Below are 288,358 nucleotides of genomic sequence, written 5' to 3'. Positions count from 1 at the left end.
CAGCGTCTGTCTGCTACAAGCCTTGCAAAACAACTCTCCAAGGAATGATTTTAAAGCAGGTTTCACCAAAGCATTGGGCTATACAAGAGCTGCACCTCATGTGAGCAGAGGTATAAAATTTAGTTTCAATTACCACTGTAACAAATAAAAATGTTATTTGATGGAAAACTGCATGTCCTGAAACCAAACCAAAATAGAAAGATGCTTTTTCTAATGCTTCATGTTAGGTTTAGGCAAGTAGGAGCTACTGAAAAAGAAAATAAATATTTTCTCATTGCCTGTCTCTGGCTCAAGAGGCCTAAGTAAAACAGCTCTAAAGATATCCTAAATGAAGTCTATTAAAAAGAGGCATGTTTTCATGGTTGAGCCCTTTCCATGGAAACAAAGAGCACCTGACGTCCTGTTCAAGCCTTTTCATCTGTGACAGGCTAAAATCTTGTGACTAGCCTCTATTTCGCAGAGAAGAAAGATAACTTCTTTTAGTTCCCTTCTTGCAGCTTGCCTACATGTAGCAATAAAACATTACAGCATCATTACATTGTCCATGGGTGTGAGTACAGCACTAATATTAGTACAGTGCCGACCTGCAGAGAGCCCACAGCATTTTCATCATACTGCAAGAATATAGTAAGAAATAGTTTGGGAAGTGCATGAAAATGTCACAGCAATGTCATTAAGTGCCTTTTGCATGCTGGTGGGAAAACAATTTGAATGCTATTTGTGTAGAGATTCTTATTACAAAATATTCACATTGGAAAACTAGCTTAGCAAAATGATCTCCACACATGGCCACAGAATTTTCACACCTATGCAGTCACTAAGCACAGGCCTCATTTCTACCCTCCTTGGTGGTGTACAGCTTTCACTGAAGTGTGAGATGCTGCAAAGCTGATCTCAATCAAGTATCTGCAATTAGATACTTGTTCCCATATCAACCCAAAAGTGAATTGACAAAAGACATTTTATCACACAGCTGGAGGAGGAAACGTTGCCCTTGAGGTGATGGATAAAGGTACTGTAAATTAAACAGCAGCACAAGGGAGTCACAGCTCCAGAGACAGGCTTGTCACACTGTTCAAGTAGGGTTTGGGGACAGGAAATTTAAAAAGTAGTTAAAACTCATCTGCTTGGGCTTCAGGCAGGGCACTGACAAGTTAAATAATCCCCTAGCAAACTTCAGATAGGTCAAAGACACTGCTCCTCTGGGAGATGAGGCTTCCAAACACAGCCAGGTCACATATTTTGCTAGTGCCACGCATGGTCTTGTTGGATGGGAAGCTACAGAAACGCCTGTGTGCTGGGAAGAGCATGGCCGTGCAGCTGGTCCCTGGTCCCCAGTGTCCTCCTGTACCTGCAGGGGCTGCTGAGCTGTAACCTTGTCATTCTTTTTGGCTTGAAAATCTTAGACATGTGCAAAGATAAATTCACAGAGAAGTCCTTATATATAAGAACAAAAGAGATGTGGAAGGAATCCAACCAGCTGAATACAGACAAGTCACTCTCCCAAAAGCTCTGTAATGGCCATAAAGGACACTTCATGCCTGCCAGACAGATGACCCTGGTGTTCTCTGCCCTGTGTGCCCTAATGCATTTTCTCCCAATACCCTCAAGTATACCATAAGACTTAGTGTTAGAAATGTCCTTAACTAGTTTAAATCCTTCAACAACTTCATTTGATTATGCTCCAGGCAAAAAAAAAAAAAAAAAAAAATCCATTTTGCAGTCTTTCCCTGGATAGAAACTCCATCTGTTATCTTGGCTATTCACTTCATAATTCTTTTTTACCAGCTTACTTTTTTTAATTTTACTGAGATGACCAAACCTTGACCCTGTGCTCCAAACAAATCTAAAAAGCACTTCATATAGTGTTAACACAATTCCTTGGAGAGGGCAGTTTTTCCTGCTTGACCCAAACCAGTATCTTTAAACACATTTGCTACTGCTTATGCAGCAGACCGAAGAGTTACATGTTACGTAGTTTGATTTCCTTGACAATGACAGGATTCGACTTTTATGATTTTGAGGTATCCCCATGCCTGCAAATACTAATTGCATATTTATGTTAATTCAAAACATTAACTTTGAAAGCAGGGGATTTCTGTGAATGGCTGCGAGTATTTTACGTTGCAGTTTGTTTGCAGCACGTAGGCTTCCATGTAAAAAGCTAGTTATGTTATTGACATCAATAACTGCAATGCCAGGGTTGAACTTCTGTTCTGTTCCTGTCCACATACACAGTAAGTTATGATTACAGACTTTTTCCCCTCTTCCTCAAATAATATACAGTAATGGAATAGAAAGCTCCTCTGCAGTCCTCTGCATAAGACAGAAAATGATTTTACTTCTTCTAAAATAATTCAGGGCTCTGCTTTAAAATCCATCTTGAGGCCAGCATGATCATGGCATCTCATCTTATCTGAAAAATTAAGTATTCCATTTGAAATTAACTCTTCCCATTAAAAACATTCATAATGAAGAATGGTGAAATTGCAGCACATATTTCAGTGGCCTCAGAGTGTCGTAACAGACAAGCTCAGTTATACAGAGAGGCTGGTGCTTCCTGAGAATAAATAATCATTTATTCTCTCAATTTCTCTTAATTCCTCAGGAAAATGGGGCTTTTCTTCACTAAAATGTTCCTATACCGTTTATTTTTGTATGAGTATCAGTTCTTCTTGTCATCATTTCCTTTCCAGAATAATTTCATAGCTCACTGGTCTGACCCTCTCCTAGTCTTTCCATTTTTTTTTTTCAATTTGAAGAGAACTACTCCATTACTAGTGATTTATTAGGATTTTATCTACAGTTAATTATGACTGATTTCAATAATGTGTTTTTCAAGCTCACACAAATTATTGATCAGCATACACATTCTTTACACCCCTTGCCTTAGATTCACACACTACATTAACTCATTGATGATTCCTACAAAAGATGGATAATAATATGATAAATCATTTCAACTGCTGCAAAATTTGCACTTGCAGCTCTTAACCTTGTTCTGCCTGATACAATACAGGGGGATGTACCACACAAACACAGGTCACTGTGCTAATTAATCTATTGTATTCTCTACCGAACAAGACAAGAAACAGCCTAATCAGGCAAAAGGCTCCTGTGCCCACTTTGAGAAAGTGAACATTTCATAACGCAGTTATACTGGCTATGCCTGCAAAGCAGGCAAGGAAAAGGAATGTAATCTCTGTGTGTGTTCTACATACATGCATATATGTAGAGCATCTAAACATCTCAAGAAAACAATTCTCCCTACCGCTTGCATTTTCTTTAATGGGATGTGATGATGGGAGAGACTGGACAGCTGAATTGCAACACTTTTCTAATTTCTAGAGCATTGAATTTGGTTGACACAAACCTCATTCCCCATTGATAACTTGATTGCATGTGCTGGGCCTGTTGTTATATGACCAATGTTGTTGAAAAGTGACTCTGACAGTAAAAACCACTTTTTTGAAAATCAGCTCCAAGTATAAAAACATTAGTGGTTAAAATAATATAAGGTTATGATTGCTATTTACAAAAAAGAAAAGTTTGATTAGAAAAAATTCCATATTCCTTTTCTACATTTAATCAGAATACCCATGGCTCTTTCAAATGCTACAGCATTTTCATCAACTCTAAGCCAGCCTGAGGGTACGAATACATGTTTGACACACAGAGGAATGCAGGCCTACACATTTTACTGAGCTGGCCTTGGCATCAGGCCCTCTTTCACAGTCAGTGGAGCAAAGAAACATGGTCACCAGGAAGCTAGGGGTCAAATACAACAGGAAACAGCTTTTTGCAGCTTCATACAGAGCACTCCTGAAGCAAGGGGTGGAGTAAGTGAAGCACAGAATGTGACAGACCAGCATTCTTGCTTTTACACCATGCAACCTAAAATTGCTTTTCCTCCAAGAATCCCTGAGCATATTGGGCAATTACAAACAAATTTGATAAGATACAGAGATGTCAGAAGATTTTAAGTTCCTATAAGTTTCTGAACAATAGCTGTGGGATAAAAGCACGCCCCTCACCCTGCAACCTTTCGGTAAGTGGAAAAGGAAATTTCCACATATGGAAGGGCTGCACACTAAGTTCAGGAACTACATGTCTCTACTAAGTGGTACACACGTGCTGCCATCCATCCAGCACAGCCATCCCTCAAACCCACCACCAACACTTCCCTCCTCTTCTACAGGTGTCAACTGGACACATGGGAGGCAACCCAGGACAGAATGGGAACACTAGAGAATTATATAATAGGCAAGAGCAGCAAACTCTTATGAACATAAGGTCTTGCTTATCTCTTTTTTACTGCAAAAATGCTAATACAAAACTGGAATTCCCAAAAGATATGCACATTTTTATGTTACTTTAAGTAAATGTTGATAGCATCATTCACATGATAAACATAATTAATAAGACTAAAAAAAAAATCACAAAAAAAAAAGCCCAAAGTTTGAACTTGGCAAACCACTTGCTTGTAGTTACCAGAGGCAAAGCTCTGTGTCCAGGGCTGAAGCTCTTCTTCAGGAATTATGTTCCAGGTACAAAGCTGTTACCTATCATTTGTACAGGTACAAGGCAGATAAAAGATTATACGACAGCAGAAACCACTTTGGCTTAAGCTGGCAATGAAAATTATCGCCTAACAGCTGTTTAGTAGCCTGCATTAAATGAACTTGCAGCTACAGCTCCACAAAGACAGGAAGAAAAGCTCCCAAAGCTTTGAAATACCAAACCGCTACTGCAGCTCTGCCAATTCAGGGGAGGTTTTTTTGTGTGTGGTCATGCTTGAAATTCACTTTAAAGGTAAAGTTTCTTTCCTGAGGATGGTTAAATCCGGATGAGCTCAACTGTTTGGTTTTGAGGTCAGCTAGAACTGAACCAATGCAGCCACCAGGGAAATGCAAGAGGCACCAGCAGTGCTGCCACATCCCAGAGGCACAGGGCGCCTTTCCCTGATGGCTCAATGATGCAGCCAAGACACTGTCATAGTGATCAGATGGCTCTGCCCCATCTGATAGCTTCTATGGGAACTTCCTATGCAACAGCTATGTCAGCTACTCAAGGTCTACATGGAAATTAACCTTAGGTCACAGCTCTGAAGTCACCCAGACATGGGGAAAGCAAAAGTGCAAGTGCAAAAATAGTGCCAAGTCTTTTCCCTTAGGAAGAACCAGCTATAGGCATTCGCTGTCTCTGGGAAAGACCTGCTACACTTCCCAGCTCCCGTGCTGGAGACCCTTGAGCTTCACCTTCTTCCTCACAGTTTTAATTTCATAAATCACAGAACACTTTGGGTGAGAACAGACCTTAAATCTCATCCTCTTCCATACCCTGCCATGTGCAGGGACACCTTCCACTATCCCAGGTTGGTCCAAACCTCACCCAACCCGGCCTTGGAAACTTTCAGGGATCCAGGGGCAGCCACAGCTTCTCTGGGCACCCTGTGCCAGGGCCTCACCACTCTCCCAAGGAAGAATTCCTTGCCAATATCCCATCCAGCCCTGCCCTCTGGCAGTGGGAAGCCATTCCCTGTGTCCTGTCCCTCCATCCCTTGTCGCAAGTCCCTCTCCAGCTCTCCTGGAGCCCCTTTAGGCTCTGCAAGGGTCTCTGAGGTCTCCTTGGAGCCTTTTCTTCTCCAGGTGAACACGCCCAGCTCCCCCAGCCTGTCTCCAGAGCAAAGGGGCTCCAGCCCTTGGAGCATCTCCATGACCTTCTTTGGACTTGCTCCAATAGCTCCACATCTTTCCTGTACCAGGACCCCAGAGCTGGATGCAGAACTCCCGGTGGGGCCTCCAGAGCAGAGACAGAGAATCATTTCCCTCAACCTGCTGGTCACACCTTTTTTTGATGCAGGCCAGGATTTGCAAGGGTTAAGTTCACGTTTTCCAAGTGGACGTGCCTTTTCCTACCAGCTGGTCCCGGTTTGTACCAAGCAGTATCCTCAGCTTGTGTATTCCTGCTCTGAATACTTACAAGGTCACATATTGGCCATCATCTCATGTAACCGAATTACTAGCCTCAAGACTTAGCAGAGGAAGATCAAGAATTGCATATTTGCAATAGGGATCCTTCAGAACATAACGTCAGAATTTTTGTCCAGTTCATCAAAAATTCTGCCACACTGGGGACTTCTTTATATGAATTTTAAAAAATCTATTTGTATGAAACTAAATGAACTTCAAATAAGCAAAAGGAAATAAAATACCATATGGCATATTCAGATTCATGGGATTGCTATCCCATTTAAAATAAATCTTCCCTTACTCACATTTTTGATAAAAGTATTGTGTCCCACAGGGATTTTAATTTTATATCTCAAAAGGAGGTTAGTATACTAGATTTTACTATATACAGATTAAATGAGGACTTTTGAAAATTCTCAGACTTACCTGCTCAGCTAAATAAATTTTCTGACTTTGCACTTGGGGTAATTGTAATAGAGCTTTTGATCCCTGGGTAGATGGATATAATAGTCCTATAAATCCCAGATTTTCCACATCTTCAAAGACTATAAAATGTTTATGAGAGAATATGGTTTTAGAGACATCTGGTGGTTATATCATCCTAAGGAGAGAAATCAACAGTGAAAGTATTAAACATAAATTCTACTTTTTCAACAAAAGTATCCTGTAAAGAGAAAAAGAGATTAGTTTATTCACTGTCTCTGCAAACCGAGGTAGGTAATTTGCCACAAGACCCAGCCTTGTTTAGGGGAACTTGGCAGCTTGGGTCACATTAGAACAAAAGAGGAAAAATATTTTTCAAGGTAAATTAATGTATGTGTCTTTCAGTAGCATTAAAACTTACCACAGTTTAGTCAGAGAATGACAGGGGCAGGAGATTGGATACTGAATATTTTAAATCCTTCTACTAGACAAAAATCATTATCTCTGCCAGCATCTTGTTAGCTTGGCTTTTGTTCTAAATCCTGGTGTGCTTTTATTTTATTTTTGTTTGAAACTTCACTGACTCTCCAGCATATTTTTTACTGAACTGCTTGCCTAAAGCTAGAAGCTAGAAATATAAACTCAGAAACTAAATTGCATTCTTAACTTCTTAGGTTCAAACCACAAGGACAGGTACCCTAAATAAAGTAGCCATACTTATTTTCTATTCATTAATAATATGCATTATTATCATGAGAGTGATTTATAAGGATTTTTAATTCAAGTCCTTAGAAAAGTTTAAGCATTTCGTGCTGTATTTGAACCCCCTTTGTATTTCCACAGATATACTGGGATACAAAGCACAGAACTACTCATTTGGAGACAACAAAACAAATGCTGCCCTCAGACACCAACAAAAATCCAAAAGAACAAGTCTACTTCAGGGGAAAAAAAAAAATCACTTCAAATTTAAGGAATAAAACCTATTTGGCCTCCCCTGCTGTACCTAAGACATCAGAGCTGTGACTGTGAAAGAAGAAAAGAATCTTCCCAGGCCCACTCTATAATATGTATTTGAAGAGTTTTAAAGCAAAAGAAATATTAAAAAATCACATTTCTGCTGTCTGGAAGGAGGATTGCTCCTCTCTAGTTTGCGTGCGGAGGGAGGTCCCGAGCTTTCTCTCCTTTGAGGTTCCCAGCCCTTTGTCAACTTTCCCAACTGCTTTAGAGGCACCTATTTTCTCAGCCCAAGCGTTGCCACCCTCAATCTGAACTACCTCCCTGCTCCCAGGAGTGCTGGCACCTTTTCCAAACTCCTTTCCTTCCCTTGCTTAGAGTAAGCAAACTTCTGTGAGAGCTAAAACCAGCCTCACACAAATGTACTTGTTCTCAAAGGCAACATCTCTGGGGCAGTTTTTTGCTGATCAGAACACGACACCCTCAGACATAAAGCAGGGCCTCAAAGGAACAAAGCAAAGAGCCATCAGCAGTTTGCTGGCAGTGTTACTTTCCCAAATCACAAGTGGTGTCAACATTTCCTGGGAGCAACACAATAATCGTGCATCAGAAGGTGTGTTCATAAACTTCTATAGAGTGTAAACAACACTGACAAGCTATATTCACCTGTTTATTTTCAGTCAAGAAAGTACAAAATACACTTTATTTTCAACCATCTGAGCGTGAACCAACATAAATTTTGATGCTAAGGAGGGGTTTCTTGTGTGTGTTTTTCTATCCTGATAATTCAAAAGCAGTTCTCTCCTAAAAGTTTTAACTTTGAATATAATTTACACTCAATGAATTGCATTAGTCTTTCATTATATTTGAGAATATACATGTACATAATTCAGGATATTTAAAGTCACAGTTGCTGTAGAAACCATAAGTATATTTCTTGTTAAATTATTAAAGTTAACATCATTTATGAAATTACAGGACATTATGCAGGAGTAGGAACACAACAGTGTAAAGCCACTTTACGACTTGAGTTCTACCCATGCCCAAATACCTCAGGAAACACAAAATTAGGGCATCTCCAAGGGCTCTGAATGACATAAGGAGCTTCAGTTCCATCTTAGACATCAGTTGGCCAATTATGTCTGTTGCTTTATAGCCACAATTTACTTTCATTGAAATGTCCTGTGATGCCAGTTGATACATGGGCCCACTTCAAGTTCCAGCAGCACTGGGTTTTTTGGCTTTGCTCTAGTTAGGGCAGTGCCCACAGCCTCTGAAATAGGATACAAACTGGACGGAGGAAAAACATACTGCTATTTCTTCATCTCTCACTTTGATGGCATGCAGGACTTCCCCTCCCAAACATGCCACCATCCTCTGGTAAGCTGATGGACATCTCCTGGAGCTCCAATCTCCACCCCAGAGCAGAGGACAGGGGTGTTTTGGCATGACTTGTTTGGAAGCAGATATCAGCTCAGGTACATCCTTGTAGGATGCTGGGAGCCCCACAGCTCTGGGGACAGCTGTGAGCACTGCATGCACTCTCATAGCCAGACAGTCTTATCACAGCTCGTGTCCCCAGGTCATGATGAGAGAGAGCTTCATGTCATGTCCCCACACCCCCAGGAGTGGGACATGTGCCGCTCTTGACACACTGCTGGAGGACACAATCCCTGCTTGTGGATCTGCCTTTACTGGGATAGCCCAGGATGACACAATGAAGAACAAATGCCTTTCAAAAGGATATTCTATCACCTCTTGCAAAATAAGGAGCTTTCCAAACAGGGAACAGCTGTGGGCTAATTTCTGGATCCTTTTCAATCACATGAAAACCTTCTAAATTAATCGTGTCTCATGTTCCAAGCCATAACAGAATTAGTATTCAAGTGCACAGCACCTAAATCATTACTTACATTGTCATAATTTGTCAGACAAATCCTTCCCTCCTTTTCTAATGGTATTCCACAATTAATTGAAATGTCATGTAATATAAAACTTGCTGGGAAAATTTTAAAATTTCTAGAACTCCCATATTAAAACATGGTACTAGGTCATCACCATCAAGACTTGTGAGTCTCCTCTGTTGAAAGCCAAAAGTTATTTCAGCATCAGCATTGGGTTTATGTACTTCATTATACTGTAGCTTTCCTTGTAATTCCTGGAGACTTTCAATTGTATTTAAAAGGCATTTCTACAGGGAATAATTACTGTCTGCACTGGCTGAAGAACAAATGAAAGAAGGTACACAAGGCAGAAAAAACAAGCCAGCAATGCAGCTCAATTTCTCTCCTTGAGACTCTGGGCATATGAGCAAATGTCTTAAAAACAGCCCTTTCGGAGGCTGGCAGCTCAGGTGGCAATGTACAGTCCTCCTTGGGAGAAAAGAGTGGGAAAGGAGGATGAAAAGCAGAATGCTATTTCTTCTTCCTTCCTGCAGCTGAAGGATATGGAGTGAGAGGACTTGCACTTTATCAGACTCACCAGAACTAATCCCAGCTCAGGAGATCATACAGCCCTCTCACAGCTGCTTGATGAATCATCTTCCCTCTCTTTCTGCTCTTGTAGCTCACCCAGTGATACAGCCAGGCCCTTCTGCTATTTCCCTCTCTTCCTCCTCTGCCTGAAGTGTTTGCACAGAAAAACAGGGTGGAGTTTGTGACCTGAGTTAACCAAGTAATTCTATCACTGCTTTAACCTAAGTGGTGTCTTTCAGCACTGAACCCTCTCTATGTTCTGCCACCCATTCTCACAGGATCCCAGTAAACAGCACAGAGAGTTTTTCATCCTTTTCTCTGCTTTTCTCCATTGAGTTACTAGTTCCTTGCTTCAGACTCCAAACCCTCAGAGCCACAAAAGAGCTTTTTGCCCTGTCTCTGACAACACTGTGCATGTGGTCTCCACCCAGAGCTCTTAGGTACTACACAACACAAGCTACAACTAGTAATCGTAAATGCTAGATAAACGGATGATACAAACCTGGTCCCCTCACTTCTTTCTGGAACAGAATTTCAAGCATATTTCTCACAAAGAACCCTTATGCTACCCCAACATGCAGAAGTTGCCTATCACCCTGCTGTTGCCACCCCATCTTTCAGGGACCAGGACTAAAGACAAATGATCAATAAGCCAAAAATGCATGAAAGTGGTTGCACCCAGTTACAACCAGTTAATTCTTCACCTGGTTTATGTGCTAAGAGAGAAAGCCTAGAGTCAATAAGTGGATTGGCCTTTTGCTCTGTCTTTTAAGAACTTTCAACTATAAGTTCTTTGCAGCTCCTGAGCCCTTTGTGCAGAGGTTTTCATGAGACCTGCAACACCATGGAAGTCTTCTCCATCAGCCTTCTGGGGAAGGGCTGACCCTCACCACTTTCCTGGGATTGCCATTAGAGTGTAGATCAGAAAGCAAATACTGAGTAGGATGAATTTGTAAATTCAGGAGCAGAAAGATGTGAAAAAAAGCCAAAGCAGGTCAACCATGGATAGCAAAGCCAGATCCTGTAAGTGAGGTGTGCACTGTTCTTGTGGATTATAGCACTAAGCTTTGCCCTCCTGCTTAACAAACTCCCTCTAAAATATGTACATGTGCACAGGAGGCTACATTTCTCTTAGCTCAAAAACCTCTCTCCTTCCTTTACCCACAATTAAGAACAGAAAAATCACTGATTTGACACAACCATCTTCCCTAAAGATAGGTTACCCCTTGCTGCTTGGTGATAACATAGGAACTTCAGTCTGCTCCTACTGTTTACTATAAAATCTTTGAAGTTTTACTGGAACACAAAGCCGTTAAGGTTATCATGATACTCAAATGTCTTAGGAGTTTGCACTAGTTAAGATTCCACTGAGTCTTTCAGACACATCAGTCTTTCAGATACATCTATCTGATGTACCATCTTCTTTCTACTGTCACTACTAATTATTTCTGATTAACTTTCTTTCTTGAATGACTATTACACTGAATAGATATGAAGAATTAGCCTAACACCAAAATATACTTTGAACATGAATCTGTAACAATTATAAAACAAACTCAGAGGTAACACACTATTATAGAGAATTTAGGAACAATTTGTTGTCAACTGTGATTTGGATTTCTGCAGTCTGAGCTCCTTATACCAAATTGAGAATGCATGTGGCCAAGATTTAACTTCTGATTTAATGCACCATTATAGTGGTTTTAAAATATCCACTTCAAAACTTTAAGCCATGTAAAATTCATCAAAATTTGAAATTTCATTGCAAATTCAAAATCAGATTTATCAATGTTCAGTATCCAATCTTAGTATTTAGTATTCTACTAACATTGTCAAAAGTTCATAAAATTGAGCACAAGAAGAAGAGAAAGCACTTGACTTTGTGCATCATACTAATGATACTACTAACAGTCTCACCGGTCTTCAGAACTTACAGGTAAATTAACATGGTGTGTAAAAGTTGTCTTAAATAAATAAAAAATAAGAATTACAAAGCTCATCCAAAGGCCACTAGAGAAAGAACAACTTCAGTCACATTTTACCCTAGATTATAAATGAACTCCAAGAGTTTATACAAGGTACTGATTTGTAAACTGTAGAATAAGTAACATGGGAGAATGAAGCATGTCCCTGAAGATCTGCATGTGTCTTTATTAAAGGTTAGGGGTTTTCATAGATACTACTCTGTAGCTTCCACCAATACTGCCAGCTAAAGCTTCAAAGTTGAAAGCAGGCACCAAAGATTTCCGTGCATATTTCTGATACAAACATACCTACCTCACTTTCACAAAAAACACAGCAACAGATTTCCAGCGCTCCTTCCACATGACAGGGATGGAACAAAAAGCTCTGTTACCTCTCAGTTATGGCATCTTCCCCTTCCCCTCATAATATGTCTAAAAAATCAAAGGGAGGAATTGGAAGATTGTACACTTTTCTTTGATTCACCTTAAATTACAGTCCTGGCATCTGAGGGAGGACTCCTGCCAGAATAGGTAGTAATTTCATCTTGTCATTATGTGCCAGTTCTAACAAGTTTTGTGCTTTCAGAAACCTCTTTTCTTGCCCCTTACATGCACAGCCCTCAGCTGGGTGTTCTCTGAGTAAGCCAGAACCATGCAGGTGGGAAGCACATTCCAAAGTCTATTAGTTAAACATCCCCCTCTTTAATCACAGTTCTGCTCTGTCTTACTGTACAGTTGCTTATTAATGCTTTGGTGATAGCAAAATTACCCTAAAAGATTCAGCTAATGATAAAATTAATCTTTTAAATATTTGTCTCCTTATTACATATATATCAGTTTTATTTCAATTTGTACAGAGGTGTCCTGAATTTTCTTTTGTTGATATTGCTCCTTCAGCTTCTTACATTCTTGTGGGTTGTAAAAAGAATATACATATAATGACAACAAATTAATTTTACAAATGTAACACATAAAGGAGACGCCTACAAAGCTGTCTTTCCCCTTGTGTAATTGCTGATTGTGGCATATGAATTTAGATGTTCATTACTGGTGGATGTAATTCAAAAAGGTAAAGTATGTCATTTAGGTAATTTCTTTTTATCTTTTGCAAATCAAGTGACTTTCCTAATCTAATATTTAATAACCCAAAGAGAGAGAAAAAAGAATAATTTACCCATGTATTTCAGTAACAATTTTTCATGGCTTGCTACTGGAGGAACAGGCCCCAAAACAGATTATCCTGATGTTATCTCAATAAAAGGAACCACATCTCTTGGTCAATAGCTCCACAAGACACAGGCTGAAGATTCCTGCATTCATCATCTTTTTAAGTATCAGGTAGCCTTGACTGTTTTAGATGGGTGTTTGTTGCTGTTGAGCACGGGGACAGCAAAAAACAACATGACTTCAGGTCAGAGAAATATGGTCAAAGCTGACCCTTTAATGCCAAAACCCCATCTTTTTATAGCATAGATCACAAAAGAGAAATTACATGATTGGCCCCTTGGCTAGTCACCCACCAGAGTGAGTGTCTTAGCGGCATAACCACCCATTTCAAAATATTTTCTTCAGTGAACCAAAACAAGACCTTGCAGGTGCAAGATAGTTAGTTTACAAAACCATCTTTCACTGTTTCTCAACTAAAGAATGAGAAAGAAAAAATTTCACAAATGCTTCAGCAGCTGGAAAATTCCTCTGCTCCTGCTTTTTAGCATCCACAATTCCCCCTTTTTGTTTGAGACCAAAAAGGTCGTGTTTGTAATCCTCTGCGGGATCCCTTGCAGCAAGAAGAACACACACCGCATAAGGGGTCCATTTGGTAGTGGCCAATTACCAAACGTAATCTAAATCAGACACTAATTTAAAGCAGGCAGAGAGATTCTCCAGCAATACCATGGGAGATACATCTAACGAATCCAGCTATATGTCCAGTCATTAATTCTGAATAGCCTTAAGGGCTCTAACATTCTGCATAACATTCTGACTCCAAAACATAAGCAACTTGAGATTCAGTCTCTCAAATTCAGTCTCTGCTTGTAGAAGGATCAGACTGATGGTCGACATCTTGGTCATCATCAGAGGGATCATTCGATGGATGGTCTGCATTCTGATCATCATTTGAAGGTTGCCTTGGAGGTTTCCTGTTCAGCTGCTGGTGCTGCAGGTCAGGCCGATCGCATCTTGCAGGTAGCCACCATACCCCAGTATCTGTGGAAATGCAAGCATACCCACGACCCCAAGCAATAAGCTCATGCGGGTCTTCCCACTGGTTAGTGAGGAGGTCCCATACCCAGACTTTCACTTGAGGCAGGTGCATCTCACCAGCAGACTGCAATGAGAGAAATTTATTCAGAATAACAGGATTATTTGAATTTGGTGGCACTGTAAGATGATTAATTGTATATAATGCTTTTTCTAGTTGGCTCTGTGGGGTTTCTCCATGCATTCCCTCTTTTTGTTTCTCCAGAACATGCTTCAAAGTGCCATGAGCACGTTCAACAGTGGCTTGGCCAGTAGGAGAATGCAGAATACCCAAAGTACGATCTATGCCCCATAGGTGCAGAAACTGCCGCATCTTCTGAGAGACATAGGCAGGGCCATTATCAGTTTTCACAGAAGAAGGTACGCCCAAAATCACAAAAACGAGTTTCCAATGGGCGATGACATCGTGGCCTTTCTCCCCAGTAAGACTAGACACCCACATAGCTGAGGAGAATGTGTCAATAAACATGTGCACATACTTAAATCTGCCAAATTCAGGAATGTGTGTTACACCCACTTGCCAAAGCTGCAAGGCTTGTAAGCCTCTAGGACTTACCCCAATGGCAGAGGTGCAGTGAGTCTGTGACAGCGCAAGCGCTGACAATGTCCCAAGCCTCAGCTGGCATCAAGTGAAACTGCGTTTGCAGAGCGTGTGCGCTTTGATGAAAGAACTTGTGCGATGCTTTAGTGTAGGAACTCAGAGTGCCGAGAATATTTCTCTGCCTGTTTTTAAGGGTTTTTACCACCCTGAACAACACTGTTTTAACCTCCAACCTTGGAAAAAACTGCCACAATCAGATAAGAACTAGAAAACACAGTGGTGTGAATTAGGTGATAGACTACTATGTAAGATTGTCACAAGGTGAAAAATTTAGAAGTTTTGGGCTTCTCTTTGTAGTAAATAGATAAGAGTAAAAATACCAAAATGGAGGATTGTTGTTGTTCTCCAAACCTTCTTCTTCTTCTTCTACTACTCCATATTCTGCAGTAAAAGTAATTTGGGATGATTGGACAAAGAATTCCGCAGTTCCTGGCCATGTTACTGAATAATTGGTAGGAAAGTAAAAATAACATACGTTTTTAGTAACCATTGGTTAAATTATCTTTAAAAGGCTGTGTAAATCTTGATAATGGGACTTCTCTCCTGCTTTCTGTGCTCTATGTTATGCCTGGGTCACACTAGTGGCTCTGTTTCTCTGATAAGACTTAATAAACAACTATCTTGGCAGCACTGAAACTCCAGGAAAAGTCTGGGTTTATTCTTTTAAACTCCTTGCAAGGACTTTAAAATATTCTCTCCCATCAGGAGGGATTTTATTTATGGCACTGTTCAGTGTCAGCTGGTGCCTCGTGTTCGGCTTCCTCGGAACAAAGCAAGCCAAGTCATTTTGGACAGCAGCGCACAACCAGAAAACAAGATAAAAACCCCGGGGTCGGCTTTGAAACTCCAGGATCTCCTAACCTTGGTCATCACGGGGGAGGAGGATGCACTCGAGCTTGAATTGCACTCCACCAGGCCTTCAATAGTGAAAACAGAGCCGCATTATTCACTTCCTTCAAAAGTGAACAATCTAAGCGTTGAGTTATATTCCATTTCCGAGGTGAATTCAACTCGGGGTTCCCCTTTAAAGACTAAAAGCAGGGAAAGCTGTGCCGTGGTTAGCCCTAGATAAGGATGTAACCAATTAATGATACCCAGCAACTTCTGAGCATCATTTAAAGTCTTAATAGAATCTGAGAATTGCACCTCTTAATATTGTATGTTTGGATTGTCATCATGGTACTTGTACCTTGTCTACTTCAGTGAATCCGACAATGGTTTAACAAAGCAGTTAAAGCAGTGTTCATGGTTCAAAAGGAGAGGCCCTGAAAGTTCTCAGTGACTACGAGGAGCAACAACTTTCTTGGATTCATATAGAGATGAATACTCACAAAAGAGAACCTTTTAAACATGACTGGAGTCTGAGACAACTGTTGCTGTGGTGTATACATCCACTCCAGCTGATTCCCAGGGTGCCGGCTCTAAGTTGGCTGAATAGGCCTGTGTCAGAGGAGCTATGCCCTGAGAAAATATTTGACTCCCCTTTGCGTTCCTGGTCAAATTCCCTAAATGTATCAGAGGTCGACCATTGGCATGATAAATAGACCGGCAGTAGTCTGAAGAATGACCTGGCCACCGCATCTTTTGCATTGAATAACTCGCCTGTTCTCCTTGTTTCTCTTCCTTTGTTTAAGCTGTTTGTGTGCTCTCAACCTTAGGTCTCTTTTTTGATCCACCAGAATTTAATTGAAGAGGTCTTAGAACTGCTGCTAAAGCAGATTTTTGCTCTCCAGATCCCACTTTAGCACAGGCATCTACCATTTGTTTGACTGTGGGTTCTCCAGGCAGAGCATCTATGATCCTTCTGCATTCATCATTAGCATTATCTCTTGCTAGCTGTCAGCATAACAGCTGTCTCACGGCTTCGTCTTCAACCTGTTTTTCCAAGGCAGCAGCAAGCTTTTCCACAAAAGATAAAAAGTGCACTTTCTGCTCCTGAGATATTTTCATGTATCATGGTTTTGGAGTAGCCATGTCTATGCCCTTTAATAAGGCTCCCATACCAATCCTCTGAGCCTGTTCAAGGATCTGAGGATGCCAGGTAGCCTGGGCATCAGGATCCCCAAAATTACTGATCCCCATGAAAGCATCCACAGGAACTAGATGCCTGGGATTGGTTTGAGGCAATTGCAAACTTGCTCCTACAGCTTTCTCAGCCATCCTTCTCCAATTGGCTTCAAAAACTGAATATTGTACAGGTTGAAATAACATCTGACCTACATGCTTAATATATGGAGAGAGCAGATCAGTATTCAACACTCTAATAATCTGCATGACCTCAGGAGAACTTAATCCATACCGATCAGCCTTAGTTTGCAAATCCTAAATCACTTTCCAAGTGAAACACACTCATGTTTGTCAGTCTGACCAGAAGTCAGGCAGAGCTTTCTGCATCAGAAAAGCCTGGACAATTCCATCTGTATCATCACTACTTTGCCGCATTGTTACATCTCTTTGTTCCCCCTTTTTTGTATTGAATCGCGCCGCAACTGGACCAAGAGACACTTCAGAGACAGAGTCAGAGAAGTGGGTATTTGCTTTATGCAGTGCGCCGGGTGTGTGAGGATTGCTCCTCCAAAACACACACACCAGTGCTCCCTACAGCACACTATTAAGAGTTAAATTATGAATATTCATCACTTTCCTTGGGACAGGTGTGGTTATACAAATTATTTCTCGGAAGCCATTAATATCATTAGCATACGGGCCATGCATGTGCTGTGTGTCCTGGTGGTCGCACTGAGGAAGGTTCCTCTTCTTCCTCGGGGGTCTTTCTGATGAAGACCAGTGGTCATCCTCACAGTGCACTTTTCACCTTTCTCCCTGGGCATGCGTAATCCTTTGAGGAATGATTCAGCAGTCTCTGGGATAATCCTTGTCCCCTCTATCTTGACAAGATTAGGGAGAATTCAGCTTCTTAGGTTTTGTAATTAACATCTGCTGTCTGAACTAACATTTGTTGTCTCCCAATAGTTAACTTGTGCTTACATGAGTTAGTTGTTGACTGCCCTTTCCTCAGTATTCTGAGGCAAAGTAGCAGGCTGGTCAAGTACCATTAGCCTAGCTGGTAACCCAATTCTTTCTAGCAACTCCCAGTCTCTGGCCTGCAATGCACACCCCTTAACCTGTTCTCAGAACTGTCTTGGATTTATAAGACGGACAGTCACTTCACCAGCCGGGAGGGTCTCTTCAGCGCCTTCACAGAGTCTAGCCGTAGGACAGGCATCTCCATAGCAACAGAGCTTATCTCGTCTGAGGGTGTGCTGGATGGTCTCCTAGGAAACTGTCTGAGCCAGTGGGCAGGGTATCGACAGAGGCTGGGACTCTGTCAGTTGCTGGAGTGGCAGGGGGTGGAGTTGCAGAGGCTGAAACAGCGGCTAAGGCAGTGGAGGGTGGAGCAGTGGAGGCTGGAACAGCGGCAGCCAGGGCCTCAAGGGGTGGAGCAACAGGAGCTGGAACAGTGGCGGAGGCAGCTCGTGCAGGCTCCGAAGCCTCCAGCTCTGCGCCCAGCTCCTCAGATGAGCCCATCTCCGTCAGCTCAGCTGGCCCCAGCAGTGCAGCCGATCCTGGCTGCGCGCCTGCTGGCTCCACAGTCTGACATGCAGCCAGAACGGCCGGTGCTGCCCGTAGCTCCATGGACAAGCCCAGCACCAGTGGCTCATCTGGTCCCGGCTCTGGCGGCGTGCCCACTGGCCCCGCAGTCAGCTGTGCGGCCAGCGCCGCATCTGGCAGGGACCCAGCTGCTACAAGCTGTTGCAACACTTCCTGCTGCACATCGAGCCGTTGCAGTATCTTATGCAAAACTGCCAAGATCTGTTCCCCGAGAGAGTCCGTTATGGGGAAGCATGGCCACTGCTGCGTTCTCCCCTGAGCCAAAAAATCCCCATCACTTATACCAGCTCCTGCGGTCTGTATCACAGACTGGAATGCAGAAAGTATCATGCTTTCTTTTGATGATTTATGCTCCATGTCTCAGTCTATAGTTCTGCACAGCCCCAGAGCAGGGGGGGGGGGAGAGGGCCAGTCGCGGTCAGCATGTACCTTCTGAGAGGCTGCGGTTGCAGTACACATTGCGGGGTCACCAGATGTCACTGTTGCACACAGGGATGACAAAAAAACGACATGACTTCAGGTCAGAGAAATATGGTCAAAGCTGACCCTTTAATGCCAAAACCCTATCTTTTCATAGCATAGATCACAAAAGAGAAATTACATGATTGGCCCCTTGGCTAGTCACCCACCAGAGTGAGTGTCTTAGCGGCATAACCACCCATTTCAAAATATTTTCTTCAGTGAACCAAAACAAGACCTTGCAGGTGCAAGATAGTTAGTTTACAAAACCATCTTTCACTGTTTCTCAACTAAAGAATGAGAAAGGAAAAATTTCACAAATGCTTCAGCAGCTGGAAAATTCCTCTGCTCCTGCTTTTTAGCATCCACAGGTGTTGTGCTTCAGGAATGGTACTCCTCAATTCAGTCTCCCATCGAGACTCTTCAAACCTCCCATGGCTCTCTTGCTGTCCCGCTTTCCCCTCCCCATCCCCTGTGGTGGTTGGAGAGGGGAACTGGAGGCACAAAAGGTAAAGATCAAAGAACAATTTACCAGCAACAGCAACATGATACAGAAACAGTAACAGCAACAATATTAATGATAGAGTGTACAAGAAAGAAACAATTCACGTGGACTCTGACAATAGACACCTGACCGCTCCCTGCACCACGTTTTGTTGACCCAGGAGGAACCCCTTATCCTCAGAACAGACTCCCTTTCCCCTACCCCTGGCAATGACATGAGGTGATAGAGAATAACATTCAGGTCCTGACCCTGCCTCTCCTGGCTACTGCAAAAAATTAACCCTGTTCTGGCTGGAACTAGAACATGGTTCCATGGGGTCTGCAGAGAAGTGCCCCCTCAGCACCCTTCAGATTTACTTAGAAGCATCATGGAGAAAGTAGATAGTCTGCAAATTCCAACAAAGCCTGACCACAAGAAAAAGCAGCAGAAATCTCCGAGAGGTACAATCTGCTTCTGAATTAGTTCATCACACCAAATACCTTTTTTCTCCTGTCAAGCAGTTTTCACCACCATACTGGAAGCCTAGTTGGTATTCACAGCATGACAGCCACATCACAGTCTCCCCAAAAACACTGGACTGAATTATGTGGCAGAGGCAAAACAGGAATGTCTGCCCAGTGACAATTACGGGTAGAATTCCTCTCCCCACAACATGCATTTTCCATGACCCTTTTATGCCCAAATTGTTCAAGTGACCATGTTCCGATTTTCCTTGCTAATGCAGAACAATTTCGGGTGCAGCACAGCAAACAGCCTTATTTGCCCATATGGACTTCACTCCATCCCAGCACAGCTATCTCTAACTTCTGGTCCTAGCCTAAGCCACCAACCCAGTTCTTTCTGCAGTCCAAGAGAGACTGTACACATAATTAGCTTGAATGACTCACTTTGTCTCACACAGAACACTTGAAATGGGATAGACTCGCCCTGGAGTTATTTCCTTCTCCCCCAACAATATTTCTCAACTTCCAACATGGTAATTAGGGCCATAAAAACAATTTTGAGAGAACAAGGCATGTGCTAACAAACTGTGTTGTGACAAGCAAACCAGAAAAGGAAGGAACATCAAATTCTTTCAACTTACATGTAACTACCCAAAGCATTTTTTAAAAGAATCACTACAAAATGCCCATTCTGATTACACTCTTCCAGGTGCTCTCACATTTAGTTGCATAATGTCATTTATCATTGAACAATAATCTCCCTTTCTCCTGTTTCACTTTCTCACTCCTGAGCATAACCTCTGAATGCAGCTTTCTGAAAGTAAAGAAATCCACGTTGGTGAAGTCGGAGCAGGTTTCACATAACCCTTTTTCCCTCTGGGCTCTTGGTGGCCCACCAGTTGCATAAAACATCGTAATGCAAGTTTGGATCAGGTTACACAGTCTTGGTAGGGAGGCAAATTCCTGGACTGCTTGCTGGCCAAGCAAAATGTCTCATCCCTTGCACTACTGCTCAGGCTCTCCTGCTCTCCACTATACATTGCACAGAGCTTTGTGCTCTGCCTCCCATCTGCTCCTCAGCTGTGCACACTGGATGTGTATTGTGGGAACACACATTGATTCTGGCCCCTTAAGTGTGTAACGGTGCAAGATATACCCACTCAGGCTCAGTTCTAGTTTTATCCTCCAAAATGTACAGTCAAGGAAATCACACTGCCCTTAGGCACCAGTTTTATGCCGTTTGCAAACAATGAGCAGTATTCAGCCAACTGGCAGAACATGGTAACCTTTTCTGACAAGAGTAATACCAGTCCTGATACTGACATAGAGCCATTACTGAAAGGGGTGATGTTGGGGTTCCTCCCCCCTGCCATGGCGTCCTGGGAGAAGGGACCCTGGGTAGAGGCATGGGGTTTCCCTGCTCCCTGGTCACATGTACCCTAATCCTGTTCACCATTGGTTGTTTTGGGTTACCCTACCGGGGAAGGACCCTGCTGGTCCCGTGATTGATGGGGTTCTTAGGCAGTCGTCCAGCCATGTGGCTGGAGAATAAAGATCTCTGAAACATCTACCAAGAATTGGTCCCTATTTCTTTTCCACGGGCCTCGCTGTCTATACATGTTGCAGAAACCCCCACCGCAGCAAATGGCACATAATGCAGGTAGCATATCGATCCCTGGAGACAGCAACTGTGATTTGTGAGTAAACTCTCTGGATCTCTCTTCTTGCTTTTGTTTTGCTGTTCCATAAACTATGGAGGAACCATGGAAAGACTCTTGGCTCTCAGAGCCACAAAGGGACATTTATCTTAAACTTGAAAAGATTCTTGAGCAACGATATGTAAATTTTAGCTTAATTAAAGCTCAAAAAGAACTGAAACACTTCCTGGCATGGTTGTTTAAAAACTTTTTCTGTTTCTTGGGGCTTGATTCTTACCAAAGACTTTTGGAAGAATGTTTGGACACAGTTAATTTCTGAGTCAAAATATGTGCTGATGGAAGAATATTTCCATGAATGTTTTCTAATTACGGAGTCTGATGAACAATATCAGCTGTGTCCTTGCGAAGGGAAACGTGCCTCAGGGACTGTGTGACTGTGGCCTCATGTGTCGAGTGCTCTGCGAGCAGCAGGGAGGCAGTTCCCACACATAGGCTGAGCAGCGCAAGCCGTGGTGTCAGCACTGGAACCAGGCGTGGTGGGAGCGGCACAACCCGGTGGTCCCAGCCTGGCCCCGTGCAGCACGTGGTGGAGCGAGCCCCATGAACGCCCAGCCGAGAGGGGTGGCGCACGGGCGGCAGCCAGCAGCAATGGCGGCGGAACCGCAAGAAGCCCAGGCATGCACCAGAACGGAGTCATTTGCAAGGTGTGGCAGGGCCGCTGCGCGGGGGCCCGGCCAAGACATGGGTGCAGCGCCAGGCAGCGGCAGCGCAGCTGTGACCAGAGGCGGTGGCAGCAGCGGCACACAGGGAGCTGAGCGGCACGGCCCTGCCCCACCCATGCGGCTGTGAATGTGACCCCAAGAAGTAGAGACCCCGTGGTGAGAGCACACAGGCACGAGCAGCCCTGACGGTCCTGGTGGCCCCAGCAGCCCTGGCAGCTCTGGCAGCTCCAACGCGGGAGCGAGAGAAAGCAAAATTGAAAGTAAGAACCCAGAGAGACATAAAACAGCACCAACATGGAAAAACGAAAAAAATGACTGTAGCTAAGGTTTTAAAAACAGTAAAATGGTATCATGTCAAACAAAATTATGGTTTTATAACGAGATGTGGCAACAACGAAGACATATTCGTTCATCGTACTGACATTATGAAGAATAACCCAAAAACTATATCCCAAGCTTAGGAAATGGACAACTGGTAGAGTTTAAAATAATTCAAGGAGGGGAAGGCCTGCAAGCAGCAGATGTTACCGGGCCTGGTGGTGTTTCTGTGAAAGGCAGTATATATGCTGCAAATCATAGTCATCTCAGACAATATCCCCATTATAAGCAACCCATACAGTCTCCCTTTCCTAATCCTACCTTTCCCTTTTATCCCATATCCTGTTATCCCTTTTTCCACCCATGGTTTCCCTCACAAAACCCTGCCTTTACCAATTGTCCCTTTCCAATGACAAGGGAGGGATGACAAGGGGGGGGAGGGAGCGGAAGAATTAGAGTTCCAACAGGTACAAATGGAAGAAACCCTCTCCTGCCTCAGTTTCCCCACAAAGCATGCTCGGAGAGTCCTGTCTCCCTTCTGCCAACTCTAAGATGTTCCAGAGAAAAATTCTGTTTGGACATTTAAAGACTCAGGAGGGTGGCTTGTTTTCTTTTGAAACTGTTCTTGTTATCTTATGTTTATCCAGTTGTTTTCAATGTTAAGTTTTAAATCTCTTTTAGTTAAAACAAAAGGGTGATGTGTTGGGGTTCCTCCCCCCTGCCATGGCGTCCTGGGAGAGGGGACCCTGGGTAGAGGCATGGGGTTTCCCTGCTCCCTGGTCACATGTACCCTAATCCTGTTCACCATTGGTTGTTTTGTGTTACCCTACCGGGGAAGGACCCTGCTGGTCCCGTGATTGATGGGGTTCTTAGGCAGTCGTCCAGCCATGTGGCTGGAGAATAAAGATCTCTGAAACATCTACCAAGAATTGGTCCCTATTTCTTTTCCACGGGCCTCACTGTCTATACATGTTGCAGAAATCCCCACTGCAACAGGGTGATGCCCTATTATTACATCTCATTCTGCCAACAGATTTTAGATTATGATGTAGTTACTTCTCATTCCAATTTTCAAAATTTCCCATCAGGACTTCAACAAGGAATGTTAATATGATAGAAGATCATACACTGTGCATTAGGTTAGGTTTCTGACCAATTCTAAAATGTGAAACTCAGAATGAAAAGACCAATCCCAAAGCTCTCTTATTCAAAAAGTGTGGATATATTGGCCTTGCAAAGGAATTCTTCTGCTCTTGCCTACACTGAATTTTTATAGCCCTCTTGTTCCCTTTTAAGCTAGTGATTTGTTTCAGAAGAAAACTGACCTTTAATCTGCCAGAAGACTCTGAAGCTTGGTTCTCCTCCCAGTTCTTTGAGGGAGGTGTTCTCATGGTGACTTTGTCTTATGAACTTTATCTTCACCCCCCTGCATTTTAAGACAGAATTTGAAGATGAACATGTAGATAAGGAAAAGTTACAGTCATTGTGATGTCTAGAAATAAAGATGTCAAAATTCATCTTAGTAGCAGTGAGAGTGAGAAGTTAGCATACCTTTTGATAGCCAACCCCTCCCACAAAAAGCTAGTGCCAGAGATATTTAAAAAACAAAACAATATAAAAATAAACAAACAAAGCCCTACAACAGGTTGATCTCATACGTGAAGACCTACTAACTATTAAATTAGGACATATACATTTAAAAAATATTTCATTCCCAGAAGTATGCTCAAATATTTTTTCTACCAAATTGCATATGCAGTATCATTTCTAATCAAGGGGAGAAGTGTAAGCAGCTTTCTGGTATTGCAACACAGCCACATTATTTTGGGTAAGACAAAGCACTTTGGCAATTCTCTAGCCAAGTCTTGGGTTGGTTCCCCATTCCCTCATCCAGTTACAATCCAATATTGCACCTTTTCTAAATGTTATGTTCTGAAGTCTTTTGTAGAAATACCCATGAAGTGGAGATAAGATCAGTGCTGAAAACCTTGAAACTCATTTGTTGACTTTCTCTTGCTTCTCACTTTTCTCACAAGGATAATATCCCTCTTCCTAGGAATACTTAAATTTGTGCTCTAGCAGCCAACCAAAAGCATTGGCTTTTGGACAGAAAATAATCTGTTAATCTTCTGCTGCACCATTGTCTCCTGCTCCTGTGATGAATTCCTCCAAGCTCACGGGGCTCCCATCATCTCCTTTGTCCAAACTGTTATCTCTGTCTCTTTACTAACATCCATTATTATGTCAGCAGGATTATAGTGTTTTTTAATGCATTTACCTATGGAATTATCTTCTAGGTTGAAAACTTTAGAGCTTCACCTAGCATCCTACTTATGGCTATTCCAGGGGCATTTTGGATTTGCTGCCACTTTCACAAATTCAAACCACTGCCCACTCTCAGCTCTGTCATTGAGAGACTACACCTTGGGAGACTGTCATTGGTCTGGTGAGGGTTAATTTTTTTATCTTCTCCTAGCATCTCACAGCTTTTTATCAAACACTCAGTTCTCCTCATATGGCAAGACTGAATTTTCAGTCTTATATGAGTTGCAAAAGCTCCCAAGTTTCACCTTCCTTTTCATACTCATCACATGAAAGAATTTCTCTCATTTTTCATTTTTATTTAGAGTGTAGCTCCCCTTAAATGTCTGTACTATACTTTTATAATTACTGTCTCTGAGTCATCAGAAAACAGTAAAAAAATTCAGCAAATGTGAAACACAAGGCTACTTCCAACCATCTCCCTTCTTGCTGGCACACAACAATTACAGACAGAAGATGAAGCAGTTTCCCGAAGGATTTAGATCTGATGGGGCTTTTAACAGGTCTGGTTTTTCAGTTTCCAGAATGTTCTGAAATGAAGACTGTCTATTACATTGAGGGTTTTTTTCATTCAGCAACTATTTGATCAGCATTGCATAGGGGCTGTCTTACAGTGACTTCTACTGCATCCTGCAAGCGCCCTTCACAAGCCCAGCTCCCCAGTAAAGAGACATCCATTGGCATTGTCCCTAGATGCTTTGAGACCTTGGCTTCCATTAAAATGCTTACAGAAAGGCTTAGTGACAGTTTGTGATTCTTCCAATGGTTTTGGAATATTAGAGATAACAGGAATAAGAGATTGTCATGAGTATTTATAATTAGCTGAAGCTCACAGCAAGGGGCATTTGCCCCATTTTAGCCATGACAGTAGTTATAGGATTTGAACCAAAACTGAATCATGAGACAGGTTCCACATTTAATTTTCATTCCTGATTCATCTTGCACAGCAACCATTGGGTGAGAGAGGAAGAAGAGCCCAGGAAAACTGCATGGCTTCCAGGTCTAGCTGCACCTGCTCCTCTCTGGGAGTAGGTTTAGCCCTATAAGCTAAAAATAAAAAAAAGACCTCTAATGCTTCTCTGAAAACCAAGTGTAGCGGGTTTGGTTCTGTAACCGGGCGGAACACCAGTTTAGTGTAGTGGTTTGGCCCAAAATACTCATTACTGTTTATCTTCTGTGAGATAAGAATTAGGAGAAATGCAAAGCAGGCACCAAACTTGAAAGAATATAAAGAAGTTTATTAACAGACCTAAAAGAAGGAAGAAAAAAAAAATTATAAGATACCTTCAGAACTCTTCTCCTCTCCCCACCTCCCTCCCTTCTCCCACTGACAATGTAAAAAGACAACCCTTAAGATGTTCAGTCTGTTTACCACTTCCATAATAACCTTCTTCAGTCCATTTAGAAAGAGAAGTCTCTTCTTGCTCGTGCTATGAAAACATTATCACAATGAGACAGCTGCCCACTTCCAAATAACTTTGTTCAGTCCATTTAGGAAGAGGAGTCTCTCTGCTCGCAATGTGAGTTCCTTCCCCTGACTTGCAGCTTTTCCCACAACTGCTTTCGAGGGTCCACTCTTGAAGTTTTTTGGGGTACAATTTTAAGGTTGAGCCATTCAGAAACAAAAGTTCTCTTCACTCATCTCTGGGAGCGTTTCATCTCTAAGAACAGAGGCCCTTCTCCTTCCCTGGGAGCAAAGGGTCTTCCTCATCTTCATCGTTAGGACTATCTCTGGGAGCATCTCTAGGAACTGAGGTTTTCTCCTTTCCCATTTGGAGCAAAAGTCCTCATCGCTTCCATCTCTCCCTGTCCAAACTTCTCATGAAATTACAGCTGCGTCAGCATCTGCCTATCTCAGTGCAGGTGCTTTTGCTTGCAAGCTGAACACTCCACCCCCCATATCTTCATGAAATTACAACAGGATACTCTGATATATCATAGTTTCACAACAGAATTTCAGCTTTAAGCATCTCCTCTTTCTCTTCCCTCAGGTTTTCAGCTCTTCACAGCAATAAAAGGGTTAATCTCACCTTGGCCTTGCAGCTGTAATTTGGCTTATCGCAGTGGAGAGGGGGGAGAGCCAAGCCATTCCGGCTGCCCACAGCAAGGCTGTGGGGGGGTTCCATGGGTGGAACAGGTCCATCAACTCCAGGATGGCCGTGGCCTGGCCCGGCCTGGCCCGAGCAGGGCCTGGGCCAGGCCCACTGACCCCCCGCACGGGGCTGGCAGCCACCTGTCCCAGCACCGGAAATGAGAGAAAGAGCTGTGGGGGAGTTTGTCTATTCTTAAGTGTGTATCACAGAGGCGGTCAGAATTTTAAGTGGCTTAAAGAATTGTCCATATTCAAACTGGCCAGCTGATAGGTTCTGTCAGGTCATGGGGAAAGCTGGAAGCACTCCTTTGCAAGAACATCACTTCCAAGACTAGGCTAGCTAACCCATGACACGTAGTCATGGACAAATGGCATGAGATCAATGAAACACATTGCAGGCATCACAGTCACATCATGACAGGGCTGTCCCTTTTCTTGGGAGCCTTGATATGAAGGGGTTGGGGTCTAGGGGCCAAGGCTGCAATGCTGCTGGCACCCGTGTGGTTTCATAAGCTGTGGGCTGCATGGGCTACAGCTGCTCTGTAGACAGAGATCCTTCAGCCCTGGCAACTTTCTTACAATTCAAGTAAAGATGTCCTAAAAGAAAGTGTAAATCAAAATGTGTTACTGGTGAAGTTAGGCTGGGATTCTCATCTACATGTATTCAGACATATTGTGATCATAACCACCCCGAATAAGACCTGATGAGAAAGACTAGATAAAGTGTAAGTAGTACATGTTACTGAAAATGTAAGGCTGGTGTCGTAGTTTGACACTGGCCTAACGCCAGGCACCCATGAAAGTCACTCACCCTCCCCTGCCACTGCTGGACAGAGGAGAGAAAAAATTAACTAAGGGTTCATGAGTTGACATATGGACCGGGAGGAAACACTCCAAGGGCAAAACAGGCTCAGCTTAGAGGGACAAAATGAATTTATTACTAACAAAATCAGAGGAGGATAATGAGAAGTAAAAAATAAGTCCTTAAAACCACCTTTTTTCCCCCAATTCCCCCCTCCTTCCCACTGACAGCGCAGGGACACAGCAGGTGGGGGCTTGGTCAGTTCATCACCTGAGGTTTTCTTGCACTGCTCAGGGACAGGAGTCCTTCCCCTGCTGCACTGTGGGGTCCCTCCCATGGGAGACAGTTCTCCACAAACTTCTCCAGCGTGGGTCCACTCTCACAAGCAGCAGTCCTCCCAAAACTGCTGCAGCATGGGTCACTCTTCCATGGGGTGCAGTCCTCCAAGGACAGCCTGCTGGGGGCTGGAAGCAGGGGCCCTCTCTCTCCCCTGGGTCTCCCACTGGATCACAGCCTCCTCCAGGCATCAACCCTCTCCAGCATGGGCACCTCCCCCACGGGCTGCAGGTGGATCTCTGCATCCCCTGTGGATCCCCATGGGCTGTGGGTAGATCTCTGCACCCCCTGTGGATCCCCACAGGCTGTGGGTGGATTTCTGCATCCCCTGGGGATCCCCAGGGGCTGCGGGTGGATCTCTGCATCCCCTGGGGATCCCCACAGGCTGCAGGTGGATCTCTGCATCCCCCGTGTATCACAGTGTCCTGCAGTGGTAGGGAGGAGAAGAGAGATCCAACAGGCAGGAATTGTGCAGCAAGATTGATTTATTAAATTATTTTGCAACTCTTTTATAGACTTTTTTTCTTCACAGTCTAATTGGACAAAGGATCAGCCACCCCTTGGAGGTGATTGGCTAAAATCCTAAAACATCCATTGTCAAAATATTTTTCTACTGTACTATAAAAAAAGCTCTGCAAGGTTGTAGGTGTTCATAGTTTATAGAACTCTACAAATATCTCCCATGAGACAGAAAAGTATCCCACGGGACTGGAAAGAAGCAAGAGAAATTCTTGCTAGCAGCAATATTTGCATCCACACCCGGGGATCGCCAGGGGCTGCGGATGGATCCCTGCATTCCCCGTGGATCCCCATGGGCTGCAGGGGCACAGCTGCTTCACCATGGTCACCACCACAGCTTGCAGAGGAATCTCGGCTCCAGTACCTGGAGCACCTCCTCCCCCGCCTTCTTCACTGACCTTGGTGTCTCCACATTGTTTCCCTCACATGTTCTCACCTCCTCCTCTTCTCTGGCTAGAAAAAAACTGTGCCGCCACTTTGTTTTCATTTTCTTCTTAAATATGTTTTCACAGAGGTGTTACCAACCTCTCTAATTGGCCCAGCTTTGGCCAGCAGCATGTCCATCTTCAGAGCCATCAGCGATTGGCTCTGCTGGACAGGGTGGAAATTTCTAGCAGCTTCCCACAGAAGCCACCTCTGTGGCCCCTCTGCTACCAAAAACCAGGCTGTGCAAAACCAACACAGCTGGTGATTCATCCTGTGCACAAACTCCAGGGAATTCTGAACTATGATTTCTAGAAATAACCTATTTCACCCCTCTTGTATTCTGAATTGCTGATTACACGGTATTCAGGTTATGTAGAATTTCCTGCATGTTCACTCATCGGAGGAAATAACTTTCAGGGATGGGACTATGCAATTACACGGATTTATTGTTTAAGATAACAAAACGCATCAGTTGAAGCGTGAGATTTTACAATATTTCCGAGTAATGGTGACAAGTCACAAGATTTAGAGTTATATCCTAATTTATATCTTTCTAATCCAATAGATACTTAAAACGACACTTTGTTTGGATTTATGACCTATCACCTGTGGCACTTCTCACTGCAATGCAGCTATGTCTTGACCAATAACTTCTCATGTCACATACACACAGATGTCTCTATTATACCATGTAAATTCTTAAGTTAAACTATATAAAATCACACTATTGTATTTTAAACCCTCCACCAGAACACCCAGTGTGCATTTTTACTTATAACTATAGTAACACAGGCTTGTAATCCTTTTGCTTAAGATCTTTAAATCTCTGTCAATTAAGCCACACCTAGTCTTTTCTAGGGTTGTAAATCAAAACCTCCTTTAATTGCAGGAGTTTCTACTCCTCTGTCTCCCACAATGTTAGGCTTTTATATTTCTGCAGTGACACTAACTTACAATAATGTGGAACAAAGTTTTACCTTTCAGCCAGATCTTGCTCTCAGATAGGCAAGCATAAATCTGGAGTAAGTCAATCGTTCTTGTGTTTTCCCAGGAATTACACTAATTTAGCATACAATTGTCTCCAGACCACTGAATTAAATTGCTTTACAAGGCAATACTTTAATGTTAATATTCTATAAATTAATATAAACATGTCTTTCAGTTATATTTTACATTAGACTGATTTCCAATGCATTAATGCAATTACCTTCTTTTATAGATTCACGTAGGCTTCTAGCAGTGCCAGAAAAACCAGTGGCAAGTTCCTACTGGCAAAGTTCCTAGCAAGACAAAAGTCTGAATGTGCACACATTTATATTTGTAAGCTGAGACTTACATGTTAAAAATATAGTTACTAAAATGCCACGGACTTGGGCAAAATTATGTTCTCTACATGAGATTATTGATTTTTTGTTGGCGAATAGAATTATTGGAATCAATAAAAGAACTGTGCAAGCAATAGGGCTGGAAGTTTTTAGGCTTTTGTGTGTGAGAGACACTTTCCATGGGAAAGTCCCTGTGTGAAGGTAAACAATCAGCCTGAGAAAAAACGGAGTAAAGAACTTGCAGGTGTGCTGTCCGGGAGTGAAGCAAGGGAGGTGAGCACAAAATTCTTTTGATCATAACAAGACTGTGGAAGCTTGCCAATGTAGGTCCAATTATGTAGAAATAGAAATGTGTCTTGATAAGCTTTAAGCCACTTAGGAGCTAACAAGCTTATATTATATTATATAAGTGCCTTTAGACTGCTAATAAAGGGAATTCATTTATCAACCATATTGGTTTGGATTCTCTTTCTCGCTCCCCCCACCGGGGATCCGGGCTCCTCGTCCCGCGCGGCTTCCAACAGTTTTTCATGCACATTTGTTTTGGGCTGTAACCTGCATATACCATACCACATCTTGCTCATCCCAAAATCAGTATAGCTGAGTTTCTTAGCTCCAATGGAACAAAATTTGGCCTATGTTCCCTGTTGGCAGAAGAGAGATGAAAGGAATTCTACCTCTCACTTTCTATTTTTTTTTTTTTTTTTGGCAACGTAATCCCAACTTCCTACACATTGATAAGCAGGAAGCATAAGCATCCATTTCCTTTAAATCCATCATATAGTGGGGAACAAGTTCTTTGGCTCACTACTGCACTATCTGCACTTGCCACATGTGTGTGAGAGGGGCAGGACTGACAGCAGTATGCAAAATCACCCCCGTCCAGCAGTACAAGTTGGGGATGCTTGGAGCTGGTTATGCTTTTATCTCTCAGCATAATCTGCTAGAGAGAGACTCCAGTGGCACATATAGAGGGGGAAGAGCTTGGTGACAAAGTTAGATTTTATGCTCACGTAAGGTTTGCCTCCCCCTGTTCTCCACAGGTACAGTGCAAAGACTATCACAGTTCACAGGATACAGCCCACTAGCTTCATGGACTTAGACACGGGTCATATTGCAACTCTCTGCATCGATGATTTAATCCCTCAGTTATCTCCTTTCATACATATTCAGAAATTGCAATACTGAATTAAGTAACTAGAGTGCCAGAGACAAATCAAGACACTGCAATATTAGAAGATGGTGGTACATTTCCATCTTCTTGTCTGGCATCGAGCTGTGAGTAAGAGTTGCCACCTCTCCTGAGAGAGGAGAGAACATCCAGCCTTCCTCTCCAGCCAAGAAACATTCAGCCATAGCATTTGTCCTGTGATTACAAATCAAATGTGTTCATCTGGCTGTCAAAGCTGGAGCACCACTCAGCCAAAATACCATTGATGATTTTCTCATGGCTACATTATCCTTTAAATATTACCTATGCTTTAGTTGTACACAAAAATAGCAGGGCAGCCGCTAAGGTGGGAGAACATGGAATGTAATATAATTTAAAAAGGGGTTATATCTTCAAATAAAGTAGCACAAAGATCTGTCTAAATTTTGTGTCTTATAAAGCAGAAAAGGACTGATTGTTTCACAGCATTCATCCAATACCCTTGAAAAGCATCTACAGTCTAAGAAAAAGAAACAACCATTGTTTTCAAAGATGAAAGTCTTTCCTTATGCCCATATTAAATATTCAATTTTCCCCTCTAAACAAACATCTTGTTACAGAGAACAAAGAAGGAAGAAGAAACAATCCACAAATGTAAGACCAAACCATTCATCCATCCAGGCAGGTACCAAAGCTTTGGCTTGGTCCCATGAGTTCATCCCTAGTGGGAAATTGTGGGAGACAGAGGAGTAGAAACTCCTGAAATTAAAGGAGGCTTTGATTTACAACCTTGAAAGAGACTAGGTTTGGCTTAATTGACAGAGATTTATAGACTTCAAGCAAAAGGATTACAAACTTGTGTTCCTATCATTATAAGTAAAATTGTACACTGGGTGTTTTGGTGAAGGGTTTTAAAATATAATAGTGTGATTTTATATAGTTCAAGTTAAGAAAGTAGATGGTATAAGAGAGACATCTGTGTGTACGTGACATGAGAAGTTATTGGTCAAGACATAGCTGCATTGCAGTGAGAAGTGCCACAGGTGATAGGTCATTAATCTAAAACAAAGTGTCATTTTAAGTATCTATTGGATTAGAAAGATATAAATTACGACGTAACTCTAAATCTTGTGACTTGTCGCCATTACTCGTATGTGTTGTAAAATCTCATGCCTGGACTGATGTGTTTGTTATTTTAAACAATAAATTCATGTAATTGCATAGTCCCATCCCTTAAAGTTATTTTCCTCTGACACGTGAAAGCATGAGAAAGTGACAGGAAATGTTCACCTTTACCTGCTCCCACTGAACCTGGCCAGTCTTACAGGGCTACATGCCTGAAGTGATTCTCTGCCCATGCATTAGATTGTCACAGTTTTGGAGACAAACGAGTGACAAGACACCCTGGGTTCATGCACAACAGCCAACTATTATTGAGTCTTCCTCCCCTTATATAGATCTGAAGGTCTGTGTGGTCGATCCCTATTGGCTGCCAGTTGCCACCCGGCCAACCAGCCAATAGCTGCTTGCGTCCCCAACGGCCTGGGCCTCCTCTCCAACCGTCTATACTGGTCAGATTACATAACCCACCGGTCAGGGTACTTATGTAATTTCAGTGATGTCTTCATTATTTCAGTTATAAAACAGGGAGTTATAAAATGGGATTAATCATTATTGTGAGGCCTTCAGGCCAGCTGCTGACCACCACAATAATTCCCCCTTTTTGTTTTTAAATATAAAAGCAGCATCTGTCATTCTGTCTCCAGGGCCCTTGGAGACAGGGTGACAAACACGGCTCAACAGGCCTAGGCCCTTTCAACCAAAGATGTATCCCATTGTATCATTGGTGATGTACCAATCATATGCAAAAGCTGTCAAATGGGATTACCAGTGATACAAGCTCTCGAAGTGGCATGCGGCAGACTTATTAATTTAAAAGTTGCAATTTAACAACTTAACTCTATGAACAGGAAACTTTAGAACCATGGGAAACTTAGAGCTCAAACACCTTGATGGAAGAAGGTGTGCAAGGCTTTTGCCTGTGTAAGTGTGTCTGGTTGTGGTGCTGTCCATGCAGGGCTATCAGCAGTGTAGTGACGGTGATTATATTGCGGTGTTCCGAAGGGGGATGATGGCTCTGGGTCTCTCTTCTGGTCTCTCTCATGTCCTTTGTTGGTATACATTCTGGGGACAGCTTCAGCTCTGGTAATTGCAGCTTGTCTGCTGCTGTGGCAGTGGCTACATTAGGACTTTGTGGTCCACCGCTATTTCCAGGCATGATGTTTAAGTGGGGATCAGGTGCTTCTGATAGCGTGTCTGTCTCGTGCAAGTGTTTTTGCGATGGCTGTGCAGGCGCATTCAATATAGCTGCAGGACGCTCTGTTCCCACAGAAACTTCATAGCCAGCACTGCCAGGCATGGTCACAGAATGCCTGCTAGTAGCTGCTTGGCAGTGGCCAGAGACTTGGCAGCAGCTGGACATGGTCCTGCAGTGGCCAGCGTTAAGCGCTGCTCTGCAGCTGTTAGAGGCAGGGCACAGAGGAGCTGGAGGACACTTGTTTAACGTAGCACGGCCATGCGGGGCACCTCCACCGTTTGGTTCGGTGGCAGTGCTTTTCACCGACTGTACATCCCAGCATGGGCATGCAGGGTGGCTCCACACGGCTGCATGACGCTGCATGGGGGAGACGCCCCAGCACGGGCCGGTGGCGCATCCCTGCACGGTCAAGGTGCTCTCTTGCGCACCTGGTGCAGGGTCCACACCTCCCGCTGCCTCTCCTGGTGCCCGCTCCTCGCTGCCAGCCTCAGTGGGTGGCGCCCACAGTATTCCCACCACTGTCCTTGCATTATTCTCAGTTTTTAATTATTTCAGCAAGTCTGCTATAAGCCTCCCAAGCTTTATCACATTAATGGCTGTCTCATCTCCTATGGAGGCAGCTTCAATTATAATTTTGCCAGCCTGCTTCCACCTTTTGAAGTCCAGGGTAGTCCCCTCGGAGACGCCTAGTCCGTGGCTCTTACACCACATGATTAAGGCTGTTAAAGCCTGTTTATCATATTTTATCCCTTTTTTATTTTTAAAAGAAAGTCCATACCTTTAGTACGGGGTCTTCCGGTGCTGAAGCCCATGCACCCATGCTGGCGATGTCTCCCAATTACAAAAAAGGAAAAAGAGAAAGAAAAAATAAATAGAAAGAAAGGTCCAGACCAAGCACGGCTATCTCGCTGTTCTTGGTAGCTCGAAGGCTGTAGGCAGCTCTCCCAGCTGCCCCGTGGCTATCCTGCCACTCTTCACAGCTCAAAGGCTGCAGGCAGCTCTCCCAGCTGCCCCTTGGCTACCCCACCTCTCTTTGCAGCTCAAAGGCCGCGGGCAGCTGTCCCCGCTGCCCCAAGGCTATCCCGCCGCTCTTTACAGCTCGAAGGCTGCGGGCAGCTCTCCCCACTGCCCTGCGGCTATCTCGCCACTCTTGGCAGCTCGAAGGCTGCGGACAGCTCTCCCCACTGCCCCGTCTGTCTCCCCACTATACCTGCGGCAGCTGTTGCATCACATCCAGGGGGAGAGCTGCCCGCAGCCTTCGAGCTGCCAAGAGCGGCAGGATAGCCGCAGGGCAGCGGGGAGAGCTGCCTGCAGCCTTCGAGCTGCCAAGAATGGCGGGATAGCCGCGGGGCAGCTGGGAGAGCTGCCTGCAGCCTTTGAGTGTGAAGAACGGTGGGATAGCTGTGCTTGATCCGGACCTTCCGGACCATGGTGCACCACTACAGCAATGACAGAGACAAAAAAAAGAAGCAGTACACATAACATTCCTGCTTAGTGAGCCCCTATTTTAGCATTACATTTCCAATCTTTGCCCTTGAAGCTGCGGGCAATGCTATCAGGTAGGGGAAATCCTATGAAAACAGGCTAAGAGAGATGGGGGTGTGTTGGGGTTCCTCCCCCCTGCCATGTGGTCCTGGGAGATGAGCCCTGGGCGGGGAGGCACAGGGTTTCCCTAGCCCCTGGTCAACCTCGTTCCCCATTGGTTGTTTTGTGTTCCCCTGTGCGGGCAAGGACCCTCGGGTCCCATGATTGCCACAGTTTCCTCGGCATCCTCAGCCATGCGGCTGGAGAAATAAACATCTCTCTGAAACATCTATGAAGAATCAGTCCATATATATTCTTTCCACAGGCCTTGTTGTCTGATACACGTGTTGCAGTATCCCCACTGTAACAAATGGTGCATAATGCAAGCAGAGCGATCCCTGATCCCTAAGGACAGCAACTGATTTGTGAGTAAACTCTGGATTTCTCTTCTTGTTTTCGTTTTGCTGTTCCATCTCTAAACTATGGAGGAACCGTGGAAAGACTCTTGGCTCTCAGAGCCACATATGGACATTTATCTTCAACTTAAAAAGATTCTTGAACAAGAGTATGAAAATTTTAGCTTAATTAAAGCACAAAAGGAACTGAAACACTTCCTGTCATGGTTGTTTAAGAACTTTTTCTACGTTTCTTGGGACTTGATTCCTACCAAAGACTTTTGGAAGATCGTTTGGACGCAGTTAATTTGTGAGTCAAAATATGTGCCGATGGAAGAATATTTTCGTTAATATTATTTAATTACCGAGACTGTTGAACAATGTCAGCTGTGTCCTGGCGAAGGGAAAACTGCTTCAGGGACTGTGTGACCCAGGCCACATGGACCGAGCGCTCTGCGAGCAGCAGGGAGGCAGTTCCCGCATGCGGGTGGAGCCATGCGAGCTGCAGTTGGCAGCAGAGCGAGGCGCAGCGTGGGCCCTCCCGGCCGTGCACGGCACGTGGCGGAGCAAGCCCCGTGAGAGGGGTGGCACACGGGCGGCGGCTGGCGGCGGAGCAGAGCCTCACCTAGCCAAAACGTGTGCTGGAGCAGAGTGCGGGGGGCTCGTCACTCGGAGGCCCGGCCGAGATGTGGGCGTGGCCCCAGGCAGAAGTGGTATGGCCCGGCCCGGCCCGCAACCACCCCGAATGCGACCCTGGGAAGAGCACGCAGGCACGAGCAGCCCCGACGGCCCTGGCAGCCCTGGCAGTTCCAACATGGGAGCAAGCAAAAACGAAAGTGAAACCAGGTACGCAGCGAGACAGAAAACAGCAGCCACTCAGAAAAAGGAAAAAATCATCGTAGCTTAGGTTTTAGGAATAGTAAATTGGTGTAATGTTAAACAAAAGTATGGTTTTATAACAAGATGTGACAAACAAGAAGACATACTCGTTCATAGAATGCTATTAAAAAGAATAACCCTGAAAAATACATCCCAAGCTTAGGAAATGGAGAAATAGTAGAGTTTAAAATAATCCAAGGAGGGAAAGGGTTACAAGCAGCAGAGGTCACTGGACCTAATAGTGTTTCTGTGAAAGGCAGTATATATGATAAAAATTGTAGTCATGTTAGACAATATCTCCATTATAAGCTCCCCCTACAGTCTCCCCTTCCTAATCCCACCTTTCCCTTTTACTCTATATCCTATTACCCCCAGTGTATTCCCAATCCGTTTTTTCACCCGTGGTTTCCCTCACAATTTCCCTCCCTTTGCCAATTGTTTCCCCAAAAATCCCTTTCCAATGCCGAGTGGGGGATGAAGAGGGGGAGGGAAGAAATTAACTATTGTTGTTTAGAGTTCCAACAGGTACAAATGGAAGAAACCCTCTCCTGCCTTAGTTTCCCCGCAAAGCATGCTTGGAGAGTCCTGTCTCTGTCCTGTCAGGCTTAAGATGTTCCAGAGAATCTGTTTGGACATTTAAAGACTCAGGAGGATGGCTTGTTTTGTTTTGAAACTGTTCTTGTTATGTTTATCCAGTTGTTTTCAATGCTAAGTTTTAAATCTCGTCTTGTTAAAAATAAATGGGTGAAATGTTGGGATACCTTCCCTCCTGCCATGTGGTCCTGAGAGAGGAGCCCTGGGGGGGAGGCACAGGGTTTCCCTAGCCCCTGGTCAACCTCATTCCCCATTGGTTGTTTTGTGTTCCCCTGTGCGGGCAAGGACCCTCGGGTCCCGTGATTGCCACAGTTTCCTCGGCATCCTCAGCCATGCGGCTGGAGAAATAAACATCTCTCTGAAACATCTATCAAGAATCAGTCCATATATATTCTTTCCATGGGCCTCATTGTCTGATACACGTGTTGCAGTATCCCCACTGTAGCAAGACTCTACATTCATATGCTTCAAAGCTGCAAAATCAACAGGTTTTTGGGGATGTTCAGAGAGATTCATTGTGGGTGAATTTAGAAGAGTGTACAAATTTAGGAATATTTTAATAAAAAGCTTTAGCCTATTAGTCATTAGGTATGAGTCAGCTCGGACCTTACTCTTTGTTTTATAACTTTCATATTTTTGGAAACTCTTGTCCTTTTGATTTAAATTTTTGGCTTGATACTTCTAACAACAAAGACCTATGGCTGTTCAGCAAGGATCACTTTAGGTATGAGAGAGTCAAGGTAAGTGGTGCAAAGCAAACATCCAGCCTCAAAAAGAACTTACTGGAAGTGGCAAAGCAACCAATGCTTTATTGAAAAAACCAAACCAAGCAAATAGTTGAGCTATTGCAATTTACTTTTTTGCCTGCACAATATATTTGGAATGGAAAAACCTCTTCCAAACTTGTGATTCTTCTATAAATGAATCAAGAAATACTATTTAAAGGGGAAGATTCAGGGAGGAAAAAACCCTTACCTGCATGTTTCTATCCACTGGCACATTTCACTGAATGGTGTGATGTGCAAACCAGAGTGGAAGAACGTGAGAAAAACTTTCTACTGTATTTAAAAGAATAAAAATTGGAGATAATGTGGTCTTAAATTACTTGCAAAATTAAAAGTTCTGCATTAAAATTTTAAATACTCACTAAATAATGAAATGCCTTCTAAACACAAATCCTTAAACTTTCAGGGATCTTACAGTGCTAATCATCAGTTAAGAGAAAAATGCCTTGTAAAAGCTGTAAATGAAAGGACAATATTTGAATTTTAATAAAATACCCATATAAAAAGAAGAAATTAAAATCAATATTGAAAACTACTAGATGGTTTATGTTTGTTAGCAGAATGAGGAAACATTTTAAACAAATCTCAGTGTTGGAGAAACATAACTCTGTAATCAAACTTTATACTAAAGCAAGTGTGTGATGTTAGGAACAGTAACTGCCTGCAATCACCAGTGAACAACTGAACAAAATGGAATATTATTGCCTTGGGTGGCTATGAATTTTCAGAAGTTTTGGTAATCCATCTAGACAACCACTGCATGTCTGTAGAGAGTAACACAAGCACGATTGGTAGGACATATGAGTGTATGACCTTAGTCAGCAGTATATAGGTTTATACTTCATTTCAGTCATAGTGAAGGGGGCTTGTAAAAATCCCTGGCTTCAGGCTGCATGACCTGTGTGCATTGCTGAATCATAGTGTAACTCCCTGTTATTCTTTTATTTATAATGATGAGGTTTTGTCACTAGATTCAAAAGTGGTTTTAATAGTTAATTTTTATTTGTAAGAATATGACACCTCTTTTTTATTAAGGCATCCCATTACTCATGCTTAAAACTCTTGAAAACATAAAAAAGAAAACCATTATGTTTGTTTCCTGGAGGTTGTTCTCAGTTGTTTAGTGCAAAACTATGAAAATAAAATTAATTTCAATCTCTTTTTTTTTTTTAACTCAATCAGTCAAATCCTACGGCAGTAGTGCATAGGAACCTAAGAGGAACTGCTCTGTCTCTAAAGCATTAATCCAATTCTAATGTACAGCTCAAATACTGCTGTCACAGAAAATTCCTGAGGAATGATGTGAATGGAATCAAGAAATGCTAAATGACACTAATTTGAATTTAGGAAGGTAGTCTGCAGGAACATGACTGAGAAAGATTGCAGTGTATTTAAGGATAGGATTGGAGGAGAATTAAGTAAGAAAGTGAAGTCTGGCCTTAGTGACAATACCATGAGAGTGTTGGGAGCTAGCAGACACTTTTCTGAGGACCAAACCTCTCCTGAGTTTAGAACCATCTTTCCAGGTGGAGGGGAGAGGAGAAGCTGTGAATGCTGCTGGGAAATAGGAATGCTGATGGAACAGGAGATGTTTGCTGTGCTGGTGCTCCCCCAGGAGCCAGCTGGGCTGCTGGAGGAATTGCTTTCCCACTGGCTCAACAGGATCTCATTCCAACATGTCTCAGCTCCTCATGTTGAGGGCCTGTGCTGAGCCACAGCTCTGGCTCCTGGGACTTTTGGCTCTGGTGCAAGCTGCTGATGAGATAGTGATTTCCTCTGTGAGGGAACTAGGAAATACGTGGCTTTTGTTCCAAATCAGAGTGAGCCAAGTCTCCAATTGCTCTTTGAAATACAAAGCTGTGGCCTGGAAATTGCAGATTAGTGGAACCTCCTTTTTTGACCTGTACTGTTCTGATTCAGGGTTGTGGCAGCCCTGCACATAACTTGAGTGTTTTGCCCTTCTCCAGCACTGTCCTGGTTTCAAGTTGGCACAGGGTTGTTTAAGGCAATTATAGCAGCCAATCTCTCTGCCTGCCCCTTTTGTCGAGGCAGTGGGAAGCCAAAAGCATCTGCTGTTTGGGGAGCCTCAAGAAGCAGGTCTGGAGTGAATCCAGAGAAGTGTAGGGCTTGGGACACAAAATAGAAAAGCAATAATTCCAGGGATTAGCATTTTGCTAGTGGAGGGTCTGGACTTTATTGTTGTTGGCCTGAAGCCCTCTATGGTAACAAAGTCGTGTTCATGAGCTGCCCAGGCTGTGCAGAGCAGGACAGTGCAGTGCAGATTGCTCAGGAACAGTTCAGGGACAGTCATCAGAAGAGAAGGACCAAAACCATTTCTTCCATTTCTTTTTTAGCTTCCAGTGACCTTAATGGTATACATCTATCATAATCCTGCCCAAAGTACTTGATAGAAAGAGTGACTTTGGAAAATTCAAACTAGGCAGAGTATCAAAGAGCTGCTTTGATAAGGTGTTTTGGAAATATCTTTTTGTAGAGACCTAAGCTTTTTCCAACACAAATGAAAAAGTGGAAAGGAAACTAAGACAAAACTTTCCTCTTTAACCCAAGAACTGGCAAGATGAAAGAAACAGATGTTTAGATGAAAACAGCAGCTGCAAAATGATTGCTTTGCTGAGTAGCAAGGAGTTATTGAGGAATGATAAGCATTTACTGAGTAGGGAAGTGACAGCGCCCAGCTGCAGTCATCTGAATGGCCAAAGAACTGAGATTTAGCACCCTGCTAACATCAAAGACAGAGTGCTAGAAAGGGGAAAAGAACTGGGTTGGAGTTAAAGGAGCTGGTATGCAGTCTCAGAAAAAGAGCCTGCTGCTCTCCATAATACAACCAATGCAGCTTCACCAGCTGCAAAAGGGACTGCAAATTAGCCTGAAGTAGTGAAGAGTAAAAATAGTCTGGGAAGCTAACGGGTCACTGCTCAATTAGAGGAAACAACTGTGTAACCATTAACACTGCAAGTCAGGGGGGACTGTGAGCAACTGAGCAAAATGTGGAAATAGCTAAAGAGTATTTAAGAGCAAATAATGAGGAAATGCTAGTGGTTTTCAGTTTGAATAAAAATAATGACCTTAACCAACCCAAAGTGCTTGGATGTCTAGGTGAAGATGTTGACAAAAGGCTTCTGCAGCAGGGGTTGAATTTCTGGCAGATGGCCCTCTGCACCTCTTATAAAAGACACAAAATCACAGCTAATAAAAAATAATTGGAAGAGAAAATCTTGAGAATGAAATGTCAAATAGCAGTGGAAATGTTAACATGGGAGGGAAAATAATTAGTAAATATATTGGTGAGACAAAAACCTCTCCTGTTATGAGTGGAAAACGGCAACTATAAATGAAGGGCCAGTACGTTCATATTAAGTATGTAATTGGTATTATTTATCACTGCTCATTAGAAAAAGGGTTGTGCATATCAATCATATATTAAAATTATAAGCCCTGAGAGCAGGGATTCTGTGTAAGGAGATTCTGCAACATATACAGTAACCACATGGTGGTGCAAAATTAGGAGCTTTAAAAGCAGTAAGAAATAAAAACCAGCAGTTCTTGCTTTCTATGGGGCAATCCCTGAAAAAGAGCAGTGCTGAGGCAGGCCAGACCACACTGCTGTGTTCCAAAACATCAAATGCCAGCAAGGCCTACCCACAAATGTAACTTAGTGTAGGAGAATTAGCCTTGATGGTTGTAAGGGAGGACGGTTCCACTTGCTTCTGATTCTAGGTGAGTGGGATGCTGTAGAGCCAGTGGGGCAAGGCTGTGTAGTGTGTCTGTGTCTGGCTGCAGTGGTGCAATATGCACAGCTTGTGTTCTCCAGCTGCTGGACATTATCCACCCCTTATTCCACACCATCCACCTCATGCCCAGGGCAAGTAGCAGTGTGGTTAGGAGAGTCTCTGTGGGAGCACTAAACTGGGGAGTGCTGTTCCTAAACCACAGCAGTGGCTTACAGAGGGGTTGTTCTCTGTGAATTTGGTATGTTTGGCAAGTTGGCACTGCGTGCTTGGAGACAGACTCAACTTCCTACTGCAGATCGTGAAAATTGGCATGTCCTTCCATACTCTGTGTGTTCCTACCAGGGTAGAAGAAATGTATTCCCATGACAAGCTGTTCCCGCTCTCAACATTACAGTTTATTTTTGGGTTATTAATGCTGAGTGTCATGGTGGAAACTCACTTTTGCTTTGCCCACAACAAACCATCAAACAGTGAACTTGCATCCTGGAGACCAGGAGGTTCTGTTACCTGCTTACAACCTGCAAAATGGGCCAGCACCCAGGCTGGAGACAGGATGGTGCTTGTACAGATGGGACAAATGCTGTGATGCCAGGAAGGATGCATGGCTGTGCAACTTCCTACAAAACTCATGAGGAATATTTCTGCAAGGAAATATTTTCCATGATGGTCCGGTATCTTCACAGTAGTGCTGTGTTCAAAGTCCATACAAATTGTTTGAAAGTAGGATGGATATAACTGGACTGGCTCAAGCGAAAAAAGGGAATAATCTAGTTTGTATTATAGAATCATGGAATGATATGGGTTGGAAGGGACCTTAAAGACCACCTTGTTCCACCCCCTGTCATGAGCAGGGACTACTTCCACTAGACTAGGTTGCTCCAAGCCCGGTCCAACCTGGCCTTGGACACTTCAAGGGATGCGACAGGCACAGCTCCTCTGGGCAACTTGTGCCAGGGACTCACCACCCTCACAAGGCAGAATTCCTTCCCAATATCCCATCCTTCCCTGACCTCTGGGAGTGGGAAGCCATTCCCTGTGTCCCGTCCCTCCATCCCTTGTCCCATATCCCTCTCCAGCTCTTTTGGAGCCCCTTTAGGCACCACACAGAGCCTTCTCCAGGCTCAACACCCCTGTTAAAGTGGAGATACTGCAACACGTGTATCAGACAATGAGGCCCATGGAAAGAATATATATGGACTGATTCTTGATAGATGTTTCAGAGAGATGTTTATTTCTCCAGCCGCATGGCTGAGGATGCCGAGGAAACTGTGGCAATCACGGGACCCGAGGGTCCTTGCCCGCACAGGGGAACACAAAACAACCAATGGGGAATGAGGTTGACCAGGGGCTAGGGAAACCCTGTGCCTCCCCCCCAGGGCTCCTCTCTCAGGACCACATGGCAGGAGGGAAGGTATCCCAACATTTCACCCATTTATTTTTAACAAGACGAGATTTAAAACTTAGCATTGAAAACAACTGGATAAACATAACAAGAACAGTTTCAAAACAAAACAAGCCATCCTCCTGAGTCTTTAAATGTCCAAACAGATTCTCTGGAACATCTTAAGCCTGACAGGACAGAGACAGGACTCTCCAAGCATGCTTTGTGGGGAAACTGAGGCAGGAGAGGGTTTCTTCCATTTGTACCTGTTGGAACTCTAAACAACAATAGTTAATTTCTTCCCTCCCCCTCTTCATCCCCCACTCGGCATTGGAAAGGGATTTTTGGGGAAACAATTGGCAAAGGGAGGGAAATTGTGAGGGAAACCACGGGTGAAAAAACGGATTGGGAATACACTGGGGGTAATAGGATATAGAGTAAAAGGGAAAGGTGGGATTAGGAAGGGGAGACTGTAGGGGGAGCTTATAATGGAGATATTGTCTAACATGACTACAATTTTTATCATATATACTGCCTTTCACAGAAACACTATTAGGTCCAGTGACCTCTGCTGCTTGTAACCCTTTCCCTCCTTGGATTATTTTAAACTCTACTATTTCTCCATTTCCTAAGCTTGGGATGTATTTTTCAGGGTTATTCTTTTTAATAGCATTCTATGAACGAGTATGTCTTCTTGTTTGTCACATCTTGTTATAAAACCATACTTTTGTTTAACATTACACCAATTTACTATTCCTAAAACCTAAGCTACGATGATTTTTTCCTTTTTCTGAGTGGCTGCTGTTTTCTGTCTCACTGCGTACCTGGTTTCACTTTCGTTTTTGCTTGCTCCCATGTTGGAACTGCCAGGGCTGCCAGGGCCGTCGGGGCTGCTCGTGCCTGCGTGCTCTTCCCAGGGTCGCATTCGGGGTGGTTGCGGGCCGGGCCGGGCCATACCACTTCTGCCTGGGGCCACGCCCACATCTCGGCCGGGCCTCCGAGTGACGAGCCCCCCGCACCCTGCTCCAGCACACGTTTTGGCTAGGTGAGGCTCTGCTCCGCCGCCAGCCGCCGCCCGTGTGCCACCCCTCTCACGGGGCTTGCTCCGCCACGTGCCGTGCACGGCCGGGAGGGCCCACGCTGCGCCTCGCTCTGCTGCCAACTGCAGCTCGCATGGCTCCACCCGCATGCGGGAACTGCCTCCCTGCTGCTCGCAGAGCGCTCGGTCCATGTGGCCTGGGTCACACAGTCCCTGAAGCAGTTTTCCCTTCGCCAGGATACAGCTGACATTGTTCAACAGTCTCGGTAATTAAATAATATTAACGAAAATATTCTTCCATCGGCACATATTTTGACTCACAAATTAACTGCGTCCAAACGATCTTCCAAAAGTCTTTGGTAGGAATCAAGTCCCAAGAAACGTAGAAAAAGTTCTTAAACAACCATGACAGGAAGTGTTTCAGTTCCTTTTGTGCTTTAATTAAGCTAAAATTTTCATACTCTTGTTCAAGAATCTTTTTAAGTTGAAGATAAATGTCCATATGTGGCTCTGAGAGCCAAGAGTCTTTCCACGGTTCCTCCATAGTTTAGAGATGGAACAGCAAAACGAAAACAAGAAGAGAAATCCAGAGTTTACTCACAAATCAGTTGCTGTCCTTAGGGATCAGGGATCGCTCTGCTTGCATTATGCACCATTTGTTACAGTGGGGATACTGCAACACGTGTATCAGACAACAAGGCCTGTGGAAAGAATATATATGGACTGATTCTTGATTGATGTTTCAGAGATGTTTATTTCTCCAGCCGCATGGTTGGGGCTCTGCCGAGGAACTGCTCAATCACGGGACCCGAGGGTCTTTGCCCATGCAGGGGAACACAAAACAACCAATGGGGAACGAAGCTGACCAGGGGAGGGGGAACCCCGTGCCTCCCCCCGAGGGCCCCTCTCCTAGGACCACATGGCAGGGGGGAGGGACCCCAACAGAGTCTCATTTTCCTGATTGCACATTTAAATATTCCAGTTCCAGAGGATATCCTTGAAAAACATTTAATATACAGTCTGGAACTTAATACCATTTTTCATAAGCTGCTTTCCTTTCAACCCTTGATACTTACCAAAAATATTTTAATTGCACCTCATCACTATTCTTTTTCTTCATGCTACAAACATCTGGAAAAAGCACTACAATAGACCACATTTTTTTTCACAATGTCCTGTGTTTTCTTGGATTTTTCACAATACTTCTTTATGCTGAGAAAAGAAAAGGAGGCTCAGGGGGGAGTATTTCCTTCCCTAAAACTGCCTGACATGAGGTTGGAACCAGGTGGGGGCTGTCCCAGGCAACAAGCAACAGGACATAGAGGAAATAGCCTCAAGTTGTGTTCAGGGGATGTTTAGATCGCATATTAAGGAAAATATTTTCATGGCAAGGGTTGTATAGCACTGGAACACGCTGCCCAGGGCAGTGATGGAGTCACCATTCCTAGACATGTGGGTGTGACACTTGAGGAAATGGTTTAGTGGTGGCCTTGGTGGGCCAGTGGTGGGCTGATGGTTGGCTTTGATGATCTTAGAGGTCTTTTCCAGTCTTATTGGTTCTGTGATTCTAAGATTAGGGCAGAGGTAGGGTGATACTTAACTTTTGTTAGAAATTCACAGTTGCAGAAGGGGAAGCCCTTTTTTTAATCTCCAGAAAACATTTAGAGTACTGGGAGGGACCAATCTGATTTTTATTTATGCCTTAACATGTGTTATTCCTGTAAGAGCTGTATGTATGCTGGCAACCCTGTCCTGGGGAAGCTTTGCCTGGCAGCCAATCAGGGCAGAGAAAGCTCCCACCATCAGGCTGTGAGCAAAATGCCCAGATGCCCGGGAAGAATGCCCGCGAAATTGGGCTAGGGGAGGAGCCTCAAAACATGAAAGCAATTAACTGCAGCACAACAGGAGCCATTCGCTTTTGGGTCTTTTTGGAGGGAGGGAGGCCGAGCCCCCCTCTCCCCTTCACTCTTTTCCTCCCTGTGGTCCTGCTTCCCTGCCTGTGCCTGCTTCGCCCTGCTTCGCTGTTCCTGCAGACCAGCTCGTCACCACGAGGACTTGGTGCTCCACTGCGTCCCCATCAGGGCAGGCGCCACCACAGCCATCTGCCCCCGCTGTGTTTGCCGGCCACAGCCGCTGCTGCTTGTGCCCAGCCGTGAGCACCGCCGCTGTGTTTCCTGTGCTGCCACCGCACCGACCTGCTGTAGCACCAGCCCGTAGCGACCAGCCTGTTGCTGCCACTTGTACCCAGCCATGACCACCGCCGTGTTCCCCGCATTGCCCGCGGCACCTGACTTGCAGCCGCTGCCACCCGCAGCCACCGCGCCCCGACTCTGAGAACCTGCAGCTGCTCCAGAAGCACGCCTGTAGCCACAGCAGCCTGTTCTCCTCTGACGGAAGGGACACGCAGCCTGGTGCTGCTCAGAAATCGCGCCCAGCCCACCGCAGAAGCTACGCAGGCGCGTATGCAGCACGCATGCTCTGTCTGCTGAGCTGACGCTGAAAAAGCACCCGAGGTTCCTGTGTTAACGCTGTCCCTATCGTCTATTTCTTTCTGTTTATCTCTCTTTTCCCTCTCTGCTCTCTTTTCTATCCCACTTTGGTAGACTCACTTACCCTTTTCTATCAATAAATGGTTCTCAGATAGAATATTGCCGCATTTGGGCTTTATTTTCATCTGAAAAATCTATCAAAAAGAATCTTCCCCGACTCCCTTTATATAGTGGAACGGGACAAGTACATACAATGAACTTTCCTTAGCGTGCCATTAATTAGCATTATTATTATGTTTGTATTATTTTACCACTGAGGAATCTAATTGTGATACCCCAAGCAAAAACTGAGCAAAAAAGAGCGCTTTCTTCCCCAAAAGCTTACAAGTCAAGCAAAAAGCAGCTCAAATCAAGCAAAGGAACATGGGTGAAAATTGGTCAGTCTTGGTCAGAATACTGCCAAAGTCCTCAACGGGCAAGTCAGAATTCAAAAGTTTTTCCCTTGTGATAAACAGCTATTATAGCATTGGCTTTCGCGGGTAGTGAAATGTAGGAAATGTTAAATGTGTGTGGCATGTTAAGAATACCTTTACTATGCATTTATTTACTAGTTAACGTTATAACTGGGGTCAAAGTTACAAGATGCTTATATAGTTTGAGTTATAAGATACCTATATAACCTGATTCATAACTTTCCATACCTGTAAAATCTGAATCATAACTTTCTATATATTGTAATAGCTAGTATATGGTTAACTAATCGTTTAATGCTTAAATAAATGGAAACTCTCCAGGTGGATAATCTCAAAAATAGACAAGTATAGCTAGATAAGAGAAGCAGCAGGATGTGCTAATGAGAAAGGAATTCAAACTGGTTGGACCCAGAAAGACCTAGGAACACCATAACTGCCCATGCTCCAAAGACAAAGTGGAAAAGTTCAGAACAAGGAAGAATTCAAGCCTTCATCAGACAAGACCCTCGAAGACTCCCACAATCATAGTACACATGCTCTAAAAGGCAGGTCGGGGGAGGGACTATGTTAATCCCTTCAAAAAAACTTGTAAATTAGTTCTCAGAAAAAAATATGCATATGCATTGTAGTTTATTAGTATGTATGATGTGAAAGCATATAGCTGGGGAATTCCTGTATGTGAGGGTGCCTCTGGCTATGAGCTAAGCACCTAGCACTGTCTGTTTGCTTTAAATGACCTTTGTCCCCTATTGTCTCTTACTAAATTTGTAAAACCCCAAAAAGAGGAGTGGGCTTAGTTTCTCGCATCTTAAAAGAAAATAAGGTGGGTTTTACCCGTAAGGGTGAAGGTGCACATTCAGCCAAAAAGACCTGGTAAAATAAAACATGGAAGAACAAACTTGCCATGGAGAAATCCACCATGGACAGATTTCCATCTGGGCTTTTCTAGGGTGGAAGGACACACCGCAGCACACAAACATTGAGCACTGGCTTATTGCTGTGGTGAGCTGTAATCCTCCATAGCATGGGAGCCTAGGAGGAGAGAGGACATGACACACATGGTACCATGAACCAAACAACATTGAACCTTCAGCCAAAATTCAGTAGGATCACAGTGATGTGACTGCAGACGTTTGGCAGTATCTAATGATTACCTTCCTACCAAATGCTTCACTAGGTTCTGGATTTATTTTTGGACTACCCAGGATGAAAGGCAGCAGCATTATAGGATTTTTTTTCCATTTACTCTCTCTTGCATGTGGAGACACAGCTAGAAAGCAGAAGGGAGGGCACTGCTAAACTCATGTCAGAAGTAGATGCGCTAACGCTGCTAGGCCGCAAACCATGGCAGGCAATACAGCCCATAACGAAATAGTCAGCATAGAAGAAAGGCATGCTTGGTATGTACCTGTGATAGTGCTAGCTTCTAGTTTTGTAATGTTATTAAGAAACATAGATATGGTTATTATAGTGATTGCTGCTTATATAAGAATTTATTTTTAGTAACTGCTGAAAAGGTATAAATATCCAGCTCTGTATCAATAAAATTGGCTTATTGCATCCAAGCAATCTACCCCATCTCTTTCATCGCCAACCGTCACACGACACTTGCAAGCCAAATTAAATGTAGTTTAAGCTGACACTTTCTTCCTAGAGGAGGTTTTTAGACTTTCAAAATTGTATAAAATCACTGAAAGCAGGAGGTTGCAATGGCACAGGTTAGAGACCTCTGGAGAGCTCCAGAGCAGGAAAAAGGTGTGAATAGATTTGGCAAAGCTTGAACCTGTAATGAAGTTATGTCAGATGAAAAACATCATTCAGAAGAATCTTTTCTACTACCTTAACTGCTGTAGTGAAAATTAAATAATAAATCATTCTCTGACAGAAAGCAATTTTAAAAAATAATTTTAGATCTGGACTCCAACAACAATCATGTGCTTTTTGCACACTTTTCACAACATAATTTAGTAGAACAGCACTTTATTGTGGTTGTCAGCAGCTGGCCTGAAGGCCTCACAATAATAATTATTCTCATTTTATAACTCCCTGTTTTATAATTGAAATAATTAAGATATAACTGAAATTATATAAGTACTTCGACCGGGAGGTTATGTAATCTGACCAGTACAGACAGTTGGAGAGCAGGCCCAGGCTGTTGGAGACACAAGCAGCTATTGGCTGGCTGGCCGGGTGGCAACTGGTTCAGCCAATAGAGATTGACCACACGGACCTTCAGATCTCTTTAATAAAGGAGGATTCAATAAAAGTTGGCTGTTGTGCAGTGTGTCTTGTCGCTTGTCTGTCTCCAAAACTGTGACAGTTGAGGACCCCTGGATGCGATACAACAGCTGCCGTAGGTATAGCGGGGAGACAGACGGGGCAGGGGGAAGAGCTGCCCGCAGCCTTCAAGCTGCGAAGAGAGGCGGGATAGCCATGGGGCAGTGGGGAGAGCTGCCCGCAGCCTTTGAGCTGCAAAGAGCGGTGGGATAGCCACGGGGCAGCGGGGAAAGCTGCCCACAGCCTTCGAGCTGCAAAGAGCGGTGGGATAGTCATGGGGCAGTGGGGGGAGCTGCTGCCAAGCAGCTACTAGCAGGCATTCTGTGACCATGCCTGGCAGTGCTGGCTATGAAGTTTCTGTGGAAACAGAAACAGAGCGTCCTGCAACTACATCGAATGTGCCTGCACAGCCATCACAAAAACGCTTGCATGAGACAGACACACTATCAGAAGCACCTGATCCCCACTTAAACATCATGCCTGGAAATAGCAGTGGACCACAAAGTCCTAATGTAGCCACTGCCACAGCAGCAGACAAGCTGCAATTACCAGAGCTGAAGCTGTCCCCAGAATGTATACCAACAAAGGACATGAGAGAGACCAGAAGAGAGACCCAGAGCCATCGTCCCCCTTCGGAACACCGCAATATCATCACCATTGCTACACTGCTGATAGCCCTGCCTGGACAGCACCACAACCAGACACACTTACACAAAGCTTCGCACACCTTCTTCCATCAAGGTGTTTGAGCTCTAAGTTTCCCATGGTTCTAAAGTTTCCTGTTCATAGAGTTAAGTTGTTAAGTTGTAACTTTTAAGGTAATAAGCCTGCTGCATGCCACTTTGAGAGTTTGCATCACTGGTAATCCCATTTGACAGCTTTTGCATATGATTGGTACATCACCAATGATACAATGGGATACATCTTTGGTTGAAAGGGCCTAGGCCTGTTGAGCCGTGTTTGTCACCCTGTCTCCAAGGGCCCTGGAGACAGGATGACAGATGCTACTTTTATACTTAAAAACAAAAAGGGGAAATTATTGTGGTGGTCAGCAGCTGGCCTGAAGGCCTCACAATAATGATTAATCCCATTTTATAACTCTCTGTTTTATAACTGAAATAATTAAGATATAACTGAAATTATATAAGTACTTCGACCAGGAGGTTATGTAATCTGACCAGTATAGATGGTTGGAGAGGAGGCCCAGGCTGTTGGGGACGCAAGCAGCTATTGGCTGGTTGGCCGGGTGGCAACTGGTTCAGACCATAGGGATCGACCGCGGGGATCTTCAACTCTATATGAGCAAAGGAGGATTCAATAAAAGTTGGCTGTTGTGCACGAACCCAGTGTGTCTTGCCACTTGTCTGTCTCTGAAACTGTGACAGCACCTCATATAAAGAACAAAAAAATTAAGGAGTTTCATGTGTGCTGGTTTCAATCCAGAAGAAGAGTTCAGCATGGTTGCTAAGAGTTTAAAAGAGATTAACTCATCTATTTCAGCTGAGTTAGCTGCAAAATTAGAAACAATTTGCATCATAATATTACCTCTGTGCACTTTCTGGAAAATGAAACTGGATAGTTTGAAGTGTACCAAATTAAATACAGATAGCCTGACAAGTAACCAGGACACCAAAGCACTACCTGATTTGCAGCTGTTGTAACTGAGCACATTACAGTTACTCTTGTTTACATATCAGTACATTACTAATAAACTTGGCGTGCAGATTCTGTGCTATGTTATGGGACACCGAACAAAAGAGAGCACCAAATCTTGGCATGGCCATATGTCTCATGGCAAATGACTTATAGGTGGGGTTTTTTCTTAACCTATTTCCAGACAGGTCACCAAGTTCTGAAAGAATTGAAGAAACAGCATCTCTAAGCAGAGGTGAATTGTTACAGTTCATCTTCTTAGTGCTACATTGATGATGCACCTGAGCAACTTTCCAGATACTATGGTATGGAAGAAAAGACTGAGAACCCAGCATCCCAAACCAACTGTGGTAGACAGCCATTGTAAGCAAGAGCATGGCTAGTCTCATTCAAGAGACAACAGTATTTATGTCCAATTAAATGGGCTAGATGGCTTCATCTAAAGTTTTAACATACACATTGAAAGCAAATGTAAAGTTCAGTGCAGATCTCAGACCCTGAAGCCAGCAAAGGGGGAAGATAGACCTTTAAATGTCACTGGAGCAGAAAGTTGTTTTGCAACCAGTCTTGCTAGAGAAAATAAGTGTTTAAATTTATATGGAGCAGAAACTACTTCTAGTCTGATAAGATGCAGCTCTCCTCTACTTAAAGGGACACAGATAAGAGATTAAACCTGCCAAGACCCTTGAAGACTCAAAAAGTTGAGAGTGGTTATAAAGTGGGGATAACCAATCAAGAGGAAAAGAGGTGATCATAAAGGCCAATGCCTTTATCACCTGTGTCCAGGGAATAATAGTGAGCTGAATTGGGAAACGCAAAGTATCTCCTGTGGTGCAGATTGCCAGTAGGAAACACAAACACATTTAGGGGCGGGTTTTTTAAATTTCTTCATGTTCTAGGTGTTAACCTCCAATGCATGTATTTTCAGGCTGTAAGACTGGGATACTGCTTGGCCAGGATCAACATCTCAAGCCAACTGAAAAGAGCCTTTTGAACTGATCTTTATCTTAGAGCAGAGTGGGGAAATGCCTTTCTAATTAAGTGACCCTTTTTTTGCACAGAAGTTCTCAGCAAGAATGGAGAGAAATTCTAAGGAGGAGCATGGAGAGCAAGGAGCGAGGCAGGACTGTGTGAGTGCAGGAAGCAAAGCTGGTCAGGGAGCAGAATTTGCTGATTCCAAAAGCCAACAAAGGTGACTGAACCCACATCTGGAAGCAGTGACTGACTTGGAACCACACCATGGATTGGGGGAGGGTTGGGTATTAAACCTTAATTTTATTATTTTATCTAATCTCATGTTAAAAAAAAACTAGTTACACTACTGGGTAATTTAATATACTTTCTTTAAAGTTAAAGAGAATTTCAAGTCTTCTCTGAATGCCTAGCAGTAATGTGTAAGTACATCGGCATCAAAGGTTTGGCCATAAGGGACCTGTTAAAAAAACACAACAAATTATTAATTGGACACCTATAATCTTAGATTCCTTGTCCTCAGCTACAACAGTTTCAGGACATTTCATTTAATAAAAAGTCTTAATATGCTCCACTTAAAGTCTCTAACTCATTGGTTTTATTCTGCCATGAGTATGGAAACATTTATGTAAACATTATAAAACTGTCAGTAACATCACCTCTTCTTTTACCTCAAACATTTAAAAAGCTTGTGGGGTTTAGTTTTCTGCATATTACAAGTGGAGTTAAAGATTTACTACTATTATAGTCTGTGATACTGCCTAATAGTTCTTAGCCAGTTTGATAGGGTATCCATATCCATAAAATTTGAGTTGCATTACAAGAAAAAAATTAGACTCCACACATGGAGAGTTATAATTTTGAAAGTAAAGCGAAAGTGCATATAGAGGAAGCAGGAGAGAAAATCAGCGAATCACTTTGTTGTGACTAACAGGGACAAAAGGAGTGATGAGATTACCTCACGCACTCTTTGCATACAGTGTGTTAGAGCACTGTCATAAAAAACCTGCAATTTTTCATTGTTTCAAAAAACAGCTGCAGTTGCCTCAGTAGCCTGGTGAAATACCCAAAGTAGAAAACATCCACAAAATAGGCATGCTGGGACAAACATGGAACCATGCATTTAACATGTGCTGTCACAGACTTACCCATCCATGGGAGTATGCAACCACACACATGTTTGCAGCCTTGGATATGTGTGAATTGAACAAAGGATTTGCGGAATACTATTGATCTGTGCCCTTTCTCTCTTTGGCATATACATGCTACACTCACGCCTAAGGTCTGGCGGGTTTGCTCCACTCTAGTGGCACAAAGCCATTGTAAATCTTGCTCAGTTGCGTGGTAAAATTGGATTTACTGTATTTCTGAATCCCCAAAACATGAGAAAGCATCTGGAGCCTACCAGTAAGCCTGGCCTTGTGCTTCCCATAAAAGCAGTATGTGCACCAGAGATGATCTATTTGCAGTGTATGTTGTATTCCTGCCATCACTTTTCTCTCTCAGAACACCTTCACTAAAATGCCTTTACATTCTCTGAACAATATTTTACTCATCATACATGAGAAATCTTTTAGTTTAGCTTAACCTAGAAATCTTGCAATTTATGACAAATACTATTTTTTAACTGATAAACAAATCCATGGCTGTGACTATTTAGTGAAATACCCTGGTGTACTAACTGGCAGTTCTTCAAATTATTAGAATTACATTACGAGTCTGAGCAGAGTTATCGTGCGGGAACTTGCTTCTTCAGTAAGAATCAAACAGCAGCTGCTAAAGCTGAGTTGTACTTGTGAATTTCAGTTAATATATTTGTCAGTGATTGAGGCACAGACCCAGACTGGCAGGGAATCTGAATCGTTTATTCAAAGAAATTAGCTGGCTTTATACACTTTTCCAAGGCACAGTATTTCCTTACATGGTAATTCTCACTACATGACCTATCCCATGTTGCCACATCAGCCGCACACTTTCTAAATGTCCTTCTATTTGGTGATCACGCTCTGTTCACCCGTCCGTCAGCTCCTGGCAGAGGAGGACCCATAGAGGTCTGACGTGTGACACCTCTTCCCCCCAGGGTCTGGCAGAGACAAGCTTGTCTGTGCCTCCATGTGCTCCTTTGTGCTGCCACATGCTTCTTTGTGCCTCCATGTGCTTCTGTAGGCAGGTCCAACAGCCCACAACCCAATTCTATCTTATCTCTCCCCACAATATTTTACCTGAATTTCACTGTTTGTGATATTTCAGTCCAGCTGAAACCAGAAGAAAATAAAAAATCTTCAGTATTTAGGAGGGGAATAGCCCAATATCTCATGCTATTTCCCCTTCCATTGCGCAAGTCAATTCCATACACATGTGCCCTGAAAGTGCAGCAGAGGATTCATGTTGGTGATGAGCGTTCTATGATTATAGGAGCAGAGCAGCATGCCCAGGTCCTGCACTGTCAGCACTAGTCCCCAGAGGCACAGTACCCAGAGACGCACAGGGCTGAGAACTTCCCTTATGGCCCTGAGTCCATATTGCTATGGCAGCTGACAGGGTTGAAGCACAGACCAGGATGATAGGATCAATTCTGGAGCATGCCCTGCAAACACAAAATCAAAATTTTTGTGCAGCAGCATGAACACATTTTGGTGCTGTATTATTTCAAAGCCTTTTTTTGATAGATTTTCCTCTTGAGGTCCTTTTAGTAGATAGGTTTATTGAATTAAAACTTTCTCCTACTCCCTGTGACGATCAACCATGTTCAGTGAGAGCATAAAATACATAAAATACAACATGCCAGGAAGAGAGACTAACTGAAGCTTTGAATGAGGGCTGCCACATACTATCAGTCTTGTCTAGACACAAACATTTAATGTTTAAGGTGTGAAGTATTTTCAGTAACACCACTTCAATGCTTAATTTTATTAATTAAGCATGTATTTATTAATGCATAATTTAATTTTTTTAGAGAATTAAACTACTACTTCTATTCATGTCGGTACTGAGCTGTAGCTGCCCAGCCCTGTTCAGTATTTAGCTCCTATAAAATATTTACACAGTCAAGACTCCTCCCACTAAGAAATTAAACCACTTAAAATATCATCAGCCTCTACTGCTTTATGCTCAACACTAAAAATACAGGTAAGAATTGACACGGAGATATGTTTATCCACAGCAGCTTACGGGACTAATTACTCAAGAGAGACCAAGTCCTTATACTTTAATGGAGAGCTTAATGGTCAGAACAGAAGAGGATGTTCAGTGACAGTGTCAACATCTGTTCAGCAGAAGAAATACAAAGGCAGCTGGGGAAAAGAACAAGGTGATCTGAATGGCAGGGTGATCTCCAAATCTAAAGGTCCTTGAAAAGGCATAAATAGCAAAGCACTAAACTTATCTTTTCTTAACAAGCCATTCACATATCTTAAAGTAGAGTGCACATTACAAGAAGAAAGAAGGTATCAAGATTTAAGAGAATAACAGAGACTAAGCCTACAGGATAAATGCAGAATACCTGGAAAAATCTTGCTTTGCATTACAAGTAATTCCAGAAATTTTTGGGAGTATTGTGATCTTGTCTTCCAAGTCAATCAGACATCTGCCTGGAAATGATGACCCAAACAGTCACTTTCCACGTAAAGAAATGAGCTGTGTGCACAGCCTTGCAATGATAACCCCCTCCAGGGGAGGTTCGAATTAGATATTAGGAAAAATGTCTTCAGAAATTTTTGTAAGAAGGGACTGTAAAGCATTGGAATAGGATACCAGGATGATAGCTGTGGTGGAGTCACCATCCCTGGAAGTGTTCAAAAAACACGTGGATCCAGTGGCATGTGGCAATGCAGTTTAGTGGTGGACATGGTAGTGCTGGTTAACAGTTGGACTCAATGACCTTAAAGGTGTTTTCCAATGTTACTGATTCTATAATTCTATGATATTGTCATTATGACTAAGAATGCTCCCACCAGGTCAGAGGCTCATTGTTTCTCTGTCTGTTTCCTCCTCATCTAGGGAAGCAGGTTACTATTAATATTAGCACTGAAGAGTCGTTCAGATAATTTTGTTTATAACTTCATTATGTACTGTTTTAGCACAGTGGCACTATGCAGTATTTCATTTAATACTATTAGATCTTGAAGACTTGCATTGGCTATAAGCCATCTGACATACTATGCTTCATAATATCTATTGTGTTCATTCAGCATCTTTCCCTGTCTAGCCACCAAAAAACCTCTGAATAAATCGTCTTCCCAGCTCTGCTGCCCCTGCGAGCCAGACAGCACAGCTCCCTCCAGGTCAGGTCAGGTGGCTCCAAATCAGCATTTGATTTGGTATCATTTGATAAGGAGCTTTCCAATTAAAAAGGTGCCTTGGAGTGATGGATACATGGTATAGCAGAAGTCAGAAGAAAAAGATATTTCCTGCAATGAAAACCCTTACTTTTGGCTACTTCAGAAAAATGAAAACCAATAAAGGCAAAGTAGAAAGCAGAGAGTCATGACTCTTCTGGATTTGCTTCAAGTGTATATAACAACATACCACATTTGGTTCATGCTTGCCCTGGATCATTAATAGAGTGACGCTGACACTCATTTGTGCCTGGGCATGCCCTCAGTTGGAGGGGACGCAGCATCACTTCCTACAGGCATCCTTATGGAAGCGTCTTCGGTGGGTATTCGTGGGCTGGCTGTGCGCACGTGCCGGCTCCTCTTCAGAGGAGGGACGTCAGGTAGCCGATGAACTGGGCTCGCATCAACCCGGAGGCAAAGAAAGTGAGAGGGGCTTCTGGTGTGGGTTCCAACAGGTTTATTGCAGGAGGGTCCAGCGACCAGAAGAGCCTCAAGAGAGGCTATGCATAGTCCTTTATAGGGGGACAAATTTGAGTGGAGTAAAGGAAAGGGACCAATGGGATACAGATAAGGGGGAGGACACAACCTAACTATAACCAATACAGGAAACAGGGAGGCGGGAATTACAACTGGGAGCCAATTGTCAACCGAATAACAAAGAACCTTCTAGAAAAGGAGGAGGTGGCTTGGGTCCTGGTGTCACCCAGGGGGATGCAGCTTATACTTCAGTGCCACTCATTGACCTGCCCTCTACTCCACTGTCCTGGGCAGGGAAATCCACCCATGGGATGGCCTCAACTTGATTGCCACTTGACTGCCACAGCCCAGAAGTGGTCTGGGCCACCGCAACATCTCCCCCGTTTTTGTTTATTATATTTTTGATGGTAGTCATTAGGATCTTTTTAACAACAACAAAGGCTAAACAAATTAAAATAATAACAAACACAATTAATAAAATATCTCTCTAAGATTGAGGCCCACCACCCCGAAAGTCTTGAGTTTTGGAAGAGATGCTGCAGCCATCCTCCTGTGTTCTTTGCCAAGTAGTCGATGTTCTCTTGGGCTTGGAAGATGGAATGGTTGAAGGTTTCCCTAAGCCATCTTTCTGTCTCCAGCTTGATTTCCTCAACTATCTTCTTCATTTTGGAGAGCGAGGCATGGATGCTTTGGCTTTTCAATGATAAATTAAAACAACACATCTCCTCAAAGTCCTCACACCCATGCCCATGCGCTAGTAGCAGGAAGTTGATGGCCGTTCTGCTCTTTAGGGTGGCCTGCCTGGTAATTCTCTCCTCTTCTAGGAGGTCACTAAGGGCATTGGAAGTGAGGTTCGGTTGCTTAGTTACCCAACACTCTAAGTGTCCCAATTCACTTAGAGTCTTTGCCGCCACCACCCAGGGCAAAAATACAGAAATGGCAATTCTTTTAGATTTTGACCAATGGTAAATGGTTGAACCACAATGTTCATCCAATTGTTCCACACCCCTTTTGTGGAATTTTCGTTTATGCGAATTAGAAAGTTGGGTCATGTTGGGCGAAGCAAGGGACAACCGCCCTAGGGCGCACGGATCTCCCACAAGGTGAGAGGGAATGCAAATTAAAAATACTCCTTTTTCTAATTGCAAGAGATTGGGATAATATTCATCCCTTGTGGAGGGCATACTAACTTTTTCGAGCCGATTGCACCAATTGGCTGCAGTGAATTCTTTTCTATATTGAACAACAGAATAAAATTGATTAATGTCATGGTAATAACGGTGGGGCTTGAAATCAAAATGAATGCAGAAGTGGGCGTGGGTGATGATGCCATGAAGATTTTTTTACCTTTTTTTTTATACCCGTTATACCTTTTTACAGCTTCTGTATTCTTAGTGCTTTTTGCCTACATTCTTGGACTTGTTTGTCAAGCTGAGAGACTAACCATTTTAGAAGCTTTGTAGGTAGGGATCAATGTGCCCCAGACCCCAAGGTCCTCTCCGGAACACATTCTGTAAACTAAGATAGAGCCATCCAGGAGAAGGTTCACACTGCCCCAGGGAGCAGGAGTAGAGGAGATGCTCATGCATGCTAGCCATGCGGAGCAGTCATCTCAAACAGCTGCTTTTACTGCAACGCTGCAGAATGTCCTGCAACAACAGGAGCAAGTCATTACCACAGCACTGACCAGAGGGGTGCCCAGAAAGTGGTGCCGTGCTACACATACAGGACCCCGAAGCAAGAAGGCCCAGTCAGCATCAGCTCCTGAGGAAAGTGACACCACTACCATAACAGCTGGAACTCTGGGACCTCCATCCCGAGAAGCCTTGGGAGAGGCTGCAGACGTGGCTGAGTGAGGGGGCTGAGGACTTGCCAGATCCACCACTCTCCGAAGCAGGAGAAATAGCGAGACCCTGGGACGAATATAACAGCTGCCCTGGGTGGTTGCTAGTGACTTGTGGTGGGTGTTGCATAACCCTCTCTGAAGGCAAAACCAAGAAAGAGAGTTGCATAAATTTTTGGCTATAGCACCAGATACAGAGGTAGAGTGGGAAATTGTTTTATGACTGTCTTGAGACAAGAGCATTGGCAGACATTTTCGATCGGCTGTCCGCCCATTTAGATCAAGTGAAGGCAGTTAATTCGGCTAGCATCTATGTTTTTACTTGGTGCTTCAGCAGCCAGGGCTCACGCTATTTTACATAAGCTTGCTCACTGGGTGAGGGATGAGTTAAACATAACTTCGCAGATGCTTGATGAGCTAAGTGCAGGTGTTGCTAGTGCTAGACATGCAGTCATTGATTTTCTACTATTAGCTCATGGCCACGGCTGTGAAGAGTTCCAGGGTATGTGCTGTATGAATCTTTCTGACCACTCTGTCTCAATTCACAAGCACCTCTCTAACCTCCAGAGGGGTCTACACAACCTTCGGGAGACAGACAACCCTATTGGAGATTGGCGTAAGAGTCTGGGTATCACTGGATGGCTGCGTACCTTGGTAGTAGAAGGCTGCTGATTGCTATTTGTAGTTATATTAGGCTTAATAGTATTTGGGTGTATTTTTTCTTGCCTTAAAGCAGGGCTGCAAAAAATCATTGACCAGACCTGAGTTGCCCAAAAAGAAAATGGGGGGTAGGTAGAGAAATTCCTTGTGGAACGGGGGCATAGGATACCCCAGGAGAGCTTGGGCATCCCAGGGCTGTTGCAGAAATACCCCTGATGGGGCCTCAGGCTGAAGATAGGCTTGCAAGGCACCTGCTAGCCGGCAGCCTTGAACAGCCTTAAGAAAAGGTATACACTGGTCAGCTCCCCCATTGCTTAGAAGCTTTCTCGTGGGAAAAGAGCATGAACATTGCAAAGTATAACTTGATGAAGGTAAACAATAAAACAGGAGCACAATGCTCAAATCGTATCGGTGTTTGTGTCGTAACTCCAGCTGGCTCTCTTGCACCCAGGACCCCCCCCCTCGCTAAAGTGCACGTTGTTTTGAAAGAGGTTATCAAGTGAATTGGTTGTCAATGGTAAGTAGATGCATGTAAAATCACACCCTGCAAGGGTGCAGAGGCAGGATCTAGCTCTCATCACCAAATGAGCCATGAGCTCCTGTGGCACTGTAATACTTTTGGACGGTTGGTGTGAGAGGAAAACCCATTCAATGATCAACAGGGGATCCCTCTGCACCTCGTCCCATTGAAATATCAGCCCATAGAGGTATGGCATTTTCCCCAGTATAATAAACTGAAATGGCAAACCTGGGGCTCATCGATGTGCTTGCCGAGAAGATAGAGCTTCTTGCACCTTGACAGTAGATCATCTTGCCTCTTCTGTTAGATGCCTTGGTGACATTAGGTCATCTTTCCCACGCAGAAGGTTGAACAGAGGGGCAAGGTCCTCTGTTGTCAGCCCCAGAAGCAGCCCCACCCAATTGATTGACCCACATAACTGATGGAGCTCCTGCAGGGTCTTGGGGTTGTCATCGATTTTCAGCTGTTGGGGAATCCCCATTTGGTCATTATTACTGTATCCCGCAGCTATAGGGAAGAGAGAAGATCCAGCAGGCAGGAATTGTGCAGCAAGATTGATTTATTTAATTATTTTACAAACTCTTTTATAAACTTTTTTCTTCATAGTCTAATTGGACAAAGGATCAGCCACCCCCCTGGGGTGATTGGCTAGAATCCTAAAACATTCATTGTCAAAATATTTTTCTACTGTACCATAAACAAGACTTCTACAAGGTTTCAGGTGTTCATAGTTTATAGAACTCTGCTACTATCTTCGTGAGAGAGAAAAGTATTTCACAGGCTTAGAAAGAAGCAGGAAAATTTCTTTCTAACAGCATTTTTGTATCCACAGGTCATTTATTTTTAGTCCAAAGTATTTGTATGGAGAGGTTTTCTGGACCTTTTCAGCTTGGATTTCAAATACATTCACTTCTAAGGCCCTCATCACCTCTCCAAGAGTCCAGTCCCTATATTGTTGTGTGGGAGCACACACCCGAACATCGTCCAAATATGCCAACTTCCAGACAGGGACAGAATGCCAGCCGCATACCACTGGCAGATGGTGGGCGAGTTCTTCATGCCTTGTGGCAGAACTCGCCATTGGTAGCGCTGCATGGGAGCCTCTTGGTTGATAGAAGGCACCAAGAAGGCAAACCAGGGTGCATCATCTGGGTGCAGAGGGATCTGGAAGAAGCAGTCCTTGATGTCAGTTACCACTAACTTCCACTGTCTAGGGAGCATGGAGGGTGATGGCATTCCAGGCTGCAGCGGTCCCATGTCTTCAATGACTTTGTTTATTTTATGCAAGTCGTGAAGGAGCCGCCACCCATCTTTCCCTGGCTTCTGGATAACAAACACCAGAGAATTCCAGGGGCTGTTTGAGGGCTCAATGTTTCCCTTCTTCAATTGCTCCTCCCCAAGAGCATTGAGCGCCTGCAGTTTTTGTTTGTTCAAGGGTCGCTAGTCCACCCAGACTAGTTTGTCAGTGGTCCAATTCAGGTTCTGGATGGGGCATTCCACAGTGGCCCTTACTGAAAATCCCAAGGCCGAGGTGGAATTTCGGCCCAGGCCCCCCACTGAGACATGAGATCCCTGCCCCACAATGTAAAACCGGAGTCTATGATATAAGGTCAGAAAGATGCAATCTGTCCCTCTGGACCCTCAATCTGGACAATAGTCCTGCTTCTCTGGGCAGATATAGATCCTCCCACGCCCATGACAATGCCTTCCGCCAGCTGCAACTCCCATTGTGACGGCCAATGGTTGGAAGAGATGACTGTCACGTCTGCCCCTGTGTTCCAGTTTGGCCAAATTTGGAAATATATCCTCTGAGAGAAGGCAGGAACCACCCCTCCCCCACCAGGTTCAGGAAAAATAAACTTTCCTCAAAGGAAAGTGAAGGAGATAAAAACTATTTCTTTAACAAACACATGGGAAAAGGAAAGTAATGCTAAATTGTGGGATATGCCCAGCCCTTGCCCTGGAGGGATCTCTGCTGAGACAAGAGATTTCGCAATTGCCCAGCAGGACTCCCTGAAAAGGCAGCCACTTCTTGGGTCATGGCGAGGAAAAGTGGACCCACAATCCTTTGAGAGACACTATGCAGATCTTTCTGTAACCCATTGGTCTGTCCCAGACCCTCTGTAACCCATTGGTCCCCTACTGATCCCCTGTATCCCTATAAAAGGAAGCCCCCTGGCTCTGTGGGGGGAGAGAGCTCGTCCCTGGCTTTCCCCTTCGCCAGAGGGAACCAACAATAAAGCTACCTCTGTGCGGAACCAGCCACACGGGCCTTCTCGTCTCTCTCTGGTCTGGTTTGGCCTGGAGGCTGCCCTGCAGAGCTGAGCTGAAGTCACGAGCTGACAATCACTAAAGAGCTGACAGCCTCTGCAGGGCCCTCCTGCCAGCAGCTGAGGGAAGACACTGGGCCTCGGGAAGGCGATCCCTTTCGGGACCATCTCTCCGGACCAGTCACCTCTTCCTGGGTCAGAGCCACGGACCCCACCACCAGCTGTAATACTAAATAATAAAATCTTTTGCTGTGGAGGAAAAACCTGGGAAAGTGTTAGAGTCCTCCCTTTGGTCTCCTCAGAGCTGGGGCTTGGCCCAGGGCCAGGCCCGCTGTGCCCAGTAGAAAGTCCTTCTGATGTGCTCTGATGTTGAAGCAGTCCAATAGAAAAGGGAGAAAATCCGAAATTCCAGGGAAGGAAAAAACAAAGTTCAACTCTCAGTCTCTCTCCGGAGAAAAAGAAACTGAACAACTGGCCAAAAGCTGACTGGAAAGCAGCAAGCCGGGTGCTTCCTCGCTTCCCTGCCACAGCTGAAAAAAAAAGTCGCTATCTCTATGTGACCTTGAACAAGCTGCAAACTGCTTTGAGAAAGTTTTGCTCAGTTTTTCCTTCCTCCTCTCAGGCTCAGTTTAGAGGCATAGAAAGGCACAAGAATTAATTTCTGGCCATAGAGCAGTGACATGGGATACACATCATAAAGTCACCCCAAGACACCCCATGTCCATCATTCCTGCCATGTTGATGTTCGAGCCTTGGCAGTTCAATGTGCAGCTTAACATAGGTTTGTCTTTCCCAACCACTTCAGCCCAAAAGACAGACGGGTGGTAGTTGTCTTGTGGCAGGCTTCTGGGCATAAGGATGGCTTGGGCAAACAACCTGGTTGGCAGCTAGGAAGTAGGGTGGGTTGACACACTGGATGTTGATGGTGAAAAACCCTTGCGATGTCACCTGGACAATCGCTGGTGTTACTTGAGTGTCTGGTGGTGTGTGGACTGAGTCTGCCAGCACAAAGATTTTACAGTCTTTGATGTCTCCGCAACTCACAAGGACCTTATGAGGTGTTGTAGAGTCTATTGGAGTTGCATCAGATGTAACGACAAGTTTTCGAGTTGCGGCTTCTCCATTTATGTTGTTGCATGGGACCACAGATTTGCGCTGTGTCCTCAGTTTTCTGGCTGAGTCCCAGCTGGGGCAGGTGGTGTCTTGTGCCCTGGGGAGACAGCTCAGAAATATTGTTTAAGTGGAGCCGGAGCTCTACAGTTCCGGGACAAGTGCCCTTGCTTACCCCATCTGTGGTAGATTAAGTTGCTGAAACTCCTTTTATCCTGGGGTGCTGCTGTCTCTACGGCACCGTTCCCATAACATTCCCCCTTTTTCTTAAATTTGACTCGCTAATTGAAACTAATGTAGTGCACGCCCGAATCATTTGATTTAGTGTTGGTGGAGGATCAAAGGGAAGATTCAAGATGACTTGTTTACAAGCTTCATTGGAATTTGCCTTTGCAATTTGAGTTATAACATTCTCTTTTGTGTTTGAATCTTTGATTTGCTTCTCCACCACTAGTTGCAATTTGTTGACGAAATCAATAAAAGGTTCATTTGGTAACTGCCGAATTTCTGTATAATTTAGCTGTGGTGCCAATTTAGGGGGCATCATAAGAAAAGCTTTCTCCACCGCGTGCTTAATAGCATTCAGGACTGGCTTGGGTGTATTTCGGGCCTGGTCCTGGGGCTTGGCTAACAACCCATCACTGGTTAGGTGGTCCATGGAAAGTCCTGCATTGTTAGGATCTTGCAGCAAAATCAGGAGGACTTCTCCTAGTTGTTTTCTCCAATCTGTCTCCCACATTTGGAATTCAGATGGGGAAGACAAGCAGGAGATGTTTTTTGACTCATGAGGGACCATCACTGTAGTACTGAAGATGGCCCAGAGAAGAGTCTTAAAATACCTCCCGAACTCCTTCTGGGTTTTACAAAGTTCTTTGAGCCCAGGTGAGTCAAAGGGTTTCCACGCTGGCTTGCTGTGAGTCCGGTTATAAGTAATTGGAGTGATGAAGACGCTGGAGGGGGCTTCCAGTTCCGCTTTCAAAATGGCATCACTTCCAGTCTCCTGACCATGGGAGGCGAAAGCCAAGGCATGGGAACCAGAAGATCCCTCCCAGTGGGCGGGAACCAAGGATGAAGAGGCATTACTGCAGGCCTAGGATATATCACCGTGTCCCGCAGCCATAGGGAGGAGGAGGAGAGAAGATCCAGCAGGCAGGAATTGTGCAGCAAGATTGATTTTTTAAATTATTTTACAAACTCTTTTATAGACTTTTTTCTTCATAGTCTAATTGGACAAAGGACCAGCCACCCCTTGGGGGTGATTGGCTAAAATCCTAAAACAGCCATTGTCAAAATATTTTTCTACTGTACCATAAACAAGACTTTTCAAGGTTGCAGGTGTCTGGGTTGTTTACATTCCCTGCTACCTCTTCTGTGAGAGAGAAAAGTCTCTCATGGACTTAGAAAATAGCAAAAAAATCCTTGCTAGCAGCATTCTTGTATCTACAATTCCTCCTTTTTTTTGAGAAGATAACAACTCTACTATTAATCTTAAATAGAAATTTACATCAGTTATTAATTCTAAATATGTCCTTAAGGCATTACCTATCCGACTCCATAAAAAGAAATTTAAAGTTCAGTGTCTCCTGGTGGAAGGACCATCTGCCTGATGGTTGACATCCTGGTCATCATCAGAAGAGTCATTAGGCTGATGATCCACATTCTGGTCGCCATTTGGATGGTTGGCGTTCTGGTCATCATTTGGAGGTTGCCTGTTCTGCCTCTGGTGCCGTAGGCCAGGGCAAACACATTTTGCAGGTAGCCACTGTACCCCAGTATCTGCAGAAATGCAAGCATACCCACGACCCCAAACAATAAGCTCATGAGGGCCTTCCCACTGGTTAGTGAGTAAATTCCGTACCCAGACTTTTGCCCGGGGCAGTTGTGTCTCACCTGCAGACTGCAATGAGAGAAAATGATTCAGAATAACAGGATTATTTGAATTTTGTGGTACAGTAAGATGATTAATTGTATACAAAGTTTTGCTAGTCGGCTCTGTGGGGTTTCTCCATGCATTCCCCTTTTCTGTTTGTCCTAAACACGCTTCAAGGTACCATGAGTGCGTTCGACAATGGCTTGGCCAGTAGGAGAATGTAGGATACCGAAGGTATGGTCCACACCCCATAGATGTAAGAACTGCTGCGTCTTCTCCAAGGCGTAAGCAGGACCATTATCGGTTTTCACAGAAGCTTGCATGCCCAGGACTGAGAAAGCCAATTTCCAATGGGCAATGACATCACGGCCCTTCTCTCCAGTGTGAGCAGTAGCCCACATAGCCAAGGAGAAAGTGTCAATAGACACGTGCACATATTTCAGCCGACCAAATTCTGGGATGTGAGTTACATCCGTTTGCCAAATCTGCAAGGCTTTTAGCCCTCTGGGGTTTACCCCCGCTGGCAAAGGCGCAGCGAGTCCGTGACAGTCAGCACAAGCGCTGACAATGTCGCACGCTTCGGTTGGCGTTAAATGAAACTGCTTCTGCAGGTGATGTGCACTTTGATGGAAGAAACCGTGCGATGCCTTGGCTTGTGCAATTTTGTCAGGCTGAGGCCCTACCCATGCAGGGTTTGCCAGCATGTCAGCCCTGGCATTGCCTTCTGTTAGAAAACCTGGTAAATTGGTGTGGCTTCGAATGTGCAGAATGTAATACGGATGCACTCAAGCCTGAATTGCAGACCACAAGGTTTGCAACAGCGAAAACAGAGCCACATTGTTCACCTCCTTCAGAAGTGAACAATCTAAGCGTTGGGTGATCTCTGCTACATAAGCAGAATCAGTAACCAAATTCAAAGGTTCCTGTGAGAATCGCTGAAAAGCCATGGTAACAGCCCTTAATTCAACTAACTGAGCAGAGCCTGACTCGTGTTCCTTCAGCACCTGCCATTCCGATCCCTCCTTCCAGGTAACAATGGCTTTCCCAGTTTTCCCTGAACCATCCGTAAAGACGGTGGGTCCTTGCACCGGCACTCGACTATTACTCGGCCGCAACAAAAGTACAGTTGATTTTGCCAACTGCAGTAATTTATGACTGGGCAGATGGTAAGTGATCTGCCCTGAAAAGTTTTGCAGCGCACTTTGCAAAGGAGCACTATGGATCAGGCTCCACTCAAAGTATTTGAGATCGGAATGACAATTACTGCAGGATCTGCAGCCATCAGTTGCAAACACCGTAGACGGCATTTGAATATCAGAGAAGCGACCAATTCAAACACTGTGGTCACAGTCCTTTTTGGCTGGTGAGGCAAAAAGACCCATTCTAGGATATGCAAATGATTAGGCCATTGTGCATTCCATTGGCCAATGATACCTGTAGGATGGAGGTCTGGAATAGTAATGAAAACAGTGATAGCAATGGACAGATCCACTTGATAAACCTGACAAGTGGAAACTGCCAGTTGGACCACTTGCAGCGCTCGTCACGCTTCTGGAGTCAACTCCCGAGGTGAATTCAGATCGGGATCCCCTTTTAATATATTAAAAAGTGGGGAAAGTTGCTTTGTGGTTAGACCTAAATAAGGTCGTAACCAATTGATGACACCCAGCAGTTTCTGAGCATCATTCAAGGTTTTAATCAAATCCAGGAATCGCACCTCTTGGCGTGGGATAGTTTGTTCCAAAATTTTCCAAGGAGGATGCTGCTGAACTTTCTCCGGAGCTACCTCTAATCCATAGGCATGCAGAGCAGCGAGCAGATGAGGCTGTATTCTCAGCAGCTCGTCCCGGGTGGACGCTGCCACCAGGATATCATCCACGTAATGGTAGCAGCGTGCATCAGGAAACTGCTTGCGAACTCCAGCTAAAGCTTGGGCGACATACCACTGACAGATAACTGGGCTGTTCCTCATCCCTTGAGGGAGGACCTTCCATTGGTATCTCTTAGCAGGTTCAGCATTGTTAATGGCAGGCACAGTAAAGGCAAATTTTGGTTTGTCATCAGGATGCAAAGGAATTGTGAAAAAACAATCCTTTAAATCAATGATCAGGATGTCCCACCCCATAGGAATCATGGTGGGAGAGGGCATGCCAGGCTGAAATGCCCCCATACCTTCCATTACTGCATTAACTTTCTGGAGGTCCTGCAATAATCTCCATTTCCCTGACTTCTTCTTAATTACAAAAACAGGCGTGTTCCAGGGGCTAGTAGAAGGTTCAAGGTGCCCCTGTTGTAACTGTTCCTGAACTAGCTGATGAAGGGCGTCTAAGTTCTCTTTTGGTAGGGGCCACTGCAGCTCAAAGATTGGTGTGTTAGTCAGCCACCACAAAGGCAGTGTAGGATACTGTGCGCCGTCACGCACAGTGACCCCTGCTAAAAATTTGTCCCAATCCGTATGCCCCAAGCTGCCAACACATCCCGTCCCCAAAGGTTAAGGGAAGAAGTGGTAGTAACATAAGGCCTAATTGTAGCTGTGTGCCCCTCTGAGTCCTTCACCACCACGGGCCGTTCACTTAAATAGCTCTGTGTGGTTCCTCCTAATCCTGCGATGGCCGATGCCACTGGGGATAAAGGCCATGAGGAAGGCCACGCAGAGAAGGAGATGATAGTTACATCAGCACCCATATCAATCAAACCTCGAAGCTGATTCTGGGGCGGATGGGCCTTGGGCAGGATCAGGGTACATGTCATCTGTGGCCTTTGGTCAGAGATGTCTGCAGTCCAGAAGGCCTGCGGAAGTCCCGTAGATCCACTGCAGTTATCTTCGTGAGTTTGTTGTTCTGTCCTGGGGACACAAGACTTAAAAGGCACTAATTTAGCAAGGCAGGTCTTTTCAGGAATAGTTACAGGGGGTTTTTGCATGGAGACCATAGCGCAAATCTGACCTTTAAAGTCAGCATCTGTAACTCCTGAGTGCACTAAGATTCCTTGATGGGCAACATCAGGTTTTCCCACCCAGCATCGCACTGGATCCCTGGGCTAAGGGTCCATATGCATCCAAGGGAGCCTTATATATACCGCTAGAGTCTAAGACGACTGCGGCTGCGATGCGGACATCAAACCCATCTGATCCCTGGGTGCTGTCTCTAGGGTGGCTGGGTAGGCCTGTGCCTGTACCTGTGCCGCTCTCTGGGGGAGTAACTGCATCGGAGAGCAATTCCCCCTCCTTGCACCCCAGCAGAAGTTTCCCAACAAAGGCCGACCATCGGCATGAGTCTGGGATCTACAATAGTCTGAGCAATGCCCTGGCCTGCCACACCTCTTGCACTGGGGTGTGTATTCTTTTTGTCTCAGCTTAGGCTTCTTCCGTTTTTTCGCCTGTTTTGGTTGCTTTGATTCACGACCAGAAGATGCATGAACAGCGTGCAGGAACGCAGCCAAAGCAAACCTTTTCTGGTTCCCGGATCCCGGCTTAGAGCAGGCTTTGACCATGTCTGTTACCTCAGGATCTCCTGGCAAAGCATCTATGATTTTTCTGCACTCCTCATTTGCATTATCTCTCAACTAACTGTCTTAACAACAACTGTCTGTTCAGGTTTGCCAAATTTAGAAATATATCCTCTGAGAGAAGGCACAACCACCCCTCCCCCACCAAGTTCAGGAAAAATAAATTTTCCTCGAAGGAAAGTGAAGGAGATAGAACTATTTATTTACCAAACACATGGGAAAAGGAAAGTGATGCTAAATAATTAAATCTCTCACTGTGGAGAGAAAACCTGGGAAAAGTGTTAGAGTCCTCCCTTTGGTCTCCTCGGAGCTGGGGCTTGGCCCAGGGCCAGGCCTGCTGTGCCCAGTAGAAAGTCCTTCTGATGTGCTCTGAGTTTGAAGCAGTCCAGTAGAAAGGAGAGAAAATCCGAAATTCCAGGGAAAGAAAAAACAAAGTTCAACTCTCAAGCTCTCTCTGGAGAAAATGAAAACTGGCCAAAAGCTGACTGGAAAGCAGCAAGCCGGATGCCTCCTCCCTCCCCTGCCGCAGCTGGGGAAAAAGGAAGTTGCTATCTCTGTGTGACCTTGAACAAGCTGCAAACTGCTTTGAAAAAGTTTTGCTCAGTTTTTCCTTCCCCCTCTCAGGCTCAGTTTAGAGGCATAGAAAGGCACAAAGTTAATTTCTGGCCATAGAGCAGTGACATGGGATACACATCATAAAGTCACCCCAAGACACTGTCTTAACCTGTCATCCTCAACCTGCTTCTTGAGAGAAGCAGCAACTTTCTCTACAAAAGAGAGAAATTACTCTGATTTCCCTTGAACTATTTCAGTATATTGCTTTCTAGGCGCAGACAACTCTATGGTTTTCAACAGGGCAGCCATGCCAACCTGCTGAGCTTGCTGCAGGATGCTAGAGGACAAAGTACCCTGTAGGCTGGGATCACAGAAGGAGCCAGTCCCCATCAAAGCATCCATTCCTCCTGTCCGTCTAGGATTGGCAGCAGGGAGCTGCATATTCCCTAACGCAGCCTTGTCGGCCAGCTTTCTCCAGGTTTTCTCAAAAACTGTCAATTGTACAGGTTGAAATAGAATTTGACCTAAGTGTCTGATATCAAATGGAGCAAGTAAATCTGTATTTATCACCCCTATTATCTGCATAACCTCAGCAAAACCTAGCCCACGTTGTGCCACCTTGGATTGCAGGTCCTGGGCAACTTTCCAAGCAATTACCTCATGCTTGTCATGCTCCCCTGAATCTGGGAGAGCCTTATACACTGGGAAAGCTTGGATCTCCCCTTTTGTGGAGTCACTACCATCCTGAACTTCTGGCACAGCCTGTGGATGGAGTGTAACAGCTTCTCGATTACCCCCAGAATCCTCAAATCTATTTGGCATTCCAAGGATTTCCAATAACCTCCAGTCACCCTCCTCCAACACTTGCATTTTAACTGACTCTAAGAAGCGGCTGTAGTGGATTGGACGCACTGTTACTGTGCAGTCCTGAAAGGTCCAGGGGTGAGACCGGCGCAGCCTTTTCCTTCACCGTGCGGCTACAGCCGCCTTACAACCTGGGGCCAGCACCTCATCTGCCTCACTTCCCGATGATGAGTCATCAGGCAAAGGCAACTCTGAGACGCTGAGAGTGAACAGAGGTGGGTGGGGAGGGGCACATTGGCTAGGTTGGCTAGAGGCAGAACAGACAGCATACACTACAGCTGGCTGCGCTGCAGTTTGAACAGCAGCCTCTTTTCAGGATACCGTCTCGGCCAGTCCCAACCAAACCAGTACTGGAGCTGCTGCCACCGTCTCTACAGCTGCGCCCGGCGGTGTGCTCGTCTCTTGTTCCGTGGCAGCGTTCAGCACCATCGCTGGCCCTTGCGCTGCAGCCGCGCCCGGTGCCGCCGCTGGCCCTTGCTCCGGGGCCACGTTTGGCACCACCACTGGCCCTTGCTCTGTGGCCGCATTCGGCGCTGCTGCCAAAACTGCTGCTGTTTCTCGCTCCCCAGCCACATTCGGTGCCGCTGCCCCCAGCTGCCGCTCTGCAGCCATGGCCGCTTCTGGGTTTTTCCAAGGCAGCACCACTTCCAGGTTTGCCACTGGCTGCCCTGCTTCTCCTGGGGGTGGCGCAGGCGGTGCTGGCGGCGCCGGCCCACTGCACCCCGCACAGCAAGGTGCCTCTGTTATCTGTAGCAGCTGTTTTTGCAGGCTGAGCAATTCTCCCAGCTGCCAGGCTATGCTCGGTAACTGTCAGCAAAGGCAGATGCTGTATTAAAATGTCAATGGCTCGGTTCTACAGCGATGCAGAATAGTCCAGTGCCAAGGAGGGCAGCAGACCACACCCAGGCAGTCTTGGTGCAGTCACGCCTGGTGGTACGCCAGCTAAGAAGGGACATCTGGGCAATTTTGGCTCTGATGGTGCATACGCAAGCAGGCTAGGAGCCGCCACGGAGGTCCAATTTGCTAAGCCGCTAATTCACGGCCCTGCCACCGAGCTGAGAGGCAAGGCATACTGCATGCCCTCCCGCTGCCCCGACACCCCCACCTCAGACAGCGCAGGGTCCCTGGGGGCCGTGGAGTCCTGCGACTCTGCAGGGTAAGGCGGTGCAGGCTCTGCCTGTGGAGCTAGGGGGGTTTTTCCGGATCCACCATTGTTTGCCCCCAGAGCCCAGTCAGCAAGGTCCCCCTCGAACATTCCTCCATCACTCATCACCAAAACAGGCAAGCCAGCCCTGCTGCCACAGTCAAGGTCGGTCAGCAGAATAAATAAGGAACGCCAGGTCTGGTATAATTCTAACACTGCTGGGTCCCCAAACGGGAGTTCGTGCCGGACAGCACAGCCAAGTTCCTGCCATAAGGCAAAGTCCAGGGCAGTATCTCTGTCCATGGAAATCCCTTTTAAAGTAGCCCAATCTAATAATTCCCAAACTGAGTTTTCAGAAATGGAGGTGTGCAATATGCTAAACACACCTTTCCAGACCATTACCACAGCGTCGGTTTGTGAGCCGCTGTTTGCCATTTCTCAGTCATGTCGGACCTCCCGGTCCCGGGAGGGACGGGGAACAGCGTACCTCTAGAGAAATTCAGCATGACTCGCAACAGCAGGACACATCAGAGAGTGCAGATCACGTCGGGCAGCACCAAATATTACTGCAGGCCTGAGCCATAAGGTATATCACCGTGTCCCGCAGCCATAGGGAGGAGGAGGAGAGAAGATCCAGCAGGCAGGAATTGTGCAGCAAGATTGATTTTTTAAATTATTTTACAAACTCTTTTATAGACTTTTTTCTTCATAGCCTAATTGAACAAAGGACCAGCCACCCCTTGGGGGTGATTGGCTAAAATCCTAAAACATCCATTGTCAAAATATTTTTCTACTATACCATAAACAAGACTTTTCAAGGTGGCTTGGTTGTTTACATAACTCTGCTACCTCTTCTGTGAGAGAGAAAAGTCTCTCATGGACTTAGAAAATAGCAAGAAAATCCTTGCTAGCAGCATTTTTGTACCTACAGAGTAACTACTCACTGCTCTCTGTACAAGTCAGACTGTTACTGGCTTTGCATTATTTCTGATAGTGTGGGTAATAATTCACGACATTGTGTTTCACAAATATTTAATAACCAATTAGCAACATTCATCAAACGGACCTTTCACTTCCCATTTCTGCTCATGCATAGGTACATCGGCCCTGCATTAGGGAACAAGTTATGTATAAAGTACATCTGCCGTATGTCCTGCTTTAAATTATAGCTGCAGGGTGAATTGAACACCCCAGTCTAATCTCCCTGCACCGGCAGTGCAGCACGCTGTACTGCATCAGCATTTTCACTTGAGCTTATTATTTTAAACAACTACAATAAAACACTGACACCAAAGAGAAAAATCTCATTGGGGGAAATATTTAAAAACAATGGCCCTGTTGAGATCACCAAAAAGGGTTCTATTTTAACAGGATCTAGAATAGCATTTTTCATATTTCAGCACATTTTTACCAAGCTATTCCTTTTTATTTCCTGAATTCCTAGTCTGTCCTATATTAAGGCTATCTTATACAGGATATCAAGAACAGAACAACAAAATCACTAAGGTCACAAAGATACAGAAAAGTTATCTGAATTAGATAGACACTTCAGTCTGTGCAGAAAATCATGCTATGAGAAGCCAGTGTCCATAAAGGAGACAGAGGTGTCCTGCAACTTTATTCCAATAAAGGGAGAGAATCCACTGGGGCACACACCCACACTGTTTTCTCTCTCAAGGTTTTGGAGGATGCAGCCTCCTTTTATCCTGAACTCCCAGCCACATGTTGCCCTCTTCCTTTTGCCATTGGCTGAGGTACTAGGAAGGTACAGCCTTCCCAAACCACCTACCTCATATTCCCCCCATAAACATATCATTTTCCCCCAAAGTTCAGAAACTCAGCCTTGTGCCAACCCATTTGTCTGTTTCAGGAGTCAAACTGTCTGGGTTCTGTAAGAAACCTGTGGCTTGAAGTTGGTAGAGACATTAAGACCCACTGTTTGTAAAGACATTAGCACACATCTTTCCTATCAAATCCATTTGATGATAACTTTTGAGGACATGCATTCTACATCACATCAATGTAGAAATACCTGTTAGTACTTCCTACTCATTTCTAAAATCCTAGTGGTTCACAGAATTAAAACAATCTTTTTTCAGTGAGTACATAAACTCTTATTATAATACCAGTATTCTCACAAACTCTTGGGTATTACCAGTTTTATATTTATTGGTATTTCCACTGATAACTGATTGCTTGACTAGGTAGTCATTAGCACTACTAAGTCCAGAAAATCACTTTCTTTTACAAGAGTGACATAATTTTAATAAAAGGGCCTTTACTGAAATTCAGCCAAGCCCAATCCAAACCAGCTAAATCAACCTTTAAGGCCTGTCCATTTTGACATATAAATAAGCTACCTGTCACACCTTTAATCCATGTGTTGCTTTTTCTGTAGCTATTTGTTGCATGGATTGTTATCTCAGTAAGTGCTGGCAATAGCTCCAGACCTCCCCGAGGCACAGGAGAACAGCCACCTCTTGCACTTAATAAAACCTGACAACAAGGGAGCTATCAGCTATGTCAGTGTTCCAGGTCTTTCTCAGCAAGGTTCAAAACCAGAGCACTCCTTTCACACAATAATGCTGAAAGAAAACAGCACTAAAGCAAAAACACCCACCACAAATACAGACCCTTAGTAACAACTGCCAGCACAAACTGTTTGCACCTATTGCCAACAAAACACATACTGACAAAGAGCACAGAAGGGTATGAATAGCTACTACACAGTCTTAGGGAATCTCTGAGTAAGTATATTCTCATTTTTTAAATTTTTTTGTTTCAAAACCAGTTAATTCATTAGAAAATCTCTGAATTCTTTTAAATTCTGGCACATGGAGCAAAGTCAATGGAGCAAAGGAACTTATTCATAGGGAATGGTTCAAGAAATCCTAGTGTTAGACAACAAAGGTAACACTTCTAAGTAGGGATGTGATGAGGACAAAGTACTCAAACCCTTCTATTCTCAGTCCCCTCACTAAAACAGCCAGATAGTGAAAACATCTGACTCACCTTCCAGTATCTCGGGAAGAACACATTTAATAATATAACCAGTCAAAAAACCTTTTCTTCTTCAGGCAGGAGCATGCAGTTGGATTCCAGTGGGAGGATGATGGTGCTTAAGGCAAGCAGAGAAACCTGGAACCTGGAACCACAGCTGTTTGCTCACAGGCACAGCAGTGGCTGCTGCTGCTGTCAGTCCTGGCACACACTGGTCTGCGCTGTTACAGGGTTGGAAATGTGTCATTAACAAGTGTCTGCGCTGTTACAGGGTTGGAAATGTGTCATTAACAAGTGGGACTGGAATAACAAAATTTATCAGCTTTCTTTCTAATGTCTACAGACAATAGTCAGGGGCAATATTAAAGACTCAATGATCATCGCTCACTTTTAATCTGCTCTCTATTCCAGATTCATTTCCTTTAGTGAGCACAACCACATGTCCAGGTGAACTCATCCAGCAAACAAACACAGGGTGTAGAAGCCACCTGGCTCTAAATGTGTATTGAAGGGTCAAGATTTTCTACATATTCACTGATACAACTAACACCATGGATATGCCATTGCTGACACAAGAGGGTAAACTCTGATATGGATTAGACAGATTGAAATAGCCTGTCACACTAAGAAGGTATTCTGCATGCTACCTAGTAATTAATCTATTTAAAATGCAACAGGAGAATAATTTAAAATGCCTGTTTAAAAATCAAAGAGATGAAACCAACAATAAGGTCAAATTTAGAAAGGAGAAATAAGAAGAAACTGAAAGCCAGCTATTATGGCTCCAGAATGATTTTATAAACATCCTCTATTGAATGAGGCCTTATAAAAATTAACAGAGAAGGATGTCCAACAGAGCCAAACCAGCAGGTAGAATGCAAATACAAGTTAACAAAAAGCAACTGAAGAGTGGCTTGTAGGTATTAAATTAAATCTTCAATATTCAAAATTTAATGTAAGTTCTTCATAAAACATAGAAAAAGCAAAAATTAAATGTTAGAGTAATAAACTCACAGCAACTGCTTCATATTGGAGATCTACTTCCCCAGTGCCCAAAGAAATACAAGCAAACAATAGGAATTGTAACAGAAAGGTCAGTGAATTTACTAAATTGCTTTTTTAAAGACTCTTACCTTTGTTTTAATCATAAAATCCCAAACTCAAAGTAGGGCCATACTATGAGTCCCTCTGGTGTCTTCCCTCCCTATGCAAAGAGCTGTTTAAAAAAAAAAAAACAAAAAAAAACACACCATCAGCAACACCTGTTTTTTAGCATCACATTAATGTGTATGGAGGGCAGCACGGAGCTTGGCTCACAGCTCAGGTCAGGTGCCCAGCAACCGTCTTCTGCAGTTCATGAGTTAGATAGCTTTGAATACAGGCATTGCTTTCAAGACCAAATACACAAACTACAAATTGAATTACAGCTGTAGGAGAACTATCTGTAAATAAGACATTGCAGGGGTTTGTACATTGTCACCCAGGTATTTCACATATGAATTGGTGGCTTGCATGCATATACTGCAGCAATAACTGGGCAGATGCTGTTTTTAAGCTCCTTAAAACAGAAAAAAAACACAGCAAAACAGGACAAGGACATGAAGAGAAATACCAATTTGCAAAATTTTTTTTTTCATTGTTCTTATGGGTTGTTGACAGTCCAAGTTCTTGTATGGAATGGAGTTTTTTGGTACAATTTGATATTGGTAAAGAAATCCAATCCTGCATCTGACACACAGTCTTTTTGGCTATATTGAAATTTAAAGGTTTTCAGAAGTTGAAAAATTACTACATTTGCCAACAGCATATTATATTTATCAACTGTGTGTCTTCAGGAAAATGAATTTGCCATTCTGTCAGAAACTGTCTGCTTTGGGAGGTGTGACTAGACTTTAGCCATTGGTGTAGAAATGTAATTCCTTCTTGCCGTTCATTGCTTTCCAGCTCAAAGGTTTATTCATGGACTATAGATTATATAAGACCTTACAATTAATTGTGGGTGAAGCAACTGTTTATAAAAAAATCAAACCTGATTGCATGCTTTGAATAAAAATTCACTTTTGCACATAAGTATGTTATGAGGAATCTTTATCTCACTCAAGCCCAAAAGGGAGTGCATGGCTGGCAAATAGCAAAGGAATTGAGCTCCCCTGCTTGCATTTTTATGCGTAGAAGCTTGCAATGTGTAGAGAAGTCCATAGATATGCCAGAGCAGCAGACTCAAAACAAATATTAGCAAGAGACAACCCTTGGAGAAACCAGGGTAAGTACATCTCAGCTTAGGAGAGAAAGGCAGGCTTCAGAGTTCAGTGATCTCTACTCATATCTGCTCACTCTGCACAAAAGTTAAGAGCTGGGACTGATTTCAAGGTCAAGGGTGTGACAGGACCTTTCACCTCCTGACACAGCAGAAGCTTATCTCTTCACCCCATATGGCTAAACTGGGCCAGACTAAGCTTGCCTTGTAGTGAGTTATCTCAGCTGAAAACATCCTTAGCCAGCAATAAACATCCTCCCTTAAGTGCATGGGAAAAGATAAGCAAAAATCCATGATTGACAGACACAGCACCTTTACAAACTATAAAAGACCACTATAATTTTCATAAAATCATAAATCTCTTACATACCCTCTGAGTATGTGGAGAGTTCCCCTCGAAAGTGGAGACATCCACCTCAAGTTACTTCCCTGGGATTGAGACGGAGGAGACTTCTGAGCACCACTATTATTCGTTGGTAAGTGACATTGGCTCCTAATCTGTACTATTTCTTTGCTAGCTTCACTAGTAATATAGGTGTCTTTTGTCATGCACTGTTTTTTTTATCTACTAGTAGTTCTTTTTAGTTTATCCTGTATAGTAAGTAAACCTGTTAAAACCTTATGCCTGTTTTTCCTTGTGTCTATTAAATAAATAATTCATGTTGTAATAGACCTGATCAGTCATTATTAAGAACTTGTGAGAGAGAGTGGTTTCAGGGTGCTGGCTGCCCCAATAAAGCTACTACTCACTGCAAGAGACCTGAGCAAAGGCAGGGGCTGTCTAAACTCCCTCACCCTATTCATAACAAATGGAAATCTTTTCTCAAGAACCATGAAAAGCAACAAATATAAGTAGGTTTGAAACCATTTAAGGTTGACCCATAATGACTGTTGCTCTTCTGTCTGGCAAAAGGACCTCCCCATCCCTCCTTAGGCATCATACATTTTAGAGGACTCAGCAGAAAAGACTTAGTGTTTCTTTCCTTGTTAGAGGCCATGTTTGGGAAGAGTGATATGGAACACGAAGGCTGAACACCTCTACCAATACACAGAGAGCTCCTTTGGTGCCACCTCTGGCATTGCGTCATGCCCCAATCACTCCATAGCCATCTGCTCAGGCCTTTACAAGTTGCTTTAAGAATTTCTGAGCACAAAAGTCTGGTGTCCTCCACTCCAGCTGTGTCTCCAAGTGTCTGGTCCCCTGGCCAGGCCACAGGTCCCCAGGCCCCTCGTTATACAAAGGGTCAGCAAGAGCCTCTGGCTCCAGTCTCCCCTAGAGCTCAACCTGCAGCTCCACTGCAGCTGCTCCTGACCTACCTGCACTGAAAGGATTCTTTAACAAGCTGTCACCATGGGGTTTTTTTCTGCCGGGGTAGAGTGTTTTGCTTTTGAACTCACTCCTTCAAGGTCTCCTACAGACATCATCACCCTCCAGGAAAGTCCTTGCAGAGACTCTGCCAGTGACCAGCCCCACTACCCTCCCCTCCTGTAAAAATACAAGAGTGTACCTTCCAGATTCTACTGATCATCGTAAGAAATAAAATGTACTCTGTGGATCTAGGGAGTACAGATCCCAGTCCTGATGGCACCTATCTCTAATAGCCAGTGAGTAAATATGAAAAGGCTGGAGTTATTAATCTGTCATACACTGCATGACAGCTCTTGAAGATACCATACCCATCACAACAGCTAATCTTTCAAAAGGCTAATACTTAATCACTAACATTTTTGTTAGGCAGAAAAACAAAAAGACTGAGTCCTGTATGTATTACATAATCGCTACCGAGGGATGAAGGTAATAGGATGGTTTTCATTAACACTTCATACTTATAGGAGGACAAAAATCAATATCAAATTTATTCAGGCAAGTGAAAAGCAATTTCAAGTGATTTCACAAGGGATTTCACTACCATCGCTTTTTTCTTCCCACAAATTCTAATAAAAAATATTATGATCTGTCCAAACATAAGACAAATAGAAAAAGCAAGATACTGTCAGCTCCTCAAAGGCACAGGATGAAACTGCCTTTTTACAGCTGGATAACTGTCTTACCAAAAATTTTGTTTTCTTTGGAATCCTAAGCAAGTCTGCATCATCTTGCTAACAACCTGTGATACACTTGTTGCACAATACTAAGCTGATCTCTTTTTTAAAAAGCACCTATGATACAGATTTTTCCTATGGCAAATTAAAAAATTTCTTTTTTGTGCACTTTGCCCTTTTGTGCCATGAACAAAGGTTTAAATTACAGGGATTTTGAAGCACTTTCTAACTTTGCTGGTACTGTTAAATATTCTGCTGCATTTTGCCTTTTAAAGAACTGGCTTTGAATTCACAGTCAAACATCTGACAAAAGATGATAAATGATAAAAACCACAAGTAATTCGGCAGCAGCTCCATTTTCCACAGAGGACAACAAATGCTGAAAAGTACGAAACATGATTAGTAACTGTTTAGTTTAATCTGTGACTTGACCCCTTTCCATGAATTCTCCACATACCCTTTCAGAGTCTGTCACAATGCTGTGAGGGGGACAGAGGGAGCAGGGGCAGCCCCAGCCTGGTGTATCAGGCCCCACCAGTTCCTACAAAGCCCACCAAACTAGGCTCTTCTCTTTTTTTTCCTTTTGTTTGTTTGTTTTTGTTAGAGTAGACTTAAAAATCTTTAGAAGTAAAATTCTAAATTACTTCTATCAGCACCATTATTCCTTGATGCATCTTTACTGCAGCTGTTTGGTTTCAAGTGCTTTTGGTCCCCTTACCGACAGCTTTTGCAGAGTGTGAGGTCCATCATAACTCCTTTTAAAAAGTTCAACATCTAGGGAAATTTGTGAATTATTTGCACTATTCAAAACAGATCTAAGATTGCAAAAAGTTGAGCAGAATTTGAATACCAAACTATCACTTGTCAGCCAAGGTGTTTTAAGTAAGATCAGCTCCTGGTGCTGCTTATCCATATGCAACTGTTTAGAGGTAAACATCATCTCTCTTCCAGTGGCAGAAATCAGGGTTGCTGAGTCCACCAGGGTGGGTTCCTAAACCCCTCTGAGCTCTGCACAGAGACACGCATCTCCTCTTCCACTTCCCTGTGGTGGTACAAAATGGTGTGTTTGCTTTGAGGATGATGGAAATAACCAGTTTGTTACTTCTTCCATCATGTTTTCCATTGGGAAATGGAGCTTGTGATGTTGGGAAATGTTTCCCAGGTTTCCTGGGAAATATTAATGGATGGAAAAGCAAGCCTTGAATTGCAGCAGTGTGCTGAAGGCCTAAATCTGCAATGCATTTTGGCACATTTCAATAAATCTGTGCCCAAAATGAACAAAAATATGTCAAGATATGCTTACTTCCGTAAGAAGCAATCCAGAAGAATCCAGACAAAGCCCACTCAAGTTCAAGTGAGAAAGCACATAAAAACTCCCAGAAACATCTCCACGTCTTTGTGAATACTGTTACAAGGCTACAGGGCTGCCAGTCTATGAAAATTGCCATCAGGAAACCTTTGGGAATACTGCATACAGGATAACTGTGACCTTAGTATGATATTTATATTGGAGAACCACTGAAATGCTAGCAATTATGTTTGCACTGCTAAAAAAATCCCAGAATCAGTATTTGGATTTATTCACTTTAATTAATTATAATACACAAGAAGATGAAAGAAATTTTAAGGGACAAAAAGCTGCCAATTAAAGGGGTCTGATTGTAGGAAATGTCTTGTTTCATAAAAAAATTACTGTATCAATACTGCTATGCTTTTAGGATGCTGTGTAATTGACCATCACCTAAAAGCAGGGAAAAGGGAGATAGCAAGGGAATATTCTGGGGAAAACTGAAGAGGTTTTTCTTTTTTCTTTTTTAATTCTATTTTAAAAACTACAGGAGGAAAACATAAATAAGTATTTGGAGGTGCAGAATGCACTTAAAAGCCTTCTCATTTTCTCTCAGCAAAGTGTGAGTTGGCAGGTGTGAAGGACCTGCCTTTGACAGGCTATCAATCTACAAGGATGAATCTAACTCTCATTACCATTAGCTAGGTTAATCACAGAAATACAATATTTATATTCTCATTTCAATTATTTATGTAGAAACTTCACAGAAACTTATAGCTATTCTCAGAGACTACTGTTATATATACAGTTATAAATTTATGCTTATAAGGTTATGCAAGTCAAAGCTGAAGTCACACTGTGATTTTCCCACAAAACACAAAAACCCATCTCCTACATGAAGTCATCGATAGTCCCACCAGCAAGAAACAGATTAGCAGAACTGCAAGAAGGGCCAGGGGCTACGTCTTGGTTTAGAAACAAGTTTAGGAGAAAAACACTCTGGAATGAGTGTTTCCTCTAAGAAAAAGGGTTCCAACAATCCCTTTCTGTCAGTAAGAAGTTAATACTAGTAGATGAAAGTGAAAAAAGCCAACCATTTATTGACAGAGTGCCCACATGGCATGAAAAAAAAAAGAATAAATGCTAGATATTGAATTGTCAGACCTTACACACACACACACACACACAAACACTGGCACAAAAAAAAAACCCCAAAATGCAAGGTAAAGAAAAAAAACCACAAGGGCTGTAACATGGTGGGGAAAAAAAACCAAACGGCGCCAGCTCCTGTCTCAGGGAAGGGAAAAAAAACAAAGGGTTCACACAGCAGCTTGGGCAAAACAGGTGAGAGCCTGGTGTGGGTCCCCTATTCACAGCAGATGGATTTGGTGTCCTTTCTCTTGTCTCGGCTTTTCCAAGTCTGGGGCTGGGATGGGGCGGCCCCTCACCTTCCCCAGCTGATTCATCTCCCATCGATTGTTCTCTCTGATCTCAGACCAAAATCAAACTGTCCAATTCAAGGAAAAAAAAAAAAGACGCTGAAGGATTGCTGTCGCAATCTCCAAGGCCAGAAAAAAACTTGCCTAAGCTAACAAAAACCAAGCTAGCTAAGCAAAAACAAGAACCCAGTCCGCATGGCACAATGGACACCTGGTGAGTGAAGCTTTGATAAAGCCCACGCAGAGCCCCAAGGCTCCCCCCTCCCCCAGACCCACCTTAAAGCTATGGCAACTATCTCTGAGCATAGAGCAGACGATCAGAGAATAGAAAAACTGTGGGAAGAGATGGAATAAAGTTGAGTTTCAAGCTGTAAAACCTGCCTGCAGGGGCACATGGCAGCACAAAGGAGCACATGGCGGCACAGAGAGGCTTGTCTCCACCGGACTCTGGGGGAAGGAGGTGTCACACAGCAGACCCCTATGGAGAGGAGCCTGCCAGAAGCTGACAGGCGGGTGAACAGTGAGTGATCATCCTGTAGAAGGAAGTGTGTTGCTGATGTGGCAACACAGGATAGGTCATGTAGTGAGGATTACCATATAAGGAAATACTGTGCCTTAGAAAAGTGTATAAAAACAGCTCATTTCTTTGAATAAATGATTCTGATTCCCTGCCGGTCTGGGTCCGTACCTCAATTGCTGACAAAAAAACACCCCAAGATAGATCAGCACCCAGGTACATCTCCCTGGTGGACTTTAAATGTGGACTTCCTGAAGGGACTATGCATCAGGAAACATCCAAGCCACTCATTTCCATTCCCAGATTTGTCACTTGCATATCAGATAGCAATTTTAGAATCCAGGTTTGCCAAAGCGTCAGATATACACCTTTTACCAGTCATTAGAGACCAGTTACATCTGTCCACTTTGAGCTTGTTCTCAGACATACGGACTAAGAACTCATATTTAACCAAGCACGGCACAAGCACAGGGCTATAAAGGGCACAGATGATCACCACTGAGCCCTTAGCAATGCAGAATAGACAATATTTGTTGTGCATGAAAGATGTTAATCGAGTTTATCCTCAAAGAACTCCATAGAGTTCTTTGGAAGAATTCTTAATGAAAACTTTGGAAGAAGATGTAAGGGCTATGTTTTGCCATGCCAATGTATTCTACTGCCTAATTATTTCACCTATAGCTAGCCAGAACTTCCCTCACTGCAGTTTAAGCCCTATTTCTCTTCATGGTACACACTTGGACTTATGAGAGCATATGTGTTGCAAAAAGATTAGAGGATCAGGGACATGGATTATTAATAAAACCAAATCAATAAAAGCCTGCAAGCAAAAGGCCTGCAAGCAAAAACCTCCATAAGAAAATCCCTGTGTGAGAAAGAAGGGAGTTTGAGAATGTGCAGCTGTGCAGATAAGACCCAGAGAAGGGAGGGTGAACTCTGAATTCTTTTAATCATAACATAACTAGTAGAAGCTTGCCAATGTAGTCTAATTATGTAGAAGCAGAAATGTGCTTTAATAGGTTTTAAGCCACTTAAAAGTTAACAAGCTGGGATACTGTATAAGCACCTCCGGATTGCTAATAAACGGAGCTTGCTTTTATCAACCATATTGGCTGGGACATCAATTCCTCCCCCCACCGGAGTCCACAGACCTTTTCCAACACATATGGATATTTATGATCTTTTGAAACTATTCAATAGTGTCTCTACCCAGACAGATGCCTTCTCCATTGGCAGACACAGCCAATCCCAAACTATGTACAGATCAACTACTTTCTCACTAGTAGAAACTATTGTTTGGTGCAAGGAGAGTTTTAAATTCCACTGGGAAATTTCACAGCTTTTGGGGTAGCAATGCTCTTCCTGGCCTGCTGTTAATCAAACCATCAAGTCCATCTAGGTACCAGTGCAGATTATTGCTTATTTATGCTGAAATGCTGTCATTATAGTTAACAAAAAAAATCCCATCTGGTACTTTAGGCTGGCTTATGTCTTTTTGGTTTTGTCCTTAGAAGTTCCTAAGCAAGCTAAAAATGCCAACTATCTCCAGTCATGTTAAGATCAACTGAGCCCAGCTCCTTTTCTGGGCTTATGTCCTGCTGCATTATCCAAATCTTTATACTTTCAGTACTCCACATATCCTCCAACTGGCTCAGCTGTGCATTCAGCTGGCTGGCTTCCATTCTGCTTCATGGTACACTGAATACATTATAGACATCAGATTTGAGGTCCTCCAGATATTGCTGTGGCTAATTTCTGATTATCTAGGCTTTTCATAAGCTGCTCTCTCATACGCAAAGCCTTCCAGTTAACAGCACTGGAGCTGCTGCCATTCCCACCATTGTAGTCTCAGTGCTTCTCAGATTAGTTTAAGGATATAAAAAGTACTGAACTGACTTGGTATCCCATTGCTCACAGCAGCTGAGGTGCAAGGGAGATGCAAGAGGCAGCCCGCATTTACTGTGCTCTTCCCAGGCTGACTCCCCGCACTTCCAAGAACCTCCCTTGTGATTCCCTGACTCAAAGGGCAGTGTTTAAAATGGTAATTTTCAACAAGTTTTAACATAACTTTTTGTTTAGATTAATGATGCATGTATGCCCCTTTCAACACACAGCAGTGATGAGAGTTCACCGCTCGCTCAGTCAGCAGACTCACTCGTCTATGCCCAGGAATGCCACAAGCTGCCTGGAGAGACGGCACAAGCGATCCAGCAGCTCAGTGGCTCCGATACACGGCAAGTGATAGCTGTTGGGCTATAGTCATAAGCAGAAGCAAAGAGGTAGAAATACAGCCCTGACTCCATGCCTGTATTCCTGTTTTCTTTATTCCTCCTGTCCCAAGAGGGACGAGAGAACCAGTTCACAGAAGGGGAAAGCAGGAGCAAACAGGGGCAGGCTAACTGCAATCAGCTGCCTTAATTTGGGGGAGGGGAACAGGGAAAGCAGGGGATGGACCTGTGGTAACCAGCCACTTGGACTCTGTTTCGGGGGAGTCCGTGCTGCTTTCAAATTCTACCCACGCTTGGAACAAAGGGGACTCAGAGCACATGGCAGAGACAAGTCTAGACATGCCCGGGCAGTGTCGGGGCCAGGCTACACTTCGGGCAGGCAGCAACAATTCACCTTTTTTTTTTTCTTTAAAGCTGGACTGTGACCCTAACTTAAAGTGTACAAAACAGTAATAAAATAACAGTGCAAAACATAATTGAAATCCACTGTCCCTATAACCCAACGCTACCCAGGATGTCCCTAAACCAGTCCCCCAGTTCTTCTTTCAGATGGTTGATTTAGTTCTGGTCTCCTTATGAAGACGTGGAATGATTTGACTGCAAGATGTAAAGTTCATGCAGCGTAACCCCTCAAACTTATTCTAGGGCTGTGGGACAGTCCACGCTGCCATTGATATGGCTTTCTAGGAAATCAGGTAGGGGAGAAAACTCAGGAGGTTAGTCAGGACATCTATGGTATGGGGTATCAGGACGAGGATCTACAAAATAAAGTACAAAATATGAGTGCAAACAGCATAATTTAACTTAGGAGATTAACATCAAAATCCAGTGCAAAGGGCTCAAATGGAGGTGTAAAATCAGGATCTTTTTTACAGCGTCTCCTCCAGGAGGCAGTTTTTACCCCCTTGGCCCACGCTTGGAACAAAGGGGATTCAGAGCACATGGCAGAGACAAGTCCGGACATGCCTGTGCAGTCCTGGGGCCGGGCTACACTTCGGGCAAGCAGCAACACAGCAGAACACTGGAATGGCTGATACATGGCATCTCTCAATGGGCCCAGGGTACAAAGTTCTTGTGCTCTCACTGCAATCAGTTGAAGACATCAGTGGGCTCATGTTTAAATAGAGAAAGAAATTAAACCACTTACGCACAGAGCTTAAGATGGGCTTCTTTCTCTCATGACAAAATGATTAACAGCTGGCATCTGGAATTAATCAATTATTCCTCCTCCAGCAGTTATTATTACAATTGCTTTTCTTTTTTAACTAATCATTTTGGGGAGAAACAGAACTCCTTAAACATCCTTCATACTGTGTCCAGAAGCAATGGGAGCCTAATACTGGCATCCTCTTTGAGACAGATACAAAAGAAGGCAAAAAGAAGGATAGCAGGGGATCACACAACCCTCTAGCTCCATGTCTGTCTCCATTCCTGAACCAGGAATAAGTTGAACCACTGTAGGACATTTAGCTGTATGAAAGCCCTACGAATGCCCCCTCTTGCCAACTTTTTTGGTCCTGACAAAGCTCTCCAGCATCTAGAAGAAGGAGGTGGGTGAGCACAGGAGCATGCTTGGCTGCAGCACAGCCCCCTTACCAACTTCCCTTTCAACAACAGAAATTGTCACAAACCCAGAGAGAAATTAAACTCCCTTCTGTACAGAAGATCCATATATAATGTTCCAGAGGACGTGAAGTATAAACACCTCCCCTTGGCAATTCACAATAAAACCTTTGAATAACATAGAGTAGTCAGGCACATTAATTATGGCTAAGACCTGTATTTTTTCCCCAAGAAATGCCTTTGCAGCAAAGAGAGGTAGGTAGTAGCTATTTGGAAGGAAAAAAACGCTGTGGTTTTGGCTTACAGGTACTCCCAGAAGAAAGGTCAACTAAGACACCAGAGCACATTGCACTAAATAGACTCAGAGAATGGAGACTGAACACTTTACAAATTTCCCTGCATCAACATACCATCATTCAGAGGTCCAGGATGGAAGCAAAGAGATGCCAGTCACTGTTTGTCGGGCACTCTTGAATATTGGTCAGACACCAAGGAACTGGGGGCTTTGGGGGACTGGGGAGCTTCCCATGATTGGGATGCAGTAAGGCACTGGAATTCAGTCCTAAGGGCTCTGTGATCTCTCTTCTGCAACTCCAATCTTGTTGCAAAAAACTTATAGCTAAAACTTTTACTTAGGATTTAAACCTCTGCCCTCTCCATTTCCCATTCCTCAGATTAAAACATTCTCTGATCCAAATAATAAAGAGAAGGCTCTTCATGACGCCTCGCATTTTAAACTGTTGTACAAATGTGTTTATCTCATTTAAATTATAAGTATATATCATACAGTATATATTACTGTGGGGTATGCCCAGCCCCCACCCTGGAGGGACGTCTGCTGAGATAAGGAGAGTGCTTAACCTCCCAGCAGGACTTCCTGGAAAGGCAACCACTTTTCAGCTATGGTGAGAAGACAACAGGAAAGGCAACCACTTTTCAGCTACGGCGAGAAGAAGACAGACCCAGAATCCTCTGGGAGACCCTATGCAGATCCTTTGTAACCCATTGGCCTTTACCCTCTGACACCCACCCCCTGTATCCCTACAAAGCTAGCCCTCTGCCCCTGCGAGGGAGAGAGAAGCTCGTCCCTGGCCTCCCTTCCCCGGGTGCGGACTAATAAAGCTACCTCGTGAGGAACAGCTATACGGGCCTCTCGTCTCTCTCTCCCTAGTCTGGCCTGGAGATTGCCCGCAGAGCAAGAGCTGAAATCACGAGCTGAGAATCACTAAAGACCTGACAGCCTCTCTGCATGGGCCCTCTAGCTAGCAGCTGAGGGAAGACACCAGGCCCCAGGAAGATGATCTCTCTCAGGACCCTCTCTCTGGACCAGTCACAGCTTCCTGGGTCAGAGCTACTGACACCACATCAGCAGCAATATATTACAATGCTGATTTATACACATCCTCTGTATGCTTTTATAGGCAAAATTCTTGCAAAAAAAAGAATAGAATAGAATAGAATAGAATAGAATAGAATAGAATAGAATAGAATAGAATGACTGAAATTGAGAGAATTTGTGCATTAAATCACCAAGCATAGGCAAAAATATTTTGCCACAAGTAACCAAAAAACTTCACAGATGGGGAAAAAAAACATATATTCAGAAGAATAAATATATTCTGGAGATAATATTATGTGAAGCCTACTTAAAAAGGATTTGGAGAAGAAGTATGAACAACATGATCCAACAGCAAAAGAAAATGTCATTAAGTACATCCATAAAGTGCTCTTGACAAGGATGAGGAGGATTTCTTCTTTTCAGTCAAATAAGAACAAGACATAGAACATCCAGAGTACAGGCCAGGCCAGTCCTATTCCCAACACAAAGAATACCAGACTTCAACATGTTCTATAGTCTGAAAGCTAAAAAAGACCGTTGGGGTTCCCAAATATTCAACAGCTGAAAAAACATGTTTGTTCATCTACGAGTATTTTCCATGTCTCTTTCACTTTCTTGCATTGTAGTGTCTGCTCTCCTGGGAAATTAAGAAGTTCATCTTCTTAGAAGATATGCCTAAGATAGCCCTTAATTTACCTCCAAATTATTTATTTTATTAGATACGGCACTGCATCTTTCTTTGCTTTTGAATAATCCCATTTTCCAATCCAAACATTCCACATTTATTAGAATATAATTGCTGATATTTTGGATATATGGTTTTAGATAGAAATCATTGTTTTAAAGATATGCTACACCATATACCCCAGTGACAGGACTTTATTCTGATTTGCTTTTCTTACAGGGATTAATTGAACTTTCACACAGCATTTTTAAATTTACAGTTACTTGGCTGCCCATCTTCCAGCTAGTGAAGCAAAGCTGTCCATATATCTTACACAGTAAACTTGCTGCAGTCTGATAACATACCCGGATCATTTCCATCCCAGCCACAGGCATATTCAACATATTTTATATTTGTAAGCTTATTCTAAAACACACTTTGAAGTTGTCAGTGGTATTGTCTTGGTTTTGAAAGACAGGTGTCTGCAAAGGAAGGCAGAAGCCTCCCTTGAAGTGGCAGATATAACACCTTTCCCTCTGAGTTATTATAATTTTGAAATCAAGGGCCTTTAGGCAAAGATGTGGGAAATAGGAATAACAGTTCTTTACTATATATATATATATATATATATATATATATATATAACCAGTCAAACAAAACAACAACAACTCTGGCAGTAACAGCAAACACAAACCCAGTGCCAGCCTTCTCGGCTGTCAGGCTATTTCCCCTCGGGTGCAGTTCCGCTCACAGCCGGCAGGGGCAGTGGCAGCTCCCGGTGAGCAGGGCAGGTGCGATGGTTCCCCCGCGGCTGCAGGGGGCGCTCCGGAGCGAGCTTGGGGAGCACACGGCACTGGGGCCCTGGGATCCCAGGGAAGGATGGAACAAAGGCTTCACAAACCCCTGGGCAGCCGATCCCAGACTCTCGGGAACAGCAGGCTGGAGCGGCAGGCTGGAGCGGCAGGCACAAGCACAAATCCCGGGTGGCAGACAAGATGTACCCAAAAGGGGAACCCCCCGGAGGTCTCGGCAGGCAGGGTGAGCATGGCTACAACGCAGCGAAGGCTCGAAGCAGCGGCAGGGCAGGGCGGCCACAGCCCAGCCTCCAGCAGGGCAGGGAAAGCGGCTTTGGGACTCCGGCGTTGTTTCCAGCAGAAAGAAAAACGGCCGAAAAAAAAAGGAACCAGCAGCTCCTTTCTCTGCAGCTTCTCTCTCCAGACGCTGAGAGCGAACTGACCCCACACCCAAATGAAAACAAAAAGCGTAGTCAGGTCTTTTGTCTTCTCTTAAGTATGGCCATTTGTCCCCTAGCAACATGCGTATGGGAAAAAATTCCTTTAACAGGAAAAAAAAACTAGGACTAAACTAAAACCCCAACAGGTATAAAGCCAGAAAATTTTAAACCAAAATACCCTGACATATATCCCTTTCTAACTGGTCAAATTGCTAAAAAGTGCTTTCTAATTCTGAGTATTTTTAATAAAATCATATTAGAAGATGAGAAGGCATAGAAATCTATAATAGTCCTTTTTAAAAAAAATTTTAAAATCAAAAGAGGTTCCATTCTCCCCCTCGAGGAAGATTGGCTCTTTTATATCATGTAGATTTACATACTGAATATTCAGTATCAGTTACACATCTCTCTCCAGTGCCAGAAACAGGTCATTAACTTGCTTTTTTTCTCTTAATTATGAAGTCAGAAAAATTAATTTTCCACTTGTTTTGAACAGGAGAGACAAGTTCCCAATTAACTCAGCATTCAGGCTCCATCAGTGTCGAGCTTGAAAACTTTTCCAAACACAATGGCAGCAGTACCACTGACGATTTTTCCTATTTATAGATCTTGTACTTGCCCAGCTGAAGGCACCAAGTGCCTCTGGAATGGGTATCCACAAGTGGGGGTGCTTATATACTTTTCTTTATATACCCACAGCATTTTCCCAAAGGGGAGCATAATTTCAGCTGATGTGGACCGAGTTACTGTGAATCAAGTTGTTCTGTTCCAGAGCAGAGCATTTGCAGCCTGTTAGAAGCAGTAAGTTTCTGCTGGCGTATTTTTTTCATCTGGCACTCCACTAATCACATTTCAACTTGTTCTGCTCTTCATTCATCAGTTATGTTGAATCTGAACTTCCACTTACTGTCACTGGGGGGAAAAAAGCAATATACTGCAGCACTAATTCCCTTCCTTTTCATTTAATTTTTGATCTCTGCATCATAAAATGCTCTGTAAAATTTGCTAAATGTGTTTCATTTAAAATTACTAATCTATTTCAGTACCAGGTTTAAACATTTATATGCCTTCATTATATTTTCACCAACTGGAATATGATTAGCAATTTTTTCTCCAAAGATGGGTGGTCAACACCTCTCAAGAGCTATTTATTCTGTATCCCCTTATCCCCAAAATGATAAGGTTATTTAGATGAAAGGAAAGGCTTATCAGCACATCAGTATCCAAATTTTGACTCCTACTGACTAGTGGTTTACAAGCTCAGAAAAAACCCTCCCAGCACAGTCTGAGCATTTTCCTGTGGAGCTTACTACAAAGAGGAGCTTGGTTCAGTCATCTGCTAGGCTAGCTTTTTCTCCCTCAAAAATAACTTGATATTCCCAGGAAATTTTCTGTAATTTTTTATGATATGAAATCTTAACACCAAAGATCTCGCATCAAGATTGAATGATACACTGCTCCTTAGGGACAAAAAGCCAGAACCATTTCCAAGTTCTCACAGGCTGTCTTAGGTTACAATGTAAGATGTAACCAAAAGCATGTATTCTATTATCATCTTCACATGCTGTTAAAGCAGGTGGGGCAGTGTTTGTTATCTCCTACCATGACTCATCCTTGATAACTCCCTCTGGGAGCCATCTCTGTTTAATGGGCTATCAAGCACCCACAGCATGACTCATGGAATTACACCAACCCATTATGAGATGCTCCACCCAGGGGGGAGGAGCCAAGCATTCCCACCTGGATATAATCTGGGGTTTGGAACAGCACAAGCAGCCCTTATCTATTAGATTTCCAGAGGACAAGAGCTACCACTGGACCTTCAGGTGGAGACCAGACCCTTTGCTACAGGATCACTGCTTCAACAGGATCACTTCGTCTGGACTGCTACCACCACCCTGACAGAGGGTGTCAGGTTGTATCCTGACTCTGTCAGTGTTCTTGTACTATTGCATTTATTTTAATTCTCCTATTAAATTATAATTCCAACTTGCAATTTCCCACTGGTTTGTTTTCAGACTAGTACACAGACCACTGAGTTTGAACACTGAAGAATGCTCTCTCACAGGTTATCCACAGAGATGCCAGGACAGGAATTCTGCTATTTCTGACAATAGTAACAGACTTCTAGGGAAGTCTTCAGGGACTGCTTTGGATCCTTCAAATGCATCAGTGAAACTAAAAGTGGGATCTCTCAGACCATAACACTAAGAGAGGGGAAATTTAACATTAGAAGGGATAAAAAAAAGTAAGATCCCTCATAACAGTAGAGGAAAAAAAAGAACCAAAACAACCCACGTAGTATACACTGAATGTTCTAGCTTTCTGCCAGCATGCTTGTAGAGTAGGCTCTGAGGACATTCAGACTTTAAGGGTACAAACAGGCCTTTAACCTCAACCAAAACCTTGAATACCAGCTCCTCTCCCAGTCTGTTCTTGCTGCCTTTCAGCACGTCACCTTTAGTACAGTCGCAACAACCTGTATAGCCATAGACCTCTTCTTCCTCCTCCTTCTCCTCCTCCTCCACACCATCACTTCACTGTCTTAATGGTAACAACAGGCACAGAGACATCCAGCAACATGTCAACAATTTCCTTCATGACTTATTCATCGTATTGCCAAGATTCTGATGTAAAGGTCCCCTTCAGTCCTTGGAAACTGCCATCACAGCTGCTGCTGCAACAAGACATCAACAGCCAAAGCCAATACACACAAAAGCTAAAGAAAAGGGATTTAAAAGAAGTGTTTGGAAGAACCAATCTAGATAAAGTCAGACCAGTCTGCTCTCCTCTACATCAAACAAATACCTTTTAGAGTTCCAAATAACAAATCTGGAGGCTGTAACACCAGATTTTCTCATCCTTCTCTACCTACTTAACACAGCTAACTGCAGAGCTGTGTCACAAGTTCACATGTGAGATCTTGTGAATCCACCTGCTGCCGAATCCAGGCAAGGCCCAACAGGTGGATTGAAACATTCAAAACAACCTTGTCTGTGCTCTGAAAACCATGGAGAGGTTTTCCTAATGATTTTTATTTCCAAATTGACTGTGTTTGAACAGAAGCATAAGGATCAAGGCCTGCAGTGAGCTCAAGGACATTCTCTCTCCTGCCTCTGAAACTTTAAGAGCTGACAAGCGAGCAGCACCCAAAGCAAGCTGCCAAAATTAAAAAAAAAAACAACCTAAAGTAATCCTGAAAAGATGTATTAAATGACCTGTGATGGCAAATTTGAGATAAGACAATGAAGCCCATGAGTGGACCGTATTATTCAACCCCACTTCATGGACACAAGTAACAAAAAGCAGAACTGACATGCATTATAACAGCCAAGATGACCAGCATTTCCCTGCATCATTTAGAGAATTTGTTTTCCAGGTCTGTCTTGCCTTGTCTTAAGGGATGGTAGTGAGCAAGTAAATAGTAAGCAATGTTTCTCCACTGCGTCTTCAAAAATTAAGGTTTCAAAATGAAAGTTTTAAATTGCCTCGAACAAAAACTTTAGATGCTGCTTTATTTTATAAAATAAAGCACCCTGTTGAAAGTTATTAATATAGCTTGTAGTTGATACTCCAGGTGAGCAAGCAGCAGATTTTTAATACATCAAGCGAGCAAGCAGTAAACTTTTTGATACATCAGACGAGCCAGCCAATAAACTTTGTGAAGCAGACAGGAAGATTGCCATTCTCAAAACCCTCTATGAGCAAGTGCCCAACCAGCCACGCATGGATGCACTGCTAAAATCTACATAGTGTGTCATGGTTTAACACTGGCCCAATGCCAGGCACCCATAAAAGTTACTCACTTGCTTGCCCCTGCTGGGCAGACGAGAGAGAAAAATTTAACTAAGGGTTCATGAGTTGAGATAAGGACCGGGAGGAAACACTCCAAGGGCAAAACAGGCTCAGCTTAGAGGGACAAAGTTAATTTATTACTAACAATCAGAGAAGGATAATGAGAAGTAAAATAAGCCCTTCAAACACCTTTTCCCTCCAGCCCCTCACTCCTTCCCACCAACAGCGCAGGGAAACAGGGCAGGGGGGTTTGGTCAGTTCATCACCTGAGGTTTTCTTGCACTGCCCAGGGACAGGAGTCCTTCCCATGCTGCACTGTGGGGTCCCTCCCATGGGAGACAGGTCTCCACAAACTTCTCCAGCGTCACAAGCAGCAGTCCTCCCAAAACTGCTGCAGCATGGGTCACTCTTCCATGGGGTGCAGTCCTCCAAGGACAGCCTGCTGGGGGCTGGAAGCAGGGGCCCTCTCTCTCCCCTGGGTCTCCCACTGGATCACAGCCTCCTCCAGGCATCAACCCCCTCCAGCATGGGCACCTCCCCCACGGGCTGCGGGTGGATCTCTGCATCCCCCGGGGATCCCCATGGGCTGCGGGTGGATCTCTGCATCTCCCGGGGATCCCCAGGGGCTGCAAGGGCACAGCTGCTTCACCATGGTCACCACCACAGCTTGCAGAGGAATCTCGGCTCCAGTACCTGGAGCACCTCCTCCCCCGCCTTCTTCACTGACCTTGGTGTCTCCACATTGTTTCCCTCACATGTTCTCACCTCCTCCTCTTCTCTGGCTAGAAAAATACTGTGCCGCCACTTTGTTTTGATTTTCTTCTTAAATATGTTTTCACAGAGGTGTTACCAACCTCTCTAATTGGCCCAGCTTTGGCCAGCAGTGTGTCCATCTTCAGAGCCATCAGGGATTGGCTCTGCCAGACAGGGTGGAAGCTTCTAGCAGCTTCTCACAGAAGCCCCCTCTGTGGCCACCCCAGTACCAAAAACCAGGCTGTGCAAAACCAACACAATAGTGCCAGGATCTTTGCTGTGCTGTGATGTTCTTTGCTGTCCTGGCTGCTCCTATGAGACTGCTTGTGTACCTCCATGCTGGTCATGCTGCCATGGCCCTGCTCCCTTGCTGGGCATCTCTCTGAAGTCCCCAGGAAAGACCCATCACACTCGACACAGACCTCCCCCACTGCACTCATGGACCCATACTGGTGGCAACCCCTTTCCTGTGCATCTCATAATTATTCTGGGTATTTTTCCTACGTTGCTATTTTCTCTCTTTTCTTCCTCTTTTATTAATAATAAAGTTGTATTATTACTTTGGATCCCAACATTTAACCTCATTTGTGTCTAAATCCTGCTTTTGGGTATGTTTAGAACCCAATTTCTTTACAGGAACAGGATTGGAACAGGGATCACTTACCAAGTATTACTTGAGTTGTGTATCTTCCATCTCTGCCAGAAGAAAATACCCTTCACTGAAGGCACACTAGGAAATTGTGTTTTGGTTTTAGTCCTATCCCAGCTACGTCTCTTTGGTCAGTCAGAGATACAGCTTTATGTTCCAGTTGCAAAACAAGGGATTTCTGATATTTTAATACCTGGCTCATTAAGATACTGGATACGCAATTCTGCCACAAAAGAGTTTGGGTTTGTTTTATTAAAATTTAGCTGATGGGTGCATAGGAGCTTGTGTACAAGGCAATCAATGCCAGAAAGTAAGGCAAGAAATCTGGCCAGAAACTGAACCTACACTTCACTTTTTTTCATTAAAAGAAACATTGTGCTGTTATTTGCATTATGCTTACTATTTAATCAATTATTCCCTAAGAGTGAATTACGCTCAAGTGTCAAACCCTTAATAACCAACAATTAGTGCTCAAAAAAAGTAATGATGTGCTCTTTACTCAGCATCAAGAAAATCACCTTAACTGACAGTATGAAATTGCTGCTGTCCTGTCAGCAATGCCCATGGCTCTGTTTAGGCCTTTAAGACACCATGAATAGCCAGCTATTCCTCTGAAGGTTTGAGGAATGATACAATGCAATCCCCATAGACTTATATATGTAACGGCATCTATTTGTGATATGGCTGCAAAAAGAGACTGCACAAGCATTTGTATGAAGGGTAGGAAACCTTCCAAGCCTCCCTTCAAATTCCCCAAGCTAGAGTGTCATGTTAAGCTATTCCACGATGCTCACAAGAAAAGTTACAAATTTAATACAAGACCCATGTTTTGTATTTCTCATAGCTTGTTGTACCCTGCTTCAAAAGTAGGTCTTCAGAAATGCTGAGGTGAGAATGTATTGAGATAGCAAACAAAAGACAAAAGAGAAAGAGGTGCAAGGAAAGAGGTCATATAGCAACACATCCAACACGTCTGAGATCTCAACCTCAAGAAAGTAGGAGGTGAGGTCTTGCAAGGCCTTATTGGGAAGGGCATTTGGACTTGACACTCTTGTTCACCACCTCTAAGGAAAAGGGACAGAGCTCGTTTTGTATCCTCCCTTTCTCTGGAGGAGGTGGAAGGAACAGTGTAAGGCTAGAAGGCAGGGACTTCCATCAAAGCAAGAGGGTCATTTCAAATTAAAGGAGGGACATTCCAGCTAAACTGGGGTGAAAGATAGGTAAAAGCTAGCTAAGGTCCTGAAAAACCCTAAGATCATCTCAACTGTTGGCTTTTCGTTTAACAGTGTGTCTCCTCCTGTGCTGCTGGCTACACCTTAAGGAAAACCAACTTTATCCTTAAATCTTTCACAGCAATAAATCCAACTCTAATAGACACAATGCACTGCTGGTCAATCCAGGGAAGCAGCCTTTACACCTGTGCTTCCTAGGCACACCAGCCAGCCCCCAGTTCCCCATCATATTCATCACATATCCCCATCACTTCAAGAGACAGAGTACTGTGTCCCCATAGACAGTGGCTTGAGAGCAGATATCCCTGGAGGTAACAGCAGATCATCTTGTCTTTCAGTACCCAAGGATAACCAAGAAAGCTATCCAGGGCAGTTCGTGAAAATACCCAACCTGCAGACATCTCAGAGGTACCTGTGATACCACTGAGCCCAAGTCAGTTCAATCTTAGCCTTTTGCAGGGGTTTGACTAACCTGTTGTCGCGGGCTGGGTTTGTAACCGGGCAGAAACACCAATTTAGAGTAGTGGTTTGGGCTAAAATACTCATTACTGTTTATCTTCTATGAGATAAGAATTAGGAGAAATGCAAAGCAGGCACCAAACTTGAAAGAATATAAAGAAGTTTATTAACAGACCTAAAAGAAGAAAAGGAAAGAAAAAAAAATTATACCACCTTCAGAACTCTCCTCCTCCCCCCACCTTCCTCCCTTCTCCCACTGACAATGTAAAGACAACCCTTAAGATGTTCAGTCTGTTTACCACTTCCATAATAACCTTCTTCAGTCCATTTAGAAAGAGAAGTCTCTTTTTGCTCGTGCTATGAAAACAGTATCACACTGAGACAGCCACCCACTTCCAAATATTGTTCAGTCCATTTAGGAAGAGGAGTCTCTCTGCTTGCGATGTGAGTCCCTTCCCCCGGCCTGCAGCTTTTCCCACAACTGCTTTCGAGGGTCCACTCTTGAAAGTTTTTTGGGGTACAGTTTTAAGGTTGAGCCGTTCAGAAAAAACAGAGGCCCTTCTCCTTCCCTGGGAGCAAAGGGTCTTCCTCATCTTCATCATTAAGACTATCTCTGGGAGCATCTCTAGGAACTGAGGTTTCCTCCTTTTCCATTTGGAGCAAAAGTCCTCATCTGGTTCATCTGGTTCATCTCTCCCTGTCCAAACTTCTCATGAAATTACAGCTGCGTCAGCATCTGCTTATTGCTTACGAGTTGAACACTCCACCCCCCAGATCTTCATGAAATTACAACAGGATACTCTGATATATCATAGCTTCACAACAGAATTTCAGCTTTAAGCATCTCCTCTCTCTCTTCCCTCAGGTTTTCAGCTCTTCACAGCAAAAAAAGGGTTAATGTCACCTCGGCCTTGCAGATGGAATGTGGCTTATCACTGTTGGTCACCTGACCTCTGCCAGACAGAGGTGCCGTTTTGCTGAATCTCGGCCGCAGTGGGGGGGGGGGAGGGGGGTTCCGAGCCGCCCTGGCCGCCCACGGCAAGGCAGTGCGGGGGGGGGGGGGGGGTTCCACAGCTGGAACAGGCCCATGGCTCCAGGCTGGCCGTGGCCCGGCCCGGCCTGGCCCAAGCAGGGCCTGGCCGAGCCTGCTGGCCCCTGCACGGGGCCTGCAGCCACCTGTCCCAGCGCCAGAAACGAGAGAGAACTTGGGGGGGAGTTTGTCTATTCTTAAGTGTGGATCACAGAGGCGGTCACAACTTTAAGTGGCTTAAAGAATTGTCCATATTCAAACTGGCCAGCTGATAGGTTCTATCAGGTCCCAGAGGAAGCTGTAAGCACCCCTTAGCAAGGATATCCCTTCCGGGACTATGCTTGCTAACCTATGACACCTGTATTTTATAATCTGTGTTTTAATTACTGGGGAGGACAGTTTTTTAATTTTTAAATTGTGTCTTGTGTAAGCCCCCAGAAAATGAAGCTGGCGGGTATTCCACTTGACCATCTTGCTGTGAAAATTGCCATCTAATGGCCTAGTCCTTTTACATCAACTCATGAATATATCTTCACAAGAATGACTGCCAAAAACATATCTGTCTATTACCGCAGGCCTGGTTCCTACGGTATAGCACCGTGTCCCGCAGCCATAGGGAGGAGGAGGAGGAGAAGATCCAGCAGGCAGGAGTTGTGCAGCAAGATTGATTTATTTAATTATTTTACAAACTCTTTTATAGACTTTTTTCTTCACAGCCTAATTGGACAAAGGGCCAGCCACCCCTTGGGGGTGATTGGCTAAAATCCTAAAACATCCATTGTCAAAATATTTTTCTACTATACCATAAACAAGACTTTTCAAGGTTGCAGGTGTCTGGGTTCTTTACATTCCCTGCTACCTCTTCTGTGAGAGAGAAAAGTCTCTCACGGACTTAGAAAATAACAAGAAAATCCTCGCTAGCAGCATTTTTGTAACTACAATTCCCTCTTTTTGTTTGAGAAGATAACAACTCTACTATTAATGCCAAATAGAAATCTACATCAGTTATTAATTCTAAATATGTCCTTAAGGCTTTAACGATCTGACTCCATAACAAGAAATTTAAAGTTCAGTCTCTGCTTGTAGAAGGACCATCCCAGTCTCTGCTTGTAGAAGGACCATCTGCCTGATGGTTGCCATCCTGGTCATCATCAGAAGAGTCATTAGGCTGATGATCTACATTCTGGTTGCCATTTGGATGATTGGCGTTCTGGTCATCATTTGGAGGTTGCCTGTTCTGCCTCTGGTGCCGTAGGTCAGGGCGAACACATTTTGAAGGTAGCCACCGTACCCCAGTATCTGTGGAAACGCAAGCATACCCACGACCCCAAACAATAAGCTCATGAGGGCCTTCCCACTGGTTAGTGAGTAAATTCCGCACCCAGACTTTTGCCCGGGGCAGTTGTCTGTCGCCTGCAGACTGCAATGAGAAAAAATGATTCAGAATAACAGGATTATTTGAATTTTGTGGTACTGTAAGATGATTAATTGTATACAAAGCTTTTGCTAGTCGGCTCTGTGGAGTTTCTCCATGCATTCCCCTTTTCTGTTTGTCCAAAACACGCTTCAAGGTACCATGAGCGCGTTCAACAATGGCTTGGCCAGTAGGAGAATGTGGGATACCAAAGGTATGGTCTACACCCCACAGGTGTAAAAACTGCCACGTCTTCTCCAAGGCGTAGGCAGGACCATTATCGGTTTTCACAGAAGCTTGCATGCCCAGGACTGAGAAAGCCAATTTCCAATGGGCGATGACATCACGGCCCTTCTCTCCAGTGTGAGCAGTAGCCCACATAGCCAAGGAGAAAGTGTCAATAGACACGTGCACATATTTCAGCCGACCAAATTCTGGGACGTGAGTTACATCCGTTTGCCAAATCTGCAAGGCTTTTAGCCCTCTGGGGTTTACCCCCGCTGGCAAAGGCGCAGCGAGTCCGTGACAGTCAGCACAAGCGCTGACAATGTCGCGCGCCTCGGTTGGCGTTAAATGAAACTGCTTCTGCAGGGTATGTGCACTTTGATGGAAGAAACCGTGCGATGCCTTGGCTTGTGCAATTTTGTCAGGCTGAGGCCCTACCCATGCAGGGTTTGCCAGCATGTCAGCCCTGGCATTGCCTTCCGTTAGAAAACCTGGTAAATTGGTGTGGCTTCGAATGTGCAGAATGTAATACGGATGCACTCGAGCCTGAATTGCAGACCACAAGGTTTGCAACAGCGAAAACAGAGCCGCATTATTCACCTCCTTCAGAAGGGAACAATCTAAGCGTTGGGTGATCTCTGCTACATAAGCAGAGTCAGTAACCAAATTCAAAGGTTCCTGTGAGAATCGCTGAAAAGCCATGGTAACAGCCCTTAGTTCAACTAACTGAGCAGAGTCTGACTCGGATTGGTGTGTTAATGAACCACCACAAAGGCAGTGTGGGATACTGTGCGCTCTTACACACAGTGACCCCTGCTAAAATTTGTCCCAATCCGTACGCCCCAAGCTGCCAACACATCCCGTCCCCAAAAGTTACAGGAAGTGGTAGCAACATAAGGCCTAATTGTAGCTGTGTGTCCCTCTGAATCCTTCACCACCACAGGCCGTTCACTTAAATAGCTCTGTGTGGTTCCTCCTATTCCTGCGATGGCCGATCCCACCAGGGCTAAAGGCCATGAGGGAGGCCACGCAGAGAAGGAGATGATAGTTACATCAGCACCCGTATCAATCAAACCTCGAAGCTGAATCCGGGGTGGTGTGGCGCTTGGCAGGACCAGGGTACATGTCATCTGTGGCCTTTGGTCAGAGATGTCTGCAGTCCAGAAGGCCTGCGGAAGTCCCGTAGATCCACTGCCGTTATCTTCCTGAATTTGTTCTACCCTGGGGACACAAGACTTAAAAGGCACTAATTTAGCAAGGCGGGTCTTTTCAGGAATAGTTACAGGGGGTTTTTGCGTGGAGACCATAGCGCAAATCTGGCCTTTAAAGTCAGCATCAATAACTCCTGAGTGCACTAAGATTCCTTGATGGGCAACATCAGATTTTCCCACCAGCATCACACTGGATCCCTGGGCTAAGGGTTCATATGCATCCAAGGGAACCTTATAAATACCCCTAGAGTCTAAGACGACTGCGGCTGCGGTGTGGACGTCAAACCCGTCTGATCCGTGGGGACCGTCTGATCCCTGGGTGCTGTCTCTAGGGTGGCTGGGTAGGCCTGTGCCTGTACCTGTGCCACTCTCTGGGGGAGTGACGGCATCGGAGAGCAATTCCCCCTCCTTGCACCCCGGTGGAAGTTTCCCGACAAAGGCCGACCATCGGCATGAGTCTGGGATCTACAGTAGCCCGTACAATGGCCTGGCCTGCCACACCTCTTGCACTGGGGGATCGGTGTGTTCTCTTTTTGGCTCGGCTTAGGCCGCTTCCGTCTCTTCACCTGTTTTGGTGGCTTTGGTTCACGACCAGAAGATGCGTGAACAGGCTGCAGGAACGCAGCCAAGGCAGACCTTTTGTGGTTCCCGGATCCCACCTTAGCAAAGGCCTCGACCATGTCTGTTACCTCAGGGTCCCCTGGTAAGGCATCTATGATTTTTCTGCACTCCTCGTTTGCGTTATCTCTCACGAACTGCCTTAACAACATCTGTCTTAACCCGTCATCCTCAACCTGCTTCTCAAGAGAAGCAGCAACTTTCTCTACAAAAGAGAGGAATGACTCTGATTTGCCTTGAACTATTTCAGTATATCGCTTTCTGGGCGCAGACAACTCTATGGTTTTCAACAGGGCAGCCATGCCGACCTGTTGAGCTTGCTGCAGGATGCTAGAGGGCAAGTTACCCTGTAGACTGGGATCAGAGAAGGGACCAGTCCCCATCAAAGCATCCACTCCTGCTGTCTGTCTAGGATCAGCAGCAGGGAGCTGCATATTTGCTAATGCAGTCTTGCCGGCCAGCTTTCTCCAGGTTTTCTCAAAAACTGTCAATTGTACAGGTTGAAATAGAATTTGACCTAAGTGTCTGATATCAAATGGAGAAAGCAAATCCGTATTTATCACCCTTATTATCTGCATAACCTCAGCAGAACCTAGTCCATATTGTGCCACCTTGGATTGCAGGTCCTGGGCAACTTTCCAGGCAATTACCTCATGCTTGTCATGCTCTCCTGAATCTGGGAGAGCCTTATACACTGGGAAAGCTTGGATCTCCCCTTTAGGGGAAGCACTACCATCCTGAACTTCTGGCACCGCCTGTGGATGGAGTGTAACAGCTCCCCGGTTACCCCCAGAATCCTCAGATCTATATGGCATTCCAAGGATTTCTAATGACCTCCAGTCACCCTCCTCCAATGCTCGCATCTTAAGGGACTCTAAGAAGCGATTATAATGCGTCGGACGCACTGTTACTGTGCAGTCCTGAAAGGTCCAGGGGCGAGACCGGCGCAGCCTTTTTCTTCGCCGCACAGCTACAGCCGCCTGACGACCTGGGGCCAGCGCCTCATCTGCCTCACTGCCTGACGAGGAATCATCAGGCAAAGGCAACTTTGGGGTGCTGGGAGTGAACAGAAATGTACGTGGAGGGGCACTTTGGCTAAGTTCGCTAGAGGCAGAACAGACAGGACAGACTGCAGCTGGCCGTGCGGCAGTTTTTGCACCAGTTTCTATACGGGAGGCCGTCTCGGCCAGCCCCGACCGAACTGGTACTGGAACCGCTGTCGCCGTCCCTGGGGCTACAGCTGCTGTCGGTGCCACCGCCTCTGGCACAGCAGCTGCGTTCGGCGCGGTCGCCGCTGCCGCTGCTGTTTCGCGCTCCCCAGCCGCGCCCGGCGCTGCCGCCGCCGGCCCGTTCTCGGGGGTCGCTCTGGGTGCCGCTGCCCCTGCCCGCTGCTCCGCAGCCGCCGTCTCTGGCCGCGTCTCCGCAGCCGCTGCCGCTGCCGGGTTTTCCCGCGGCTGCGCCGCTTCCCGGTTCGCCGCCAGCCGCGCTGTTTCTCGGCTCGGAGCCGCGTCTCCCGCGGATGGCGGGGGGGGCGCGGGCGGCGCTGGCTTGGGCATTCGCCGATCTAGCAGGGTGAGGAGTTCCTCCATCCTTCGGGATAAGTTTGGCAGCTCCATCAGAAAAGGCAAATGCTGCATTAAAAGGTCGATGGCTCGGTTCTGCGACTGCGCAGAACAGTCCAGCGCCAGGGAGGGCAGCGGACCACACCCAGGGAGTCCCGGGGCAGGCACGCCCGGCGCTACGCCGGCTAAGAAGTTAGATCCAGGTCCATACGGAACCGAGCTAGGAGCCTCTCTGGGCATCCAAGTGGCCAAACCGCTGATTTGCGGCACTGGATAAGCCGTGGCCGCCGCCCAGCCGAACGGCAAGGCAGGCTGTGCGCCCTCCTGCTGCCTTGACCCCCCCGCCTCTGGCGGCGCGGGGTCCCTGGGGGCTGTGGAGTCCTGCGATTGTGCAGGGTGAGCCGGCGCAAGCTCTGCCTGTGGAGCCGGGGGGGTTTTTCTGAATCCATTATCATTTTCCCCGGAAACCCAGTCAACGGGGCCCCCCTCGGACATTCCTCCGTCACTCATCACCGAGATAGGCGAGCCAGCCCTGCTATCACAGTCAAGGTCTGTCAGCAGGATAAATATTGAACGCCAGGTTTTGTATAATTCTAACGCTGCTGAGTCCCCAGTCGGGAGCTCGTGTCGGACAGCGCATCCGAGTTCCTGCCATAAGGCAAAGTCCAGGGCACTATCTCTGTCCATGGAAATCCCTTTTAAAGTAGCCCAGTCTAATAATTCCCGAACTGAGTTTTCAGGAATGGAGGTGCGCAATATGCTAAACACACCTTTCCAGACCAGCATCGCAGCTTCGGTTTGTGAGCCGCTGTTTGCCATTTCTGAGTTCTGTCGGACCTCCCGGTCCCGGGGGACAAAGGAGAACAGCGTACCTCTAGAGGGATTCGGCTTGGCTCGCAGCAGCAGGACACATCAGAGAGTGCAGATCACGTCGGGCAGCACCAAATATTACCGCAGGCCTGGTTCCTACGGTATAGCACCGTGTCCCGCAGCCATAGGGAGGAGGAGGAGGAGAAGATCCAGCAGGCAGGAGTTATGCAGCAAGATTGATTTATTTAATTATTTTACAAACTCTTTTATAGACTTTTTTCTTCATAGTCTAATTGGACAATGGGCCAGCCACCCCTTGGGGGTGATTGGCTAAAATCCTAAAACATCCATTGTCAAAATATTTTTTTACTATACCATAAACAAGACTTTTCAAGGTTGCAGGTGTCTGGGTTGTTTACATTCCCTGCTACCTCTTCTGTGAGAGAGAAAAGTCTCTCACAGACTTAGAAAATAACAAGAAAATCCTCGCTAGCAGCATTTTTGTAACTACACCTGGCTACTCTTTTGTTTGACCTGAGTGTGGGTTCAGTTTGCTCTCAGCGTCCAGAGAGAGAAACAGCAGAGAAAGGAGCTGCTGGTTCCTTTTTTTCGGCCGTTTTTCTTTCTGCTGGAAACAACGCCAGGATCCCAAAGCTGCTTTCCCTGCCCTGCTGGAGGCTGGGCTGTGGCCGCCCTGCCCTGCTGCTGCTTCGAGCCTTCGCTGCATTGTAGCCGTGCTCACCCTGCCTGCCTGGACCTCCAGGGGGTTCCCCTTTTGGATACATCTCATCTGCCACCTGGGATTTGTGCTTGTGCCTGCCGCTCCACCCTGCCGTTCCAGCCTGCTGTTCCCGAGAGTCTGGGATCGGCTGCCCAGGGGTTTGTGAAGCCTTTGTTCCATCCTTCCCTGGGATCCCAGGGCCCCAGTGCCGTGTGCTCCCCAAGCTCGCTCCGGAGTGCCCCCTGCAGCCGCGGGGGAACCATCGCACCTGCCCTGCTCACCGGGAGCTGCCACTGCCCCTGCCGGCTGTGAGCGGAACTGCACCCGAGGGGAAATAGCCTGACAGCCGAGAAGGCTGGCACTGGGTTTGTGTTTGCTGTTACTGCCAGAGTTGTTGTTGTTTTGTTTGACTGGTTATATATATATATATATAGTAAAGAACTGTTATTCCTATTTCCCACATCTTTGCCTAAAGGCCCTTGATTTCAAAATTATAATAACTCAGAGGGAAAGGTGTTATATCTGCCACTTCAAGGGAGGCTTCTGCCTTCCTTAGCAGGCGCCTGTCTTTCAAAACCAAGACACTGGGACCCAAAGAATTTATGGCAGACTTAAAAAGGTTCCAAAACCAGACTCCTCAACAAGAGTCTTACTGCACCACAACAAGAGTATCATTCTCTCTAATACAATCCATCTTTTCCCCTTTTGCCAGTTAATAGATTTGGGCACCAGAAGCCCTTAGGGGCACAGCAACTCACTGAGGTACATTCACTCTTTACAGTCAACTGCAACAACGCAGTACTCAGGCTGGCCACACTTTGGGAGTGACGGACAACACTGGAACCACACCCATGACATTTAGAGGGAATTACTGACAACACCTGATACCAGGAATAAACAATGAAACCTCTGAGATGAAGGCCACTGATAACCAACCACTTCCTTTAGTATGTCAAAGCTCTCCAAAGTCCTATGTTATGTGCTAACACCAGAAATGGCTGGCCTCACTTCCTGACAGCTCTCTCACAGCTATATAATCATAGGTCATCAGCAGACAGCAATGTAGAAGATGCTGCAAACATAGGGAGAATTTGTTTACCCTTATTAAATTATTCAGAACCATAACTATGCAAGAAGAGATATTAAAGGTCTTAAATCTATTAAAGGCAGCATGCTATGTTAACAGTTGGACTAGTTCTTAAAGGTCTTTTCCAACCTAAATGATTCTATGCTTCATCCCTGGACCATCTCCTTCCTTTCTGGTATAGGGAGGAACTTCCTTGCATGACCTGACCCTACAACTATGGATATGAGCCAAGAATAACACAGACTTTCTGTTTCCAGATTCATCACCCCATGAGCTGAAGAATGTCTTCTTGATACTGAATTTGCTTTAAAAAAAATCACCATAATCATCTCATTGAGATAGTTATGCATAAACAAAAACCAGATGGCATCATTGTAAGTGCTGGCAGAATATACACCTGTTAAATAAGAGAAGCCAAAATTGGGGTTGAATCAGACACTTCTCTCTCTCTCAGTCCCTCTCTCCCTCCTCCTTCACCTGTTCCCCCATCTTCCCCCTCCCCTTTCTCTCTCTGGAAATGTTTTCTCAGGGCACATTCATGTCTCACATCTCCTTTCATACCTTGAGCTGCAGGCCTAAGCTCTTGACACTTTTTATTTCAGCTGAACATGCTAAGCTTTGGAGCCAAACTCCCCCAGACCTAGGGAGTCAGCACAGATTATATCCCTTCTACTGACATGCATTTTACTTCCTCATATGCAGAAAAGCACACAGCTTTCACTAGAGACATAATGCTTCATCATTAAACTATGTCCCCACCTCAAGTCAAAGCCTCTTTGCTATAACAACATGTTCTGTATCAGCTTGTGCATTAGCAAACACCCTCCACACGGGTAGCTGCACAGGACTGATGTGTTTGGTGCATTACTGACTTCAGCATAAGGTCAGACACAGTGGTACTTAACCACTTTATGGTGGCAATGCTTACAGAGGCAGTTGAACTCCTTGTCTTTCTCACTTCTAAATACAGGGTAATAAAATCTTAATTGTAAGCCACTGGAGTGCTTAAAATGATCTCAAAGTTTGCTGTGTAAAACACAAACACCTCCTATCATTTGAAGAAAAACAAGAATCAGGCTCCAACTTTAGTCCTTTTTTGTTCCTTTTATTTTCACGTAAGCATTCAAAAAGCAGGTCAAGTTTAGTAGGTGCAATGATGATTATTTTAGACCACATTTCATGGCCCTGCCTACAGACACTGTTACTATCCTTAAAATATAAGGATAGTATTTTGTGGGGTATACCCAGCCCCTGCCCTGGAGGGAGGCCTGCTGATAAGGAGATTGCACAACCTCCCAGCAGAATCCCCTTGGAAAAGGCAGCACTTTGTGGTGAGGGTGAGAGAAAACAAGAACCATGATCCTCTGGGAGACCCTATGTAAATTCCTTGTAACCCATTGGCTTCTACGCTCTCACACCCACCCTTGTATCCCTATTAGATCTAGCCCTCTCCCCCTTTGTGTTCGGAGAGGTCATCCCTAGCCTCCCCTTCACAGGAACCGCTATACGAGCCTCTCGTCTCTCTCCTCCTGGTCCAGCCTGGGGTTTGCCTCACAGAACAAGAGCTGAAGTCACTCTTGCTGAAATCACTAAAGAGCTCACAGCCTGCTGAGACAGGCACTCTTTCTGCAGAGGCATCCCCAGCAGCCGAGGGAACGTCATGGACTTCTGGAACACTGATCCTTGCGGGACACTCTCTCTGGGTCGGTCCTGGCTTCCTGGGTCTAAGCCACAGACCCCAACCTGGCCGCTATAGTATTTTTATTCTATTTCAATACATTATGCAAGACAAAGAAGTAGCACCTTAACGCAACCGGGGACTTGTAATCACAACCCCCGGCATGCCCTCGGGCAGAGGGGATGCAGCATTAGCCTCCACAACGTCCTCGCTGGACGGCTCAGTGGAATCAGTGTGAGATGGGTGCGTCTGCTGGCTCCTCCTCACAGGAAGCACGTCGGGCGGCCGATGGATTAGGTTTGGGTTAGCCCGGAGGCAAAGAAGGTGGGAGGGGCTTCTGGTATGGGTTCCAACAAGTTTATTTGCAGGAGGGTCCAGGGACCAGAGCAGCCGAGAAGACGTGGGCTCGCCTCTTTATGGGGGGGTGGAGCAAGGCAGGGAAAGAGAAAACAACCAATGGGGTACAAGCAGAGGGGAGGATACAATTTTTCAGAACAAATGGGGAAAACAGGGAGGCAGGAGTCATAACAGGGAACCAATTAATAACTAAAAAAGGGAGAACTTTCTGGAACAGGGGGAGGTAATTTAGGATTGGGAGCCACCCAGGGAGAGGTAACCTAGATCTCAGCGATCTCTTCTGGTGATTGACATTTGATGGTTTCAGCCCGAGAGCAGGCTGAGCCACTCCAACAGCACCTGGAATGTTACCTCAAGTTAGATACTTGTATCTTATACAGAGTATACCATTCTGTGATAGGGTTTTCCAGTTTCACATACTCATAGAATATATTTATATGCCTGGATCAAGAGGCAGAAATGCTTCAAAATAGTATCCTCCTCCTGCTAACCACAACTGGTGAGACACTTGTAGATACAAAAATGCTGCTAGCAAGGATTTTCTTGCTATTTTCTAAGTCCGTGAGAGACTTTTCTCTCTCACAGAAGAGGTAGCAGAGTTATGTAAACAACCAAACACCTGCAGCCTTGAAAAGTCTTGTTTATGGTATAGTAGAAAAATATTTTGACAATGGATGTTTTAGGATTTTAGCCAATCACCCCCAAGGGGTGGCTGGCCCATTGTCCAATTAGACTATGAAGAAAAAAGTCTATAAAAGAGTTTGTAAAATAATTAAATAAATCAATCTTGCTGCACAATTCCTGCCTGCTGGATCATCTCTCCTCCTCCTCCCTATGGCTGCGGGACACGGTGATATACCCTATGGCTCAGGCCTGCGGTAATATTTGGTGCTGCCCGATGTGATCTGCACTCTCTGACGTGTCCTACACGCTGCGAGCCAAGCCGAATTCCTCTAGAGGTACACTGTTCCCCTTCCCCCCCAGGACCGGGAAGTCCGACAGGACTGAGAAATGGTGAACAGCGGCTCACAAACCGACGCTGTGGTACTGGTCTGGAAAGGTGTGTTTAGTATATTGCACACCTCCATTCCTGAAAACTCAGTTCAGGAATTATTAGACTGGGCTACTTTAAAAGGGATTTCCATGGACAGAGATACTGCCCTGGACTTTGCCTTATGGCAGGAACTTGGCTGTGCTGTCTGACACTAGCTCCCATTTGGGGACCCAGCAGCGTTAGAATTATACAAAACCTGGCGTTCGTTATTTATTCTGCTGACAGACCTTGACTGTGATAGCAGGGCTGGATAGCCTATTTCAGTGATGAGTGACAGAGGAATGCCCGAGGGGGGCCCCGCTGACTGGGCTTCCGGGGAAAATGATGGTGGATTCAGAAAACCCCCCCCGGCTCCACAGGCAGAGCCTGCGCCGGCTCACCTGGCACAATCGCAGGATTCCACAGCCCCCAGGAACCCCGCGCCGCCAGAGGCGGGGGGGTCAGGGCAGCGGCAGGGCGCAAAGCCTGCCTTGCCATTCAGCTGGGGGGCGGCCACGGCTTATCCAGGGCCGCAAATCTGCGGCTTAGCAACTTGGACGCCCAGAGCGGCTCCTAGCTCGGTTGCGTGTGCACCTGGATCTAACTTCTTAGCCGGCATAGCACCAGGCATGCCTGCACCAAGACTGCCTGGGTGTGGTCCGCTGCCCTCCTTGGCACTGGACTGTTCTGCGCAGTCGTGGAACTGAGCCATCGACCTTTTAATACAGCATCTGCCCTTGCTCACAGAGTTACTGAACCTATCCCGAAGGCTGGAGGACCTGGTCAGCTTGCTACTGCAGCGGATGCCCGAGCCACCCTGCTGTGCAGGGCGCGCTGAGCCTGCACCGCCCGCACCGCCTATGGGAGACACGGCTCCGAGCCAGGAAACGGCACGGCCACTGGCAAACCTGGAAGCAGCACTGCCGCGGGAAAACCCAGAAGCGGCGGCAGCTGCGGAGCAGTGGCCAGAGACGGCGGCGCCAGGCACAGCCAGGGAGCGCAAAACACCTGTGGGGGCAGCGGCGCCGAGTGCGGCCGGGGAGCGAGAAACAGCAGCGGAAGCGGCGACCGCACCAGACGCGGCGCTGTGTGAGAGACAAGCACGGTGCCAAACGCGGCTGTAGCCCCAGAGATGGCTGCAGCAGCTCCAGTACCAGTTCAATCAGGACAGCATCCCGTAAAGAGGCTGCTGTTCAAACTGCAGTGCAGGCAACTACAGTCTGTACTGTCTGTTCTGCCTCTAGCAAACTTAGCCAAAGTGCCCCTCTCTGTCCATTTCTGTTCACTCCCAGCACCTCAGAGTTTCCTTTGCCTGATGATTCCTCGTCAGGAAGTGAGGCAGATGAGGTTCTGGCCCCAGGTCGTCCCCAGGATAGAACAAACTCACAAAAATAACGGCAGTGGATCTACGGGACTTCTGCAGGCCTTCTGGACTGCAAACATCTCTGACCAAAGGTCACAGATGACATGTACCCTGGTCCTGCCAAACGCCACACCACCCCGGATTCAGCTTCGAGGTTTGATTGATACGGGTGCTGATGTAACTATCATCTCCTTCTCTGCATGGCCTCCCTCATGGCCTTTAGCCCTGGTGGGATCAGCCATCGCAGGATTAGGAGGAACCACACAGAGCTATTTAAGCGAACGGCCTGTGGTGGTGAAGGACTTAGAGGGGCACACAGCTACAATTAGGCCTTATGTTACTACCACTTCCTGTAACTTTTGGGGATGGGATGTGTTGGCAGCTTGGGGCTGTACTAGTTTGAAAACAAACCAGTGAGAGGCACCAAGTCAGAATAACAATTTAATGGAAATTAAAGAAAAGGAAAAGAAAGTAAAAGAAAACACTGACAGAGTCAGGATACAACCTGAGTCCCTATTAGGCAGGGTAGTGGTAGCAGTCTGGTGGAATGGTGGCTGCAGTCCTCTGAAGTGGTGATCCTGTAGTAGAAGGGGTCTTCTCTTCCTCAGAAAGTCCAGCGGTGGCTGTGTAGCTCCTGTCCTCTGGAAATCCAGTGGAGCCAGTGTCTTTGGTGCTCAGAGTCCCAGATTATATCCACGATGGGATGCTTGGTTCCTCCCTCTGGGTGGAGCATCTCACAATGGGGTAACGAGTCATGAGGCCAAGTGTTGATTAGGCTCATTAACAGAAGATGGTCCGGAGGGAGTTATCTCTGAGTCATGCAGCAGGACAATGATGGGCCATTAACAGAAAGATAGTCTGGGGGGAGGAGGCAAGGAAACACTGCCCCACCTGATTTCAACAGCTCATGAGGATGGTAATAGAATACACCTCAACCCAGGACAGGGGCGTACGGATGGGGACAAATTTTTAGCATGGGTCACTGTGCGTGAGGGCGCACAGTAACCTACACTGCCTTTGCGGTGGTTCATCAACACACCAATCCGAGTCAGACTCTGCTGAGTTAGTTGATTTAAGAGCTGTTATCATGGCTTTTCAATGATTCTCACAGGAACCTTTGAATTGGGTTACTGAAGCCGACTAGCAAATGCTTTGTATACAAAATTAATCACCTTACAGTACCACAAAATTCAAATAATCCTGTTATTCTGAATCATTTTCTCTCATTGCAATCTGCAGGTGAGACACAACGGCCCCGGGCAAAAGTCTGGGTACGGAATTTACTCACTACCAGTGGGAAGGCCCGCATGAGCTTATCGTTTGGGGTCGTGGGTATGCTTGCATTTCCACAGATACTGGGGTACGGTGGCTACCTGCAAAATGCATTTGCCCTGACCTACGGCTCCAGAGGCAGAACAGGCAACCTCCAAATGATGACCAGAACGCCAACCATCCAAATGGCAACCAGAATGTAGATCATCAGCCTAATGACTCTTCTGATGATGACCAAGATGTTGACCATCAGGCAGATGGTCCTTCCACAAGCAGAGACTGGGATGTTCCTTCCACCAGCAGAGACTGAACTTTAAATGTCTTGTTATGGAGTCAGATAGTTAAAGCCTTAAGGACATATTTAGAATTAATAACTGATGTAAATTTCTATTTAAGATTAATAGTAGAGTTGTTATCAAACAAAAAAGGGGAATTGTAGATACAAAAATGCTGCTAGCAAAGATTTTCTTGCTATTTTCTAAGTCCGTGAGAGACTTTTCTCTCTCACAGAAGAGGTAGCAGAGTTATGTAAACAACCAAACACCTGCAGCCTTGAAAAGTCTTGTTTATGGTATAGTAGAAAAATATTTTGACAATGGATGTTTTAGGATTTTAGCCAGTCACCCCCAAGGGGTGGCTGATCCTTTGTCCAATTAGGCTATGAAAAAAGTCTATAAAAGAGTTTGTAAAATAATTAAATAAATCAATCTTGCTGCACAATTCCTGCCTGCTGGATCATCTCTCCTCCTCCTCCCTATGGCTGCAGGACACGGTGATATACCGTAGGAACCAGGCCTGCGGTAAGAGACACTGAGTCATTTTATCAGCTGCTCACCATGTAAATGAGATGGTTAAGTAGCTTATTGAACTGAAACCCTACAGATTATATCGTTTACTTGCTCATTAATGAGAATTTAAGCACTTAGTTCATACTTTCCCCCACTCAGTCAAATAAAAGGCTTTGGCGACAGCAAGGATTAAATAAATATCACTCTGTTTCCTTATGAAAAACTGTACATGCCATATCACGTACTGCTCACAGGTAAATTTGCTGTTATGGATCTACATCATTAGGCTGCACATTATAGATTAACAATAGTGGTAGCAAGAAGCTTTACAGCAAGTAATTCCTGTGCTTGTTTAGCAGTTTCTTTCTTAATTGTGTATCTGTACTATTTAATCAGAAGACCACAGCAAGCATCTAAAAAAAGCTGGGCATATCTATTACATCATTCATCTGACTTAAACAGCTTCTTGGTTCTTGGGTTCTCAGCAAGCAAATCGCACTTCTATAACACGTAGAGCTAAGCAGCAGCATACAAAACCCAAAGTGAACTACTTACTCTGCAAAGTTTTACTGATCCTGGAAAAAGCCCCAACAAGAACTTTAGATTTTCATGAGCAAAGCTGGAAGTGCAGGGGTCATTTCACTGGAGGTTATACTGGCAGTGCAACTCGCCTGAAGTCATGATGTATTTTTAGCAAGGTAGTTTGAATCTAATATTTATTGATTAAATTAAAATGCTAGTTCAAAGACAAAAGCTAAATGCAACAGCTTTGCATAACACTTTGTCACAGTGACCACTATCTTCAGCCCGGCTAGCACCCTGCAGTGTGCGGCAGGAGTGGGGAACAGCCGAAGGCTCGAGGCTTTAAAGCTGCTCCCTGGAGTTCAGCTCTGCCCAGGGGAGCTGAAGCTCCAGGTGCTGGTGGCTGTCAGCAGCCCCCACGAGGGAGAGGATAGAAAGTTGCAGGGAGGCTTGCCTTTAGATACAGTTTCAGGTTTATTGCCCGAAGGGAGTCCAAAGAGCACAAGCCCAGATCAGATCTGTGCAACAACTTATAAAGGGAGGTGTTACAATGGGGATGGCCTGACAGGGGACCAATAGGGGTCTTTGGGAGAGGCATATGGACAGGGATAGACATTCACACAGACCAATAGTCTCAAGGGGTGGAGGGAAAGGGATCACATACCCCAATGGGGCGTCAAGTTTTTGGGGATTTCCAGAAGGGAGGTACCAGAAGGGGCAGGGTTCCAGGGGATTGACAAGGACCATATAAGGATAAACAGGGACGGCTTAGGTGATGGACACCAAACTTTCAGGAATAAAGGGAGGGATTTGGGTGATTGATGGAGAACCGACTGGAACAAGGAGAGGAGGACAACCATATAGGGAGCACTGAGGAAGTGGCTAGAGTTTGGGGTGTACCAACTGGGGATGGGGGCAAGGGAGTAACCAGGTTAAACCATTAAAACATATAACCACATTACCACAACACTTTTAGTCTAAAGGCTGTATTCAGTTGCCTGAAGATTGTTCCAGTCATTAAAACATCATTATAACAGCAGTTTACACCATTAATTCTTCTTTTAAATGTAGAATTCATTTTACTGCAAGGCAATTGGAAAAGTATCCCTGACACTGCTATTTAAGTTGTTAATGATGCATAATCATAGTCATTTCAGATATTATTTACCAGCAATTTCTTCTCTTTTTTCCCTATGTGAAAAATAACAAACACTTTGTACTGTCCAGAGGTGGTAAAACTAATTGTGCACTAATTAATTCATTCAAAATAATCAAGAGAACTCCTTCCTTGGGGTTGGGAGAAGCTGGGTCACACACCATATCAACATAACAAACATTTAAAGGATTTGATCAGTAACTGTAGCAAAACACCATCCTAAATCCATGTTTAAGCATAGTAAGATATTTGACTTCATCTGATTCACTGAGACAGATGAGCAAAACATTTTGATCAAATCCTTACTGAAGGAATCAGGTCAGCTGAAATTATTTACAGAACAATTGTATTCTTCTGTATTTCACTGAATTGAGAAGAGATCCCATTGTGGGTTTTAAAATGTGAGGATTAAAAATAAAATGTTCTTTCATTTCTAAAAACTATCAGTAACTATGTTTGCCTAAATGAGACATTTTCTTTTTCATTTCAAGTTGCATCTCACCTCAAAAATTGAAAATGCCAGCACTTTTTACTCCTTTTGTGCTAGTTTGAAAACAAACCAGTGGGAGGCACCAAGTCAGAATAACAATTTAATGGAAATTAAAGAAAAGGAAAAAAAGTAAAAGAAAACACTGGTTCAAACTGACAGAGTTAAGATACAACCTGAGTCCCTGTTAGGCAGGGTAGTGGTAGCAGTCTGGTAGAATGGTGGCTGCAATCCTCTGAAGCAGTGATCCTGTAGTAAAAGGGTCTGCTCTTCCTCAGAAAGTCTAGCGGTGGCTGTGTAGCTCCTGTCCTCTGGATATCCAGTGGAAAGGGTTGTCTCTGGTGTTCAGAGTCCCAGATTATATCCACGATGGGATGCTTGGTTCCTCCCTCTGGGTGGAGCATCTCACAATGGGGTAACGAGTCATGAGGCCAAGTGTTGATTAGGCTCATTAACAGAAGATGGTCCGGAGGGAGTTATCTCTGAGTCATGCAGCAGGACAATGATGGGCCATTAACAGAAAGATAGTCTGGGGGGAGGAGGCAAGGAAACACTGCCCCACCTGATTTCAACAGCTCATGAGGATGGTAATAGAATACACCTCAACCCAGGACAGGGGCGTACGGATGGGGACAAATTTTTAGCATGGGTCACTGTGCGTGAGGGCGCACAGTAACCTACACTGCCTTTGCGGTGGTTCATCAACACACCAATCCGAGTCAGACTCTGCTGAGTTAGTTGATTTAAGAGCTGTTATCATGGCTTTTCAATGATTCTCACAGGAACCTTTGAATTGGGTTACTGAAGCCGACTAGCAAATGCTTTGTATACAAAATTAATCACCTTACAGTACCACAAAATTCAAATAATCCTGTTATTCTGAATCATTTTCTCTCATTGCAATCTGCAGGTGAGACACAACGGCCCCGGGCAAAAGTCTGGGTACGGAATTTACTCACTACCAGTGGGAAGGCCCGCATGAGCTTATCGTTTGGGGTCGTGGGTATGCTTGCATTTCCACAGATACTGGGGTACGGTGGCTACCTGCAAAATGCATTTGCCCTGACCTACGGCTCCAGAGGCAGAACAGGCAACCTCCAAATGATGACCAGAACGCCAACCATCCAAATGGCAACCAGAATGTAGATCATCAGCCTAATGACTCTTCTGATGATGACCAAGATGTTGACCATCAGGCAGATGGTCCTTCCACAAGCAGAGACTGGGATGTTCCTTCCACCAGCAGAGACTGAACTTTAAATGTCTTGTTATGGAGTCAGATAGTTAAAGCCTTAAGGACATATTTAGAATTAATAACTGATGTAAATTTCTATTTAAGATTAATAGTAGAGTTGTTATCAAACAAAAAAGGGGAATTGTAGATACAAAAATGCTGCTAGCAAAGATTTTCTTGCTATTTTCTAAGTCCGTGAGAGACTTTTCTCTCTCACAGAAGAGGTAGCAGAGTTATGTAAACAACCAAACACCTGCAGCCTTGAAAAGTCTTGTTTATGGTATAGTAGAAAAATATTTTGACAATGGATGTTTTAGGATTTTAGCCAGTCACCCCCAAGGGGTGGCTGATCCTTTGTCCAATTAGGCTATGAAAAAAGTCTATAAAAGAGTTTGTAAAATAATTAAATAAATCAATCTTGCTGCACAATTCCTGCCTGCTGGATCATCTCTCCTCCTCCTCCCTATGGCTGCAGGACACGGTGATATACCGTAGGAACCAGGCCTGCGGTAAGAGACACTGAGTCATTTTATCAGCTGCTCACCATGTAAATGAGATGGTTAAGTAGCTTATTGAACTGAAACCCTACAGATTATATCGTTTACTTGCTCATTAATGAGAATTTAAGCACTTAGTTCATACTTTCCCCCACTCAGTCAAATAAAAGGCTTTGGCGACAGCAAGGATTAAATAAATATCACTCTGTTTCCTTATGAAAAACTGTACATGCCATATCACGTACTGCTCACAGGTAAATTTGCTGTTATGGATCTACATCATTAGGCTGCACATTATAGATTAACAATAGTGGTAGCAAGAAGCTTTACAGCAAGTAATTCCTGTGCTTGTTTAGCAGTTTCTTTCTTAATTGTGTATCTGTACTATTTAATCAGAAGACCACAGCAAGCATCTAAAAAAAGCTGGGCATATCTATTACATCATTCATCTGACTTAAACAGCTTCTTGGTTCTTGGGTTCTCAGCAAGCAAATCGCACTTCTATAACACGTAGAGCTAAGCAGCAGCATACAAAACCCAAAGTGAACTACTTACTCTGCAAAGTTTTACTGATCCTGGAAAAAGCCCCAACAAGAACTTTAGATTTTCATGAGCAAAGCTGGAAGTGCAGGGGTCATTTCACTGGAGGTTATACTGGCAGTGCAACTCGCCTGAAGTCATGATGTATTTTTAGCAAGGTAGTTTGAATCTAATATTTATTGATTAAATTAAAATGCTAGTTCAAAGACAAAAGCTAAATGCAACAGCTTTGCATAACACTTTGTCACAGTGACCACTATCTTCAGCCCGGCTAGCACCCTGCAGTGTGCGGCAGGAGTGGGGAACAGCCGAAGGCTCGAGGCTTTAAAGCTGCTCCCTGGAGTTCAGCTCTGCCCAGGGGAGCTGAAGCTCCAGGTGCTGGTGGCTGTCAGCAGCCCCCACGAGGGAGAGGATAGAAAGTTGCAGGGAGGCTTGCCTTTAGATACAGTTTCAGGTTTATTGCCCGAAGGGAGTCCAAAGAGCACAAGCCCAGATCAGATCTGTGCAACAACTTATAAAGGGAGGTGTTACAATGGGGATGGCCTGACAGGGGACCAATAGGGGTCTTTGGGAGAGGCATATGGACAGGGATAGACATTCACACAGACCAATAGTCTCAAGGGGTGGAGGGAAAGGGATCACATACCCCAATGGGGCGTCAAGTTTTTGGGGATTTCCAGAAGGGAGGTACCAGAAGGGGCAGGGTTCCAGGGGATTGACAAGGACCATATAAGGATAAACAGGGACGGCTTAGGTGATGGACACCAAACTTTCAGGAATAAAGGGAGGGATTTGGGTGATTGATGGAGAACCGACTGGAACAAGGAGAGGAGGACAACCATATAGGGAGCACTGAGGAAGTGGCTAGAGTTTGGGGTGTACCAACTGGGGATGGGGGCAAGGGAGTAACCAGGTTAAACCATTAAAACATATAACCACATTACCACAACACTTTTAGTCTAAAGGCTGTATTCAGTTGCCTGAAGATTGTTCCAGTCATTAAAACATCATTATAACAGCAGTTTACACCATTAATTCTTCTTTTAAATGTAGAATTCATTTTACTGCAAGGCAATTGGAAAAGTATCCCTGACACTGCTATTTAAGTTGTTAATGATGCATAATCATAGTCATTTCAGATATTATTTACCAGCAATTTCTTCTCTTTTTTCCCTATGTGAAAAATAACAAACACTTTGTACTGTCCAGAGGTGGTAAAACTAATTGTGCACTAATTAATTCATTCAAAATAATCAAGAGAACTCCTTCCTTGGGGTTGGGAGAAGCTGGGTCACACACCATATCAACATAACAAACATTTAAAGGATTTGATCAGTAACTGTAGCAAAACACCATCCTAAATCCATGTTTAAGCATAGTAAGATATTTGACTTCATCTGATTCACTGAGACAGATGAGCAAAACATTTTGATCAAATCCTTACTGAAGGAATCAGGTCAGCTGAAATTATTTACAGAACAATTGTATTCTTCTGTATTTCACTGAATTGAGAAGAGATCCCATTGTGGGTTTTAAAATGTGAGGATTAAAAATAAAATGTTCTTTCATTTCTAAAAACTATCAGTAACTATGTTTGCCTAAATGAGACATTTTCTTTTTCATTTCAAGTTGCATCTCACCTCAAAAATTGAAAATGCCAGCACTTTTTACTCCTTTTGTGCTAGTTTGAAAACAAACCAGTGGGAGGCACCAAGTCAGAATAACAATTTAATGGAAATTAAAGAAAAGGAAAAAAAGTAAAAGAAAACACTGGTTCAAACTGACAGAGTTAAGATACAACCTGAGTCCCTGTTAGGCAGGGTAGTGGTAGCAGTCTGGTAGAATGGTGGCTGCAATCCTCTGAAGCAGTGATCCTGTAGTAAAAGGGTCTGCTCTTCCTCAGAAAGTCTAGCGGTGGCTGTGTAGCTCCTGTCCTCTGGATATCCAGTGGAAAGGGTTGTCTCTGGTGTTCAGAGTCCCAGATTATATCCACGATGGGATGCTTGGTTCCTCCCTCTGGGTGGAGCATCTCACAATGGGGTAATGAGTCATGAGGCCAAGTGTTGATTAGGCTCATTAACAGAAGATGGTCCGGAGGGAGTTATCTCTGAGTCATGCAGCAGGACAATGATGGGCCATTAACAGAAAGATAGTCTGGGGGGAGGAGGCAAGGAAACACTGCCCCACCTGATTTCAACAGCTCATGAGGATGGTAATAGAATACACCTCAACCCAGGACAGGGGCGTACGGATGGGGACAAATTTTTAGCATGGGTCACTGTGCGTGAGGGCGCACAGTAACCTACACTGCCTTTGCGGTGGTTCATCAACACACCAATCCGAGTCAGACTCTGCTGAGTTAGTTGATTTAAGAGCTGTTATCATGGCTTTTCAATGATTCTCACAGGAACCTTTGAATTGGGTTACTGAAGCCGACTAGCAAATGCTTTGTATACAAAATTAATCACCTTACAGTACCACAAAATTCAAATAATCCTGTTATTCTGAATCATTTTCTCTCATTGCAATCTGCAGGTGAGACACAACGGCCCCGGGCAAAAGTCTGGGTACGGAATTTACTCACTACCAGTGGGAAGGCCCGCATGAGCTTATCGTTTGGGGTCGTGGGTATGCTTGCATTTCCACAGATACTGGGGTACGGTGGCTACCTGCAAAATGCATTTGCCCTGACCTACGGCTCCAGAGGCAGAACAGGCAACCTCCAAATGATGACCAGAACGCCAACCATCCAAATGGCAACCAGAATGTAGATCATCAGCCTAATGACTCTTCTGATGATGACCAAGATGTTGACCATCAGGCAGATGGTCCTTCCACAAGCAGAGACTGGGATGTTCCTTCCACCAGCAGAGACTGAACTTTAAATGTCTTGTTATGGAGTCAGATAGTTAAAGCCTTAAGGACATATTTAGAATTAATAACTGATGTAAATTTCTATTTAAGATTAATAGTAGAGTTGTTATCAAACAAAAAAGGGGAATTGTAGATACAAAAATGCTGCTAGCAAAGATTTTCTTGCTATTTTCTAAGTCCGTGAGAGACTTTTCTCTCTCACAGAAGAGGTAGCAGAGTTATGTAAACAACCAAACACCTGCAGCCTTGAAAAGTCTTGTTTATGGTATAGTAGAAAAATATTTTGACAATGGATGTTTTAGGATTTTAGCCAGTCACCCCCAAGGGGTGGCTGATCCTTTGTCCAATTAGGCTATGAAAAAAGTCTATAAAAGAGTTTGTAAAATAATTAAATAAATCAATCTTGCTGCACAATTCCTGCCTGCTGGATCATCTCTCCTCCTCCTCCCTATGGCTGCAGGACACGGTGATATACCGTAGGAACCAGGCCTGCGGTAAGAGACACTGAGTCATTTTATCAGCTGCTCACCATGTAAATGAGATGGTTAAGTAGCTTATTGAACTGAAACCCTACAGATTATATCGTTTACTTGCTCATTAATGAGAATTTAAGCACTTAGTTCATACTTTCCCCCACTCAGTCAAATAAAAGGCTTTGGCGACAGCAAGGATTAAATAAATATCACTCTGTTTCCTTATGAAAAACTGTACATGCCATATCACGTACTGCTCACAGGTAAATTTGCTGTTATGGATCTACATCATTAGGCTGCACATTATAGATTAACAATAGTGGTAGCAAGAAGCTTTACAGCAAGTAATTCCTGTGCTTGTTTAGCAGTTTCTTTCTTAATTGTGTATCTGTACTATTTAATCAGAAGACCACAGCAAGCATCTAAAAAAAGCTGGGCATATCTATTACATCATTCATCTGACTTAAACAGCTTCTTGGTTCTTGGGTTCTCAGCAAGCAAATCGCACTTCTATAACACGTAGAGCTAAGCAGCAGCATACAAAACCCAAAGTGAACTACTTACTCTGCAAAGTTTTACTGATCCTGGAAAAAGCCCCAACAAGAACTTTAGATTTTCATGAGCAAAGCTGGAAGTGCAGGGGTCATTTCACTGGAGGTTATACTGGCAGTGCAACTCGCCTGAAGTCATGATGTATTTTTAGCAAGGTAGTTTGAATCTAATATTTATTGATTAAATTAAAATGCTAGTTCAAAGACAAAAGCTAAATGCAACAGCTTTGCATAACACTTTGTCACAGTGACCACTATCTTCAGCCCGGCTAGCACCCTGCAGTGTGCGGCAGGAGTGGGGAACAGCCGAAGGCTCGAGGCTTTAAAGCTGCTCCCTGGAGTTCAGCTCTGCCCAGGGGAGCTGAAGCTCCAGGTGCTGGTGGCTGTCAGCAGCCCCCACGAGGGAGAGGATAGAAAGTTGCAGGGAGGCTTGCCTTTAGATACAGTTTCAGGTTTATTGCCCGAAGGGAGTCCAAAGAGCACAAGCCCAGATCAGATCTGTGCAACAACTTATAAAGGGAGGTGTTACAATGGGGATGGCCTGACAGGGGACCAATAGGGGTCTTTGGGAGAGGCATATGGACAGGGATAGACATTCACACAGACCAATAGTCTCAAGGGGTGGAGGGAAAGGGATCACATACCCCAATGGGGCGTCAAGTTTTTGGGGATTTCCAGAAGGGAGGTACCAGAAGGGGCAGGGTTCCAGGGGATTGACAAGGACCATATAAGGATAAACAGGGACGGCTTAGGTGATGGACACCAAACTTTCAGGAATAAAGGGAGGGATTTGGGTGATTGATGGAGAACCGACTGGAACAAGGAGAGGAGGACAACCATATAGGGAGCACTGAGGAAGTGGCTAGAGTTTGGGGTGTACCAACTGGGGATGGGGGCAAGGGAGTAACCAGGTTAAACCATTAAAACATATAACCACATTACCACAACACTTTTAGTCTAAAGGCTGTATTCAGTTGCCTGAAGATTGTTCCAGTCATTAAAACATCATTATAACAGCAGTTTACACCATTAATTCTTCTTTTAAATGTAGAATTCATTTTACTGCAAGGCAATTGGAAAAGTATCCCTGACACTGCTATTTAAGTTGTTAATGATGCATAATCATAGTCATTTCAGATATTATTTACCAGCAATTTCTTCTCTTTTTTCCCTATGTGAAAAATAACAAACACTTTGTACTGTCCAGAGGTGGTAAAACTAATTGTGCACTAATTAATTCATTCAAAATAATCAAGAGAACTCCTTCCTTGGGGTTGGGAGAAGCTGGGTCACACACCATATCAACATAACAAACATTTAAAGGATTTGATCAGTAACTGTAGCAAAACACCATCCTAAATCCATGTTTAAGCATAGTAAGATATTTGACTTCATCTGATTCACTGAGACAGATGAGCAAAACATTTTGATCAAATCCTTACTGAAGGAATCAGGTCAGCTGAAATTATTTACAGAACAATTGTATTCTTCTGTATTTCACTGAATTGAGAAGAGATCCCATTGTGGGTTTTAAAATGTGAGGATTAAAAATAAAATGTTCTTTCATTTCTAAAAACTATCAGTAACTATGTTTGCCTAAATGAGACATTTTCTTTTTCATTTCAAGTTGCATCTCACCTCAAAAATTGAAAATGCCAGCACTTTTTACTCCTTTTGTGCTAGTTTGAAAACAAACCAGTGGGAGGCACCAAGTCAGAATAACAATTTAATGGAAATTAAAGAAAAGGAAAAAAAGTAAAAGAAAACACTGGTTCAAACTGACAGAGTTAAGATACAACCTGAGTCCCTGTTAGGCAGGGTAGTGGTAGCAGTCTGGTAGAATGGTGGCTGCAATCCTCTGAAGCAGTGATCCTGTAGTAAAAGGGTCTGCTCTTCCTCAGAAAGTCTAGCGGTGGCTGTGTAGCTCCTGTCCTCTGGATATCCAGTGGAAAGGGTTGTCTCTGGTGTTCAGAGTCCCAGATTATATCCACGATGGGATGCTTGGTTCCTCCCTCTGGGTGGAGCATCTCACAATGGGGTAATGAGTCATGAGGCCAAGTGTTGATTAGGCTCATTAACAGAAGATGGTCCGGAGGGAGTTATCTCTGAGTCATGCAGCAGGACAATGATGGGCCATTAACAGAAAGATAGTCTGGGGGGAGGAGGCAAGGAAACACTGCCCCACCTGATTTCAACAGCTCATGAGGATGGTAATGGAATACACTGCAACCCAGGACAATGTGTTAATTCTTGAAAATATGGAATAAAGGAAGGGCATCATGTGCCAAAAGCCAGCAGCAAATAAAACCTGTAAGAGCTGACACAGACACTGGCAAAGCATTACTGACATTTAGTGCTACACCACAGCTTGCCAGCATTAAACATGCACTGTGGAAGTACCTATTTCTTTCTAATGCAAAAAGATAACTCAAAGCTCGATTTGAGACAACACTAAAATAAAATTTTAATAGCTAAGATTTTTAAGAACAACAGATCAGGACTTTTCCCATTTTGGCAAGGACCTGTGTCTTGGTTTGAAAGACAGGTGTCTGCTAAGGAAGGCAGAAGCCTCCCTTGGAATGGCAGATGCAACCCCCCTTCCCTCCGAATTATTATAATTTTGAAATCAAGGGGCTTTTAGGCAAAGATACAGGCAATAGGAATAACAGTTCTTTACTCTTATATATCTGTATGTGTATAACAAGTCAAACAAACAACAATAACTATGGAAGTAACAGCAAACAGAACCACAAACCCAGTGCCAGCCTTCTCAGCTGTCCGGCCCTTTCCCCTTGGGTGCAGTTCCGCTCGCAGCCAGCAGGGGCGCTGGAGGCTCCCGGTGAGCAGGGCAGGTGCGATGGTTCCCCGCGGCTGCAGGGGGTGCTCCAGAGCGATCTCGGGGAGCACGCGGCACTGGTGGCCTGGGATCCCAGGAAGGGATGGAACAAAAGCTTCACACATCCCCATGGCAGCCGATCTCGGTGTCCAGCCGGACCCTCAGGAACAGCAGGCTGGAACAGCAGGGACGAGCACAAATTCCAGGTGGCAGACGAGATGTATCCAAACAGGGAACCCCCCGGAGATCGGGGCAGGCAGGGCGAGCAGGGCTACAGTGTAGCAAAGGCTCAAAGCAACAGCAGCGGTGGGGCAGGGCGGCCACAGCCCGGCTCCCAGCAGGGCAGGGAAGGCAGGCCTGGGATCCCAGGATTTCTCTGGCAGAAGGAAAAGCAACCGAAGAAAGCAGCCTCCCTCTCCATCCAAACGCCGGGGACTGACTGTCTGCCACCCAGGTGAAACAAAAGAGTAGCCAGATGCACCCCACTGCAATGAGTAGGTCTTTTGTTTTTTCTTAAGTATCTAGCAATTTGTCCCCCTAGCAACACGTATGGGGAAAATTCCTTTAACAGAAAAAAAAACAAACAGGAGAGCTCCTAAAACCCCAACAACCTGAAGCACCATTTCATAGTCATGCACTACAAAGGAGTTGCAGTACCCACCAGTATATGGAAATCTTTGCTTCTGCAAGATGTTGTCTCACCTGACATTGTTTCAGCATAAAAGCTTGTGGGGATAGCAGGCAGCAGCTTGCTCATAGTCCTGAACCCTAACTTGACCTGTGCTTGACCTTCCTCTGGCTACAGGAACACAGTAGCTGGTAAGGAGGTGATGAAGTGCAGGCAAACCCTGACAGATAAATGCCAGAAACTGAGCCCTCAACTTACCTAATCACAACCATTGGCAGCAGTGGGACAGAATTTTACTCCAGGAATTCAAAGCAGATCTGAGCTTATATGAAGGCAGTGTCTAGCCAGTCACTGATGTGATAAGCTTCAGGCTCTACCTTTTTGCACTTTCAAAACAGCAAAACAAGCAACACAAGGGAGTTTTACCCCCCCAAAACCCCATAAGTCTGACCCGGAGTGATACCCAAAAGATAGGCTGGAAATAAATCTCCATAGACTGATGTCTTTAGAGCAGGTATTTGTTTATTGCAGTGCTGGTGGTGAGGGGGATTTTTTCCTCCTAACTCATCCGCCTTTGTCAAGTGCAGTGGTTTATTTATACAGTAAATTTTGCTTAATGTTGCTATGTCATTACAGCATCATCACATATGCACCAGAACTAATTTACATAGCATGATCTCATGGTTATTAGATAATTCTTTGCACTGCTCATGCACTTCCCCAGTTCGGAGGTCTTCAGGGGTCTTTGATGAAGGCACTTTAGTAAGTAACTTTGACCTAAGTTATATAGACATCAGGAGTCAACCATTCCTGTCATTCTGCAGTCCAGCCTGCAGCTCCCCTCAGCCTGGGGGAAAACAAATGCTCCATGAGCCAGGCTCCAAGGGGGTAAAACAAACTCTCCGCAAGCCAGGCTCCAGGGCTGTGGTGAAGGCAGAGACCTGAGCATTGGCGAACTTCAAATTCACCTCATGGCCCACAGATATGTGCCGTGCGGAACGGAGTGGCTGCGGAGTCTGGGTCACCTTAGCGCCGCCATGATGGCAGCCCTGACCATTTTCCACATGCACACACCCCTCACAGGCAGTGACAGGGCTTAAAGTATGGTCTGGCTCAGCTGCAGTGTGAGCTTCACCCATCCGGGAGCTGCTGGCTCCCTCCCTGCTGGGATACCCAGCTCAGGGCTGAGAGCAGGGCCCCACTGCTGCCCCACAGTTTAATACAAACCAACCCAATCTGCATTATGTTTAGCGGTAGGCACAGCACTGAGAACCACTGGTGGCTGGCTCAGCTGGGTCTGCACTTGTACTGCAGCAAGTGCCCGCAGTGTCCGCCATCAGCGTCACTGCCCCAGGGGGGCAAGAAACCCCGAACTTTCCTCAAACATGTCAGGAAAATCAATCCACAAACACCAGAGGTTTATGTCCAAAAAGAAGACAGAGGAGTCCTGTAACTTTATTTGAATAAAGGAAGAGGTCATGGGCATTTCCCATGGGGTCTCACAAGCTGTTGGAGGACACAGCCTCCTTTTATCCTAATATCCCCACCGCATTTCCCTCTCTCTTTCCCCATTAGCTGAGGTACTTGAGAGGTACAGACTTCCCAAATCACTTAATACAGACCCCCTTCTAATGTGTACCTCGCCCCCTTTTCTTCTTCCTTGTGTCTCTGTTCTTTTACTTTAAGTCCAGGGATTTAGTACAGCCTTGAGTGAGTAACAGTCTGTGTCAATCAGTGGAATTCCTATGGAATTTATGGTTCCTCCCATTGCTTCTTTCACCTCTCAGTATCTGGCTTTCTCTACAGCAGGCCCACAGTTTGTTTGTAAAAACACCTCCTTCTTATTCCTTTCAAACACATGGGGTTTTTAAAAAAAATCATCCCAGTTTTGCCTGAAATGGCCTTTGATGAAAGTGAGCACTACTTCACTAGAAGAAATGGGACACTTCTTATCAGGAGGTGTTTCTGCTCCGGACCAGGGCTTCCTAGCCCAGGTTCAAGCCTGACCAACAATACAAATTATTCTCTCACTCAAGAAGAAAGAAAAATCTTTCCCTGTGAACAGAACACTTGGAAGAAACAGCTGCTCCAAGATCAACAAAAAAATAGGATCTGCTGCTCAGGCACTCCTCACACTACATCTAAAATATCAGTGTGTGAAAAATCACACTATGAAAAACCAGTGTCCATAAAGGAGACCTTCAGCCAATGGAGAAAGGAAGAGGGCAACATGTGGCCGGGTGTTCAGGATAAAAGGAAGCTGCATCCTCCAAAACCAAGAGAGAGAAAGCCCTGCGGGCTGGTGTCCTACTGGACTCTCTCCCTTTATTCAAATAAAGTTGCAGGTGTACAGAAAATCACCTATGAAAAGCCAGTGTCCATAAAGGAGACAGAAGAGTCCTCGAGGTTTTGGAGGACACAGCCTCCTTTTATCCTAAACTCCCGGCCACGTGTTGCCTTCTTCCTTTCCTCATCAGCTGAGGTACTAGGAAGGTACAGCCTCCCGAACTACCTACCACATATTTCCCCTTGAACCTGTCATTTCCCCCAAAGTTCAGAAACTCAGGCTTGTGTGGACCCATTTGTTTCAGGAGTCAAACTGTCTGGGTTCTGTAAGAAACCTGTGGCTTGAAGTTGGTAGAGACATTATGACCCATTTCAAAGATGTTAACACCCATACTCTCACCCATGGAATTGTTTGTAAAGACATTAGCACACATCTTTCCTATCATCAGCACAGGGAGCCAGCAGTCCCCAGGGAGGGGGACAACTCTCATGAGCAAGGAGAGCTCCACATCCTCCAGGTTAGCTTCTGACATGACTTTTTCTCAGTGTTTTTTAGCCCACCTTTGAGATTGGTAACTTCTCAGCAGCAATTTCCCCACAAAAAAAAACCAAAAACCAACAAACAAAAAACCAGCCATAGCACTCAAAAGCCATGACAATCCTTTACAAAAAAATTTAAAATCCACACCTGCTGTCTATATTTTGTAGTTTTATCAATCCTCTTTTTTCTCTATTCCTGAGGAAATTGATAGCCAGCACAGAAAACAGGGGTGGTCTCATACACTGATGAAAACCACTAAATCTTGACCAGCAAAGGCACAGGTGAATACTGCATTCAGAGACCTCAGTAACTACAGATGGAGCTTATAGGTGCAGGGCTAGAGTAAAACTATTTCATTTTTAATCACTCAAAAATATATGCACCTTCAAATGCCCAACACGCCACCTCTTTAAAGTTCAATTTTGTCTGAGAGGGAAAAAAAAATAAAAAGAGGAAGCTGTGCTGAAACACTGAGCTTGCAGCTCCCTCCAGAGTTTCTGCTGCTGGAGCCAGCTTCGAAACAGTGCTGCAAGTACTGGTAACTCCCTCAGATTTTCACCAAGAAGCAGAAACTTTTCCTAGTGTCTTGATTTGAGACAAATTTGGAGGGAAAATGTCCAAAATGACATCCCTCTGTTAGAAGGCAGATTTCAGCAGCCCCTCCCCCACCAGGTTCGGAAAGAAATTCCTCAGAGGAAAGTGAAAAAACCCATTTATTTAACAAGCAAAGTGCACGTAAGCATGGAAAAAAGAATTAATAATGTTAAATAATAAAACCTCTCACTGTAGAGAAGACCTGGGAAGATTTTCAAAGTCCTCTGTGGGTGTGGCTGTCTCCTCTCTGGAGCTGGGGTTTGGCGTGGGCCCCTCCAGGCCACAGTGTAGAGCCTCCTGGTGGTGTTCTGGTGTTGCTGAATAGTCCAGTAGAGAAGAAGAAGCCAAGGTCCCAGGAAACTCCTTGCTTTAGCTAACAAACAAGAAGCTAGCTCAAAAGCAAAAGGAATGTAACTCTTCCCTGCTGCAGAAGCTGAGCAGCCAGGCAGAAATAGCCAGCAAGCTTACCTCTGTTTTGAACACAGTGCTGAAAGAATTCCACTGGCTCTCCCCCCTCTCCCAGAGCTATCTTTAAAGGCACAGAACTTATGTCTGGCATAGGGCAGACATAAGGGAATACATAGGGAATACAATATCATAAAGTCACCCCAGGACACCTAGCAATTCCCCAGCCACTGTAACAATAATACTCCCACTGCCCCAGAGTTTCACTTCTGGACCAAAGCATGCACCCTTGGGAAAGTGCTCCTGCATATTAGTAGTAATTGCTAATTAGTCCAAAGAGCATTTACCACAACTCCACTGATAGAAGAGCTCTATTACTTCGCCACATCTGGTGAGATAATCCCATTCATGTATAGATTGGTTTCTCTAATAGACACTTATAAAGCCAACAGATAAGCAGTAGTAAACCTGTTTTGGTCAGGTTTAATGCACTGTCTCCAGTATTTATTGAGGCAGAACAGCTCTCCTTATTGTTGGCAGTATCTCAGCTGCTGCCTGCAAAGAAAATAGTTGTAGATCTCCTGTCAGAGGAGAGAAACTCAGGGATGCTTTTAACAGCCCACTCAGCAAACCCTCTTTGTCCTTATCTGCTTGTGCACAATACACAGAGTATGTCTAGAGCACCAGGGGAGCTCTACCAAATATTCTTACTATTGACAAGCCAAAATTTTAGCCTTTTTGAACCAAATCTCCACTTAAACCTAAATGCTGTACAAAGGACTGGCAAGTGTTGTCCTTTTCTCCCCAAGTAACTGGAACACTGACTTTGGGATGTCTCACCTTGCAGCTAAAGATATCCCACAGCTGAAACACAAATACACAGCATTTTCCAAAGGCTCCTGAAGGATGCAGAGCCCAGCTCATGCATCTGAGTGGAAAAAAAAAAAAAAAAAAAAGAAAAAAGAAAAGAGAGAAAGATAAATCATCAGTGATATGGAATAAAAATTATGTCTGATAATTTTTAATTAAAATAATTGCAGGCCAAAAGCCCCATGGGGAGTAGTCATCTCTGCCATGAATTTGACAGGTCTTCATCCAGAACTGTCTTGGGGTGATTTTATGATGATACTTTATTCCCTAATCATCTGCTTTATGCCCATGAATGTCTGTGGTATCTTTAAGATGAACCAGGGGGCTGGGCCGGAGCCTGGAAACCCCGGGCGTGGGATCTGTTCAATCGCTCTCTCTGGTGTGGTCAGTGGCTACATGGATTGTTATTTCGCTGCCTTTGCTGGACTAACTTTCGCCAATTTAGGCAAGAAATTTCTGTGTGTTTTGGTTTCCTTTTTTTTTTTTTTCTCCTTCCCCTGGCCTGGAGGCTTTTCACTGGCAAATCCTTTTGGCAGCTTTTAGGATTTTTTTCTTCTCTTCAGCCTGGGGAGCCTGCGGGGCAGCCCTGGCAGGTCCGAACCCCGAGAAAGACCAAACTAGCAAAAGAAGGGACATAAAAATCCACCAATTTCACCTGCTGTGAAGAGGAAAGCCAGTGCCAGAGGACCAACAGGTTTCCATCTGCTCTGCTCCAGGCTGCTCTGTGAACTCCTCTTCCCATTCCTGGAGACAAAAGGGACCAGTCACCATTTCATTTTCTGGGCCGCGCAGTCAGCCCATGTATTTTTCTTCCCCGGACATTTTTGAGTTCTTTTGTTCTGCTGTGGGTGGGTGTGTAGGTGTGTGGGTGTGGGTGGAGGGTAAGTTTCTGGGAATTCATATCTAGCATTTATTCAATCCTTTTCTGTGCCTTGCGGGCACCCGGGCACCTCCCCCCTCCTCCTCCCTCCCCCCCTTTTTTCCTGTTAATAAACAGGGGTTTTTAGGTTTTTTTTTTCACTTTTGATGCCTAAAACTGGGAAAGAAAATAAAACTCTTTAGTCAGACAGCTACAGAGCAGGTATTTGTTTATTCAGCACTGGGAGTGAGGGGGATCTCCACAAAACTCACTCAATCTTCTCTAGCCTTCAGTTACATTTTAAATGTCTTTCTATGCCACGTCACAATTACAACATATCATTAGCATACTCATATTTGCATAAAGCTGTATCATCAGTTTGTTGCTTCCGCACATGCATCAGTTCCTTCTGTGGTGGTCATCAGTCTTCTGGTGGTCTTTTGACGAAGATTTCCATAGTCTTCCTCACATTTGAAATTTCACCTCTATCTTCAGCGCATGCCTAGTGCTTCTTGTTTTTCAGTCTAACTTGTTTTTAGCTAATTTTGCAGTTTGCAAGTTCCATTAAAACTTGCGATCTTGCTTTTCACGGCTCATGTTATCTCACTGGCTTTGCTATCTTGCTTGCTTTACCTGCACATCTTGTTACAATGTTACTTGTGGTTAACTTTTTGTTACATACCACTTAGGTTTCACTTTCACCTGCTGGTATCAATTTCTCTCATTGGCTGAAAAAAAGGCAGTTATTAAAGCCCTTCCTCTTTAGAGGAAACGCTCATGCCAGAGCATTTTCTCCTGAAATTTGCCTCGAAACCAAGACAAGAATCATTCCAGGATTTCTTGTCCCATGCTAGTGAGGTATGAACACCCTCACTAAGAATGGGGCCAGGGCTGCAGCAGTGCCAGAAAGTGCGAGAGAACCTGGGAGGTTCCAGGGCCTCCCCACTGCAATGGCAGGCAGGAAAAATGCAGAAGATACTGTCTGCCCAAAACACCCAATCATTCTCTGTATTTAAGAAAGCTGCATTATGTATTTCCCATATGTTTAGGGGTGCAGAAGCCTGAACAGCTGTTAACATGTTTGGAAAGAATGCGCCAACAGTAGAATTCAACAGTGTCTGTTGGTGGTGAATTTAGCTCCTGCTGAAAGAAAGACAGGGAAAGAGAAAAAAACCCTGAAGCAAGAAAATAATCTCAAGAGGGTGACTGGAAATGCTGGAACCAGACAAGCCCTGAGGGGCATTGAGCCAAAATAGAACCAGAATTCAGGACACTTACCACAAACAAACAGGATGCTCCTCTTGAGGCATGGCAGAAATACTGTATCAGCCTGCAGACAGGGTAGTACTCTGTAGTCAGGAGTGTGGTGTGCAACTGCAAGTGGCACAGAATTCCATCACAGGGGCAAAGGGTCTTTTCTAAATGTATTGCAAGAGGAAACCTACCACTCATGTCCCAAGAAAAGTGGACCCAAACAGTATTCATTCAGTAATACCAACCAAAATGCAACAGCTTGAGTTTTCTGTACCAAATTATAAGGCCACTTTAGTGCAAAAATTGAATTCCATTTTCCACTTTATTAAGAGTCACACAGGATATATGCAGTGGTTGCCATGGAAAGAGCTAGCATTGGAATTTAAGGATAACATAGGTGAGGTCAAGGTGAGCCCTTCTGCAATTCCCAGGCTCTACTTTGGTGTGAAGAAATCTGTGATTTCTGTTACTACATGGTTATGCTGGTGTGCTATATTGCTATGTACAAACTCTTCTTTTTGTTAAACTTTTTTATTTCAATGCACTATTCTTTAAGGGAGAATGCCTGGTTCCTTGCAAATGAATTCCTCCTCTTCAGCCTGGTTCTCTCTCCCTGCTCTTTCTTTAATTGATTGTCCATTCTGCCTTGGGTTCCATGTAGATACTTTAATTTAAGCAAAGGTAACATAATTGAGGACTAAAAGTGGAATCTTCCCTTCCTGCTGGCAAGAAAGTTTTCATTATAAATACCTCCTGGTTCACTTCTCGGGCTTCCCATGCTGGTTGTCCTGCTGACTGCTCTAACACAGCACAGCTGTTTTTGTACTGGTACCAGGTGAGGTGGAAGCCTTTAAAGTGAAAAAAGGCTCAATAACGAAGCTCAAAAAAATGGTGTTCACAGGACTTCTGTGTCTGCTGTTTTCCTAGAGGCACACCAGCCTTTGTGAATCAAACAATTCATCATTTTACTTTTCCAGGCAGAGTTTTAATACTGTTAAAACACTGGTGCTTCTGGTCATGCCCCAAGCAAGTGGATGTGAAAGCTGAGCTGTGACAAAGCCTGCCTGGTTATCGGCCTCCAGCAAGGCATCACCATTCCAGGGGAGAGACTTGGAACTTCCTTGCTCCAAATGTTGGAGTACCAATGTTAAAAATGGACTCAAAAAGCTTCCAGGCAGGGTAAGAAGAAGGTGAGTTCCAGCTGATTAAATGCCAATGTGTTGTTCCAGTCAGTCGGCCGAATTCTGTAGGATTCCTGACAGGGGGAGTGCGGGGGAAGTGCTGCACTGGAGACTTGCCTTCTTCTCTCACTGCACAATTAATCTGAAAAGACCACTGAACAAAGAGCTGTCTCCCTGAAAGGAGTGCATTTTACAGTCCCTGAGGGTACCTCTCCTTCATGAGCAAGCAAATGCTAAGCTTGGTCAAGGGCAAAATTAGAAACTGCCATTAGCATTAGTATTATGTATGTCAGCTCCAAGATTTCAGAGTTAGCTCAAGCTGAGCTTCTTGAAAACCTTCCGGTGGTGTCAGAAGTGTCTCACAGCCTGTGTGAACTGTTGGGTTTTAATTAGACTGAAAAATCCAGTTACATGAGCTTTGATTAGCTTTAAGGATAACTGTAATTTAATCAAAGTTTATGTGTGGGCCATCGGTTTGGTTTCATTTGTTAATTACTGCAATGGAAAGAAAAGCTTGTGTGAACTACCCAGCTTTCCAATGGTAATTACAAACTCATAAAAATACAGCTCTAGATAAACCCAGGCAAACTATTGTGTTGATGCCTGGATTGATCATTTTCCACTTCACTGCTGACATCTTCCTAACACAGATCACAAAACAGTCTAACTGATAAAAGCAATTATGATATGTCTCTTAGTTAATTTTTAAACTATGGTTTTAATACTGAAGTTTAGTAAAAGTCAGGTTTAAAAGAAATTAAGAACAGCCAGCCTGAGTCCATGTTGTCTATTTAGAAAAACATTGGTTTTCCTTGTAAAGAAGGTTGTACAGTACACTATTAGTAATTATTACTTCAACCCATGGCAACTTCTGTAGTCTAATGGGTTATTCTGGACTTTCGTTACACACTAAGGAGAGCTATGTGCTGCTGGAAGAGGGCTTTGATAACCAAAGCTGCCTGCCATCCAGAGATCACATGGCACTTCACAGGTGAAAAATGCTGCTTTGGGTTTTTTTCCCCAGATTGGTTTTAAAAGGAAAAAAACAACAACCAAAAATGGAACAGTAAAGAACTTGGAATAAAACTTGGAATAAGGATAGCGAGTGCCTGAGCTCAGCATTTCATGGCATTGGAAGGAAAGGACAGAGCTAAATGCTCCACCAGCCTGAGCTGGAGATGAAATGTGCCCTGTGTGAACAGGCAGTGTCCCAAGACATGCACCGTCCACAGGTGAGACCACAGTGAAGATTTAAACAGGGCAAGACCTATAGCAAGGTTGTATGATCCTGCATGAGGGGCCAGCCAGCTCTGTTTTCCTTCAGTATTTTGAAACCACACTTGAGTATTTAAGCTGGAATTTGACTATATTCAATGGAGGACCATTGCTTTTACAGATTTAAATTGTAGCATAACAGTTTTCTGCTTGAATTGAATAGAGACCCATAACAAATTCCCAAGGGTTTTTGATTGATATCGGACATTATGTTTTTTGGGAATTAATCCCTCCTACCTACAGACTTACATGAACAGATATTGGGGAAGGCCAAGGACATATCCTAGATGAGACACCAGTATTTGACTATCAGAGTATCTGAAAACAAAAGGTTCATGTTGCCCAAGCCCAGGTTGTCAGCATTTTCTTTGTAGCTACTCCTGGTTTGTTTCTTGCTTTTGATAAGTAATTTTGCAAAATAATACTTGGGCATGGTATCTATTTGACAGTTTCCCATCCACTGGCCCAATTTATATCCACTGAAACTGCTAAAAAAACAAGTTTCTATTGCCAGCCACATTGCAGTTTATATAGCTGTGGAAAAATTAACTGAACTCAGTTTCTCCTTATGCTTCATCAACCAAAAAGTGTGCGTTGACACCGATCCTTTATTGCCAGCAGCAAGGATATCCAGGGCAACAGGCAATTGGCTGCCCTTCAGATACACTGCACAACACACAGGTGGATTTATTTGCTCTGTTCAAGGTCAAAGTAAGTGTAGAGATGGCCAGAGGAAAATGTGTATATAGCAGGTATTTTACAGTTCTTATTCTAGATTATATTTATCCTCAAATCTTGTGCTGGCCTAAACCACAAACTACACAGTTACATTAAGAGGAAGTCTACATTTGGGGATGGCGAGAAGGATGAAAATTATAAGCAAAAACAGTGGAGCAGCAACAGGAGATAAGGGAAATGTCTGATATTAAAGGTGAGCCTTTTAAATGACTCTTTAGAAATGCCACTGTAAAAGAAACTTCCCTGTCTGAGCATCCAGGATGACTCTGACAGTCACTCTTGCACACCTGAGCTGGACCGAGGCCCCTTCGCAGCTGCACCCCACACTCACACTGGGTTTTCTTACAGACTCGGACCCAGGTTTTCCATGGCAGAGTCTCAGACATCCAAATTCTTAAAATAATCTTGGTGCAATGACTAAGTAACTAAATAACAAATCCAGCTGGTTCTTCAAGGAGGGACCCCTGAACAAAGGGGGTTTTGGCTTTTATCCCCTTGGCTTTTATCACCTCACAGTCTGAGCACAAAAGTTTGGGTTCCTCCGCTCCTCTCCAAGTGTCCAGTCTCCTGGCTGGGCCACAGGTCCCCAGGGCCCTCATTATACAAAGGGTCAGCAGGTCACAGCCTCTGGCCCCAGGCTCCCCCAGAGTTCAACCTGCAGCTCCACTGCAGCTGCCCTCGACCTACCTGCACTGAATAGATTCTTTAACACGCACTCCCCTGCTACAGCCCCAGTCTTTCCTCCACTGCACTCAGAAAAGGCACTTATCTCCCTCAAAATAAGCCGAATTGAGGAAGCCAGGACAGCAGAAAATTAGTAATTTATGTGTCAGATAGGTGGGACTGTAGTATTTGGCATCTGCCAGGCACTAGTCATGCTGTGCACAGAGGCAGTGGAACACAAACCCAAGAGCTATGCTAGCAGAGACTCAGGAGTAGGTCTTTGCACTAAGAGAATAGTAGGTTTGGTCTTCACATGGAGCCATATCCCAACAGCCTGAACTCCGTGTCCATCCTGGATGGGATGTCCCTGTGTGGGGGCTCTGTGCAGCTCCCCAGCTCCTCTCCACATCTCCCCACATGGCATTTTCTTAGTCTGAGGCAGTTCTCAGCCACATCAGCTCTGTGACATATTTCACTGTGCAGCTGTTCAAACATGCACCATGTGCAAAAGGAAGGAGACAGCAGAGACAGTGACTCCCAGCCAGGCAATACCCCTGACAAGTGATGTGAGCAGGCAATGAAGGAGTGTGATTCCTTCTTCACTTTAAACCAACAAGGAAATGGGGATTTCTTTACAAGATTCTTCAGTGCATAACCACTATTCATTTTTAAATTCAAAACACAAAAAAATCCCTTAGATCGTCACAATACTGTGCTTTTTGCCAGTTACAGCCTCACCCATCATTTCTTCCAGTTCTGGAGCTTGGGAAGGAAGGCTACACAGAGCCATGGGACAGTACTTAAGACTACTGAACACATTTAGAAAGCCTTTGGTAGACGAGCAAGACAACATATTAAAAAAAAAAAAAATCCCAACATAATCCCTCCACCAAACCAGCTTAAAATTGAAGCACTAAGGCTGTTCCTGCATGCTTTCAGAATTTGGGACCTGGTGTAGGATGCAAAAGGACTTGTAATCAACATCATATACAGCCTCTTGTGGTCCTGTTAAGGATTTTCCAGGATGAGTTTAAAGGATTGTGGTATTTCTTTTTTTTTATTTTATAGAGATGATTCTCATACATCCAGCAGGTATTCCCAACAAACAATGGCAATGGATGCTGTGACAAAAATATGGTGGTAAAGGAGACCTGGTAAACCCAAGGGAAACCCATTATAGAGTGCACAGAAGAGAGGAGAAAGACAGAAAGAAAGACAGATGGAAAGAAGGAAAGACAGACAGAAAGAAAGAAAGACAGAAAGAAAGAAAGAGGTTCATCAGTGCAGGTAATAGTCTAAATTTTTCTCAATAATCTTCTTGTATTTAAAAGAAACCAATTATACTTTCAAGTCACTTGCAGAAAATTTTAATGATTTGCTAAATACACAGGTATTAGAACGACCCTAAATATCACTAATAATTAAGTTACAAAAGTTGGTAGATAGCATAATACAATGTTCTATAAAATAAACACAGGTAGTATTAACAATACCCCCTGTGGTCCAAAAATGTCAGAGAATAGCAAATGAAATTACAAACACACACAGATCAGAGGAGATTGAGGGGAAGCTTTAGACACTTGGATCAAAGAAACTGAGACTAGACTAGACACATTCATCCATCAAGCATAATGAATGTAGAACTTTAAATCTCAAAAACAATTAACAACACAGCATCAGGTGCAATTTCACATGCTTTTATCTATGTTCCAGTAGTTCCCAGAGGATTAAAGTGCCTTTGTGCACTGTAGTCTTATTTAGCCAGGTGTAACATACATCATGTTTGGAAGTTATTTTTAAAAAGTGACCTATGAAATAAAATAACTACTTCAACCAATGTACACAATTCAAACAAAGTACCTTTTTTTTTTTTTTGCGACTGCATGTCATGTAACAAACTCCAAATCCACAAGGCCCATCTCCACTAAACAAAACCAGAGTAAAAGATATTTATTGAAACATGTTTTCTGCGGTACAACCCTTAGTTTGCTTATTTTCCCCTTTCAAACACATTTGCCCTTTGGATGACAATTTTCTACTGCAGCTTCCATTTACAGATAGCTGTAAACATGAAAAACAGACAGGATTTGGCCCGTGGCTATGGAGATGAATGCACTTCCCAGATAACATCTTGTTTTAACCCAATGAACAAGCACAGCACATTCTCTCTATGGGACACCTGATGATCTGCAGCCTTTGGATCTTACCATTCTCTGCACTACAGCATGGACCCAGTGTCCTGCTCAGAGCTCCTTAGGAACTCTCACTGCTCCCCGATGTAATACCTACTTAAACCCAAACCTCCACCTGAACTGCAGTGAGGGAAGGAAAACTCTACACAGTTCAGCTATCACTCACCTTGCCCCCAGAACATCCTCTTCAACTCATGAGTAAAGAACTCTCACAAAGCCTACGATCCAGTCTCCCATTGAAGCATGCTGTCGTCCATCATCATGCACTCCTGCTCTTTCAGGGGAGAATGAATTCCCACAGTATTTGAGGCATTTTGCGGTGTTTTCCAATAGCAGCACTTAAAGAGGAGTTATGGGACATAAACTTTTTAGGAAATACAAATTTCCATCATGATGCCACCTGTGGCAAGGGCCAAAGGCGGCACTCAGGAAGAAACCACATGTAGGGGAAAAAAACCCTAAAGAAATTAGGAGGATGAACAATTAATCCTTACTTTAAACAGCAAGTGTGGATGTGAGTCTCCACCCTTCCAGTGTCTTCCTACATTTGACTGTGCTTCACATCATGAAGTGAGCAAGTCATTCCAAAGATTTTAGGTTCATGATGTAAACACCCCTGCACACCTGAGAGATGATACTGTCCCTTCACCACTGCTGCTGTTACACCTGAGAAGGCCCATTTTAAACTCTGAACAATCCACACGGATCAAGAGCTCTCTGCAGGTGAGGAAGTTTTACAGGGGTTCTAAATTTGTAGCATGTTAACATTACTTACATTATCACATGCACTGAAATATTTCAAGAACATATGCACCCTGTTAATCAAATTAATGGAAATTAGTGATTTCCTAATCTATTGAGTACTTTTAAAGGTTCTCCATGAAACTGTGATATTACAGAAAAGAACACTCTGGTTTACGCATTACAGTAGAAAAAAACCAGCACAAGTTTCATCAGAGTCACAACTACAAGTAAAGTCTCCAGTTCATAAAACAAATTGATTAAATTATTTTAAGTATTTCATAGTGGTATAGTAACTTCCAATGTAATTTATGCAATAAATTTCACCGATATTCAAAAATACATTTGTAAATGCTTTTTATAAAATTTATACAACTCTAGTTCTCCTTAGGTAAGCATATGCACAGTTCTCACATCATCACATGGGCAGAAAAGCTTCAGAAGCCTATATTCTCAGAGTCCATGAGTGACAATGCTGCATGAGTTCTTCCTTTTTTGAGTCAGCTCTGCTAAACCCAACTCATTGCTTAAAATCATCGGTTTCCTCAGCCCTAGCACCCAGCTACACCACACTAGTCTGGGGAAGGGACCTACTGTTTCATGGGACATAAACACCTACAAGCCTTGTAACCATTCCTGTAAAGATTTCCATGTAATGGCTGCCTGTCCTGTACACTTTGCCCAGAGAATAAAAGGGGCATTGCTGAGAGGGAGGGAGACCAATCATTGAGAGCACATCAGCTCAGTGACCCACTGTATCCCTCTTCATCTTCTGATTAATTACATATTCTGTTTAATGATTTCTGTGAATACATCTCCAACTATAACTGAAAATAATTTTCTCAGATACAAGACACTTGACACATCGAGCCTAAAATGAGCAAGAACAATGTGAATATAAGGCCTCTCCAGGCTCAAACTCACAGCTGGTACTATGCCCAAACACCTCCACGGCAAGCTTTATTTACATAACTTCCAATGAAGAATACTCTTATTTCTCAAGCTACATTTTAAATTAACAGAAATACATTCATAATAACTACTGGTACAAAAACCATGATAAAATTATTTTTTTATTCAAAATATTTGGACATGTTGACAATATTCCAGGCGCATTACAAACACTGCCATAGCCAACAAAACAATATTTAAAGAGCATTCAAACACCGAGGACATGTATCTTAAAGAAGAGACGGGAGAATGCATGGTACTAAGTGCATACTAATCATTTTCCAATAACTGACTTGATGCAAATGCCTGATGTCTCTGGTACAAAATGGATTAAAATCCAGAAGAGATGAATTACAGAGGACAAAAATGATGAAGTATAAATGTTTTTGCCTGTATTTTCTATAAACCTTGTAACTTTATCATACAAGGCCACTACCAGTCTGGACTACTCTAGTGTTGACTATTTACAGGATAGAACAATAAAATCGTAACAGGGAAACCAGCGACAAAGCAAGCAAAACCACAAACTCTTTCTAGAATATGGCTTAAATTAATTCACAGAGAATTGGGAATATATTAACTATAAGGTGCAAGAGAAATACCAGGTAGGAAAAAAAAGTCCCTCTTCCTGGTACTTTCCCCCTCAGCCTTCACTGTAATTCACATAAAATTTTCAACACACTGGTATCGCCCCTCATGAAAGCTCCTTTTCCTATACTTCTAAAACATCACGTTACTTAAAGGTTGGTTTCAGTCTTGAATGTATTGGCCAATATGAGCTCTAAACTCTAAACCATGTAAATCCACACATAGTAATACCCTGTTTCTCCTAATTAACCCAAGTTCTCAAATAGAGCTAAAAATTCAGCTTTATTTAAAACAGCATATTTGCGTGAAAAAGTATTAATCTCTTTGTCATGTAGAAAACAGATGTCCGATGAAGAATTTGTCAAGATGTGTACACAGCTGAGTGCATAGTGCAGAACACCGTACAGAGAGAGCAGCAAGGCCACAGGGCCACTAAGTCCACATGAAAACAATGAATGTTTCCAATGACCAAATCCATTCTAAAACATTTTCGTCCTGGAAATGCTTTAAGCATTAAAATCTTGCTCTAGGGATGGCAAGACTCCTCCGTTCCCACTTTTCATACAGCTCACTGAAATATGCATGGCAGCACAGCCATGTACACAGCATACAGAAGAGACATGCCAAAAATACTTTGGATACATCATCCTAATCTCAAGTATTCTATACAAAAGTTGAACTTTTCTTGTGAAAAGGAAGGAAATGGGACAGCTTTCAGATTACACACCTTGCCTGTGTGTCATTAAAGAAACCTGCAGGGGCTGCAGCCCAGGGTGGGAGAGCCACAGCTCCACTGGCACAAGCGGTGGCACAGCTGGTGGCTCCAAGGCTCAACGATCTCACAGGAAGCTCCTCCCCCTGTATTGCTTGTGGTTCCAGTCAGTGCTCCTCAGCAGTGGAAGCATCAAATACTCATTGCAAAAATGCAAGTGGCCTACAGCCAGCAGAGCTCTGTACCCTCACTCAAAACACTTATTCCCCCATTCTACTAGTTTCCTTTTTAAAGCACTGTTGTTGGAGAAGGGCCATGAGAACAATGGAGTGAGACATTTCCCTTAATCACAGCATCAGACACTCCATTAACAGATTGACATGATCTAAACCAAATTAGTTCCTGGAACATCTTGCATTTGCATTCTTTCACTCATTCTTAGGAACAAACAGTTTCTCTAGAAATTGTGCAGTTTAAGCCTGTTATGGTATTGTACTCCAGCATTTTCTTAGCACCTCAACACAAATCACATGGTAGCTCATCTGTGGTGAACATCAGCTACAGACATCCACTAAGGGGGAAGGGTTGAAAGAACAATAATATTGTCCCATGACATGGAAAAGCACTTTGGAATGCACTGGCTTCAGGTGAGACTGCTGACTCAGCACGGATTTCTCTCCAAACAGGGTTACTCCAGTTATTCAAATACAGTAAACACAAGGGCAGTACTGAGGACATCAGTCCTGTACCTTACAACTTTCAGTCTATTTTCTAAACACCTGTTAATGGCGATGTGGCTCAGTGTCAAGGCTAAGTGGGCAAAAATGTCATCTATGCTAAAGTCATTAGGAACTAACATAACCCTTGCTCCTGGTAGTCCTTGGACTTAAGCCAACCACATACACTTCATTCTATTAATTTACCTATCCTGCTTTATCTCAAGTATCTTCATCCTTTCACACTTCCTAATTAACTATCAATATTTTTCCTGAGTGAAATTATAAAAAGTTAAACCCTTCTACCAAAAGTACAAAGACAAATAAAATATAGAACAATACAAACCCAGTTATACAGCATTACAAGTGCAGAAATTCTTCATGTTGTTGCTCTTTATCACTGGCCCCCAATAAAAAACATAGCAAAGAATTTAGTTATCCAAAATATTTTGAAGTACTGTGATTAGATTCTTCAGACCATAAATATAGCCCTCATCCTTTGTGTTGCTCGGAAACACATGAGCAAAATCAATCATTCGGACTTCAACATTTGCACTTTCCTTGGTCTCTGCTGGCATGTGATAGAAAACTTTTTCCAGTTGGGGTAGAACATTTCCATTCAGGTGCTCCTGCGTAATGCACGTGCTGCTTTTCCACACATTGTCTTGCTCTGAGTTTTCAACTTTTAGTGAGAGCTGACTGTGGTGCCTCTTCGAGCACGCCTTTTTGTGAAGTGCATAAAATTTAGACAAGCCTTTATTTACAGAGGCTTCAATTTTTCCATTCTCTGTAGAATTTATTACATGAATATTATTATTATACTCCAACACATCTCCACCTGATAACAGGCCTTTGGGCACTCTTCTCTTCTCTGCCAAGGTGACATCACTCAACCGCACAGTTGTCGCTTGACACGAACCTTCATAGACAAACAGCAATGAACTTGCATAGAAGTTGAGTTGCGTCTGGCCCTCAAACCACTCCAAAATCTTTTCAACCTTCTGAATGCTGGCAGCTACCACATCTTTTCTCAAGCAGTACCCACTGTGGAAAAACTTTGAGATGCCTGCAAGAAATACACACATTTTGGGATTATTTTCACTTCTGAAAGGAAAACAAAGTATTTTCATTTCTTTTGGGATGAGAACAGTTTTTATTTGAAGGAATAGACAGCATTCAGGTAGCTTCTGTTCAGGCATTTTATTATTATTTTATTATTATTAACTAAATTATTAATTACACCCAAAGTGAACCAAAGAACTCTGAGACCTTCAGTCACATCACCTGCTGTGTAATACTACAGCTTGGGCATGGGTTGTAAGTAAAAGTAAATGTATCAAGCACACAGTAAATGAACATGGTTCCTGCTCCCAGGTCAGTTCCGTAAGTGTCTGGACAGTTTTGGGCAGGGACCCATTAAATTCTCCATGCATAAATGGGCTCAAGTAGCTTGTTATCATGAGTGTGTTCGTGTGTGTACCTTCTGTCCCTTGCTGGGGGACAGATGAACAGATGTCAACTAATAACTAGTTTGCAATAATTATCACCAAACAGCTCCACGATGGCAGCATTTTTATTTCTTGTTAATGTAGAGCAACATGTGGATTGACTTCAACTGACAAAGTCCTTTGAATCAAAAGATGCATTTATAGTAGCTAATAGAAAAGACACTTAGATATTCACAGAAGACAACTAGAGACAAAAAAATTTATAATAAAAATGTGTAATACTTTTAAAAGATTTCTATTTCATTATAATTTCAAAGCTGCAAAGAAGTTGAATTCTAAAATTCTCTTCCCCTTATTAGTAGTAAAAGAGACATGAGGAGGACATTCCTATAGTCTGCAATGCTGTTACAGCCAACTGCACATTTAATTTCAGATTGACAGATACCTCAAATACTACAAGGAACAGCCAAAGACCCATCTGACAGTGAGGAAAAAAAAGGACCTTTAAAATGGGAACACCCAGACTACTTTTTCTATACAGTTCTATAAATAAGTATTTAAATGAAAAAATCCAAGAGCACCAAGTCCTGACACCCCAATTCCCTTACCGTCCTTTACTGTTTCCTTGGTCAAGCTCCTTCCGTAGTGCTGGTTTTGCGTCTCGTAGCTGTCCGAAGACACGTGGTACACCTGAAAGAGGCAAGGAGGGGGCTCCCTATATATTTTGAACCAGTATTTCTGCAGAGCAAGACACCTCACAGACAGGCCACAAAACCCTGGGTACCATTTAGCCCTCGCAGTTTTTAAGTTTCTTGCAGTGCTCAGCACTGCTGTAGTGCTCTCCAAAACTCTCCCTTCAGTCCTTGGGCTCCAAACTACAGCTTTCCTGTGCTAGAGACATCCTGGTGGTGGCAAAAAGCAACGTACCCATTACAGGGAACTCTTTTATATGGCCTTGCAAACCACAGCTGAGACCTGAAACTATCACACTCCTACCTGTGTTACTGCAGATGTTAAATCAGTAAGACAACAAAACAAAAATTTCAATGCAATTATTTTGAGTTCTTAAAACTATAAAACTATTCAGCGGAATAGTAAAACAGTAAGAATTATTGTATGTGACCACCAAGAGCCCAGCTCTGTAAGACCCATCTGCAACTGTCAGCACAAATGAGGCTGCACTAAATAAATGGCAGCAGGCAAGCAAAAGCTGGTTCCAGCATCAAGAGTAGTACATCAGCTCTCATCTGAAAGGGAGGCAACTCACATGGGTACAGTTTTGTCCATATCAGGACTTGAACAAGCTTAAGAGCTTAATTCAAAACTGCTTCACATATAGACATATTTTCTCTCACACTGAAATTATTTCCATAGTAGAAATGTGTGAGGCAGCAAGGCCCAAGTATAATTTGTTTATGAAACTGTAGACAATTTTTATTTGCAGAAATAATGGTGTTACCAAGCAGGCAGTTGTCTCTGGCAGGAACTTGGTGCTTGGCACTTGTTCAGGCCACCCATGCCTGTGGCACCCACCCAAGCCACAGCCGTGCCCTCCCTTCACCTCTGTAAAGAGAGAGGATCCCATTGAGAGTCAGGGTGTACTGCTGAGGTGTGTGCCCCTCATCCCTCTCTGGGGCCTTACTCTTGCTGAAGCCAACAAATAAAGTCCACGACAGTGAAACAGCAGCACATAAAAAGGAATGGTACAGGAGCAAAAAATAAAGAAAATAGAATTCCCTGTTTTCATTACAGCCCATCACCCTGAAATGTCTCTCCCCCATACAAACCACAATAAATCCAGTATGATTACACAGATTCCCCACCTCCTGTCTGCAAAGCAGATGGGAAGGACAGTCTCAAATAGCTTTTATTTTGACAAAAAGATATTAAATTCAGTCCTCAAGGAACTTAAATCATAGTGTGTAGAAATTGATTTTAAGTCACCAACCATGAACTGAAGGGGCAGTAAACAGTTCTCATTACTCTAAAAAAAAAAAAGCTGTTAAGTCTAAATGTTTAAACTCACTCAGTAGCAGAGACACTTCACACTGTTATGATACTTGAAGAAACTGAGGCCTCCATGTCTGTGAAATGCAGAAGGCCACAGGAGAGATTAATTATTCTAAAACTGCATCTGACAACTGTGATTTTGGTTTCACAAGAACAATAATTTTTCTCCACTTAATTTTTGCCAATTTTTTTTCCAAAGCACATGAAAGAAGTACAGCATACAACACAGAAACCCAAAGATTACTTATGTAAACACTTCAGGTACCAAAGTAACCTTCAAAAACATACCAGAAGTTTCAAAACTTTTTAAAGAGCTACAAGTCAAAGGCAGTTAAATGAAGAATAATACTTAGAAAGAGAATCAAGAGTCTGATGACTGCATTTAAGTTTTCACTAGCTGTGCCTTCATTTTGATATTAATCGTTCCCATGTAGTTGGCCCAGGGGCAGCTTTCTGCAGACATCAGCACTGCAGCAGTTCCTGACCGAATCATCTTGTTTACCAGAACCTTATCTCTTCCCACAGGAGCTACATTTTTTGTGACATGGGCACTAGCTCAAACATGCTGATTAAGATCTGCAAGCTCATTTTGTTTTCCAAAAAAATGCTGGAGCAGCACATTCAGCCCTGTGCTTCTGAACTGGGTTTCCCATGAAGCCACCCACCTCACCTCTTCTCATAATTTGAACAAAACCATTCCCCAAATGATAGCTTACAAACACCGAGGCAGATGTGCATGCTGCATTAACAGCACACTTTTAACTGTACAAAACAGTCAGTGACAAAGCACCAAGTCTCAGATCCACAGCATGAGTGTAATGTATGTGTTTAATTGCCTTGTGCACTCAGAATGCTGTTGGTCACCAAGAGGCTTGGCTCCAGCCAGTGGCATTAAAAGACAACAGATCTGGGTAATCACAAAAGCCATCTCTTCCCACTACCTCGAGACTCTAAGCAACTGCAGAAGAGACTAGTTGAACATTCCTGGAAAACCTCACTCAAATATAGATACAGTACACCCCATTCTGAAAGCAAGGGAGCTGAAAGCCAAGCTCAAAACGGAAACAATCTCTCCACCCTCACCCACCCAAACACAGGGGTGGCTGTGCTGGAGGAGCAGGAGGCTAAAATCAACTTCCTATCTGACAGACCTCTTGCTCCACCGTGCTTTTGTTCACATGATCACTACCAATAATCTGCTATTAACCCTTCCCAAAATGACATTTTGCCTTTGAACCAAGCTTTTTCTGTATCCCTATTGCTGCAGCTGTCTGTACTAGCCCATTTCTGTCAGAACAATGACAAGCCAAGTCCGATCTGTAACCTTAACAGCAGCCAATAGATTATTAAAGAGAAAAATCTCATTTCTTATCCACCTGTCACAGTTTGTTATGTGTTTGCTCTGTATCCACTGGAAGGTTTCCTGAAGAGTGCAAGATAAAGAAAACTCTTTCTATGAGCTGCAAAACACTGCACTCAAGAAACCTCCTGCTTCATCAGTAATTTTTATATATTCTTACTACACAAGATCAGAGCTGTTCTGGCTGACAATGCGAAAGCTTCTCCTTGTGCCTACAAGCAGCTCCCACTCAATCAGCTTCTTGCACAAATGGCTCTGGAATCCAGCAAGCTAACAGGTGCAGTTTACTATTAGCAGTAGTAGTGACACTCTACGGGCAGCATATCAAAAAAATCCAGACCATTAACTGTTGAGGGAAATTATCTTTGGATGTTCTAAACTTGCACTTGGCTTTTGTCTCCCTGTGAGGTGTTCACTCATTGCTGTTTGCATACCAAAACAGCTTTTTGTACATTTTTTCAATTACAGTTCCTTCTTTATTGTACCCTTTTTTTCAGTTACAGTTCCTTCATCTGATGTTCCTGGACTGAGAGAACGTTGAGTTAAAGTAAGAAGTTGGTCCAGCATAGTCTTTAAAAAAGCACAACCCTTGTAAGGTCACAGCAGAGATACATAGTTTGGAAACCTTGCATCTTCAGCTTTAGGACATTAAACTGAAGCAATCAGGTATCAAATGTTATGTAATGTTAATTATGGTAATTCAGTACCAACATCCATGGTTAGGCAGAAAAATGTACACACTGTTCAAATACTTATTGTGGCAACTCCCTGACTTCCAGAAAGTACAATTTAAATACATGTTAAGAACTATTTGGGGGTGATACTGCTGGCACAAATAAAAAACCCTATTCAGTAACTTGTAGAGCTCTTTCACATCTGCAAAAAATATCTACTAATCCACATCACTGAAACAGGGAAAAACAACCCCAACCTATTTTGAGCAGGCCTGTAGAACACTACAAAGCACCTGGAGAGCAAGGATCGACTCCGCAACATGCACAGTACAGACCTGTGTGGCACTGACATTCCCATGGTGCCTGGGAAGCAGCTTCCTGAACAGCTCCCAGTGCCCATCCCTGCTCCCTTGCATGCCCCATGCAAGGGCAGTTTGGGACCTGCTGTCCTAAGCAAGGATATGGAGATTAGAGATACATGCTCTGATGCTGAAGCATCCAGACTTCATAGGGCCAAGGGCTGAGCTTCCCACCTGTCAGATTTTTTCCATAAATACGCCTACCAGTTGCATACAGGTAGGGTTGAGTGAGTGTTTAGACATTACACAGAAGTTTCTGTTTACAACAAGGCACCTCTGCACTCCTGACAGAATCTGAATGTCAGTATCCAGCTGCTACCGAAGCTGGAGCCAAGCTGAAAGCAGGGTAAGCAGGTGGCATCCCAACTTACCTGGGCACATCCAACACCAGCATCCATCCCCCAGCTCTGCAAGGACCGTCGTGGTGCCAGGCCAAGACCCCCACCCATGCCTGGGCACCTTCTGCCTGTACCCGACTGTCCCAATATAAACACATGTTTCCTTCATGCCCAAGTAACTCAGGTTCCTCTGGAGGCCCTGCATCCTGACACAGTACAAGACTTAGAGATTCAACAAGCCTTATTTTTTCTTTTTCAAAAAGGATGTAAAGCAAGGATTTGAAGAAAAAAATAACAAAGAGAGAATTTTTGTTAAAAAGCATTCTCTTATTTGATATCTCTGCTTTATAGTAATGCTCTCATATTACCACTGCTGCCAAGAGCATGCCCAGTTATCCAGCTCAATTTATCTAAACATCTCATTCCTTAATTTTTACTTTTTTTAACTTTTTTTTAAATTTTATTTTTTATTTTTAACTTTTTTTTATTTTATTGTTGCTAGACCACAGGTGGTGAAAATACACACATCCCTGCTTGCTGCTGCCTTGAAAATTCAGCACAGGAAGGATGCATCCCTGCTACCTCATTTCCAAGACTATACTTAGATATTACTCTGCCCATTTTGCTTCTTTGTTCCTCTGGACTACTTTGACTGAGTGCTTCATATGACTAAGTGCACCCCCAAATGCTCTGACAGTCAATATTCAGGTTTTGGACTCCCAGAACTTCCATGAAGCATCTCATTAGAATAAATTTTTTTTATGTAATAAAAAACCACCTGCTCCAGCTTGGAAGATTTTTTTTTCCAGGGTTTTCAGTTGGTTTCTTTGGGTTTGGGTTTTATTTATTTATTTACTTATAGTTTCATGGATTTTTTTGTTTGTTTTCTTTTAGGTTTTGTTTTCCTGTTTTCTTAAACATCAAAGCTTGAATTAGACTTATAAATGTAAAAACCCCAGTTCTGGTAATTTTTTACTGTAGAAGAATCTGAACACTAGATGCAGGATTTAATACTTCTATGACTTCCTTCCAAAATCTTGTTATTAGCAGATCAGATCTTGTGAAAATTACCACAATACTAGAAAGAGTTCATAAAAACCTCATAAAATAGTCAGCTACAGTCAATTTGAAAATATCCTGCAGAATCATGTGCTGTAGATTAGAAAATTCACTTGTAAAAGCAGGTTTGATTATTATATATTACTGCCTGCATGTTCACAGGCACAAACTATACAAGTCAATGATGGATTATTCTGGTAAAATTACATAATCACCAGTTTTTGCTTTAAAATAGCATTTAAGCAGTATTTTGGAATAAGTGAGATTGCAATTGATGTCCTGGAAAAAAAAAGAAAACCTGCAGAATCTGGGAACTGTGGATTCCAAAAGGACTGTGAATCTGAAATGAGAGCACAACCCACACATTCTGCTTGTACTCAACAGCATGCAGAATGCTCTGTGTTTAACATTTCCTGTGCTGCAAAGAGATTTCTTACCTGCTTGCATGTGTACTACTGAAACCATATAACAATTTGTATTTTTGCTATTGCAACAATACCTGAGACTTCCAACTTCTACATAAACTCTAACTACTTTCATAATAAATCATGCCCAGTCTGATGGAACCCCAGAATGGTCTGGTTTCAAAGGGACCTTAAAGACATCCCAGTTCCAATCCCCTGCCATTGGCAGGGACATATTTCACTAAACTAGGTTGATCCATGTCCCATCCAACCTGGCCTTGGACACTTCCAGGGATCCAGGGGCATCTGTTAAAGAAAGGAACTTCTCCACTAAATACAGAATTGTGGTTTTAAACAATATTACTAAAATAATTGTGTTTTCCAAATGTATTTCTATACATTTATTCTGTCTATTCAGTTTGTTAAGCTAAATACAGGTCAAATGCCAGAACTGCGTACATAAATTTATGCTGGGCCAGACAGGAGACTCCTATTTTTAAGGACACACCATACATATTTTATATATGAACAGATGACTGCTGGTTTACCAACGCATAAGAAAAAGCTGTTTCAATAGCCCTTTGGGTAAAAATACACTAAAAATAATAGACAGTAAATAGATTTTGGGGCAAAACCCTTACTTGCAACACTTTTTTGCTTGTATCCCTTCATGACAACTTATACAACGGGTACTTTAAAAGAAGCATAGCTACATTCTCTGTTTTTCCCGACCCTTTCCTTCTTGCTCTTGTAAAAATTTACCACACAAGCCCACCTCCCTGGTAAAAATAACACTGAATGGAGAGATTAAAACCAAACCCCTGTACTTTCTCGTTGCATCATGTTTTGTCCAGCAAACAGGAACAACCATCATCCAGCACATGAGCGGTTCTGGGCAGTACATATCCATGTAGCAGTGTTTTATAGTATGGCCCAAATGTTGCAAAAATAAAGCGAGCAGACAAGCCAAGAACAAACCATTATCATGAGGCAGAGAACATGGCTTGTGAATTCAGACTTTGCAAAGTGCTGTGTGAGGACAGGAGGAAGCTTTTCAATTCTCTTCGGAAAACAACTTCCAACATGCAATTGGGTGCAAAAGGCAAAAACCCAAATCTCATCTAGTTCAACACTGGATGGAGAACTGCACTACTTGGGATAATCATCATTATACATCCAGTCTGAATTAGGGGATTGAAAAAAATTCTGCAACAGGACAAAGACACAAATAAGTGACAGTGTTAGAAACAATAGTCACAAACATACCACGGGAGCAATCAATCATTCCTTTTGCACTGTCATGAAACAAAGGACGTGAAGTACATTGTTTTACAAACAAGGTAAGAAGGGTTATGTAATGACATCAACCAAATCCAAAGCTATAATCTCTAACCTTCCTTTTCCACCCAAACTGGCTGGTTTTTGACTTAACTCCCACATTCTTGCTCATAGACTTATGTAATTACTACTCATGACCACTATAATTTATATAGCAGCTTATCTCAAGGCAGAGTTAAGGGCTGGGAGCCTGGGCAGTTCTGCACAAAACATTACAGAGATATTACAATTCTCTCGAACAATGGTGCAATCTGGCTGCTGTTGCTATTGAACAGCAAAGGGGAAGCTTATCAAAGTGTCTAGCCATTTATGCATGTTGATACAGAGCTTGAGGAGCCCTGGCTTTGTGTGTGAGAAGAAAAACAAAAATCTCACATCAAAAAGAAAACTATTCCTGTACCTATCATTGCAGAAAAAAGTACTTTTGAATTGCATCAGAAACTCAGTAACATCAACACATTTCTCTTACTGAGCCACAAATGTTCTGTACATTGAAGTTTAAAGTAGCCCACACACACATATTGACTCTTAGCATTTCTAAGAATAAGAAGAGTTAATAAGGACATCTGCAGTGCCCCATCCATGCCCAACTAACCTTCCCCCGACAGCTGTTCCTTGAGCATGTAAACATCAAAAGAAGTTTCCTTCTGATGGAAGGCTTTTTAAAATGCAGAACATAAGCAGCTGTTCATTCCTATATGCATCACCTCTGAGAGCTTACTTACTCTTCCCTAAATAGAAAAATTATGAAAAATATATTTTTATTTAAAAATAGAGTATCAAGGTGAAAAATGTGGAGGATATAGCTCATTACTAAGTTATTAGAAAGAGTGGTTCAGTATGTAAATCTCTGATATAAGCCTGAAGGAAAAAAAAAACCATACAAAAATCCTCTTAATCATTTTAAATAACTGTTGTGGTGGTGAAGAATTAATTGCAACTATATTCCGTTTTAAATACCCAGCCCCTCTCTTGTATACATATACAGTGCCTAGGTTGCAAATAGCTTGTCCTAAGAGACACAGCCAAGTTAAACATATGTTGGGAACCAGAGCAGTGTTTTGGAACAGATTTCACATGACAGCTGATACCAGCACTATCGACGCATTCAGGTAACACTGTATTTATGTAAAACTCAAGACGATTGTTGTTTGCCAGGAAAACCAGTTGCCTGGTGTGGGACAAGAGGCCTGAGCATAAACTGAAAGTGAAGACAAAACAAGTTCTTACCCTCATTCCAAGAACCAAAAAGCCTATCTCTTCCATCAGTGGGTACTTGCTGACCTGCTGCTGTATCTTCTCCGCTGAAGCATACGGATCATAACTTTTCTGACCTATTTTTACATCCATTATGCAGGGCTTATTAAACTTACGGGTCACATCTTCCAGTTTTAGATATGTATCTGTCAAAAAACAAAAACTTTTGTTAACAGTGGCTCAAAGCAAAATAATTACATAGCTTCTGCTGAGCATCTGTGGAGGAATGTGAATAGTCCAAGGCTTAACATCACATGAATTCTTTAAGAGTCAAATCTGTCCCTGAATGCAGACTAAATCATGGTCACTGACACCCAAATATTCTATTGCTATGAAAATCTAAATGCTTTCTTGTTTAGAAAATTGTATACAATTAACATGTGTTAACCTAGCATTCAAATTCAAATTGTTGCCCAGATGAAATCCATGAGTAGCTTTTATTAAGTCATTAACATATCACTAACAGCATTACTAAGCACATACAAATGCAGGTTTTGCATTTCAGATGGTCTGTGTGGCTAGTTTTGCCACTGAGATGGTCTCTTGTGTCATTTTAAAAATGAAGTGAACATTTCAGTCCTAGCCTTCAGGGGCTGAAGTGCAGCTTATTTTGCTTCTTTTTGTCCCACTCCAATCTGCACTTGTTTCTCATGGCACACCTTTGGAGAAAATGTTCTTCAAATCCTAGGATGCATTTCATCCATTTCCAACAGTCCCTTTGGGAGAGTGGCTGGACCAAAAAATCCCAAAAGTACTTGGAGTGCCTGAAGATTTAAAGGAGTATCTAAAACCTGATGAAAATAGTTTATGCTTTTCTCCAGGGCAGCATGATCATTATCAGCATGAGCCCCACACTGACTATCAGAACACAACAAGGAAATGAACTTTAGTACCCGCCCGGCTCTCAGACAACTCTGCTTGGGAGACATCTGCACCCACCTCCAGCCCTTGCCAGGACACGGCATAACCAAGGCAACACACAGCCTCAACACTGGTCTCATTCTTCACATGTGCTTTGCAAATCCACCTGTCACCAAGCACAAATTCAAGTCTGGTTTTCTTTCCAGTACAGCCTATTCCATAAATGTATTTCTTTGACTTTAATGCAGTCCGAATACAAAAGAACATTGTATTATACCCCATTCCTGCACCGTAATCTAAAATGGGATTGTGAGAGAAAGCAAAATTAGTTCAAGTTTAAAAAGAGGCACAAAGTGCCTTGTTTGAAAGCTGTACAGACAGCCAGTCCAAGTCAAGATAAAGTGAAGAAGCAACATTTCATTTATACTAAATAAGCAGAAACGCTTTCTTAAGGAAAAGAAATAAAAGGGAGTTTTACTATTTTAAGTCGTACTGAGAGCCTCAGTTTTTACACCATCATGATCAAATGTCCTAATTTCTCACAAAGTATGCATGTATCAATTTAAACAGGTTTGATTTAATCCTTAGATGTCTGCTTTCTGTATGAATGGAACTAGGCATCTTATTAATGTAGTCATTTTCAGGAAACCATGTCAAACCACTACACTAATTTAAAAAAAAAACAAAACGACCGTTCCACTAACTCAATCAGCTTTCAATGTCCTTTGGGCTACAGGATCAATCTAGCTACAGCAAAAAGAATCTTGTTGCAGGCTAGCTCACCCATTCGCTACAACTGCAGGAATACATCCAAGCTGAAATAATTCGTAGTTAACTTTGAGAAGCCCTAGGCAGCAAACGTACTAGATACTTGCTCATTGAATATCCCCAAAGGAGAAGCAGGACAAATATTCTCCCTACCAATCAGTGTATTCTGTATCACCTGAACTGCAGGTGCTATTTTTACTGTTCAAAGGTGTGATACAGAGGTCTCATTCAGTCAAATGTTAGCACAGCTTCTGCAGGACTTTGGAAAACCACTACCAATACCTAAGGAGTCCAGAAATTCTGTTAGCTATCTCTTATTAAAACAAAAATTGTAAAAATTTAAGTGTCATCCTTCTGACTCTTTTTGCGTATTACAGAAATCACTGGAATCAACAGATTTGTGTCATCACTCTAAAACAATGCAGAAAATAACTAAATAAAGTTCAAGGTTTTCAGTACATAGCTGTCAAAAGCAAAGAGGCACGGGTTTACATGGGAGGTGAGGAACGACAGTAAATACAAAAAATCTCAGAAAAGGGCTGCAGTCCTTCACCACCAACTCCACAATGCTTTGGAGCATGTTACGAGCACTCCAGAATCAAACTGTTAGAAATACAAAATTATACAAATAGTTTAGATGCAATGTTTTCATCAACACTAAAACAAAACCATATAGAAAGTATTATAAAACATCAATTTCCACAGGCACCCATGGGTATCTGCTGTCCTCTACTGCACCAGTCTAGTTCCTGCTTTTTAACCATACAGCACCAACATTCAGCACCTCCCAAATATTTAAAAGTCCTAAATATCTGTCACTTCTTTTCACTCCCCATCCTTTTCATATTTCTTAAACTAGACTATCTTACTGACCTCCTAAAAATGTAACAGTAATTATTTTTTAAAAAGCAAGCATTAAATTACCTTTTTAGATAACACCAACCCTAGGAAATACTAATTATTTGGCAAAGCCTGTAAATTATCGGGGAACTTCTCATCTCTCTCACACTTTTTGGAATTAAATCTTTCTTTTTAGGTAGCTTGCTCAGAATCAGGACTGTTATATCTGTTCAATGCACCTCTCTGCTCTTAAAAAGCTGTCTGGCCTTGTTGGCAGAACAATGCCACCCAGATAAAGCACCATACCAAGTTACTTTTTCTCATTATTGCTTCAAACAAATGGATCAATTGTTTACACTCCATTTTTCCTGGCACTGTTTGGTGCTTATTTGCACTGTATTCAATAGTCTAATGAAACAGGTCCCAAACCTGTAATATTGGTACATACATAACTTTCACTTCCAGCAGCTACCCCTATGATATCTCCAAGCACCGAGACTAAGGCAAAGTTAAGCCTCAGATAGGTATCAACTACTCTCCATTTTCAAGTCAGTTACTGCAAGTTTCTGAAGCTCTGACCAGAAGTGTCCTTCTCAAGGGCATCAGCGAGTCTGCACCTCAGCCCAGGTAACTAGGGCACTCTCCTCCATTCTCCTTGCTTGGTTAAATAAAAACCTGAAGATTTATCAAGCAATTGAGACTTTCTAAATTATTATGTGGTGCCCTGCTAACCAAGTGTGCTTCAGGAAATGATGTATTTGCCATCTAAAACTAGATTAAATTAAAAACCCCCACAGAGAGAGGAGTTCATAACAATTTATATATTAAAACTTGCTTTGCTAGATAGTCATGACCATACATCTCAAGGATTTAAATAAATCATTCATCAGAGACTTGCCCTGCCTTTTTCTATTTACCAGGGTCAGGAAGGTGTGGTCTGACATACTATTTATGTATTTTTCACAGTCTCAACAGAGATAAAACAAAAGACCACCAAAATTCAGCAAGTATCCATGGCACAAACCACTGCAGACTTCAGCACAGACATGCCAGTGCATTCAGTCCTCACTGGAGACAGAAAAAGACAAAATCACTCGAGGCATCTGATTCCTCTTCATAACTTGGGAGACATCTTTCAAAACATAGGAATAAGCTTGGAAGAGCCTCAGTTGCCCGCAGCAACAAAGGAAGAAAAGAAAGGTTTGAAGCTGGGTTATATGTATCTATCCTGTTCTCAGGTTAGGCAACAGTATGAAATGAGCAGCAGTGAAGTTACTAAAAAAAAAAAAAAGCACAGGCAACAACTAGGCAGCCAAACTCAGAAAACTTAGCAGTAGATGGCTCTTACATCTTTACAACAACTTTTCCACTTCTTTGTGAATAAATTCCAAATGCCCACAATACCAGTGAAGCTAAAGTTCAAATCCAACCCATTTGAGATGAGCTTAGAAAGACAGCATCTCACCTACCTCTGCCTCCATTTCCTTTGCAGTAGTACTGGGTATGTGATTTCAGCAGAACAGGAGTTATTTTACAAATTGTATTGATACTGGGAGTCTTAACTTTTCTGTCACATTTCCTACTTCTCATTTACACTTCATACATTTCACCCTTTTTACCTAGCAATTTCATCCACTTACCTACTTTTTCAGTACAGAATGCTGATGCTTCTCCCTAAATATTTCTCTAAGGAAATAAATTATGTTCTTCATCTTACCAACTGCAGTTCCTGCTTACCTGTCACATGGAAACTCAGAGAAAGTCACAAATCAAGTTGAGAGTAGTCTAAGTTTTGGTTTTTTAGAAGTCACCTATGACCAATTTAGTAACAATAGGAAATTACTGGGTTCATTACTCAGAGGTTGTACGGAGCTGTGATCCCAGAGCCTGAAGAGCAGTGATTGCCAAGGGAAAGGTCAGGCTTCCAATGTCAAGACTGTAGCAAACCTACATATATATTCAATCTACATTTAAGAACAGCATACTTGACTAAGCTCCATCATCTCCAGCGACTTTGATTTCTATCAAGACTACAGAAAGTTCATTAATACTATAGATAATAAAGTTGGCAGTGCAGTGTCATGGTTGAACTGCTGCCACAGCTTTCTATGAAGAGGACTCATGATAGTGCACAGCCTTTCCAAGAAGCAAAACAAACAAAATCAAAAGTTTCTCCTCCTTTAAACAGTTATTCCTACTGCCTGTGTCTGAATGACTGGTGGAGACCTTCCAAAATCCAGCCCCATGGTGCATGGTGCTTTTGAATTCCCAAAGCAAATGAGTAATGTGTTGAATTACTGTCTCTTGGTTAGACCACATATTTTCACATCTTAAGATCATACTGCAAATAGAAAAAAAATTATTTGCAATTGAGAGGGAATATGAAGTGAACTCCATGACACATTAAATTTTGAGGGAAGGAAAAAGATAGCTCTTGTAGACCTATTTGAGTTAGTGCCAAACAGGAAAGCATGAAGATAAATTTGAGCTAAGAAACTGCTGGTACTACCACAATCTTCCTTCCATCTTTTCCTGTATATATTACACCATGTCTTTGGATAATGTCTTACTACCTCTTTGGAAAACAACTCTATCAAGTGACAGCATAAGCAAAAGAAGTCAGAGTTACTTTAAAGGAGCATGGCATCTAGCTTTGGTGTCCACATATTTAAATAGACTCCAAGGCATCCCTTTGTTTCTATGTGTTCCAGAAGCTCCTTTTCCCCAGTGTAAATTAGAAGAGTCCCCAGAAGAAAATCTAGTTTCTGTTTTCAATACAACAGTAACTATTTTCCATTGAGGAGACCATCTTCCAATTGTTCCACCAAAACACCATTTTCTTCCTGACTCCTAGTGTTATACAAACATTACATTACTATTACATTATATTGGTTTGTTTCATTCAAACTAGTAACAGAGGATGACAAGTGGAGCTCCCCACAATGGCACCTGCTGAAATAAGTGCTTTGTGTGGTAAGGCACAGTGATGGGATCCAACTTCTGGAGATACAGCAGTGCATTCCAGTTTGAATGCTTCCCCTTAGCCCCAGACTATCCATTGTTCTTTTCTTCCACACCCACAAGGTGCTTCTTCCTTTGATGGCCTGACTGGACATAACCATGCAACCAGCCCACTCCTCCACCACGACCCCACCCAGAGCAGCAGCTCTGGGGCAACGTGCATCAGGCCCAGCTACTCAGGAAACTGTACAAACAGCCCCACCCCATCGCTCCTGGGAGGAAGACTCCAAAGACCTAATCCAGCCACAGGACTGCAAACTGGAACCAGTTGTTAGACAGAACATCAGTGGGTTCCAAAACAAGTCCAAAAATCCCCTACGGAGCTCACAACTGCCAAAAATCCAGAAAATTCTTCCAGGAAGTTTGGATTATGAGATAAAATTAGAACAGTACCATTTGGTGCAGTAGGTGGTGACCAGACACCGAAGTATTTTGGCAGATATTCACGCAGTTCCAGAAGAATGCTGTCGCAACAGTCGGAGTCATAAACCTGAAATAAATTAGGGAGGGTTGGAAAGATTATAATTTTAAACGTTCATTTTTGCTGGTGAGGGAGTGAGCAAGTAGCTGCATGGTACTTGGTAGCTGGCTGGGGCAAAACCATGACAACTTCCAACTGTCCCATAATTATACTTTCTTACAGCCTTTGTTTTCCTAAGTCTAACATATTTACTTTACATTTCAAAAACATACAACATGATATTCAAGATGATATTCAAGATATTAATGATATTCATAGAAGATAATTATCACAGTCCAAAATAAATGAACGGCATCCTTTCTTTCAAATTTTAAAGTGGCAAAGATGCATCAACCCCAAGCACAATTCATGGCTTAACTTGAATAAAAATCCAAACTGTAATGGTTAGCTTCAAAGCCTAGTTGTTGAAAAAGATGTTCACACATTTGCATTCAAGACTGTATAGGATTACTGCATCATATTACATATCAAAATATTTTTCATTTATATCAGGTAAAGTACAGAAGCTCAAACTGCATAGCATTTTCTCATCTTCTCCAAGACAACTCATGCTGTAGCTACATCACACAGACTATGCACAATTCAAATATATTTCTTTTCATTTGCATTAACACTTTCATCATTTTTTTCAACTTCTGTAGGAAAAACAGTAACAGTTTGGAAACAGCAGCTGGCTTATATTCCTGAAGGAACAATTCTCTGCAGTTAAAATGAAGCTTAGGATACTGTTATGGAATTGAATGACTGCTACCAGTTTGCAGCATTGTTAAGAGAGTTTCAAAACCATTCCCTTGCCCAGATTCCCCCCATCCCATCCAGTGATGTAGTTCCAGACATAGGGGATTGCCTATACCATGCTTCCGCGTGCTTAACAGACTGAAAGATCTGTATCTATACCAGTACGGGTTACAATGATTGTTATTGCATTTAGGAGCCATCTCATCCCACTCCCCATACAGATCTCCCAGTTGTGCTGCCATCAGTGGTGTCCTGCCCCTAAGCCCTACCATGGCCACACAGCAGTACCCATGGATGCTGCACAGTGACTGGGGCATGCTCACTGCATTCTGCTGTCACTGCAATGCAGCCAGAGCCTACTGCAATTTGGCAGCAAGGCAAAAAAATGCCAGGTATTAACAGCTCTGCAGACTTGGCTCAGCTCATTGTGTCAGGCCACATTTAACCACAGTGGGGGATACCTGGCAATAGCCGCTACAAAGGGGAGGTATTGCAAAACACATGCCTGTAGTGTTGTAATGTTAATACAACCAGGGAGAAAAAAAACGGACCTGAAGTCCATTGCTATTTTAGAGCATCGAGGCAAGCCTTGGCTATCCTCACCAGTGCCAGTAACTTGAGACAGCACCTTTCGCAGCAGCAGTGTTAAAATTAGTTAATGTGAGTTTGTGCTAAATTTAGGTTTCACTGCAGAAACCTCAAACTAGGTAAACTCAAATCACCAGTGGGCTTCTAACACAGGGACTGCTCCACAGCTAATGCAGGGCTTTCCTGGGCTTGCACCAGCCACAATTCTGACACCCTCACTGTTAGTGGGCAGTGATCAAGAGCATGATACACCCATGCTGACTGTTTGCTAAGGTACTGAATTTGACCCATTTAACTAGCTCATGGTATAGGCCCCCATTTGAAAGATCCTAAGAGAAGGGGCTGAATCCTCAAAGTTCAAACCACACAAATATGTGCAGAGTGTATTGCAAAACAGTGGTGTACACCCAACACCACACCCTCTGCCATTACTGTTGTTATCTTAAGCATAGAGAAATTGCTGGGTGTGTATCTTACAAGTCACAGTGTCACATCACAGAGCACTGACTGATCTCTCTTCACATGTCATGATTTGACAAGCTGGCATGACCGCTGAGGATGACACATAATTGTATGTCTAAGTCCAGTTTCCCTCCATGTTAGCACAAGCTGGTATGCTGGTACATAGTGCTCTAAGAAAAAAAGCCCTGCTTGCCCCTGTGATCAGGGTATTTATGCAACATTTCTTCACCTCAGGGGTTGCCAGCAGAAGACAGTGCTTTCTCCAGAAGATTGCAATGTAGCTTGATTTTATTTGTTTAAGGAAGAAAAGAAGAAGCTTAAGGAGAGGGAAAGATTAGAAGCAGGCAGATACTGAGGCACAGACTTGATCACTGCTCTCTTTGATAACAGTTTAGTGTTCCCCATTGTACACATAGCAGTTTCTGGGCCAGAACTCCAAGCACTGACTGGTGCCATTACTTCATACTGTGTACAAGCAGTACAAACCCAATTTTTGTTTACTGTGGTAGTTTATGATCACAGGACCTGGGGGCACTCCACTGCCCCCAGTACTAATGCTCTTTTCCCATACGAGTTTGAGCAGAAATCATCATGCCTTTACATCGGAGCAAGTGCATATATTTAGGTCAGGACCAAGAGGAGAGTGATGGAAACCAAAAGTGCAGCAGACAATGAGGAGAAACACTGAATGCAACTGAATAAATGGGCAAACATAATAACTCATTTACTTAACTTATTAGCAAAAGATTCTGAGAAAGTGAAATGTCAGGAGACCACTTCTGTTTTTTTAAGAGAGACAAGACCCTTGACTTACTTTTTATCACCAACATTAGGGAATTAAACTTTGCAACTTAGCAAGTAATTATGAGTATGCTCCTGTGTATTTCAAATAGCAGGATACAACAAAGATACTCAGATAATTTATAATGGGGTGTAATTGCCCAAAGTCAAGACCAAATGGGGAAAAGAGCTCTAGAAGTATCTTCCAAGTAGTCTATTCCTCCGTACCCTGATATAAGACCTTTTAAATGGAGACAGAGCTCCCAATAATGCATTTTTCAGTATCACTACTTTGACATAATAGAACTAACTGCATTACTTCTGTCTCTCAAGAAGTCATCTTGCTCCCAGAACCAGTAAGAAACCTCCCTCGTAAGTTTGACATAGCATACACAAAGCACTTATTTGACCTTAATATAGACCTCAATCGCAGCCTGTAATGTATTTGCATGTCAAACAAGAATAAGCACTCAATTAATAAAGATCAGAGGAAATCACTTGGTGTGGGCAAAGGAACAAAACCAGACATTTCAGGAATTATGTTCATTCCTATGCAGGACAGAACCACTTCTGCTCATTAGAACGGGACCTCATAAGCAGTACACGTCATGGGCATTTCTTCTCATTTCATACAATCTGGAAGCAAGGCACAGAATACCAAATATAAATGTAAACATGACAAAACCCTCCCAAAAACTACACAGGGAATATAAATATACCATGCACCCCAAGCCCCAAAAGGTATTGCTACCAATTCTGCTGGAAGATTCATTAAAAATACAGGTTATCCTTACCTCAGAAAAACTTTAATAAATAAACCATTAGATTTTTACTTACATCAGCAATATTCCAATTTTATTTCAACAAACAGTGCTGTTTTTTCTTTTTTTTTAACGTAACAATGGAGGTCAATTTCTCCAGCAAACACTGACAAATACAAGCAATTTCTTCCTTATAGTATATAACAACTTTATCCAATAAATCAAGAAATGCAAAACAACACTATGTCAGCTCAGCCTGGGGAGTTATCACTGCTAATTATCACAGGCTACATTCTTTCAATAGCACAGACTGGAGACATAAAATGTCTCCAGAAAAGCAAGTAAACAGGATGCTGACATTTGGAGAGCTCACAACATGACCATTACAAATTACAGCCACAAACTCAGAGGACGAATATGCTCCAGGTATGTTCTGTGGCAGCTCAGATAGTCTGATAGACACCAGGAAGTCATAATTTCCAGTCATGCAGGATTTTTTAATTCCAAGGCAAATTTACCATCCCTAAGTATTTAATCCAAAGTATACTCTGGGGTTTCTTGTAACAGATTCATCTGTTTTTAATACAAACAGGGGCTGCTTAGAACAATAGGAACATTCTTTTCTTTATTTAAAACACAACATTTAGGGTTTTTTTCTAAAGACTAGCTGATGACATAAATGAGAGAGGCAGGGTAAAACAAGTAAAATTTCAACAGGAAACTAGTTCTGGCAGTACAGACCTGTCCTCAAAATACCACTTTGACAGAAAAGTAATCTATAGAGAATTTCTAAAGTACATGCAAGAGTTAGTTTGAAAGAACATGTATTTTAAAGCTATTTGAGTAGGAAACTTCAAATGTCAGAGTAGGTATATCAGTCTGAAGTATCACCTTTCTTTGTTGCCAAAGCTATCAAAAAATTGTCCCTAAAAGGCAGCAGCACTAGGGCCTGCAGAGTCTCAGGACACAGAGCCAGCTGCCAACATCAGGCAGAGAATTTGGGGTCCAGTATGGGATTTGAGACTTTTTTTGAGAAGGTAATGCAGCTAAATCATGCACTTAAATTAGCAAATGCAAGATTTACAGATGATAGTGCAACCTTAATTCCCTCTTCCGTTGATCTATCATAGACTTTAATTACTTGAGTACACACTGCATTTCCCTCCGGGCTCTTACATCAGCCAGTTACACCAGGCAAGTGCAAGGGTCAAAAAATTGAGGTTGAAACAGCAGCTGTGACTTTAGCAATTCATACCTGCTTGGCTCTACAACTCAGACAGCCCTGGCCTTTTTTTGAAGTGGTACCATCATGGTTTGACTTGCGTGTCCACAGAACTTGTTTCCACAAAAATAACTGGCATTGAGCCAGCTCTACTTATATTCAAAATCTCATACCAGAATAACTTCAGAAGTTAAATATTTGTGAATGTAGTTACACTAAATTCTATTATACCAAATTGCTTAATTTACTATCTTATATGCAGCTGTATTAATGAGATAACAATGATTTTCACTGCAAATACCTACAGAAAGAAAGAATGTTTAAAGCAAATGAGGATCTATTCCCACAATCTGATCACATAAATGGATTTTCAAGTAAAGATGGCACACACTGTTGACAAAGTCAAAAGTCTTTCAGGAGTCAGGAAAAAAGCCCCACATTATAGTAAGGGGTTGGCCATCCTACCTTCTAAAAAATGAAGGCTGTGAAAATAAGCCTCAAACATCTCTCAAAGAAACACTTTATTTGGTCATGTGTATCAACAAGTCATTCTCTAAGAATGCCAAAAACCCAGCAGGTCTTATTTCATCCACTTTCACATTTTACATAGTCCAATTTAGGCTTGACCCTACCAAGATTTGAAGCCCCAGGCTTTTAGAAAAGACATTTTTAAAAGAGACAAAGCAAACCCTAACCCATTTTGAGGGTGTGGCACAGCTTCAAAACTTCAGCAGCCAAGAGAACCACCTAAAAGGTTCCTGCAGTCAGGCACAGCCACCAGCAGCAACATTAAACAAATACCACAGAGTAGCTGCAAGTAAGAGCCACAGGCATCATTTGCAGCAAGTTGCTCCAAAACGGTCAGAGCTAAGCTGGACAGATCCTCCAGTCCCTCCCCACTTTCTTTCCAATAACCACTTACTACAGAGGTGAGGCAGCAAAGCATTTTGAAAGACATAAGCAGGCATTTGGCCATACTCCATCATAAGTTAAAAAGGGTTCACAAGACAGCAAACTCCCATCTAATCTTTCATCCCACAAGATTCCTGGGCAACTAAAGATTAACAGCGAACCAAGTTTAAGTTGCTTACTTTACCCACACTTCCCTACAATTTCTGCAAGTCACTCCACTGTGCATGGAGCAGGGTAGTGGGCATAAGAGCCCTCTTTGTCAAAATTGCAAAATTAGAGATAATGTTTCATCACCAATCTCTTTCCATAGAGCTGAGCTTTCTCTTGCCCTTCAGCCTCTCCTCTGTTCATAACTATCACAGCCAGGTATTATGTTCAGCTTCAACTGCATAGGAGATGGAGTCTTCATCGAACTTGAGAGCACTCTGAAGTCAAAGACAATTGTTAAAGATACTCAGGAAAATGTAGGGGTTGTTACCATCACAAATACCTGTTAAGCAACCTCTTAAATAGGTTATGAGACTCTTAGGTGAATAGTCAAAAAATACATGGCAAATTGCAGATCAAGGTCTCTACTCCATAATATAATTAGAATTCAGTTCAGTTATGTCAACGTGCATGTACAACAAACTGGAGCAGATTCACATTAGGTACCCTCCACTAGAGGCCAAAACAAAGAGAACACAGACTAAAAAAATGATTAAGACATACTACCATCGGTCATCTGATAAGGAAGTTTCAATTTTAACACACTAAATATTTCTCCCATTCTTATTTTTGATTTCTTCTTTGACAACATTACCAATAGAGCTGGAGAGATGCTGACCTGAAGTTACCCACTGCAAAGTTCAAGCTACTAGCAGGCAGTGAGATCCAGTGAATTTCAAGGCAGAGAGTCAAGTACTACTCCCTTGCAGAAGTACAATACAACCAGTTTTCTCATCTATCTTCTATATATGGAACTGTGCCAAAAGGCAGCTCTGTTACTTTTACAGTGGGGATACTGTAACACGCCTATATCAAACCAGGAGTCCCGTGGAAAAGAAATATATATGGACGGATTCTTGATAGATGTTTCAGAGAGATGTTTATTTCTCCAGCCGCATGGCCGGGCTCTGCTGAGGAACTCTTACAGTCACGGGACCCGAGGGTCCTTTGCCCGTGCAGGAAACCACAAACCAACCAATGGGGAGCGAGGCTGACCAGGGGCATTGAAACCCCGTGTCTCCCCCCCCAGGGCCCCTCTCCCAGGGCTCCATGGCAGGGGGAGGGACCCCAACATGTTACTGCAATGCACTATGTGGTGCAACATGAATACTGCTTGGGATTTTGAGGGAAGACACAGACCTTGTCAGAACCCACCACCACATCCAGGCTCAAAGACGCAAAAGTGAGTGGGCAAAGCCAGCAGCAGGAGGGTTTTAACACAAACTCTCTGCCCCCCAACAGTAATTTTTTTAAGCAGCTCCAACTATTCAAGCTTAAATTATCACTGAAATTAATGAAAGTGGAATGGTAGAACAATATAACAAAAGGGAAGAGTCTATTATGGCTGTCCCACTTTCTGAGAACATTCAGTCTTACTCTTTTTTTTTTTTTCTTCCCAGAAAGCAATCTGGTCCCAGCTGAATACTTACACAGAGGAGAGGGAGAGAATGAGTTGGGAGGAATCCTGAGGCATGACACTTAAATAAGCAGAATTTAATTTTACATTTCAAAGAGACAGAAATGGGAACCAAGTCCTGACAGACATATGTTGGCTTGTTTTTCTTAGGACTGCAAGAGGCAGCCCACAGAAAGACTGTACTGCGGCAACTACCATGCTGGTACAGACTGATGGCAGGTTCAGTCACTCAGAGACAGCACTACCACAGTCCCACACACATTTCCATGCCCTCCCCTGCAGCAGTGACAGCACACAGCTGGTCCCACAGCCTCCTGAGCACCTTAAGCTGGCTCACTGCCCATGTGCCAAGCCAAGGCACTCCATTTTAACTGCCATTTATAGAATCGCAGAATCACCGGATGTTAAGGGTTGGAAGGAACCCTAAAGATCATCTAGTCCCAAACCCCTGGCCATAGGCAGGGACACCTTTCACTAGATCGGGTTGCACAAGGCCTTGTCCAACCCGTCCTTGAACACCGTCAGGTTTGGGAAACCTACAACCTCCCTGGGCAACGAGTTCCAGTATCGCACCACCCTGACAGTAAAGGATTTTTTCCTAATATCCAGCCTAAATTTCCCCTCTTTCAATTTGTACCAATACTCCTTGTCCTGTCACTCCAGTTCCTGATGCAGGGTCCCTGTCTGGTTACCTGGAGGCCCCTTGAGATACTGGAAGGTGCTGTGAGGTCTCCATACAACCTTGTCTTCTCCAGGCTGAACAGCCCCAGCTCTCTCAACATGTCTTCATAAGGGAGGTGATCCAGTCCCCTCAGGAACTTCATGGCCTTCTCTGGACCTGCTTCAGCAGTTCCATGTCCTTCTCATGTTGGGGACATCAGAACTGTGTGCAGTGCTCCAGGTGGGGTCTCACAAGAGCAGAGTAGAGGGGGAGAATCCCCTCCCTCAACCTGCTGGCCATGCTCCTTTGGATGCAGCCCAGGATTCCATTGGCTTTCTGGGCTGGGAGCCCGCACTGACAGCTCATGGTGAGCTTTTTAACAACCATCACCCCAAGTCCTTCGCCCAAGGCTGCTCTCAATCCCTTCTCCATCCAAGCTGTCAGTGTGTCTGGGATTGCCCTGACCCAGGTGCAGGACCCTGCACTTCTCTCTGTTGAGCTCCATGAGGTTCCCATTGGCCCACTTCTCAAGCCTGTCAAGGTTCCCCGGGATGGCATCCCTTCCCTCCAGTGCGTCATCAGCAACAATATTCTCATATTACAAAAGCCTGTTTGGGTTTTTTTTAATCTGGAAACTAGAATTCTTTTTGGAGACTGAATTTATTTTGTTTTCCTTTCAAGTAGGCAACCTACACGTTCCTCAATCTCATTCTGGCAGCTCACCAACCATATCTTACTTTTAAATGAACTTATAATGAACAAAGTATTTTCTGTGTAACATCAACATGTATTAGTAAGTTGATCCATATTCTGAAACATTCGTAACAGAAGTCTAAACAGTATTTGATCCAGTCTGAAAAAGCACTTGCATGACCCTCCAGCAGAGCAGGAGCACTGTGCTGTGTCTTAATTCAATTTAACATACTATGCACTTTGCAACTATGCATTTTCACTTTATTTTCAACCAGATCTACTCTTGGTAAGGAATATTCCTCAAAATCAGGTTGCTAAGAGAACTGGATTTTTTTCCTGCTTATTTGCATGTCATAGACTGTAGACTACTCAGTCTGTTACCAATTCCACCCAGTAGTTCCACAACGGCATCAAATTGCAATAATGGCCTTTTACTGTCTCCCTTTTTAAAGGGTTTCTTAGATTTATTAAAGCAGGTTGTATTTTATTCTGTGACACACAATCTTCAAAGAGCATGGGAAAGAGATGCTCACCAGACCCTTCTAGGTTAACTTTCTGCTGTGTGGTGTGTTTCTTCCAAACTTGTTTTTGCTGCAGAGTGCAAGAACCACAAAAATCTGCCATATTTTCTAAGTCTTACTGTCCAGTCATTTAATAGTGAAGTACAAAAAAACATATTTATAGAACAGTAGTAGGAACTCAGAAGATTCTTACAGCTACACCTTATCCTTCATCTCTCTTAGACAACTCGTGTGAGAAAAGATCTGAATACCAGCTGCCAGTATTTCACAACTTTGTCAAAAAGCCATTTTCTTCTCATTAGTTAAGAATTACTGTGTGTCCTTCTTTTTATTAAATATGCCCAGGCCTCATGGTTTAGAAGCAATTTCACATGCTGGTTTGCTCATTTCCCCAGCAAAACAGGATGCCTTCTAGACAGTTCCTCAGCAGGAGGAATGATGCCGAGGGCAGGAATGAACTGCATCAGAACACGTTTGCTATGTTTGCCAACAGGTAATTTGTACACTTCAATACCAGTATCTCTGCTGTCCAATGCAGCAGATCCAGATGTACACAGCCAAAGATTCTTTTGAGCTACAGCTCCAAATGCAGTAGTAAAGAAAGGCATGGTCAAGGCATTGCATCTCCAAAATAAGATGTTAAGAAAACCATGCATCCTATATTTTTGTCCATACAAGACTGAAAATTGAAACCTTAGCTGGAGACGTGACCACAGGATAAGGATATTTTAGTACGCAACAGCAGCACAATGGCCATCATCCGCTCCTTTTTCAGCCGAGGATAATCATCTAAATCAAGAGTATAAAAGCACTTAACTGAGCTTACAAAATAGGATAACTGATCCTGAAACAAGACATACTTTGCCTCCCCAATCCCTTTCCTTTCCTGTCAGTAGCAGAGAATAGTCTATGGAACACAGGCTGCCTTATCATGGTTTGTGCTACATAGGCTGAAAGAGAGCTGAGCCTTATAAGTCAGTTCTTGCAATTCTGTGCATATTCAGGCCAAAACCCATCTTTCAGACTGTTGGCTTGATTTTATGCCGGAGGGGGGGGGGGGGGGGGGAGTCACCACAAGTCTTCTGCACTGCCTGAAGCTACTGAAATACTAATTAAAATTAGACACTGGAGAAAAGAAGCAAGCGTTGAGCAAGAATGAAAAGACACCCCAGGAGCTGCAGCAGGTTATTGAGAACAAAACAAATAAAACAGTAAGGAGAAGATTACTGCTAATGCTCCAAATGGGCACAATTCCCGAACATTTCTCCTCTGTAACCGCAGAAGCACAAGCAACTGTGGCTTCAGAAATCTTAACACAACTGGGTTTCACTAACACATTATCCTTTGGTTACAAGTTCAAAGACTGACGGTTAAAAAAGAGACAGCAATAGTTGCATAAACAATATTTATTCTGCCTTGTATCAGACTGTAAAATGAGCTAGTGAGCTCTTTAGGGAAAGCAAAACAATGACAGGGCATTGCCCCTATGGAAGCTGCATTTCAATGCATCCAGGGAAACTGCAGAACAATTGCATAGGCAACCACAAAACCATTCCTTCCTAGCCTTCAAGTGCCTGACTCTCACCTAACCATTGTAAATCTCTTTTACATGTCATAGCTATTTGTGTCTCTTATATCCTGGCTTTGTTTTTAGGACACGTAAGAAGAGTGAAAAACATTTTCTGCTATCTCCTGTGGTAACAGCTTCCTTGCATTCAGATTTGATGTCAGCAGGACTCAAACCCTGAACTCGGACTACTGCTACAGCAGTTAACAGTGCCATCACTAACTGGGCGCAAGTGGAAGATTTGTTAACCTGAAGAGGCAGGTGATTAGCTGAATTATCTTTTCACAATGCTGTGTGGGGTCAATCAGCTACTTTGGTTCACAAGCATTGGCCAAAGGTAGGAGGTTACCAGAGCTGAGCTGGAACTGGGAGAACCCTGTCCACCTTTTCATTCCAGCTCCCCAAAATCAGCCTTGCACCTGGGACAGGACTATCTGAGAATCTGGGTAGGACTTGTATTACAATAGCCTTGGAAACCTTATACCATTGCAGCTATGTTATCTGGAGCCATGACATGGCAACACCACTAGAACCAGCTGTGACAACTCTGATGTACATCAAACAGAGGAAAAAAAAAAAAAAAAAGAAAAAAGAAAAAGGTACCCACTGAAGCTGTCCATGCTGCAGGAGCTTTCTCAGGACAGTTTTTGGCAGGCAGCATGAGGAGGGAAGGTGTACTATATATCCCCTAGTGTCACACAGTCACCACAGGAAAACTGAAGGGCAATTCAAATGAAAGTTTACAGGAACATTTATTGATCTGTTAAGCATAAAATCCCAGTTTATTAGCTGCTACATTAGCAAACTTTAAACTTCAGTAGGCCACGCTCAGAACAGTTACACAGAGTAACAGGTTTACAACTTCACTGAGTGAATGCCGAGATCAGAAGTGAAAGTAGTCATTTCAAAACAGTTCAGCAACGTTCTCTTGTTCTACTGAACATTAGGAAACACTCCATCTCTTCATGCTTCACACACAGCCTGTAGGAAACCACAGTCGCAAAGATAACAACTGTAAATTCTCTCTTCCTCAGTTTTCATAGAATCACAGAATGGTTTGGGTTGGAAAGGACCTTAAAGACCATCTTGTTCCATCCCCCTGGGGATGGACACCTTCCACTATCCCAGGTTGCTCTAAGTCCTGTCCAGCCTGGCCTTGAATACTTCCAGGGATGGGGCAGACACAGCTTCTCTGGGCAACCTGTGCCAGGGCCTCAGCACCCGCACAGTGAAGAATTTACTCCCAATATCTCATCTAACCCGGCCCTCTGTCAGTGGAAAGCCATTCCCCCTTGTCCTGTCCCTCAAGGCCCTTGACCAAAGTCCCTCTCCAGGCTCTCTTGGAGCCCCTTTAGGAACTGGAAGGGGATGCAAGCTCTCCCCAGAGCCTTCTCTTCTCCAGGTTGAGCAATCCCAATCCTCCCAGCTGAGGTGCAGAGGTGCTCCAGCCCTCTCATCATCCTGGAGGCCTCCTCTGGACTCAGTCAAAGAGGTCAATGTCCTTCCTGTGCTGTGGACCCCAGAGCTGGAGGCAGCTCTGGAGATGGGGTCTCACCTGAGCCAGACAGAGTCCCCTCCTTGGAGCCCAATCTCTCTCCTTTAGTGCCCACAAAAGCAGCTGCCCTATTTAATGCCTGACATTCCAGCATTCTCCCTCTCTACAGGACAACAGTTTCTGCAATGCTGCATTCTTGACATGACAAACTGAGGAAAGCCCTGTGCTGGAGAGCTCTGAAATGTGAAGACAGAGCTATGCTAGCACAGAGTGCTCTGGGGTACAGCCTGGCATGGCTGAGACAGGAGCTCCACACACAGCTAAGCAGCAGGTTACCTCATACAGTGCCTGCACTAACCTTTTCAAAGGACTCTATTCTCATATTTTTCAACTCAGCTGGCACAACAGATCACAGTAGGAGGGCTGATAGGCTTCCTCCTTCTCTCAACACTGCTGAACTAAATCAGACCATTTCAGCATGGATCAATGAGCCTTGGCATAAAGCAGGCTGAAGCCAAATCCCAAAACACACTGAGAAGCAGGCTACTTCTGTGGATTCCTTAGCATGCTTGCATAGGCAACCTACCATAATCTCACACTGCCTTTTACCAATTTAGAATCTTTAATTGAGAAGACTACATTTTCAAACAACACTATTTCCCCGTTCCCACCTTACTGTATACTGCTCCCTTCCAAAACCCCTTTAAAAATAGTCCTTTAGAGTACCTCCACCTACATGTTCTCACAGAGCCTTGCCATTACACAGAAACAACTGATCAGTGGTATAGATAGCCCTTAAATAAACACCACACTTATATTTCAATTAGTTTCATTCTCTTGCTGCTCACACCTATTGAAAACAAAGTATTTTGTAGCTATTCAAGGTTAAAAAAACCTCCTATTTTTTCACACAAATAAGGGCACCAAAATAACTACTAAAACATTCCATGGTTATCCAGGCAATGTTTGTAAGGAGTTCATGTCCTCAGGTACAGAAAGTGAGTTTGCAGGAACAAAATTTAAAAGTTACTATTTTGATTTGATAATTACTCAGATTTACAGAACTCAGTAGCAAGTGGACATTACAGCTAGAAAGTCACATTCCAATGAGAAGTTAAGCAGTGCACAGTAAGCTATTAACAACCAGTACAAACAGCTCATTGTTCTACTATGTTTTATCATAGAAGGTACTCATGATAATCTTGTCATGCTGTGTTTTTCCCCTCCCTTGTAACACATAGCAAGCCCCTTCCCTAACAGTAGAGAACAGACATAGTGCTGTAGTAGATAAAAGTTTGGTTTACTTGGTGAAATAATCTCTTACAAAAGAAGACCTGTATTTTTTTTCAACTGCTAAGCTGAAAACATAGTATGAGGAAAACAGCCCAAGCAGGAATTACTTCAGCAGTTTTCCAGATTTGACAAAGACCTGTGAAATTCTTCCAAATTTCAGCTGCCAATCACTTCTGAGCAGGTTTTGGATCACTTATTAATCTTTTGCAGTACATGTCTTGCTCAAGTTTCCATTCCAAAACAAAAGCCCATTTTGTTTGGGCTCTACTGGTAAGTAGTTACCTTCATGCTCAACAAAAAATAAGCCATCAATAAACAGCAAGGGAAAAAACATTTGGTGATTCACTGACACAGACTTTTACCTCTGTCAAGTTCACACATCAAGTTGCAAGCAAATCCAGCAGTTACAGAAGACTTTCTTGGTCCAAACAGATGATAATATCTACCTGGTATCACATTAAATATATCAGAGTTCTAGTCAAACTTGTCTCTTAATGCCTCATTATCTTCTATCACGACACATTCCCTGCAGCCTTCGGCTCACAAGCACTAGGACTGGACACTGAAATACCACTTCCTGGTTCTTGGAAGACACTTCTGCTTCAGCTCTGCAACAGCTGCTCTCCAGCTGACTCATGCAGCTGAAACTGAGACATGCTCATCTTCTTGCGACCATTAACTACACAGCTTCTCAGTTACTTCACATGAGGAGGTGTGCTGTTCCAGAAGGAAAGATAACCCCCTTGTTTCTTACCCAGGTACTGAGGCACTAATTTTCATTCATGCTAGCATAAGGTAGGATGCAAAGGGAGCAATAACTCACCTACCTATAGACAAAACAGTTCCAAGCACATATGAAAAAACAGGAGCAGAAATTTAAAAAAAAAAAAAAAAAAAAAAAGAGTCGCAATTAATCCACATATACTAATGGACAACCTTCTGCTTTGATCTTACCAACCAGCCTGCTGTTTTGCCCTGACAAAGTGAGAGCTTGGGACTCATCAGTCTTATTTCACTTGTTTCCTTTCTGTACTGTTTCTCACCATCTCCTGTACCTGGCCACCTTTCAAACAACTCTCTGTCTCAAGGAATGGTAAAATTCTCCTTCCCTCAATCTCTGGAGGCTCATCAGCCTTCTCCAAGGTGATGTCTCTTTGATTATAGCCCACAAGATGGGTTGAACTCAGTCACCAGAGCAGGGTAGCCTTGCTGTTGTTCCCATTGCTTGTCAGCTTAGTCACCTAATCTGCCAGAAGACTATCAAGACAAGGAAGTTCTGCCACCTTTTAAATTGTCAAATCAGTTCATAAATGTCCAAAAAGCACCATCATGGTGCAAGGTAAATGGCAGGAATGGGAAGAAAGGCATTTCCCTTTTGGCAGCAATGAGCTACTGGATCAGCACAAACTGCATGTGAAACTGTACCTTACCCAGAACCTCCCAACCCAGAGCAATCATCATCCTGTAACAACATGTAGTGCTTAGATGTCTATAGCCCACATCACACAGTTCTTGCCTGAGAGCAAACATGATAGCAGTTAATAATTGAAAAACAACAAATCCCCAAGACCTTTCTCCTGTACTTTCACCTACACAACACACATGTATTTGCTCTCCTTCCCTTCTCCCACTAAAAGGCCTTCTAGTCCGCACACAACTAATCATGCCTATACCTTTCCCTTTCTCTGTTATTTTTCAAGAATTGCCCAACCTCCTTTTCAAGACAGCTTATAACCAAAAAACTTCAGTGTTGGAAGCAACCCAGCAAGGCCTTAGAAGACCGAATAGAAGCTTACTTTGCAAGTTACTAGCATTGAGACCTGACTTCTTCACAGCACAGTAACAAGCACACTAACAGAGACACACCTTTCTCAAAGACTTTGCCCAGGATCTTGCTCACAGCTTGTCACATGTGTCTAAGCTTAAACAGGCAAAATTATAAAGTCTCTGATGTGGAGAGTTCATGTCCAAGCAGTGCTTGAACTTACCGCTCTTGCCTGCTGGCTTTAGGCAGGGACAGCATGTTACTGTCTCTGCCTCAGGATTTTACAGCACAGCAAGCAGCATGGTGCCCAAAGGAGTCTGTTCAAGCTTTCTCCTTCTACTCAAGTTACCACTTAGGCTGGACGGCATATTTCTTAACCTCATCTCAATGAGAGTCACAGAGAAACTCATAAAAATATTTACATTTAACTGGCTCCTAGTAACTGAAGACCTGCTGTTTTGTCCCATCATGAGAATTATCAAATAATGCTAGTATGCAAACACACAGTTCACTTAAAGCACCTTGCTTAGTTTGTGTATGTGAGACATTTCCACAAAATCCACAAGGTCTTTTGGTAACTTAAATAAATACCTTTTCAGGGAAAAAGAAAACAACCAACCAAAATCCAAGCCAAACACCACAAGTGTCTCAAGACTCCTTTTACACCGAGCGTGAAGATTTCTATAGTTCTTCATACCTAATAAGCCACAGAAAGGCATGGCATATCAATCTGACATAGGAAAACCATATGACAGACTATCACAGGCAGGTAGGACAGTACAGAAACTGTACAGAAACTCTAGAAACTGTTTACACGAAAACAACAGCTTTCCTGGTCTGTGCTGTTAAAGTTACTGATAAAGCAAACTGAAGATGAGCAGTAGGAAAAATACAACTGAAGTTAAAACAACTGGAGAGTTTTGATTTTTATTGACTTTTTAAAGGAGATGAGTTTTAATACAGTGAACAGAGCAGTACTTCTAGCAGTAAACCAGACTAGGCAGAAGCATAAAACATGCTAAATTTAGATGTAAGCAATTTTGAGACTCGGCTACATGAGAAAGTTGGGATCAAACATACAACCCCTTAAACATAGATGCGAGATAAGGCTTTCCAATAATCTTAGATGCTGTGAAAATTTGCTGTCCCATAAACAAGCTTAAATCCTGTGAGTGAAGTAGGTCTGGCATGGGGACTGACATGCAATGAGCAGAAAGTTCTAGAGAGCACACAGATATCATGGCAGGGTATCCAGGTTGTACTTTCCCAACTGCAACGATAAGGATGTTCTTCTACAGGAAGCACACATCATTTCACCTGGAGTAAGCCAGCCTCCTCCACAGTGTGGGACCCTCACCTTGTTGTAGAAGTCTTGCTCCCTGGGACCACGAGGTGGTGGCTGCAACTGCTTCAGGACTGTCCCATCTGGATGCTGCAGTATACCTAGAAGAGAAGCATTTCCTTCAGGGCTTAGTTTTAAGAGGTACAGCTTTCCTTTTACCTTTTTTTTTCCCAGAAATAGTGATTTCACCATCAAGGACAGCCTACTGAAAAGATGGACTGCTTCCACGGCACACACAGCAGAGACAAAATTGTCAGCTCCTGCACATAACCCTTAGCAGAGGTTTGCTTGCATTCCTCTTATTTCTAGCCGTTGAATGATTTCCTGAGTGTAGTTCTGCCCAAGGTCCACATAGTAACAAGATTTGACACTAAAAGTTCCACTCCCAAAACCCCATAATTAACTAAAAAAGATTACACAGACACTCCCTTTTTAAATAATTCATAAATTATTTTCCAACAATGCCAAGACGTTAAAGGAGTACCACATTCAATGCACTACTAGAACAGAAATAAATGTCCTGTGGATGGATATCTATACTAGTAGCACAGAAAGAGTATGTGTTTACTACAAGAAGTAGCACCCCTACAGCACTCCAAGCTATCAGATGCTACTACTTGTATCACCCGTAATTACAGAACAGAATTTTATCTCAGCCACACAATACCTTAATTGAGCCTGCACAAAAAAACCCTGCAAAATACCCTCATGAAACAGCCTTAATGACTCTCCAGTCACCAATATTTCTGAATACCTGCAGAAGAAATGCAACTGAGTATCTGAGGATATTCAAGAGATGGATGTAGGCAAGAATGGAGAAAAGTAACTGCATTCCTCTGAAATGTGTACTGTGATGCAAGTACACATCCAGTGCAAGGGAAAACCATAAACCCACTTCTGGAAAAGGAATTTTCTCCTAGAATTAATTTCTAGCTTTTCAGACAGAAATTTATTTTGCTTAGAAGGGTAACAAAAACATCAACTGTATCCAAAATAGGTTCTATTTTCAACTTACCACATGAGAAAACAGAAAAATGAGCCAGGAGCTTTGCATCCCAAAGAGAGTTTGCAGTTGTAACAGCAATTGTGTTTTTCACCTCTTAAAAACAATTATCTATGAATGGGCTCTGTTGTGCAGTCTTATAAACTAAACAAAATCTTTAGAGACCAAGACATTTACTTTAAAACAACCACCAGACTTAGAATAGTTGTTTCAATAGGTGGCTATGCCAAAGATTTGCTTTTAAAATTTGTGTAAAACAGCTTTGAAGTCATGTTTCTTGCTAAAGTTGGATTTTATATACTTTCCAAAACTAGAAAAATATTGCCACACAACATGTGCAGCTACCACATCTTCAAGACATGGCAGCTTGTGTTCCCCCTCCCTGTATCCTTTTGCACGTGCTGAAAACCACTCTGCAAAGTGCACCAAGAACTTGAATAGCACATGTTCTATATGTGAATTGTTAACAATCACAACATAAAAATAGGGTTTATAACACATGCTCCTCAAAAATCTGTATTTTGGCTTTGATAAGTAGACAATCTACAAGGCAGAAAGACCAGGCAAAGATTCCTGGAAGCAGAATCTGTGCACTATTGGGTTGATACATATTACTTGAAGAGTTTAATATAAACTGACATCCAAAGTTCCCTCATTCTTTGCATTCTTGACAGACTAGAGCACCTACTGCACTACTCTGTCACTGAGACTGGGGTAGGCCTGGAAACCAGAGTCATATTTCAACATACACCACAAAGATGTAAACTCCATAAGCTTCCCTCTGATCTACAACAAGAAGCAGAGATACCATGACCTGTAGATCATACTAACATATGGATGTTGGTCATGGGTTTCTTGTAGGCTTCCTGGGGTTTTTCAGCACAGACAGGGAAGAGTACTGTTTCAATATATGAAAAAGCAACATAACATCTCTGAAGAATCAACAGAACTATGTTGAAAATAAAATCCTGAAATATCTCACAAACATTTCTCTCTGGCTGTGGATGCAAAGCTTGCTACCATTCTGAAATGAGCAAGCAAGTCACTCTGAAGAAGAATGGCCCCTTTAGCTACAGAATCCCACTAATGGCTTAGGGACCCCAAGCACTTTGCAGGTACAGGCACCAAACCATAGCCAGGTGCAGGAGGCTCTATAAGGTGGCATATCCCACCAGCTTCTGACTCGGTCTACCTGCCTACCAAATTAAGACACAACCCAAAGTCATTACTTACTACACATGATTTACCTGGGGGAAGCACTACTGCACACAGCATTCAACAAAAGGGCAGTCACAATGCACAGAAGCCTAATGTCTACATGTGCATGCAGAGAGCCTGTAAGATGCCTTTCTTTGCAAGGCATTAACAGTCACAGGAAGCAAAGGGAAAAAGGAAGGTTATTCAGGAGGAGGGAACCCTATGGCAAAGAAATTTTACAGTGTATTTTTACTAAAAAAATAAAAAAAAAAAGAGGTTAAAAATACTTTGGATACCTCCAAGTCCTCTGTCTGTTTGTATGTGGGAACAGAAGGGCAAATCAAGTCACAAAAATGAGAGCTGTGAGTACCAGAGCAGCTTTGGTCTTCACTTCACCATAAAACAGTTTCCAAGATGAGATCATCAACCATAGTGGTACCTCTGCAGAAAAGTCTTGGTCTTGCCCATGAGATGCAGTGGAGCTAACTTTACCTAACCCATTGGAGTGGCACCCAAAATATAGATGATCACATGTGCTGTTTGATCTAACTGAAGTAAGATTGATGTGCCAAAGGTGAAGCTCTCCCTGAAGTGAGCCTTTTTTTGCCTGATCCCACTTCATGCTACGATATATGAACAAGGAACACATACACCTTCAAGGATCCAGTGCACCTCCATCTACATTTTATTGCACCGTCTGCAGCTGGGGCAAGGGAAAATAATTACTTTTCTGTGGAGATTATCAGCAGCAAGATATGCCACAGACACAGGCTGTAGATAAGACAAACGTACAGCGCCCTTAGTGCTGTAATTCCACTCACTGATGATTGAAAAGGTTCTGAAGTTCAGCCTTTGGCAGGGGCAGAGAGAAGAATGACTTTTCTGTTGAGATTATCTGCAGCAAGGCACACCACGGATGCAGGCTGTAGATAAGACAAACTCACAGTGCCATTAGTGCTGTAATTTCACTCACTGATGGCTGACAGGGTTCTGTAATTCAGCCCTTGGCCTAGTCTTCACTCACTGATGGCTGACAGGGTTCTGTAATTCAGCCCTTGGCCTAGTCTTCACTCACTGATGGCTGACAGGGTTCTGTAATTCAGCCCTTGGCCTAGTCAGCAGGGGCAGTTCCTACTGCCAGGGTTCAAAGACAATATGTCAGCAGGTACTCATTATAGCTACTCTCAGAGGGCACACTGCAAGTTGAATGGATGTGTACCTTCCGTCTGGCTGAGAGGCAGGACCCAAATGCCATATCCTGGTAAGGCGAGAAATGCAATTTGGCAACACTAACTTGGCCGCTTGCTTTGGCACTGACCACTGCCTATGTTAAAAAGCCCCTTCATTAGAAGGGCCAACACCTTACTCCTCTACATGGAATTAGAATAGAAATTTAGAGCTGATGGAGGCATACTTAAAAACACTGTATCCTCATGTATCTGTATCATTAGAGCACTCACTAGGCATTGGTTCAGATTTACCATCAAATAAACAAGCAAATAACTATAGCTTGATAATAACTTGCTGAAGTTTCTGGTGGCCACAGTTTCCGGTGGTCCCGTTAGATAAATCACGTTTTTGACATATGTTCTGAGAGAATCAGCATGCTGTTACCTGAATTCCCACTTTTACAAAGGTGCCTGACAAAGTGAAGCTGAACGGCAGAAGTCCTTCGATTTAAAGGTGCCTGATAACTATCGCGTCTTGACAGGCTAATGACATTTAGGAAAAGCACCAAAAGAATGAAATTTGGCAGCAGTGACACCGCCCCATCCACGGCCTGTGCGCAGTGGGGAGCTCGACCGGCTCCCCCTCCGGCCTTCTCAGGGAGGCCCCGGTCCCTCGGCACTGCCCCAGGCCCCAGCACCGACCTTCCGCGCTGCTGTGGCACCTCCGGCGGACAGGTACGGGCAGAGCCCCGGTAGCAGGAGCTCGGGAACGGCGGCGGCGAGTCCTGTCCTCGCCCCCCGGCGCCGCTCCTGCCTGCACCGACCCTCGCCCCGCCAGCCACGGAGCTGTCCCTTCATCGGCGGGGCGAGGGAAATCGAAGCCAAATCCGCCCCGTCACAGCCGGTCTGGGAGAATTCAGATGAATGGAGAGTGGGAAGAACCCCCTCACGGGTGACCCGGCCAGGCCCGCCGCCCCCTACCCGCGCCCGTCGCCGCTCACCGCCTTTATCCTTGCCGTACATGTGCCCGGCCACTTGGTGCGACAGCGGCACGCACCCGTTCAGCGCTCGCCGCCGGCCGCCTCCCGCCGCCGCGGGGCCCGGGGAGGCGCCGAGCACCGGCTGGGCCGCGGCCTCGGCCTCCTCCGTCTCGCCGCGCCCGCCGCCCGCGCAGCACCCACGCCCGCCCTCGGGGGGCCCCGCCGGCCGCGGGGGCTCTGTGGCCATGTCCCGGCGGTGGGGGGCTGGCGGCGGCGGGCGGGGGGCGGCCGCGCTCTGGAGGCGGCTGCGGCCGGGCCTCAGCGGGCCCTGCGAACGAAGGCGCGGGCGGCGATGGCCCGCGACTCCATCACCCCGCACCGCTCCGCGCCACCCGCCCACCCGCGCTGGGGCAGCGACCGCCACCGCCCCGCCCCAGGCGCGACTCCGCCTCCGCCGCCCGGCCTGGCACGGCCCGGCCCGCGGCGGGACCGCCGCTGTGGTGACGGTGGCGGCGGCGGCGGCGGCACCGCGTGGGGCGCGGCCCCGGGAGAAGGCCTGGACGGGCAGCGCCGGTTCAGCGGACGCTGGAGGAGGCAGCAGGGCCCGGCGCAACCGCTGAACCGGCCCCGAGCCGCAGAGCGGCCGGGGACCCCAACCCGCGGGCACCCCCGGCCGGGCTGCCAGCCCTCGCTCCCCCGCGAGAGCCCGGCAGACCTGTGCGGTGGCGGGCAGGGGTCGTTCCCTTCCGCTAGTTCTCGGTAACCTGAAATACCCCCGAATCCTTTTCATTTTTAAATAAATCTGCTGTCACGCCGAGGTTTGTTCAATTTCTCTCTAGATCGGAGTGACTGCAAGCGAGATCCAACCGAAGTATGTGAACAGTATAAACTTTTACAGTTGTTAGGGAGCCCTTAAAGCAGCCTGAACCAGAACTTTGGCACTCTCTGTACGTGCTGGTCTTGCATTAGAGATGAGTGTACCTGGCCCGACACCAGATTAAATTGGTAACCGATTAATCTCTAAATTGAATTTTACCTCTCCATGGACAGAGGAAGGTATGCATGGCCCTGCATTCACTCTCAGGACTCCAAAGCTTGGCTATTCATTACCACTTCACTAGGGCACCTATCAGCTCTATTTAGCAGACTGTAATTACTGCCTTTTCTTTTTGCTGTTTCTTTATAAAATGAGCAGGTCTCTGTATTAGATCTGTACTTTTGCTGTGTTATCTGTCAGTATCAAGTTCTGTTTAGCATTAGTAGGACACAGAAACAGGGACAAAAAGCCAGAGACAGGAAAATGAATTTTAGAAGATAAAGTTTTTTTCCCCAGGTTTTATAAAATGGCCTGATGCATATTCAGGAACTACGATATGGTGAGCTTGGCTATGTACCACCTCTTCCCCATCTCATAGTTGGGAGATGTGGAGATGTGGCACGTGGTTGGGAGAAGTGATGGCAATTTAACAGATTTACTGGGGAAATTAAAGTATCGAAGGAGCAGGAATGTCATAGGAAAAATTAGGACTTGAAAAACATATAAATATATTGAAACTGAGTTTCTTAGTTCATTGTTCATGGAACAGTTTGTTTTACACTCTTAATTGGGTAAGGTGGTGCAGACAGGGGTTACAGCTCAGCAAGATCCTATCTGAAGTAACAGGGCTGGGCAGAAAACGTTTTTCCTTCCTGAATATCCCCTTCTCATCAGTCATTACTGTCCAGCCCTGAAGATTAGGGGCCAGATGGGTGCAAACGTAAGATCCTATCTTCAGATATGATTAATTTTCCCATGGGGGTGCTGGCACAGGAGAGAAATACCACAGATTGGCCAACCCTTGCACAAGAATTAGTGAGGAGTACAGTGAAAAAAAACCACACAAGTGTATGTGTCTGGCAGAGAGAAGGCTCCCAGTCTTGACAGCAGCAGCTGCTGCAAGGTCTGGATGCCAATCTGAGCCTTGCAGAAAGATACTTCCCTCTGCAGAGATGAGGCACTTCAGCTAATCTGGGTCTAAACACAGAGAGAAAAACAGAGTTTTTGGCATTTCAAACTTGTCTAAGTGCCCATCTAACACTGCAATCTGCCTGAACTTGAAGTCTCAATGGAAAAAAGAATGGAATTAAAAGGCAAAAATATTGGAATTTAAAGACTATTCAAGCACCTGGTCCTGAACAGATAGCTGTTAGATATTCCTGCAGCTAACAGAAGTGGGCCTAGAGGGCATTAAAAGAAATACGAAAGCATGAGTTAATTGGAATAAGCAAATGGTGACTCTTTCCTTTTCCTGACATTTGCTTTAGTCAGATTTATGCATATAGAAATCAAGTGACGCGAGACTATCCTCCATTCATTCATTCCACCCTCACACTTCAGCACGTGGAGTTCACTAATCTTACCTGGGAACTTCTCCTGAAATGAAACAAGTAAAACAGAATAGCAGAAATGGCGAATAATTCCTTTCTCCATAGTGTGATACTGTAAGAGATTGTACTGAAAACTGAAACTACCAGCAAGATTCCCAAGGAAACTTCTCATCTCCAGGCTGTGCAACTGCACTCCAAGAGAAAGCAGAAGAGGCTGTGAACAGCTCCTAAAGGAGGGGCATTTGTTTTAGAATCTCCTCCAATTCCCCCAACAAAATGCATTTGGGAAAATTATACTTAATTCTGGATTACTCTTTCTCACTGTTGCTGAAAATCAGTCATACCTCATTCAATCTGATGACAATGTACAGACTAACAATGCCTAGAAAATACCAGGCCCATGTTTGCACTGTGAGAGGATGTGTCATGGGCAGATTGCACAGCTGCCCCAAACTGAGCGAGGATTACAGAAGAATCACTTTCTGCTGAAATAAAGGCCTTTTTCAAACACAACAGCTAGTTCATAACTAACTGAAAGATGCACAGTAGTTTAGTACAGGAAATAAGCTCATACTTAATTGGAAGTGCAGGAGGACATTAGGTAAACAGATTAGAGGGGCTGGGTCTTCGCCAAAATATTGGTACTCTAGAAGTATCCTGACAGCTGGATTTTTCACTGTACCTTCACATGGTTCACAGCCACTTCTTCCATACCTCACCAAAAATACTGCTCTTTTGCCAGAGCAGTGTTTTCTGCACAAGGTCTCTGTGAGAGACGTGGATCCTGCTGCCCACAGAGCCACTTCCTGCATCAGGCAGCCGCATTTGCGTAGCTCCTGCCAGCCCACCAGATTGCAACAGAGCTGGTCAGGACTGTACAAGTGGGCCTGAGAACAAATGTCCATCACCCAAACCAGTTATTTGCTGGACAGGCAAAAGCATCTGCAGTGGGGCTCCTGCAGGCTGGGAGGCCTGTCCCACTTCCACAATGCGAGGCGGACACCATCACAGCAGCATGGAAGTTGTAGCTGAGTTGCAGCTCTTTTTTCTTGCTATTTCAAAGCAGAAGTGTTGCTGTATTGTGACCTCTTAAAATCACTCAGGGCCTTTAATCCTTTGTTAAATTCATAGAAGTTCTGTCCTGTTTAGTTCTTGTTAAGTGAAGGAAAATCTAAACTTACCTTTGTATGCTGCAACTGTAAAACTCAATGGTGCTGTCCTGCTTTCTTTCCTAGCTATGGCCTTGTCACTTAAGCATCATGTCCCACAATGATTAATATTTTACCTGGCAAACTGATGCAAACTCTTTGACACTACTCTCCTCCCTGGCAACTGGTCCATCTAGGGTTTTCCAGAACGAAAACAAGGGAATGCTGTCAAAAGCCAATCTACACTCTCTGTGATAATGTGGTACATTTAAAAAATCACTACAAGCTTAATTCATTGCAGTTGTATCTTCTAGATCACCTTTTCTACAAGCAGAACTGCAGCTGTAAATTTGGGGAGGTCTGTTCTGTATTAGAAAGATACAAGGACTATAAAAGTGAGAAGCTCATTTCAACAGTTCTTATTCAGAATCCTTGGATTTTATTTTCTTCTTGATGATCAATAAAGAAACTAAGCCAAGTATTTGAAGGAAAAGTTCATTTTTGAACTGAGAGTAGGTTAAGGGGTGGGAGGCAAATGGAAGGGCTTTGATGGTGGAGACGAGGCAGCAGCGGGTGTTTGCTGAGACTGGTTTTATTCAACGTCTTCATTCACAACCTGCAGAAGGGAGAGTACACAAAATCTCCAGGTGTATGGATATTCCTGACCGCTTCAGGGCAGTGAAATGCCATGCCAATGACAATGTCCTGCAGGATCTCACAAAACTGAAAAAAAGGCACACTGTTGGCATAAGAGTTTCAGTGTAGATAAACATAGGGTAACACATGTAGAGGAAAATAATCCAAACCAAAGCTTTTCAATGCTGATGATGGAACTGGCCATCACGGCCCAGGAAAGAGATCCTGAAGTTGCTGTTAACAGTTGCCTGAGGTTATCAACCCAGTGTGCATCTGCAGCCAAAAAAAAGCCAATGAAACATTGGGAAGCAGCAGGAAGAGTGTTGAGCGAAAGACCAAAGGTGTCATTTTGTTGCTCTGTGTACCCTCAGCATGACACATACTGGATGTGTCCAGCTTCCATGCCTGGTCTCTCACAGAGAACAGGAACATACCATTAACTATCAGTGCAAAAGATTAAACCATGATTTGTGGAGAGTCTAAATGGCTGAAACGCGCTTTAGCTGCCTCCAGTCCTAGAAAACAGCAATGACAGATGTGTGTCCTTTGACATCCTTGAGAAAGAAGTTGCACTTCTTTCTGAAACAAACTTTAGATCAAAGTCTTTGGTACCATCTCCTGATCTCATGGCTTACACAGTTTGTCCTTCTAAACAGGGATTTTTTCAAAGTACAGTGTTGTATCACTATCGGGGTTGCTCAGGGTTTACAAATGTATGATGGCATTTGGATTTTACCAGTCACATCATATGCTTTAGCATAAGCCCAGGACTTGATTTAAGGTGATTAACATGCCAAGAGGTTTATTTTAAATGCCTGTTTGTCTTTCCCTAGAGCTGACTTAGATTGCCTCCACCTGCAGTAAATTAAACACTTATTTATCGAGTAAACCCACTAGCATTAAAAAAGTCTCTTCTTCTATTAAATGGTATTCTACTGCCAAAATTTATTTGCATAGCAGCCACAACCCTTAAAAAGTAATTTAACCTGCATTGCTGTTAGAGCCAAGAATGAGATTGAAAGAACAAGATCACACTGTTTGAAAAGAGCAACAATTTAATAATTACTGCAGTGGAAGTCTGTGCTGGCTGTTGTTTTGGTAGCCAAATCTTGAGCAAGAGTCCTGGCAGTGGACAGTGCATCTTGAACATGTCTTACCCATGTATGGTGATATTTGCCAGCTGTGGAAAAGTATTTGAGAAAAGTTATGCAGTCAGTGACCTTATCACTCATTTTGCTGCCTGTTGCCAGCTAACTCAAGTAAACAGAACAAACATTGCAGTTACTGAGCAGACCCTTGCAGTACACTGATTTTTGAATGCTTTACACATTAAAGCTGTAATTTCTGGGATGCTCAGGAAACTTTTTTGCACAGGCTGCTCCTGGAGAGGAGAAGGCACTTTTTTTTTTGACGTAAGTCTGCCACACATAAAAAAACAGCAAAAGAAAACTGCAGTCTGCATGACAAAAAGGATGCAGAGCAGAGTGGATTAAGGGCAGTGCCATATCAAATAGGAAAAGAGGGATGGTTGAGTATTCAGCTGGGAAAAACATAACAAGAAACATGATCTATCTGTGCTTATGTGAGACCTTTTTGCAGCTTCTATATATTGAAGGAAACAGAAGTTGCTTGAGAAGCCAGGTAAATCCTTTCTTACCAGTCCAAAGTGCATATGGGAAAGGTGGACTGCATTCTGCTTTGCTAGTCCTGTACACCTACTGTGATTTTACTGACTTCTGGAGGCATACCAGTAAATACTCCTTCTATTTATTACAACTGCACATCTAATTAAACAGCTTACAAAGTGGGGTGTGGAAGAACAGGAGACTGCTAACAGGACCCACTGCACAGGTGTATGTTTTTTTCTGTCCAGTACTGCAGGATTTCACAGTTGAGGAAGAAAAACCCCAGTAACAGATGTCTGCTCAAACACATAACCCCTTCACCTCTGAGAAGCATGGGTTTGGCTAATAGAACTGCCACTTTATACTTTTTATGCTTGGCTCTATTAAGGTTTATAATGAAATGCAACATACCATTGTGTCATTTGATTTATCCCTTTTTCCTACCATGTAGTACTGTTACATGATGGTAAGTCTTCTCTAGCTTATGCTCCCCCCATCCACCACATTTTTTTTCTCTCTTTTCTTCTTTCTCTTCACAAATTTGTCTGTTTATTTTTACATTATTTAGTTTTTATTCAGCAGCTCTCTGCATTAGCCTCTGCATCAGGCAGCTTGGAAATCATCCTGCCAAGAAATGCACTACACACCCCAACAGCTATAGAAAATAAGCAACAGAGAGCTTCAAGCAGCAGCCCCCGGTACCCATTCTAAATTAATCATGGCTCTAGGAAAATTATTCTGACAGTGCAAAGAAGCCACTCATCAATGCAAGAAAACGACAACAGAACAAGCCTGGAGAGCAGTTTGGGGAACAGGCATCCAACACTGCTGGACTGAATATGTGTCAGTGCAGATCTGCATGAAATGTTCTGCCTGGGCTGAAATAGCAATGGTGAACACCCATAAATTTGGCCTCCTGGCCATGGTGTTGGGCATCCTCTCTCTGCCCACAGGCAAGAGGGAGACTGTGTTCATCCACCTAATCCAGTCAGGGCTCAGCATGGGTTTTGTCAGCCTTGAAGCTTTAGGAGTTGAAACGAAAGCCAAATTTAGAATGAGACTTCCATGTCCAGGGTGGCTAAGGAGAAGTCAGCTGACAAGGTTCCTCTGCAACACCAATGTTTAGTTTCATGCCTACATTCTTATCCTTCCTATTATAAAATGTTCTTCCGTTTCTTGGGAGTGAGCAACTGTGATACAGCAGTGACTCATTTCCATGTCTTTAGTTGCATTACACTGAAAGGAAAATCCAAGTCTAACTCCTGCACAATTGCACAAGGTAAGTTTTACAGACCCCAACAGCATCAGAACAAGCCCCAAACTGCAATAAAATGGTAATTTTAGCAGGGCTTGTGGTGAGCTCTGCAGCTCACTGTCAGGGAACTGGCAATACAACTCCTGGACTCAAAGTGCATGAGGCTCTGGGCATGAAAAGCTGCTTAGTCCCCAACATATCTATGCAGCACTTCCAGCTGCCTGGGCTCAGCCAGCCAGCATTGCTGCTGAAATCCCTTAAATCCATGCCTGTAGAGAGAGCCCATAGACCAGCACTGCCCTGATGGAGGCCCCATTGCATGGCCTCTGTTTCCATTTGGTGGAGCAGCATAGCTGCAGTGCTAGCTGCTAGCCTCCACCGCCTCCTCAGCCTGCAGACTAACAGCGCCCCAATAAAACCTGCAGGAAGTATCAGTAATTGACAGCCTCTCCCCTTCAAGGATCCTGACTGTAGAAGCACTGAAATACCTGACATTCACACTATTTTGATGAGTTACATTCAATTACTTAAGAATCAGTACTTTAATTTCTTGACCTTCCCAACACTTACATGCTGAAAATAACAGTGAGGAGCCAAAATAGTTTTACTCTGCAGCAAGGATTCTTCTCTGTTTTAATTTTTGAAGGATTTGTACCACATTTTTATTAGGAATTTCAATGTGAGGTGAAAACTGCACATTTGCATCATTTCTTTATGGTTTTAACGTGGTAGAAATCTAACCAATGCAATTCATACTCTAGAGATTATTTGAGGAAAGCACTAAAGGAAGAGACTTAGGAAAACACTGAAACAGTCAAGCACTGCCCATTAGAACATGGTGACCTATTATGGTACTAAGAAAAAATGAAGCGTTCTCTGTGATGCTCACTGAGACTGCTTGCTAAGTTTGTTTCCTCAAATCCAAGTTTCTCTTCTCATCACATTCAAACAGCTTGCATAAATAAGGTACAGTACAGGAATCGTACATGCCTCTAATTAAGATCTCAATTAAGGGTGTTCTAATTAAGAACACTCAAATCAACATTCAGAAATGCAACACTTCTCCAAAACAAAAGTCACCAGGATTTAAATCAACACAGACTCTGCTTCTGCAACTTTGCTTCCCAGGAAAAAAAACTTCCCATGGGGCCCACTTCCCTGACACCCAAACTCCTGGAAATATTTTATTGGCAAACTCCACAAAATAGTTTTATGACTCAGGAGACTCATCTGAAACCTCAGGACTTCATTTCTCAGACCATTAACACTGAATTTCTATTCCTTCAGGAGCAGCCAGGCTTTGATGGAAAAGGAGTCTCAGAAGGAAAATCCACCCGACACAGGTTCACAACTACAGCAGCACTGCTGTACAGCACTACACAAAGAAAGAGCATACCCATGATGACACAGACTTTACAGCCTTGAGATTAAGATGAGCTCAAATGTGTAATTTGACAAAAATACAGAAATATCCAGTGTCATGTTCTAATAATACAGAAGTTACTTTGCTTTGGATAAAAGCAATGTATTTGATAATTTAAGGTTATAACAGCTTTCCATATGCATTAGTACTCAGCAAAGTAAAAAATATCCAGTGTCTTCACACTCAAGACAGACAGGAAAGACAAACTAACATATTTGACTGCAACTTCTTTCAAATAGAGGTCTCTTGGACAGTAGTGCCCTTACTCTGACATTCCACCTGCAAACCCTTTCTCTACCTGTGCTTCCTTCTTTACTGTTTGTGCCTTCTGCCCAAATTCAGACCAGTTGGCCAAGACCTCAGCCTCTGAAAGTCTCACATAGAGACTATGCAAAACATCTTCAGTTTTAACCAGTTGTACCAACCACTCTTAATAAAATAAATAGAACCTCTCCTGCCCCGATCATTTGAAGAATCCCTAAGGGTCTAGGCTAAAATGTAAGCTTCTTAACAAGGCCTTTCATCTAGCCCTGAGGTAGTTTCTGTCCCAGGACATTCAGAGCTCAATCTTATGCAGGCTGCAGTTACACTAATGGACTGGGTTTAGTACAAAACTGCCCCCTGCTGCCCCACTCTTTGGGTTTTGTAGTTATATGCATGTTAATAAATCAAAGCTATTTAAGGAAACCAACATGACAGCCATTAATGCAACCATGCCAGACAAGAAGCCAAGTGCCATGGGTAAGGAGGGTAAGAGCTCTCTCTGACATCCTTCCCTCCCTCCTTGTTTCTATTTCCAAAGCAATTCTTTGTCCATGCCAGGATTTCTTTTTTAAAATCAGCTGAACCACTTTAGCAGCCCAGGGAGGCAGGAGTTAAGACACATAGAGCCTAAGGCCACATAGTAAGAAAGATGTGCCTCCTCCCTTCTCATCGGGAAGAGCTTTCCAGAACCAGCCAGTGCAATGGTGAAGCAGATGGTGATGATGGGTGGGGTTTTAGTTTTTATTTTAGCTTCTGGAATTAATCAGCATAGCCGCCCCACAGAAGCATCCTGTCTGGGAAAGTTGGCTTCACTGCAAGACTGCAAGTGAAACTAAGGCTTTCTAGCAGCAAAAACAACCCTGCCACCCCCTGCTCATCACTCTTGGAGCACTTTGTGTCATTCCACTCATCTATTAAGAAAGCTCTCAGAGACCATTTTCCTAATCCTACTCTAAATACAGGTCTGCAATTTGGATAGTATTTTCTTGATACCAAATGAAGTAGGGTCAAATTTCAACACTGCTGTAAAAGCAAAGGTAAAGTTGCCCTCTAGCCCCATCTTACTTTCAGCCTTTTCTGTTGCCTGTCCATAGCTAGCAATTTTGAATTTGTTCTTTTACAGAAGCCACAGAGCACAGTAGTGTAACAGGTCAAATGTGACACCTGCAGAAAATGTAGCATAATCAGAGATTAAGATGGGACTGTGATTTCTTCCCTGCCACTGCCTTCTACATGGACACCTATCCAGCTCTGTGACTTTCAAACCTCTCCAGGATTTTAGTATCTACCTTTCAATACACATGTATTTGAAAATAATACCTATTTCCTGATGAAATACATTCTGTGCATCATTTTAGCTTCACACTCAGTGAGAGGGTATGCACACTTTACAGGACAAAAAATTTAAACCATGACTACTTAGTAAATTATGCATTGTAGTGATTGAAAGACAACAAGCACCAGAGAAAATATACATGCTGAAGCCTGATGTATATACTACATTGGGAAGTCTTCAGTGATATGACAAAGAATTTGTGGTTTTTTCCCCCAGCTACAAGAGAGAAGAGGATTTGTCAGACATTGATTCTGTAGCTTCTACTGTCCACTCTACGCCTCCTTCCTCTTGATGATCAGAGGCCCAACGTTGTCGCCAGTTTCCTCGTTGTGCTTTGTGTGAGAGCCATCACACAGTGGGAACTGAAAAAAGAAAGAATAAACACATCTAAAGTACATCCAGAGTCAGAACTAAGAATCTAGGCTGAAAGTTTATTAGGCATTTTCTCATTAAATCCACTGAAACCACAGACCACAACTTTTATGCCAGCGTCTCAGGTCTCCCTGAGTTTTGGCTGAACACTAGCTTTATCCTTCCTTGTTAGTGCAGAGCAGACAAGAGGCTTGTTCTAAAAAAGCAGCCACCAAACTCCACTTCATTTGGTGTTCCTGCATCAGGTGAGCAGAAGGAAACTACAGCCCGAGCAGACCTTCAGCTGTAACCTACCTGGAGTACCTTACTCTCAACCTTGCCCCAAGCTTTCTCAGTGCTGGCCTTAAGAGCCACCTCATTTGAAAGCAATTTGAAGATGTGTTTGTTCCATTAAAAAACCCCAAACAAACCACACCCTAAAACAGGCTGGTCACACAAGAATTACAGCGACTCCTTTAGCAGCTCTGACTGCTCAAGTCGCAGAGCAGTGATAACTACTGTGCCTGGGCAGCTCTTATCACACGGAAGAGCCAAAAGACATTCTGTGAGGCAGTAAGAGTGAGCTTGGACCCCACCACTTCTCAAGGATGCATTTTCAGGGCTACGCCTCCTCTGCATAGGAAGCCCTGGAGATGACCATAGAAATCACACACCAATATTTTGCATTCAGTTACAATTTTGTTTGCTTTCAAGTAGTGAGACTCTAAGACGGGCATTAGTCAGCTTTTGCCCTTGCAACAGCACTGTTCTCTTGCAGTACCGTCACAGTCATTATTCAACATTCTGCTGATTTCAATGTTCCTACTTCAGTCACCGCCTTTGAAAAAGGTTAATACCCTATAACCCATGCTTAGTTAGAATAAAAGATTTCAAAGTACTGCACAAAACCAATACAGTGAAACAATAAACAGAGCTTTAAAAATAACTCCACCTGGTCTGTAGGGTAGCGTTGGGAGGGAAGGAGAGAGGTGAGGTGTGGGAGTTTCTTCTGGCTTTTCACGGTAATGAAGTGTCAAAACCTATGCTAAAGATGGCAGGAGATATTTCTGAATAAAGAAACCTTGAATTCAGAGAATGCTTATGTAAGCTGATTCATGCAGAAATTTTCTCATCCCACTAGCCACTTGTGACTCAATGAGGAAGTAGTGACAGATACTTGGACAAAATCTGAGTAAACAGGAATGTATGTTTGCGGGACACTGACCAGCTATCAACAGCAGATGTTCCTGGGCCAGTTGTTTTTCCATGCAACACCACAGTTCACTGGTCTTTACAGAAGCAACAACACAGCTTCCATCAGACATTAACATCTCACAAGCCCGAAGGAGGCAACCCAAAGTCCAGCTACAGGAACATCATCGCTTCTAGTTTTCAAGCAACAAAAATGGTGGGATTCCTAGGTTCAGATAGCATCCAGACATCTTTAACAGCTACCAATGGTGACTGCACTGAATTCATCCTACTAGTCAGCTGGTCTCAGAACACTGGCTCTCAGGGCCTGGTTCACCAGACTTAAGCTTCTCAGGAAAAAACACCAAACACCACTCTTCCAGAACACCCACTTGGTCACGTTGAAGACCAGATACTGCATAGATGGATATTGGCCGTGACACAATGTGTTCATCCCTGATTAAGAACAAAGCAGACTAGCAATAGTGGCCAAAGCTCAAACCGCAGGGGAACTGTACAGTGATCTGGACAGCTCAGCTGATTTCTCTTGACACTGAACACATTTGGATTCTCTATCACTATTTCTGCTGATAGTCTGCAGCAGCACTCCTCAACCCACAACCTGGGGACTAATGTCTCTGAAGACACAGAGGCTGGAGGTCATTGTAAAAAGACAGCAAATTAATTCCCCCCTCCCCCAACTCATACCTAAAAATGAAGACAAGTAAGAAAACAAGTTTTCTAACTTTAATTACAGTTTAAAGACAAAATTCTTGCCTCTACACTGGTAAGTTTGAGCACTGGGTTATTTCACTAAACTGGACAACTATTAAGTGCCTGCAGAGCACAACACTGAATAGAAAAGGGTCATTCAAAGAACCACCCATTTATTATTAACACAAAATTACATGCCAAGACAAACTTACTTCAAGATACCACATGTGGTTTTTTAAAACACATACCTTCCACAGAGACTTTGGCCAGCACAAAAGCCTTTTAAGTGCACTATTTCAGAAAAAAAACCCCCAAACAAAAACAACTGCACATAATCCTGCTCTTTTTTCAAGAGTTACTCCAAAATACTCTGGTATAGTCCAACGGTTTTGTTATTCCCCGTAGAGGAGGAACACCATGCAGGGTCAGCTCTAAGTGCATGCACATCATCAGTGCAACAGAAACATTCTGTAGTTCCCAATGATACTGGTTCTACCAACCTCATGCCTCAGGTGAGCCTGAATCTCATGAGAAGTGCACATAGTTATACAAAAGGACATTTCTTCTAGCCTTTATATGCACCTATTTAACAAAAACACAGCAGATACTTAATGCATTTGAAGTAACTGTAATTCCTGCATTGAAAACACACACATTCCACATTCTGACACCATGTAACTACAAATTTTAACAGTTTGAGAATTGTAAGAGCCAGATAATGCTAGCTGACAACTTCCAAAGATGACAAGCATGTGAGAATGATGTATTTTATTACTGCCTGGCAATAACAAATATGAGAAGCACACAAACCATAAGAAAGGTTATGCTACCCATGCTGCAAGGTCAGCCCATCAAGGCAAGAGGAAGGCAACAAAACAGCCTTTGAAGTGGAACATGTTGACTAAGATACTCATTGTTCAACAGCAGTAAAAGAAAACAAATGCCTTCCAAAATTTCCACTGACCTCCTCAATGCCTTTACAAGACCTTTCAGATCAGAATTCTAAAAACGTACTCATTATAGCCTCATCTACTTCTATTCTAACTCAGTAGGGCAATATGTTCCTAAACTGACAACATCCCTTAAACATATGCCAAAATGCACTTCTTAAGGTTTTTATTTCACACCAAAGAAAGGGTAATATCAAACAATAGCAAACAATTGGCAGGAGCTGCAATGCAACCAGTAGAACCAGACACTATCTTCCATTTCTGTTTAGAAGATTGAATAGGAAACAGAAAGCACAAACACCAGGCTTCAGGTGGGGCTTTTTCAGTTCAGACTCCAGACAATAAGACAAGGCCACCTCCACAAGACTTTCAGAATCAAATCCTAATGCTGTTTAATCCTTAGCAGTGTTACATTGTAAAACCAAATTAAGGTACAAATGTGTAAGCTCCTGAGCTACCTGGAAGGTAATGAAGTCAAATCTGACAACAGCAAGAACCAGAAGTTACAGCATCTGGAAATTGCTGAGTTTGGCCTAATAAGACCAATGTTTAAGACTTGAGAAGTTGAATATTCACCTCCCTGGAGGAGAGAGAGCTAGATTTCAAGGCAGTTACCTGGCTTTGAAGTTCTGTATTATTTCAGTCTCCACACATTGGCATCCTCTAAAAAAGCTTTTAATTGTGCACCAGTGGTAAATGGACAGGATTAATCATGCAATCTTGCTTTCTCTCATTACAGATCTCATTATACTACCATTATAGATAAAGTATAAACATCTCAGCTACATCAGGTGTCACACACCTCTAAGATCAGATTTAAATCTGAGATACTGTTATTGAGAGGGTAGATTACCACTAACTTAAGGCAATTGAGGCAACCCAACTTCAAATGCAAGCAAGCTGGATCACTATTTAGGCTCAACTTTTAATTGCTCAAAAATAGGAGCTTAAAGTATGCCACTGTGATTGCACTGGCATACACCATGTACTAGTAGGAAGGTACTTTCTAAGCTTCCAACTTTCTCCAAAAAAAGGTGCTTAAGGTCCTCACAGACTGTGTTTCCTGAGCTCCTACTGGCAACAGGCCAATAGTTTTGGATAAGCCTCAGTATTAGCACAGGTAGCACACAAAATGGTATCTGTCATTCATGACCATGCTCCAGACAGTTGCTTTCTTTTCAAGAGGTCTTGTTCAGAGCTACAGAAACATTTTGTTCATTAATAGCATTGATCTGCAGGCTTTACTCTGAGCATCAGCACAAATCCACATAGCTCTACAGATCAGAATATTGCTACATCTCAATGCAGAATAGTTTAGGTGAAAAGAGGTTAGTTTCCTCTAAATAAAGCAGTTTAAAAATAGTTATGCTGAAAGATGCTTGCACATGAACAACACTGGACCATTCACTCTTCTCTTACCTTCTTAGACCTCCAACAACGACAGTATACAGCCTTGTCTCCCAGATCTTCCATATCAAAGGCATGGACTATCTTGGGGTTATCCTTCTGGATGCGGGGATTCACCATTGCTTTGCAGCATTTGTCTTTAGAGAGAAATTTTTTGTAAGCTAGATATCCAACAGCAGCTGCTCCAGCAGCTAAGGAGACTGCAGCAATCCATTCAGCTGGAATAAAAGAAGAAAAAACAAGAGACTATCAGGTTTTGAACACAACATTCTATCAAAACTACTAAGCAGTAAATGTCTTTATGCTTGCAGCAACACCTCTTTGCTTTCCAACAGATCTTTTTGTTCTGTAGTAGTAACTCTCTACTTTAGAAGAGTATTTTCCTTTGACACTCACCTAGTTAATATGTTCTTTCCTATTGATCAGAGATCTATTTCACCCAAGTCCTTTCTCACAAGGGTGAGAATTAACCTGGCAAGAGTTTTCATGTTTTTGTTTTAGGTTTGGTTTTGGTTTAGGTTTTTTTCACTCTTCTATTTAGCACACTCTCATATCAACATCAGTAGTACATGATTTCAAAGTTCAGATATTAAACCAGGTAAGTACATCCTGTAGCAGCAAAAAAACTGTGCTGTTTGTTTCAGTTGCAAGAAAGTCACTAAAGAAGAACAGTCAGCACCAACAACCCAAAACCAGGTTTGTCGTCCCCAAGGCATGGGCGCTGAGTAGCTTTTAATAAAATGCATCTTATAACTAAAAAAACTTAAACCACTTGTTTGGCAATGGGGAAATTACTAAATATACTACCACCAGTAACAAAAGCCATCTTCGATTAAATCCCTACTGTGGTATAGAGGAAAGAACAAGGATCCAAAATGATTATGTTTAAGAATCATAGCACATGTATTTTAAGTAGATTAAGTCCTGAATCTCCACAAGACAACTTTCATTTAAAAATCCTCTTTCCACCACTTCTCATCTTCACTTTTCCTCCCTTTATTTACCAACACAACTTTTGCAGTCTTTCTTAGTATAACATCCATTCCTGCAAGAAGTTTTCCAACTTTTTTGTGGCTCTATTGTTTTCTCCCTGCTTCATGAAAATATGCTGGACTTTGGCCCAAAGGTTCGGGTTGCAGCACCAGCCCCAGTTGTTTTGTCTCAGAGTAACAAGTGGCTGTTCTTTCTTTGCTTTTTATCCACCACTTCTACATACACATGTACTGTGAGTTCTGTTTACAGACGAATAAACAGGAATTTAAATTTTAGCACATTTACAGAACTTAATAAAATTAGAACAGTCTCCAGTTGGGAATTTCTATCCTGTCCTATGTTTTAATTGGATTTGTAAGATGCTAAGCCAGATGGCATCTTTGGAGCAAAAGACATCACCACGTTCAAGTCTAGGAATAAACAAAAACCTTTGTTAGTTTTTGCTACTTTCCATGACCAACTGACTTGCTGTATTTCCACTGTGAGCTTGGACTAAAAGTATCAAGGTTTTCTGTCCCTGTTCCAGAGACTTTCCTAAAATCTATACCAAGCTCTTTCCTCAGCTAAAACACTGTGTTAGCTCATAGGCACCACACTGACCCACAGGCATCTGGCTGTAGCAACATGTGGAATTAGACAACTACCTGTACAGTGTCTGCAGCTCTGAAGGATCAGGGAAGGCAGGCACTTCTTTAGAGTCTTACTAAAGGAGTAAAAGATGCAGAAATCCTTCAGAGTTCATTTTCTTAGTAAGTGACACAGAAGAGACCAACATACACTAAGACCTCCCCTGTAAACGAGTGACAAACCCTTCCTGTAACAGTAAAGTGATATTAAGATACAGATAATCATCTTTAACATGGAAGAATTTAGGGCAGGCATGCTTTCCTGCTCCCCAACTCCTTAAAACAATGAAAGCCTCAGAAACCATGTTGTGAATGCTGTTTTATATTCATCCAGTGAGTTTTCACCCTTTATTCCGCAGAGTAGCCAGAGTAATGCACTAATTTTGATAAAGAAGTGAGGAAATAAAATTTAAGAAAGGATTCTATGAAAATCTGCTTTAATTTAGCACAACAGCCCAAACTAATCAAAAGAAAAGCTACAGTTTAAATCCAAGACAGCAGCTCTCCCAAGAAAAGCCACTGCAGGATCCCTGCCCTATCTCACTGGAGCAGGGCTGTGGCAGGGACGAGGTGCTCAGCAAGCTCAGGGGACAAGCTGACAACTTGGAAGTGACCCCTGATGAAATGTCAAGTGCAGCTACAACAGCAAAAGCAAAACCGAGGACTGCTCATTGCGTGGCTTCCAGGAAAGCAGCAACTGCAAGGATTGCCCAAGCTGCTACCGAGGCACTGCCAATGGATCAAATCTTCACCTACATTTTAAGTAAGTGATGAGGGGACAGGGGGACCATATCCATTCTCTTATGAAATCGAAGGGGAAAGAGTGACTTTAATGAAGACCATAGACGGCTCCTGTAACTGAAGCACCTTTTAAGGGGCTGCACCTTAAGGAAGCTCATCTTTATTTGTACCTATCCAAAAGTCCAAGTCAACTTAGCAAACAAAAAGACGAAAAAAAAAAATGGTAGTATTTCTGTGCCTCACTACAATCAAGAGAAGTCTGTACTAAAATTCAGCAGCACATTCAGAAGAGCTGTTCTGCACATCTGCAGCCAACCCAGATCCCTCTGACATCCCTTGGGCCATCCCCCATAACCATGCACATCAGATCCAGCTCAGCAAACAGAGATCATGAATTAGATTGTCATCTCATCATGCAGTAATCCTCTAGTTCTTCTCCCACGGGCCAGAGTCACCTTTTACATACACGGGCAAGTTGTATACATAACAACAGCTTCAGGTATTTTTTCTTATAACAGAGCAATGTCTTTTCTACTGTATTACCTTTTTTCATCACTTCCCTGGAGCCACTTCTCTTTTCCCCTTTCAGGATGGAAAATTGTATCAACCAATAATGCATTAAATCCAAACATTTAAAGCAGTCTTATTCTTTAAATTCCAGAACTCCCTTAATAAATATCATGAAAATTTAGAAGAAATATTTGAATTTATTCAATACTCTCCCTTAAATCATCCTACAGGGTTTCAGAGGCAGTAAGTTTTGTCTTGTTTCACATACAGATCTGGAAAAGCTGGAACACCCATTTAATCTTTTTAACTAACTTAACCATAAAATGCACCTGGAAGAAGAACATTTTTCAGGTAATTTTAAATACTCTGAACTGTTTCAAGAGACCTCTGGTGCCAATTCAAGAGCTTGCTGCCAAACTCTTGAGGTCATGCATGAGGCATCTGTTAACAGAATGACACGGATGTGGAGTGTCAAGGGGTTTTTTATTTATTCTTAAAATAAAACGCAGTAGGAGCAACTTTTAAGCTGTTATTATTAAAGAACTCCCAATTCTGGCATAATACAAAACCACAATGTTACAAGACAAGACGAAACAGGCCTGTGTAACATGGCAGAAAAACTGGTTTTGTGTTGTAAACACTAAACAATGGAAAAGAGTTTGGCTAAAAAATGCCAGAAAAATTAACACACAAAGGAGAGAAGAGATAGCAAGAGAAATGGAAAGAAGGAAAGAAATTCAAAGAGTGAAGTCCCAAGAGAGCAGGCAGTGCACAAAAGTAAACAAAAAAAAAACAGAAGATGAGAATGGCAATAAGACACTGACAGGGATTTGTTTTCTTCTGTATTGTTTGGACATATCCTAATGAAAGAGATTTAGATCAAAGTTTCGCCTCTCTTCTTTCACTAAACATCTGTAACATTGCTTCGGATATTTCCAGATCTAGGCTACAGCAGTAGTTTTTGGATCTGCTAGAGAGCTCTGAGAGATTTTATCCACAGGAAAACACACATTTACCATCTGCACTGAGAAGGGCACTAAGAAACTGAAGTGGTCTTGCCTCCACCAAGATCCTTGTTAGGAACCCAGATCAATTTACATCCTAGCAACTATATGGGGGAGAGCTACACCCTGACAAAGTCCAAGAGAGTCCTACAAGGCAATTTTCAAGTCACCTCTCCTGCTTAGAAAATATTTATGTTATTCAAAAGTCACAGAGAAATAACTCAAGACATGAAAAACTGTATTTTATGTCTCTAGAAGTGCTTGTAACTTTCAAGCATTTTTCTCCTTATTTTGTTGCCAATGAAGAGATTATTATTGTGCAAGAGTTGCTCATGACAGTCCAGTAGTGTCACTGCCCACAACAAAAAGCAATGCTGGAGAAACACATGATACTCACTGAAGAGTCATCCAGGGTAACTGGATGCACAAAAAGCCTAACAGTAAAAGCCAAGCAGTCAAGCCAACAAAATCACTTCTACCATCCACAAAAACTGGGGTTATGACTGGCAGGTTTAATTTAACTGAAGCCGTATGGTAAAGAGACTACCTGATGGAAAAAGATCGTTGGATTTCACCAATAAGCAGTAAAAGACAAGTCACCATGATCAGATCTGTGGTTGGTGTGGGGCCACACCTGCAAAGAATCATACCTCTCAAACAAAAAGCCTTACCTGTGCTACTCACTGCCTTCCAAAGGGCAAACATGCCCAGAAGCTATTAACTCCTCCACTGCTACCACGAATTAAATCTCACAAAAATATGGAAAGTTTCTGGTGTCTAGTTTTCAGTAGAGAATAAATGATTTTCAAAATTCATCAGCCACATGCCAGCTGGAGGAAGAACTGTAACCTGCCAGCCACAAGGCACTGATCAAGTTTAATCTTGTCAGAAATCACAATAACCTAATGCTGTCTCCTCCTAAACAGAGCACCCTCCAGACTAGTCCCATCAGCTGCTCCCATGCTTTTCTTAGATATTTTCAGTTTGTTTAGGAACATATTTTTCTCCCGTCTCCACAAAATTTTTCTGCTCAATTTCTAATTCTTCCAAGATTATAAATGACAGCAAGCTGCCCTTGAGAACACAACCTGGATGCAAGCTATTACCAAGTCATCCTCAAGGCTTTGATTATTTTAACAAGCACAGCCTTCCATCACTGTATCAGCCATCACTAGTCATTTTAGACTAATGTCTTTGCCACCATCCTCTGTACCAGCAGTCTCCACCCTCACCCACTCCCCGAAAAAAACCCAAGCCCAAACTATCTGCCTGCTGAATTAAGGACAATAAACCATGAGCAGCTTTACAAGTGGAAACCAGTCATGCACGCGAAGCTTATTTTTTAGAGAAAATTAGGTAATTCAGCTCTCTAGTCTATCCTCCACCCAGCCTAATTCTTTCATCCTGTCCGGTTGTACAACATTTAAAGCATTTAAAACACACATTTAAGCATTTGAAACACACAACGCTATCTCAGGCACAGTTCAAGTCAATCATTACACAGCGCAAATGTCACCGTTATCTCTACTGTACAGTATCGGGCAGACAAAACCTCTGAAATTTACAGGTTTTCATGAAATTTTCACTCAAAGAGATGGAAAGGCAAAAATAAAACAGAGGTGTCTGAAATGGGCAGTTCCCACTACAGATAAAACCCGGAGAGCGACAGAGCCCGCTGCGAGGGCCGAAGCACCCACAAGGGCCGGGCCCAGCGCGGCGCTCGGGGGCTCCGGGCCCTCATACAGCAGCGGGGTTGGACGGGGAGAAGAGGGGAGCCTCAGGCCGAGCTACCATACCGCATTCCTTCCCCCCTCACCAACCGCAGTAGGGATTTTATTGATGAGCGGATCCCACCGGCCGCCTCCAGACCAACCACATCCCGCGGGCCGGGCGGGTGGGGGGGGGGGGGGGGGGGGCGCGCGCGCCATTTTGTCCCGGGGGTCCGGCTGGGCGCGAGCCGCGGGGCGGAGCCGCCCCCCGAGAGGCACCCCCAGTCCTGCCCGCGCGCGGTCCCGTGCCCCCAACCCTGCCCCATTCAGCCCCCCGATCGAGTCACACCTCGAACCCCCGGCCGGCCATACCCCGCACCCCCGGCCGGCCATACCCCGCACGGCGCTGTTCTGTCCCGGCCCCATCGCTCCTGCTCTCAAGCCGCACCGCGCACGCGCCACTGTCCAAGATGGCCGCGGGGCCGCGCCTCAAAGGCGTTCCGGCAAAGCAGGGGGCTGGGGGAGAGGTGGAGGGTAGGGTATGTGTGGGATGGCAGTGTGGAGAGGACGACGACGACGAGGACGACGACGACGACGAGGACGACGACGACGACGACGACGACGACGACGAGGACGACGACGAGGACGACGACGACGACGACGACGACGACGACGACGACGGAGGAACGAGGAGCGGACGCGCGCTGTCACGGGCCTGACGTCCAGCACAGGGCTCTCAGGGAGGCCTCTGCAGCTGTAAAATGGGTGTTGGGCACCACTGTGCGTTCTGTGCAGACACTGGTTTGGCGCGGCCCTGCCGTTCATTTCTGCTAGTGTTGCTGTGGGTGCCCAACAGCTCTGCAAAACGCTTAGGACAGATTGCTGTATGAGCCCTCTCCTGTGTAGTTGTGGAAAGATGAAGCTGAAAAGTGATATCCTCTGAGTGACAGCCCCCTTTCACTCATCATAAGCTTGGGTATTGATGTGAGAATTACTATTCTTTACCTTTAAAAAGGTATTATCGAAGTTCTATACCTGATTAAGTACTTGCTACTCTGGCACCTAATTTATGGTTGGACTTTAAAAGGAATGAGAAGGAGGTGTCTTTACAAACAAGCCATGGGCCTGCTGTAGATAAAGCCAGATACTGAGAGGTGAAAGAAGCAATGGGAGAAACCATAAATGCCGTAGGAATTCCACTAATTGACACAGACTGTTACTCACTCAAGACTGTGATAAATCCCTGGACTTAGAGAAAAAGAACAGAGACACAAGGAAAAAGAAAAAAAAAAGGGGGGGTGGTACACATTAGAAGGAGGTCTTTACTAGGCAATTTCAGAAGTCTGTACCTCTCAAGTACTTCAGCCAATGGGGAAAGAGAGAAGGAAATGCGGTGGGGAAATTAGGATAAAACGGAGGCTGTATCCTCCAACAACTTGAGAGACCCCATGGGAAATGCCCATGACCTCTCCCTTTATTCAAACAAAGTTACAGGACTCCTCTGTCTCCTTTTTGGACATAAACCTCTGGTGTTTGTGGATTAATTTTCCTGGCAGACTTAATAGGAAAGATGTGTGCTAATGTCTTTACAAACAATTCCATGGATGAGGGTATTGAATCAGGGGGGGATGGGGAAGCAGAGGTTAAATGATTTGCTAGGAAGTTGTTAGAAGCAATGCATACAGCTTGCTCAACACTTATCGTGCCTACCAAAGCAGGAGGAGAAGATATAAGACTATTGATAAAGGGAAGGAATCTTGACCAAAGGTCCTGTTTTCAACCGAAAACTAACTCAAACCAGCCTTGAAGTTTGGACTTGGGCCAGGGACATAAAGAGCATGCGCAGGGAAGCAAGGTGAAAAGTTCAGGATGAGGAAGATCCTTTACTTCATCTGAGGAAGATTCTTATTTCATCCTAGAGACCCCTGCCCATGACCACCAGCCGACACTGCGCAAGTGCAATGCGGATGTAGATTACTTTTGGGCTCATTGTAATATCAGGCAGGGCTAGGTGATGAATATGTATAGGCATATTGGGAAACTTAATGAATATGGAACTTGTAACCCGATATATACCAAGCTGAATGCAGCTGCCGGCACACATGACTTTGGAGGAACTATCCCCCATGTGTCCCAGCGCTGGAATAAACATACCTACTTTACTACTTATTCCAGTAATGGAGTCTTTTCTGCATATCAGTATGAGTGTTAATGTCTTTGAAATGCAGCTTAGTGTCTCTACCAACTTCAAGCAACAGGTTTCTTACAGAACCCAGACAGTTTGACTCCTGAAACAGACAAATGGGTCCATACAAGCCTGAGTTTCTGAACTTTGGGGGAACATTACATATTCAAGGGGGGAATATGTGGTAGGGAGTTCGGGAGTCTGTACCTTCCTAGTACCTCAGCCGATGGGGAAAGCAAGAGGGCAACACACGGCCGGGAATTTAGGATAAAAGGAGGCTGTGTCCTCCAAAACCTCGAGAGAGAAAACCCCACGGGCATATGCCCCAGTGGACTCTCTCCCTTTATTCAAATAAAGTTGCAGGACTCCTCTGTCTTCTTTGTGGACACTGCCTTTTCAAAGCGTGGCTTTTCCACACAAGATGGGGACTCATCTGGGATACTTCCACCGTCTGGGAACGGCACACGGCAAGGGGACCTGGAGGTGCACCTCACCCAGTTTCAGTGATCAGCTCCCTTCAACACTGGCCGGCAGCAGATAATTGATTGGGTTCTCGAGACTGTCCAGGAGACAGATGAGTGACGGACCGAGGGGGTCCATGAAGAGTCCACAGGAAAGGACCACAGAAAATCTCACTGGTGAGTACAGTGGGATCTTCAGGGAATAATACATGACAGAACACCCAGAGGGGGCAGTAAAGGAAAGTCAAGAAAGGGTCTCGACTATAGGGATGGTGATCCTGAAATACCTCCAAAGGGTCCTTTGGGAGAATGTTTAGATGGTTTGCACATTCTCCTAGAGGTAGTTAAGGACATGGATGCCCAGAGAGGGCAGTATGGGAAAGTTGAGAAGGGGTCTCGGCAAGCCATGGCTAGAGGGAGCAACAAGGGGAGTTGTGAAGCAGTCTCAGCAATAGGGGATGGATGGTGTTGGTTTGGGAAAGGATTGGTTGAAGGGGAATGTGGAGGAATATGTTTAAGGCAAATAGTAGTGGGAGACTATGTGATAAGAAAAGAGAAACAGTGAAGATCAGGATGTTCACTGCCTTACTGGCTGCAGGTCCTTTGTATTCCTGGCTTCCAGCATAAGGAAAACAGGGAGGTATTGTTCTTACACCCCCCCCACCCCTCCTCAAGTCATTATGGAGCCAGAGTGGAGAATTTGGATTTGTCCACTTACTACTCAGGATTTAAGGGGGTTTCTCTATGGTGAGGCGTGCCAAGACCAGATGCGAGAGTGCAGGACCAGTGGCACTGGCTGGGGACCTGTGGGGAAGTGTGGGACCGAGCTGAGGCTGTGGGGAAGCCGTGGGCTCAGTGCCAGGCAGTGCCTGATGCCCCCACACCTGCGGGCAGTGGCTCCCCGGCCCCATGAGGCTGCAGGACGTCTTGTCCATCTTCCTGTCCCTGTTGGGCTGCCTGCCGAGCTGCGCCGGCAGCCAGTGTTATACAGAGCTTGTGGTGCTGGGAGAGCAGTGCAGGGGCCTGGACAGGTGTGCTGCGAGGGTGCAATCTGGACACTGCGGCAGGACAGGGACCAGCTTTGGTATACGGTGTAACACACAATCTGTCACCAAAGCCTGGCCTAAGAGGGGATTTTGTTTGGGTCACCAGAGAGGCGAGTGATTTTGCAGAAAGTTCGGCGGCTCTGGGAGGGTATCTTGGTTTGAAAGACAGGTGTCTGCCAAGGAAGGCAGGAGTCTCCCTTGAAATGAAAAAGAAAATGCAACCTCCCTCCCTCCGAATTATTATAATTTTGAAATCAAGGGGCTTTCAGGCAAAGGTATGAGGAATAGGAATAGCAGTTCTTTACTATTTTATATATATTTATGTATAACAAGGCAAACAAACAGCAGTAACTATGGCAGTAACAGCAAACAGAACCACAAACCCAGTGCCAGCCTTCTCGGCTGTTGGGCCCTTTCCCCTCGGGTGCAGTTCCGCTCGCAGCCGGCAGGGGCGCTGGCGGCTCCCGGTGAGCAGGGCAGGTGCGATGGTTCCCCCGCGGCTGCAGGGGGCACTCCGGAGCGATCTCGGGGAGCACGCGGCACTGGTGGCCTGGGATCCCAGGAAGGGATGGAACAAAGGCTTCACAAACCCCATTGCAGCCGATCCCGGTGTCCGGCCGGACCCTCAGGAACTCCAGGCTGGAACGGCAGGGACAAGCACAAATCCCGGGTGGCAGAGGAGATGGATCAAACTCCAGAGCTGCAGTGGGAAACCCTGGGAGGTCTCTCAGCAGGCAGGATGTGCGGGGGCTACAGAGTAGCGAAGGCTCAAACGCAGCGGTGGGGGCAGGGAAAGGTAGGTTTGGGAATCCCGGGGTTTCTCTGGGAGAAAGAAGGCAGCTGAAAGCAGAAAGCCTGCAGTGCTGATGAGATGGCAGCAGCCTCTCTCTCCATCTGAATGCCGACCACAAAACTGCCCATGCACCCAGGTGAAAGAGAGTAGCCTGTTGGACCACACCTTCAGTGGCTATGTCCTTTGTCCTCCCCAAGTATCCAGCAATTTGTCGCCCCAGCAACATATATGGGGAAAATTCCTCAAGAGGACAGGGGAACTCCCAAAACGTCAACAGAGGGCAAGGGCCCACAAACAGGGGGAACACAGGCTGGAGAGGTGGCAGAGTGGGCCCCTGGAGAAGGTGGTTAGAAAAGCACATCAGGTATATATAAGAGGGGATGAGGAAAAGGTAAAGGTAGCATTAGAAATGGATTGTTAAGGGTATCAGACTCTCCTGTTACAACCAGGGGCTCACCCCACTGGAGCCCTTGATAACATGCAGGGTGGGTCTGAACCAAGAAGTGTGTTTCCTGGTAGACATGGGTGTCTCAGTCTGCTTTGAATTTTATGCCAAAGTGGGGGACAATAGTTCAAATATTCTTTTGATTTTTCAGGGAGTAAATGGGAAAGATGAGCGCATGCATTTTATTCAACCACTATTGGTGAGTGTGGGGGATGGGTTTGAAATGCATACGTTTCTGTTTGTTCCTAGTTTTGAATGTGGTTTGCTAGTGAAAGGAATAAGATGAATGTGTCTTCACAAACAGACCTTGTGAATCTGTTTGCAAATAGGACTAGGAACTTAGGGAAGTAACAGAAGAAGCTATTAGTTCTAGAAAATGTTACTAATCAACTTGCTCAGCCAAAGCCATGTTAAATTCCTGAACCTAGAAGAAAAGAACAAAGACTTAATAGAATTATAAATAGGTATTTTCTTTCTTTTATATAACAAAAGGGGAGTGCGTATTAGAGGGGGGCATAGAGTAGGCAATTTGAGATGGCTGCACCTTCTGAATACCTCAGCCAATGGGGAAAAGGAAGAGGGCGATGCGGCTGGGAACTTAGAATGCAAAAGGAGACTGAGTCCCCAAAAACTTCAGAGACCCCTTGGAAAATGCCCATAGGCTCTCCCTTTATTCAAATAAAGCTACAGGACTCCTCTGTCTCCTTTTTGACATAAACCTCTGACATCATGGATTAATTTTCCTGACACTAGGAGGGATTTGATTACTGAGTTGGGAATGTGGGTTAGTGTTGTGAGGGGTGATGAGGAGGTTAGCACTGTTGTGATACTGCGTAAATTACCTGATAAAACTTATGCTAAAGTGAACCCAGAAGTGTGGGCAGTCCCAGGGAAATATGGATATGGAGCCTCTCCAAGTTACTGAGGCAACTAGGACAAATGGTGTCTAAAAAGCAACACCCTATTTCAAGGGAGGGAAGGAAAGGGTTGTAGCCTGTTGCTGAGTCCCTGTTAAAGGCAGGTCTTTGGAGCCATGTATGTCTCCCTATAACACTCCTATCCTGCCAGTTATGAAATCAGATGGAACCTATAGAATAGGTGCAGGACCAAAGAATAATAAATTAGATTATTAAACCCGGGCACTCCATGGTCCCCGATCCTTATACCATCTTGAACCAGGTTCCCTCCTCACAGCTCTATATCCCTCCTCTTCCCACCTCTATTCAGTACTTGATTTAAAAGACACTTTCTGGGGGTACCTACTTACAAAGCATGGTAAACAGTATTTTGCCTTTAAGGGAGAAGGGAAAATAGTAAATACATGGATGGTCCTTCCACAGGGATACACTGAAGCACTGCTTGTATTTGGGCAAGATATTAAAAAGTTTACTTCATCCCCAGGAATTAGGTTATTGCCATATGTGAATGATTCCCTCCTATTGGGAGAAGGGGAGGAAGTGGTAGGGGAAGCCACTGTGAAATTGCTTTTTTTTTTTGGCTGGAGCGGGGCTTGGAGTATCTGAAGGGAGGGCACAGGTGATGGAGAGAAAGGTTGAATGTTTGGGGCACATTTTGACTTAAGGCTTGGAGTGTTTTGGCCCAGAGGGGGTCCAGGGAATCTTGGAGGTGCTGTTGCCCAGAACTGAGGGGGAGCTGTGACAATTTTTAGGATTAATAGGGTATTGAAGGGCCTGGATTAATGACTTTCTATTCTACGACTTTTTAAACTAAGATAGCCCCAATGCTGTGGTATGGACACCAGAAAGACAGCAAAACTTTAGCCAGTCTCAGAAAAGAAATCTGAATTGTATGTGGATGTTAAACAGGGCTGTGCCAAAGGAATTCTAGTGCTAAAACGTTTGACCCGTTGGCAAGGGGGTGGCCTCACTGTTTGCTCTCATGGTAACTGAGGTGCTGTTGCCTGCAGAATTGTGCAGCCACGGCTTTCATGGTAACTGATGGCAGGATTGTTAAAGTCTGGCATCAAGTTCTAAATGGATGACTAGGACTAGATTGTTAAAGTATCGAGCGGAAAAGCCACGCTTTGAAAAGGCAGTGTCCACAAAGAAGACAGAGGAGTCCTGCAACTTTATTTGAATAAAGGGAGAGAGTCCACTGGGGCATATGCCCGTGGGGTTTTCTCTCTCGAGGTTTTGGAGGACACAGCCTCCTTTTATCCTAAATTCCCGGCCGCGTGTTGCCCTCTTGCTTTCCCCATCGGCTGAGGTACTAGGAAGGTACAGACTCCCGAACTCCCTACCACATATTCCCCCCTTGAATATGTAATGTTCCCCCAAAGTTCAGAAACTCAGGCTTGTATGGACCCATTTGTCTGTTTCAGGAGTCAAACTGTCTGGGTTCTGTAAGAAACCTGTTGCTTGAAGTTGGTAGAGACATTAAGCTGCATTTCAAAGATATTAACACTCATACCCTCACCCATGGACACTGGATTTTTATAGGGTGATTTTTCCACACAAGTTCCATCTTAGCTCTTTCAACTTTAATGATTCTATAACCTATTCAAGAGCCTTTTCAACCCCACACGTCTTCTGCTTCTCTCACACACAGTCATGAATATGACACACATTTTCCTTGTATGCAGTTCCTCACCTCTCCGCGTGCTGGCGGAGGCCGCGATTTTCACCCCCTTGTTCATTAGACACAGACACTCGCTGTTTCCCACTCAGCCCTGCATACCCTGAAGGGCGGGGGCCCGGCCGAGCCTTCCGCGCCCGCGCACCGCCGCCCGACAGGGGGCGCGCGCGCGCCGCCCTGCCGGCGGACTGCGCTTCCCGGCGCGCTCCACGCGCGGCCGCGGCTCCGCAGGCGCAGGAGGACACAAAGGGCACGGCGGTTGCGTACCCGCCCCTCCCGCTTCCACGGCGCGCGCTCTCGCCGCCCGCCCCGCCCCGCCGCGGCCGTGCTCCCGCTCCACGCTCGCGCCGCGCGTTCCCATGGCCCTGAAGCGGATACAGAAAGTGAGTGGGGCCGAGCCGTGGGAGGGGGCGGAAAGGGCCCCCCGCCCTAGGGTAGTCGCCGGAGCCGCCCCCCTGTTGCCGGAGCTGGTGGCGGCGGCCTGAGCGGGCTCAGCGAGAGGCATCGCGGCAGCCGCTGCCGCGCTCTTTCTCTGCCAGGACCCGTCCTTCCCTCGCCGGCAGCCGGGGAAGGAGAGTGGGTGTGAGGCGGAGAAGGGGAGGCTGTCGTCGGCCGCCTCATGCTTTCGGGACTCTCTGCCTCTTTGAAGGCCCCGCATCCCGAGTCGGTGCTTTAACGCGCCGGTTGTGGGCCAGCCGCGATGCTCCAAGTGGCATGCGGGAGCGGAGAAAGCCGAGGTCCTAGTGGGGGGTCTTTAGCAGAGGCGCTGGGGCATCAGTCTCCCGAACGTTGCGTTGCCGTTTTGCACGGCTGGTCCGCACTGTGCTAAGGCTGTTGCCTGGGATAAGAAGTGCTGTCAGCATAGTTTTTGGTCTGACCTTTGAACGTATCCCAGTTGTAGTGTTTTGGGCTGATATTTGTAAATTGCCCGGTTCAAGTTGTGAATTCCTAGTTTCCCTTTGTTTGGCAAGGCTGAGCTGATCACTCTACAGTACAGAGAGGTATCGAGGGTGACCAGCGCAGGAGGGGAGTTAAGGTTAGTGCCGTGGCCGTGGAACAGAATCCGTGGTGTTTGGTTGCTGTTGATGTGCCATGTTTAGTCGGCATTAGGGCTATCCTGGTTATGTGACGGTGCTATAATTTCTTGTTCAGGATTCCCTTTTGCTCTCGGAAGCCATTGGTATTGCAGAAATCGGATTTTATAGTGACCGATTAACCCCACAGTAGGCAGATTTGGGATACCCTACAGTAGGTACCAACTTATTTGGATGGATTTCTACCAGAGTAGTCCTGTCTCATGCTGCAAAGCTTATGCCTTTACAGGTAGTGCAATTAAGGGACATTATGTTCCTTCATATCACATATTTGTCGTGAATGTTGCATTTGACCATTGTATCAAATATTAAAAAATAACTACAGTGGTTTTCCTTAGCAATAACTTTGTCGTGCTTCTACGTATTATAGGAATGGTTTGCCTTTTGTTGCCATTTTAATTTCCCACCTCTTATGGAACATCTCCTTACCCTCATGTTTCAAGAAAACTATTATCCTAAATACTATCTCTTTCCACTTCTTGTTCAACTTCTTTCTGCTAAAGCAAACAGACAAATGGGAAAGTCTGGTAATCTAGTATTTTTGAGATGGAGTGGTGGTTTGTGGCTTTCCAAATGAGATCCTGCTAGAATAGGATTATTCTTCATATTTTTATCACATTCCCTGTGTAACTTTTCTTTCTGCTTTAGAGATGTTCATACATATTGGAAAGCCATAATTTTCTTTAATGTGGCATTTAAGACCTTTGATAGATGTGAAATTATGGTTAGACATTTTATGAAAGTATCTTTCATCCTGATTGCTTTATTAAATTCTGTTTCTACTCTTTCAAAATGAAGCGATGCTTTCCAACCTGCTGACTGCAACGTGCTATGAGATTTTCTGGTCATACAATAACTTCTACCCAAAACTGAGTGAGGACCTCCAAGAAGAGTTGAGATTAAATTCAGAACTAGTTACCACTTGCTTCTAGTTTGCTGCAGAAATGACTACTGCTGGTTTTCTTTTTTTTCGTTAACTACCCTCATCATTCTTTGCTGCCTTTCCAGGGGAAGAAAAAAATTCTGCTAGAGGGATTTGGCTAGCTGCCTATCTCTGGAGAAGTAGAAGAGGAAAGGGAATGGCAAGGAAATAGGTTTGTTTCAAATGCAAAGTTATAATGAAGGGGAGAAGTTTGAAAAGACAAACTGTTTTGATGTCTCTGTAATACATAAATTTTTCCCAAAAAATCACAGAACTGGAAGTTTAATGGTAGATGAAATGTATTTGTATATTGGTGTGTTTGTCTCGTCTACTTTCCTGGTGTTTCAGACTGGCTGTAAAGGTTGATAGTTATGTTGTATCCCAGGGATAGGAAAGGGATAAGATCTGGAGTAGAGGAAATGTTGTGGTTTCACAGAGTGCCTAGAGGAATTCTTTGGAGAACAAAACGCTGTCAGCAAACACAGTGGTTTTGCTTGGGAGCTCGTCAGTCTAGACATTCTGTCTGAAGTTAAGCTTGGGCGGGTTTAGGTGGTTCAGAATTGTGCTTTAACAAAGGTAAGGGACTTTGGTGGCAAGCTTGAGTGTTTGCTCACAGTAATTTTGATAATTTGTGTGTTCAGTATAACAACACCTACAAAGGAAGCAAAGCTACAATACGTCGACATGTTAGTAAACATTTTTTTTGTCGTACTGGTTGGGACTGATTTCTAAATAGTATTGCCATTGGGATCTGTCTCATTGCATCCTGCCTTTGGTTGATTGTCCTCGAGGGACTCCTCAAAGGAGGATAGCATGTGAACTTCCAAGACTGTACCCCAGTTACAGAAAGACGTATTGCACTTGGGAGCTTTCTTTAAAAATGGGCATCTAAGTAACCAGTGAAGAAGCTGATCATTGCACATGGTGGAAGTATGTTATCTTAGTGCTGGAGGTGGAAGAATGGTGAGGACCTGAAGCCCTGCTCTGCAGGCACAGCTGTCAGCGGTGTCTCCATGACAAAGTCATCTCAGAGTTCCTCAGAGAGTTTAGGGTCGGGGGATTCTACTCATCATAAGCTGAGGAGCCTGTGTTCATTTACCTGGTCAGTGCTTTGCTTTGCCGTTGTATAAGAGAGGCACTGTATTTCTACACTGTCAAAAAAGTTCGATTGCGCTGTGTGTGATGTTCCTTGGGGCAGTGAAAGAATAACATATATTTGTGAGCATTGTAAATTCCAGATATTGCAAATGATGAAGGCAAAACAAATAGTGTAGGTTTTGGTTGGGAAGGAATATTGTGCAAAGAAGACTTTAACCTTGCCACCTCTGGAAAGTGAGATACCATTACTTTTGTGCAAGGTGGAAAATAATTCAGACTGTCAGGTTCTGCAGAATAGTGTGTAGGTCTCAGTTCTGCCCATCTGTCCTATGCAGAACCATTTTTCTGGGGTTCTTGTTCTGAATTCTTTGTCCACATACCTAATTTGCAGAGTTTGCCATCCTGTTAGTTCCATATCACAGCTGAGATTGTTTTCATCATAAGTCCTGTACCCGGGTGCTCCTTCAGTGTTAGTGGGAGTTTGATGTGCTTGTTAATGCTCAGGCTGTCTTGTACAAAACCAGTACATACTTTTGTTACAGGCATTAAAAAAATCGGATTTAAAGAGATTTTAGAAGACATTTTGAAACCAGAAAGGAGATAGACTTGAACACTGCTTTAAAAATAGCTGTTGTTTTATTGGTACATAGTGCTTGATTGTTTTCTCCTATGACTCAGTAAGAGCAGAAGCATTCAAACATTTATTTATTTCAATGAATTATATGTCTCTGTGTTTCAGTATGTGTTTCATATATGCCTAGGCTAACAGGATATACTAACTTAAAAATTTATGTTGAAAATAACTATTGTTATTGTAAATCGACTTAAATAAAAATTATTGATATTTGTGGTTTAGATTTTGACTTTAAACCTGCAGTCTTTAGATGGTAATGGACATAACGAGGAAACATTTTTGACGCTAACATAAAATGTTTGAATTTGCTTTTAAAACCTCAGCTGTGATATTACATATTTAGCACTATCTTTTTTTGCATTAAAACAATGTATGGAAATAGAATATTTATTACTGGCTAATCATTATAGCAATAAATCTTATGATAAATATGTGCCTTATATTTACCAAATTTGTGAAGAACCAGAGAATTAACTAAGTCTTAAGTGTGATCACTGTGGGTTTTTTGACAAATGGTTCCAAGCAGCAGTGTACTCATGGAGTTGGTAGGAAATGAGTCTGTGGTCTAATAGTGCATTTTGTGCAAGAAATTAAGAACACAGCTGACAAATAAAAATCTGTATTTTAAATAACAGTGTGGAGAATGGTTCTGGTTGTGGTTTTGTGTTGATTGGAGAATGAAAATAGCTTTCAGTGATGCTGTCTGGAGTTTATTTTGGTCTTCAGATAATCTGCAGTCTTTTTTTTTCTGAATTTTTTTAGACTGAAAGAAGACATTTTTAGGACTTTTTTGTTGTTGTTTGTTTTTTAACTACTCATGCTCATAGTCAGTGGGTGTCCCTGAGTGCTATGCTGAGAACATTTATTTCCTTGTCACCAAAGTATCCTTTGCAATGTTGTTCCAATAGCTTTTTGGGAGAGAAGCCTGGATGCTAACCAAGCATGTAAATGTTAAAATGGCCTTGCAGTCTTCAAATTCATACTTTTATGAAATACATCCTGCATTATTCTTTGACCATGGGTATTAGTCTGCACATTTGGAAATGTCTCAAACATTTATAGCTTACCACAGCCTGTTTTTTACAGCTGTTAAACTTGAATTTTTGCTTCATGCTGCCTACAGAGCTGTTCAGGAATGTCTGTGGTACAAGGGAAGGTGGTAATTTGGAGGCTTTGCCCATCTCCAGTAGTATGGTAACCATTAGTATTCTATTCTACCTTGTAATATTTTGTATGAGAGGATTAGAAGATTTATTCCTACCACTGTCCCTAGCTTAGGTATTTTTGTCTGTACACGTTTATCCTGGCTGTACTGGGATAGTGTGGCATGCGTTGGAGTTGTTGAGAGATGCTTTTATGATGTGATGTTCACCAGTGTTTGAAATAACTCATACTTCTGATGCATCTCTTGCAGACAGAATTTTGGGTTTGTATATTGTCACTGTATTAATAGTGGTGACTTTCTCTTTTGAAAATGAATCTGCACTGCTTTGAGCTATAGATCCTGTTTATCGGCATGTGTACATCTTTCACCAGCATTTTTGATACCAGTGACTAAAAGTATTCATACAGACCCTTGAAGTGACCAGACCTGCGTCATGCAGCTACATAAGAATATAATAATCCATAAAACTTGGACAAAGCTGCTGTAACCAATTAACTTAAAATTACGGGGGAATCTCTAGAGTTGATTGTGTAGTGCCTCATATGCAGTTTATCTTGCACTTCTTGATGAGGTTTCAGCACCTTGAGCTTTGTAAGTCTTCAGCCTTGTCCCTTGACAAAGCAAAGTTTTGGCCTTCTTGTAAAGAGCATCTGTGCTTTGTATAAAGATTTCTGGTATTCAACATCTCATTCTTTTGTGAATATGTAAAGTCATGAAGAAGTTTTTCTACATGTGTTTAGAGGAGCCTCACATTTGTTCTGCAGTGTTCAGTTCCGGGCACTGGCAGGTCAGTCTGACTCAGGGACATCTGAGTATCTCCTTGCACCATTTTAAAAGGTGTAGGAAAGCTTGAAGCCTAAATCTTACAGCTCTCCAGATAATTTTGCTTTGAATCTGAAGTTTAAACAGCATAATCAACAATATAAAGCTGAATAGTTCTTTGTTTTTATCACAGCTTCATCTGAATTTCTGTATGTAAATATTCAGACTGTTCATACTGTTGGATCACGTTACCATAGGGCAGTGGGAAGAGCTGCCCGCAGCCTTTGAGCTGCAAAGAGCAGTGGGATAGACGCGGGGCAGTGGGGAGAGCTGCTGCCAAGTCTCTGGCCACTGCCAAGCAGCTACTAGCAGGCATTCTGTGACCATGCCTGGCAGTGCTGGCCGCGAAGTTTCTATGGAAACCACATTAGCTTCACTATGGTTTCATATGGTGGCAAAATACAGCTTGAATTTGCTCTATTGATTTTGAAGTTTGGTCTGGTTTTATGTTTCATAGCTGCAAAAGCTCTCCAAATGTATTTGTGAACATTGCTCTCATTTGGTGAAGTTGATTGAAGTGAACCTTTTCTTCATTGTCAGGAAATAGTAATAACGGGAGTTTATAGTTCTGGGTCTCATCAATGTACAATTAAAAATGTTTGGGTGGTTTTTTTTAATCATGAACAAATGTCAGTGCCTTTTTAGCCTGAACAAATTGAAGTGTAAACCCAAGGAGCATTCCCCAGTTCTGTTAATTTTTAAATACATGTGTATGTATGAAAGAAAACCAATTTGTGTGGGTTTGTGATACGTAAAGATCTGGATGAATATATCTAGCAACAAAAGCACTGTTACAGACTTGCAACTCTAAAATTTGCCTGGTAGTTCTCATATGTATATGGAATGTTTGCATATACTTTAGAGACATTCTGAAAAGTTTAATCTACATATTTTTCCAGTTACTGCCTTGAATTTAGTACTTAACAATGGCTGTTATAAAATGCATGATTGTTAGTCTGAGTTCTGAGTTTTAGCACAGTGTAGTGTAGCTGTTTGGTTTTGGTTGGGTTTTTTTAGTGAGTGTACAAGACTTAAACTTCTCTTGTTAGGTTAGATCTTGAGTTGCAAATTAGAGAAAACAGTGCCTATAACACCTCTGCTGCTGGTTATGTTTGTCTCTGGTGACTTCTGGAAACCTGAGATTTGTTGACTCCCTGTGTGTAGTGGCAGTGGCTTGGCTTTGCATAAATAGCTGGTTCTCTGAATCACTCCTTAATGAAATTTGAATCCTTTGATTAAAATGGGAACTGCACTTGTAAAGTGCCTTTATTTGTTAAAGTCTAGCCCAGAGTGTTGTTTCTGGATCAGCATACGGTATCACCAACAGAATAAAGTTAAAGTGCAGACAAGTAATGCCAATTGACAATCTGAGCTATTTCAGTATATGAAAGAAGTGTCTCTCTTGTTTTCAATTACAAGGATTGTGAGAAGTGACTTCAGAGCAGTAGTAAGATATGGTGCAGTGCTCTTCTTTGATTTCAGGGCCAAGAGTGAACCTGTAAGTCTGGCTGAATTTAGGTGTCAGGTCCATGGTAAATTGAGTTGAAATATTTACTGGATGTCATAAATGGAAAAATATATCACAGCAGTCAAGAAGTGCAGATTTTTAACCCTTCAAATTGTATGTAAGGTCTGATCACACTAAGTATTCTACACTTGAGTTAAACTTAGTTCCAGTTTAAATCTTGATTTTGTAAGTAGTTGCCCTGACTAATGTATTTTGAGTGGAAATGTTTCTGGTGTTACTTCTTAAGGTAAACTCACAGACCTCCTTATGTCTATTGTTGACTTAAATGCATATGTTTCGAGTAAGGAAGTGAGTTATTTACAAACAGTGATTTAACACACATCTTCCAACTTATTTCAAAGGAAGTACTTGCACGTAGTCATTAAAGTTCCTGCAGCACAGTTCCTATCAGCCTAGAATTGGAAAAAGTTGTCTGTCCTTAGTACAGTAAAAGTTCAGACATCAAAAGTAGTGTATTGAATTAAACAAGGAAGATGAACTGCCCATCTTGTTTTCTGTTTGAAATAGTGATGATAAATCAGGTGAAAAGCTGAGCTGGGTTTGTGTAATCACATAATAATTTTAAATTATTTAGGACTGTGTGGACTACTGCAAGAGAAATAAATCAGTTGACCATCAAAAGCTTCTCTGAGTGCATATGTTTCAACTTGGGAGGTTTTTAGTAGTCATTAAAAAAAAAGCTTGCAGGGAATTGAATCGAAGTATGATAAATAAGGTGTAGAGCTAATATTTTTCCTTCAGTTCCCAGTTTAGTTAGGACCCTTTATATTATGCTCGTATATCATCTCCAGGCAGGCTGCAAAGATTTTATGAGCCAGTTTAGCTCATCTGATGTCCATAGACTAGGACAATACAAAAACTTTTGTAAAATCAAAAGCTAAGAGAACAATCAGATTAGCATCTAACTAAATTAAACAGTGAGTTTACAGACTAATCAAGAAACTATTTTTTTTTGTCTCCTTCAAGTATACTGAAGTTACTATGAACTTGGTTGCAACTCTTAAATTCTTTCAGATGTTAATTTCTAGCACAATGTTAGCTCCAGGAAATCTGGCAAAAAAACATTTTCAGTCTCAATGGGCATTTCAAGTGTTGATTGTTTTATCAAAATACCACACAAAATGCCCACAGGTTTAATAAAATTGGTTTGTGTTCCCACTTTTGAAGAGATGCTGTCAAGTGGTATGGATTTTCATGTCTTTCAAATATTTCTGTGTTTCTTGCAGGAACTAAGTGATCTGCAGCGAGACCCACCAGCCCACTGTTCTGCTGGACCTGTTGGAGATGATTGTAAGCTCTTCCTAGTACATTCAGTACATTTCAGTTCTGAAAAGGCTCAGAAAATCTCTAATTGTTGTATCTTTTGACTTTCAGTGTTTCATTGGCAAGCAACTATTATGGGACCTGTAAGTATATGAATCATGCCTATTAAAATGTAAGACCTTGCTTTAGCGGGGGGCGGGGGGGGTTCTGAACGCAGGGGAGCCCGCCAAAGTCACGATATGAACACCGATACGATTTGAGCATCGTGCTTCCTTTATTGTTTACTTACACTCACTTATATCTACTTTACAAAGCTTCACACCCTCTTCCCACGGGACAGCCTCTAAGCTGCGAGGGAGCCAACCAGCATGTAACTTTTCCCAAGGCTGTTCAAGGCTGCCTGCAGCCAGGTCTCTTTCTGGCCTATCTGCAGCCTGAGGGCCCTTCAGGGGTGCTTCTGCAGCAACCCTGGGGTGCCCAAAATTTCCTGGTCTAACATATGCCCCTGTTCCACAAGGAATCCCTCTACATATCCCCCGTTTTTTTTTTTTGGGCATCCCAGGTCTGGTCGATGATCTTTTGCAGCCCTGCTTTAAGGCAAGAAAAAATTACACCCAAATACTATTAAGCCTAATATAACTACAAATAGCAATCAGCAGCCTTCTACTACCAAGGTACACAGCCATCCGGTGATACCCAGACCCTTAAGCCAATCTCCAGTAGGGTTGTCTGTCTCCCGAAGGTTGTGTAGGCCCCTCTGGAAGTCAGAGAGGTGCTTGTGAATTGAGACAGAGTGGTCAGAAAGATTCATACAGCACATACCCTAGAACTCTTCACAGCCGTGGCCGTGAGCTAATAGTAGAAAATCAATGGCTGCCCTATTTTGTAATACTGCATGCCTAACACTAGTAACGTCTGCGCTTAGCTCGTCAAGCATCTGTGAAGTTACGTTTAGCTCATCCCTCGCCCAGCAAGCAAGTTTATGTAAAATTGCGTGAGCCCTGGCTGCTGAAGCACCAAGTAAAAACATAGATGCTAGCCGAATTAACTGCCTTCACTCGATCTAAATGGGTGGACAGCCGATCGAAGATGTCCACCAATGCCCTTGTCTCAAGACAGTCAAAAAACAATTCCCCACTCTACCTCTGGGTCTGGTGCTATACCCAAGAATTTACGCAACTCCCCTTCTTGGTTTTGCCTTCGGAGAGGGTTCCCTGACACCCACCACAAGTCACTAGCAACCACCCAGGGCAGCTGTTACATTCGTCCCAGGGTCTCGCTATTTCTCCTGCTACGGAGAGTGGTGGATCTGGCAAGTTCTCAGCCCCCTCACTCAGCCGCGTCTGCAGCCTCTCCCAAGGCTTCTCGGGACAGAGGTCCCAGAATTCCAGCTGTTGTAGTAGCGGCGTCACTTTCCTCAGGAGCTGATGCTGACTGCGCCTTCTCGCTTCAGGGTCCTGTATGCGTAGCACGGCACCACCTGCTGGGCACCCCTCTGGTCAGTGCTGTGGCGATGACTTGTCCCTGTTGTTGCAGGACATTATGCAGCATTGCGGTAAATGCAGCTGTTTGAGATGACTGCTCCGCACAGGTAGCACCTGCTGCTCCCTGGGGCAGCGTGGCAAGAATTGTCTTAGTTTGCCTGTTAGCATTTTCAAAGGCAAGGGTCTGGAACATTTGCTCTTGGAGTCCTTCAGAGAGCTCAGTTGCATCCTTCAAGGCTGCTGACAGACGGTCAATGAACTGACCATATGGGTCTGACAGCCCCTGTCGGACTGCTGCATACGAGGGAGACTTCTTCTTTTCAGGTACTGACAACAAGGCTTTGTGGGCAAGAGTCTGTGACAACTGATGAATGATGGTGGGCATGGTCAGCTGCATCACCGTCGCTCCATAAGCCCTGCTCCCAGTTAGCATGTCAGCTTGGATCGCATACAGTGAGTGTTGTGTGTCACCTTGGTGTTTACTAGCTTCTTCTTGTGCTAGCTGCTTTCACACTCGCTCCCAGAGCAGGAACTGTGAAGGGGTTAACAACAATTGTGCAATGCTGATGCAATCATTAGGACACAGGACATCTGCTGTAAAGATAAACTGCAGAATGCTTCGTGCAGCTTCGGACTGCAAGCCATGCGTGGTGACCGTTTGCTTGGCTTGCTGCAAGAGCTTCTAATCATGGGGTTCCCACTTTGCAGTGTCCCCTTGTATCTGTACAGGACAGGCAAGGGCATCCACAACATTCCAGTCACCCTCAATGATTGCATCACGAATAACTCCATTCCATCTCCTTCGCAATGGGTCAGTTCTCCCCATTGGGGCTGATGGAGGCAATGGCTGCACCTCCCCTCGCAGGAAAGGGAGGGGCCATAGGTACTGTGGCCGGTCCTCCCAACAGGAACGTAGGAGTTCTGGTGGCTATCTTGACCGGTAGGTCCACAGGATGCCATGGTGCTGAAGGTGTAATTTTGCAAGCCTTGGACTCTAGCATGTCCTGCCGTGTAGACAATTCAGCAAGTTTTTGATTACTTCTTGCATCATCTCTCTGTGGTTCTCCTCCTCATGGGGCTGTTTCTGCGGGCGACGAAGTCGCAGAGGCTGCTTCCTTATCAGACATTGATCTGCTGTCTGGCGGGGGGTTCGGGGGGGCGCGCCACCACTTTCGGCCGGGAGCTAGGACCGCTCATTTCTTCTCTGCTCGCCTGCACCCCGCCCCCTGAGTCGGGTGCTGGCACTTCCGTCTTTGCAGCGATTTCTCCCTCAGACTTTGGAGGGTTAACTTCCTTCCCCGCCGCATCCAGCAACTCCCACAGGGAACGCACGGATGCTGCTGTTCCCTTAATCGGTCTACCCACGGTCAGCCCAAAGAATTGTGTAACCCTGCACTCCGCCCTGGTCTCCGGCTGCGGCTTCGTAAGGCCCCCGTCTGTTTCCCTTCCCGGAGCCACCACTCCTGGAGCCGCAACTCCCTAAAGTTTCTATGGCGGCCGTGGCCACTGTCCTCTCTGCTTTCATCTCTGTGAGAGTGTTAGTCACTGCTCTCCAAGTTAATCCGAGAGCTTTAGCTTCTTTCCCTTGTTTTCCACCCTCAATCGTGGACAGCCACAGTTCATTCCCAACTTCCCACCACGCTTCGGTTGAAAACAAAAGCGAAGTGTATCTCAATAAACCATGTTCCTGGGCCCCCGTAAGGAGGGCATTAAGATCTTGATCCTTTATAGTCTCGCCTCTCTTAGAATATTGGCTAGGAGACAAATTCCTGCCTCATACTCCATAGCTTCTTACCTGCGGGCACACGAGCTACGGCCTCCGGCTTTACTCAGCTTCGAGACCACCCGCTCCGGTTCCCCAGGCTCCACCACCGATACAATGATTCAGAGTCTTACCACATTTAAGCGAACCTGCATTAAGCGCAAAAAGCACTCGAGCCCCTTCTCCGGGTGCCAGGTTTAGCGGGGGCGGGGGGGGGTTCCGAGCGCAGGGGAGCCAGCCAAAGTCACGATACGAGCACCGATACGATTTGAGCATCGTGCTTTCTTTATTGTTTACTTACACTCACTTATATCTACAAAGCTTCACACCCTCTTCCCACGGGACAGCCTCTAAGCTGCGAGGGAGCCAACCAGCATGTAACTTTTCCCAAGGCTGTTCAAGGCTGCCTGCAGCCAGGTCTGGCCTATCTGCAGCCTGAGGGCCCTTCAGGGGTGCTTCTGCAGCAACCCTGGGGTGCCCAAAATTTCCTGGTCTAACATATGCCCCTGTTCCACAAGGAATCCCTCTACACCTTGCATCTCTTTTTGGTATGGAAGGATTCGTTTGAGTTCCTGTAAACGCAGCAGCCACATTCAGCTGTGCTGTGTATAGCTTGAAACTTCAGGGTGATACTGTTCTTAGTAATCTGGTACCAGTTGCTTTCTGTAACTCTTCAAAAATCCATCCTCTTCATGAAGTTAGAGGTGCTTAACTAGTCAACTGTGGTGTTTGAGTTGGTGTTGGGGGCTACACAGTAAAGAGCTTGCTTTTTCATAGATGGTCAGATTAATTCTGGAAGATTCATCCATCTGAAAGGAGGAAGAGTGGGTGAAATCGAATATTAAAGTTGGTAAATGTAAACAAGAGCAGAGTTGCAGAGGGTAATTTTTGGGCTTTTAGATGGAGCTTATTTTATTTGATAGCCGTGATGTGGCTCTGGCAAAAGCATGTGGCTTTTGCGAACTGCAGGCTGGCAGTGGGGTGCTTTTGTTGGGTTTTGTGTGAGAAAGGTGCTTTCCTTGAGTTGAGGAAATTACAACTCCTGTCAAGGTAATGACGTAAGAAATGACAAAAAAGCTTAACAGCAGAAGGTTTTAAAGGAAAACTGAAAAGAATTTTAGTAAAGAAAATAATAAAGAACAACATGATCTGAGGGAATGTCTGCTTCTTAATAACATGGTAAGGAGTTTGTATTCCTAGTGTTTTCCTTTCAGATTTAATAATTTGGAAAGAAGAATCTCTAGTTCAGACAGTGAGCTGAGTCACTGTGTGAGGTGAAATTTTGAGATGATACTTAAAATTAAGATGCAGCATTAAATCGTGGAGAAAAGTGGAAATGTGTCTGCTTTGATACTAGTTCTCCATTTTCAGCACAGTTGTTCTGAAGTAGTGAAAGATCAGTCACTAATTTGCCAGTGGTGTGCTGGAGTCTGTTGTCCAACTTGTCCATGGCCCAGCAGCAACTGTTTTTCTGTGGTATACTAATGCTTTTGACCTTTTTCTTGAACAACTGTGTTTCACATACCAAGGCCTTCTGACTCTTGCCCTCTTGCACTGCCAAAGGGTGAATGGCAAAGCAGCGACGAAGAGTTAACAAAAGCTTATGTGCTGGTTGCCACCAATAATGTCTCCATCCTGAATGACTCTGATGACATGAGTAAAGGAAATACTAGCACATAAATTTTGGCTTAAATTCCATTTTCTTCTTCCGCTTGCAGTTCATCTTTGATATTCTACAGTGGAAAATATTCTGTTCTTTGCTTTAAGTTCCTCAGATGTCTCTAGTTAAGGATAAGAATGAGCATCTTCTTGCCAACCTTTCTCAGCCATATCTGCAGAGATACAGGAACAGAAGATTTCAGATATTAAGCCTTTATCTTGATAACAAAAGAAATTAGGGGTGCACATTCTGTATGTTTCCTGATGGCCCAAGGAAAGCATAGGACTAAAGCTTACCTTCAGAATTCACTTCCTATGTGCAGAAGTAGGGTAACCTCTTCTGTCTATGAGTATCATCAACTTGTTTTATATACCTTTCTCATAAAATGTAGAGTGACTTCAATTTGCCTTCTTTTTGACACTGAACTTGTCTCATCTTCAGCTTAGTTTAACTTTGAAAAATCCATTTAGTATGCAAGCAAGAGGTCCTTTCAAATCTAATTGGAAGTACAGTGGCAATCTTCTGAGGTCACCTAATGCTGACTTAGCATGATGGTATATAACCTGCCTTACTATGCAGCCCTCTCTGCACTTTGAGCCTGTAAGGCAACATGGCTTAGCAAACCATTTTTAACTTTGCCTTTTACAGTCACAAAGTCATTTCTAAAACTGTTCATTTCCAAGGTAAAGGTTTTACTTAAAAACAGTCTGCCTTTCCTTCCATAAGGAAACCCAAAACCTTGATCTTCGGCTTTGCCGAGATTGAGTTCCTACATTCTTGTTGTAAACCATGTAATGAGAGCAGTTTTCTTCTTTCCCTTAACCAGAAATGGCAGAATTGCTCTTTATCACTCAGCATTAAGACTTTCCAGCTCACTTTTTTAGTTAATAAAAATGAAAGTTCTTCAACAGATGATTGCAACAAAATTATTTCTATCTATTAACTGTATGCAACCTGGACATAAACCTGTGCACATATTTTCTAATAAAATGCATGTTCACAGATTTGTACAGGTCACAAAGATGTTGTGTGTTTTAAAACTCCCTGATATCATCATGATGAACTGAATTATGCTGGAAAATCGCACTCTTTGCATCTGCAAAGAGAAACCACTTCTTAAGGTAAGTATGTTTGTAGCTTAAGGATGGAGGAAGATCAGAGCAGCTGTGGTCTTGCACGGAGACAAGATTTGGAGGACCTGCTCTGGTTTTTGTATTCTCCTCATTGCAGTGAAGCTATTGATCTCCCTCTCTTTTTCTCCCCAGAAGGGCAGTGCTGAGTAACTGTGTTGTGCTGCTGCAGTAGTAGCCACAGTTGGCTCTACTGTAGCTCTGCAGGCCAGTGGGAGGGTTCAGTTCCCTCTGTGCCTTCCCAGTTTATGGCCCACAGTGGGCTGTGTGCTGGGGAAAAAATGGATTTTCTCTAGGAGGTTATCTACATTTGGAAGGGAAGCTCCAAAACAGCTGAAATATATTAACGTGGTTTATTTGTTTTGTTTTTTCCTCAGCCTGATAGTGCTTATCAAGGGGGAGTATTTTTTCTCACAGTACACTTTCCAACAGACTATCCTTTCAAACCACCGAAGGTAAGTCCTTTCTTTTAAGGAAAGAAAGTTTTTTGGTCAAAGTTTATTATGAGGCTTAATTTTGGAAGTTAAACCAGAAAGGTGAGCAATAGTGTACATATTCATCACGGATGCAGATAAGAGTGTAAAAAAATTGTGTTGGCAGATCTGGCATGACTGTAAAGGAAGGGATAATGTTAAGGATTACAAATGTAATAACCCTAATCTGATGTTACTTGGTTTCTATTTATTTTTTATTACAGATTGCTTTTACCACAAAAATATATCACCCAAACATAAACAGTAATGGGAGTATTTGTCTTGATATCTTGAGATCACAATGGTCACCAGCTCTGACTGTTTCTAAAGGTAAACTCACTGATTTGATAATGCATTTATGAAGTTGCATCCACTGCCATGGCACTTTTTTGTGTATTATTGCACTATCTTAAAGGTAGCAGTGGGAACTCATTTATCCTGCATGTTTCAGAAGAAGCAAATTCCATTGGACTTCTTATTATGATCCAAGATCTTGTGCAGTTTATTGGGAATGTCACATTACAGAAATATGCGTGCACAGCAAAGAAATGTTCTAAACCAAGTTGGGTAAGATAATAAATGTCCAATTAGCCTGAAATGCGATAGCTGACAGTGCCTGCTGAACTGAGGAGAAACTGGTGAGCAGGGCATCAAAATCACAACTTGGAAGTAAAAGTGATAATCCTGATAGTGATGTTGTGTGAGCTTACATGATTGCCTGTTGATGACTCTTTGTGTTGCCTGAGCATCCTTGTGTGGACTAAGGTCTTAATTTCACTTTACTTTAAAATGAGATAATTTGTTCTGGTTTGCATTCTTTTGTAAGATGAATATTTTAGAATGTAGCTTGTTACAGCGGGGATACTGCAACACGCCTATATCAAACCAGGAGTCCCGTGGAAAGGAAATATGTAACAGTAGCTCCTTTCACAGTCATCAGTAAAAGATTTATTAAAATATTCTCATCCTGTAGTTAAACTTTCTCCAAAGTTGAGCACTGTCTCGGTTTGAAAGACAGATGTCTGCTAAGGAAGGCAGGAGCCTCCCTTGGAACAGCAGAGGCGACCCCCTTTCCCTCCGAATTATTATAATTTTGAAATCAAGGGGGCTTTTAGGCAAAGATGTGGGAAATAAGAATAACAGTTCTTTACTATTATATATCTATATGTGTATAACAAGTCAAACAAACAACAATAACTATGGCAGTAACAGCAAACAGAACCACAAACCCAGTCCCAGCCTTCTCAGCTGTCCAGCCCTTTCCCCTCGGGTGCAGTTCTGGTCACAGCCGGCAGGGGCGCTGGAGGCTCCCGGTGAGCAGGGCAGGTGCAATGGTTCCCCCGCGGCTGCAGGGGGCACTCCGGAGAGAGCTCGGGGAGCACGCGGCACTGGTGGCCTGGGATCCCAGGAAGGGGTGGGACAGAAGCTTCACAAACCCCATTGCAGCCGATCCCGGTATCCGGCCAGACCCTCAGGAACAGCAGGCTGGAACGGCAGGCTGGAACGGCAGGGACAAGCACAAATCCCGGGTGGCAGAGGAGATGTATCCAAATGGCGAATCCCCCGGAGGTCTGGGCGGGCAGGCTGAGCACGGCTACAACATAGCGAAGGCTCAAAGCAATGGTGGGGGCAGGGCGGCCACAGCCTGGCTCCCAGCAGGGCAGGGAAGGCGGGCTGGGGATCCTGGGGTTTCTCTGGCAGAAGGAAAAGCAGCCGACAAAAAACAGCCTCCCTCTCCAGCGTTCGGGGACCGACTGTCCGCACACCCAGGTGAAACAAAAGAGTAGCCAGATGCACCCCACCCCGTAGCCACCTCTTTTGTTTTTCTTAAGTACCCAGCAATTCGTCCCCCTAGCAACATGTATGGGAAAAATTCCTTTAAGAGAAAAAAAACAAACCAGGAGAACTCCTAAAACCCCAACATTATCCACCCCGAATTTTTCCCGTACTAACATGTTACGTGAAACTTAATCCTTTTGACCATATAAATACATGCATCACCCGAATTATGTACATATATGCATGCTGATACTGATACAAGTACAGAGCCATGGGTAATTCGCCCTAAAACAAGGTCCCCTTGAGGTATGCATCGGGTCTCTCCATCCTTTTGCATCACCCACCAGGTGCAACCTGGTCCCTGAGCAAAAACAACCCCATGGATGGGTTTGTCTTGCTCGAGGCAGAATTAACCCAAACAGTTTTTCCAAGCATACCTCTCGTGCACCACTGGAACCTTATCCCCATCTGTTGTGTGTAGGGGTTCAGATTGGGCAGGGCCTGCTCGGCTGGTGGAGCCTCAGGTGTTAACTAACCAGGTGACTCTTGCTAAATGCACCTCCCAGTTTTTGAAAGTCCCCCCACCCACTGCCTTCAAGGTGGTTTTAAGCAGTCCATTACACCGCTCAACCTTCCCAGCTGCTGGTGCATGGTAAGGGATGTGGTACACCCACTCAATGCCATGTTCTCTAGCCCAGGTGTTGATAAGGCCGTTCTTGAAATGAGTCCCATTATCAGACTCAATTCTCTCAGGGGTACCATGCCTCCAAAGGACTTGCTTTTCAAGGCCCAGGATGGTGTTCCGGGCAGTAGCATAAGGCACAGGGTAGGTCTCCAGCCATCCTGTGGTGGCTTCTACCATTGTGAGCACATAGCGCTTGCCTTGGCGGGTTTGAGGCAGTGTGATGTAATCAATCTGCTAGGCCTCCCATACTTGTATTTGGACCAGCGCCCACCATACCACAGGGGCTTTACCCGCTTGGCCTGCTTGATCGCAGTGCATGTCTCACAATCATGGATAACCTGGGAGATACTGTCCATGGTTAGATCCACCCCTCGATCTCGTGCCCACCTATAGGGGGCATCTCTGCCCTGATGGCCTGAGGTATCATGGGCCCATCAAACTAGGAACAACTCTCCTTTATGTTGCAATCCAAGTCTATCTGGGACTACCTCTATTTTTGCAGCCTGATCTACCTGTTTGTTGTTATGATGTTCTTTGTTAGCCCAGCTCTCGGGGGCGTAAGCATCTCCATGATGGACCTTCATGGATAGCTTCTCCACCCAAGTGGCAATGTCTTTCCACTCTTCAGCAGCCCAGATTGGTTTTCCTCTGCACAGCCAGTTTGCCTTATTCCACCTTTCCAGCCAACCCCACAGAGCATTGGCTACCATCCATGAATCAGTGTAGAGGTAGAGCTTTGGCCACTTCTCTCTTTCAGCTATATCTGGAGCTAATTGAACAGCTTTGAGTTCAGCAAATTGGCTCGATCCACCTTCTCCTTCAGTAGCCTGTGCAGCTTGTCATGTGGGGCTTCATACAGCGGCTTTTCATCTCCGGCTACAATTCGGCAGGAACCAGCAGTGAAGAAGGCGTATTGTCTTTCACTTTCTGGTAGCTCATTATATGGTGGGGCTTCTTCGGCATGTGTCACCTGTTCTTCTTCAGAAGATAACCCAAAAGTCTCACCTTCCAGCCAGTTTGTAATTATTTCCAAGATCCCAGGGCGACTTGGGTTTCCAATACGGGCATGCTGCATGATGAGGGCGATCCATTTGCTCCAAGTAGTGTCGGTGGCGTGATGCATGGAAGGAACCTTTCCTTTGAACATCCACTCCAGCACCGGTAGTCAGGGTGCCAGGAGGAGTTGTGCCTCTCTGCCGATTACTTCTGAGGCAGCTTGGACTCCTTCATAAGGTGCCAAGATCTCTTTCTCTGTGGGAGTGTAGTTGGCTTCAGACCCTCTGTAGCTTCGGCTCCAGAATCCCAGTGGTTGGCCCCGAGTCTCACCAGGCACCTTCTGCCAGAGGCTCCAGGACAGACCATTGTTCCTGGCTGCAGAGTAGAGCACGTTCTTCACCTCTGGTCCTGTCCTGACTGGGCCAAGGGCTACGGCGTGAGCGATCTCCTGCTTGATCTGGGCGAAGGCTTGCTGCTGTTCAGGGCCCCAGTGGAAATCGTTCTTCTTGCAGGTAACCAGGTAGAGAGGGCTCACAATCTGGCTGTACTCGGGAATGTGCATTCTCCAAAAACTTATGGCGCCTAGGAAAGCTTGTGTTTCCTTCTTGCTGGTCGGTGGAGACATTGCTGTGATCTTATTGATGACCTCAGTGGGAATCTGATGCCGTCCATCTTGCCACTTTACTCCCAGGAATTGGATCTCTTGGGCAGGTCCCTTGACTTTGCTCCTTTTGATGGCAAAGCTGGCTTCCAGGAGAATCTGGATGATTTCCTCTCCTTTCTCAAATACTTCCTTTGCTGTGTTCCCCCGCACAATGATGTCGTCAGTGTATTGCAGATGTTCTGGAGCCTCACCCTTTTCCAATGCAGTCTGGATCAGTCCATGGCAGATGGTGGGACTGTGCTTCCACCCCTGGGGCAGTCGGTTCCAGGTATACTGCACGCCCCTCCAGGTGAAGGCGTACGGAGGCCTGCACTCTGCTGCCAGAGGAATGGAGAAAAAAGCATTAGCAATGTCAATAGTGGCATACCACTTCGCTGCTTTGGACTCCAGCTCGTACTGGAGCTCCAACATGTCCGGCACAGCAGCACTCAATGGTGGAGTCACTTCATTCAAGCCACTATAGTCCACAGTCTATCTCCATTCCCTGTCAGACTTGCACACAGACCAGATAGGGCTGTTGAAGGGTGAGTGGGTCTTACTGACCACCCCTTGGCTCTCCAGCTCATGGATCATCTTGTGGATGGGGATCACAGCATCTCGATTTGGCTGATACTGCCGGCGGTGCACTGTCGAGGTGGCAATTGGCACTCGTTGCTCTTCCACTTTCAGGAGCCCAACTGCAGAAGGATTTTCTGATAGTCCAGGCAGGGTGTTCAATTGCCTAATGCCCTCTGCCTCCACAGCAGCAATCCCAAATGCCCACCTGAGTCCTTTCGGGTCTTTGTAATAGCCGTTCCGGAGGAACTCCATGCCCAGAATACACGGGGCCTCTGGGCCGGTCACAATCGGATGCTTTTGCCACTCCTTCCCAGTCAGGTTCACCTCAGCTTCCAACAGGGTCAACTGCTGTGATCCCCCGGTCACCCCAGCGATGGAGACAGGTTCTGCCCCCACATGTCCCGATGGCATTAGAGTACACTGTGCCCCAGTATCAACCAACGCATCATATTTTTGTGGCTCTGATGTGCCAGGCCATCGGATCCACACCGTCCAGAAAACCTGGTTCTCCCGTGCCTCTTCCTGGCGAGAGGCAGAGCCCCTCTAGCCCTGGTTATCATTCTTTCCCTGGGCATACATGCTAGAGGTCCCTTCAAGGGGTTCTGACATATCATCCTCCCTTCTGTAATACCTGGCAGCTCGGTCACGGGAGGCTGAGGCTACTTTCACCTTAGCGGAACCCCCTCGGTTAGTGCCTCCCTCCTTGAGTTCACGCACCCGCACTGCCAGGACGGAGGTGGATTTCCCATCCCACCTTCTCATGTCTTCCCCATGCTCACACAGGAAAAACCACAGCTCAGCTCATGGGGTGTACCCTCTCTCTCTAGCTGGGGGACGACGGACTCTGACTTGGGGGCCTGTGACTCGCACTGGTGCCACACTGACCTTCCTCATCTCCTCCCTCATCTCCTCCCTCATTTCCTTCCTCATCTCCTTCATCTCCTCTTTGAGGTCCTGGACCACAGCAGAGACATGAGCTTTCAGCGGACCATTGACCATACTGTCATAATTCCTGAGCTTGTTGGCGACAGAGTCCACTGTTTCTCGGTTATTCTCAGTATCAGTCGTTGCAATGAAGGTGGTGTACTGCGGTGGCCCTAGCTTTGCCAGGTTCCACATCATCTGTCTTGTGCACCTGACCTTATCGGGGTCATTATCGTGCTGTCCATCCCTCCCAAAGAGTACCTCTAATACTGCCACCTCTCTTAGCTGCTGGATCCCTTCCTTGAGTGTCTTCTACTGCATTCTATGATGGTACTCCGGCATTCTTTCTTTGTGAATGAACCTTTCTCTCACACTCATTTAGAGCCGCTCCCAGAGAGAAAGGGGTCCTGGCTGCCTCACAAATATCTGGTCCACACCTGGGTCCTGGGTCAACGATCCCAGATACCGTGCCTCACCACTATCCAGTTGTACACCTGTGCCCATAAGGTCCCAAACCCTAAGCAGCCAGGTTGTATAAGGCTCATGCCCCCGTCGCACAGTGTCTTTTCACATATTACGGAGACTGTCATACGACAGGGACTCAGTGATGATTTCTGGCTCTGACTCTCCTGCTGGTTGTGAGGGCCCTGGTTCCCCATCATCATTAACTGGTCATACTGATTTGGTCTTATACTACCTCCTTTGCACAGGGGCAACTGCTGCTGGCTGTGATTGTCCTTGTGGTTCAGCTGAAACCTGGATGGTTGTAATATCCATGGGTTCCACTGCTGCACCATTGGACTCACCCTCTTTGGGACAGGGAGAGGGTTTTTCACTAGCTGAGGAGGTGTATTCCCTTAGCACTTGGCATATCTCCTGGCACACCTGGCACATCTCCTCGCACATCTCCTGCATCCTCTTCACCAGTACCCCCACCCAGTTTGGGGAGTCCATTTCTGAGGTGGGCTGTTGGGCATTATCAGGTTGTGGGGCAGGGTCAGGCTGTGGGGCAGGATCTCTAGTGTCTGGGGCTGTGTCAGGCTCTGGGGCTGGATCAGGCTTTGGGGTAGGATCTCTAGTGTCTGGGGCTGTGTCAGGTTCTGGGGCTGGATCAGGCTTTGGGGTAGGATCTCTAGTGTCTGGGGCCGTGTCAGGTTCTGGGGCAGGATCAGGCTCTGGGGTAGGATCTCTAGTCTCTGGGGCTGGTGTCTGGGTAGTTATCCAAGCCAGTATCAACTTATCCCTGAGAGCTAAAATAGAGTAGGCCTATCAGCACCAGTTGGTTAGTACCCAGAGGAAGTCTAAACCCTTCGAAAATTGGTGGGGTGGGCCCAAAGAACTGGTTGAGGGGTTGGGAGAAAACTTTCCCTGGTGTCAGTTCCTCACAGAAGGTACCATTTTTAACATAACCCCAAAAACATGCACTTATTGTGTGATAGCCCTTTAGCCACGTGCCCACATTTCAGAGGAAGTTAAAAGCCCATGAATTCCTCACCTTCTCGACCCATAGGGCAAACTGGATAACCGCAATGGTAGCCTTAGTCAGAGGACCCATGTTTAGGTAAGGAGCTGCAAAGGGGAAGAATATAGCCACAACCACCTGCCACCCAAACCAGGGTAAACTAGATCCCATAGTGCTGCCTAACAAGGTTCCTATATTCAGCACACAAAATTAAGTTATCCAGGAACTGTTATTCCTTTTTCACCCCTTTCTCTTAATGCCTTCGAGCCCCACATTGGGCACCAAGATCTGTCTTGGTTTGAAAGACAGGTGTCTGCTAAGAAGGCAGGAGCCTCCCTTGGAATGGCAGATGTGACCCCCTTTCCCTTCCAGTTATTATAATTTTGAAATCAAGGGGGCTTTTAGACAAAGATGTGGGAAATAGGAATAACAGTTCTTTACTATTATATATGTGTATAACAAGTCAAACAAACGACAATAACTATGGCAGTAACAGCAAACAGAACCACAAACCCAGTCCCAGCCTTCTCGGCTGTCAGGCCCTTTCCCCTCGGGTGCAGTTCCACTCGCAGCCGGCAGGGGTGCTGGCGGCTCCCGGTGAGCAGGGCAGGTGCAATGGTTCCCCCGCGGCTGCAGGGGGCACTCCGGAGAGAGCTCGGGGAGCACGCGGCACTGGTGGCCTGGGATCCCAGGAAGGGGTGGGACAGAAGCTTCACAAACCCCATTGCAGCCGATCCCGGTATCCGGCCAGACCCTCAGGAACAGCAGGCTGGAACGGCAGGCTGGAACAGCAGGGACGAGCACAAATCCCGGGTGGCAGAGGAGATGTATCCAAATGGCGAATCCCCCGGAGGTCTGGGCGGGCAGGCTGAGCACGGCTACAACATAGTGAAGGCTCAAAGCAGTGGCGGGGGCAGGGCAGCCACGGCCTGGCTCCCAGTGGGGCAGGGAAGGCGGGCTGGGGATCCTGGGGTTTCTCTGGCAGAAGGAAAAGCAGCCGACAAAAAACAGCCTCCCTCTCCAGCGTTTGGGGGGGCCACCTCTTTTGTTTTTCTTAAGTACCCAGCAATTTTTCCCCCTAGCAACACGTATGGGGAAAATTCCTTTTAAGAGAAAAAAAAACCAGGAGAGCTCCTAAAATCCCAACAAGCACTATAGATTTTTGTAACATTGAGCTAACAGTTAAGCAGTTCTTCCGTGTCACTTCAAAAGCTGCTTAAAATGTGGGTGCTGTTGTTTTTCCTCACCCATCTTTAAAACGTTAAGGCACACTTAGTCATATTACAGAAATTTCTCATGTGGCTCAAAAGGTCAAGCTGTATCACATCTTATGTATTTGGGAGCTCTCTAAACTATGTGCCCTTTTTTAGAAGTGTCATTGCATTGGGTGTACAAGCAAAGAAAAAATTGTGAGTCTTTGTCCAATGGAAATTGCTCTATGCAAGTCCAGTTGCTGTACCTCCTTAGAAAACCAACTTCTTATGCTTACAGGCCTGTGCAGTAATCTCACAGGCTGTATAAAATCTGTTTCCTGAGGTCATTGCTGATGACATGAATTACTCCTATGTGTAATTGGTATCATTTTTTCACGTAAATTAGTTGTTTATAGCTATCCAAAATTGTCTTGTTTCTAGTTATTAAGCAAATGAAAATTGGCACTTAGGTTTAACACTTGGCATCTACAACTGAAAATTCGTAAAGTTTTTAGATCTTCCGCATTTTTCTATTTCTTTACCTGTTGAGCATTTCTTTGGTTATAAAGTGAGCAGTCTGCTGGTCTCATGTTCCGATTTGATATGCTTTTAACCTGCTTGCATATTATGTATTTTCTAAACTGGAAATTAGGTCAGTGACTCATGGAACTTTCTCCTTTCTAGTCTTTTTTTAACTGAATCAAAAATTTACAGCATATTATAGCAGCTCTGATAGGTGTGACCATATATTCTAACCTGATTTTCTAATGTTACTGGCACTTAAAATAAGTCAGTATTTAAGTGGCTGAAATTTCTACTTCTGAAAATAGGTGTGGGCTCTTTTGTAACACGATAAAGCAGGGGGAAAAAAGGTATTTTACAGCAGATTCTTATTGTAGCATGAAGTTGCCTTTCACAACATATTTAGAATTATTTAACTGTGTACTCTTGCATGCATGTTAGTTCTGAGTATAAAAGCAAAAATTTCCTGAAAAGCATGGCCTGAAAATGTTAGGAAAAAAAAATCAAACATCTTTAGTTCAATACCAGAAAATTAATATGAACTTATAAGTGAATACCTGTATTTAATGCTGATCAAGTATTTCCCAAAATGGAAGTCACACTTAGGTAAAATGTTCATATGATTGAGAGAATAACTGTCAGCACAGAAAAGGAAAAGGATATGCACAAATAGAGTACTGCATGGCAATGTAATATTAATAACATTAGTTACTTTAAATAACTGCAGATGGAAGGCTTAGTTTGAGCAAATATCTACAGGTAACTGTGTAGTCTGTAGTTTGGCTAATGTTCCTAGGCTAAGATGTGGGAGAGAGATCATTACAAAAGGTACAGGTCCATGGGTTGCAAATTCTCTAGGCTTGTATCAGGTGTTGTTTACTTAGGCCCTAGAAAAATGATGCTGTATAAACATTTCTGAACAGAACTGTTAAATGACAGCTTAATACTAATATGCATTCTTTTTCCAATTCCCTCCTACTGCCCTCCTTCAGTGTACTGGAATATATTAAAGGATTATAGAAATGAAGCAAACTAACTTGTTTAATCTAGTGTCTCTTTTATTTAGTTTTATTGTCCATATGCTCCTTACTTTGTGATCCTAATCCAGATGATCCTTTAGTACCAGATATTGCACAGATCTACAAGTCAGACAAGGAAAAGTGAGTATAACATAAATAATTGTGTGTGTTGTACTTGCAGATGTCTATCTGCTATGCACCTTCTATATTAGCTTTAGCAATATTCTTTTCCTATATTTCTACAGGATTAGCCTTTTAAATATTGAGAATGGTGATGGCAATTAGAAAACTGTAGGCACACACAACTGTTGGTAACTAATTTTTTGTACTTAGTCACATAAAACCTTTGTGCTTTTGTGTAACGTCTGAGATTTATTGCATGAAAAATCATTTTCCTGACTATGAGTTATTTGTCACTACTGCAGTCCTCTGGATTTTTGATCTTCTGTTGAACTGACTGAGTTGTTTGTTACCTATTTTTTAGTATTGAGCCACTGAAGACTTCTTGCAGTGTATGCAGGGGCCTGTGGCTCATCCCATGTCACAAATTCAGGAAGATTTGAGTATTGCTTTTACCTTGAGCAGTAGACAGCAAAGGAGTGATGTAGAAGTTACACGGAAGTCTGTGGTCTAGTATTTCTCTGCCTAGACTAAGAATTATTAAAATGGCCTTTTTCTGACAGTTCAGTGTCTGTATAGTCAAATCATGTAATTTCTCAAGTGCTTGAACTCTGTAGCTCATTCTGCAAAGCAGATAGTGTTCAAGTTGAGGATGTTGAGCATCAGCTTCTCCCCATTTGTGGCTCAACTTTTTTCTACCCACCTACTTATTAGTGATTTCAGCTGTTGTGCCTCCTGTTTGTGAAGGAAGTGAATGAGGGATGGTTTTCTATCTCCAAACCTCAAAATTTTATCATTGCTAGGGAAAGTAAGAAAATGTGTAGTCTTGACTATAGCTTTATCTTCTTATGATAATCACCTATTAAATTTTTTTTGTTTCGTCTTGGATTTCGGAAATGAAATATATGGCTGGTTACCCCTGAGCATTTATCTATGGGTATTTTATTAAGTAAAGATGCAAAGACTTGTATGGTAGCATATTCTTAAGAAGAAAACCAATTAGTACATGAGTTGCTATACTGATCTTAAGAAAAATGTTTAAAAACTTGTCAGCATTTTTCTCTGGATGACTCAGAAGAAAGTGAATCCAGTCTGAAGAGTGGAATGTAGCAAATATAAGGACCAGAGGGGAAGTTATCAACTCTTTAAGGACATTTACCTTTGGGATTATGGAATTATAAGATAATCAGCTTCATACAAGAAGGAAAAGACCCAAGACTTAAAACCTAGTAAAAAATGCTTTTTCGGAAAATTTTCTTTTTGAGTTCTGAAATGCAGCTGGCAGTGCAGAATGGAGAATAAAATCCCAGTTAATTTTACTGAATTTTATGGAACTAAAGTGTGTAAACTTTGTTAGGCTCGTAATAGCATATGCCTTTAATAGTAATTGACAACAAATTCCTGTTAAGGTGCAAATAAGGGAACCAGTTGTGAAACACAAATGAAGGATGCACAATGCTACACAATTTAATGCAAACCTGTGAAGTTGGGTTTGAGTCTGAATAGCTGATAGGTAACCTTAGAAACTGAATATGTAGTGGGTATATACTTCTTGGCTTTTAGACTATTTTAATGTTCTTTGACTCAATGCTCAGAGGTGAAAAGCTCAATAACACCTATAATAAGTAAATACGTGGCCATTGTCAATGTATCACTAACAGCTCTTCACTGTAATGCCTTCTTTCTGCACGTACAGATACAACAGACATGCAAGAGAATGGACTCAGAAATATGCAATGTAAAGTTTTGAAGACATTTTCATATACCACAGAGTACTGTAAATTCTAGGTTTTTTCAAAATTAGAAGGAAATGGAGCACAGTTTATGGTTTCAGTGTGACACCCCTTGATTTTTTTTCACCCATGTAAGTGTGTTTTTGGAGCAAGGGAGAGCAAACTTCCAAAAATAACCTTATGACTCTGATAAGAATATTTATCCTCTTTGTATGCTTTACAGAAGACACTTTATTATAGTTTTTAAGAGTTGGACACCTGCATCTTCAGACTACAAGATCTATAATGCAGTTGTAAATCAACCAAATTATTTTTGCTGGAAAAAGAGCTGTTTTCATGTGATCAATACTGTATGTGTGTCATTGAAGTATATGGTCTGTTTCATAACTGTGTTCAAGTTTCTTTTTGTTAGTTCTCTTACATAATTTGTATTTTTTTTTTACTGTATAGACAATTCTATTTACAATGTAAGTCATTTAATTTTAGACTTGCTTGTGCACAGTATTGACAAGATACACCTGCTAATAGTGAAAATAATTGGAGTATTTCACCTATTAGAATATTCTGAAGACTGACTGCAGACTTCTTAAAATCTAAAATGATCTTTGCACTCTAAATCTTTGTATGCTGATTATGGAGAAACACTTGGTTTTGATTCTGTTGCATACTCGACTTAATTTCATTGCAATGTGAACTAATTGCACTGGTATGTAGAAAGATATGTAATGTTTTGTTGCTATTCACAACTGATTTTTGATGTGTAGGCAACATAACACCATCACAGACCTTTTACAAATCCAGATGTAGCCTTTTCCATATAAATAAAATACATTTTCTACTTTCCTTGGCTAAGTTTTTTATCTTAACTCGTGCATATCCTTAAGGTACTTGTTCTAACATTCTAACAGAGAATTGCCAGTAGTGTGTATGTCTTGTAGACAGAATGTTCAAAAAAACCGTGCATCATGTACTACTTAGAACTGGGTTGCAGTTAATTTTTATACTAGCTCTAGCCTAGTGGATTTAGTGTACTATGCCCATTGTTGGATATAGGATTTCACTTAGGTTAATGCCATGACACACCAATATTCATCTATGGAGGAGATAATCACAAGAGTCTGTTAAGGTTGTGAATTTGCAATATCAGAATGTTACAGTAAACTCCTCACACCTGAAAGTAACTTTTACATTAACTTGCACTTCAGTTGCTTCAGATTATCCATGTGGAAAACCAGTATTGCTGGACAGGTGCAATCAGTTCTTAAAACATAGATTAAAAGCAGAAGAATTCTTGATTTCCTACGATCATTCTTCTTGCTTATTTGAAAATAAAAAAGGATGACAAAATGTTTTTCTTTGTATCTTGCACATGAAAGAAAAATGACTTGCAGTTGGGAAATTTGTCATTTAAGAGCACAAATATATTTGATTTGAGGCTTTTTTTTTGTTTGTTGTTTTTTTTTTTTCGAACATACATCAAAGTGGAATTTGGGGTATGGGTGGTAAGTATGCACAGTCAGAGCTTTTATTTCTACTAGTGGAATATTAGCTTTGTGTTTGCTAATTTACTGACCTTTAGTTGGTCACATATGGGAAAATATAATTTCTGTGCTAGTTTTATCTGTAATGTAATGATGATATTTGAAACAGCAGCTCACTTGAGAGTGGTTCTAATAACCTTAAAATATCCCTGTTCACTACATTTTGCAAGCTGAATAAATGCATTTTTTTTGTTACTGAGTGCTTCATTATACTTGAACTAGGACAATGGAGCTAGGAAGGCAAAGACATCATTTGTACTTCGTGCTCCAGTGATCATGGAAAATTGACTATCAGAATGTATTCACAGAGTTGTATTTTATCTAGGTAAGTAGTAATCTGTTTGTAGTAGAAATTATTTAAATTTTTGGAATATCTGTACTGAACTGTGTGATATTGAAAGTTTGACTTGGTTTCTTTTGGTTTATCAGTTTGTGCTAGGGGTGGTTTGAAAACATTTGCATTTTAACTGGTAATGTTTCTGGTCTTTGTGCCATGCATGCAAGAATGACTGTCCACCACAATATGAAACTGGTAGGAGGATTGAAAACCAACAACCAACACCCATGTGTAAGACATATTAAGCATATGTAAATATTAAAAAAGGAACTTGTCCTATGATCTTGCTGGTTTAGAGGTGTGAAGCTAAGTCTTTGATTCTTATGATACTCCTAGCAGTTCAGCCTTTCTGATTTTGAAATTATTGGAATGAAATGATAAATACATTGTTTTAAACTTCAGTCATGCAATGAACGGGTTGGATTTAATCTGCAGAGAGAAACATCTCTGCTACTGCACCTTGAGAGCTCCTCCGTTAACCCTTTTTATACAAATTCTGTTTCCAGGGGCGGGGCTGAAAGGTCACTTCATTCTGTGCTGTTTACTACGATGGAAAAAAAATAATAAAATGTAGATCTTCCTTTTTCCCCGAGAACTGGTCGGATCTGTGGCGTCTGCTGTCTCAGACAAAGCAGCGCCCAAAAGCTTGCCATTGCGAAGAAAACAGTGAAGCCGTGGGGTTAGTTTTCGGCCACACCTCATCAACTGATTTAGTTACTTAGTGCCCAGTTAGTTTCTGATCTCTCTATTACAAGTTTCTGCCTGCATGTGCTCCCTGCGCGCGCACACAATGAACCCGCCCGCCCGTGGTTCAGAACCTCGTGTGCCCGTGGGGGCGGGGCTGCGGGGGGTCACCTTGGAGCCGTCACCCTGGCTCCGCCCTCCGCGTCGCTGTCCCAGGGTACCGCGCGCTCTTCGCGCGCAGGCGCGGCGGGCTGGGATGGCGGCGGCAGCGGCCTTGCTGGGTCGGGCTGCGGGCCTGGGCTTGGGCCTGGGCACGGGCCTGGGCACGGGCGCGGGCGCGGGCGCGGGCGCGGGCGCGCGGCGGCTCCTCCGGTGCGGGACAGGATCGGGGCTGCGGGAGTGGGGGACGGGGACCCTCCTCGACGGTGCCGTTGTGTGCAAGGCCGGTGGTGCGGCGGAGCAGTGCCTGTCTCGGGGGATCAGCTCGAATCAGCGCCCGAAGCGGCCCCTCACCGCCTATCTTCGTTTTGTGATAGACAACCGTCCGGCTTTTAGGGAAAAAAACCCAGGTACGAGGTTTGAGGGAAGGGGGGGGCCGCGGTTGGCGCTGTTGCGCACCGGGGCTTAGATACCGCCGCCCCCCAGAGTGGGGTGAGCCAGGAAGCCGGAACAACCCGTCCCTTTGTAAAACCGAACCTCGGGAACGATCTAAGATGTCGTGATCTCAGAGATCCAACTCATCTGTTTATCCGTACCATTCCCCGGGTGAACCCAGCATAGCCATAATCACTGCCTGCACGTGCCTGCTTGGTCTTCTGTGCTTCATAAGTCAAAAAAGTGAACATGCGTGTGTAACTTTAAAAATGCTTGATAAAATATCTCACCTAGGTAATACATGTTAACAATGATTTATGGTTTTCAATTATTTTTGGACTCCATGTATTTAAAGTACACTTTTGCTGATATTATGAGCTGTGTATGATTTTATTTTGAGGCTTAGTAATTGAAAAATTACAGGTACTGGATTGCATTACTGTATATGGGAGAAAAAGTAAATGTATTTAGAGGAAAATGGTTTTCTGTGAATATGTTTGATTTACTATCAGAAACTTCAGTTACAGGCGAGGCAGTGAGTGACTCTTGCCAGAGAGCTGCAGAATAGATATGCTGGTTTTGAAATACTGTTGAAGGTTAAAATGTTTAAAGGACTATGGTCATATTGGGCAAATCCTGAGGAAGATTTAAGTAGGGAAAACCATTTGATATCCTATTTCACTCACCAGTTCAAGAGTTCCACTCTCTCATAGGTTGGTAACTGATTAGAGTATATTGTAGTTATGCACCACATCAGTGTTTTCCACATTTCCAAAATTTGAATAATCTGCAAATAAACATACTGGATCTTATATATAAATTGAGAGTTTGGGGTTTTCTTGTTCCAAAAGAGGTAATGGTCAAAAATAACCCAATAATTTATTTGTTTTCTGTTATCAGTGGTCATAGCATCATATTTTCAAAGGTGTAAGGCTGATTTACTTGCACTAAAACCTTTTCATTGTCTTGTTTTTCCAGAATTCGGAAAGTCAGGTTACTGAGAAGAGCTTAGTTACGCTTTTCCACCATTGAGGTGGCTGAACTTTACATTTCAGGGGGGAGAGAAGCTCATCTGTTTTTTCTTTTATTGTGAAGTAGAGGGAAAGCCTGTAAAGGATTTTTCATGTAAAGAAGACCTTATATCCTCTTTGCACAACACTTGGGTTTGTTTGGGGTTTGTTTGCTTGGGGCCTTTTTGTGGTTGCTTGCTTGCTTTTTAATTATTGGTTTTCCCTTCTCAAATTCAAGTCTGGCTGGAGGCCTCATCACCATAGTGCAAGAGCCAGAGGCAAAGGCAGTCAGCTGAAAACCAAAGCAGACTAAAGTAATTTTGTTTGCTGGAGAAGGAAATTACTTTTTTTTAACTTCTTTTAAATAATACTGTAAGTAAAGGATAATAAAGATCAAAGTATATGTGCTATATTAAGTAGATAAAGTCACGTTACACTCGATTGAAGAATTCAGCAGACTCCTTTTGCTAAAAAAGTTAGAACTGGAAATTTTACTTTTGATTTCTCCTGCTCCGCCCTCCAAATTCAGACCATTTTGCATTGTATAGAAAAGGATCCAGCTCAAAAGACAAAAAATATGAAATTTTTGTGGAGTGATAATAGCTGCCTTGAAATGGTGCTTCAGTTTATAACTGCATGTTTTGTTCCAGGCGAGCAATGACTCTTCCCCATCCCCCAAATACTGCAATGCCCTTTAACTGCCACAGTGAGGTAGTTTTATGAAAGGAGGAAAATGCATTTGTACAGGAAGATGATACTTGTGACAGCTTTCCTTGGGAAAAACTGAAGAACCTTACTAAAGATACAATGTTGATCTTTATTTCTGGGCTTTCTCATTTTAATGTACAGAATCGAGCAACCTGGAACTGATTAAAAAATTAGCATGTGCATGGAAGGATTTACCTGCATCACAGAAGCAGGTAAGGTTGTATCCTTTCCCTGAGTACTTTGAACTCTACAGATGGTGGATTTTTATTTGGTCTGGTGTCTCTTGTGGGTTTTTTTGTTTATTCTGGTGGGTTTTTTTGGTTGGTGGGTTTGTTTTCAAAGGGCTTCAGACATCAAAGCAGTTGGGAGAATTGGGAGCTTTGAATAACTCAAGGGAAGTGTAGTGGGGAGACCCTGGCTGAATGCCAGGTGCCCACCAAAGCCACTCTCAGCTGCTCTTCACAGCTGGGCAGGGGAGAGAAAATACAGCAAAAAGTTTGTGGGTCGGAATAAAGCAGGGAGAGGTCCCTCAACAGTTACTGTCAGGGCAAAATGAACTTCACTTGGGGAAATCAGTTTATTACCAATCAAATCAGAGTGGGATAATGACAATTAAAAACTTAAAATCCTAAGACACCTTTCCTCCTACTCCCCCCTCTTCCCAGGCTCAACATCACTCCCAATTTCTCTACTTCCTCCTGACAGCAGTACAGGAGGACAGGGAATGGAGGCTGAGGTCAGTCCATCATGTGTTGTTTCTGCTGCTCCTTCCTGCTAAGTGGGAAAACTTCAGCATGGGAGCCCTCCCCCAGGGGACAATTCTCCATGAACTGCTCACAATATGAGTTTTTCCCATGGGCTGCAGTTCTTCAGGAGCTGCTCCAGCATGTGTCCCTTTCCATGGGCTGCTGTCCTTCAGGAATAGGCTGTTCTATTGTGGGTCCTCCATGGGGTCACAGCCCCCTTTATGCATCTCCCCGCTCCAATGTAGTCTCTTCCATGGGCTGCAGGTGGATCTCTGCTCCTCCATGGTCTGCAAGGGCACAGCTGCCTCACTGTGGGCTGCACCACAGGCTGAAGGGGAACCTCAGCTCTGGTGCTTGGAGCATCTCCTGCCTCTCCTTCCCTGACCTTAAGATCGGTAGAAATGTTCTTCTGACATGGTGTGTGTCCCTCCCCTCTCTGGCTGAAGTTGTGCAGTTTTCTTTTTCTCCTTCTTAACTCTGTTATCTCAGAGGTGCCACCACCATCACTGATGGCCAATAGAGGGTGCCTCTTGGAGCTGGCTGGTCTTGGCTCCATCAGGCATGGCAGCTTCTCATAGGAACCATCCCTGTACCCCCTTCAACACCAAAATCTGGCCATGCAAACCCAGTAAAGGAAGATACTTTGCTACTTGCACTTGTACATGACCTTGGCTTTAACAGTTCTAATCTCTTGCTGGAGAAATGATACAGCTCTCGCTCCATGTAGCTGTGGGGTTGCAGACCCAGTTCTTTCTCCTTTTTGAATGGCAATATTGCATTACATGTATAATACAAGTTTTGTAAAGTTGTTCTCCTCTTGTGTATAAGTTAGGTGAAATCTCAGTTAATTTTGATGGAAGGACCAACTTCTTTTGCTTCATGTAAATTTCTTTAAGAGTCAGCAAATGAAGTCATAAGTAGTGAAGTTTCTCTGAGTGGCAGTTTCAACGGATAAAGTGAAGCAACTCTAGGACTTGCTGATCTTTGCAAAATTTAAATGCTATTTATAGCAAAGTAATGGTTGTTCTTCCTTGATTGCAGTTAACAGTTAGAGGCAGTTAGGAACCAAGTGCTGTTTTCTAAAGGAAATATCTTTGTTCAAAAGAACTGAGGTGCTCTCCCATCCCTTCTGGACTTCTCACTCTGTGTACTTTCCCTTTGTGTCTCTGAAATGTAGAACAGGGAATCAAACATGAAAATCTGATGTTCTGGTGTAATTTTTTTCAGTCTATAATTTTTCTACTCATAGGTTAGAAACGTTAGCTTGTCTAATGGTCAAGTGCTTCTGACTGAAAGCATTTGTTTAAGGCTGGTGGTGGTTTGTGCCGTAGGTTTATGAGGAAGCAAGAAAGACAGACTGGAAAAGATATGGAGAGCAGATGGCTGCTTATAAAGCCCAACTGACTCCAGCCCAAGCTGCGGCTTTGAAAGAGGAGAGGAGGAAACAAGTGGCAAAGAGAAGATCAATCAGGGCAAAAAGAGTAAGTATTTTGAAGTTCAGATTTCTTTTCTCTCAAGGAACCTGAAGTCTGTTTGTCTAGTATACAAAGCAGAGTTGAAGCATGTTTTAGAAATACAAAAGCAACTCAGAATAAAAGAAAACACACAACAAGCACAAACCCCCCAAAATGCCATGGACTAAAATAATTACTGGTGTTAGCAGATGTTTTAGTGGCTTTCCTGTGCTTGAAGAGCACAGAACTAGCACATATCTTTGTGCTTAGAGGTAGCTTCTCTATGCTTTTTTCTCCCTATTTCTTGAGCTACTGGAGAAAGGATAGGCAGTAAAAGACATTTGGACCAGCAACTCTTTGGATGGGAAGACATCCAGAAATAGCTTTTCACAAAGGCTTTGTATCTGTTCCCTCATTAGCCCCTACAAGGTAGCAGCTGTTTGAAGTAGCCTTTTTTCCTTCCTTTCTTGGACTCTGCCACTATGTCGCTGCTGCTGTGACATCTGTTTGTGTCCATTACTATTATATTCATAAGGACTATCTTCCTTATTCCCTTTTGTCTGGTTTATGTATAAATCCGTAGAACCATCTGTAAAGGTACAATATTATGGTTTGTCTGGCAAAATCAAAGGGGTTACATATTGCTCACTTATTTCTGTGAATTAAACTGCTGGTGTGACATTGCCCTAACTGGCAAAAGCAAAACAAATTTGGTTTAAAAGACCCCTATTTAGAGGGAGTTTTTAATCTAAATGATTCTGCTGATCCTTTTTAGAGTAAGGCACCACAAGGAATTCAGTTGACATGTCTAATACCTGAGCAGATGTTAATTTACAGCACCTAGGCTCCAATGGGAGTATCAGGACTGGAGAAAACAGGAAGTGTAATTGCATCTAGAACTTGCTGTACTTTCATTCTCTAGCCATCATCCCTGTAGGCAAAGCATTCTGGTAGCAGAAACCCAGTTCTCTTCCAGCCTCTCACCTCTATACAGATAGGTGTCTGCCTTCTTTTCTGCACGCAGGCAGTATTTCACACCAGAAACTGAAGCCTTGCTGAAGAATAATAGAAAACCTGTCATCATTACTTTATTACAGAGTTGAATTTAGTAACACTCTTTGGTTTCTGGAAGACTTAGCTGCAGTAAGAATCAGTTTTAAATGCTTTTTCAACAACTTGTGAAAACTCAAGTTGTTAGCTTTTTGTAGTGTAGCATTAGCTTGAAATGCACGAAGAGCATCTTGACATATAGTCTAGTTTACAGAATAAAACTCCAAAGAAAGAATTTGTGTTTGATTTTTGTATAAAATATAAAGACAAATGCTAAGTTTAGATTTAGAACAAATGCATGCTTAGTAGATGGAATAACTTCTTCTGTTGTTTTTAAAGGAATTGAATCTGCTTGGAAAACCTAAAAGAGCTCGTAGCGGCTTTAACATTTTCCTGTCAGAAAATTTTCAAGAAAGTGAGGGAATTTCACCTGTGGTAAGCCAGGAAAGATTGGGGGGTTTTTTAATGTATCCATTTGTATTCAGGAAAATGTAGTTTAAATTCTGTCATTTTCAAAGATACTGTTCAGTAGTTCAGTGTCTCAATGCTGCATTGCTTAGGTTATTTTCTTTAGGCTGTGGTGATCTGGCTGTACTACTGACATGGCCTGTATAAAGTGCTGTGTGGGTATACAGCCTTAAAATTTTTGCACTTCAGTGTTACAGACTTCATTTGTTCCTTTTGTAAGGAGAGAATTATTCTTCTCTTTGTTTTGATGTAGAAATAGAATAGTTTTTCTAAGAGTTGTGGTGGTGTGCTCCTGTTCTGGCAGTAGCAGGTTATTTTACCTCCTACAGCCCAGTTGGTGGTATGGAACATGCAGGAGTTCCTCAGCAAACTCACAAGTTCTGTACTAAACTGTGCTTTGGGGTGATGTAAGTTACTGGTGGATTATAGCACTTGAAGTAGTAGAGACCTGCCCTGTGTGCATCATGTGTTCCTTACCCTACACATTTAGTCAGTAAGTCAGGATGGCGGATATATTTTGTTCCTCCGTTTTCCATTTACAAGGCAGGCTTCTCCAGTCAGCTGAGGCCCAGGCTGTAAATGTGGCTCAGATGATGCCCAGAAGCTTGTTTTGAACTCTATTGTTTACTTACATTATAAGGGTAAATAAGGGGAAGCAAGGTTTGTGTCTATGTGCTTTTTTGCATTGGTTTATGCTTGGCTTTCACTCGTGCAGCATTCATCTGTACTCTTCTGAAGTCAGTCTACTCCTAAAATAGCCCTCATGTATTGCATGTTCTGCATTCCCTAGGCAAAGCTGAAGAAACTATTTGATACATGGCAAAAACTGTCTACTTCCCAAAAGCAGGTATGTCAGAGGATTTGGATGAGGCTCTGATCTAATCAGAATTACAAACTTGAGTCAAAATTGATATATTCGTACAAAATCTTGAACTCAGTTGCTCAAAATGTAATACTGAGGAAAATACTCCAAGATATTCATGCATCTTGAAAAAGATTGTCATTACCTTTATTCCATGTGAGTCAGTGGGATAGAAGTTCAGTGTGCCTTAAAGTGGATGCTAACTAATATCTAGAAAAGAAGGTGGAATAATATGCAACAATTTGATTTTTTTCTAATAGTCCACAATATCTTTAAAAACCAGCATAAGAATTTGCTGCTCATGGAAAGACTTCTTACAAGGGAAAGCAACAGAAATCTGCAAGTGATGTGCACAGGGTAATCTATTAACTTTGGTTGTCTGGGGGATAATTTTTGCCAGCTTTCTCACTGTATTGAACTACGAACCTGTAGATGAGCAAATCAAAAGTGGAGGGGTGCTCTACTGAAATCTGAACTAAACCTTGACATTTTCAGGTATTCTGTACCCTACTGTCCTTCCTCCTGAATAGTCTTCTTCCAGGTGGTTTTTAATGTGTACCGAGGACACACCCTATGTTCATGTTCTTACTGTAGAGAAATAAGTTGAAATAATTCTACAGCAGTATGTATTGCTGTGCCTCACATAATCCAGTTCTCTCAAACTAGTGCCCAAATAAAAAAGCCTTAACTGTTAGTAGCAGTACTGAATAAACTTCCTCTTCAGGAATGGCCAACTGTTGACATAACTGCAATTTAGTGCTAAAGCTTTGTATTTTTCTGCAAGTTTGACTTTTTTTTTTTTTTTTAATTAGCTGGAGGTGAAGGCAAATGCCTGGGCTGTTCACTGCACAGGTGTTGTTCTAAGTCACTTTTGTGTTGCAGCAGTTTTCCAGAAAAAGCCCCTTCTGTAACTCTTGATACCTTATTTTCTTTCAGCCATACCTGCAGCTTGCTGAAGATGATAAGGTTCGGTATGAGAATGAAATGAACTCATGGGAAGCAAAAATGATTGAACTGGGACGTGAAGACCTGGTGCGTTCCAAAAAGCAAAGGCTAAAAAAGAAACCTGCTGAAACTGCAAAGCAAGCTGAAACAGCCAAAGCTTCCTCAGGTGGAAACAAGGCAAAATTAAAAAAATCCGAAGAATAAAAAAACAGCTTTGGTTGTACTATTTCTTTCCTGCTGTGTTAATGCTGCAGTCAGCATTAGCAGTGAAATTTGGAAAATCCATGAAGGGCCCTTTTGAAAGGTGATCAGGTAAGAGAGGAGTTACTGTCTCTCAGAAGTGACTGATATAATCACTGTAGGTATAGCCTGAAATGTAGAACAGCAGTCGGTTAATCAACTGTGAATACTGATACCCACTGACATCAGCAGAGCTCTCCAATAATGGTAGATAATAGCCAGCTTTTATAAGGTATTTTTAATGAAAAAATAAAAAAGTTTCTTTCTTTATGAAAGAAAGAATATTCTATAATGTTACCATCTAAATTCTGTAAATAAGGGCTGAAATCAGAATTAATGTTGCTATGTTTTATTCTCTCCATGTTATTGGTAGTGAGATGTTCTGCATTTCAACAACAGGCACAAGAAACATAAAATCCTAGCTTTTATTTTATGCATCTATCTTTTTGTACCTGTTAATCTGTGTATGCGACTTACATTGCATTTGATTAAAGATCATATGACTTTTGTATGAATGTACCTTTATTGGACTTTTATTCCATGGTTTTGTTTGGATACATACAAACATTTTTGTCTTGCTGTTGTCACATTTGGGACGACCTAGATGGAAAAGAAAAAATGTGAACTGTTTGGACTTTGAGTTTTGATGTAATAAATACAGGTATTTTGAAGAGGTGTTTGGTTTCTTTCCTGTGGTCTCTCCATCTTAGTTAAAGTCTTATCGGTATTTTGAGGAATCTGTTTTTACAAGGCAGGCCAACTTTTTCAGTAGTTGGTGGATCTCATCTGTTCTGAGTGACCCACAAAATAATCATGGAATTCTAGAAAGGCTTGGCTTGGAAGGGTCCTTCAAGATCACATGGTTCCCATATCCCTCCTGTAGGAAGGGATGCTATTCACTAAGTCAGGTTGCTCAGGGCTCTATCCAACCTGGCCTTGGACACTGTGACATAGAAGGGTTTTCCTCAAACCCTTTGTGTTTGATCAGTCTGTCAATGCCCTGAGGTTGACTGCAGAAATAAATTGGAAGCTATTATAGACAAGCTCTGATGACCAGTGCAAACCAGCTCAAGACAATCATTCAGTGCACATAAAATCACAGCATCACAGAATATCCTGAGTTGAAGTACCCATCAGGATTATCAAGTCCAACTCCTGGCCATGTACAGGACACCCCAGCAATCCCACCCTGTGCCTGAGAGTGTTGTCCAAAATCTTCTTGAACATTGACAGGTTTGGTACTGTGACCACTGCCCTGGCGAGCCTGTTCAGTGCCTAACTACCCTCAGGGGTAAGAACCTTTTCCTGATACCTAATCTAATCCTCCCTGACAGCTCCAGCCAGTCACTCGGGCCTTGTTACTGGTCACGGGAGTGAAGAGATCAGTACCTGCCTCTCCAATGCCCCTTGAGAGGATGTTGAAGACCTCAATGAGGTCTCCCCCTCAATCTCTGGTTTTCCAGGCTGAACAAACCAAGTGACATCATATGTGCTGAGTCCTGAGCATCAAGCCTCAGCCAGAGCTGATTTACAAGATGAAACCTGGGCATTATGTGACTGACACCATCAGTATTATTTAGCTAAAAATAGATGAGTGAGATGCTTATGCTAGCTGTTTAACACCAAACTGTCTGCTTTAGACACTTTCACATAACCTTGAGTAGTTATCTGCAAGAAATGTATAATTTTAAGAAATTTTCACACTGACATTAATAGGCTTGCTTGTAGGATATTTTAGGGGAAACTCCTAGCTGAGGTCTGGGCTCTGGCTAAGCCCTGGTCCTGCTGGATGGGAAGTGTGCCATCAGACCCAGGTGGTTCTGCACTAAAAGTATATCAAGTCACTTTGACTTGCTGATTTGGGCCTATAAAAGCTGGACCCATTTTTGGGGCAAATTCAGAGACCTCCCCTATGGGTGGACACACTACATAGGATTTTCCCAATTGCTGGGAAGGGTTCTCCAGGTCCTCACTGCTAAATGGGGCTCCCCAGAGAACATGGACTCTAGATGATGGTAAAGTATTTAGGCAATCTTTCTTAATCACTATTCTTTCCTTTCACTCTTGTGGTAATGATTAGGTGCATTACCGTGCTTATTTTTCCTTGTTGCCAAAGCTAGGCGTGCTGTTTTATTCAATGTATCATTTTACTTTTGTGTTGCCTTAATATTCATAGTAAAATAACCATTCTTTCCTTTGGTGTCTGTGTCCTTTATATCATTCCTGTAAACTGGCAAAACACTCAGCCTCTCCTCATAAGGCTTCCCCTGCAGATCCTTCAGCATCCTTGTGGCCCTCCTTTCGATACTCTCTGATAAATTAATGTCTTTTTTTGTCCTGTGGTACCCAAAACTGCCCCTAGAACTCGAGGTGAGGCCGCATCAGTGCAGAGCAGAGCAGGACGATCACCCAGTTGGTTCAGGTTCAGCCTGTTGACTTATCGTGAAAGTTAAGCTGGATTCTTCTCTGACCTCCCTTCCCACTAAAGCTATAATTATATTGGTTTCTTCGAAAGGTGGGAAAAAGTAAAGTTATGGTTGATGTAATTTCATGTTTCCCTTGGTGTTCCTGCTCCCAAGGGGTGCATACAGTCTGTCCCTGATGAACTCTTACTGATACATGCCTTCCTTCTGGCTGAACTATGCTTTTCAATATTTTCCCTAGACGATGAGCGTGTAATGTTATGCAACACTGTGAACACACAGATAAAGTTACTGTCCTGGGTTGCAGTGTATTCTATTACCATCCTTATGAGCTGTTGAAACCAGGTGGAGCAGTGTTTCCTTACTTCCTCCCCCCAGACTATCTTCTGTTAATGGCCCATCAATGCCATGTCGCATGACTCAGAGATAACTCCCTCTGGACTACTGTTAATGAGCCCATCAGCGCCTGGCCTCATGACTCATCATCCCATTGTGAGATGCTCTACCTAGAGGGAGGAACCAAGCATTCCATCCTGGACACAATCTGAGATTCCGAACACCACAGACACCTTTCCGATGGATTCCCAGAGGACAGGAGCTACATAGCCACCACTGGACCTTCCGAGGAAGAGCAGGCCCTTTCTACAGGATCACTGCTTCAACAGAACCACATCCATCACTTCAGGAGGACTGCAGCCACCATTTTATTGGACTGCTACCGCCACCCTGACTAACAGGGTGTCAGGTTGTATCCTGTCAGTTTAACCCAGTGTTTTCTGCCTTTATCTTTTTGATTTCCCTATTTAATTGTTATTCTGACTTGGTGCCTCCCACTGGTTTGTTTTCAAACTAGTACAGTTACAAAGCACAATAAGGCAGCAAATACAACATCTAAAATATTTTGAGTTCACAATTGTTGTGGTTTAAGAGTCATATGTCGGTGAAGATCCATAGTGATGTAGAGTCCCCAGGCAGTGCAAAGGAGAGGTGCTTTATTGCAAAAACCCGGCCTTTTAAAGCAGTTATCCGGTTATCAGTTACATAGTTTTAAAGCATAACAAACATTATTCAACCAGCCACCATACACCATGATGTGAACATGCAGTGGTTATAGAACATGTTTTTCTACCCCTAATTCAGCTGTGTCTCTTTCCCACAGTCCTTTTCTACTTAGCCGAAGTAACAGACCTGAGCCATGATTTTACAAGGCCTTCCCTTTATACAGCTTTACTTAACGGTAACAGTCATATACTACGATTTAGTGTTCCCACAAAAAAACACACACTGCTCACTCCTCCCTCCCCCTCCTCTTCCCCTATCATGGCTGGAGAGGACAATTGAAGGCACAAAAGGCAAAGATCTTAGGTTGAAATAAGAACATTTTACTGGAAACAGCAATGAGATAAGAAAACAAACAGTAACAGCAACAATATTAATAACAGAAGTGTATAAAAGAGAGAGTGATTCACATGCAAAATGTTCACCAGAGTCTGACCAGACTGCAGCCATGCCACCCCGACTGCTCCCTCCTGCTTAGAACTGGTGCCACCCAAACTGCTCCCTCCGGCTCAGAAGAGGCACCGTGTTTACTCAAACAGAAAAGAACCCCTTCACCTCAGAAGATATTCCCTTTCTCCTGTCCCTGACAATGACAAGTGGTGGTCTAGAATAACATCTGGGTTCTGGCCATACCTCTCTGGGTTACTGCAAAAAAAATTAACCCTGTCCTGGCTGGAACCAGGATACAGTCCTGTGCCTGAGAGCCAAGAGGTTGGCCGCACAGACTGAGGGCAAAATCCTGTCTTGCAATGGACAGTGCAGTAGTTTTGAATGTGTGTTATCCTATCAGTTTGGATTTTATAGTCTAGATTGACATAAAGCCAGCAGCTTTTCTTCAGTACAGCTCATGCACTGTCCTGTGCTGCTGACAAGCAGTCTAAGGCACATCAACTCTGTTTCACCATTTGTGCTGCTACTTGGATTTCTTCCTGTAGGCTACAATACTCTCTGCGCTTCCATTAATGGCTTTTTCTAATTTTAGTGACACATTCCTAATCATTCTTGCTAGTTCAGCAAGCCCTAACCACGGGGTAAAAGCACTTACATGCAGGTGAACTTAGTGCCACACTGTACCAGAGAGCTGGAACACTGAAGATAACTGATTTTAACTTGTGCAGGTGGTATTAATGCACCTGGAGTACACTTGTCATTCCTCACTGAGGGTAAATATTTAAATGCTCTTCCTCCACATATCCAGTATTGCTCAGGTAGTTGTGTAATTTAGGGACTATAATCCTCAATATATCTGAGTCATGCATTGTTTTAAAACTCTGCAGGGAAATTAAGGCCACTCAAGCCATGCCCTTTCGATATTGGAGGAAAAAATACTGAGATATTATAAATTTGAACCACAATTTACTGAAGAAATTTCAATAAATACTATGATATTAATAAAAGATTGTACAAAAGAGAGAATGGTTTACACCATTCATTCACCATTGGTGACCATCCAAAAAGGATGGTCACCACTGAACAAACTAAGCGTCCAACAAAAGGAGCTCATGTTTCTCTGTGTTGCCTAGGTTAGACCACAGGGGCTATTCACAGGCATTATCCTACTACTGACCACCACGTGGTCCCCCCCAGCAACAAAGGCAAGATGGTGGACGGCCCCTGCAGCAACCATTTTCCTCCCTCTAGCCCAGGAAAAAAAAAAACCTGAAAAACCAGTGGAAATAAAGGACGGAACCTCCACTGTGCTGGGTGATGCAGTCCAGGCAACTGCAATTGTGAAACAACTGTAAGATGGTTTGCAAATCGGTGACTCCTGGGCTGGACTGCAGCTGTGGTGGGTTCCAGGCAGGCTTCTCTCTGTGCTGCAGCAGTGGGGGTGGCAGTGCTGGCAGGCTCTCTTTAGTTGGCAGTGGCAACCAGGAGTTGCTGAGCAGCAACTCCTGGATTGGACTGTGACCATGGTGGGGTTCCAGGCAGGCTTTTTCTCTGCTGCAGCAGTGGTGGTGGCAGTGCCAGCAGGTTCTCTCTCCCTGCAATGGCAGTGCCTGAGAGCTGGCCAAGAGAGTGGCAACCCTTCTGCTTCCAGCCTCTGCCACTTTTCCTTCTGAAATCACACTCCCACAGTGGTTGTATAGGTGTTATCAAATATTCAACACTGAAGCTCCGTGGACTTGCTTTGTAACCATATTATCCTCACCTTATTCTACACCATCCATAATGTGAGGAATGAGACAACTCTTAGTAAAAATTAAAATAATTTATTAAAAACAAAAAAATTGAAAAATTACAGAAATTAGCAAAACATAAAAATTTGGGATCCTAGTGGCTCAGGAGGTATGCCCCAGGAGCGCAGGGATTAGAGATCTTCAGGCTTTAACAGCACTGGACCTCTGGTGGAAAAACTTGCAGTGCTGGGCTGACTTTTAGCTAGTCCAAAAGTCAAAAGGAAAAATTATTAAAGGCTCCTTAATAGGAGTAAGGCTTAAGTACCCAGCACTGGCATTCCCCACAGCTGATCTGCAGTGGCCTGCGCACCACTGACGTATGCCTCGTTCTTTTATAGTGCCTTTGCTCCGCCCCAGTCCGCCCACAGCCCGCCCACAGCACACCCCTTTGGTCTAAAGTGATTGGTGTTTTCCTTTTGACAGATCATCTCTGTCTACCAATAGCTCATCATTGTCAGGGGGGTAGTAACAGCTGAAGTAAGGGTGGTAACATGCCCTCATTAAGATTCAGGTTGCTATGGAGCTTGCTTGCAGAATAACGGCTATGGGACTAAAAATAGCAATTGGCTGTTAGAAACTGGGGTTTTGGAGTTAGTCCTGAGACTAAAGTGCAAAGCAAAACCCTTAAAAAAACCATTAAAATACATCCAATACCTCTTAAAACACTTATAAAAGTAGACAATGAACATAGGAAAAACAACTCTTACAGTGTACAAGTGGTTTAAAGTTTGAAAAAGGGATTTTTAACTAGGAAACTTTTAACTGGGAATTTTAACTGGGACTCGTACAAACAAACTGCTTTGAACAAGTGAAAACACTAATAATAAAGCTTGATTTTTGTACCTGGGTTGATGGGTTAACTTTATCATTCAATTAAAAGAACTGTTTAATTCAAAATTAACTAATTAAGGCACTTAACATGCAAAGACCAAGCTAATTAGGGATTTCATGTATGACACATAATATGCCCAGATTTATATCTCTCAACTATATACATGTATAATATTCTTGCCTGGCCTTGCCTACCCATCCCTTGCCTCGCATCGCCTTGTACGCATTCCCTGCTTTGACTTACCTGTCCCTTTCTTGCCTGGCCTTGCCTTGCCTAGCCCTTCCTGTCCCTGCCTGGCCTACCCATCATTGAACTTAACTTCCTATGCTCAGCCCTACCTACAACTTCTGGGCCTTTTCTCAGCTAACACTCCTGTTGCTTTTCTCTCAGTGCTCTTGCCTTCCCTAACCTCTTTTTTGACATGCTTAAAATTGCCTACACTTTGATTGCATTGCCTTGCCTGCATGGAAGGCAAGGCAAGGCAAAGCAAAGGAGTGGTAGTCAGGGCAAGGGAGACGTAGGCAAGGGAAGCCAAAGCTAGTGTAGGCGAGGAAAAACTAGACAAGGTACTGAAGGCAAGGCAAAGCCAAGTGACTTGGAGTGCCTTTCCATGCGAAAGCAAAGGATGTAGTGCCAGTGTTGCTGTAGCAGATGTTAAAGTACCATGGGGAGGAATAATCTAGTAAGACATTTCTGTCCTGGCCACTTCGGTGTAGGAGCAATTGTTGGACATATTCTATACTGGAGGTGGTATGAAACTTTTTCTTGTTATTTTGCTGAATAAAAATGGCAATGCATTTTCATGGGAAGGAAATCATGCAGCCCCAGTGTTTCATGTGCAGATAAGAAGCTGTCTAGTGGAGGGAAAGGGTGGCAGCAACCTTCTGTCCTGGCATATTTGGTGTGGAAGCACTGGCTCAGTTTATACAATTATGGAGTCGGTATCCATCTTTGGAACGTGGTCACCTGAAAGATTCACTTTGGGACTTTTCAGAGGTGGTCTCCTGGAATTCTGGCAGCACACGTCTTTTGGACACAGTAAGCAGCTACACTGAATCTTGGTGTGCAGCTGATCTAGTGCGTGGGCAGGTAATGCCCAGTAGCACTGCTCCAGAAGCTTTGTATAGGATCAGTCCCTGGATGCTTTGCATTTTGGAGGAGGGGATGCTATTTTTTTTGAGATGGGCTTGTAGTTCCCATCTTTGGCAAAGAAACTCATTTTGGATGTCCACATTGGGTGGTCTTAGTGAATTTACTGGCTTTTCCCAGTAGGCGGTTCCATCAGTTAGAGCTGTCGAAATGTTGCAGTGGGAATGCAAAAGCCAAGCTGTTGAGCTTTTTGTCCTGGTCCCTTTATTGTGTGAGCAGTCCCTGGTGATGTTCCATTTGGATCCTGACTCTGTGTCTTGGTTTGAAAGACGGGTATCTGCTAAGGAAGACAGAAGCCTCCCTTGGAATGGAGAATATGATCCCCTTCCCTCCAAATTATCATAACTTTGAAATCAAGGGGCTTTCAGGCAAAGATATGGGAAAGGAATAACAGTTCTTTACTAGTATGTATGTGTATAACAAGGCAAACAAACAACAACACCGGCAGCAACAACAAACAGAACCAGATTCCCAGCGCCAGCCTCTCTCAGCCACTGGCACTTTCCCCTGTGGTGCAGTTCCAGTCACAGCCGGCAGGGGCGCTGGTGGCTCCTGGCTGGGCAGGGGGGGTGCAGTCATTCCCCCAGGACTGCAGGGGGCGCTGTGGCATGAGCTCAGACACCTCCAGATAGCAAAAGTAGCTGTAGCAGGAACCTCAGGAGAAGCAAGCTGGAATGGCAGGATCTCCCGGGGGGCAGAGGGTAAAAAGCTACTGTGTAGGACAAACCTGAAGCAATGGCATGGGTACAGCAGTGGTTGGGCAGCAGCGGCTCTGCTTAGGAACACGGCAGTGAAAGGGGCCCCTGGGATTTCTCACCAGTGCTGGGTCCAGGCTATGCGGTGATACCCAAAACTGGGCAAGAAAATAAAACTCTTTAGTCAGACAGCTACAGAACAGGTATTTGTTTATTCAGCGCAGAGAGTGAGGGGGATCCCTCCACCAAAAACTCACTTCAATCTTCTTTAACCTTCACTTACATTTTTAAAGTCCTTCCCTGCAATGTCACAGTTACAACATATCCTTAGCATATTCGTATTTGCATAAAGCTGTGTCATCAGTTTGTTGCTTTCATGCGTGTGTTAGTTCCTTCTGTGGTGGTTGTCAGTCCTCTGGTGGTCTTTTGACAAAGATTTCCATAGTCTCCCTCACATTTGAACTTTTTACCTCTGTCTTCAGCACATGCCTGGTGCTTCTTGTTTTTCAGTCTAACTTGTTTTTACCTAATTTTGCAGTTTGCAAGTTCCATTAAAACTTGCGATCTTGCTTTTGATGGCACGTTATCTCACTGGCTTTGCTATCTTGCTTGTTCTACCTGCACATCTTGTTACAATGTTACTTGTGGTTAACTTTTTGTTACGTATACCACTTAGGTTTCAGCAGAGGAGTGGCCCCTGGCCAGAAGCGGGTGTTCCCAGGTCCTGGAGGGACACGCAGTGGCTCTGGGCTTCCCAACAGCAGAGCAGCAAAAGAAGCCAAGTCGGCAAGCTCAGTCACAGGGCCAAAGAAAAAAAAAAAAAAAGAAGGAGGCAAACCCCTCAGAAACAGCAGGATTTCTGGTCTGATATATCGGTCCAGTTGAACCACCGGTGCCAGAAGAGAGAGGCTGTCTCTTGTCCCCTCCCCAGCTACCTCCAGAAGCCCCGGCCTGGCTCCCATTCATCACGATAACCCCGGAGACAGAGAGGATGGGGGGTGGGGACAGCTGCCACCCCTGGGCACAAAACAAAATAGATCAAAAACCCCAAAAATGGGATGGGATAATAAACCATCCCCAAGACACTATGAGACTGAAAAGTTAAGAAACTATAGAGAGCTGAGGAGGAAAGTGCTGATAGCAGGGGGTGTGCTGGTAGTTTGATGGGTGCCATTGAACTTGCAGGCAGTAACAACTTCCTCAGGTGGCACTTTTGTGAGCTCTGTATTTTGAAATTTGGCAATCTGGAACTGGGTTTGATGTGCGGAAGACTCCACTGCTTAGAATAAGTAGTAAAGTAGGTATGTTTATTCCAGTGCTGGGACGCAAGGGGGATAATTCCTCCAAAGCCATACATGCCGACAGCTGCATTCAGCTTGGTAATCGGGTTACACGTTCCATATTCATTAAGTTTTCCAATACACCTATACATATTCATCACCTAGCCCTGCCTAGCCTCGCTTCGTATTATAATGAACCCAAAAGTCATTTACATCCATGTTGCGCTTGCGCAGTGTTGCCTGGTGGTCGTGGGCAGGGGTCTCCAAGATGAAATAAGAGTCTTCTTCAGATGAAGTAAGGAGTCTTCCTCATCCTGAACTTTTCACCTTTCCTCCCTGCACATGCTCTTTATGCCCCTGGCCCAAGCCCAAACTTCAAGACTGGTTTGAGCTAGTTGGAGGTTAAAAACAGGATCTCTGGTCAGGATTCCTTCACCTTATCAGTAGTCTCTTATCTTCTCTTCCTGCTTTGGTATGCACAGTAAGTGCTGAGCAAGCTATATGCATTGCTTCTAACAAGCCAATTCTTATTAGATCATTTAACCTCTGCTTCCCCATCCCCCTGATTCACGTTAATTTGGGATTTTTGGAACTTGGTATTCTGGTATTTTGAAACTGGGTTACTTTAATCATTGGGAACTTGATATTCTGGTATTTTGACACTGGGTTACTTTGGTATTCCAGAACTTGGTATTTTGACACTGGGCGACTTTGGTATTTCTGAACTTGCTGTTCTGGTATTTTGAAACTGGGTTAGTTTGGTATTTTGGAACTTGGTATTCTACTATTTTGAAACTGGATGACTTTTTATTTCAGAACTTGTAATTCTGGTATTTTGAAACTGGGTTACTTTGTATTTCTGAACTTGGTATTCTGGTATTTTGAAACTGGGTTACTTTATGTTGGGGTTTAGGATTCTTCTTTTGTTTCTTTTAAGGAATTTTCTCCCATATGTTGCTAGGACACAATAACCAGGTACTTAAGAGAGACAAAAGAAGTTGCCAAGCTCAGGGCAGGAGGGCATTTGGCTGCACTCCTTCCATCTGAAGATTTCTCTCGAAGAGGCAGAGATACCGTGAAAATTGGGCTGGGAAAAAAGGGGCTGGGGAAGCTGCTAGACCTCTCTTGCGGTCTCAGCATTCTGAGGGGAGAGAGGCTGCGGTCGCTGTGGGGAGAACTCGTCACCACTGCAGAGTTCTCTCTCGTGCTGCCTTTCTTGTACCGTGAGTGGAGGTCTGCTCATAAGAGCGGCTGTTGCACTGGGACCTTATTAACACTCAACCTCACTAAAAGAGGGACTTTTCACCATCTGCTCAGATTGAGAGGGGTTGATCGATAGTTAACTCATGTAAGCACGAGTTAATTATTAAGAGTCAGCAAATGTTAATCACAAGCCTAAGAAGTAGGATGCACCTTAGCCTTGTCAAGATAAGAGAAACACAATGCGCCTTTGTCAAGAGGAACAGAACCTGTTTGAAACCAGTGCAGAAACCACTGAATCAGCCAACAAAGGACTGCGCATGCTCCAGAGAGAAAGGTGAAAGGTGCACTGTGATGAAGACTACTAGCCTTCATCAGAAAGACCCCCAAGGAAGAAGAGGAGCCTTCCTCAGTGCGACCACCAGGGTACACAGCACCTGCGTGGCACGTATGCTAATGATGTTAATGACTTCTGAGAAGTAATTTGTATAACCACTCCTATCCCAAGGAATGCTATGAATATTCATGAAATTTTACCCATATGCTGTGCTGTATGGAGTGCTTTGTTTGTGTGTTAGGAGGAGCGACACCCCACACACCTGACTGGATAAAGAAAATGCCTGCTTCTCTGACTCTGTCTCTGAAGTGTGAATCGTGCCACAACCGGGCCAGGAGACACTTCAGATTCAGAGTCAGAGAAGCGGGTATTTGCTTTATTCAGCGCGCCGGGTGTGTGGGGATCGCTCCTCCAAACACACACCTGGTGCTCTCTACAACACAGTATTAAGGGTTAAATTATGAATATTCATCACATTCCTTGAGACAGGTGTGGTTATACAAATTATTTATCAGAAGTCATTAGCATATGGGCCATGTGTGCGCTGTGTGTCCTGGTGGTCGCGCTGAGGAAGGCCTCTCCTCTTCCTCGGGGGTTTTTTCTGATGAAGGCCAGTAGTCATCCTCTCAGTGAACTTTTCACCTTTCTCCCTGGGCATGCGTAGTCCTTTGAGGGATGATTCAGCAGTCTCTGAGATGATCCTTGTCCCCTCTATCTTGACAAGATTAGGGTGAATTTGGCTTCTCAGGCTTTGTAATTAACATCTTCTGTCTGAACTAACATTTGCTGTCTCCCAATAGTTAACTTGTGCTTACATGAGTTAGTTATTGACTGCCCCTTCATTAAGTGTCTTTAGGCTCAGTTTGGAGCAATTCATGGTGCCTCAGGGGAAAATTCAGGATCCCTGAGCCCCTTCTCCCCACCAAGGGAGCCTCTCTCTGCCATGTTCAGGAGCCAGGCTGCCACTGCCCAGCCCCCCTGCCATTTCTTTCCCACTGCTCTGGGTTTTTTGCTACACTGTAGACATGCAACCCCTGCGTGATGAGATGTCCAGTGGTTCCAGCTACAGCTGCCAAGTTTCTGATACATCTCATCTACCACCCCGGGATTTTCCTCATTCCTGCCATTCCAGCTTGCTACTTCCAAGGGTCCTGCTGGGGCGCTGGGATTGACTGCCCCTGGGGGGTTTGTAAAGCAAGCCCCTTTCCCTTCCCGTCTCAGTCAAGTCTGCTGTTAACCACGTGCTCTCTGAGCTCACACTGGAGCGCACCTTGCAGCCTCTGGGGAATCATCGCACCTGCCCTGCTCACTGGGAGCCGCCAGCACCCCTGCTGGCTGTGACCATTCCTACACCAAAGGGGAAATTGCTTAAAGAGCAGGGAAATCTGTTTATTGGGTTTTCTGGCCTTTTTTTTCCTTTCTTTTTGTTTGTTGTTGCTGCCACTGTTGTTGTTTGTTTGCCTTGTTATACACATACATACTAGCAAAGAACTGTTACTCCTTTTCCCATATCTTTGCCTGAAAGCCCCTTAATTTCAAAGTTATAATAATTCGGGGGGGGGTGTCATATTCTCCAGGTTCCCGCCTTTCTTGGCAGACACCTGTCTTTCACACCAAGACACTTTGGTATTTTGGAACTTAGTATTCTACTATTTTGAAATGGGGTTACTTTGGTATTTCTGAACTTGGTAATTTGAAGCTAGGTTTCTTTCTTATTTCTGACCTTTGTTCCAGTATTTTGAAACTGGGTTATTTTTGAATTTTCGAACTTACTATTCTGGTATTTTGAAACTGGGTTACTTTGATATTTTGTAACTGGGTATCCTACTATTTTGAAACTGGGTGACTTTGGTATTTTTGAACTTGGTATTCTACAACTTTTAAAATGTGTGACTTTGGTATTTTGGAACTTGGTAATTTGAAACTGGGATACTTTGGTATTTCTGAACTTGCTGTTCTGGTAATATGAAACAGGATTACTTAGTATTTCTGAACTTGATGTTCCACTATTTCGAAAATGGGATACTTTGGTAATTTAGGCCTTGGTGTTCTACTGTTTTGAAATTCGGTTACTTTGGTATTTTTGAAATTGTTGTTTTGGTATTTTGAAACTGGTTTACTTTGGTATATTTGAACTTGGTTATTTGAAACTGAGTTACATTGGTCTTTCTGTGCTTGTTTTTCTGGTGTTTTGAAACTGGGCAATTTTGGTATTTTGGAACTTGGTAATCTATGATTTTGAAACTGAGTGGCTTTCGTATTTCTGAACTTGATATTCTACTATTTTGAATTGGGTTACTTTGGTATTTTCTAAGTTGGTATTTTGAAATTTGGTTACTTTGATATTTCTGAAATTGCTGTTCTGGTAATTTGAAAATGGTTACTTTGGTATTTCGGAATTTTTTGATCTGGTATTTTGAAACTGGGTAACTTTGGTTTTTTTGGACTTGGTATTCCACTTTTTTGAAACTGGGTTAGTTTGCTATTTCTGAACTTGGTATTTTGTAATTGGATTACTTCAGTATTTTCGAACTCGGTCATTTAAAACACGTATTTCTGAAAATGCTGCTATGGGAATTTGAAAAAGCCGTACTTTGGTATATCTGAACTTGTTCTGGTGTTTTGAAACTGGTTTACTTTGGTATATTGGAAATTGGTATTCTGCTATTTTGAAACTGGGTTATTTTGGTATTTTCCAACACGGCAATTTGAAACTGGGTTAGGTTTGTACTTTGGGACTTGGTATTTTGAAACAGGAATATTTTGGTATTTCTGAACTTGGTAATTTGAAACTGGGTTACTTTGGTATTTCTGAAATTGTTGTTCAGGTATTTTGAAACTTGTTTTCTTTGGTATTTCTGAACATGGTGTTTTGAAACTGAGTTACTTTGGTATTTTGGAACTGGTATTCCACCATTTTGAAACTGGATTACTTTGGTCTTTTGGAACTTGGTATGCTGATATTTTAAAACTGAGATTTTGAAACCTGTTTTTCTGATATTTGTGATACATGAAGAGATGAGAGACACCATGAGAGATGCAGGTGAACCTAAGATTGTATTCGGAAGCACTCAGTATATCTATTTCTAATTCTAAAGGCTTTTTTTAGCTACAGTTTACAAGCTTAATCACAGTTCTACAATAAATCTGTCCTCTTGACATCTTCTATTGTTCTCTCCAAAGCCATGGCCAATAGACCACAACGAGTGTACTGTTATATTTTGAAGCAGAAGTAGTAACTCATTCATCCAGTTCTGTCTCAGGTACATGCTGTCCAGAGAGACGCTGCTGCTGCTGCCAGTGCTGCTGATGGCAGCGGTGCTGCTGCTCTCTGTTTGACTCTTTCCTTACACCAACAACTGTTACCCCAACAAATATTTTGAAATTTTATTTTCTATTCTTTTGAAACTAGGTTATTCTGGCATTTTGGAATCTAGTTTTTTGTAACCTCAGTTTTTTGTGTGTTTGTAGGCTGGATTTTTTTGGTATTTCTGTAGGCTGGTTTTTTTGGTCTTTCATAACCTGAGCTTTTAGTATTTTCGTAACATGGAGTTTTGGCATTTTATAACCTGTGCTTCGCAGGTGCCTGGGCCATCCTGGGTGAGTCTCTTGGCTTCATTTGCCTTCTTTCAGTACACTTAACCTGGCACAGGAACTGTTAAATTGCAGACTATACAATAGGAAGCTTCCTGAAACAGAAATAAATTCCAGCTGCAGCAAGCCCACTGCCACATTTAGTAGCGCTTCAGCAAAGCTGTTGGAAAAGCAAAGGTGATGGATGTCTGGTAACCTGGAGCTCCAGAGAACCAAGGTAAAGATGGGCAACAAGTAGACAGTGATCAGCTTCCATTGCTTCTCACTTCAGTCGCTACTGCAAGTGCAGCTTCCCTGGAATTTGGTAGAGACTTGGTACCAGGGCATGAGTAGAAGCGCCTTGAAATGCACCTGCATTTAAACCCTTAAAATGCTGAAAAAGGGGGAGCTTCCTTCAACTGAACACCTTAAAATGAGGGGGAGGAGGACTGTTTGCCTCCACTTAAATCAATAAAATGGCAAATATATGGCTTCTCCCGTTTAATTTAATCCCCTAAAATATTGGAAAAAGAGGGGGTTTCCTCACTTTAAAGATATTGGATGATGGAAAAAGGGGGATTTTTCCCTCAATTCAAACCCTTAAAAAGGAGGGACAACTGGGCTTCCTCCTCAATTTAAACCTTAGGATGATGAAAATGGGGGAGTTACCCTCAATTCAAGCCCATAAAATAGCATCATCAACGTTTTCCCCTTCTATTTAAACTTGAAAATAATGGAAAAATGGGGATTCCCTGTCAATCCCTTAACAGCATGGAAAAGGCAGAGTTTCCTTCAACAGATACCATTACAATTGCAGGGCAAGAGGATTCCCCCTCAATATGAACACAGACAATTATGGAAAAGGAAGTTTTTTCCCCTCAATTTAAACCCCTTTTCTCCTAATAACCCCTCTTTTCTGGGGGCTCTGGAGAGGGACTGGCAAGATGAAAGGGGAAAGTTGAAAGTTTCCCCCTGGGACCTCACATGCTACCCCGGCTGCTCAGGTGCTGCCCCTTGGTACAAGGGCTTTTCCTTTGGCATTTTCTTGAAGCAATGCTCCATGCCCAGGTGCATCCAGCTGCTCCCTAGCCCCTGATAAATGCTCCAACCACTCTTCCGGGAGGGACACTCAGGATGCACCCATTGGCCTCTCTTGACTAGCAGCTCCCTTTGCAGGTGTGCCCAGATAACACTCTGGAAGGTTCTTTAGGAATACACCGAGCTTCCAAAAAGCAAGGAGAGTTGTTGCCTTGGAGAATGCAGTAGATACCATGCTGCCGGATGACTGGTATCACACCACAGCAGGGACTTGCCAGAAGGGTGATCTCAGCCATGTGTGCTGCATTATTAAACATTCTTGGAGGACAGAGGGAAGCTGTGTGGGGATGGGGGGAGTCAGTGTGTGGAGGCTGGTTCTCTATGTTACCCTTAGTCATGCTCTTGGGCTTTGCCCTCCTCCCCACCACAGCCAGTCAGAGCACTGAAAACTTTTCCCCAGGGAAGCAGCAATTCCTCCTTCTGCACACAGAGTTTGGCAGGACTGGTGTGTGGTGTGAGGCTGTGAGGAAGCATCAACTAACCTCCCTCCACTTCCCTGACAGAGGTGCAAGGGCAACATCTTTACCTGTGCCTGCTCAATCCTTATTTGCTTCCCTAGTTTGAAGAGCCCACTGCTCATTTCATGAACCAGCTTCCCAAGCAATCCAACAAAAACTCAGAGCTTCCCATCCCATGATGTATTACCCTACCACAGACCTCTTAACCACTACCAGCTTTCCATCCTGCCCTAAATCTTTCTGTAATTCTCAATGGTGGACATGGAATTTGCTTCTAGTTTTGTTGCCTGCATGGCCACACTTTGGAATTTAATTCTCCCTTCATTTGAGTGTATGCAGGGTGTGATCCCACTCATCTTTCATGGAAAATGGCTTTTTTCTGTCATGACTGGTCTACTTAGCAGACAACATTTTAAGAATTACTTCAGCATTACAGTCAAGCTACTAGTTATACAGCATTGGCAGCCCAGATAGGATAACAGAGAAAGCAATCCATGGGAAAATCATCAGCTTTTTAAGAAAAATCAAGCTTCTTGACTCAGTTCTAGGCACAAGCAAAGCCTAAAATAAAACCAGCAATTGCCACATCTAGTTGACCATGTAGTTCAATATTTCAACTGGGAAGGTCATCCCTGAAGGAATGCTTATATTCTATAGACTAAAACCTTTACCTATCCTGTAAGTCCTAGAAGGACCTCAGTGCTCACTCTTGTCAGCCTTCAAGTGGCACTATAACATTCTCCTTTCAAGTCTTTTTGTTCAGAACATGAACCAAAGTAACCCTGAGAGAGTTCAAGTACTTCATTTGATGAGCATTAACCACCTGCATCTTTTTGCTGACCACTCTTCCAGTTTGAAGCTGGAATCAAGGAGGGAAACAGATCAGGTGGAGGCTTAGGAAAACATCTCTCATGGTGAGCAGACTGCCAGGCTCCCAAGGGAAATTATGAAAACCCTGTGCTTCACTCACTGAAAACTGGAGGCACTACAGGAAAATTTAGTGGAGGGAACAAGTCTTCCCCCACAGAGGGAAAATGGAGGATTGGAAAGACCTAAGTCATCCCATCTCCAGTTTTTGTTGTTCCAGAAGTTTGCAGAGATCATGGCTTACACAGCACAGAACAGGTAAGGCAGATGAATAACAGTTGCTACCAAACATGCCAGAGTGAATCAATCCCACCAACAAGCTCATACAACAACTTTTGGACCCTGGGCTGCTGGAGCTGCACTCAGGTGAGGTGAGGAGCAGCTTCCAACAAGAAAATCAACACAAGCATCTTCAGGAAAACACACAGCCCATGGAGCAGCCAGGACAACACAGGACCACAAGGTTACAACAGCCACCTTGGTGGCCTTTAGCCTTGGCTGGTTATATCTCCAAGCTCAAACACTTCAGATAGAAGTTATTTGACAAGGAATTTATACTTTACACAACGAGAGTGTGATGTTTATGTGTTCTCAGGCAAGTTCTTCCAGTTACTTACTGAGTGTGAAACTTCAGAAAAACCAAATAGTCAAGGAAACTGCCCCAGTACCTCTGTACTGCTGGTTTGCTTGATGTTTGAGAGCCATTTGCTTCAGAAACAGCTTTACCTGTGCTGGGGTGAGGAAGAAAAGCTAGGAAAACTTTCTTTAGGAGACAACTGCTGCTAATACAGTAAGACACTGGACCAGTGTCTTAGGTTACAATGCAAGATGTAACCAAAAGTATGTATTCTGTTACCATCTTCATAAACTGTTAAAAACAGATGGAGCAGTGCTCTTTATTGTTACAGTGGGGATACTGTAACACGCCTATATCAAACCAGGAGTCCCATGGAAAAGAAATATATATATGGACGGATTCTTGATAGATGTTTCAGAGTGATGTTTATTTCCCCAGCTGCATGGCCGGGGATCTGCCGAGGAACTGCTACAGTCACAGGACCCGAGGGTCCTTTGCCCACGCAGGGAAACACAAAACAACCAATGGGGAATGAGGCTGACCAGGGGCAGGGAAACCCCGTGTCTCCCCCCAGGACCCCTCTCCCAGGGCTACATGGCGGGGGGAGGAGACCGCGACACTTTATCTCTTCCATGACTCATCCCTGATAGCTCCCTCGGAGCTATCTCTACTAATGTGCCATCAAGTCTCACTGCATGACTCGTAAAATTACATCATCCCTTTGTGAAATGCTCCGCTCAGGGAGAGGAACCAAGCATTCCTACCTGGATATATTCTGAGGTTTGGAACACCGTGAGCAACCTTACCTACTGGATTCCCAGAGGACAAGAGCTACATAACCACCACTGGACCTTCAGAGCAGGACCAAACCCTTCTACAGGACATCTTGGTTTGAAAGACAGGTGTCTGCCACGGAAGGCAGGAGTCTCCCTTGAAATGAAAAAGAAAATGCAACCTCCCTCCCTCCGAATTATTATAATTTTGAAATCAAGGGGCTTTCAGGCAAAGATATGAGGAATAGGAATAGCAGTTCTTTACTATTATATATATGTGTGTGTAAAACAAGTCAAACAAACAACAATAACTATGGCAGTAACAGCAAACAGAACCACAAACCCAGTGCCAGCCTTCTCGGCTGTCAGGCCCTTTCCCCTTGGGTGCAGGTCTGGTCACAGCCGGCAGGGGCGCTGGAGGCTCCCGGTGAGCAGGGCAGGTGTGATGGTTCCCCCGCGGCTGCAGGGGGCGCTCCGGAGCGATCTCGGGGAGCACGCGGCACTGGTGGCCTGGGATCCCAGGAAGGGATGGAACAAAGGCTTCACAAGCCCCCATTGCAGCCGATCCCGGTGTCAGGCCAGACCCTCAGGAACAGCAGGCTGGAACAGCAGGGACGAGCACAAATCCCGAGTGGCAGAGGAGATGTGTCAAACTCCAGAGCTGCAGCGGGAACCCCGGGAAGTCTCAGTGGGAAGGATGTGCAGGGCTACAGAGTAGTGAAGGCTCAAAGAACCAGCAGGGGCAGGGAGGCCGCAGCCCAGTTCCCAGCGGGGCAGGGAAAAGTGGGCTTGGGAATCCTGGCGTTTCTCCGGTATAAGGAAGGGAGCGGAAAAAGCAGAAGCCTGCTGTGCTGATGAATTTCTTCCAGCCTCTCTCTCCATCCAAATGCCAGGAACTAACAGTCCACAAGCCCAGGTGAAAGAGAGTATCCAGATAGACCAGGTCTTTTGTTTTTCTCAAGCACCTAGTAATTTGTCCCCCTGGCAACATGTATGGGGAAAATTCTTTAAGAGAAAAAGAAAACAGAAGAAGAACTCCTAAAACCCCGAAAAGGATCACCACTTCAACAAAACCACATCTATCATTTCAAGAGGACTGCAGCCACCATTTAATCAGACTCCTACCACCACCCTGACCAACAGGGTTTCAGGTTGTATCCTGACTCTGTCAGTTTAAGCCAGTGTTTTCTGCCTTTATTTTAATTTTCCTATTAAATTGTAGTTCTGACTTGGAATCTCCAGATGGTTTGTTTTAAAACTAGTACAACCAGTCAGATCATTAGTTTCCTTGCAAATCCCAGCATACACAAGATAACTTGAACACACTATTCATCCACCAGAAACCTGCCCTGACTTCTGCATTCTTCAACACACTGGCAGATAAACACAGAGAACAACCATCCTTCTGAGCCTGCCTGGATGCCTGGATGGCAGCAACTGTCCATGCAAGGACACCTGCCCTTAACAGAGACTTGGCAGATGAGCTGGGAGGTCTGTTACTATTATCACTGGGGCAGAGAGCCAACCTGCCTGTTGAAACAAGGTATTTGCATCATGAAGAGTTCTGATTTCAAGAAAATGTACAGCCTTAGTAAATAATCAGATTTAGGGCTGTTTGAACAGTCAAATACAACAGCACTGGGCAAGCCCAGGAACCAGAGAAGTGGGAACAGACAGCAGAAGACATCAAGCTGGCTCAGGTCCAGCTTTTTATCCACCAGAACCCCCAGGTCTTTCTTGGCAGGGCTTGTCTCAGTCCATTTTTCCCTCCTGTCTGTATTGATACTGTGGGTTGCCCTGCATGTTGTTAACGGCAAGTCTAGTACATAAAAGAGGGAAAAAAATTATACCATACCTTCAGAACTCTCCTCCTCCCCCCACCTCCCTCCCTTCTCCCACTGACAATGTAAAAAAACAACCCTTAAGATGTTCAGTCTGTTTACCACTTCCATAATAACCTTGTTCAGTCCATTTAGAAAGAGAAGTCTCTTCTTGCTTGTGCTATGAAAACATTATCACAACGAGACAGCTGCCCACTTCCAAATATTGTTCAGTCCATTTAGGAAGAGGTCTCTCTGCTCACATGCGAGTCCCTTCCCCCGACTTGCAGCTTTTCCCGCAACTGCTTTCGAGGGTCCACTCTTGAAGTTTTTTGGGGTACAATTTTAAGGTTGAGCCGTTCAGAAACAAGAACAGAGGCCCTTCTCCTTCCCTGGGAGCAAAGGGTCTTCCTCATCTTCATCTTTAGGACTATCTCTGGGAACATGTCTAGGAACTGAGGTTTTCTCCTTTCCCATTTGGAGCAAAAGTCCTCATCTGGTCCATCTCTCCCTGTCCAAACTTCTCATGAAATTACAGCTGCGTCAGCATCTGCCTATCTCAGTGCAGGTGCTTTTGCTTGCGAGTTGAACACTCCACCCCCCATATCTTCATGAAATTACAACAGGATACTCTGATATATCATAGCTTCACAACAGAATTTCAGCTTTAAGCATCTCCTCTTTCTCTTCCCTCAGGTTTTTAGCTCTTCACAGCAATAAAAGGGTTAATGTCACCTCGGCCTTGCAGCTGGAATGTTGCTTATTGCAGTGGAGAGGGGGGAAAGCCAAGCCGCTCCGGATGCCCACAGCAAGGCAGTGGGGGGGGGGGGAGGGGGTTCCATGGATGGAACAGGCCCATGGCTCCAGGATGGCGGTGGCCCAGCCCAGCCTGGCCTGAGCAGGGCCAGACCCATGGGACCCCGCACAGGAGCCTGCAGCCACCTGTCCCAGCACGAGAAATGAGAGAGAGAGAGCTGTGGGGGGTTTGTCTATCCTTAAGCGTGTATCACAGAGGCGGTCACAACTTTAAGTGGCTTAAAGAATTGTCTATATTCAAACTGGCCAGCTGATAGGTTCTATCAGGTCCCAGAGGAAGCTGTAAGCACCCCTTAGCAAGGACATCCCTTCCAGGACTATGCTTGCTAGCCTATGACACATTTAAAATGTGTTCCATTTGTAGAACTCCAAAAAGGCTTCTGACTTCAGACAGGTAACAGTGATATTCCTAAAAATTATATTAACACAAACAAGAAGACTTGTTAATTAGAAGGTAGGATAAGTAGTGAGAGGCTTTAAATTGACAGTAAATGCATTGTTATGTCTAAAATTAAAGATTACCTACACCTTTAAAGCCTTTGAGTTTTCTTTCCTGTTATTTAATAAGAATAAATATTTCTGATCTATCTGGAAATCTTTTCCCCACACAGATGATGCATGGCAAAAAGAGGCACAAAAGCGAAAGAATGTGCTAGCGTTGCAGATGTGGACAAACAGCTTTCTCTTCATAGGAAAAAGGAAGTGGAAAATAAATTTAAAAAGCTGAAGGCACAATTAGCTGCTTGGCTATCTACTACATTACCTTCTATGAAAAACTATGCCAAAGCTCTATTCCTTACAGAATTGGCTGCACTTAGATCTAGAAGCAATAGATATGGTGAATTTTTTCTGCATAACTATTTTTCTCCTAGCATTTCCTGGCGTTGCCTCGCCTTGCCTGCTCCTCTAAGAACTCTCAAGACCTTCACAGACCCCCAGTGTTTCAGGAGCACATGAGAGACAGCCCAGGGGAGGTCACATCCAACCAGACCCATCTGTCCTAGCAGCTTTTGTCTGGCACTAATCCTTGCTTGTACTGAATTTTGTACAGGCAATCCATATTTTGGCCATGGGCTTCTGGAGAAGAATGACATTTTCTTCCACAGCAAGGAAAGCCCATAGTCCACTGTTTCAGGTGCACATAGCAGGAGGCGCAGGGGAGATCACATCCAGACAGACCCGTCTGTCCTGGAAACTTTAGTTTCGGAACACTCCTTGTATGTATTGAATTTTAGACATATTTCACCATGGGTTCTGGGTCCAGAATTATTACTGTATCCCGCAGCTGTAGGAGAGGAGAGAAGATCCAACAGGCAGGAATTGTGCAGCAGATTGATTTATTTAATTATATTACAAACTCTTTTATAGACTTTTTTCTTCATAGTCTAATTGGACAAAGGATCAGCCACCCCCTGGGTGGATTGGCTAGAAATCCTAAACATCCATTGTCAAAATATTTTTCTACTGTACCATAAACCTAGTTCTACAAGGTTGCAGGTGTTCATAGTTTATAGCACTTCTGCTAATCTCTTCATGAGAGAGGAGCGTATCCCACGGGCTTAGAAAGAAGCAAGAAAATTCTTGCTATAGGCAATATTGTATCCACACAGAATGACAGTTCCTTTCCATAGGGAGAAAAGCAAGTCACCACAGTGTTTCAGGTGTAGATTTGAGGTGGGCCATGCAAGATCAAGGCCAGCCAGGACAGTTTGTCCTGACTCCCTTTGTCTGGAAGCAGTCCTTGGCTGTATTGAATTTTGAACATGCAATCTGAATTTTGGCCATGCCAACTACAGCAAGGCCCTTGAAAAACCATGGAGCAAGGAATCCAATGTGTGAGAGGACTGGCTATGCTAGAGATCATTTTCTCAAATACTGACCAAGCCACTTAAAGTCCACCTTGTAAAATGTGCAACACTGGTGTGGTTGAAACTCACATGACTCAGGGCACAAGGGTATTCCCACTTCCTAGTGACACTGCAATGGGATGAGGAAAAGGAGGCAGTGGGTGCTGTGACAAGAAGCCTCCAGACATATGAAGATACCACCATTTTTGGCCTTGAAAAACAAGTCCTGTGGCAACATGGCAGTGCTGGAAAAACTGAGTCAGACAACAGGACTCATTTCAAAAATAGCCTTCTAAACACCAGTACTAGATAACAAGGTATTGAGTGGCAAAGCAAGGGATTCTCAGGAATGGCAGGGGTATACAGGGGTGGATAGGAAAGGTAAGACAAGGCAAGGGAGGAGAAAGGCAAAGCAAAGCAAGGCCAGGGAAGAAAGCAGTAGGCAGGTCAAGGCAGGGGATGGCCATGCAGGGCAGTAAAAGGGAAGGGAGGTGTAGCAGAGCAATGCAAGGCAAAGACTGGGTTTGCAAGACAAGACAACTGCAAGGTAAGCAAGGCAATGAGAGTCATAGGAGGACCAGGCAAGACAAGACAAAGCCAGGAAAAAAGGGGTAAGAAGCCAGGTGGGGGATGGCTTAGTAAGGCAATGCAAGGCAATGGAGTTGCAGGAAGGGCAAGAGAAAGACACAGAGGAGTCAGTAAGGAAATGCAAGATTGGGGCAGGCAAGACAAGGCAAGTCAAAGGAGGGATAGGGAAGGGAAGGGAAGGGAAGGGGAAGGGGAAGGGGAAGGGGAAGGGGAAGGGGAAGGGGAAGGGGAAGGGGAAGGGAAGGGAAGAAGTCAAATGAGAGGCAAGCAAGTCAAAGCAAGGACAATATAAAAAGAGTAGGAAAATTCAGGTGTGTTGGTGTGACTGAGGTGTCCACTGTGGGGCTGGGGAAGCATGATGCCAATCAATCCCACCCCATCCCCTGGATCGAGTTTCCCAAAGAGGCAGGCTCAGAGGGTGGGTTGAGGGGCGGCTCAGAAGCCTAAGCTGCATCCTCCCTGAGTGGTGCCTGGGTACAAGCCGCCTGCCCCAGTTCATGAAAATTCTTGGTTACTCAGTTTTTCACTGGTTCTCTGTTAGAACTCCCACCTCTTGGTTTCCCCCAGTGGTTCTTGTTAAATTGTATCCTCCCCCTGGCTTATAACTCATTGGTTGTTTTCCCCTTCCGCGGTTTTCAAACTCTCTATAAAACTGAGGACAAGCCTTGGGGGAGCATCCCATCACATTCCATCCTTTCCAAGCTTGTTCGGGTTGCGAAACTTCTAACAATAAACCTGTTAGGAGTCAGACCAGAACAGCCTCTCTCTTCCTTTGTCTCCAAGCTAACGTGAGCCGATACCATCGGCTCCTGCCATGTTCCCTCTGCAAAGAAGCCAGCTAGCTAGCTCAGCCAGCAGCACTTTTCCTGATGCCGAAGTCGCTTCAGTGACGCACAGAAGAACGCAGTTGGACTCTCTGACCTGGGGCTCACCAGAGCTTGTGCCTCGAGCACAAGAACAGCGTTAGGTTGGCGCACCAAGCGTGGGGCTCACGCGAGTGGATTCCTGCGACATCATGGCTGTCAGTGGACAGCGAGAAGAAGTGACTTTGGACTTGCCAACGGCTCTCGTTGCAGTCCGCTCTGTTTTAGGAGCAGTGCCCTGAGAGAAGGCTGCTAACTCCCACTGATTCTGCACTGAACTGACTTTGGAGAGAAGCCATGCCTCGGAGAACCCCACCTGTGCTTTTTAGTTTGGAACTGGACACCTTTTAACTGATTTCTGAAACTTATGTGAGTATCCCCAGTCTCTGAGATTTTGTTTCTTTTTTCATTTTGCGGGTGGCGGGTGGAAGAAGTGCTGAGAGAGAGATGAGATGAAAACTCTCTCAGCCCCAAAGAGAGGTTTTTCTCCCAAGTTGTGAAATTCCTTTCAGTTATTGGGTTTAAATTTTCAAAGGGTCTGTTAAAACAGTTTGTTTGCTGGCTTTTCTTTTACCTTCCTCAAGTATCTCCCACAAATTTAAAATCTCCTGCCTTCTGGCAGGCTGGGGGGGATAAAATTACTGATTTAAAGTGAAAAGGGGACTCCTCTGGAGATAAATTCTTTTCTCTAGTTCTAGTCCTTCAGGACTTGCATAAAATGGATCAGAAAGTAAAAGAAAAGCACAAGTCCCCTCGCAGTTCTTCCTGTATCCCTCCTTCCTCTCCTCCTGCTCCTCATCCCACTTCCCCTTCATGGGAAAAACTGAATGGGGTGATATGCCCAGAGGCACAGAGTTGCTACCTTCTCTCTGACCCCTCTCGGTCTTTTCAGCCACCCTGACAGGGTAGCCCTGGCCAGGCTGCCTCGACCTCTTCCCAAACCCCGTATCCCTTGCCCTCTTCCTCAGAATTAAGCCCAGAAAACTGTTCTAAATGCTGTTTGCCATTGTCCCCCCCCACTCCACGTGTCTGAACAATGGCGCTGGCCGCATGGCACAGTCCACCCCTCCCCCCTCTTCTTCCCACAATCCCTTTCGCCCTCCTACCCCCAACCCTTTCTTATCTCTGCCCCCAGACATGATGTCATCGGGTTCCTCCCACGCATTGGGTACTGCCCCCTGCATTGGGAATCCCCACCCATCCTGTGACCACACCTCCTGGTCCTCCAACCCCGCCCCCTGTGAAGGACTTCCTGGTTCCCACGCCCCCCCCCTTTCTGGTCCCCACGGGGTAGAAACTGGAACCTATGCCATCTTGAAATCGGGTCCGGAGTCCCCTCAGCCCCCTTCTACCTCTTTGCTGCTCTTGTAACATATGATCAAGCTGGCAATATTCCCACATGGAAACCTTTTGATTCTGCAGGGCTCAAAGAGCTTTGCAAAGCCCAGAAAGAATTTGGGAGGGAGAGTCAGTATTTTAAGAACCTTCTTAAGATAACTCTCACCAGTACAGTGATTGTGCCACATGACCTCAAAAGCATTTTCTTCTGCTTGCTTTCCCCATCCGAATTTCAAATGTGGGAAGAAAGATGGAGAAAGCAACTGGGAGAGGTCCTCCCTATTTTACTGCAGGATCCAAACAATGCAGGAGTTTCTATGGGTCACCTCACTGGTGAGGGGTTATTAGCCAAGCCCCAGAACCAGGCTCACAATTGCCTCCTTGATGCCATCAGCCCCTGCAGTGTCACAATGGCTCCTTGGTTCCATGAGGAACACAATAGCTTGGCATAAGCATTGAGCAACAGCTGCTGAACACACCTGGCAACATCTGCTTGCATCAAAAGAGGGCTTCAAGCTGACAATGGCACCAGCAGCTTCCATCTGCAACAGAGACCCAGGAAAGGACAGGCTGTGCCGGTTTGGACAAATGTGGAGGAAAATATCCTCTGATAGAAGGCAGGTTACACCCAGCCCTCCCCCACCAGGTTTTTGGAAAAAAGAACTTTCCTGGGAAGAAAGTGAAAGAGATAAAAACTATTTTTTTAACAAACACACAGGAAAAGGATAGCAATGCTAAATATTAAAACCTCTCGCTGTGCAGAGAAAGCTGGGATAATTTGAGAGTCCTTCCGTGTTTCGGTGGGGTCTCCTGAAACATCCATAGACAGCGAGGCCCGTGCAAAGAAATAGGGAGCGATTCTTGAGAGAAGTTTCAGAGCTCTTTCTTCTCCAGCCACATGGGCGGGGCACTGCCAAAGAACTGAGCAATCACAGCACAACCAGGGCCCTCCTCGCACAAGGCAACACAAAATAAGCAGTGCTGAACAGGGTTAGGGCACATGTGAGCAGGGAGCAGGGAGACCCCGTTCCCAGGCCATGCCTCTACCCCAGGGTACCCTCTCCCATGACCTCATGGCAGGGGGGAGGAACCCCAACACTTCCGGAGGTGTAGTCTCTCTCCTCCTCCTTGCAGCTGGCTCATGGGCCCACATTCAGGGCCCCCACCTCGGGAGAAAATTCTCCCAATGTGGTCTGATGTTGAAAGAGTCAAGAAGAGAAGAAGGGAAAAAAACCCCCCGAAGTCCCAGGAAAACAAAGTTCAACTCTCCATCTCCCCCCAGAGAAAAGGAGCTGAAAACTGGCTAAAAAGAAACCAAGTTGCTTCCTCTGCTCTTGCTGCAAGCAGGATGCAGAGGAGTGTGTATGTGTGTCCTTGAACAAACGCTCTGAGAAGTTTGTCCGGTTTTTTTCCTCTCCCCCCTCTCAGGCTCAGTTGAAAGGCACAGAAACGCACAAAGTTCACTTCTGGGCATAGAGCAGCAATAGGGGATACACACGATAAAGTCACCCCAAGACACAGGGACAGAGAATTCAGTGGAAAGACTCCGAGAATTCTGCTCCCAGAGATCATTCATTCCTGCTCACCCTGACCCTTGTAGAAAGGGGACATCGTTCCAGGCAGCCTGTACTGAGCATGTGGCTCCTGAGTGGGGTTTGTTGTTTAGGAAACCTGCTCCGGCTTTTCCATTCTTTCCTTCCAAACAGGAAAACTTCTCCTGGGGCTGTGTGCAGGCAGAGCCCTGAGGAGAGCAGGTGGCACATGCTGCGCTGGGCTGGGACAGCCAGCTGCAGAGTTCAAGGGAAGAAGCCCAAAGTGTCACAATGGCTCCTTGCCTTCACATGCAACACCTGGGTCACAATGGTCTCCTTGATTCCATGAGGCCCCACTGTGTCACAATGGCTCCTTGGTTCCATCAGGTTCCGCAGTGTCACCATGGTCTCCTTTGATCCGCACTGTCATCATGGACAATTGGTTCCATGAGGCCCCGCAGTGTCACAATGGTCCCTTGGTTCCATAGCTTTTACGTTGTAACAATGGACTCCTTGCTTCTATGAGCTAGCCTGCTTTTTGAAGAGGTGTCTTTGGTTCCAACAAGGCCCCGCTGTGTCTCAGTGCACCCTGGCTTCCATGTGGATCTGGAGTATCACAAAGGCTCCTTGGTTCCACCAGGTCCTGCTGTGTCACAATGGGTCCTGTGGTCCCTGAGGCCCTCCAAAACCATCGTGGAGGCTTGCTTCCATGAGGTTCCATTATGTGCCAGTGGTCATCTTGGTTCCAGGAGTTTCCTTAGTGTCACAATGCTCTCCATGCTTCCATTAGGCCCTGCTTTGCCACAATGGTCCCCTTGTTTCCATGAGGCCCCGCTGTGTCACAATGGACCTATGGTTCCGTGATGTTGCGTGGTGTCACCGTGCTCTTCTTGAATCCGCCGTGTAACCATGGACCATTGGTTCCATGCAGCCGTGTCACAATGGGCTCCTTGATTCCATGATTCCCCACGGTGTCACAATGGAGCCTTGTTTCTAGGAGGTTCTGTACTGTCACAATTGCCTCATTGATGCCATCAGCCCCTGCAGTGTCACAATGGCTCCTTGGTTCCATGAGGAACACAAGAGCTTGGCATAAGCATTGAGCAACAGCTGCTGAACACACCTGGCAACATCTGCTTGCATCAAAAGAGGGCTTCAAGCTGACAATGGCACCAGCAGCTTCCATCTGCAACAGAGACCCAGGAAAGGACAGGCTGTGCCGGTTTGGACAAATGTGGAGGAAAATATCCTCTGATAGAAGGCAGGTTACACCCAGCCCTCCCCCACCAGGTTTTTGGAAAAAAGAACTTTCCTGGGAAGAAAGTGAAAGAGATAAAAACTATTTTTTTAACAAACACACAGGAAAAGGATAACAATGCTAAATATTAAAAGCTCTCGCTGTGCAGAGAAAGCTGGGATAATTTGAGAGTCCTTCTGTGTTTCGGTGGGGTCTCCTGAAACATCCATAGACAGCGAGGCCCGTGCAAAGAAACAGGGAGCGATTCTTGAGAGAAGTTTCAGAGCTCTTTCTTCTCCAGCCACATGGGCGGGGCACTGCCAAAGAACTGAGCAATCACGGCACAACCAGGGCCCTCCTCACACAGGGCAACACAAAATAAGCAGTGCTGAACAGGATTAGGGCACATGTGAGCAGGGAGCAGGGAGACCCCGTGCCCAGGCCATGCCTCTACCCCAGGGTCCCCTCTCCCATGACCTCATGGCAGGAGGGAGGAACCCCAACACTTCCGTAGGTGTAGTCTCTCTCCTCCTCCTTGCAGCTGGCTCATGGGCCCACATTCAGGGCCCCCACCTCGGGAGAAAATTCTCCCAATGTGCTCTGATGTTGAAAGAGTCAAGAAGAGAAGAAGGGAAAAAAAACCCCCGAAGTCCCAGGAAAACAAAGTTCAACTCTCCATCTCCCCCCAGAGAAAAGGAGCTGAAAACTGGCTAAAAAGAAACAAAGTTGCTTCCCTCTGCTCTTGCTGCAAGCAGGATGCAGAGGAGTGTGTATGTGTGTCCTTGAACAAACGCTCTGAGAAGTTTGTCCGGTTTTTTTTCCTCTCCCCCCTCTCAGGCTCAGTTGAAAGGCACAGAAATGCACAAAGTTCACTTCTGGGCATAGAGCAGCAATAGGGGATACACATGATAAAGTCACCCCAAGACACAGGGACAGAGAATTCAGTGGAAAGACTCCGAGAATTCTGCTCCCAGAGATCATTCCTGCTCACACTGACCCTTGTAGAAAGGGGACATCGTTCCAGGCAGCCTGTACTGAGCATGTGGCTCCTGAGTGGGGTTTGTTGTTTAGGAAACCTGCTCCGGCTTTTCCATTCTTTCCTTGCAAACAGGAAAACTTCTCCTGGGGCTGTGTGCAGGCAGAGCCCTGAGGAGAGCAGGTGGCACATGGTGCGCTGGGCTGGGACAGCCAGCTGCAGAGCTCAAGGGAAGAAGCCCAAAGTGTCACAATGGCTCCTTGCCTTCACATGCAACACCTGGGTCACAATGGTCTCCTTGATTCCATGAGGCCCCACTGTGTCACAATGGCTCCTTGGTTCCATCAGGTTCCGCAGTGTCACCATGGTCTCCTTTGATCCGCACTGTCATCATGGACAATTGGTTCCATGAGGCCCCGCAGTGTCACAATGGTCCCTTGGTTGCATAGCTTTTACGTTGTAACAATGGACTCCTTGCTTCTATGAGCTAGCCTGCTTTTTGCAGAGGTGTCTTTGGTTCCAACAAGGCCCCACTGTGTCTCAGTGCACCCTGGCTTCCATGTGGATGTGGAGTATCACAAAGGCTCCTTGGTTCCACCAGGTCCTGCTGTGTCACAATGGGTCCTGTGGTCCCTGAGGCCCTCCAAAGTCATCATGGATGCTTGCTTCCATGAGGTTCCATTATGTGCCAGTGGTCATCTTGGTTCCAGGAGTTTCCTTAGTGTCACAATGCTCTCCATGTTTCCATGATTCCCCACAATGTCACAATGCTCTCCAGGCTTCCATTAGGCCCTGCTTTGCCACAATGGTCCCCTTGTTTCCATGCGGCCTTGCTGTGTCACAATGGACGTACGGTTCCATGATGTTGCGTGGTGTCACCGTGCTCTTCTTGAATCCGCCGTGTAACCATGGACCATTGGTTCCATGCAGCCGTGTCACAATGGGCTCCTTGATTCCATGATTCCCCACGGTGTCACAATGGAGCCTTGTTTCTAGGAGGTTCTGTACTGTCACAATTGCCTCCTTGATGCCATCAGCCCCTGCAGTGTCACAATGGCTCCTTGGTTCCATGAGGAACACAATAGCTTGGCATAAGCATTGAGCAACAGCTGCTGAACACACCTGGCAACATCTGCTTGCATCAAAAGAGGGCTTCAAGCTGACAATGGCACCAGCAGCTTCCATCTGCAACAGAGACCCAGGAAAGGACAGGCTGTGCCGGTTTGGACAAATGTGGAGGAAAATATCCTCTGATAGAAGGCAGGTTACACCCAGCCCTCCCCCACCAGGTTTTTGGAAAAAAGAACTTTCCTGGGAAGAAAGTGAAAGAGATAAAAACTATTTTTTTAACAAACACACAGGAAAAGGATAACAATGCTAAATATTAAAAGCTCTCGCTGTGCAGAGAAAGCTGGGATAATTTGAGAGTCCTTCTGTGTTTCGGTGGGGTCTCCTGAAACATCCATAGACAGCGAGGCCCGTGCAAAGAAACAGGGAGCGATTCTTGAGAGAAGTTGCAGAGCTCTTTCTTCTCCAGCCACATGGGCGGGGCACTGCCAAAGAACTGAGCAATCACAGCACAACCAGGGCCCTCCTGGCACAGGGCAACACAAAATAAGCAGTGCTGAACAGGATTAGGGCACATGTGAGCAGGGAGCAGGGAGACCCCGTGCCCAGGCCATGCCTCTACCCCAGGGTCCCCTCTCCCATGACCTCATGGCAGGGGGGAGGAACCCCAACACTTCCGTAGGTGTAGTCTCTCTCCTCCTCCTTGCAGCTGGCTCATGGGCCCACATTCAGGGCCCCCACCTCGGGAGAAAATTCTCCCAATGTGCTCTGATGTTGAAAGAGTCAAGAAGAGAAGAAGGGAAAAAAAACCCCCGAAGTCCCAGGAAAACAAAGTTCAACTCTCCATCTCCCTCCAGAGAAAAGGAGCTGAAAACTGGCTAAAAAGAAACAAAGTTGCTTCCTCTGCTCTTGCTGCAAGCAGGATGCAGAGGAGTGTGTATGTGTGTCCTTGAACAAACGCTCTGAGAAGTTTGTCTGGCTTTTTTTTCCTCTCCCCCCTCTCAGGCTCAGTTGAAAGGCACAGAAATGCACAAAGTTCACTTCTGGGCATAGAGCAGCAATAGGGGGATACACATGATAAAGTCACCCCAAGACACAGGGACAGAGAATTCAGTGGAAAGACTCCGAGAATTCTGCTCCCAGAGATCATTCATTCCTGCTCACACTGACCCTTGTAGAAAGGGGACATCGTTCCCGGCAGCCTGTACTGAGCATGTGGCTCCTGAGTGGGGTTTGTTGTTTAGGAAACCTGCTCCGGCTTTTCCATTCTTTCCTTGCAAACAGGAAAACTTCTCCTGGGGCTGTGTGCAGGCAGAGCCCTGAGGAGAGCAGGTGGCACATGGTGCGCTGGGCTGGGACAGCCAGCTGCAGAGCTCAAGGGAAGAAGCCCAAAGTGTCACAATGGCTCCTTGCCTTCCCATGCAACACCTGGGTCACAATGGTCTCCTTGATTCCATGAGGCCCCACTGTGTCACAATGGCTCCTTGGTTCCATCAGGTTCCGCAGTGTCACCATGGTCTCCTTTGATCCGCACTGTCATCATGGACAATTGGTTCCATGAGGCCCCGCAGTGTCACAATGGTCCCTTGGTTGCATAGCTTTTACGTTGTAACAATGGACTCCTTGCTTCTATGAGCTAGCCTGCTTTTTGAAGAGGTGTCTTTGGTTCCAACAAGGCCCCGCTGTGTCTCAGTGCACCCTGGCTTCCATGTGGATCTGGAGTATCACAAAGGCTCCTTGGTTCCACCAGGTCCTGCTGTGTCACAATGGGTCCTGTGGTCCCTGAGGCCCTCCAAAACCATCGTGGAGGCTTGCTTCCATGAGGTTCCATTATGTGCCAGTGGTCATCTTGGTTCCAGGAGTTTCCTTAGTGTCACAATGCTCTCCATGCTTCCATTAGGCCCTGCTTTGCCACAATGGTCCCCTTGTTTCCATGAGGCCCCGCTGTGTCACAATGGACCTATGGTTCCGTGATGTTGCGTGGTGTCACCGTGCTCTTCTTGAATCCGCCGTGTAACCATGGACCATTGGTTCCATGCAGCCGTGTCACAATGGGCTCCGTGATTCCATGATTCCCCACGGTGTCACAATGGAGCCTTGTTTCTAGGAGGTTCTGTACTGTCACAATTGCCTCCTTGATGCCATCAGCCCCTGCAGTGTCACAATGGCTCCTTGGTTCCATGAGGAACACAAGAGCTTGGCATAAGCATTGAGCAACAGCTGCTGAACACACCTGGCAACATCTGCTTGCATCAAAAGAGTGCTTCAAGCTGACAATGGCACCAGCAGCTTCCATCTGCAACAGAGACCCAGGAAAGGACAGGCTGTGCCGGTTTGGACAAATGTGGAGGAAAATATCCTCTGATAGAAGGCAGGTTACACCCAGCCCTCCCCAACCAGGTTTTTGGAAAAAAGAACTTTCCTGGGAAGAAAGTGAAAGAGATAAAAACTATTTTTTTAACAAACACACAGGAAAAGGATAACAATGCTAAATATTAAAAGCTCTCGCTGTGCAGAGAAAGCTGGGATAATTTGAGAGTCCTTCTGTGTTTCGGTGGGGTCTCCTGAAACATCCATAGACAGCGAGGCCCGTGCAAAGAAACAGGGAGCGATTCTTGAGAGAAGTTGCAGAGCTCTTTCTTCTCCAGCCACATGGGCGGGGCACTGCCAAAGAACTGAGCAATCACGGCACAACCAGGGCCCTCCTCACACAGGGCAACACAAAATAAGCAGTGCTGAACAGGATTAGGGCACATGTGAGCAGGGAGCAGGGAGACCCCCCGTGCCCAGGCCATGCCTCTACCCCAGGGTCCCCTCTCCCATGACCTCATGGCAGGGGGGAGGAACCCCAACACTTCCGTAGGTGTAGTCTCTCTCCTCCTCCTTGCAGCTGGCTCATGGGCCCACATTCAGGGCCCCCACCTCGGGAGAAAATTCTCCCAATGTGCTCTGATGTTGAAAGAGTCAAGAAGAGAAGAAGGGAAAAAAAAACCCCGAAGTCCCAGGAAAACAAAGTTCAACTCTCCATCTCCCCCCAGAGAAAAGGAGCTGAAAACTGGCTAAAAAGAAACAAAGTTGCTTCCTCTGCTCTTGCTGCAAGCAGGATGCAGAGGAGTGTGTATGTGTGTCCTTGAACAAACGCTCTGAGAAGTTTGTCTGGCTTTTTTTTCCTCTCCCCCCTCTCAGGCTCAGTTGAAAGGCACAGAAATGCACAAAGTTCACTTCTGGGCATAGAGCAGCAATAGGGGGATACACATGATAAAGTCACCCCAAGACACAGGGACAGAGAATTCAGTGGAAAGACTCCGAGAATTCTGCTCCCAGAGATCATTCATTCCTGCTCACACTGACCCTTGTAGAAAGGGGACATCGTTCCCGGCAGCCTGTACTGAGCATGTGGCTCCTGAGTAGGGTTTGTTGTTTAGGAAACCTGCTCCGGCTTTTCCATTCTTTCCTTGCAAACAGGAAAACTTCTCCTGGGGCTGTGTGCAGGCAGAGCCCTGAGGAGAGCAGGTGGCACATGGTGCGCTGGGCTGGGACAGCCAGCTGCAGAGCTCAAGGGAAGAAGCCCAAAGTGTCACAATGGCTCCTTGCCTTCACATGCAACACCTGGGTCACAATGGTCTCCTTGATTCCATGAGGCCCCACTGTGTCACAATGGCTCCTTGGTTCCATCAGGTTCCGCAGTGTCACCATGGTCTCTTTTGATCCGCACTGTCATCATGGACAATTGGTTCCATGAGGCCCCGCAGTGTCACAATGGTCCCTTGCTTCCATAGGTTTGATGTTGTAACAAAGGACTCCTTGCTTCTATGAGCTAGCCTGCTTTTTGCAGAGGTGTCTTTGGTTCCAACAAGGCCCCGCTGTGTCTCAGTGCACCCTGGCTTCCATGTGGATCTGGAGTATCACAAAGGCTCCTTGGTTCCACCAGGTCCTGCTGTGTCACAATGGGTCCTGTGGTCCCTGAGGCCCTCCAAAGTCATCATGGATGCTTGCTTCCATGAGGTTCCATTATGTGCCAGTGGTCATCTTGGTTCCAGGAGTTTCCTTAGTGTCACAATGCTCTCCATGTTTCCATGATTCCCCACAATGTCACAATGCTCTCCAGGCTTCCATTAGGCCCTGCTTTGCCACAATGGTCCCCTTGTTTCCATGCGGCCTTGCTGTGTCACAATGGACGTACGGTTCCATGATGTTGCGTGGTGTCACCGTGCTCTTCTTGAATCCGCCGTGTAACCATGGACCATTGGTTCCATGCAGCCGTGTCACAATGGGCTCCTTGATTCCATGATTCCCCACGGTGTCACAATGGAGCCTTGTTTCTAGGAGGTTCTGTACTGTCACAATTGCCTCCTTGATGCCATCAGCCCCTGCAGTGTCACAATGGCTCCTTGGTTCCATGAGGAACACAATAGCTTGGCATAAGCATTGAGCAACAGCTGCTGAACACACCTGGCAACATCTGCTTGCATCAAAAGAGGGCTTCAAGCTGACAATGGCACCAGCAGCTTCCATCTGCAACAGACACCCAGGGAAAGGACAGGCTGTGCCGGTTTGGACAAATGTGGAGGAAAATATCCTCTGATAGAAGGCAGGTTACACCCAGCCCTCCCCCACCAGCTTCGGGAAAAAAGAATTTTCCTGGGAAGAAAGTGAAAGAGATAAAAACTACTTTTTTAACAAACACACAGGAAAAGGATAACAATGCTAAATATTAAAACCTCTCGCTGTGCAGAGAAAGCTGGGATAATTTGAGAGTCCTTCCGTGTTTCGCTGGGGTCTCCTGAAACATCCATAGACAGCGAGGCCCGTGCAAAGAAACAGGGAGCGATTCTTGAGAGAAGTTGCAGAGCTCTTTCTTCTCCAGCCACATGGGCGGGGCACTGCCAAAGAACTGAGCAATCACGGCACAACCAGGGCCCTCCTGGCACAGGGCAACACAAAATAAGCAGTGCTGAACAGGGTTAGGGCACATGTGAGCAGGGAGCAGGGAGACCCCCCGTGCCCAGGCCATGCCTCTACCCCAGGGTCCCCTCTCCCATGACCTCATGGCAGGAGGGAGGAACCCCAACACTTCCGTAGGTGCAGTCTCTCTCCTCCTCCTTGCAGCTGGCTCATGGGCCCACATTCAGGGCCCCCACCTCGGGAGAAAATTCTCCCAATGTGCTCTGATGTTGAAAGAGTCAAGAAGAGAAGAAGGGAAAAAAAACCCCCAAAGTCCCAGGAAAACAAAGTTCAACTCTCCATCTCCCCCCAGAGAAAAGGAGCTGAAAACTGGCTAAAAAGAAACAAAGTTGCTTCCCTCTGCTCTTGCTGCAAGCAGGATGCAGAGGAGTGTGTATGTGTGTCCTTGAACAAACGCTCTGAGAAGTTTGTCCGGTTTTTTTTCCTCTCCCCCCTCTCAGGCTCAGTTGAAAGGCACAGAAATGCACAAAGTTCACTTCTGGGCATAGAGCAGCAATAGGGGATACACATGATAAAGTCACCCCAAGACACAGGGACAGAGAATTCAGTGGAAAGACTCCGAGAATTCTGCTCCCAGAGATCATTCATTCCTGCTCACACTGACCCTTGTAGAAAGGGGACATCGTTCCCGGCAGCCTGTACTGAGCATGTGGCTCCTGAGTGGGGTTTGTTGTTTAGGAAACCTGCTCCGGCTTTTCCATTCTTTCCTTGCAAACAGGAAAACTTCTCCTGGGGCTGTGTGCAGGCAGAGCCCTGAGGAGAGCAGGTGGCACATGGTGCGCTGGGCTGGGACAGCCAGCTGCAGAGCTCAAGGGAAGAAGCCCAAAGTGTCACAATGGCTCCTTGCCTTCCCATGCAACACCTGGGTCACAATGGTCTCCTTGATTCCATGAGGCCCCACTGTGTCACAATGGCTCCTTGGTTCCATCAGGTTCCGCAGTGTCACCATGGTCTCTTTTGATCCGCACTGTCATCATGGACAATTGGTTCCATGAGGCCCCGCAGTGTCACAATGGTCCCTTGCTTCCATAGGTTTGATGTTGTAACAAAGGACTCCTTGCTTCTATGAGCTAGCCTGCTTTTTGCAGAGGTGTCTTTGGTTCCAACAAGGCCCCGCTGTGTCTCAGTGCACCCTGGCTTCCATGTGGATCTGGAGTATCACAAAGGCTCCTTGGTTCCACCAGGTCCTGCTGTGTCACAATGGGTCCTGTGGTCCCTGAGGCCCTCCAAAGTCATCATGGATGCTTGCTTCCATGAGGTTCCATTATGTGCCAGTGGTCATCTTGGTTCCAGGAGTTTCCTTAGTGTCACAATGCTCTCCATGTTTCCATGATTCCCCACAATGTCACAATGCTCTCCAGGCTTCCATTAGGCCCTGCTTTGCCACAATGGTCCCCTTGTTTCCATGCGGCCTTGCTGTGTCACAATGGACGTACGGTTCCATGATGTTGCGTGGTGTCACCGTGCTCTTCTTGAATCCGCCGTGTAACCATGGACCATTGGTTCCATGCAGCCGTGTCACAATGGGCTCCTTGATTCCATGATTCCCCACGGTGTCACAATGGAGCCTTGTTTCTAGGAGGTTCTGTACTGTCACAATTGCCTCCTTGATGCCATCAGCCCCTGCAGTGTCACAATGGCTCCTTGGTTCCATGAGGAACACAATAGCTTGGCATAAGCATTGAGCAACAGCTGCTGAACACACCTGGCAACATCTGCTTGCATCAAAAGAGGGCTTCAAGCTGACAATGGCACCAGCAGCTTCCATCTGCAACAGACACCCAGGGAAAGGACAGGCTGTGCCGGTTTGGACAAATGTGGAGGAAAATATCCTCTGATAGAAGGCAGGTTACACCCAGCCCTCCCCCACCAGCTTCGGGAAAAAAGAATTTTCCTGGGAAGAAAGTGAAAGAGATAAAAACTACTTTTTTAACAAACACACAGGAAAAGGATAACAATGCTAAATATTAAAACCTCTCGCTGTGCAGAGAAAGCTGGGATAATTTGAGAGTCCTTCCGTGTTTCGCTGGGGTCTCCTGAAACATCCATAGACAGCGAGGCCCGTGCAAAGAAACAGGGAGCGATTCTTGAGAGAAGTTTCAGAGCTCTTTCTTCTCCAGCCACATGGGCGGGGCACTGCCAAAGAACTGAGCAATCACGGCACAACCAGGGCCCTCCTGGCACAGGGCAACACAAAATAAGCAGTGCTGAACAGGGTTAGGGCACATGTGAGCAGGGAGCAGGGAGACCCCCCGTGCCCAGGCCATGCCTCTACCCCAGGGTCCCCTCTCCCATGACCTCATGGCAGGAGGGAGGAACCCCAACACTTCCGTAGGTGCAGTCTCTCTCCTCCTCCTTGCAGCTGGCTCATGGGCCCACATTCAGGGCCCCCACCTCGGGAGAAAATTCTCCCAATGTGCTCTGATGTTGAAAGAGTCAAGAAGAGAAGAAGGGAAAAAAAACCCCCAAAGTCCCAGGAAAACAAAGTTCAACTCTCCATCTCCCCCCAGAGAAAAGGAGCTGAAAACTGGCTAAAAAGAAACAAAGTTGCTTCCCTCTGCTCTTGCTGCAAGCAGGATGCAGAGGAGTGTGTATGTGTGTCCTTGAACAAACGCTCTGAGAAGTTTGTCCGGTTTTTTTTCCTCTCCCCCCTCTCAGGCTCAGTTGAAAGGCACAGAAATGCACAAAGTTCACTTCTGGGCATAGAGCAGCAATAGGGGATACACATGATAAAGTCACCCCAAGACACAGGGAGAGAGAATTCAGTGGAAAGACTCCGAGAATTCTGCTCCCAGAGATCATTCCTGCTCACACTGACCCTTGTAGAAAGGGGACATCGTTCCAGGCAGCCTGTACTGAGCATGTGGCTCCTGAGTGGGGTTTGTTGTTTAGGAAACCTGCTCCGGCTTTTCCATTCTTTCCTTGCAAACAGGAAAACTTCTCCTGGGGCTGTGTGCAGGCAGAGCCCTGAGGAGAGCAGGTGGCACATGGTGCGCTGGGCTGGGACAGCCAGCTGCAGAGCTCAAGGGAAGAAGCCCAAAGTGTCACAATGGCTCCTTGCCTTCCCATGCAACACCTGGGTCACAATGGTCTCCTTGATTCCATGAGGCCCCACTGTGTCACAATGGCTCCTTGGTTCCATCAGGTTCCGCAGTGTCACCATGGTCTCTTTTGATCCGCACTGTCATCATGGACAATTGGTTCCATGAGGCCCCGCAGTGTCACAATGGTCCCTTGCTTCCATAGGTTTGATGTTGTAACAAAGGACTCCTTGCTTCTATGAGCTAGCCTGCTTTTTGCAGAGGTGTCTTTGGTTCCAACAAGGCCCCGCTGTGTCTCAGTGCACCCTGGCTTCCATGTGGATCTGGAGTATCACAAAGGCTCCTTGGTTCCACCAGGTCCTGCTGTGTCACAATGGGTCCTGTGGTCCCTGAGGCCCTCCAAAGTCATCATGGATGCTTGCTTCCATGAGGTTCCATTATGTGCCAGTGGTCATCTTGGTTCCAGGAGTTTCCTTAGTGTCACAATGCTCTCCATGTTTCCATGATTCCCCACAATGTCACAATGCTCTCCAGGCTTCCATTAGGCCCTGCTTTGCCACAATGGTCCCCTTGTTTCCATGCGGCCTTGCTGTGTCACAATGGACGTACGGTTCCATGATGTTGCGTGGTGTCACCGTGCTCTTCTTGAATCCGCCGTGTAACCATGGACCATTGGTTCCATGCAGCCGTGTCACAATGGGCTCCTTGATTCCATGATTCCCCACGGTGTCACAATGGAGCCTTGTTTCTAGGAGGTTCTGTACTGTCACAATTGCCTCCTTGATGCCATCAGCCCCTGCAGTGTCACAATGGCTCCTTGGTTCCATGAGGAACACAATAGCTTGGCATAAGCATTGAGCAACAGCTGCTGAACACACCTGGCAACATCTGCTTGCATCAAAAGAGGGCTTCAAGCTGACAATGGCACCAGCAGCTTCCATCTGCAACAGACACCCAGGGAAAGGACAGGCTGTGCCGGTTTGGACAAATGTGGAGGAAAATATCCTCTGATAGAAGGCAGGTTACACCCAGCCCTCCTCCACCAGCTTCGGGAAAAAAGAATTTTCCTGGGAAGAAAGTGAAAGAGATAAAAACTACTTTTTTAACAAACACACAGGAAAAGGATAACAATGCTAAATATTAAAACCTCTCGCTGTGCAGAGAAAGCTGGGATAATTTGAGAGTCCTTCCGTGTTTCGCTGGGGTCTCCTGAAACATCCATAGACAGCGAGGCCCGTGCAAAGAAACAGGGAGCGATTCTTGAGAGAAGTTGCAGAGCTCTTTCTTCTCCAGCCACATGGGCGGGGCACTGCCAAAGAACTGAGCAATCACGGCACAACCAGGGCCCTCCTGGCACAGGGCAACACAAAATAAGCAGTGCTGAACAGGATTAGGGCACATGTGAGCAGGGAGCAGGGAGACCCCCCGTGCCCAGGCCATGCCTCTACCCCAGGGTCCCCTCTCCCATGACCTCATGGCAGGGGGGAGGAACCCCAACACTTCCGTAGGTGTAGTCTCTCTCCTCCTCCTTGCAGCTGGCTCATGGGCCCACATTCAGGGCCCCCACCTCGGGAGAAAATTCTCCCAATGTGCTCTGATGTTGAAAGAGTCAAGAAGAGAAGAAGGGAAAAAAAACCCCCAAAGTCCCAGGAAAACAAAGTTCAACTCTCCATCTCCCTCCAGAGAAAAGGAGCTGAAAACTGGCTAAAAAGAAACAAAGTTGCTTCCTCTGCTCTTGCTGCAAGCAGGATGCAGAGGAGTGTGTATGTGTGTCCTTGAACAAACGCTCTGAGAAGTTTGTCTGGCTTTTTTTTCCTCTCCCCCCTCTCAGGCTCAGTTGAAAGGCACAGAAATGCACAAAGTTCACTTCTGGGCATAGAGCAGCAATAGGGGGATACACATGATAAAGTCACCCCAAGACACAGGGACAGAGAATTCAGTGGAAAGACTCCGAGAATTCTGCTCCCAGAGATCATTCATTCCTGCTCACACTGACCCTTGTAGAAAGGGGACATCGTTCCCGGCAGCCTGTACTGAGCATGTGGCTCCTGAGTGGGGTTTGTTGTTTAGGAAACCTGCTCCGGCTTTTCCATTCTTTCCTTGCAAACAGGAAAACTTCTCCTGGGGCTGTGTGCAGGCAGAGCCCTGAGGAGAGCAGGTGGCACATGGTGCGCTGGGCTGGGACAGCCAGCTGCAGAGCTCAAGGGAAGAAGCCCAAAGTGTCACAATGGCTCCTTGCCTTCACATGCAACACCTGGGTCACAATGGTCTCCTTGATTCCATGAGGCCCCACTGTGTCACAATGGCTCCTTGGTTCCATCAGGTTCCGCAGTGTCACCATGGTCTCTTTTGATCCGCACTGTCATCATGGACAATTGGTTCCATGAGGCCCCGCAGTGTCACAATGGTCCCTTGCTTCCATAGGTTTGATGTTGTAACAAAGGACTCCTTGCTTCTATGAGCTAGCCTGCTTTTTGCAGAGGTGTCTTTGGTTCCAACAAGGCCCCGCTGTGTCTCAGTGCACCCTGGCTTCCATGTGGATCTGGAGTATCACAAAGGCTCCTTGGTTCCACCAGGTCCTGCTGTGTCACAATGGGTCCTGTGGTCCCTGAGGCCCTCCAAAGTCATCATGGATGCTTGCTTCCATGAGGTTCCATTATGTGCCAGTGGTCATCTTGGTTCCAGGAGTTTCCTTAGTGTCACAATGCTCTCCATGTTTCCATGATTCCCCACAATGTCACAATGCTCTCCAGGCTTCCATTAGGCCCTGCTTTGCCACAATGGTCCCCTTGTTTCCATGCGGCCTTGCTGTGTCACAATGGACGTACGGTTCCATGATGTTGCGTGGTGTCACCGTGCTCTTCTTGAATCCGCCGTGTAACCATGGACCATTGGTTCCATGCAGCCGTGTCACAATGGGCTCCTTGATTCCATGATTCCCCACGGTGTCACAATGGAGCCTTGTTTCTAGGAGGTTCTGTACTGTCACAATTGCCTCCTTGATGCCATCAGCCCCTGCAGTGTCACAATGGCTCCTTGGTTCCATGAGGAACACAATAGCTTGGCATAAGCATTGAGCAACAGCTGCTGAACACACCTGGCAACATCTGCTTGCATCAAAAGAGGGCTTCAAGCTGACAATGGCACCAGCAGCTTCCATCTGCAACAGACACCCAGGGAAAGGACAGGCTGTGCCGGTTTGGACAAATGTGGAGGAAAATATCCTCTGATAGAAGGCAGGTTACACCCAGCCCTCCCCCACCAGCTTCGGGAAAAAAGAATTTTCCTGGGAAGAAAGTGAAAGAGATAAAAACTACTTTTTTAACAAACACACAGGAAAAGGATAACAATGCTAAATATTAAAACCTCTCGCTGTGCAGAGAAAGCTGGGATAATTTGAGAGTCCTTCCGTGTTTCGCTGGGGTCTCCTGAAACATCCATAGACAGCGAGGCCCGTGCAAAGAAACAGGGAGCGATTCTTGAGAGAAGTTTCAGAGCTCTTTCTTCTCCAGCCACATGGGCGGGGCACTGCCAAAGAACTGAGCAATCACGGCACAACCAGGGCCCTCCTGGCACAGGGCAACACAAAATAAGCAGTGCTGAACAGGATTAGGGCACATGTGAGCAGGGAGCAGGGAGACCCCGTGCCCAGGCCATGCCTCTACCCCAGGGTCCCCTCTCCCATGACCTCATGGCAGGAGGGAGGAACCCCAACACTTCCGTAGGTGCAGTCTCTCTCCTCCTCCTTGCAGCTGGCTCATGGGCCCACATTCAGGGCCCCCACCTCGGGAGAAAATTCTCCCAATGTGCTCTGATGTTGAAAGAGTCAAGAAGAGAAGAAGGGAAAAAAAACCCCCAAAGTCCCAGGAAAACAAAGTTCAACTCTCCATCTCCCCCCAGAGAAAAGGAGCTGAAAACTGGCTAAAAAGAAACAAAGTTGCTTCCCTCTGCTCTTGCTGCAAGCAGGATGCAGAGGAGTGTGTATGTGTGTCCTTGAACAAACGCTCTGAGAAGTTTGTCCGGTTTTTTTTCCTCTCCCCCCTCTCAGGCTCAGTTGAAAGGCACAGAAATGCACAAAGTTCACTTCTGGGCATAGAGCAGCAATAGGGGGATACACATGATAAAGTCACCCCAAGACACAGGGACAGAGAATTCAGTGGAAAGACTCCGAGAATTCTGCTCCCAGAGATCATTCATTCCTGCTCACACTGACCCTTGTAGAAAGGGGACATCGTTCCCGGCAGCCTGTACTGAGCATGTGGCTCCTGAGTGGGGTTTGTTGTTTAGGAAACCTGCTCCGGCTTTTCCATTCTTTCCTTGCAAACAGGAAAACTTCTCCTGGGGCTGTGTGCAGGCAGAGCCCTGAGGAGAGCAGGTGGCACATGGTGCGCTGGGCTGGGACAGCCAGCTGCAGAGCTCAAGGGAAGAAGCCCAAAGTGTCACAATGGCTCCTTGCCTTCCCATGCAACACCTGGGTCACAATGGTCTCCTTGATTCCATGAGGCCCCACTGTGTCACAATGGCTCCTTGGTTCCATCAGGTTCCGCAGTGTCACCATGGTCTCCTTTGATCCGCACTGTCATCATGGACAATTGGTTCCATGAGGCCCCGCAGTGTCACAATGGTCCCTTGGTTGCATAGCTTTTACGTTGTAACAATGGACTCCTTGCTTCTATGAGCTAGCCTGCTTTTTGCAGAGGTGTCTTTGGTTCCAACAAGGCCCCGCTGTGTCTCAGTGCACCCTGGCTTCCATGTGGATCTGGAGTATCACAAAGGCTCCTTGGTTCCACCAGGTCCTGCTGTGTCACAATGGGTCCTGTGGTCCCTGAGGCCCTCCAAAGTCATCATGGATGCTTGCTTCCATGAGGTTCCATTATGTGCCAGTGGTCATCTTGGTTCCAGGAGTTTCCTTAGTGTCACAATGCTCTCCATGTTTCCATGATTCCCCACAATGTCACAATGCTCTCCAGGCTTCCATTAGGCCCTGCTTTGCCACAATGGTCCCCTTGTTTCCATGCGGCCTTGCTGTGTCACAATGGACGTACGGTTCCATGATGTTGCGTGGTGTCACCGTGCTCTTCTTGAATCCGCCGTGTAACCATGGACCATTGGTTCCATGCAGCCGTGTCACAATGGGCTCCTTGATTCCATGATTCCCCACGGTGTCACAATGGAGCCTTGTTTCTAGGAGGTTCTGTACTGTCACAATTGCCTCCTTGATGCCATCAGCCCCTGCAGTGTCACAATGGCTCCTTGGTTCCATGAGGAACACAATAGCTTGGCATAAGCATTGAGCAACAGCTGCTGAACACACCTGGCAACATCTGCTTGCATCAAAAGAGGGCTTCAAGCTGACAATGGCACCAGCAGCTTCCATCTGCAACAGACACCCAGGGAAAGGACAGGCTGTGCCGGTTTGGACAAATGTGGAGGAAAATATCCTCTGATAGAAGGCAGGTTACACCCAGCCCTCCCCCACCAGCTTCGGGAAAAAAGAATTTTCCTGGGAAGAAAGTGAAAGAGATAAAAACTACTTTTTTAACAAACACACAGGAAAAGGATAACAATGCTAAATATTAAAACCTCTCGCTGTGCAGAGAAAGCTGGGATAATTTGAGAGTCCTTCCGTGTTTCGCTGGGGTCTCCTGAAACATCCATAGACAGCGAGGCCCGTGCAAAGAAACAGGGAGCGATTCTTGAGAGAAGTTGCAGAGCTCTTTCTTCTCCAGCCACATGGGCGGGGCACTGCCAAAGAACTGAGCAATCACGGCACAACCAGGGCCCTCCTGGCACAGGGCAACACAAAATAAGCAGTGCTGAACAGGGTTAGGGCACATGTGAGCAGGGAGCAGGGAGACCCCCCGTGCCCGGGCCATGCCTCTACCCCAGGGTCCCCTCTCCCATGACCTCATGGCAGGAGGGAGGAACCCCAACACTTCCGTAGGTGCAGTCTCTCTCCTCCTCCTTGCAGCTGGCTCATGGGCCCACATTCAGGGCCCCCACCTCGGGAGAAAATTCTCCCAATGTGCTCTGATGTTGAAAGAGTCAAGAAGAGAAGAAGGGAAAAAAAACCCCCAAAGTCCCAGGAAAACAAAGTTCAACTCTCCATCTCCCCCCAGAGAAAAGGAGCTGAAAACTGGCTAAAAAGAAACAAAGTTGCTTCCCTCTGCTCTTGCTGCAAGCAGGATGCAGAGGAGTGTGTATGTGTGTCCTTGAACAAACGCTCTGAGAAGTTTGTCCGGTTTTTTTTCCTCTCCCCCCTCTCAGGCTCAGTTGAAAGGCACAGAAATGCACAAAGTTCACTTCTGGGCATAGAGCAGCAATAGGGGATACACATGATAAAGTCACCCCAAGACACAGGGAGAGAGAATTCAGTGGAAAGACTCCGAGAATTCTGCTCCCAGAGATCATTCCTGCTCACACTGACCCTTGTAGAAAGGGGACATCGTTCCAGGCAGCCTGTACTGAGCATGTGGCTCCTGAGTGGGGTTTGTTGTTTAGGAAACCTGCTCCAGCTTTTCCATTCTTTCCTTGCAAACAGGAAAACTTCTCCTGGGGCTGTGTGCAGGCAGAGCCCTGAGGAGAGCAGGTGGCACATGGTGCGCTGGGCTGGGACAGCCAGCTGCAGAGCTCAAGGGAAGAAGCCCAAAGTGTCACAATGGCTCCTTGCCTTCCCATGCAACACCTGGGTCACAATGGTCTCCTTGATTCCATGAGGCCCCACTGTGTCACAATGGCTCCTTGGTTCCATCAGGTTCCGCAGTGTCACCATGGTCTCCTTTGATCCGCACTGTCATCATGGACAATTGGTTCCATGAGGCCCCGCAGTGTCACAATGGTCCCTTGGTTGCATAGCTTTTACGTTGTAACAATGGACTCCTTGCTTCTATGAGCTAGCCTGCTTTTTGCAGAGGTGTCTTTGGTTCCAACAAGGCCCCACTGTGTCTCAGTGCACCCTGGCTTCCATGTGGATCTGGAGTATCACAAAGGCTCCTTGGTTCCACCAGGTCCTGCTGTGTCACAATGGGTCCTGTGGTCCCTGAGGCCCTCCAAAGTCATCATGGATGCTTGCTTCCATGAGGTTCCATTATGTGCCAGTGGTCATCTTGGTTCCAGGAGTTTCCTTAGTGTCACAATGCTCTCCATGTTTCCATGATTCCCCACAATGTCACAATGCTCTCCAGGCTTCCATTAGGCCCTGCTTTGCCACAATGGTCCCCTTGTTTCCATGCGGCCTTGCTGTGTCACAATGGACGTACGGTTCCATGATGTTGCGTGGTGTCACCGTGCTCTTCTTGAATCCGCCGTGTAACCATGGACCATTGGTTCCATGCAGCCGTGTCACAATGGGCTCCTTGATTCCATGATTCCCCACGGTGTCACAATGGAGCCTTGTTTCTAGGAGGTTCTGTACTGTCACAATTGCCTCCTTGATGCCATCAGCCCCTGCAGTGTCACAATGGCTCCTTGGTTCCATGAGGAACACAATAGCTTGGCATAAGCATTGAGCAACAGCTGCTGAACACACCTGGCAACATCTGCTTGCATCAAAAGAGGGCTTCAAGCTGACAATGGCACCAGCAGCTTCCATCTGCAACAGACACCCAGGGAAAGGACAGGCTGTGCCGGTTTGGACAAATGTGGAGGAAAATATCCTCTGATAGAAGGCAGGTTACACCCAGCCCTCCCCCACCAGCTTCGGGAAAAAAGAATTTTCCTGGGAAGAAAGTGAAAGAGATAAAAACTACTTTTTTAACAAACACACAGGAAAAGGATAACAATGCTAAATATTAAAACCTCTCGCTGTGCAGAGAAACCTGGGATAATTTGAGAGTCCTTCCGTGTTTCGCTGGGGTCTCCTGAAACATCCATAGACAGCGAGGCCCGTGCAAAGAAACAGGGAGCGATTCTTGAGAGAAGTTGCAGAGCTCTTTCTTCTCCAGCCACATGGGCGGGGCACTGCCAAAGAACTGAGCAATCACGGCACAACCAGGGCCCTCCTGGCACAGGGCAACACAAAATAAGCAGTGCTGAACAGGATTAGGGCACATGTGAGCAGGGAGCAGGGAGACCCCCCGTGCCCAGGCCATGCCTCTACCCCAGGGTCCCCTCTCCCATGACCTCATGGCAGGGGGGAGGAACCCCAACACTTCCGTAGGTGTAGTCTCTCTCCTCCTCCTTGCAGCTGGCTCATGGGCCCACATTCAGGGCCCCCACCTCGGGAGAAAATTCTCCCAATGTGCTCTGATGTTGAAAGAGTCAAGAAGAGAAGAAGGGAAAAAAAACCCCCAAAGTCCCAGGAAAACAAAGTTCAACTCTCCATCTCCCTCCAGAGAAAAGGAGCTGAAAACTGGCTAAAAAGAAACAAAGTTGCTTCCTCTGCTCTTGCTGCAAGCAGGATGCAGAGGAGTGTGTATGTGTGTCCTTGAACAAACGCTCTGAGAAGTTTGTCTGGCTTTTTTTTCCTCTCCCCCCTCTCAGGCTCAGTTGAAAGGCACAGAAATGCACAAAGTTCACTTCTGGGCATAGAGCAGCAATAGGGGGATACACATGATAAAGTCACCCCAAGACACAGGGACAGAGAATTCAGTGGAAAGACTCCGAGAATTCTGCTCCCAGAGATCATTCATTCCTGCTCACACTGACCCT

At 44.4% G+C, this 288,358-nt stretch overlaps 4 protein-coding genes and 3 long non-coding RNA genes across 15 annotated transcripts; 3 read left to right on the top strand and 4 right to left on the bottom strand.

Moving 5' to 3' along the window:
• Positions 1 to 74,049: 74,049 nt before the first annotated feature.
• On the bottom strand, positions 74,050 to 76,380 carry LOC138112777 (uncharacterized). 2 transcript variants are annotated; one of them, XR_011151831.1, is made up of 3 exons: positions 76,301 to 76,380; positions 75,163 to 75,245; positions 74,050 to 74,250 (listed from the first exon to the last, which is right to left on the bottom strand). It is a non-coding gene; the product is annotated as an uncharacterized lncRNA (long non-coding RNA). The 2 variants fall into 2 exon arrangements; XR_011151830.1 differs by having other exon boundaries at positions 76,277 to 76,355.
• Positions 76,381 to 76,511: 131 nt separating this feature from the next.
• On the top strand, positions 76,512 to 86,101 carry LOC138112154 (uncharacterized). The gene is made up of 2 exons (XR_011151573.1): positions 76,512 to 76,762; positions 85,671 to 86,101. It is a non-coding gene; the product is annotated as an uncharacterized lncRNA (long non-coding RNA).
• A 39,919-nt stretch (positions 86,102 to 126,020) lies between these two features.
• Positions 126,021 to 130,234, bottom strand: LOC138112155 (uncharacterized). Its single transcript, XR_011151574.1, has 4 exons — positions 129,290 to 130,234; positions 127,808 to 127,896; positions 127,123 to 127,210; positions 126,021 to 126,837 (listed from the first exon to the last, which is right to left on the bottom strand). It is a non-coding gene; the product is annotated as an uncharacterized lncRNA (long non-coding RNA).
• A 6,876-nt stretch (positions 130,235 to 137,110) lies between these two features.
• On the bottom strand, positions 137,111 to 176,417 carry IPMK (inositol polyphosphate multikinase). The gene is made up of 6 exons (XM_069018833.1): positions 176,035 to 176,417; positions 171,680 to 171,765; positions 155,153 to 155,249; positions 149,243 to 149,415; positions 141,079 to 141,160; positions 137,111 to 140,088 (listed from the first exon to the last, which is right to left on the bottom strand). The coding sequence occupies exons 1-6, from the start codon at positions 176,258 to 176,260 to the stop codon at positions 139,454 to 139,456; spliced, it is 1,299 nt and encodes a 432-aa protein (XP_068874934.1). The 5' UTR covers positions 176,261 to 176,417; the 3' UTR covers positions 137,111 to 139,453.
• Positions 176,418 to 181,201: 4,784 nt separating this feature from the next.
• On the bottom strand, positions 181,202 to 196,765 carry CISD1 (CDGSH iron sulfur domain 1). 4 transcript variants are annotated; one of them, XM_069018828.1, is made up of 5 exons: positions 196,252 to 196,310; positions 193,584 to 193,622; positions 192,318 to 192,376; positions 190,693 to 190,898; positions 181,202 to 186,429 (listed from the first exon to the last, which is right to left on the bottom strand). In XM_069018828.1, the coding sequence occupies exons 1-5, from the start codon at positions 196,293 to 196,295 to the stop codon at positions 186,340 to 186,342; spliced, it is 438 nt and encodes a 145-aa protein (XP_068874929.1). In that variant the 5' UTR covers positions 196,296 to 196,310; the 3' UTR covers positions 181,202 to 186,339. The 4 variants fall into 4 exon arrangements, with proteins under 4 accessions (XP_068874929.1, XP_068874932.1, XP_068874931.1 ...); XM_069018831.1 differs by lacking the exons at positions 193,584 to 193,622; positions 196,252 to 196,310 and adding an exon at positions 196,351 to 196,370; XM_069018830.1 differs by lacking the exon at positions 193,584 to 193,622.
• Positions 196,766 to 204,018: 7,253 nt separating this feature from the next.
• Positions 204,019 to 231,321, top strand: UBE2D1 (ubiquitin conjugating enzyme E2 D1). Of its 4 annotated transcripts, XM_069018826.1 has the most exons (9): positions 204,722 to 204,824; positions 212,278 to 212,341; positions 212,426 to 212,457; positions 214,123 to 214,251; positions 218,224 to 218,341; positions 218,728 to 218,805; positions 219,048 to 219,153; positions 228,673 to 228,766; positions 230,442 to 231,321. In XM_069018826.1, exons 5-9 carry the CDS (start codon positions 218,291 to 218,293, stop codon positions 230,485 to 230,487), a joined length of 375 nt encoding a protein of 124 aa, XP_068874927.1. In that variant the 5' UTR covers positions 204,722 to 204,824; positions 212,278 to 212,341; positions 212,426 to 212,457; positions 214,123 to 214,251; positions 218,224 to 218,290; the 3' UTR covers positions 230,488 to 231,321. The 4 variants fall into 4 exon arrangements, with proteins under 4 accessions (XP_068874926.1, XP_068874925.1, XP_068874928.1 ...); XM_069018827.1 differs by lacking the exon at positions 214,123 to 214,251 and having other exon boundaries at positions 204,721 to 204,824; XM_069018825.1 differs by lacking the exons at positions 204,722 to 204,824; positions 214,123 to 214,251; positions 218,224 to 218,341 and adding an exon at positions 204,019 to 204,171 and having other exon boundaries at positions 229,799 to 231,321.
• A 73-nt stretch (positions 231,322 to 231,394) lies between these two features.
• On the top strand, positions 231,395 to 241,788 carry TFAM (transcription factor A, mitochondrial). 2 transcript variants are annotated; one of them, XM_069018822.1, is made up of 6 exons: positions 233,236 to 233,609; positions 235,494 to 235,564; positions 237,430 to 237,579; positions 238,942 to 239,037; positions 239,861 to 239,917; positions 240,869 to 241,788. In XM_069018822.1, exons 1-6 carry the CDS (start codon positions 233,297 to 233,299, stop codon positions 241,079 to 241,081), a joined length of 900 nt encoding a protein of 299 aa, XP_068874923.1. In that variant the 5' UTR covers positions 233,236 to 233,296; the 3' UTR covers positions 241,082 to 241,788. The 2 variants fall into 2 exon arrangements, with proteins under 2 accessions (XP_068874924.1, XP_068874923.1); XM_069018823.1 differs by lacking the exons at positions 238,942 to 239,037; positions 239,861 to 239,917 and having other exon boundaries at positions 231,395 to 233,609.
• The last annotated feature ends 46,570 nt before the right edge of the window (positions 241,789 to 288,358 follow it).

Source organism: Aphelocoma coerulescens, chromosome 6, assembly GCF_041296385.1.
Source record: "Aphelocoma coerulescens isolate FSJ_1873_10779 chromosome 6, UR_Acoe_1.0, whole genome shotgun sequence".
NCBI classification, from domain to species: Eukaryota; Metazoa; Chordata; class Aves; order Passeriformes; family Corvidae; genus Aphelocoma; species Aphelocoma coerulescens.
The sequence above is the reverse complement of the archived record's forward strand: the minus strand, read 5'-3'. Positions and strand labels throughout refer to the sequence as shown.

Coding starts and splice junctions, on each gene's coding strand:
- IPMK (XM_069018833.1), bottom strand. CDS start 176,260: ATGGCCACAGAGCCCCCGCGGCCGGCGGGGCCCCCCGAGGGCGGGCGT. Junction 171,766..176,034: donor GTACGGCAAGGATAAAGGCG/GTGAGCGGCGAC, acceptor CTTCTCTTCTAG/GTATACTGCAGCATCCAGAT. Junction 140,089..141,078: donor CAAGGAAACAGTAAAGGACG/GTAAGGGAATTG, acceptor TATTTCTTGCAG/GCATCTCAAAGTTTTTCCAC.
- CISD1 (XM_069018828.1), bottom strand. CDS start 196,295: ATGAGGGCCCGGAGCCCCCGAGCGCCGCGCTGGGCCCGGCCCTT. Junction 193,623..196,251: donor CCGCGCTGGGCCCGGCCCTT/GTGGGTGCTTCG, acceptor CCATCCTGAAAG/GGGAAAAGAGAAGTGGCTCC. Junction 192,377..193,583: donor CAGGGAAGTGATGAAAAAAG/GTAATACAGTAG, acceptor TTACTCCTTTAG/TAAGACTCTAAAGAAGTGCC.
- UBE2D1 (XM_069018824.1), top strand. CDS start 204,148: ATGGCCCTGAAGCGGATACAGAAA. Junction 212,458..218,727: donor AAGCAACTATTATGGGACCT/GTAAGTATATGA, acceptor TTTTTTCCTCAG/CCTGATAGTGCTTATCAAGG. Junction 219,154..228,672: donor AGCTCTGACTGTTTCTAAAG/GTAAACTCACTG, acceptor TCTTTTATTTAG/TTTTATTGTCCATATGCTCC.
- TFAM (XM_069018823.1), top strand. CDS start 233,123: ATGTGCTCCCTGCGCGCGCACACAATGAACCCGCCCGCCCGTGGTTCA. Junction 235,565..237,429: donor TACCTGCATCACAGAAGCAG/GTAAGGTTGTAT, acceptor TTTGTGCCGTAG/GTTTATGAGGAAGCAAGAAA. Junction 237,580..240,868: donor GATCAATCAGGGCAAAAAGA/GTAAGTATTTTG, acceptor ATTTTCTTTCAG/CCATACCTGCAGCTTGCTGA.